Source organism: Homalodisca vitripennis, chromosome 3, assembly GCF_021130785.1.
Source record: "Homalodisca vitripennis isolate AUS2020 chromosome 3, UT_GWSS_2.1, whole genome shotgun sequence".
NCBI classification, from domain to species: Eukaryota; Metazoa; Arthropoda; class Insecta; order Hemiptera; family Cicadellidae; genus Homalodisca; species Homalodisca vitripennis.
This window is the reverse complement of record NC_060209.1, coordinates 133,769,157-134,057,514: the sequence shown is the minus strand read 5'-3', so window position 1 is coordinate 134,057,514 and position 288,358 is coordinate 133,769,157. Positions and strand designations below refer to the sequence as shown.

At 33.0% G+C, this 288,358-nt stretch overlaps 3 protein-coding genes across 10 annotated transcripts; 1 reads left to right on the top strand and 2 right to left on the bottom strand.

Annotated features, from left to right (window-relative positions):
- Positions 1–72,523: 72,523 nt before the first annotated feature.
- On the bottom strand, positions 72,524–215,429 carry LOC124357547 (tyrosine-protein kinase Btk29A). Of its 5 annotated transcripts, none has more exons than XM_046809450.1 (17): positions 215,286–215,429; positions 205,723–205,876; positions 195,999–196,049; positions 169,835–170,063; positions 163,680–163,847; positions 135,636–135,688; positions 128,729–128,812; positions 125,780–125,844; positions 122,711–122,776; positions 119,041–119,169; positions 117,057–117,250; positions 115,666–115,837; positions 95,463–95,631; positions 94,330–94,448; positions 91,966–92,084; positions 91,131–91,264; positions 72,524–82,873 (listed from the first exon to the last, which is right to left on the bottom strand). In XM_046809450.1, the coding sequence occupies exons 2-17, from the start codon at positions 205,870–205,872 to the stop codon at positions 82,772–82,774; spliced, it is 2,004 nt and encodes a 667-aa protein (XP_046665406.1). In that variant the 5' UTR covers positions 205,873–205,876; positions 215,286–215,429; the 3' UTR covers positions 72,524–82,771. The 5 variants fall into 5 exon arrangements, with proteins under 5 accessions (XP_046665406.1, XP_046665405.1, XP_046665407.1 ...); XM_046809449.1 differs by having other exon boundaries at positions 215,159–215,419; XM_046809451.1 differs by lacking the exon at positions 195,999–196,049 and having other exon boundaries at positions 215,159–215,418.
- Positions 215,430–218,268: 2,839 nt separating this feature from the next.
- Positions 218,269–228,846, top strand: LOC124357546 (proteasome maturation protein). The gene is made up of 5 exons (XM_046809448.1): positions 218,269–218,429; positions 221,618–221,715; positions 223,793–223,853; positions 225,214–225,360; positions 228,579–228,846. The coding sequence occupies exons 1-5, from the start codon at positions 218,427–218,429 to the stop codon at positions 228,693–228,695; spliced, it is 426 nt and encodes a 141-aa protein (XP_046665404.1). The 5' UTR covers positions 218,269–218,426; the 3' UTR covers positions 228,696–228,846.
- Positions 228,847–235,337: 6,491 nt separating this feature from the next.
- Positions 235,338–285,558, bottom strand: LOC124357545. 4 transcript variants are annotated; one of them, XM_046809443.1, is made up of 4 exons: positions 285,410–285,558; positions 273,479–273,595; positions 237,297–238,518; positions 235,338–235,692 (listed from the first exon to the last, which is right to left on the bottom strand). In XM_046809443.1, exons 3-4 carry the CDS (start codon positions 238,516–238,518, stop codon positions 235,415–235,417), a joined length of 1,500 nt encoding a protein of 499 aa, XP_046665399.1. In that variant the 5' UTR covers positions 273,479–273,595; positions 285,410–285,558; the 3' UTR covers positions 235,338–235,414. The 4 variants fall into 4 exon arrangements, with proteins under 4 accessions (XP_046665399.1, XP_046665401.1, XP_046665402.1 ...); XM_046809445.1 differs by lacking the exon at positions 273,479–273,595 and having other exon boundaries at positions 285,410–285,550; XM_046809446.1 differs by lacking the exons at positions 273,479–273,595; positions 285,410–285,558 and adding an exon at positions 262,471–262,630.
- Between the last annotated feature and the right edge of the window lie 2,800 nt (positions 285,559–288,358).

The following is a 288,358-nucleotide window of genomic DNA, read 5'->3' as shown; positions in this document are numbered from 1 at the left end:
ATTAAACTAGTTAGGAAGAAATCTTTGCGGATTAATATACTTCATCCTTAGCTACCAATGCCTCATCCATAAGTTTTTTATCACGGTGTTAAGTTCATAAACTAATGATGTATCTTCAAGTTGTAGCCTCATGTGAAATATACCTTTCTTCCGACTCAACCGGAAGGGATATTGTGTATTTGATGTTTCTATATATTCCTTTAATTATGAAAAATAGTTAGGCATGATTCTATAGAGGATATTTTACGCGTAAGCAAAAGTAATACTTATGGGCGTAACCTTGTGAGTACCATTCTACAGATTTTTGTGTAGTGTTAATCTATGGAGCTGTTCCATTTTGCAGATGATTCACGGTACGCCTAATAGTGCATAAGATAAAAAATTATAATCTATTTTCTTACTGCAGATGGTTACGAGTAATTATTTAAAATTATTTCTGTAATAAATGGCAAGTCAAAAAACTGTAATTTTCATGCTTCATCTACTTCATTCCATAAAACCTAATTTTGAAATGTAATTAAAATTAAATGTTACAAAAGTGCCGCAAGGGAAAATTCTATACTGTGTGAACAGTGAGCTATTTTGCATAAATTACGAGCCTAAATTGTATACAAAATTATTATTAGTTTTTTAAATTTAAGTTAATTAAACTAAAAAAAGAAGACTCCATTTCCGTGAAGCTATTAAATGAAATAAATACTTTAATTATGGATTCATGTACAAATAACATAGTTTTTATTATATCTAGAAACATGTTTCATTGAGTTTTCATGATTGGATTACGCTTGAACTTTTAATGCTCAGTGAATACGCTTAACTAGACCATGAGTAGATCTTCCATTGGTATGGACGCCCAGTACTCAATACCTGTACAATAAAAATAACACAGCATAGATACTAGACTAATTGTGTACAAAAACCATAATTACATTTTACCTTCCGTAATATTCCAAAAATCGACTAAAAAATAGCTTTTACTTTCACAAAAATGTATAACTGTAGATACAGCAGTAAATATCTTATATTCGAGAGGAAAACAAATGATGGTATTTTTATAGTATTCTTATAGCTGATATGAAAGAACTTAATATACAATAATACAAATCTTATATCTCAAAAGAATAAACCCATACATTTAAATTAAGACAGCTAATTAAAATTAAAACAAGATTTAATTTGTCTCTAATTAGTGTATACTTGTAATTAAAAAACGTAAAGGGAAAAGAGCCTACATGGGCTTTAATGATCTGTGCGTAGAGAATTGTATGTTTTTTTTAATATATATTTAGCAGTCCGTTTAATTAAATTTACAAACATATTAACTGAAAAGAATAAACTGAAATAGAATAAATGAAGGATATGATTTAATTAATTATTTTAATAGGTGATATTTAGAAAAAATTAAGAAAGCAAAGTCATGAGTGAAAAATTAATTACACATATATGACAATGCGTATGAGAGTGAGGAGTGCTAAGGTCTATTAGCCTTGTTAGTCGGAGCATTATTATGTAATATTAAGTCTATGGCAATTTTTTAAGAGAAAGTAACCATATTTGAATTATTATATTATTTAATCGTTTATCGGAAATTGCAAAACAATCGTAGATAGTAGGCTTATAACTGGCAGCGTCACACAAAAATCCAGATAACAACTATTATATTTATGATTAAATTGAATATGTAAAAGATAAATATCCTTTTTGCTGGTTGAATGCTAGGGGGTGCTAATTCAGTGACTGAGCCATGTCCATTCGATGCGCTGAATAAGCACCCCCTTGGAACAGGGGGGTGTTAATTTCAGGGCCTCGACCATGTTCATCGCGCTGATTTAGCACCACCTTGTAGTCGGGGGGTGCTAATTCAGTGCCCGGTCCGTGTCCGTGCGCTGAATTAGCACCCCCCTGTCGTGACGTTCAGAGCCCGAGGGGGTGCTTATTCCAGGGGGTGCTAAAGCAGCGTCCCCCTCACAGCGCCACAGCTCATAGCGCCACAGATTTGAGAGTGGGGGAAACACCCGCTGGAGGGGCAACCCGCCTTCCCTGTACCAAACCTCCAAAGTTATAATTCCCGTGATAACCAAGAAACATTGTTTTCTATTGTTTGAACCGGTATTTTAAAACCTATTTTGTGGTAATCCACGCTTGTATTAATTAATTAACCTTTCTGTGTATATCTGTCTTTATAATGTTAAAAAAATAAATTGTTATTGTTAATGAAATAATAGTAGAACAGGTATTAATTATCACGAATTGATTGTAGTTTTTTATTTTCTGTACGCATCAGCTTTATGTCATTGTGAATTTGCATGTTGTATATTGAATTGTAATCGCTTTTAAAATTAGTCCTCACACTCGTACATGCATAATTGTTTGTTAATATGCCATTTTGAACTACGTGTGGGCTATGTGAAATACTTTTTGGTTTTAGTTAAAAACAAATTTTATTATGTACCTATACCTTTTTTAAAATGATCGGATTGTTTTAAATTCTTCATGAATAACATGCGTATTTGAAAGAGAATACAGTTATTGTTTAATGGACGTTCAGATACCTATTTAGTGTACTAGACCTGAACTTGTATTAGTACATACTAACATTAACAATACTCATATAATATTGTATGTGTTTAGTAATAACAAAAAATACTATATTTCATGGGAAACATATGTGCAGATCATCTCATTGATAGATAAAACAAGTTACTTAACTAAAAGACAAGACAAAAAACGAGAGAAAAACAGCAAAATGTATTAATTCTCATCTCACCCTGCTAGTGGTCTATCTTAAGCGTAGTAGCCTCGAAAATTGTATACATATATATATATATAATATATTATATATATATATATATATAATATATATATATATATATATATATATATATATATATATATATATATAATAAGTTCTCCCCCCACTTCTATAGCACCATTTTTACTAGTAAAAATAATGAAAAACTTTTTTATAAACATAGGTCCGAAAACGCTTCGTTTAGCGAGTTACAGCTAGCGAAAGATTTTGCCTGAATTCCTGGGTAAAGAGTAAAAGTAAAGCCATACTGAACTTTTGGAAAGGTTAATTAAGTAAGAAATATCGTGGATTCTTATGTAATTTTACCTGATAAAGCTAATAAAATAGGTTTCAGAACTGTAACCTGTAGTAGTTTTTGAGGGATTCAGGGTTAAATGCAAAATATTGGGGCACGACACAATGTTTTTTTTAAGTTTGATGTACAATAACTTTGTTTAAATTGGTAATAAATACATAAAATCAACAAACATTAATTGTAGAGAATTTAATTCTGAGAAAATTGATATAATCAAAGTCTAAAATAAAACAGAAATAAGTACCAAAAAATCGATTTTATTCAGTATTAATACATTACTAGCTGTAAAGAAATACCGTACGGTATTTAGTTAAAATAAAACAAAAACAAAATGTTTGTTCCTTAATGATGAGATAAATTGAGAAAACAAGATTAAATGTTTAAATAAATTTGTTTGTAAATAAAAATATCATGTTTTATTACGTTGTATATATTTTTTTTTTAATTTACTTCAAATGTTCGAAAATAAATGAAGCAAACATTTTTCCATTATTGTTTACTAATCATCGAAAATGCAGTTTTTTGTTTTATTAATTTCTAAGTTGGTAACGCACGAATAACAGCTGATCAACAATGGTATTCTGTACTGTTACGTTAGAACTGTGTATTAGTGGTGTTTTGCAAGCTTACAGCAGGAGATCGGGTTCTGTGAATCGTGTTATTAAATGCAATTTTTCTGTGAGTTATAATTCGATTGTTTTATTCAGAGAAAAAAATGCCTTACTTATTTACATCACAGGAATACGCTGATATGGTTTTTATTTTGGGTTACTGTAATGGTAATGCTAGAGCTGCTGTAGAAGAATATGAACTACGTTACCCTAATAGGAGGATTCCAGATACCAAATCAATTTCAGGAACTTTTCGTACTCTTCGGGAAACAGGATCACTACCAAGTACTAGAACCAATTATGAACGAGCTGTCCAACTTGATGATGATATTGTTATTAATGCTGTTCATCGCAGTCCAGGTGTAAGTACACGACGTATTTCTAGGCGGATAGGAGTTTCGCAGTCAACGGTGTAGAGGTCACTTAATCGAAACAAATTTTATCCGTTTCATAAACAAAAGGTTCAACATCTACAGCTAGGGGATGGTCCGCTTCGCTTGGAGTTTTGCAACTTTTTTGAATATTAATAATCAACTCTAACAAGCGTATTTTGTTTTACGGATGAGGCACAATTCAATCGGGATGGTGTCAATAACTTGCACAATGAACACTCATGGGCAGAAGAAAATCCTCATGAGGTAGTGGAACAGAACTTTCAACACCGATTTAGCGTCAATGTCTGGTGTGGCCTTTTGCACAATCGGCTGATTGGACCTTTCATATTACCTGGACGCCTAAATGCTGAGTTCTATTTGCATTTCCTTCAAGAAGAGTTGCCGCAGCTGTTAGAGAATGTTCCTTTACATCTCAGACAAAATTTGTACTTCCAGCATGACGGAGCACCTCCCCACTTTTCACGTGCCGTTTCTGCTTACTTAAATCATCAATTTCCTGGACACTGGATTGGTCGTGGAGGGCCTCACCCTTGGCCACCAAGATCACCAGATCTATCTCCATTGGATTATTGCATCTGGGGATGGATGAAAGACCTTGTAAACAAGACAAAAGTGAATTCTTGTGATGAATTAATTGCCCGTATTATGGATTCGGCTTGTGCAGATTACAGGGAAGTCCTGAAAAATTAAGAAACGCAAAAAAAAAGCAATACACAAACGTGCTGCAAAATGTATTGATAATGATGGCCTCATTTTTGGACATCTATTATAAAAAGGTGCGTACGGTTGGCCCAACCTGATTAATTTTGCTTAAAACTAGTAATGTATTATACTGAATAAAATCGATTTTTTGGTACTTATTTCTGTTTTATTTTAGACTTTGATTATATCAATTTTCTCAGAATTAAATTCTCTACAATTAATGTTTGTTGATTTTATGTATTTATTACCAATTTAACAAAGTTATTGTACATCAAACTTAAAACAACATTGTGTCGTGCCCCAATATTTTGCATTTAACCCTGAATCCCTCAAAAACTACTACAGATACAGTTCTGAAACCTATTTTATTAGCTTTATCAGGTAAAAATTACATAAGAATCCACGATATTTCTTACTTAATTAACCTTTCCAAAAGTTCAGTATGGCTTTATTTTACTCTTTACCCAGGAATTCAGGCGAAATCTTTCGCTAGCTGTAAACTCGGCTAACGAAGCGTTTTCGGACCTATGTTTATAAAACATTTTTTCATTATTTTTACTAGTAAAATGTGCTGTAGAAGTGGGGGGAGAACTTCCATGAATCACCCTGTATATACATATACACACACACTTCCTTAATTTACGGATTCATAGAAAATACTTTTATTACGTTTATAATATTAATGTATGTATTTGAAAAACGGTCAAAATATATTTCATTGTGTAGATCCCACAACTAAGAATTCTAAATCGATAAGCACAAGAACACACAAGAAAAGATATCATAGGCTATGTACCAGATAATTATGTTTTTCAAAATATAAACACTTAAAAACATAATAACAGTATCCAAAGTGTTTATTAGTATAATTGTTATAATCGGTTTCTAATTCGGGTACCTTACGATTAATTAGTGAAGACAAAGACATGTATGACATGTTACATAGCATTATGGTAATATAATCTTTAATAATCTTTCATTTTTCGATTTTTATTCCAAAACTAATCCAATTTGAGCTTTTTATGTTTACTATAATATGCTTAAACATAGTACTAATTTAAAATGTGCGTTTTTTTCAATAATGCATAATACATTTTTTCGCAAAGTTTATATGATTATTTAATACTGTCCTCCTTTTTGCTTTAATACCCTCCTTTTTCACACCCAAAAGTCATCCTTTTCAGGAATATCCGTCTGGTCACCCTGCTCATAGCGTAGATTCCGTGATGGTGGGTGTCCGTCCGCCTGCATAGGGAATGGCTAAGCGTTAGCGAAGCCTAATCTTTCGCAGGATATCTTAAAAAACAGAATGAAACTCAAGGGGATAACACGATACTGAATTGAGCTATAGGCCTGAAAGTTAAAAGAAACTTTATTTGCGGACCTACGATAGTTCACTTGCCTTCACGGAATTTGGCTGTAGCGTCAGTGAATCCTATTACTAAGAGAGTATATCGAGGACGAAATAATCTATATGGGGATTAAACTTGGGTGAAAAATTTTTATTTCTATATACGCAAGATATTTTTCCTCGGCCTGATTAGGCCTGGCATGATTACAAGGAAACTTTTAGTCACTTATGGCAGTAGTCAGGTGAAGACCAATGGGATGAACCATATCTAAACAGAATGTGGTTGAAATAATTCCCACAGCATCGAAACTTAGCGAAGCCTGTTACGCGGCTTACGGTCTGAAGTACAAGAAGGTAGAAGTACGGCACTCTACGTGCCGTAACGGCTAGATGAAGTGGCATGCAAAACTTTCAATTTATAACTCATTTCATAAATATAAAATGACGCACCATAGAAATCATTCTTGTAGAAACGAACTTTCATGCAAAATTTAAAGTCTACATATAAAACTTTCATGACATCTCTTATACCACATGATACATTAACATTTCAAATAAATTTATTGTTTAAATAATACAATTAAACACTATAAAAATTATGTAAGTGTAGGTATGTTAGGCTAAATGTGTTGTCATGTGTTTTATTCCCTTATCGGTTGTATTGAGTTTTTTTTTTATTTATTCAGCTATTCCTCTCGTTACCATCATAGTTGCCCACAAGACCAGTATTAAATAATTCGCTTACGCTCAGCGAAATTCCATGGAGTAACGCACTATCATCGAATTTTTGGGTAGAAATTAAGCTTCATGCACAACTTCAAGTCCATGGTCATAGTAGGTTTACGAGATTTCATGCGGACTGACAGACATACAGAAAATCTTTTCAGTTCCACAAGTGATAGGCTTCGCTAACGCTCAGCCAACAATAAAAAAAACTGACCCATTTAACAATTTAGTAAAAAAAATAAATATAAATATATAAACAATTTGAAGTTGATACGGAGTCCTATGTCTCTTGGTGAACCTGTAACTACTAAAAAACCTGTACACGAGAAACTATACTTGAGAGATAGTTCGCCAAAAGTTTACCTTTTCTTGACACTGCATAAACGTTATTTTATTTAATCTTGATTAATTGTTTTTTTCTAGTGATTTACGTAAGAATTTGATGCCTACGATCATGAAAATGTAAATGAAATTTGAGTACCGTTAGTTCGAAGCTGTGCTTTCTGTAACTGAAACCTGTAAAAAATGTTTTTGCGTCACCTGGTTGAAATAAATAGCAATCAATACAACAAAACTTTATTACCTGACTGTGGGTACAATAACAAATCTCTTTAAACAACCTCATTATGAAAAGTGCCTTTAAGGAAATTTCGATTCAATGTTTGTTTATTGTCATAGTGAGTTCGCAAGGATTTCTAAAGTCCACTACTGTGTTTTGTATTCATCATTGTCCTCTACTGAGTTTAACTTAACATTCCACAAGTAGCAGGATCTTCTATGGGGTGGGGGGGGGGGGGGGTGGGGGGGGGGGGGGGTGGGGGGGGGGGGGGGTGGGGGGGGGGGGGGGTGGGGGGGGGGGGGGGTGGGGGGGGGGGGGGGTAGTACTATTTCATGGGTTATTAGAGCTCGAGCAAGAACATGTCAGCTTAAATTACAAACCTTGGCAAACAGATTCAATTTTTACCTGTTCTATGTGCAACCTGCAAGAGAATGAAACGAATTTTCCACTTTGTAGCCATAATGTCCTATTCGCTGGAATAATCTAAAACAACTTTTAGGAAATTGTAGTAAGCTAAAAGGGAGTTTTTTGGAATTTTGGTATGGGAGGGATTGGCAGGCGTTAGCAGGATTATATGAATGACGCTTGGAGAAACCGGTGGCGTTTAATACAGGAATTCAATTTTAAGATTTTTCTTTCTTAATTTCTTAATAAGTAAGGAAAACTGTGATTACATAGACGCCCCTATATCATAATGTAGCATACTTATCGTAGATTACGAGTTTATATTGCACTTATACATCACAGGATAGACCATTAAGATAAGGATTCAGTCCTTACTTTATATATCCTTTTTCTGTACTGTATCTGTATATTTTGTATCAACGTAACATATTGTCATTAAACGCATTTAGGATGTAAAAAGTTTTTTAACTTTGTCTCTTTTACTGTACAAATTTTGTTTTGAGAAAATATTTGGTAGTTTAGCAGTTTATTTTGTACTGTATTTAATACTCCTCATATGTTTAAAGCCGACCAGCTGACGGTCATTTTGACCAATGCTGTCAAGTGTTTTGAGAAAAAGTTGCGTTCACTGTGGGGACCTAAATGTGTATACACAACTAAAAGAGGAAAATAAAGCACTTTTTCATTTTCACATTTTTCATGTCATTGTCAGAGGTTAGTAACTCCCTGAAAAACGAAGAGTGTGGAACTGAAGGAAAAGCTAATTATACCAGGAAACTTGAGTAACAGATGGATGACTGCTCCGAAATAGAAATATATCAAAAATAACCAGATAACTAGCATAGTACCAAAAATAGATTTCTGAGAAATTATAATTCGGATGTGCATCTTAATATCGATTTTCGAAGTCCTTTGATGTATTACACTTGGAATAATGAATAATGAGCGGATTGTTAAATATGACATATAGAGTTTTCTCAACCCGAAATGGGTGATTAACCAATCCACACTGTCTTCTTAGATTCATCTCTTCAAATCAGAAAATTGCAAATGAAAACTAGTATTGCAGATTATTGCATAAAGAGGTACCCTGATCTGATCATACATTTAGGTTATTTTGTGGTTCAATGTGAAAATTTTTTTCAGATTTATTATATCACTATTAAAGTACAGCTTCAAAATGCACGTTTCAACTAGGATTTCGTTTCGAGAGAACTTCGAGAATCTGAGTTAAATAAAACCTATATATGTATTGCAAAATCACTCTTGTCATTTGTTGTGGAGCTTGTAACTTCCATTCGTGGTTAAGTGAGGATGTTCTCGTGCCCGGAACTTGACAATTTGTCCTCCACTCAACCTACAAACCCTAAGATTAGGTCTGGCTTGTACTTCTTCACACACTCATATTTAAGGTAAACTTCCTTAAGAGTTTGTTCTTGATAATTATATGACAAATGTGAAATGTTCGCTGACAAGATGACAAAAGATCTACAAAAGTTTATTCTTCATAATCTAATTCATTATGTTTTGTTTTTCTTAACCCATTTACATGTTCTATCTCGTAGCAGTCATCCATCTTTACTAAGTTTTCTGATTTAATTAGTTTCTCAGATCTACACTCTTCGTTTTTACGATGAAACCTTGATGAAAAGGTTGCTTCCAACTTTCTCCAGACCTGGTAATTATATACAAATCATAGTTGAGAATGTTGTCTGCAAGGAAAGGTGTAAGTAAATCATACCAAGTATCACCATAACACACATCTCAATAAATATACATGGTTTATTGCAAAAATGGCAATGACACAGAACACAGAAGAAATTTATGCTAAAGATATACACTTTTCAGTGTTAAGTATCTCCTAAAAATGAAGAGTGTGGATCTGAGAAACGAATTATAGTAGAAAACGTAGTAGAGATGGATGACTGCTACGAGATAGAATATGTAAATGGGCTAAGAAAAAAACACATAATAAAATTGATTATGAAGAATAAAATGTTGTAGAGCTTTTGTCATCTTGTCAGAGAATATTTCACATTTGTCAAATAATTATCAAGAACAAACTCTTATATAAATAAAAAGTGATATAATAAATCTGAAAAAAAACTTGCACATTGAACACAAATAACCTAATGCGTGATCTATCAGGTGTATTTATACAATAATCTGCAACTAGATTTTCATTGTAATTTTCCAATTTGAGAATGAATTACACAGTGATTGGTAATACCGCTTCGAGTAGAGATTCTATAGCCACATTTACAACGCTCACTATTCATTATTCATTGTCATCGAAAATTAATTGACTATACTACACTCCGAGTAATATATTACGAGTAATTATTGTACAGAATAGCCTGAATAAAATATATCGGATTAAAATCATACTCAAAACCAATGTCATAAAACAATGTAAACCATATGTTGAAGAAGGAATCCAATAAACTGGTTTTCCATATTTTAATCACTTCATTGAAAAACTAAACAAAACTATTGAAACATAATATGTTTCAAAACTATCTTCTTCTTCGTGCTTTTTTTATAAGACCTCAGATTTTAGTGAAGACCTTGAGGTCTTCAAAATATTCTTCAAGATAGTTCCCTGATAATATTCTGTTCCTGTGATAATTTGAACAGACTCAATATTTGTATTGCTCTTTAAATAGCTTGTAATTTATAAAACTTTGTTTTAACTTCTACGGTTATATTAATTGTACAAATTAATGTACAAGTTATTGTACGCATCAATTTAAATCTTACACTTTTATACTATGTGGACACATTGAGATAAGAAGGATTACACTTACATTGCGGATTAACTCCACTTCTAAAATAGTACAGATTTAGAAAATCTACCACTGTACTGTAAGATTTTCAAAAAAATAAAGTTCTGGTTAGGAGAAGTAGTAATAATTCGTCTAAATGTTTAAACAGTCCAAGATATCTTCTATCTTAATGGCATCGGGGTTATTGAATTCTTAGCCATTTATCACAATGCCACTTTGGCGGCACTTATTTATAAATCTTCTTTCCGATAATAACAAATTTAATGTGCGAGTCAATTCTAAATAACGGCTATTTAATATTAAACATTATAACCTTATATAACCAAACATAAATAGTGTTTATATTAACTAACATCTAAATTCAAGGCTGCATAAAAGTGTTGATAAGGTAGTATATTTTATGTGCTGTTAATGATGAGATGTAATATAGTTACTTTAGGGCAATATCGTAGAAGGGTTGAGTATTTTTGATACAAAAAATTTAGCTTTAATATTATTGCATTCAGATGGACTAATTTCGACTTAATTCTGTATACGTAAACATTACTATCTAAATGTAACTTTCCATAAGTAATTATTTCTTCCCGCCATAAGGACACTTTAACGCCACTATACACATATTACTGGAATTAATTACATCATAATAAAATTTAGGATTATTGAAAGTCAAAGTTTTTATAGATATTTTTATTAATTAATTATATAAAATAAATTATTTAGTACTAGGTTAAGACCACGTGATAAAATATTTGGCATAAGTTATCTTCTGCTTGTTAAGGTTGCCGACTAAGAAAGAAACATTATTGGATGCAGGGCAATTTGATGTAGTCTATGAATGCTGAAGTTTATTTGTTTCTGTCCAAGACACCTTAGTTGGAGGTATATTTTGTTTTTTATATAAATATGTGAGTACGTTACCAGGAAAAACTCTTTTTAAAGCCATATAGACTTTAATATTGACGACAAGACTCGAATGGTCGTACATACAACATCGCTAACTTATGGTGGCATATTGTCATTTAAATTTCCATGTTTTAGCAATATGGAAAATAACCTCTTTTGGAAATTTGCCTCTGTAGATGTTGAAAACACCTACTTCTTCCTGCAGAGTGACGTAATAATAGTTATTAAGCAGGCTTCGTGCGCCAATACTGTCTCGTCTTCATCATTGCTAAGTTCGTTATATAAAGACAGGCAGGCAATGTTTATTGTGAAGTGTATTTATATTTGAAACTGGGATATTAAATTCCAGGTATTAATCTTGCTCTAGACTTAATACTTGGAATCGAGTGAAATACAATAATTTAGCAAATATTAAGTCCATGTGAATTGCGTTATATTTTAGTATGATTCATAATCACATACATTTAAAATCGTTTCATGAAGTGTTACTAAGAGGAAATATCTGATTTGCTTATTTTTCATTTTATGTTATTTCCTTTTTATATGACAGTTTTGTGGCCATATACCATAGGAACCTTGCAGAAGTTGGTTATACAATGCTTTGATGATTAATTAAACTAAAAGAACCAGTCAAGTTCTTTTCGAGTTAACCTAAGCGCGTGCGATATAGCTGGATGTGCTAACTAAGAAGTTCAGTGACATTTCATTGGAATAGTTCATTGATAAATCTCACAATAAATTTACATTTGTAAACATGAGACTATTACGCACAGATTTAATTAGAAATGAAGAAGAATGGAAAGCAAACAAAGGGAAACGATAAAGAAACATTCTGTAACCAAGTCTTTATTTTTTGTGACCTACAATGCTACAATAGTGTTCGTATAAAGACGACGTACTTTTGCAGTTTTATTTTATAAATAAACTTTTTTATTTTTCAATTTTTAACGACACTTTCAAATAAGCTAGTTGTGAGGTCACCAAAAAGAGACAAAAATATCAGGGCTATTTTGTTTTACTGCTACTTAACTGCCATATAGGCTACATCTTTTATGAGTTTTACCACTACTTGCGCTTATAAAAATACTTTCAAATATCCTATTTTAATTTTGTTACTGTTCAATGCTATTTAAATTTGTTATATTTTAGGCATTCAATCACAACTGTACCTAGACCTCCAGTATGTGGGCACAGAACTAAGGTTTTTTCAATGTGCTTCCTTGACCAACCGGGATATCAGACATTTTCATGCAACATTCTACAGTGTGCCAAAGAAGACAGTTCAAGATAGCTTGATTCTGAAATACACAACAGCGTCTTTTCCTTCTAGAGCAAGGTCCAGGAAAGAAAATGTTCATGAAGTAACAAGAGGTTTGTTTTATTAAATATTTTGTTAAAAAGGCAGTTATCAACCCAGGTAAGCAATTGCACACTGTTATTCCAGTTTGCAGAGCAGCTTTCTTGAACATTTTAAGCATTTCTAAGGATAGAGTGCAGCGAGTGTGCAAAACACGTTTAGTTACTGGAAATCCTCCTAAAGAAAAACCGAGGAGGTAATCGCAAGGAGAAACACTTTGAACAAAGACAATAATCAATCACGCCAATTTGTTGAGAATCTAAATGCAACAGAAACGCATTACTGTCGAAGTGATGCTCCAGGTAGAATTTACCTTGCATCTGATTTGAATATTGCAAAGTTATGGCGAGTTTTACAACAGCACAGTTCCTGTGAATCTCAAAGTAAAAAAAGTCCTATTTTAGGGATTATTTTTAACAAGAATTTGAAAGTAGGTTTTGCTACCCCCTCCAACTGATGCATGTTCGAATTAAAAACGGCTACAAATGAACAAGAGAAAACAACTACCATGACAGAACTAAGAATCCATAAACTCAAAACAAATTCATTTTATCACATGGTCAAAGTCTGTGATGATAGAGTTGTTATTTTCTCATATGATTGCCAAAAAAAATCTTGTTTCTTACCCAAGGTTCCTGACCAGGCAGCATACTATTCCCGCCAGTTATATTATTACAATTTTACTATGTGTAAAGGGATGCTCAAAAAGATCCTTAGTCAAAAGAAAAATGTTTTTCTTTATGTTTGGAAAGAAAATGAAGCAGCTAAAGGCTCGAACGAATGAAATTGCATCCGCAATTTATCACAGTCTTTGTCATACAGAATTTACAAACGATCATAAAGAGGTAGGGCTGCTGATATCAGATAGGTGTGGTGGCCAAAATAAGAAACACTTCCGTGGTAGCAATGTTATCCTATTGGCTTGTACATGATGCTCCAAATCATGTTTAATTCTCCAGTAGTCGGGCATTAATATATTCCTCCAGATCGTGTTTTTGGACGGATAGAGAAGGTGTTTGAGGAAGAAAGATACGATCGTTCTTCCAGAGGATTATTTGCAAGTTTTTAAAGATCATGGAACCACAATCGAACATGGTAAGGACAGTGAAATGTTTGATTGGAAGCTTAGCAAGGATGACGTGCTTAAGCGCACAACAAATTGGCATTTCCAATTTAATAAATCGAAAAGGATTTTTATTAAAAAGATCAAGAAATAGTGGTGTCGTTGTTAGAGGCGAAAAGCATTAAAGGAGCGAATTTTGGTAAATACAAGGGTGTTTGTAAGAACGGGAAGTCCATTAATTTTATGTCTAAAGTGTTTGTTTCTTCCAATGTCAATCCGAAAAACTCGATGATGTGGATAATTTATTGAAAAAAACATTTTCGGTGAGGATTGGCAAAAATAAACCTTCACTATTATACTATAAACAAGTTTTTGATATCAGCTGACCATGTTGTGAAATAATAATAATGGCAATGATGAAGATTGGTGTGAACCACGAGAGTTTATTGAGGAAGCTACGGTATAGTTTCATTTTCAAGCCTAATTAAGCCTTTTATTTAGCCTTTAAATAAATTTTATTACTTTTTTTTAGCAAAACAACTAGTGTAGATTTTGTAACACTGTACAGTTTTGGTAACAATAAAAGTGTGTTTTTTCTTAAACCTGTAAACGTTTCATTATTATTACTAGCAATAAAACCAATTGTTTGTCTCTTTCTCAGCAACAAAACTAGCCATGTCCTTGAAGGTAAGAAACAAAACTAGTTATGTCCAACAGTTTGTAACAAAACAACTTGCCATGTCCAAACTATTTTATGCTATAAAGTCCTTTTATTCAACCTTTTAGGCTTGAAATGGATCTTATTAGACATTAATTTCATCCTTTAACACATTAATTTTCCATAAAACTATGTTGCAAAAGAGAAAATATCCCAAAACAGGTTTTTTGGATTTCTGAACCAATAATGGACATGACGAGTTTTGATTCTAGCCCCCTCAAAAGATCGAACCTCAAGATATATATCACCTAGACGAAACAGGTATTAATACTGCTCCTAGCCCTGGCAAGATAGTCGCTTAAAACGGGAAGCAAACAGGTTGGCGGAATCAACTCTCATGAAAGGGGAACGCTAATCACTATGTGCAATAGCTGTAAACGCCATAGGCAATAGTATTCCTCCGATGTTTATTTTTTCTAGGAAGAATTATCACTCCTATTTTATAACTAATGGTCCAGCTGGCTGCATTGGATCAGCAAATGGCTCTGGATGGATGCAATCAGAAGAATTCATCCAATTTCTTGAACACTTTATTAAGTTTTCTAAACCAACACTGGAGAGGAAGGTTTTGTTAATAGCTGATAACCACGATTCTCACATTCAAATGCCTGTCATTGATTTTTAGTAGAAACAATGGCATTGTTCTTCTTCTGTCTTTTCCTCCACATATCTCACACAAGCTCCTCCAGCCATTGGACCGGACTGTGTTCGGCCCATTCAAAAATTTTTTCAATGACGCTGCGGACGACTGGAGGATAAAAAATCCTGGAGAACGCCTTAACATCTATAATATACCAGGCTTAGTAACTAAAGTCTTGCCGTTTGCAGTTACCCAAACAATGTAAAAAAGTGGGTTCAAATGCACCGGCATTTACCCTTTTGACAGACTAGTGTTCTCAAATGAAGACTATCTCCCGGCAAGCGTCACTAAACCAGCCTCAGCCTGCCAGTTTGAATCAACGCTGGAGAAGGTCCAGCTCAACCTAATAAAGACATCCTGCAGCCTGCAACTTCCACCAAACGCTACAGAATGCCTAGCAACAACCCCAATGAAGACATCCTACACATTTTACCAACGCTACAGAATGCCTAGCACAACCCAATGAAGACATCCTACAGCCTGAAACTTTCACCAACGCTTACAGAATGCCTAGCACAGCCCAGTGAAGACATCGAAATGCCAATTGATGAGATACGCCATATTTTTAATGGTGCAAAAACTATTAAACCTAGGTCGCCACAACCTTCAACATCTTCTGCTTCTATAGTTTCTCCAGATAACATCCGACCACTTCCACATGCCAAGCCTAAACAGGGAGAACAAAAAAGAGCTCTATATGGACCAGCACGCCTGTTAAACAGCAGTTTGGAACATGAAAACAGAATGAAGAAAAAAATTAAAGATTACAAAAAAAGAAAAACTTTCTAAAAAGTTTTTGCACGAAAAAGAACACGACAAAAATAAAACACAAAAAATAAAAAAAATCAACAAGAAAAAATACTTCAGGAATCTAGTAGTGACGACGATGACGAACTGTTTTTGTCTTATTTGCCTTGAACTTTATTCAAAAAAGCAAACCAAATTAAAAGTGGCTACAGTGTACGAGTTGTAAGAAGTGGGCACATGAGAGTTGCACCAAAGGAGATTTGTTTTATATATGCCACAATTGTGAATCTGAGTAGTGTTTACATTTTTCTTTTGTTCTTAGTAAAAAAAAAAACTATAAGTTACACATATTTGTAAATATAATGGTAAAATAAATATATTTTTATTCCAAACTGCTTTTAGTTAGTCTTCATATTTAAAGAGTTGTTACATTTGCCCCACATTCGCGTTACATTTGCCCCCCCACTTTGGGTTCAGCTGTAACAATATGCATATATTTTAATAATTTGTATAAATCAGGTTTAAAGTTATAATTTTCCTACTTAAAAAATATGTGTGTAGCGTTTAATCGATATTTAATGTTCATGCACACAACATTTCAATAATTTCCACCTAAAAATGGCGCGTATGAAATTTATTAAATGAAAACTGTTACAATTGACCCCGCTCTCCCCTCTATTCATAATAAGCTAAACGACAAAAGGCGCGACATTTTTAACTGCGGATTATTGACTGGTATTAGTGATGGAAAATGGGTTGGTGGAGCATGGATTTTATGTATAGTAGTCTGAAAGCTCAAGAGTGTGGCGTATGGTGATTATTCATGCATAAAAACGTATCATACGCGGTACAGTTTTTGTTTTTAATTTTACAGTATTTTCATGCATATCAACTGTCACACATTTTTATTGTCATCCCATGAAAATAGCTTGATATATCTGACCTCATTAAGGAAAGGCCGAACAATACTTCAGTATATTTAGAGCAATCGATGGTTAATGTCGTTTTCGGAAATCCACTTAGTTGAACGATCTCGTTTTGTAATTAGACATCATTATTTACTGGTCCGTACTTGTGTATTGGTAAAAATAGTGTAGGACAATTTATTTTATTCTTTTTAGTACATTTTAAAACGTGCTTTCAAACTTTGTTTAACTATTACCGAACAGTTTCCGTAGATAAACAACTCCATATCAAGTTTACAAGAAGCCTCGTCCTTAAAGTTTTCAAGTTGAGTATTTTTTGACTCATCAAGTAAATTTACATATATTTATTGATCTCATTTGCATAATATATGAAAAATAAATAATAAAAGGCTTCAATTAGGCTATGAAAATGAAATTATACCGTAAATAATATATACAAAATATTGTGCAAACAGTTACAGGGGAAGATTTCCGCGTGGGCATAAGTCTGTGTGTGTGAAACCGAGCCCATCTTCACTCGGGTTTGCAGTCACAATACACTTAAATTAAATTTAATTTCTAGGGTTTATACTCGTTAAGGTAATAAAGGGAGAAGAATTTGCTCTGTTTGTTGTAGTTTTTATATAATAAAGAAACCAAGAAAATAAACTGAAGACCGATCAACAGAATTACAATTGAAGAAAATAGGATAACGTAGCATTTTCAAAACCAGGGGTTAAGTTGACCAGAATGTATTAACTTCGTTTAAGACTGGAATAATAAGGCAGATGATATATTTTAATTAACATTAGACAATAATATTGCAGAAACATTAACATGTATAACATAAAAATATTGCTCCTTTAGTTTCCCATAGATCAGATTGATCTGTATTGAATTCAGTGGTTATCCGGATACAAATACGACCAAAGAGGGATAATTACAAATAAGTAGTCAACAAATTATTAGCAACCTTCTAGTCGCTTTAATACGCTTGTTATTAATCAGGACAGGACAGAGTAGAAGAAACCATCTAATCGGATTAACCTTGTTGTTAAATACTAAAGTAATTATCATTTTAATCCACCACCTGTTCACTCTAACATAAAAATTAGTAAGAGGCCCTAAACTAACGAACTACCTGTATTTTATATTGGCAAGAGGGCCCAAATCAATTCAGAAAGACAATGTGGGTTCAGTAGTTAAAAGACTAGGCTCCATCGTAGAGAAATAAAACAGTCGCCAACTTGTCAGAGTAGTAATAGTAAAAGGGCAGCTGTTGATGCGAGGGCCTAATCTAAAAGTCCAAGTCCTTCTGAAATTGTGAGCCTCCCTGAAACCGAAAGTCCACGTTAGCCTACATGAAAATAGAAAATAACGTCTGAAGATGTAAGGCCTATATGAAAGAATGATCGTCACAAGTTACAAATGCAAAAAGTTCGCCTAAAGATCGGTAAATCCAACTGAAAAATGCTAGTGGGCTTGCTAATACAAAGCCTATTTGAAAATGTTTGTGATAGTAATCCCAGAGCCTATTATCCCTGTAACTCCGTTAGAACCATCGATGCTCAAGCTCTTATGGACCACTTTTATCGGCAGAATATCCTTTATTGTTAATGATATTTGTGATAACCTGAATAGCAACAATTGAGGAGTATCCTCAGAGTTAGTTTTCTGTTCATATTTAGTCACTTCCATCCCTAACACTGTAACAATCTTTTTTGTCATGTTCAACGCACTGTTTCAGTCGCCTACAGAAGAATCTAGTTTATAATTTTCTCCTACATTAAATTTTGACACCACAAAACACAAACGTTTCCTTTCTGTGAATCAAGAGCAAGATAATGGCGTTAATGATTCTGTCATCTGTAAAATAAAATAATGTATCCCCAGTGGTGTAGTGCTGAATTTACCTGTGCCGGAGCGACCATGGTGTAAGTATAATAGGTGTGCTACCGAGCAGATTCCCCCGCCCCCCTCGCCCAGGTCGGGCATGTGTCGTCAGCTTGGCGTTCCGACGGCGGCGTTACATTTGCAGACTTCCACTTAACTTTCGTTTTACCCACTTAAACTAGAGTGATTGTAATAAATTTTATATATTCTGGTTATTATTAAATATACTTTATAACATGGGAGCTGCGAATTGCTGGGTATAACAATAAATAAAAATATTTTTGATTATTAATAAAGGACATTTTATTTCGTAAACTAGGCTAACACAATTTGTAATGACAAACAGATAAGCTATGATTTTAGACATACTTTGAAAAATTACTGTGCTGTCGTGCTAATACATTATTGTAGCCTGAAAAAGAATACCGTAAAAATGCATAGTAAAAACTATTAAATATTGTAAAAGTAATATTTTTACATATTTTCAACGGTAACGCGAACATGAATATTGTGCGATAACCTCTAAAGCATGTCCCAAAATTCCTCTCCTTTTTCATTCCCATTTATTTTCCTTGGAGGTTCTGCTATTCTTGTTTGGGGGTCGGCTGCTGAACGATGTCTTCCTAGCCATTTCATGACATAGTGTTCAGGCTTCCATCTGCGGAGCGGGGGACCTTGTAGTTTTAAAAACATTAGGGCTGAGACATGACTTACTGTCAATGAGTTCCTTAATGGTGTGAGGATGTTATTCATACTGCTGAGCCCTCTTTCACAGTCAGCAGAACTACAGGGTATTATTTTAGTGCAGTTTATAAGCTCTTGCAATCCATCAGGTACCCGCCTGCTGTTGCCCAAGTAATCCCTGTAAGCAGTCACAGCTCTGTTGATGTTCAACTTAAAGCGTTTGCATAGCTGCTCCACTTGAGTTTGGCCAAATCCAGGTTGAAAATCAGTAGGCCAGTATTCGGGTTCCAAAACTTTTTGTTGCTGTACAAACTCCTCGTTGACGATTTCTTCGCATTCTCTTCTTTAAGTTGCTGATTACACTAGAAATCAACTGCTCACAATTAAATGATACGATTTTAGGGTTTTCATTTAACTTTACAGATGCAAAACAGCCTTCCCTCATTATGACTTGTGCCTCCAGAAATCTTGTCCCAGGTTTTTCTTTCAAGATCCCCATATATCTGATTTGATCTAAGAATCAGTTTGTCTGCAAATACAAGGGACGTGCTTCTGTTTTCCAGACTTTCAGACAACAAAGCCAATTCAGCAAGAATGTCATACATAAATGCTAAGTGGGGGGGGTGGGGGGGGGGGGGGGTGGGGGGGGGGGGGGGTGGGGGGGGGGGGGGGTGGGGGGGGGGGGGGGTGGGGGGGGGGGGGGGTGGGGGGGGGGGATTCCAATTTTCGCAGTAATTTTCCTAACCTTTTTATCATATGCTGTAGTCCTGTTGGAGAGGGGGAAATTATAACTATGTCGTCCGCGTACATAAGCATATTTACTTTAGTCCCTCCAAAACTGCATCCCCCTTCTAGCATCTCTGGCAAATCATTAATGAACAGCGAAAACATTGTTGGACTAAGTATGCAGCCCTGCCTCAAGCCCATGTTAGTGTCAAAACTGTCTACACTGCACCGTACTGTCACTACACGGCAACGCACGCGGTGACTCGCAGGCCGGTCGTAACTAGAGAACTGACTCACGCTGACTAGCCACACGCCTTATCTCTGATAATATCAGTAACTAACCTCTGATTATGGTAGGAATGACCATTATTTTCAAACCCGTTGTAGATTTCAGCGATTATGTAAGTACTCATCTACCTTATAAAATGTCCTGAAACACAAGATTGAATTTGACTGCAAAGACTCTCTTTAAAGTAGTCGGCAATAACTACTCGTATACTAGATTAAAGTTAGATGGACTGTGATTTTGATGTACTAACTCCAGCTGTAAATTAACTAAAATATTAACAATATTTCTTAGTTTATAAAGAAACAAGCGCGTAGTGGCATTGTAGTTTTAATGTGCAGTTTTAACTATACATTTTTCAAATACTAATTATTACATCTGAAAATACAATATAACTATCTCAGTTTTTACATAAATTTAATGACCTATCTTACTTCACTTTTCACAAAAGTGGGCTTCTCTGAACAGAGATATATATATTTTCTTGGTCGGAAAACAAGGCGAAATCAAGTATGGAACAAATCATACTAAGAACAAGTTAAATTACAAAGGACATAACTACTAACTTGTTGAGGAATATTGTTATCGTGGCAACAACGTAAACTCAACATTGGAAACGGAAACATACTTGATTCGAACCAGCAGCGGTCATACACGTACAACGCCTACTAAATTGCGTGCAAAGGAGCGGGTAACTGCTAGCAGTGCAGATATAAGAGACGATGTAGTCTAACTTTTACTATACAAGACTGTTATGAAACTTGCATTAGTTGTCTTTTGATAAAATTAGGCTTCTTACAGCTGTGTATGCAATGTATATTTTCTTGTTCGGGAAAGAAGGAAAATCAGTGATGGGACAAAAAGTACTAATATCTAAATAAATTGCATTGACATAAATGTAGATTTTAAAATATTTTCTTGATCGTAGAAAGAAGGTAAATTCAACGAAATATAATTCTTTCAAACCAGAAGTGCTCATAGAAGTGCAAAAAGTACGAAATTGCGTGCGAAGCCACGGATAACTTCTAGTCTAGGCCAGGCAGTTAGCAGTTATTGTCCTGCCTTCGTTTGCGTTATCTTTGCTGATAATGTAACGGTAAGTCTTCCCATCTTCGTGCAGCTAAGCCTACTTTACAATTTAGCCGAGTCAAAGTTTTCTTCGCTCCATAGCTTAGACTTTAGAGACTACTTTCAAGTCGAGTTGAGGGCTTAATCCTTATGTTGGTTAACTTCCAAACAACTATTTTATACCTGTAAGAACTTTATTTCAAAATGCATTGTATTTGCTTTGGTCGATTAGAGAGTAATACGAATGAATATTCCTTTTGATTTGTAGATTTCAATATAAATTATTCAAAAACAAAATTTAAACATAATTTATTCAACGTTTTTTTATTAGTATGTACCCTGTCCGTCAATCATTTGATTGTTTACATGATATCACCTAAATCATGCCCAAGATTGAAACATACATTTAATTTTACCCAACAAAAAGCTATCACGGGTCTCTCAAACAGAATCCACTCTGACCGTCTTCTCTGTACAATCTTGAATGCATAATACGCGGTAAAATTCCATTGGATGAGACCAGATTTAAATTGTTATATTTAATACATTCACAGTGGTGAATCCATTTATTTACAAGCCTTTCACTTATTAGAATTTCCTCTTCAAGTACAATGAAAAAATGGGAAAAAATCATATTGCCTTACTGTAATAATCTAAAAACATTAAGTGTTAAAGGTATTGATAAAAGAGACCAGTGAAGACGTTGGCAAACTGGGGTTTTCAGGGGCGTAAGGCGAGGTCGACGTTGAACGATGTCCTAGAGCTGAAGAAGAGGTAGAAGTTTCCGGAGACAAGACGTTTGGAGAACGTGACCAGTTGTCATACGTTAACTGACGATCCTCATACATAGGCTGATGAACTTGATGCCGGGGCTGTTGTGGGGAATGGGTAGGTTGTTGAATGTTCAGCAAACGTGCTTCCTCGTCGGTTACTGACAGAAAGACATTCCTTCTCACAATATGCTGGGATGAAGGAGGCATTTTTTTGTTAGCTCATACATCGACATGAAAAATAGATGTAAATCATCTGAAGGAGCTATTTTTTCATCCAGTTTTTTTCTTTCTTTAGCCCGCTCTGTTGCCCTCTGCTCACGCTGTTCAATAGCTTTTACTATTACGGTGTCAACTTCATGTTTTTTAAATTTCTTTTGTGGTCTTGATGGTGGTGGCGATAGATTATCTGTAGGTTCCTTTACAGACAAATCAACTGAGTTAACTCTTTCAACGTCGGCTGTGTCTGGCTGAGACTCTTCATCAACTATCCCGGTAATGTTATTTTCGACGTCCTGGTTCTCTTCTGCCTGCTGTGTTTCTGGTTGTTCTCGTAGTTGTGGTTCAGAGTTGGGGTCATCATTGGTAAAACTTGTTTCTCGATTTTCATTAACCATGTATTGCAAACAAAAATTCCATTTGAGCTTGAAACCTCCATGGTTTAATATCTGTTGCTGCTGCACCACTTTTCATCATACGCTTTTTGCCGGCGTAGAGCATCTCTATGGTTGTTCCTTAATTTCTTCCACATAGATTTTACCTCAACTGAAAAAGAGAGAGAAAACTTAATACTTATTTTATTTATAACAATAAACAGGTAAGGGGATTCCACACTGGAAAATGACCATTTACCAAAAACAATTTTGTTGCATACGTTTGTTCCGCTAGGCTAAACCAGAACTATCTACTGCAACTATTAAGTTATCTATTGCATGAAAGTAGCATATATATTTTTTTGTTGTAGGTATCTGGCTTCTGGTGACAGCTACAAAAGCATCGGCTACAGTTACCGGATGGGAGATAGAACAGTAGCTAACATTGTGAATGAGGTCTCCGTCGCAATATGGACAACTATGCAGCCGGATTATTTGCCACAACCTACATCAGAGACATGGCTGTCGATTGCGTCTGATTTTAATTTAAGATGGAATTTTCCTCACTGTGTGGGGGCGATTGATGGGAAGCACATTGTTATAAAGAAACCAAACAAATCTGGATCATCATACTACAATTACAAACACACTTTCTCCATCGTCCTAATGGCAGCTGTTGACGCTACATCAAAATTCACTTTCATCGATGTAGGATCCATGGGGAGATTCAGTGACGGTAATATTTTTTCAAGTTGCGAATTGGAAAAAAAAAATGGTAAGAGGAAGTCTTAAACTGCCCTCCCCTTCTGAACTTCCCTCCTTTCAACATAGTATGCCATACGTGTTTGTAGGGGATGAGGCCTTCCCGCTAATGTGCTACTTGATGAGACCCTACCCAAAGAAGCAAGTTACGGACAACCATGAAAAATAAGGTGTTCAACTACAGGCTTTCACGGGCCAGACAAACTGTTAAGTGTGCTTTTGGAATTCTAGCATCGCGATTCCGCGTATTCCAAAAACCATTCGAGATTAAAGTTTCTAGCGTTGTCAGTGTCGTAAAAGCAGCTTGTTTGCTACATAATTATCTGCGCAGAAATGCTGCAGTAAATGTGGATAGTGAAGATGTTTCAACTGGACAATTACCAAAAGAGCAACTGGTTCCAGTATCAAGGAATCGAGCAAGAAGTGTACAAGCAGCTTTTGCAGTAAGACAGAAGTACACTGCATACTTTAACTCAGTAGGAAGTGTGGAGTGGCAGGATGAACGAGTCTCTGAAGGACAATATTAAATTCATGTTTGTAGTTGGTCTACGACTGGAGTTAACCCACTGGAGGTTGTATCTTCTGATTGTCCATACTGTTAGAAATATAAGTCATTGGCATGTTATATGGCTCATTTAAAAAATTGACATCCTACACAAAGTAGGCCTATCCTCCATTGTTTTAGTTTTTATTTTATATAAAGCCTTTTTTGTACACAGAATTATAATTCTTTCATACAAATGTTTACAATAAAACTAAATTTTTGTGGTAAAAAATTTAATGTAGTAAAATAATTTCTGTTCCTGACATTTTATATCTCAAAATAACTAATTTTTACAACATTTTACAAGAATCGTGTATTTATTTCTAAATAATATTTATGTAAATGTATTTATCCCTATCCCAAAATATTAATAATATCACTGTAGTACAGAAAAGTTATTTATGTGATATATAAAACAGAAATTCGGTGTAGATAACCTGAAAATAATAAGATACATAGATTTTGTTAGGGTTAACTAATAACAAGTCCCTTACCATCTGCAATGTTGAGTTCTTTTGCGATTTTCCCCCAGATTTCTTGCTTGTATTTAGTCTTCATATATTTTCCATCACTGGTATCATACAAAACTGGATAAACACGCACCATTTCAATTAACTTTTCCTCTTGACATTCCATTGCAAAACAGTGGCGTAAGACGGCGCAGGTCAACAATGTGAAGCAGTTTCTGTGTCTCGACCACAAGTGCGGACAGTCGACGTGCGGGACTACACTGCCCTGCCTTGCCCTGCGCCACAATATGCGCGCTCTCTAGCGAACACGTGCTTTACAAAAACTGCCCCGCCCTGTGCTGCGCTGCGCTGCTCAGACTGCGTCTCAATATGCGGGGCGCCTTATCATACAGCAGTTCAGTGTCTTGTGTGTTTGTTGATATAGTTTTGTTTTATTATAATAGTTTAACATAACAATAACAGTTACCTTGTTTACCTAGTTTATTACCTTGTTTAAAACCTTGTATGATGAGCATGTTGTCAAAATATTTGGATTTGAGTTCTGACTCAGATTCTGATGCCGACCTAGATTTATTATTACTACTTCATCAGAGAACAAGAAAGAACAAGCGTAGAAACAGTGACTACCTGAAAAAAAGAAGTTCTCATGGTGAATTTGTTCTGACAAAAGAGTTGTGTAGTGAAAGGTTTACGAACTATTTTCGTCTCAACAAAGCGGAATTCCAAGAAGTTCACAGCCTGGTCCAACCTCTTATTTCTTCCGAGGGATGTAATGCTCAAAAACCAATTGGGAGTGAAGAAAAACTAGCAGTATTTCTAAGGTAAGTTTTTATTTATAAGTATAACACCAATATGAAAACGTGTAAGTACAATGAAAAAATGGAAAAATCATATTGCCTTACTGTAATAATCTAAAAACATTAGGTGTTTAAAGGTATTGATAAAAGAGACCAGTGAAGACGTTGGCAAACTGGGGTTTTCAGGGGCGTAAGGCGAGGTCGACGTTGAACGATGTCCTAGAGCTGAAGAAGAGGTAGAAGTTTCCGGAGACAAGACGTTTGGAGAACGTGACCAGTTGTCATACGTTAACTGACGATCCTCATACATAGGCTGATGAACTTGATGCCGGGGCTGTTGTGGGGAATGGGTAGGTTGTTGAATGTTCAGCAAACGTGCTTCCTCGTCGGTTACTGACAGAAAGACATTCCTTCTCACAATATGCTGGGATGAAGGAGGCATTTTTTTTGTTAGCTCATACATCGACATGAAAAATAGATGTAAATCATCTGAAGGAGCTATTTTTTCATCCAGTTTTTTTCTTTCTTTAGCCCGCTCTGTTGCCCTCTGCTCACGCTGTTCAATAGCTTTTACTATTACGGTGTTAACTTCATGTTTTTTAAATTTCTTTTGTGGTCTATAATATATAATAAATAATATTTATGTAAATGTATTTATCCCTATCCCAAAATATTAATAATATCACTGTAGTACAGAAAAGTTATTTATGTGATATATAAAACAGAAATTCGGTGTAGATAACCTGAAAATAATAAGATACATAGATTTTGTTAGGGTTAACTAATAACAAGTCCCTTACCATCTGCAATGTTGAGTTCTTTTGCGATTTTCCCCCAGATTTCTTGCTTGTATTTAGTCTTCATATATTTTCCATCACTGGTATCATACAAAACTGGATAAACACGCACCATTTCAATTAACTTTTCCTCTTGACATTCCATTGCAAAACAGTGGCGTAAGACGGCGCAGGTCAACAATGTGAAGCAGTTTCTGTGTCTCGACCACAATTGCGGACAGTCGACGTGCGGGACTACACTGCCCTGCCTTGCCCTGCGCCACAATATGCGCGCTCTCTAGCGAACACGTGCTTTACAAAAACTGCCCCGCCCTGTGCTGCGCTGCGCTGCTCAGACTGCGTCTCAATATGCGGGGCGCCTGAACGACGAGATATGAACGGCGACCCACGCCCTAGGTCACGTCAAGAACCCTCTAGCCACGCACTAACAGGACACATTATATATAATATCAAAGTGTAAGATATAATGTAATATAGTAACAATGGCGTACACTAACTTGGACATATATAACGTAGAAGTTAAAACACGTTTTACGAACAACAAGTAATCTAACAGCGATATGAATATTGAGTTTGTTAGAATTGCCACAAGTCTTCTATATTTTGAAGAACCCAATTTGGTATTACAATAAAAGCCGAATTCATAGAAAAAGAACGAAGAAAAAGACAATGACTTTGCATTTTGAAAAAGAAAATTTTTAAATTAAATTTTAAACGTTTATTTGTTCTAAAGAAAGTGCATTAAAGAAAAGTGACACTAGTTTTGGAATAGGGTTATAACCCAATATATTTTATTCAGAGTATTTTCTGAAAGAAAATAAATACTCTTTTCGCCTCCAAGGTATTTGGCTGATCCTTTGTGCTTTCTAGATATACATTTTTTTAGACGCCGTGTTTGCTATCAGGAATTATACAAAATATTTATGTTCTTTGAACATATGGCTTTCCATACAGTTGAATTTCGCTATGAGGGTTGTAAATGTGGCTATAGAACCTCTACTCAAAGTGGTATTAACCATCACTGTCTGATTCATTCTAAAAGTTGGAAAATTACATTGAAAACTAGTTGCATAATATTGTACGCAGTCATCTGATCATTCACACTTCTTAGGTTATTTAAGTTCAATATGCAACTTTATTTTAGAACCATCTGATCAGTCTCACTTTTCAGGTATTTTTTGTTTAATATGCAACCTCTTTTCAGATTCACTATATCTTAAAGGACATGTTTAAATCAACCAAGATTTCATTTCGAGAGAACTTCGAGAATCTGAGGTAAATAAAAGCGATATATGTACTGCAAAATCACTGTTGTCATTTGTTGTGGAGCCTATAACTTCCATTTGTGGTTAAGTGAGGATGTTCTCGTGCCCGGAACTTCACTACTTGTTCTCAATCCGCAAACCCTAAGCTTCTAAAAGAAAGTTGCATATTGAACTTAAATAACCTAAGAAGTGTGACTGTTCAGATGGCTGTATACAATACTATGCAACTAGTTTTCATTGTACTTTTCCAACTTTTTAATGAATTAGACGATGATCGGTAATACCACTTCGGGTAGAGGTTTTATATAGCCACATTTACAACGCTCATGGCGAAATTCACCTGTATATAAAGCCATATGTTTAAAGAACATAAAGATTTATTTTATAATTCCTGATAGAAAACACGGCATTATAAAAAAAACTATATATGTAGGAAGCACAAAAGATCAGCCAAATACCCTCGAGGTGATACGTTACGAGTATTTATTTTCTTTCGGAGAATACTCTAAGTAAAACATATTGGTTTAAAACCATATTCCAAACGAGTGTCATTTTTCTCTAATGATCTTTATTAAAAACAAGTAAAAGCATATTAACTTTTATTTTTCAAAATTCGAAATCATTATCTTTCTTTTCGTTCTGATTTTTAAGACTTCGAATTTTACTCGAATACCACATTGCGTTCTTAAAATATAGAATCCTTGTGGTAATTCTAACAGACCCAATATTCGTATCCCTGTTAGATTACTTGTAATTCTAAAAAACGTGTTTTAACTTCTGCGTTATATATGTGTCCAAGTTAGTGTACACCATCGATTTACATCTTACACGTTGATATCTTAGATAATGTGGATACCGTAACACACGAACAAATGTACTATATGTCAGGAATACTCCATTCCTAAAATAGTACAGATTTATAAAATTTGCTACTGTACCGTCAGATGTCCCAATAAATAAAGTTCTGGAAGTCTGGAAGCAGTAATAATCATCTAAGTGATTAACACTCCAAGAGTTTAATGTAACTAAAAATTTAAATTAAGTAATAATTTGTGTTTTTAAGTATAAAAACCACACACAATACATCCAGTTTATGTTTGTATACGTCAAGATGATTGAGGAGGGTTCGTATATATTATAAGTAATTTTAAAATTTTTCGTAGGTATTTAACTATTTATGCAAGCGAGCGATGATGACCTAAGTGTTGTTTGCCCACAAAAAAAACATATTAGAATAAATGAAACTTCCTCATGACGTATTACACTTTTAATGACAAGGAAATTAACCATTTGTGTTAAAACAAATATTAACAAAAGACATTCTCGTTCTGCTATTTTTCAGATATTGTTTGCCATATTAATTAGAAAGACTGGTGATGTTTATCATTGCATTATTTGAATCACAAAAGCGAAACCCCATTTTATAAACAATTTTCACTTCAATATAGTTTTGTTGATGTACGTCAATTATTAGGACAATTTTAACAGATATTATGGATAAAGTGATTTACACAAATATATTCATTAATGAACAAATATCTAATTTGGCAAAGCTAAATAATCTTACTTCCGTATAAGTATAAGAACATCCATTAGACAGTAAACCAACCACCTTCTCAGCTAAATGGATATTTCGGTATCTCATCTTCTCTGTCAATATTTAATGTTGCGTAATTATCAAGGCTACTAAGCCGAGAACTATCTAAAGAGTGCATTAAAGTTATTTTCACGGACAGCATGTGAAAAGACTTAGCTGTAAAATAGAGTATCAAATAACTGGACGAGTTCTTACTTAGGTGCTCCATTTTCACTCTTCGAAGATTCAAAAAACCACACACTTCTAAACATAAAACAAAACTTAGGAAAAACACAATAGAACAGTGCTGAAACAAAAGCAAGTGGGTGCGTGCACAATAATTATAGTTCAGAGAATCTTGCAAGGAAGCCTTTAAGAAGATAACTTTGCCTACTCTGTATATTTGAAGACAACGTTATTTTGTATGCCTAATTGAGCCATGAGAAAGGACTGTAATATACATGGATATGAAACAAGAGGAAGATACACTTACTTAATATGCAAGTTAGCGACGTTACGTGTTCCACTATTCGAGTCTTTCGTCAGTATTAAAGTGTATATGGCTTTAAAAAGAGTTTTTCCTGGTAACGTACTCGTATATTTATAAACACAAATATGTATCTCCAATTAAGGTGTCTTTGATTGAAACGAATAACTTCAGCATTCATAGACTATATCAATTGCTCTGCTTACAATAACGCTCTTTTCTTAGTCGGTACCTTACAATTTGAAGGTAACGTATGCCAAATTTGTATCACGAGGTCTTAACATAGTACTAATTTATTAATGTTATATGGCCTAATACAAAAATCAATAATCTTTGAATTTAATATTCCTAAATTTATCAAGATGTAATTAATTTCAGTAATATGTTTGCAGTGTGGCGTAGTGTCTTTATTGGAAGAAATAATTAGTTATGGAAAGTTACATTTAGATAGTAATGTTTACGTATACAGAAATAAGTCGAAATTAATCCATCTAAATGCAATAATATTAAACCTAATTTGTATCAAAATACTTAACCTCTTACGATATTGCCCTAAAGTAGTATATTACATCTCATCATTGACAGCACATGAAATGTATTACTGTACCTTATCAACACTTTTATGCAGCATCGGATTTAGAGGTTAGTTAATAGAAACACTATTTATGTATGGTGATATAAGGTTATAATGTTAAGAATAAATAGCCGTTATTTAGAATTGACCCTCACATTAATTTATTATTATTACAAGAAAGGTTTATAAATGAGTGCCGCAACGAGGCATTGTGATAAATGGCTAAGAATTCAATAACCCCGAGGCCATTAAGATGGAAGATATCTTGGACTGTTAAACATTTAGACGATTATTACTACTTCCTACCAGAACTTTATTTATTGGAAAATGTGACAGTAAAGTGGCAGATTTTCTAAATATGTACTATTTTAGAAGTGGAGTCATCCTCAGTATAAGAGTATTCCTCCTTATCTCAATGTGTCCACATAATGTAAAAGTGTAAGATTTAAATTGATCGCGAATACTAGCTTGTACATTAATTTGTACAAATATAACCGTAGTTATTAAAAGAAATTTTTATAAATCACAAATTATTTAACAGCAATACGAATATTGAGTCTGTTTAAATTATCACAGGGATTCTATATTTTGAAGACCCCAAGATGGAATTTCACTAAAAGCTTGACTTATACAAAAAGGACGAATGAGAAGATAGTTTAGAAACATACTATAGTTTAATTTTTTCTATAAAGTGATTAAAATATGGAAAACCAGTATATTGGCTCTATCTTTAACATACGGTTTACATTGTTTTATGACGCTGGTTTTGAGTATGATTATTACCCAATATATTTTATTCAGGCTATAATTCTGTAAAAGAATTATTTTTAATTTAGCAGCTCGAATATATTTGGTTGATATTTTTTGCTTCTCACAGTTTTAGCCAATGTTCTTCAGCCCTTTGGTAGAAAAATGGAAAATTCAGTATCTGATGTTTTGATACTGTCTTTTTTATATTTTTATTATTGCCCTTTCTTGTCTGTCTGTTTAGTCCAAGTTTATTTTAAACAGATTCACGAAAACCTTACGTCTTTGAAATAATGAACATTGTTTGGAACTGGATGACTGTGCAATATTCAGCAATAATCATAAGTGTGCTAGAAATAGATGACGATACAAGATTTTATATTACCAAACAAGTTTAAGTAACCAAAACATTTTAAAATAGTACTTCGTTGGATTTATTTGTTCCATAAAACCTTTGAACAATGTAACCTGTAAATGAACAGTATTCATAGTAAGCCAAACGGTAAAGAGCGCTCCATTTTTATTGTGAATTATTGACTGGGATTAGTGATGAAAAATGAATCGGCGGAGCTTGAATCCCATGTACGGTGGTCCGAAATCCCGAAATCATGGCGTATCGTTAGTGATTATTTATGAATAACACGGTTCATACGCGCTACACTCTTTGTTTGCAAATTTACTAGTTTCATACATATCAACTGTCACACATGTTTCATGCAATCAGAATGGGATTATAAATCGGTATCGGTGTAGAATTTCTTTTAGTCCATTTTAAAATGTGCTTTCAAACTTTGTTTAACTATTACCAACCAGTTTCTGTAGATAAACAACATCATATCGAGTTTCCAAAGAAACCCTATCTTAAAGTTTTCAGGTTGAGTGTTGTGTGCCTTCTCAGGTTTTTACCAGTACGTTAGAAATTTTCAAAGTACGCAAAATTATTTTTAAATGCTGTATAACTTAAGACAATGATCAGCCGCCTTGGGTAACCGAGTAGTCAGTGTCTCAGGTCGGCACTCCCAGAGATGCGGGAGTTTGAATATCGGATCTTCCCACGTAAACACGGTTTTCGAGAGTCGATTTTACATAGCAATACAGAACCTTGGTAGATACATACTATGCGAGTGAGTGTACTTGGACCTACCTATGTTTCGCTATACTGCAGTAAAATGTACAACTTTAGAAGACGACATCTACATGTTAAAGAGCAATAATGAATTAAAATAATGTATACATTAAAACGAAAAATATGGTACTGACAACTGCTGCTTCTCTGTTCAAAATATATTGTTAACAATGGATGATTTGAAGGGATGATTACAGACTTTACATTCGTTAAGAGATAATACTTATCTTCAAATGTTACAATAAAAAACGCGACGTATTTGAGCACTGGAATTTATCATTTTTTAAATGTGTCTATTTCTGGAGCATGATTTTAAACATGTAAAAAGTAACCTTATCAATATAAAGCGATGAACAATGCATGCTTAAACCTAGCGTTGGACACTTGGATAAAGCATATAGATTTAAGGTTTCGAAACGTTGTTTTTCTTTTATTATTACATTTGAGTATTACTTTTGATTAAAGAGGTTGTAATTAATTAGATGTTGGTTTATGTCATTGATATTTAAAACACTTTTCCATCAGTTAGAGTCGGGAAGCAATAAAACAGACATAGTCAAGAATGGGATTTCCGTTTTTAGTTATTTATACTATAGCTATTGCAAGCGACTTATCGTAACTAAAATTTTTGTTTATGGCTAATTTTACCTCACTCAGTCTCTTGAGTATAATTCTATATTTATTCTAAGTAGTATTCTATTGCCAATTATTTGGTTATTTATGCATTTTGGGTTCCATAAGTAAGACAAACTAAAATTTAAATTTTCAACTTGCCTAAGTGAGTTTGTTGCTTTGAAAATCATGACTTATATAATGTATTTTCTTCAAGCAAATAGCATCTACTTGTTCTACGTGTCTCATAGACAATATTGCAGTGTCCAAACATAGATACGCTCGATTGATCTATTGGTTAGGGCTGTAATTGGTACCAAATTAATTGATAGTCTATTTAGTATATTGCCAATTTAACACCCTCCATTAGTGTAATGAATAATGGTAGTTGTTAGCCAACGGATTAAAATATTACACTGATATGGTACTCAATTGGCAATTAGTCGAACTTTTTTAGAGGTCAAGTGTGAAAGAGAGTTAAATCTCAAAACAGCAGGTCTGTGCATTTGAACATTCATGTGGATACTTTAGCTACACAAACTAATTAATACCTGTAGGCAATCTCATTCTTTTTAATTTGTGTATTTTTTAAAACTTACTTTATCTTCTTCTTGGTTTCCTATTATATTTCTGGCCCTAGTAAGCTGTTTTCGATAAAGATAAATAATAATTTTAAAATGTATATTTCGTACTATTTAAACTTTTATAATCTTTATAATTAAAAGTAAGCGCAAATGTATCAGTAGTGTAAATCAGGAGAAAACAAACTTTCATAAAAAGTAAATACAGTTTTAATCACTGACTAAAATTAAACAAAACTCAAATACAACAGATGTGTAACAAAATAATAATAAATGACTAAACATCGTAAGAAATAAAGTGTTCGTCAGCATTTATACAGAATGTCGTACATTTCGAAAAATAAATACAATTTTGAAAGAAGGAAAGGAAATCATTAATCCTACTTGAAATTTCATAATTTCGCAGGCGTTTGATAGTTATTGATGATTATTGTACAATTTCGCATTCTATCTTGTATGTTTAGACTGATTCTTGACATTCGAGACCTTCAATAGAAGTTTTATCAAGAATGTCACCATCACTATCAAAATTTTTTTATGTCTTTCAGCTTTCAGTATTATTTATTGAGATACATTTACCCCTCCACACGCCACTTATTTTAATTGTTATATGTCCCAAAGTTCACAGTCTTAAAGTAGTGTGGTTTAACCTCAATAAAAGAGATAATTAGCCGTTCTTGTGGGAAATAAATTTTATTGAAGGAAATCTCTTTTACACCGTGGAGGTTGAAACTGAGGGTAAGAAAAAATGTGTTTCGTGGAACTATATATGATAATGAATAAATAAGTTGTCAATATAGTTTATAATGTGTAAGACGTAAATAGAAAAGAACATTAAATGCACAAATGGAACTGGTCACAGAATAATGTGTATCAAGTGTTTTAATTAAATGTATAAATTAATTTTTAATTCTAGAATTAGTATCTTATTACTTTATTACTAGTTTAGCTACTGTATAAAATTATTTAGTTTTTTTACTGGGTACAAGTTGTTTCTTTAACCCGTTCAGCCATGTTTAGCTTATGCTTGGAATCACAAATTTATATCACGCATAAAATAACCAGTGAGAACAAATGTGTAAGACTACTTTATGTTAATGAGCTGTATTCTTAGTATAATAATACTAATACTCTATATGTAAGTTATCAGGAACTCATATTGAGATCTACGTGTAAGAAATAAATTTAAGTTTTAATTATTTCATTCTAGTTCATAAACTTGTGGGCTTGTATAATGTGTGCTTATGAAAACTTGAAATTATTTCAGACAGTTAAAAGACCCATAGTTTACTTAAAAATCTTTAACATTTTTTCGAGGGGGGGATATTTTGAACCCTCTGATCGTCCGGTATTTAGAGCTCTTGTAATTCTATATTTTTTAATTAAACGCTAGTTACAATTACCAGGAGCTAGCTAACTAACCTGTATTTGAATCTCATAGTTCTTGGGAGGCAGAGCACGTGAAAGGCCAGTTTTGTCTAAAAATATATCTTAATACGATATATTGATTGATTTAATCAATTACAATTGATGACGCATGGATCGTAAATTAAAGTCATGACTAAAACAAAATTAACATTACTAAAAAGGCTAATTCTTCTCTATGCTATTCAAAATTTGAAGAGGTATAAAATTCAGAGTCAGTAGAGTAAACTTAGACATTTCACACTTTCATCATCATTCTTCTATTATGAATGCCAATAAATAAGGTATCGCACGTGAAGTTACTGTCAAAATGTTTTACTCCTCATCGGAATTTATAGTCCTTTTCAAGGATATGTACAACGACCAATGTTAAAATTATTTTATTCCTAAACGAAATAGATTATGATTGTCCAAGAACATCATCCTTGCTTTGGTTAAATATGTATATCATTAGACTACACAATGAGATGCGAGAAGATTTTTCTCTGGTTGATGTGCCAAGATATTTAGCCTGGTTAATCTTCAACCTACAATCTACAAGTACGGGTACTCAGGAGGCAGGTAAAGTGTTTGTGTTACAGTATGTGGTTAAGTGGCTGCAAATAAGATCTTGAATTGATATATACAATTAATAACCCAAGCTTCGTAACAAAAGCACAATACTCACAGTGCTTGGCAATAACCCAAGTGATATTCAGATCGTAACTTGAAGAAGACAAGATAGACGACCAGAACTTCAGTCTGTCTGATGAGGCAAGTCAGATAGGTCGTTCACATATCAACTGTAGTAAAGCGACCTCATTTAATTTATCGTCCTATTCTTATTCCCTAACATTTTGTTTACGTTAAAGTGAGTGAATGAGGTAATAAATGTCTGAACCCCGCTTTATTTATTCGTAATGTTTTAAAATTACTTAATATTTTAATAACTTTAAATTATGGAAATAAAATTTCTCAAAATAATTTTTAATCTTTATCTATTTCCCATCCTTATATTATGTGTCTGTTTTATAATATTTAAATAATAATAATATGTCTTGTAACCGTTAGGTACAATTCCATTTAATTGAATACATATATAAAAGTTACAAACTTACGTTTTCAATATCGTCTTGTCAAAAATAAATTGGTAATATTTATGCAATGTCGTGCATACTCTATGCTCCAAGGACACTAAACTCAAATTTACGTAGGAATAAATTTATAACCGTAGAGGTATTATTGAAAACTTTTATTCGATCTAAATATTATCATAACTTAATTTTAAATCCCATTAGTTGTGAAGAAATTCAAAATCTGTATTTATTTTCAATGATTCCTTTGTCAATATTTGATAAAGTGGCAATTATGCAAATTGGAAAAATCACCCACTGCGCTTCCTCGCCATCCTCTACTCCACCCTGCGCATTCAGCTGCATGACATGAAACAAACCACAATTTCCATCTGATTATCAAATGTTCTCTAATGCAAATAAATTAATTTTTTATTAATTTACCTTGTGGTATACATATAAAAATATACACCAAATTCACCAAAAGGTTTTAAAGACCTGCATTATTGAATACGAATGTTTTTAGTAAATTTATAATTTTATTTGTATTTGGTTTACAAAATAATAACGCTAATACGGTACTGGGATATGGTTATCTTCAAATCTATTTATGCCTCAGCTGATTGTCATTGAGGTATAAAAACCAGCTTTAACCTTCTATGTACTGACATTTTCTCTTTGGTCACATTTCTTGTGTGAGCCCATATTAACGGACTACCAATACGTTTATCATGATGATATAGTAAGATCACCTCAAATATCTCACTCTTTGATTTTACATACTAGACTTTCATTTTAAAATGGATTGTTATCAGGAATCTTACTGGAATTCAATAATTCCCAAAGGATCCGATAGTTAGTGATAGGTATTGTATCATTCTGTACTCATTCTGTATGTTTACTTTTCACCAAAAATTAGGCGACCATCAACAGAAGTTTTATCAAGGATTGAAATAAATTTCAACCTCCATACGCTTCTCCTTTTTACTATTATATTCCTCGAAGTTCATTGATATCAAATGGGCTGTTTTCTTAATCTTAAGTGACCATGGAAAATCAATTTTGTAGCAATTCTTGGGAAAATTAACATTATTATGGGAAATCTATGTATGTAACCTGGTGTAGTATCAGCAGCGGCATCTTGACAGGAGTGGCGGACTTTTACTAGGCATTTGTGCCGCCATTACCGGTTATTGGGAGACAAATACATCCAAATTTAATACAATTAATAATAATAATTTAATTCATTTCAAAGTTCAAAATTTTCAGGATAAACCAGAGTAATCCCGCACCTCCTCGTGGATAGTTAAATGTTCCCAAGCTTTAGTCTCCTAACGTTAGTTAGGGAATTAGGAATGTGCCGTATTTCTATCCCATCAAGCGACTGGAACTCTCGTCATGAGATCCGAAGCATGGAGTTCCAACAGGGGTATCATCAGAACCCTATAACTAGTTTGCGATAGGTGTTCCACCATACATTAGAAGTTTAGAGTGTTTGATATGTATTATATTCCATCAACTACGCCCTCTTACTGCATAAAATGAAAGAGTCGAGTTTGCTACAAGAGTATCACGAAACTTAACCAGGTTGGTGATGTTTGTTCTAGCATTCCTGATGCTAAGGGAATTTGTGAAGCATTCCTAGCACCCAGACGCGCTTCATGAGATCTTAAGCTTAGAACCTCCGTTATGGATAATGGGTTGCGCACATTTGGTTACTTGACTAGTTTCAAGTTTCGCAATTTTATATGTAGCCATTATCGTCATGCAAACAAACACACACACATAGATACACATGACTGCATCTCAGTTTGGTTTCAGAAAAGGGTTTTCAACTTCTAGCGCTGTCAATGATGTCATTGGTGCCGTGTTGGGAGCCTTGGATGGGTCGCAGTGTGTCGGTGCGATATACTGTGATCTGTCCAAGACTTTCGACTGTGTCAACCATTCTGTTTTTTTTTTTGGGTAAACTTGAAAGATATGGCTTGAACGGTGCAGCTCTCTCACTCCTTTCCTCATATCTCTCTGAGAGAAAGCAGACAGTTTCTGTAACAAATAAAGGACAACTTCAAAGAGGTTGGTTGAGGACCAGCTCAGGAGTACCTCAAGGCTCCGTACTTGGTCCTTTTTTATTTTCTATATATATAAACGACCTTCCATCCAATATGAAATCAGACATTGTTTGCTATGCGGATGACACAACTGCTCTATCTTCTTGTCGTGATATTCACAGCCTCGAAATTATTATGAATCAGTCGTATGTCAGCTTGAATAAGTGGTTTGAGTCAAATGGTCTCTTATTGAATGAAGAAAAAACTAAAATCATGGTTTTCTCACCAACTTTTCGTGATATAGCGGGTTTCAGCGTAAATGGTATCAACCCATCAGAGTCTGCCTCTCTTCTTGGTGTTGTCATTGATTACAAGCTCAACTGGTCTAAACATATAGATACGCTATGCTCAAAGCTGTCTTCAATTACCTTTGCTTTTCGAGTTTTAATGCCTGCAGTTGGTAAAGAAACTATCGTTCAAATTTACTATGCTTATGTATACAGTAGACTGAAATACGCTATTGGATTCTGGGGATCTTCTAGTGAAATTTTAAGGGTATTTAGATTCCAAAAAAGAATTGTTCGCATTATGTCTGCAGCAGGTAATCGTGCTCACTCTTCCAAGTATCTATATACTTGAAGTTTTGACTTTCTTCAAAAATAACCCACATCTTTTTGCAGAGAACACTTTTAATCATCAGTACGATACCCGCCACAGGGGTAATATGGTCTACCCGATCCATAGATTGACAATTTTTGAAAGGGGCATGCACTATTCAGCTCTACGGCTCTATAACGCGCTGCCTCGGCACCTGAAAAACATAACCAGCTCACAAATTTTTTCTAAAAAACGTTAAAACTATTTTGCTTGAAAAATGCCCATATTCTGTTCAAGAATTCCTGTCAGATTGCACAAACATGTGAAATAACCTATGTTGACTATTTGATTGTTGATTTTATTTAATTGTTATTATTATATTTATCTACTATTTTATCTATGACTTATTTCATGTAACTTTATGTTATTAACGAAATAAATTATTTCTGATTCTGATTCTGATTCTGACACCACTGTGATTCCATAAGCTTGTTCGACTGAAATGGTAAGAAATCAATGAGAATAGATTCCTCGCTTACGTTCTGTTCGGTCTTCAATACTCACTCCAACAATCGGTTTATTGTAATGATAAATTGAGAACCGCTTAACTCTTACTCTTACCAAGTCCCATTGACAACTATTACTTTATAGACAGTAGGCGAGAGTGAGATTTTCCCTTTGGTAGGCGAGAGAGAGATAATACACAATGTGCAGAATTTGAAGTAAAACTTTTAGGGTTGAGAAATTAAAATGTAAAATTACAGAATAAACATTGGGCAGAGTACGATAAGCGGGCCCGGTTTTTATATCGAAATTACCAAACCGAATTAATATTCCCATAGGTATAATCAACCAATAGTAATTAATTTGGAAAATAATAATACAGTAATTAAATCATCTATATCAATTAATTGTAAACACATTTTCATATTCTAAACACAATTTGTTCTAAAAGTGTTTTTGTATAAGACTTCTTTAAATAAACAATATAATTAACTTATTATTTTGTATAGTTTTCTTAAAAAAGCTATACAAAATAACTTTAAAAGATGATTTTACTGTGTATTCTCGGTTTCAAGATATTTGTTTTGTTGTTACATTTTATTCATTATTTAAATGACATTTTTCCTATCACTTGTCTTAATTTTATCGTTTGATTAATGGTTATTGTTCCTTTGTTATTTATGACATTACTTAGTAGTTTTAACTATTTCTATTAATTTGAAAGATGTGACTAATTTAGTATTTTTATACTTTGATATTGATTGACCTGTTGTCCGGTATGTAAAGTATCGATGATAGCAATAAGCGATATAAAAACCGGTTCCGCTTATCTTACTCTGCCCAATGTTTAATCTATAATTTTACATTTTATGTTTGATTTATTATTAATTGCGTTCTAAACGGAAATGGTTAAATTCTAAATAGAAGCCAGCCAAAGCATAATAAAAATGAAGCTTAATTAATTATAAATGAACATTAATTAATTTATACAAAAAGCAGTATTTCATTGATTTTATATTCTTGCAGACCAATCAGTTGCTTAAAGGCACATGTATCACGTGTAGCTAGCGAAGAAAATAAGGATTTATTCAACCTGCGTTTTGAAAGCATTTAAATTAATGATATGCTAACTAATAACGATGTTGATATGGTGATTTAAATCACTGTTTCAGTAAAGAATTATCAATTATCTTCTTATAGGATTTATTTTATCTGCGTTTTAAAAAAGGGTTTAAATTAATAATACGCTAACTATTAACATGATAATGATAATATGGTGATTTGAAATCACTGTTTCAGTAAACAAATAAATTATCTCCTTATCGCTTCAATAGCAAGCCACTTATGAAACAATAGAAGTACCTACCCAGGCTGGGAATGCAGCCTTGGCTTCAGTTCAATTTGTGAAGCGGCAAGAACTAGAGGTTTGCTCAAGGAATCACACAATCAACTGACGTCCTTTGCATTTAAATTATGTTTGAAATATTTTGGCTGAAAAGAAATACCAATATATAAACTGTTTATAAATTTTCAATTTTAAATTAACTGCATAAAGAAAGCCTAGTAAATGCTTTTCAATTTCCTGTTTTTCCTTATTTTGATTTGTTTGATAACTATGAAACATTCCTTATCAAGGATGGTTTTAGTTGTAATCTATTGGTGATTGGAGTAATGAACTTTTTAACAAATTCGCATATACAGTATGTCATTAACAACGTTGTTTCACGTATAAATTTATTGTATGACAGATCTAATACAAACATGGTTGACATTTTTATCATTGTATTATACAAGAGTGAAATACAACTACGTACCGTATATATTTTTAATTTTATATAATTGTGTTACATGTAAGTCAACGACTATGCCAGTTTCAACAGATTTCATTTATAAAGTGATTTACAAAAACATCATCATTCATGAACAAGTATTTAATATGGCAGAGCTAATCCTATTTCCGTATAAGTATAAGAACATCCATTAGACAGTAAACCAGCCATCTTCTCAGCTAGATGATTATCTCTGTATCTCAAGCTTCTCTGTAAATATTTAATATTGCGTAATTATCAAGTCTTCTAAGCCGAGAACTATCTGAAGAGTACATTAAAAGTGATTTTCTGGGAACGTTGCCTACTTTTATCGCTCTTGTCGTAGATTTATTAGAAGCATTCAAACTGTCTTTCTGTTCCGTAATTTTTTTTTATTTTATATAAAATTATGTGTATTGGAGAAAACGTACAATATAATGTCTTAAAATAATTCGGAAATATAAATGTTGCAACTCATCATGATATTTCACTCTTCATAAGGAAAAATTAATTAGTTTTAATTATATCACTACACATAGGATAGTTACAAATTGATTTTCGTAGTAATTTTAGTAATTTGAGTTTTGAGGCGAAACTATGTACAGTTAATTTTGAGCTTCTTTGTCGCCAACATTTAATGGAAATCTTCAGTCGAACATGACACCATATTCCAGGAGTCAATTCTGTGACAGTATTGTATTTGTATTTGTAAAATTGGTTCTGTTTTATTTTCACATCTCATGCAGTTTTTATGGGAGTATACACTCGTCTTAAAAAAGCCCTCACATTTTTCAGTTAACTATCAAATATTTAGTCACTTCTTAAGACTTTTGACAGCCCTACAATGAAAGATTGTGAGTTAGTATTATTATATATTACCGTAATATGATATAACTTTGTAATAAGGAATATAAAACTAAAAGTAATTTAAAGTAAAGTTTAATAGTCATGTTTTAGTATACTACTACTAAGCCGATTGTACTGAAATTTAACAGGGACATTCTTACGGGTCCAGGGATGAATATAGGTTTATTCTTATTTCGAAAATTCCACTCGTCTGTATAGTAGCGACAAATCCCACTCTGGTCTCTAAATCTGTGTAATATAAATTGAATGAGCCTGTCACATGTAATCAACTGTTCTGTTTAAACATTGTTTATTATTTTCAATTTGTTTACATTTATAGTGAGTATATTCCAATATAACTGATTTCTAACACTGATAGGAGTAACCATTATTTTTAAAGCCGTTGTAAATCTCAGCGATTAGGTAAGTACTCATATACCTTAGAAAATTTCCTAAAACACAAGATAGTCAGAATTTGACTCCGTAAACTTCCTTTGAACCAGTCGGCAAGAACTATAGTAGATTAAAGTTCGATAGACTGTGCTTTTGAACTAATATTAACATAGCTGTAATATTTAACTCCAGCTGTAAATGTACTAAAATATTAACAACAATTAATAAAGAAACAAACGCGTAGTGTCATTGTTAGTGTAGTTTTAACTGTACATTTGATCAAATACTAAGTATTATATATAAAAGACAATGTTACTATCTAACTTTTACTATAAATTTAAAGACTGAAATAAAACCATCTTACTTTACTTTTGACAGACTTGGCTTCTCTGAACTGTGATATATATCTTCTTGATCGGGAAACAAGGCAAAATCAAGTATAGAACAAATAATACTAAGAACAAGATAAATTACAAACGCCATAACTATAAACCTTTTTAAGGAATGTTGTTATCGTGGCAACAAGCTAAACTCCACATTGGCGTCGGAAATATATTTTTTTCGAACCAGAAGTGCTCATACAGGTGCAACAACTACAAAATTGCGTTCGAAGCCACGGGTAACTGCTAGTCTTAATATAATAATAACTAGATAACTAGCCTAGTAACGAAATAAATTGCTGAGAAAGTGTTCGGAGGGTAAAAACACTAATTTAGAGACGACAATGAATAATCAACCAATGAGTTGATTATGGTGTTCATGGTTCATGGTCTCCCATGAACTATTTGTCAAGTTGATGATGCTCAGGAGAGCAGAACTTAACAGGATCTCGAGAGTGCTGTTTGTCTTTAGTGATCAAACATGTTGCTCCTGATAGTAAACTTTTCAGAAAATATAGTTACCAGTTTCATTAATCAATTATAAATACGTATACATACACGATCCTAGGAGAGTAGAAGTTAACAGGATCTCGAGAGTGCTGTTTGTCTTTAGTGCTCAAACATGTTGCTCCTGATAGTAAACTTTTCAGAAAATATAGTTACCAATTTCATTAATCAATTATAAATACGTATACATACACGATCCTAGGAGAGTAGAAGTTAACAGGATCACGAAAGTGATACTAGTTTAAGTGCTCAGACATGTTGCTCCTGATAGTGAACTTGTCAGAAAATATAGATACCAGTTCCATTAATCAATTATAAATACGTATACATACACGATCCTAGGAGAGTAGAAGTTAACAGGATCACGAGAGTAATACTAGTTTAAGTGCTCAGACATGTTGCTCCTGATAGTGAACTTGTCAGAAAATATATTTACCAGTTTCATTAATCAATTATAAATACGTATACATACACGATCCTAGGAGAGTAGAAGTTAACAGGATCGAGAAAGTGTTGCTTGTTTTGGTGTTCACACATGTTGGTCATGAGAGTGGACTTGTCAGAAAATAGTTGATTAAACGTTTTTATTCAGCATAGATTTCAGTGTACATATTAGAAATCTTGTGTTGTGTTGTGATTAGAAGTGGTAGGCCTAGAACAATGTTGTTCCAGACATGATAACATCTTTTGAGAAATAAAATTATTACTTGCACAGTGATTGTAATCTGTTCTGTTCGCGCCGCGGCGCATTGTACCTTGTGAAATCAGTGTTTATTTATTGCTGTAAGATAAACCCTGGAACTCTCGGGGTTATAGCCCATGAGCTGCCACACTTTCTGTAGAAATATAATACATTTTGTATATAATTTTTTCAAACACAATTGTTTCATTTTGAGTGAATGGGTTAATATAATTTACCAGTTAAAATATTTACTAAGAGTAAGAAGCACTGTTTTTTACTTACTCTTACGTTAAAATTGGAATACGTTTTCACTTAGTCTATGAAATAAATTGTTTCATATTAGAATGTAGACTCCAAACTCCTTTATTAAAATGTAGGTATAATATGCCATATATAATAACTTTAAATTTAATTGCAATATATACCAATTGTCCACAATCTTGATGTATATACGCATTAACTTTGATGCAGTGTGGTGGTTTTATACTTAACAGCACAAATTAATAATGTGTAAAATTATAATTATTAAACTTTTTCAGCATTCTTACCTCAATATTGTTTTGTTCAGGAAAATTACTAAGGAAATCATACAAATATATTTTTACGTCACAGTTAGCCAAAACACATGTTATTTTAACTATGCATATTTTGAAATAACTAAAGTGATTATGTGAACAATGAAGTTTCTATCAATTTACAAAGTAAGATGTTATCGAGTCGACAGACCAGGCAGTTACCAGTTATTGGCCTGCCTTCGTTTGCGTTATCTTTGCTGATAATGTAACGGTAAGTCTTCCCATCTTCGTGCAGCTAAGCCTACTTCACAATTTAGCCGAGTCAAAGTTTTCTTCGCTCCATAGCTTAGACTTTAGCGACTACTTTCAAGTTGAGTTGAGAGCTTAATCCTTATGTTGGTTAACTTCCAAACACCTATTTTATACCTATAAGAACATTATTTCAAAATGCATTGTATTTGCGTTGGTCGATTAGAGAGTAATACGAATGAATATTCCTTTTGATTTGTAGATTTAAATATAAATTATTCAAAAACAAAATTTAAACATAATTTATTCAACGTTTTTTATTAGTATGTACCCTGTCGTCAATCATTTGAATGTTACATGATATCACCTAAATCATGCCAGGATTGAAACATACATTTAATTTCCGTATTTAATTTTACCCTACTAAAAGGTATCACGGGACTCTCAAAAAAGAAATTCCACTCTGGCCGGCTTCTCTATACAATCTTAAATGCATAATAAGCGGTAAAATTCCATTGATGAGACCTGATTTGAATCGTTATAATTAATACCTTCACAGTGGTGAATCCACTTCTTTACAAGCCTTTCACTTATTAGAAGTCCCTCTTAGTTTTTCTTTTTAAAGTATGATTTAATTATAATACTATTTTGAACCTATGATAACACATCCCAATTACCCAAAAAAGACTCGTCTCACTGATTCACAGAAATGTGACAAGGGCTAGTTCTAGTGATTTTACCATGATGATTAATACAAAACCCAGAAAATATACGCATTCCCATAAGAAATAGTATTCTGATTATAAAAATCAATCTGTGAATTTCTCGTTTCACCACATCTGAATTTTGTAGTACTCGATTATTTAAAATCAGAGACAGATATGGGAGGAAAGATCGAGAGAAGAGGTAGAATAAAAAGAGTTTATATGGAACGATGTCACTCACAGGCGACCTCCTTCTCCCATCAGATCAGACGCTCGGAGCTGTACATCTGGCTCGGACCCTCCGTCGGGGTTCCCATGGGGTTGACCGGTATCCATGGATGGCGACACCGCTATCACTTCACAGGTCACTGGCAAAGGGACAAAGCGAGACAACGCCAACACCTTTTTTAGAGATATCACTCTCAAACTTACGTTCTGAACAACTCCGAGATAGGAGCAGCGACCCACGTCCTAGGTCACGTCAAGAACCACTCTAGCCACATACTAACGGGTTTCACAAAGGGACAAGCGAGACACGACGAGACCATCTCGCCTTGTCAATCGGCCAATGGGAAACGATCACCTGACTTAACATTTGGGTTAATCTTTCTGTACCGGGAATACAAATTCCAAATTAATGAGTTTTAGTAATGACAAATCTTACTTTAATAAAACACAATTGTAAATATACATTGTAAACATCTTTCCACGTTAAGATAACTTGACGTTCTGGGCATGTGTGGAACTTGACCTAATAAGAAACATTTGAATGGGTCGAATTTTAAGAAACCTAGTGAACGTTAGGACTTGCCGTTAAGTGCTTTCAAGAGTCTCATTAGAATTGCTGTTCTCACGATGTCAAAGCGTGCTGTGACCCAAATCAAACAACTTCTCTTATCCGCCTACAGCTGCTTCCGTCGAGCTTTCTCCTTTACTTTAGAATACATGTAAGGTTATAAAAACGAGGTATAACTACTAACATTTATAATGCTTTACAGGAATTTTATTTCAATCCATACCTCCACCCTTTATTCTGTAACCACCTTGATTAAAATTTTAAGGGTATGCTTGAAATATTAGCTGTAATGAATTTAATTGTTGGTTACAAAAAAGGTATAATTCCTTTATAACGCAATTTTTTCAGCTAAGATATTAATTTACAGGGAGAAACATACTGCAAGACCAATAAATTGAGAAAAAATAAACTAGGTTTTAGTATAATGTTCATATTTTCAACTGTTTACATTAATGCTATCATGAATTTTAAAACTGACCTTAAAATTTCATATTTTTAAACCAAGTTAAACGTTTGTGTTCAGCTTTGCAATACTTTTTAGCACAATATAATAATGTTTAATTATTTTTTATGGAATCAGGTTACTATTATTATTAATTTAAAGATTGTTATTAAGATGCTTAAGTTTATTCACTCAAAAACATATAAGTAAATAAAGGAAAATTCATACTCTCCATGGTTTGTGTATTTCTGAACTAAGTTTATGGTTCATTGTGTGGTTTATTTCTGATTTTAAAACATATTTGAACTGCAAGGTTTTATTATGACATCTTGTAACTAAAAATTATATTTAAAAGATTTGGTTAACTATGTTTTCTAAAAATGTTTACAAGCAAGCGCTGCAACTAATAAATCTGTTCTGTTTAGAATATCCCTCCAAATAACAAACATGTATAAAATGCAGTTAATCTTGCGTGAGTAATCAAGTCTCATTTTACTATAAACTATAGATATTTGCACGTAGAAGAAATAAAATTGTTTAGAGAAAACGTTAGAAATTTTATCTAACATGGGTTACTTACTCGAGTATTATCTTATAATAAATTGCAGGCTTAACTTTAATTATAATATAAAAACAGTGTGATATACATTATCTAAGAGAATATATTTATACATCTACACCTTTGTTTAATGCCATGTTCAACTATACCAGGAAGCGGAAAACTATGCAGAATTTCAGTATAAGTCAAGTGCTAAACATAAACAGAAGGAGTGTTGCCAATAAACCAACTGCCAGAAACCACAATCACCTGCCTGGGACAGCATTTCTTGTTACCTTTACAGCCCACATAAACTTAAAGGTCACTTCGTCTCTTCAAATATCTGTGACGGCGAAAATCTGAGTGACATTTTTTTAAATTTTTCCTTTCAAATCTCCTACGCAATCCTACGTTTAAAAATGTGCTGAAGCTCAAAATACTCCACTTAAAAACTTTAAGACGGGTTTTCGTTTTAACTTTTTTATGGTGCTGTTAATTTATTTAACTGGTTGATAATAATTAAAGTAATTAAACAAAACATGAACGTACATTTCCAAAACTAATTAAAAGAGAAAAATAAATTGTATTACATTGATGTATAATCCGATTCTCACTATACTAAATATTTGTAATATTCAAATTTAATATGAATCAAAATACTTGTAAAATTCAAAACAAAATGTGTAGTGCGCCTGAAAAGTTTTTATTCGTGTATCATCACCAACCATACGCCATGCTTTCGGACCACCGTACATGTAACTGTCGCTCCACCGACCATATTTTTCATTACTAATCCCAATCAATAACCGCAGTGAAAATGGCGCGCCCTTGCCGTTTAGCTTACTATAAATACTACATTGCAACACTTACAAACTTCAAGGTTTTTATGAAGCCAACGACTCTAACACTGTATTATCGTTATCAAATATGTTGTTACCTTACTGAGAAAATGCCATATGATTAATCTTCACAGCTGTTTATTTACTATTTTTTTATTGTGTATTTTTTATTTACAGTCACTGGTACCTATAAAGATAATATATTAAACACTTTAGAATTCTGACTACTACTATTGTATCATTACTTAAAGATATTACCATTTGTATCATCATTATTGCTCAATATTCCATTGCCATCCAGTTCTGGTATTTATTCTAGATTTTAAGGCGCCAGGCTATCGTTAAGTTAGTTTAAAATATAGTACAGCATTTTTACTTAACACACAGACAAGAAAGAGAGTAAATTAATATCTTATAGGAAATAAAGTAAGTATTAGTATCAAACCATGGTAAGAAAAATTGAATTTTTCTGAGCTCTAAGAAATTTATTAAAACAGCATGTGTAGGATAAAGAAGATCGGCCAAATACCCTGGAGCTGATACATTACGAGTATTTCTTTTCTAGACATAACTCATATTAAAAGATAAAAATCATATTAAAAACCAGGGTCATAAAACACACATTTTGTTAATATAAAGAGATCACTTGAAACAAGTAAAGCATGTGTTTTTATCTTTTGTTTTTATAAATACGAAATTATTACCTCCTGTTTCTTACTCTGTTTTGTAAAAATGCAGTATGAACCAAAATATCACCTTGGCTTTTTTAATGTAGAACCGCTGTGATAAGTGTAATAAACTTCATATTCTTATTGCTATTAAATTAATTGTAATTTTTAAAACGTTTTAACATCTACGTTAACTCTTTACAAATTAAATATACAAAATAGTGTATGCTATCGATTTACATCTTAATCCTTTATTTATGTATGATGTGGACACACACGTACGTTTCAGGAATATATAATGAATAATCCATTCCAAAAATAGTACAGATTTAAAAATTTAAAGATGCACTGTTAGATTTATCAATAAATAAAGTTCTGGTAGGAAGTAGTAATAATCCTCTAAGTGCTCAACATTTCAAGATATCTTGCATCTTAATGGCCTTGGGGTTATTGAATTCTTGGTAATTTATCACAATGTCACTGCGGCGCTCATTTCTAAGTATTCTTTCCGGTAATAATAAAGTAAAGTATGAGTACATCAATCTTAAATAACTGTTAGGTAATCTTAATCTTAGGAGTTTGAGCATTTTGATCAAAATTTGAACTTTGCAATGATCGGAATCAGGTGGATTAAGTTTTGATTGCGTAATCATTAAACACAGAATACAATTGTCCTTATGTAGTAATTATTCCCAATAAAGACACTCACTGTCGCACTACAAAACACGTAACTGTAATTATTTGTAAAACATTAGCAGTAACCCGCAGCTTCCCTTGAAATTTCATAGACATTGCAAATATCTCTTTCAGATAGTACGAACACTCCCCGACACTGTTCTCGCGTTAGGTCTGGAGCACGGGTACATCTGGTTCGGACCCTCCCATGGCGTTGAATCGCTATCCATGGGTGCTGACACCTTTATCACTTCATAAGTCACTGCCATCGGAGTGGGACACGGGGTTGAAAGGATTCCATATGTATATCTGAATTGCACTAATTTAACGGGTTAAGCAAATGGATAAATCGAGACAACGCCAACACCTTGTTCAGAGATACCGCTCTCAGATTACGTTCTGAACGACTCCGAGATAGAAACAGCGACCCACGCCCTATAACACGTAAAGAACCACTCTAGTCACACAGTAACGGGTTTCACAAAGGAACAAGCGAGGCAAAACCATCACTCCATGTCAATCGACTAATGGGAAACGATCACCTAATTTAACGTCTGGGTTCAGAGAAAAATTCAGCCCAGCTTTTGAATTCAATATGGGGAATGAATTATTCTAATTAATGGAATATAATCTAAACCCTTTCACTTATTAGAATTCCATCTTCATTTTTCCTTTTAAGTATGATTTAAGTAAAATACATTTTTAAATTCAGGATAAACACCTCAACTATCATAACTTCAGTAATAAATTTAAATCTTACTCTAATAAAACATAATAATTATATTTTACAACAATACAATTATTGTAAATATTATACAACATCCTTCAACGTTGAAAGAACACGTGACGTAGTAGAGATGGGTGAAACTTAACCTACCAAGAAACTATTGAAAGGTATCGAGTGAACGTTAGGACTTGACGTTAAGTGCTCTCAAGAGTCTCATTAGAATTGCTGTTCTCGAGATGTCAAAGCGTGCTGTGGCCCAAATCAAATAACTTCTTTTATCCGCCAACAGCTTCACCCGATGAATATATTTCTCCTTTATTCTAAATCATAAGTAAATTTATGAACACGAGGTATAACCATAATATTTATGAGTTTAGAGGAATCTATGACACTCATTGACGCCACCCTTTATTCTGTCGCCACATCGATTGAAATTTAAAGGTTTGCTTAAAATATATGCTGTAATGAATTGAACTATTAGTTCAAATTAAGGTTATATCTTGGTTATATAACTGTATCATTTCTTTATAACACAGTTTTGTTTCAGCTAAGATATTAACTAACCTGCTTAAAGTACAATAAATTGGAAAAAAACTAATATTTTTTGAACTGGGTTCATTCTTTAAACTACTTACGTTATATTGTATTCAGGCATTTAAAAACAATTCTCGGAGTTTCAGATTTCTTATACGAAGGTAAACTTTTTCGTCCAGCTGCAATAATAAATGACAAAGTAGTTTGGTAAATTAATGTTTATGGAATCAGGTTACTATTATTATTAATTTAAGACTATAATTAAGATGTTTAAGTTTATACAGTCAAAAACATATCAGTAATTCAAAAGTAAAGTTAAACTTTTCATGGATTTTGTATTTCTGATTTAAGTTTGTAGTTCATTGTGTGTTTTATTTGTGATTTTAAAACATATTTGAACTGCATGATTGCATTATGATATCTTGTAACCAAAAATTACTATTATTATTAATTTAAGACTATAATTAAGATGTTTAAGTTTATACAGTCAAAAACATATCAGTAATTCAAAAGTAAAGTTAAACTTTTCATGGATTTTGTATTTCTGATTTAAGTTTGTAGTTCATTGTGTGTTTTATTTGTGATTTTAAAACATATTTGAACTGCATGATTGCATTATGATATCTTGTAACCAAAAATTATACTAACCATGTTTTCTAAAAGGGTTTATGCTGGTACTGACAAGCGCTGTAACTGATAATGTGTTCTCTCTAGAATATCTCTACAAAGGACTAATATTTATGAAATTCGGTTAATCTTGAGTGAGTAATCCAGTTTCATTTTGCAATGGACTGTAGACTTTAATTTGCACGTTGAAGAAATAAAATTGGAGAGAAAACGTTAGCAATCTTATCTAAGGATTTACTTAAATGCATCTTCAACTAGGTATAGAGTCTTTCTTAAATATTCCAGTAAGCAGAACAGCTGTGCAGCATTTCAGTATAAATCAAGCACTAGACAGAAACAAATGCAGTTTGGTCAATAACCAAGATCCACAACCCACGATCACCTCTCTGAGACTGTATCCTTGCATGTATTGTTACATTTACAGCCTCCGTAATCTTGTAGATCACTTCGCCTCTTCAAATATATTTGGAGGTGAAAAATCAGAGTGGAAAGTCTGATAAGGATGAAAATATTCTCCCTTAAAACTTTAATATTTTTTATTTTCGAATTTATTATGGTTTTGTTTATCTACCGAACTGGCTGGCAATAATCATGGTTAATTAAAAAAAGTTTGAAAGCATGTTTTTAAAACCGACGACTAAAAAAAGTAAAATTCATTTTACAAACCTGATACACATTCTTGTTGTACTAAAAATGTTTATTATTCAAATTAAATATATATGAAAATTCGTGTAAGATTGAAAACAAAATGTGTAGTACGTACGAAACATTTTATGCATTAATAATCATCAACCATACATCATGCTTTCGGACCACAGTACATGTAATTAATGCTCCACCGACCCATTTTCCATCACTAATCCCAGCCAATAATCCGCAGTAAAAATGTCACATCCTTTGCCGTTTAGCTTACCATGAATACTACATTGCAGGTTAAGTTACAATGTTCTAGGTTTTTATGAAACTAACGAATCTAACTAAGTTCACATGTGTTGATAACGTATTGAAAAATGGCATGTGATTAATCTTTACAATATTGGTACTCTTTCTTTAGTAGTTTGCTTTGTCTGTGATTTTTCGTTACCATCACTAAACAACATTTCAGTGACGTTTTCGTCGTACCTATAAGGACAATATAAACACTTTAGAAGCCTATTTATTATTGCTTAAATATATGTACATTTGTGTTATTAGTATTGTCTAAAATTTCATTGTCATAAAAGTTCTGCAATATATTCTAGATTATAAAGTGTTAAATTTAAGAAGTTAGTTACAAATAAATCAAATATAAAGTACTTTACAAACTGAAAAGAAATCGAGGAAATAAATAAGTTTTTAGAAATAAATGAAAATGTCATAACATGATCAGAAAACTGAATTTTTCCAACAAAGTTTTCCAAGAAATGTATTAAAACTGTACGTGTAGGAAGCACAAAGGATCAGCCAAAGTCCCTCGAGCTAATACGTTACAAAAATATCTTTTCTAGACGGCACTCTACAATAAAACATATTAAAGGATTATAATCATATTCAAAACCAGTGTCATGAAACACACTTTTCGTTAATTATAAAAAAGTCTTTGAAACAAATAAACTCTTTTTAATCTTTTCTTTTAAAGTTGCATAGTTATTATATTTTTTGTCCTCTTTTAAGAATTTAGAATTTATCAAAATATAAACCTGGTTACTTTAAAATATAGCACCTCTGCGGTATAAAAAATATATAACTCTGATAGGCTCTATATGAGTATTGATATCAAATTACTTGTAATTTGTATAACGTTTTAACGTCCTAATCGACTTTGTACAAATCGAATTTACAAGTTAGGGCACGCCATCGTACAGATTTAAAAAATGATGTACCACTTGACTGTCAGATTTACCAATGAATAAAGTTCTGGTAGGAAGTAGTAATAATCCTCTAAGTGCTCAACATTTCAAGATATCTTGCATCTTAATGGCCTTGGGGTTATTGAATTCTTTGTAATTTATCACAATGTCACTGCGGTGCTCATTTCTAAGTATTCTTTCCGGTAATGACTAATTAAAGGGTGAGTACTTAATCCTTAATAACTCTTAGTTAATCTTAACATTAAAACTTTCTTCCACTTCAGATAAATCATAGCGTTTCATTTAATTAACCTCTAATTCAAGGCTGAATGAAAGTGTCAATAACATAGTATATTTTATGTGGTATTAATGATAAGAGACGTACGTTTAATTTATTACTTTATAGAGTAATACCGTACAAGGTTGAGTATTTTGATAAAAAATTGGAGTTTTTAATATTCGAAATCGGGTGGATCAAGTTCAATTTCATTGCGTAAACATTAACTGTATAATTACATTTGTTCGTAAGAAGTAATGTTTCTTACTAAAGACGCTCTTTGTCGTATAAAAACCATGTTAAGTACGTTTTGCATGTATATGTAAACTTGTAGCTCAAGTGAATTATATTTGCGAAGACTTATTATATTATATTTTATTTTATAATTATATTTGTAATATTCAAATTTAATATGAATCAAAATACTTGTAAAATTCAAAACAAAATGTGTAGTGCGCCTGAAAAGTTTTTATTCGTGTATCATCACCAACCATACGCCATGCTTTCGGACCACCGTACATGTAACTGTCGCTCCACCGACCATATTTTTCATTACTAATCCCAATCAATAACCGCAGTGAAAATGGCGCGCCCTTGCCGTTTAGCTTACTATGCTTAACAGCTGCTGTGCTTAACAGCTGTTGCAGAAAAGGTTAAAAATAAAAAGTGTTGTTACTACCAAGCTTATTCTTTGCTTTAAATACTGTTAATGTACAAAATATAAAATAGTGGTAAAATTAATTAAACATATGGCGGTACTGTCATAAAACAATGTTTACACAGGATACTTTATTACATTGAGCATGCTCTTTTAATTAAAAAAAACTTATGTGTGCTGTAACGGGCTTTGCGGTAAAATTCCTCTTCAGATCTTCAGCTTGCCAACTAAAAAAGTAAAATTACTTGAAAACAGAAACGTGACCTTGTCATCAAGTTACCTTATTTGAAGATTGATATTTGCTATTATAGTCAAGTGATTAATTTATGATAAAATGCTTTGTTTAATGCATATAAACTTTCCACCAAAAATACCCAACGTTGTGTCACATGATATTGCTAATCCAAGGTGAAAATCGTTATTTAAATATTCATGTGTAGCAAATTTTAAAACATGAAAAAGCCTCTTGTGGTATTTTCTCTTTGTGGATATTTAAAAACTTACCTTTAGTGTTGGGCGATGTAATAATAGTTCATAGGCGCGCTTCGTGAACCAGTCCAGGCTTGTGCTCACCGTTATTACACGGCTTCATCATTGCTAAGTTCGTTGTACAAAGACTGGCGGGCAATGTTTATTATGAAGTGTGTTAATATTTGAAACTGAGATATTAAAGTTCAAGATATTAATTTTACTCTAGACTTTATAATAAACGACAAGAATCTAAATACGCTCAGTTAATAGTTGTTTTAATGAATATACGATTATAATCCTATAGTGACAAATTTTTATTTTTATTTATTTATTTAATCAAAAACAAATTATATTAATGTTTAGGTTATATGTATGTAGCATACGTAAATGTAGAATTTACAGTTGTTATTATTATAACTTATTCAATAACCAATTAATTGTTTTCAGTCATTTTCCATTAAATTACACATATGACATAAATAACATTTCAATAATATGTAGATTTATGTAATGACCCAGAGGTGAACTATTGAGCTTTTATTTCGCGCATGTTCACGTACATTCACGAGACCAGACTGAATTACGGCGCTCCTGACATTAGCCTTTGCGAGCTCCATAACATTCAACTAAGAGCTTTATAGTGCTTAACACGATAGATAAATTATTTTATGTCTGTATATGCAAATTTTGAAAAACATATCTATCATAAAATTGAATATAGATATTTTCAGAGAACTATGCAGAAACTGTTGTAGATTAATCTCAGTTGGTGGCAGGTGTACAGCTGCTTCCAATCCGTGTTGCAAGTTTTCTCAATGATTAGCCACTTAGGTAGTCGAGTTAGTTTAGACCCTTAGCTCATTACTCCCAGAGTTCCAGGTTCGAATATCGGTTAGGGAAAGTCACTTTTACACGATACGAACATCATCTGATGTAAACGGTTCCGAGTTAGGGCCTCAGATCTTCCCACGTAAACACGATGTTTAAGATTATTTAAAAAGCATTACAACACGATATTGATAGATAAACACTACCCGGGAGTGATGTAGGGCGTACCTAATTTTTCACTATGCTGCAGCAAATTATGTCAAACTGTAAAGGGTGCAATACATTTTTACACCAGTTAATGCCGGAAAAGAATATTTCCAGGCAAAATCTACATATTTGGATTTACGTTTCAGTTACTGACTAGCTCATTCTATACCATCAATATGTAAATGACCACTCATCACTAAAATCTTTGTTTATGTCTTGTGTTTATCTATTATTGCCATCAGACTCTTTACCATAACTCAAGATCTATATGAAGTAATACTCTATTCGCTACATTTGTAATCCCAGTTGTCATTAACGTGGTTTTTTTATTTGTGAAATTATAGTAACTCTACATGTGCCCTGTGAACTAAATAAAATAAAGTTAAAATATTCCAATTGGGCCTAATGAGTTTGCTGTTTCGAACGCTATGACTTATATAATGTATTTCCTACTAGCAGTTAGGATTCTACGATTATCGTAAACAATATTGTTCACACATAGACTAGACTCCCTCGTTCGATCTATTGGTTATGGGTGTAATTGGTACCAAATTAGTTGATTGTTAATTTAACACTCTCCATTAGTTTAATGAATAATAATAGCTGTTAGCTAGCGGATTAAGGTATTACACTGAGAAGGTCCTCAATTTGCAAGCAGTCTGGCTGTTTAAGAGGTCAGATGCGAAAGAGGTTTAAATCTCAGACAGAAGGTCTGCTCATTTGCATATTTGCCTTATCAGCTGCTGCCAGGCTGCCCTTTCACAGCTTGCGCCTTCTCACTTAAAATTTTGTGGTATTTGTTCAAACATAGATTTACCGTTTGTTGTAAAGTGTATCTTATTATAAACTGTGACTAAATAACTCATAGAATACGCGGTCAGGCATTTGACAATCTAAGTTAAGAACGGAAGTGGTTCTTGTTCTCAAATCTATTAAAACTTCTCATTTTATTTAGTTTTAAAAAGTCTGTACACCTTATAAATCATAAAATTAGGCTTCATTGAATTAATTTTGCACAGAAAAGCATCACACAACAATTATGTCTTTAGAACAAAACATCAACATACAAATTATTATTTCTTTTGCAATAAAATAACATGTGCTCCCCATATTGACATATTAAATTTACCTGGTTCATGTAAATCTTCTTCAAACTATGCTAGATACAGATAAGAGTGTTTTAGTTAACATTTATTTTACACATAAGAAGCCTTGATAAGCAAAATCTTATTCAGGTATAAATTTTCAACTCGTACAATAATATTTATAAACATTTTATAATCTCGTCATGCTCATTTGTTACTACAGCAGGTACTCTAATAACTTTGTAACCTGTAACATAAATCTGCAGTGAAAATTACAGGATTGTAGGATAATATTCCCTGAAAAGTAACTAGTTTCAGAAAAGAATTTTAAAGTTACCACTAACTTTGGGCCTTGTTAGCAACAACCGAAATAATGTTTCTTTGAACACTCGCGTTATGTTCTTTACTTGTTTCTCACTCTTTCCTTTTATTTTTGTCTTCCTTAGTCTTCTTTTTGGTTATACTGTATCTTTTTCTGCCTCTAGTGCCCTTTTTCTGTTAAAGATAAATGATAATTACAGTATGCTTTTATTTATGATTGTACTCTACATTTGGGTTTACAAAGAAGATGAAACTATAACATTTTGTTGTTGCAGTTTTCTCCTTTAGTTTTGATAATCTTGATGAGTTCCTCGAATACTGGTCCATACTGTTTGGGTTAATTGAAGTGACATATCTGAGAATACAATTTCCTCCGTTTCTCCGTTTGGGTCTTCATGAAATGTCTAGTGTATTTGTCGTACATTCAGTAATCCTGCTTTGCTACACCGAATGATTTTTAAAGAGGGAATCCGGGTGAAGAATACAAGAACAAACAAATTTGCATGCCTACACTCATTGCAAAGTATTAAAATGTACTTTAGGTCAAAAACAGTAATACATTAAGAGTGAAACAACGGTCTCTCCAGCCTATCTCGTATATTATTAGTTTCTTATCTCTATCTTATTCCTCTGCCAAATTAAGTTTGCTGCACTTGTAGAGGATTCATTTGTAGTAAACTTTAAAAACACTCAATAATCTTAACAAACTCTTGTCTTCAATGTAATCTCAGTAAATTGTTGCATGTTATAATAATTTTGTCGTTTAAAAAAATAAACACTGCTGCCAACAAATGTTGAGTATTTATTTAAATTTATAATTAAAGTGAAACTGCTCACAAAGTATAATTAAATAGCCGTATATCAAAGCGGACATAACGAACTATGCAACACAGTTGCGAGTGATATAGTTTACAGTGGAACGGAACGAATTTCGCACCAGTTTTATATAGTGGGTGAAAATTAATTCTGTTGGATTGTTGCCTGTGGACAAAACGAGTTTTGCAGAAATATATTGCTTTTTACATTAGTTTTAGACTACTTTTGCATTATTACTACTTTTTTGGATAGGGCATGCTATTTCTATAACCATTTAAGATAGTAATGTTACCTTACATTTACAAAACATGTACTCCCTTTCTAAATATATGTGTAGAAGCTTTAATATATCATTTTTAACTCATGTTTACGAGAGATAATATCACATTTTATGTTGTTGCTTGTTAACCATTTTCATTTAATAATAATAAATAATAAGAGGGTTGTAATTTACCTATCAGCTTAAAACCCATTACGGCCTAAAATTCATTGAATGTCAGGCTTCTATATGTTATGGTTTACTATACTCAAGAGAGTAATCCAATAGTAAGGGAGTAATATTTTTACTGTACCAATTTTAGTTAGAAATACAATTTGACTTTTAAATATATGTTTAGTACAGAAAATACCAAATTTATTGTTTTAGCTTGTTAATTATTTTTTATTAAATGAATGCAAGAAAGGGTAGTAATTTAATTGAGAAAATCTTTGATAGAAATCAATATTAGCGAGAAAATTAATTTCTGAGAAGCTAACAGAAAATTAAATGTTTCATTATGCAATTAAAATTTGTCTTTTCATTATTTGTCATATTTCTACAATGTACATTAATTTATTCTATATTTGATACTTTTTTCCTATTTTACGAGTGAGAAATACAAAGTCAATGTTTTTATCAACTGAGTGCATCTATTTGAGACATAAATAAGTCAAAACTAGTGATTTCTGTGTCATCGAGACCGCACACAATTAATTCATTTCTATTTTCAATAATAAATTACGCTTGTTCTATATTAGGAAACAGTTTAAGTCAGGAAGTTTATAGTATTCCTTCACAGAGGCAAATTTGTGCTCTGAGATTTGTTTATAATGTAAAAAGATTTTATTATATTTCTCACTTTAGAAGGCGAGTCAATTTGCTCTCAGTGAGGAATTACTGTATGCTGCAGACAGCAACATTGGTGCATAAGGTTTTGGAAACTGGTGAACCCTCTTACCTGAAACGCAAACTATCAACTCCAGCGACTGAGAGATCGGCAAGTGCGACAGGATGACATGCTATAACTGTCGCGTATAATGCTGCCGACACCGCAGCAAGCTTTCTCGCTCGTACTTTGGGCCTGAGGGACTAAATTTAACTATGGGACTAATATCATGTGTTAGTGCCTATTCTTTTTTGTCTTATATTTGAAAGATATAATTAAATATAGTTATATAAATTTAAATATAAGTATAGTTATTGACATGAGTTTATTTGTGAAATTGTTGATTGTAATCTGAAAACCGCTCACGAATAAAGACCTTATTTATTTTATTTAACATTAAAGAACAATAGTTATGAACTTAAATATAAAAGTTCCTATTAAATTATAGAGAGTTATTACAAAGCTATTAAAAGGTGACAGAAGTGGTAATAGATAACAAGCGTAAAAAGCTCTTTTCTGTGTACTTACCTAAGTTTGTTAAAATGTTTGGCGCAGTTTATCCAGATTGTGTCTTATCAAAAAACGGCAAGTTAAGTTGGATTGCTATTACTTTTGATGAGCTCTCCGGCCTTCTTCTTACCTAATCTACTAAATTAATATAAATCCAACAGTTTTGGCTTCTGCTCGGAAGGGAAGCAGTAATTAAAAGTGGGGCTGTTTAATCAGGGAAACTGCCGTCTGCGGTAGAACATTCATTATAAACTTTGGCACAGAGTCATTTGCTCCAACATTTCTAAATATTACTTATTGTGATCAACTCACATTTCATAAAGCTTGTTAGAAACTTCTACCTTACCAAGCTGAAAGCGGCTGTTTGGTTTACAACATTCAATATCATTATGTACACAGATATACAGATATATTCCTCTATTGTATGTTTATAGATATTCATGAAATACTACATTATTTTATGCTTCATTATCTTATTTCCTATTTGTTTATCTCATCAGATATGGTCTAGAACAAACGACTAATGTAATGTCCACAATTTGACTATGCAAGGAACACATGTTTCCAACAAATTAGAAGAATATCGGATGACGATACCCCAGAAAAACTCAAAAAAACTTTCTCTAGTTTTGACGCAACATTATTTAAGGAAATAGGTCGATTTCTGACAACCATCAGAAGAAACATATTTCCTAACCGAGGAATAATGATTGAAGACAATCACAAATGAAATCAGTGCAAAAATTTTTCAAGTGAAAATGACTTCATGGTGTAATTCCAAGTCAGCCGTAAGGCATTTAGAAATAAAAAATATGTGTGTGTGTGTGTGTGTGTTTCAAATTATTTGAAAGTACCAGTCATTTTAAACTGTTGATATCAAATTGAACAAACTCGTCATAAGTTTAAAAATCAGACTAACATCCATATAACATTGTTTAAAAATATAATAAACTTTGGATCACTTGTTTACCAAATTAGATAAGGTTTTATCTGATTGAATACAAATGGACATAAGTAAATTGTCTTACGAGTGTACTTGATTCCACTATATTCCACTTGTTTTTCTCTGTAATTTTTCATTCAATCATTCAAAAAACCGAGTACCGGTACTACTTTTTTGTCTCTTTGGTGGCCATGTTTTATGTCTTATATTTGTATTATTAAGTTGTATGTATGATGTTGGTAGGCCTGGTCCTGCCTTGTAAACACTGTGTCTATATCGCTCCGTAAATTAATTTAAATTTATATAGTTTTTTTTCCAATCGTTCAAACAGTGTCTTGACCCAAGAAGTAGCAACGGACTTTTGTTAATTTTTAGTGAAAGTGGACATTGATTTCTTGCTCTGTAAGTAGTCGTCAGCTTAAAAACTAACCGCTACTAAAACAAGGTTAGACATGCTTACAGCTGCACAATCCACGTTCATATAACTTCGAGGAGCTGCACCTTATCAACTTCCGAACATCTACCACTGATAAGCGCCAGGTAGAAGAGTCGGTAGCGAGCTGGACTGATCCGGAGGAACACGGATCAAATCTCAGCGATTGTAATTTACTTTTTGCTCGGATCCATTAAAATAAATATAACCAATCCTGTACATATTGTAAATATATTTTTTAACTGCGTATTTATAAAATTTTAACTTTTAGTGCATATTATTTATTTTAAATTATAAAGGTTTGTTATAGAACATGACTTTTAAATTAGTCCTAAATAATGGAAAACAATACTTAGTGACTAAAAACTTTTCAAGACTAAAAATAAAAAGATGGTTCAAAATCATGGCGTTGTACAAGATGGACTGTAGCAGTTGGGTTAAAACCGACAGTAAAAAAAAAGCAAATTTTTAAGTTCTCACTAAAAAAAAACAGCAGGAACACGAGCACAGTGCACAGTACAACAGCCCGGCTTTGCCTTCTAGTACGCCGTTGCCGCGAACACGCGCTGCACCTCTCGCTGCTGCCAGTGTGTCCTTGTCGCCTGCCTCTACACCGGCCACCACACCATCAGCCGCCTCCACGTCGGTTCCTTCAACTCCAGCCGCCTCGTCATCGACCGCGGCGTCGCCTGCCGCCTGCACTGCACCAGTCGCCACACCATCAGCCCCCAATACCCCAATCACAGTGTCACACTCACCAACATATTTTTCTGACTTAGTATCTGAAAATACAGCCCTAAGAAAAGAACTGACAGACCACAAGCTTCAATTACAATCAGTACTCGATCATTCAATAGAATCGGATCAACGTTTGCTCCAGTTTACAAATGAGATTTTCACCACCAAACCCTCTACATCTACCAATAGTCAATCGCGCCCAGCTTTAATCGACCAACACTCCCAAACCGAATCTGCTTCCTCCGATCTACTTTTTCCCGGTAAAATATGCACAGGCTGCCAAATTCATGAAGAAGAGATTTCCAAATTTATCAACACAGTAAGAGTATTGTAATTGGAAATCACAGCTTTAAAACAGCCACATACGTCACCTGCTCATGCTCCTCAAATAACTGTAGGAAACAGCTACATGGCCCTATCAGACCTAAACGATGAGGATACGGCAAGCTTCACAGTAGTAAGTAGGAAGAATAAAAACGCCAGGAAAAAAACAACAAATAAGAAACAAAAACACATATCTTCAAAAAACATGATCACGATACAAAAAGTAAAAAACACACAAAACTGAAAAAAAAACGATCCTCCCGTTCTAAAATGTGACTGTTTTAGGCGATAGCCACAGCCGTCACCTATCTGCCATTCTGAGAGCACAGACAGCCGGCCACACCAACATCATCGGAGTCTGCAAGCCCGGCGCTGGACTCCTCCACATCGCACCCTCCCACGCCCCTCCAGAGAACCACTGCTACGTCCTCATCGCCGGAACCAACGACTTGGCTGCCGGGAGACAGGACATCGTGTTCCAGCATATGGAGGAGATAATCAAGAATTGCAGGATCTCCTGTAATCTCTTGGTGTCGCCTCTACCACCCCGATACGACCTGCCTCCCGACAACCACATCCACGAGTCCATAGCTCTCGCGTTATGTGAGCAAGTTGTGTGAACGCTACGAGGGCGTGGCGACGATGGACATCAGTAACCTGGGCCGTGAACACTGCACCCCTCACGGCCTACACTTGACAACTACGGGGAAATCTTTACTGGCGGGTCTGATAGTGAAGGAGTTAACCAGTCTGCCTCGTCGCCGCTTCAGAACCACCGCTCCTACTGCTCCACCCCGGCACCACCGACACCACCGTCACCACCGACACCAACCGCCCGGCATCACAGCTACGCGGAGGCTGTGATCAGCCGACCTGCTGGGCAGTCCACCGATCTCAATCCAAAGGAACGTCAGTCAGGCCTTAACGTACACAAATATGAATCTGGTTTTTTTAGGGCCCCCATCTACCAGCGCCGGTCTAAATTGACTGACGCAACCCATGGAAGACGGACAATGTCAAAATTTTTCAAAATCAAAATTCAATACGACTGCTTCATCAAAACGCACAATCTGCCACAAACAAATTGGATGAAATTCAACTCATGTGTGAGGATCTACAGACAGACGTACTTGTAGTTACTGAAAATGGCTTCAACAGCAAAAACATTTACCGTTGCAAAATCCCAAATTTCAAGCTGGCGAACTCATATTGTAGACAACTATCCAAAGGAGGAGGAGTCGCAATTTTCGTGAGACAAAATTCCAACTTTGGCACTTTTTCAGTTAGGGAAACAATTGAAAAAGATTTTGAAGCAGTCGGAATCAAACTTCACACAAACAAGTCAAAATTGATTGTCATCGGAATTTACAGCGGAAACGAAGAATTTTTTTTCTAAATTCGAAGCCGTGCTGACTGACCTGACCAACCAAAAACAGGATTATGTCCTCATGGGTGATTTCAACATTGACGCTGGACAAAAATCACCCATCCACAACACGGTTTCTCGATTTGTTAAGGTCTTTTGGCCTTGCGTTGTCAGTCAAAACACCAACGCGAGTGACGGCAACAACACAGACAGCAACAACGTCATCGTCAACCTTTCAGGTGTCGCAGTATCCGTGGTAAACACAGCCATCTCAGACCACTACGGCCAAGAGGCTGTAATTAGTGGCGGAAAATAGAAAGGGAGCCCAAAACTACTAAAACTATAAGAGACATAAGGCCAGGTAACATTGCTCTCCTCAGAGCTTCCCTTTCGAAAGAAAATTGGGATTTCTTAAATCTACCACAGTCAGTAGAGCAGCACTTTAAATTGTTCTCCAAAAATTTTAATTACCATCTAAATTTATGCTGTCCTACTAAAACAATCAAAGTTTGCCCGAAAAAGGTAAACAACAAATGGATCACAAAAGGAATATTGGTTTCGAGAGAAAAACTTCTTCAAACGAAGATTTCAAAATTTTTTTCTGAATTACAAAAGAATTTACAGAAAAGTTATCCAAGCTGCGAAAGCATATGATGTTTCTAAATCAATCATCTCGTCAAAAAATGTTTCTAAAACCGTTTGGGGCATCATAAACAATAAAAATGAATCACAGACCCAAATCAAAATCAAAATAGGGGATAGGTTTGTGGAGGATGCGACTGAGGATGCGAACGAGTTTAACAGATTATTCGCGTCTGTGCGAAAATAACTCCAATTTTTAATAAAGATGATCCCAGCTCAACCAATAGTTATAGGCCTGTCTCAATTTTGCCTGCATTGAGCAAAATTTTTGAAAAACTCTTTTTAACTAGAATGCTTCAGTTTCTAAACAACCATAACCTGCTTTCTGAAGACGCCGTTGTGAGTCTTGTCGAAATGGTTGTAGAGGAGTTAGAAAGTCGAAACTCCACATTAAGTGTGTTTCTCGACTTATCTAAGGCATTTAACTGTGTTGACCACTCGAAATTGCTCGAAAAACTTGAATCTGATGGCATCAGAGACGTGCTCCAATGGATTAGCTCATTTTTAGGCCACAGAACACAAATCGTCCAAATCTCAAACAAATTCTCTGAACCGATTCAGCTGAGCTATGGTGTCCCTCAGGAATCAATACTCAGTCCGATTCTTTTCCTCATCTATGTCAATGACATGGAGTCATCACTACTGCATGGAAGACTTGTGCAGTACGCTGATGACTCGACACTTTGTTTCACCAACAAATCAAAAACTATTCTGGAACAGCAAATCTTTCTTGACACCAACAATTGTGTCCAACACTTCAGCAGCCTCAACCTCAAAGCGAATTCTTCAAAATCAAATGTCTTGACTTTCGCGTTACGATCAGGAAACTCCAATGACGGGCCAGCCGTTTTATTGGATGACTCTTTCCTGGAGGAAGTCGACTGTTCAAAATTCCTCGGAATATTCCTGGTTCGGGGATTGACTTGGAATTATCACATTGATCATGTTTGCTCAAAACTGGCCTCGGGCATATATGTATTGAGGTCTTTAGCCAAATACTGCCCCATTCAGGTACTGATGACGGCTTATTATGGCTTGATCTACCCCCACCTCACCTACGGTTTGGTGCTGTGGGGAGCCAGCGCAAACTATCAATTTTTCAGAGCATTCAAGTTGCAGAAGCAAGCGATTTGCATAATCGCACAGTTAAGGTTCAGAGAAACATGCAAGGAAGCTTTTAAAAAACTGCAACTGTTGACTCTGCCGTGTCTCTACATCCTAGAGACAATCTTTTTTTGTATGTCTAAATGTGCCATGACACGTGGCCGAGACATACATTCGTATGGGACAAGAGGCAGAGATACCTACCGAACTGGAAGTCACGGGACGGGGGTTTACGAACGTAAACCTCCTCCTCCTTCGCAGGCAGGAGTTCGTTTTCTCAACAAGTTGCCAAATTCAATCAAAAATGCTCCAACGCCCAAGACGTTAAAAGCTCGTTTATAACGCTTTTTAGCGTCTCAAGCATTTTATAGTGCTGGCGAGTTTATGGCATTCGACTGGGTGACCGCACAATTGGAACACTGACAGCCGGCGTTGGAAAATGGGAAAATTGGCATGAGTGAATGTGGTGCGTCTGAAATTTCTGTATGTTTGACTGGTCTCAATGTGGAGTGATTGTTCCAAATTATAGAAAAATGACTATTGCTATACATTTTTTGTAATGTTCTGGCAAAATAAAAATGATTTGATTTGATTTAATGCAGGAGCGGCGTTAGGGTAGGGCGCGGTTGGGCGACCACCTAGGGGCGCCGGACAAAAAGGGACGCCACAGGCCGCAGGTCTCGTCAACGTTGTAAACCTGTTCTGGTGTTTGATTACAAACTCGTTTGCTGCAACGATATCTGCGGACATTATTCCCCACAAATGTTTACAAAATTTACTCTATGTCACTTCTTCCATCTTCCTAACCATCCATCACTGGCTTAAAACTCTGCGTTATTTTGTTTTGATCGTTTCGAATGAAAAAACATTGCCTTTTCTTGTACGCATCGTCAACCATCTCATTTATTGGTTTTTTTTATGTTCGTCGATTCGTCAACACCTTTTCTGTTTCGACACTAGTACAAAAATCCTGTAAGGATTTGCGATTGTGTCGCCAATCATTGGCAGTGCTTTTCCCGACGTTAAGTTCGTCACATAGCTTTTTCACTGATTCGCCTTTGTCAATTCGCTGGATCGCATCGAGGTTTTCTTTTACAGTTAAAACATTTCTTTTACGTTTTCTTTCACTAATTTTTAAAACTAAATAAAAGTATATAATCATTCAAACTGTTAGATCATTTAATAAAAACTACACTCCTAAAAACACTACAACACAACACTAAACTGTACAACTTAAAACTGTCAACTAACAACAACAACTGTGTATGTACTGTGTGTATCACGTTCGGAACCACCTGCCCAACTGAACAGGCATTGTCTAAACCGTCTAAAATAGCCGTTCGAGTTGTGACCTGTCGATGACTCATCGTTTGCTTTGTGGCCAGTTAAAGCGGCGGCCGGTTGACCTGAGGCTGGTTAAGAGGGCGTCTACGGTATTGTTACAACGACGTTACAAAGTATGCAGATATCGGTAGCAGTCGCAAGAGACCGACTAAAGTTAAGCTCGAATCTGTGCACGCTGTATTGTGTCGATAAGAAACTCTACAGTATAGTGTCGATAATTCGAGCCACAGTAATCCGAGGCACCTCAGAGTAAAATACTGTAGATAGTTTATTTAAATCAGTAAAGTACGGACTACCTTCAATTATGAAGTAGTGCGCCTGAAATTTTTTTTACGGCACGCTGTATATAAGTAAACTGCGAGTCGTTCAGTGCTTTATTGAATTTTGAGAAGTGAAGGTCAGTGGACAACGGCACATGTCTACTCGGATCATTCACGCGATATGAAAAATAGATCAATGTCGCTCTTTCTGCTATTGTAACCGGTTCGAGTTCGTTCGATATTGTTTTATGATTACCAGGCGTTCAATTCAGTTGAATTGTGTGTGTGTGTGTGTGGGCGCGCGCGCGTCCGTGCGTGTTTGTCGCTATAAGTGTGTGGGTGTGTAGATTACTTTCTGTGTCGTGTTTGCGAAATTTTAACTAATTTTGTGCAACTTAGGGGAAAGCGAAGAAAAGTTAGTTTCTATCAAGGAAAAACTAACAGCGTTGAAGAGGATTGAACAAAGAGCTGAAGAAAATGGCAGCTGATTATGGTGCAGCCGAGACAACAGTAGGCGATTGGCGCAGAATCCGGAGCAAAACTGAACATTTTTTCATGTAAAAGTGCTGACATAACTGCATCCAACAGAAAAACGATGAAAAAAATCCGAGTATGAAAACACAAGTGAAGCCCTTTTTCTCTGGTACAGTCAACAACATCAAAAGGAAGCCTTATCTCGTACCCGATCCTCCATGATAAAGCTTTCTTTTTCCCGAAACGAGTTAAAAAAAGGTAAACCTGATTTTACAGCAAGTGCAGGATAGTTGGACGGTTGGAAAAACGATATAGTATGAGGCAACTTTAAATATGCGGCGAAAAATTGTCTGCAGATTCTGAAGTTTTTTGAAGAGTTTTGTGAAAAGTTTCAGTAGATAATCAAAGACGAAAATCTTACAATAAACCAGATTTATAATAGTAACAACACTGGACTGAATTTTAAGATGTTACTCTCCAAGACTCTTGCCTCTAAAGAAAAGAAAAGGGAGCTACAGGACTTAAAAATCATAAAAGAGTTACAGTGTTAACTGCTGCAAATGCTAGTGGTGACCTCAAATTAAAGCTGACGATTATAGGTAAATCTGCAAAACATTGGGCCTTAAAAGTATCTTAAAGTCTGCTTTGTCCGTAACTTATACAAATCAAAAATCTGCATAGATTGACAATTTTTAGAAAATGGTTCTTTGAAGACTTTGTGCCAGAAACGAAAACAATATTAAAGTTGAAAAAATTTCCTTTGAAAGCGATTTTGATTCTAGACAACAAGCGGTGGGATCAGTGTCAATCCTAACACGAAACCAAGAGCAGCTTATAGCAGACACCTAAGGCGTTCATGAATATACATGTATCGACTGGAACAAGATATTTATAAAGAGTAAAATTCTGGACTCGCCATCACTTGCACAATGAATGTGTACAAGTTTGAACGACGGTCCAAGCTATTTAGAAAATGGGGATTGAGGGTTCAAAGAAAGTGGATTCATGGTAGCTCCCGAAGCTGATTACGATATTAATGGTAAGTGGCTAAGGAATTTAACAATCTAGAAGATTATCTCGATGCCGTAAATTTATAAACTCTACCCAGTAAATCGGAGATGATCGGGAAAGGTGACTTTCAGTAATAGAGATTGATCATATAAGTATAGCTATAAGACCATACGACGCTTTTCCCCTCGCTCAACGGGCCGCACACTTACCGTCAAAATATTTGAAAGATAAATCTTACAAGTTTCATAGCTTTGGATTACATCAATTAGATGGTCCTAAACAAAAATAAGAACAGCTGCTTGAGGAAGGTTTGGCGAATCACATTTCAACCAAGTTTTCGAACTCTACTTTGGACAATTTGAGTTTATCAGGAGCTAGACGTCGAAGCTTACTGCGAGCTGTTGGACCAGCAGTAGTCTTGATGTAGTGCCATGTGATGTAGTAACCAGTAAGGCTGGCTTTCCGGAAGGCCTAATGATCTCTTGGTAGTTTTGAAATAGCTGGGAATATGCAGGCGGAATGTTGTCATTTATGGTTTTAATGCTACTTACCAGATTGCAACGACCTGTACGGTCAATTGTAACGAGCGAGGTCTTTTGTCAACCAAACACTGTGGGCGAACGTCCGCTAGGAGATCATAACGGTACAGAAGTTAATTCCAGCAATGGGCTTGGTAACATCAGCTACAATGAAAAGCCACATAAAGGCTCGTTTAAGTTCGAAATCGAGATCTGACATCGCCAAACCGTAGGTAGGAATGCACGTGTTATTTGCTGCAAATGTCTCATAGCTTGTCCTCAACGGGCCCCGATAGCAGAGTTTTGGTTAGACGCACACATATGTTCCAGTGTCCACGATCAATAGATGTTTCATCATTCTGTACGTGATAAAGAGACGACGGGTGGACGTTAGTACTGCACCGCCATTAGTGGTCCCCGGGTCGTTTCCCGCGGCTTTGGTAGTGTACTGACGAAGTTTGGTGCATTTTCGGGCCTGGTCTGCGAATCTCCTGTAGTACCAACATACGTAATTTCAATGAGACTTCTGTAGCGTGAACTCGAGCGCAGATGAGGACACGACAAGTGTGGTACTCCTTCAACTCCAGCGATTTCTTTCGTATGTGTGTTAGCGACCTCACTTATTTTTGCTGTCATCAAGCTTGTTAGTATCTCCGTTAGGGCCTCCAGAATGTCAGTAGTGGCAATGCCCTATGCTATTTGAGGTCGTAGACAAACTTCTAACACTGCATCAGCGAGAACTGCAAGAGCGTCCTGGCCGTCATTATTTTGGGTCGTTAGGATGGTTTGTGTCGATGTTGGCAGTGTACTAACTAAATGGCTTCATAACACCGTCAGGGACTACCGTACCGATGAGACCACGAAGATATCTCAGGAACTGTGTAGGTTTCCTGTTCCCCATCTCCTCGTAGTCTAGGATCTGTCTCGTCTTTTTGTCTTAGGATGCGTTGAGCGGATAATAAGTTCTGTCTTGAGCTTCTCATACTTTTCAGTAGCTTATGGCTTGACTAGAATGTCTCTCAACTCTGTTGCGTATTACGCATCCAGATGGCCCGCGACATAATTAAATTTGATTTCATCCGCGGTGACACCATCCAGAGAAAACGAGTTTTCACTTCGCACAAGACAACTCAGTATTAACAGATCAGAAAAATGGAATCTTCACTGCAACCGGGTTAATCATAGAAGTGCCAGTTTTTGCCTGTGTTTGTTTGATTATATTGTATAAGTTATTTCATTTATCACTTATCGCACCTATCACGTCGGGTGCACCTATCGTGACGTGGTAGTGAAAAGTAAAACTTTTACTATATAGTAATCTTTTCACACGGTAAAATACAAACTTACTAGCATTCAGCTGTATCCCGCCGAAAAGAGTGGATTGTTCTGTGCTTTGTTTAGGCCATTTTTGGTTTTGTTAAAATATCAGAAACTTAATTACTTCTTGTATCCTCTTCGTTCTTTCGCAATGGATTAGGTGTTCGCTGTTTTTATTTCTTGAGTTTGTCCGCTGAGATGGACACCCAATCATTTAACCAACTCAGCATTCCACCGCATTACATTCGCCACATTCCAGACTGGCATACTCTTGTTGCTGCCCTACATCATCTTATTGGTGGGGATTTCACCACCAATTATTTGAGGGGTGAATTTATTGTCACCAAGACAAGCATCCCGAACTACTGTACAATTCAAGCTTGCCTTACTGAACGGAATGCCAGTTTTTCCACGACGGTTGTTTTTTCTCGACTTCCCCCCTTCGCTACCGCAGAAGCGATTCGTGACGCTTGTATTTACAAGTTGTTGTTCGCCCCTATAAAAAGCCACCTGGTCCCGTTCAATGCCACCACTGACAACAGTCCGTACATGGGTTGGATAATTGCGGCCAGATATGTGTATGTGAAGGGCTGTGCATGCATGTGAATTCGTCCCGGTCTTGTGAAAAAGTGCCCATTTCGGAACTCGGCTAATCAGACCGCTGCTCCTCAGGCAAGTATTGGAGAGCGCAATATTTAATATATCAAATATTAATATTCTGCTCCAGAATCTCTCCGACCTTGTTATGCCCACTCGAAATGCCTAGACAGTTTTGTCTCATTACGTGGAAATGCAGCTTAATCAGAAATAGACGTTATGAAATCATTCATTTCCTTCATTACAATGACATTGACACAATATTTGTTTAGGAAACTCAACCCTGACTATCAGGGTTACAGACACCTGTGGAATATGTCGACAAGGTACCTCGGGATGGTGTGACCAGACAGCTCTCGACAAAGATTGCTGCAACCTGCAGGATCCAGATTGGCTCGGAGGCCTTCGTTTCTCTTGTTCCCTTTCTTCATCGATCACTAACTCTACCAAGCTACTCTTTACACCTCGAGCATACGGTCATCCATCACCTACGCCGGCTCTGTGCGGTACAATCAGGTGGATGCCACCCCCATGAAACAGCTTGAATCATTCCAACCAAGGGCTGGTTTATCCTATCTTAGACCTCTTAGTTAGTTGTTCGGAAGTCATGGTATGCTCCTTTAGCACAATGACGCTGGGCAACTACATCAAGGCGGAATCTCGGCACCTCTTTGACTCGGCTGATTCCTCGGAGTGGGACCACATTAGGGCCTAATCTTCCCGTGAAGGCCCTGCTCCCCTGCACAGCCTGAGACACCCTAGGGCATTGCTGGACAACCCTCCCTAGGCACTTCACTCATCTAAACTTGCTGTCTACCCTCAAACCGACCAGGTACATCTTTGCCATTGTTCACCTACTTGTTATCTACTGGACTCTATTACCTACAATTCAGCACAGAACCATTTTTCCCTAGCACTAAAATGAATGCTGTAATACACTGATGCTTCTGCTTTCCAGCAGTCGTTTCAGAAGCTGCTTGGAGAGGATCCACCCCATCTTCCACAGTTCAGTCTATTGACCATGTTTTTAAATTAATGGCGAAGACTAAAATGTTAAATGCTAATTCGAGTCACATGTAAAACCTAAACCCCACAATCTTAATTAGTTTAATCAATTAAATTAACTGAATGTAAATGTAACGTAAATACATTTTTCCTTAATTATTGTTAAGAATTTACTTAATAAAAAAAGGTTTGATGTTATGCAATATTTTTTATTAATTACTGTCTCTATAATTTATAGATGGTAAACTTGTGCACAGCAAGACAACCTTGAATGACCAAGAGTATTACTTTTACTTTACTCTCTACCATAAATTTTCTGCATGAGGTGCAGTGGCCGTATGGTGAAGGGTACCTAATAAAATATGTAATATATACATTACAAAGATAGATTTCATCTTAAAACAACATCTATAACAAAGTTTATATCACTTCATGTATCATTAATGGATTGAATGCGGAAAACTCCTGTGGCACTACTTCAACACCATTCTTCTGAGAAGTGAGAATTGAATATATCTTTTTGTTGCTAATGTCTTCTGTCTGCAATGTTTTCCAATGTACCAATGGCTTTATTAGCTTTATTAATCATAAAATTCTAACCGCTGGATTCATCTTTTCCAGAAGGGAAGCCTAAATTTTCTATAATTCTACATTTGAAAATACTACCCTAATTGTAGCTAACTTAAAATTATAATCCAACATTTTGATCCTAAAGTAGGCACATAGATCTTAGCCACTTGATGGATGAACAACACATGCGTATATTTTGATTCTAATAGTCCAGGAGCTGCAGAGCCAATTGCATTATTTTATCTCACAACCTAATATTTCTTAGAATTGCTATGGGAATTTCCCCTAAGAAATCGTCAGCTGCGCTAGTTTTTCTGGAGGTCAATAAAGGAGATAAAGTGAGCTTAAGAAGAGGTAAAGAGCTTGATATACTTATTGCAAATCAACCATCGGGCACGTAAACAATAGTTAAATCAGTATCAGCCAATGAAATACATACCAACTATCATTAGATGAAAATTATCACTTTCAGTCACTTTAGCTTGTTTGGCTGACACTGTACATTACTCATCATTTAGGTATATGACAGTTAATTAAGTGTGTAAAGAAAAATAATATTACATACCAAATACTTACCATTTGGTTTTTATATTATAATTTCTCATTCAAGTTCCACCAAACACAAACAACTGAGAAACTCTTGTGGTGATTTTATAACTAGGCTTGTAGAATTTAAATTGACTCTTTACTCCAGGATAACTAGGACAAATAGCATGAATCCACTAGAAATTTTGCAGGCTTTTAGCTGCATGTCTGAAACTAATTGAACCTTGTTTGAATGAACAACAAATTTAATGGATTTCAGGTGTATTGTTGACAAGAAATAAAACAACTCGGATCTCGGTTTACAAATATATTCAGCATCAACCTGTGTAGTATACAATATGATAGGGTCTGTATAATGTACTGTAGACAAATCTAGCAAAAAATACAAATAAATCTGTGTTGTCACGAATCCCTTATATAAAAATCCATAACAACTTATGTAATAACAGTAGCTTATACATCACATGTCAATGGCCAATTGTACAATTAAATTGTTTCTTATTTTGATAACCTATTGTACAAGGCAAACTTACAGTACATAAGTATTTTAGGGTTTTTAATCTCAACAACAATAAAGTTAAATACTGTTAACTAGTTTTGAACTTATTTAAAATATAAATGCAGTGCTATAATGTCACTTAATAGATTACAACACTTAAATAATTAATCATTATAAAATATTTGTCTTCATTAAAAACCAAATACGTTCCTCTCACTTCCTAATTACAACAATTAGTTTCAATAAACATAAATATCATGAGAAAATAACAACACAAACTTTCTTATAAATTGCTAAATAAGAATGAAAATAATAAAACATGTTTTATATTACCAACTGTCAAAATATAAATATGGCACACACACTTAGGTAATGTTGCCTTTGTAGTTTTTTTTATTAACTACTATTTTTTATACTGAATAGTATAAAATGGAACTTTTAATTTATTTTGTAGTATAAAACATTTCGTATTGTGCTCCTATCAAATGAAACAACCCTAAATAAAGTTTTAGAATAGGTTTTCATTTCTAAATTACACTTTTTACCTGGGATTGGATCACTGCATCATTTACATTTATTTTATGAAAATCACAAATAGATGGCAGTTTAGATTTTCCCAAACAGTTTCCAAACACACTATATATTCCATTAGTGACTGATCATGCAACATTTTATACTATAACTACTTATTATTTGTTGAACTTATTAAGTACTAACAAGTCTACTTATATTTATTTTAAACCAGCAACTCACTAAAGTAGTATATTTCTAGACAAGATAATACTTTCTTTGGAAGAGGTAAAATTTATATTAAACCCTTTTAATTGTAAAAAGATTTATTGTTTCCATTTTTGTCACAGTTTTTTTCTACACAGATATAATTTTGCTTTGAGGTATTGTCAGGTGTACATGTCAAATGTGCAACGTTAATTTTATTAAATGGTAAAAATTAAGCATTGAATTTAGAACTGATGTTTTATGTACACTGTACATTGCAACTAACCCAATGTAATTAAAAATATTATATTTTAACTTTTTTGTTAACTACATATACTTTATGTTACTTTCTTAACTGGAGAAAGAAAAAGAAACCCAGAATAACCTGTCATACCCACTATCTTCAATATAGCATTTGAATCATTTCGTTTTACACATGCAAAACAAACAAAAAACAAAAAATATTAAGTCAATTACTTTAGCTATAAACTTTAAAACAGAATAAATGTTTGCTGTATTATAAGTTTATAAAATGTCAGGTAAAATTGTCCCAGCACAGTATTCACCCTCTCTATAAAATTTCCTATAAACATATTTTTTATGTTACAATTTCGTATCCCACCTACTCCATCACCACATTCAGCCAGATATGACAGATTTTCTGTAAGGGAATGATTAAGTTTCAATTGTTTCTCTGTCTGGTAAATGAAATAAAACGTAGGGCAATAAGACAGATATGTATATTTTTATGAAAAATAATGCAATGATTTATAAATATAAAGGCTTCAAATTAACCATTTACTTTGATTATTTCAAGAAAAGCCAGTCAGCTACATTTTTACAACCAAATTCTTGCTTACTCAATAGTACTTGCAGATAGTAATTTTATGAATAAATTATTCCAGACAAATTTAGTGTCAAAACCTGTACTCAAATTGTTAAGATGTTTAAGAATACCGTAAACAAATTACTAAACTACCAAAGGTATGATATATAATTCATTTTAACAGAGATCAGTCAAATTAAAACACTAAGTGACTGCTACTACAATATTTATAAATTAATATGATAAATAATAAGAAATCATTATTTTTTATAATATACATCCAAATCCAATTAGACTTTTACTTTTCATATAAATATTAAAAAGTTAAGTATAATAATCAAAGAACAAACATACTCTTAAATAGAAACAATATTTTTGTTATCATGTATTTCAAAAAACATTTAAACAGATTTGTACAGAAATTAAAGTTTTACATAAATTAATTTTTGATTAAGTAAAAACACTTATACAATTTGTAATTTTATTTTTGTTTCGAATATTCATTATTACTGACACTCACTGACAAATATACAGCCCAGTCTAAAATCAAACAACACGACAACAAAATTATTTTCTACTTCAAACTTTGTATCTTACTTCCCTCAAATCTCTGATTAAACTTCCTTACAATAACAATAGAGTAAGATACAAATATAAATTTAAAACATATAATTAAAGATTACAGTCAATTTCCGATAATTTGATAGTCAATCACCCATATTGTAGATTGAATTTAAGATCTAATAAATGAAAACTTAATAAAATTAAACTATTACAGACTCTATAAAAACCTATACTTTAAATTTGTAATTTTCAAAATTGTATTAAAAATCTTTATGGGTATGTAACGTTTAACAGTTAAGGTTAAAATCTATACAAAATTTTATAACTTTCCCACTTGTATTTAAGTCACTAAAGTGAAATTTTTGATAAGTAATTACAAAACTATACATAATTAAATGTATATTTTAAACAATTTTGATTCATGTCAAAATATTAAATGTTGGAGTGAAATATGCAGCTAGCAAAAGGCATCAGCCATTTTTCATTTATGCAGTACATGACAAAGAGCACAATAGACGTTAGGTCCCAGAGCTACTATTACAAGCCATGCCCTCTTCAGGAAACATTCACAGGATTTGCACACATTCAATGTTCACATTGATAGTTATTAGCATTCCAACAAGTTAAACATTTATAAAATTGTTATCATAAGTATATTAATGGCACATTTAAACTGCTCTACTAAAATTGGATATTATATTTAGATATAATTAAAAATATACCATACATTGGGTCATTGAAGAACATGAAATTGAATCCATTCTTTTCCAGTATGAAAGATGTCATCTTAACCCACTACTCTTCATTTCTTATTTCAATTTCATTAAAAAAAATATGAGTGATGAGTGGCAAAACTTTATCATTATAAAATAACTGGCATATTTTAAACCCTTAGTCCTTGGCAAGCCATTGAGTGTACTACGCCTAGTGTTCGTAGCTTCCTTTGTCCAATTTTGCAACCATGTGTTAAATTCGAGTAATTTAAATTGTAGTATTTGAGATTCAACCATTTAAATTACTGGGATTTAAAAGTAATTCACTCATTTATTAGACTTATGTTTTCTATGACTTGGGCTGCAAATAGTGAAATAAATATTAATTTAGTTCACTATTTGGACAAGAAATTACAGCAAGTTCCAGTCATGCTAGAATAAGGATTGAAGTTTAGAACTGCGTAATCGAGTCGTTCACATTTAGTGGTCTGCCACGTTGAACTAGAAGAAATCTTGGAAGGCCACTCTGAGAGGCCTGCAAAGATATGATGATAATCCTCCACTTTAACTATAACAAAACTGCCTTACCCATCCTAATGGTCCCCAAGCTGAGAGACAATCTTAAGTTGAAAACCTAAGGGATAAACTTCCTCTGCGCAGCTCTGATCAGAACCATATATTTCTTCCAGGTTTACTCGTACTAATCAGTTTTGTACCTGCATTGCAATAACTCAGAAACCTATATACAGCTGAAACAAACTATTTCATCACTTGAAGGATATGTACTTATATCACGTTCATTACCTACAAAATTTTTTGTGCCTGTAAATAGAAAAAACTACTAATGAATGATTGGGGTGGATCCTTAATAAAGTGGGGGGGATTCTTTCTAACTATTGTACCTTAATTCTCTGACTTTTTCAACATAGTTTATAAAAGGAAATCAAATATTTACGAGTAAAAACAATGTCCATAGAGCATATCTTATTGTTTCTTTATTAATACAATCTCACAATTTTAGATTGCATGTGGTAGTTAACACCAAGGATAGCCTTATCCTTTTCAAGGTATTCTTTAACGATGGCATCAGATTTGTTTATTTAATTGACATGTTTCTTTAGAGAGACTTTGAATTGTTACTTGTATTTTTAATTTATGTACCATACTGACATCTGATACATTTAGTTAGAAAAAAAAACTGTCACTGAAATTGGCAGCACAATTTTGCAAATTCCTCAACCCAAAGTAGTACCATTACATTGTACCTTTAAGTATTTATATGAACAAAAAAATATGTATGTTTTTCTTTGCACGGATTTTATTTTACACAATACAAGTTATTTATAAAATATAAAAGTTTGAACATTTATAATTTTATAATAGCAGGTTTTTCAGTCCAGATTTAAAGTATTTCTTAAATAGATTATTTAATAATTTCTAAAGTAAATATTATGTAATAAAATTTTTAAGAAGACGATATCAATTCTTGTCTGGTATATGTTACATTACATATTTATCCCTTTTGTAATCAAGCAGCTAAAAGTAAATTGCCAATAATAGACTAATACAGCGGTTCTTCAATTTCTAAGATGGGTTTTCCTAAAACAAAGTTCATCTTGTGGTTCTATTGTTTACTGGCACATTTCATTAAACCATATTAATAACGTTTATATTTTAATTATATGCTTTCTCTAGTTTAACAAGTTAATTATTATGTAATACCAGTCTAAATTGTTAGTATAAAATAAATTCAATGAAATAGTGTTACTTAACTTCTCTACAAAGAACACTCCAAATCACTTAGCCAAGTGGTTTATGTTATATATATATATATTTTTACTTTGAAAATAGACAGCAAATCTTTGATTTGAATTATCTTCTGTAAATTTTATTCTGTAATTAACTCTGGTAATCAGAAATTGACTGTAGTTTATTCTTTAGTAAACATAATTTAAGAAAAATATTTATTGAATTAATCCCTCAACACATATACATTCAACATATAACATTTTTTTAAACGAACAATTAGATTAAATAGTAGGGTTTTGTGCATTTAATTTCAATTAATAAAGGAAAGTTAATTAACAACAAAATGCAAAAGGCCTGATAAAAACATTCCTGCTGGACTGTATACTCACATGAGGTAAATCATTCAATTATAAACCTACAGCAAGAGTTATGGAAGACAACTTAAAATGAATATAAGACAAGAATAAAAGTCAGTCATAATTTATTTTGAGCACATAAACAAAAATTACTAAGAACCCTGTAGCTATTTATTATGATACACATTTTTACAAACCTAAGACTATAATTACAAAACCTAGGCATACTGAATATCACAATGTTCGATAGACTATTTTCACACATACAATACAAAGTAAACAATAAGGACCGTACTGAGGTTGTATTCTAAATTACTAACAAAGCTAAGAAGTAATAATAAACCACTATGTGTAATAGTAAACATTAAAACTATGTAAACTAAATTTAACAATAATTTTTACACATTCCACTGATCCACTTCAACATGGAACTAAATCTTTGCTACTTAAATATGTCTCAACGTCTAGTATAGAGAAACGTTTAATTTATTCTATATTGTAATGTTAATTTCAAAATTTATACAACATAAATAACAATTAACAATTTACTTGTCATCTTAAAGGGACTTTACCGCTCCACTTAACTGATAAGACTACATTGAACAAGAGGTTTGTTACAGTAAATAACTCAGTCTTAAATGTCTACTTTAAAAGAGCGTTTGAACAATACTCTGGATTATTTAACTGACTTTTGCACTAAATTTTCAAATTATAGAATATAAAATGTATCCCAAGAAACGCGTAGAAAAAAACCAATATCTATCCCTAAGTAACAAGGAGATCAAATAAATTTATACTCAACCAACAAATTGTTAAATTATTGGAATGCTTATGAATAATTGCTTGGAATAATTTATGGAATTAGGACGTGAAACAGTTTACAGAACTTGAGTGGCGACTTGAAGAGGAGCTCATTTACTAGAGCAGAAGTCATTATATTTGTTTTCAACAGTTTTTTAAAATAAAATATTTTTTTATTATTTAACTTGTTCTGACATTAGTTGGACCACAACATTTCTTGATGAATAAAATTTTAAACACAGCAAACAAATCTGCTCCTAATAAGGATCAGAATCTGTTTTTATTATATAATTTCCAAACTAACTAGAATTTTCTGTAAAGTTATGCTCCAACATTTGTAAGTACTAGCACACCTAAATAACAACAAACACTAAGAACTGTAGGAAAACTATAGTACAAACAGAATATGCAGGACAGAATCTGTTAAATTACCACACAGCTGTTGAACAGGCTGCCCACTATTATATGCTCACATTATACTGTTTTGTACGATAGTTTACTCCAATTACATCATGATGTCAACAGCAAATCCACACTTGGTTTCTAACATACAGTCTAGTAAATTATATAAGCCCATAGCAAAATCATTCATCAATTGCTATAAGTTGTTGCAGCTCAATCTAGGTGTAAATAACATGTTATTGTAAAAATAAAATATTTGATATAATTAGACAGAATAATGTTATTACTCTGTCACAATTATATCAATTCACAAATTTGAATTTGTTTCCAAAAATACACAGTTATTTTAATTTGAAGCTTCATTTTTACTCACTGAGCGTCAAAAAACTGAGTAAGTGTTGAGAGTGCTTTCCTTATATTGTACATGTTACATTATGAATTTATATCATTCACTATTGCGATATGACCAGCTAGTGTTATTGCTTGGATGATGATAAAACAGTAGAAATTAAAACATGGAAGCAGTCATTAATAAAATTCGCAACCACTGAGCAGTGTCAGTGAATATAAGACGTATGAACCATGTCATGAGTCTAATTTTGGTCAGGCCACTACACAAGGCCAATACAACATTACAGAATTAATAAAGGCAGTGACCGTTTTACATGAGTTTAGTATTACACAATTCCTTTGATAGTAACCCTCCAAAAAAACCACTCATCACTTGCATACCGGTAGAATAGGACTCAGATAAGAGTATATACATCAAGAGCAGTATAAAAACAGAGAGATATAACTGTGAGAGCATAACTCACATTGTGTTATATTTTTTAAATGAAGTAGTTTTAAATTGACATGAGGTAAACTAGAGCATTTTTAACATTCAAGATCCATTATACTTTCTGGCTTTAAAAAATAAATTAATAAAATTACAACTAGTAAATCGTTAAAGAAGATAACTTTTGTAATTTATTTACTCAAAACTAATACAATTACAAACTTTACTGAGGTTAAATATAAACATAAATTCAAATAATGTTTAAATAAGTTAGTACTCGTACAAGAACTACACTGATTCAGAGTAACTCAGTTTTCCAGATCATGGAGTAAAACCTTCCTGCATAATTTGCTCTGAGAGAAATTCAATTTAATCAGACTCGAGCTCAGCATCTTCGCAGTGTTACTTAATTTTCTTTTATTATGCTAATCTTATTCCTTTTTAAATTCAAATAATTAAAACCTAAGAGCTGATTTAAACAACAATAAATATTAATTATGCAAAAGTTAAAGGGTAATAATTCTTGTTTCATTTAAAAAAAATTATAATGAAAATAATTGTAATGTACACAATTTCATTACTATAAATCTTTACTTATTTGAATTTTCACTATGAGTTCACTGATACTTATTTGTTTAAATTAATTCGTAAATATGAAAACGCACTGTCAAGAAATAATAGAATACAGCCAAAGAAAAATGGCACAAGAAAAAACTCAATGTAGCATAAACACATAATTTAAAGCTATGCAAAAGTAATAGCTTCATATACCCACAAATCTTTATCAATACACTTATTTTTAAATTTTCATAATTATTTCCATAATAAAAAACAACAAGAGTGTTAATGTAATAATACATCACATACTGTAAATTCCATATTTAAAACAAAAACATTTTAATGATGCAACTCTTAAGCGTTTTCTTTTTCTTTTTTTTTATACTACATTTACAGGAAAAATTTTAACACCAAGGACTTTGAAAGCTGTATTTATTGTATTCATATTCTGTCTCTGCAGCTCATTTTACACCTCTAATATATTTTTGAGGCATTAATATTGCAATTTATCCACTTAAATTTCATTTTGTTAAACATAGATGGTCCAATAATTTTAATTTTAATTTAAATTTCAAATGTTGTGCTCAAATAAAACACTTCCAAATTCTTTGTTGATCGTTTATTATTGATGATGGATAATTTGAAATGATGGATGGTTTGTTAGGAACATATTTTGTTGCTGTTAAGTGATGCTTAAATAACTGAAACATGACAATTAGGGAACCAATATCTGCTCTTTTATACAGAGTTCATTCTCTTATCAGTATGTGTGGAACCCTTTTGCATGTTGCCCATTTGTTGGTGTTCCAATTTTTATTTAACTGTGTTATAGGCTTTATTTCACTTATTGTGTGTGGGTTTAACTTATTGGCATGGTCAACATTGTTTCTTTATTTTTTAACCTTTCTTAATAAAAGCTTATGTTTTAGATATTATCACCTAAAGAAATGAGCACAATATCAGATTTTTAAACATCGTATTTCGGCTAATTTATTATCTTGAAAATTAGTTATTTATTCTGCTCCACTTATAATGATCTAAAGGCACAAGATTCCTTAATAGGAATAAATTTACCTTTGGGTGTTAACTTGAATTAACACCACACAATTTAAGTGCAGATAATAAATATACTAATTTACCATCTAAATATGGGAATAGTGATCATCCAATTGTGAGAAGGATGGTCCTTTCAATTTTTATTGCCTTGATCATATGTGTTGAGATGCCCTGGAATTTTTATAAGTTACCTGTCATTTTTAATTAGTTTTCATGCTAAAATTCATGATGCTATTTAAAGTTTACATCATTACATATATTGCAAGGGTTGTTTTAGATAAATATCAGTGAAGCACTTAAACCCAATATTTACCAAAGTTTAGTGTAAAATTTAGAAAATTAAAAAAATATTTTAAACTAATCTCAAGACATTTTAATAATGATTGCATTGATATTAGCTTTATATTAATTTTTTTTTTAATAGTCAACAACTAAAATGTTTATTTAATAAACCGAATAGTCCTGAAACAGAGGTAGTTGATGAAAACTAGAGTAGCAGTAATGAAAAACTTAATGGTTAAGTGAGGCCAGAACTCAATTCCACAAAAATTCAGTGCTTGCACATTTCTTTTAATTTTTTTTATAAATTCTAAAATAAATGACTACATTTTAATAGCTAGGTCATAGCCAACAATCACAATTAACCAATTAAAAACCACACAGTTAGGACAATTCATAAAAAATAAATACTGAAACTGATCATATAGCCAGATCATAGTTTAAAATACAGTCACCATAAAACACTCCTATAAAATTAATTAAAATATCACACAAAAAGATTCTATTGGGCAGCAAAATTTGACTGATTGAGGTTGTCCCAACATACACAACAGAGACAGATACTGCACTCAGATACTGGACAAAATATAGGCAGAAATATAAAATATTAAGATTTATTTAAAAAACATTATAAACTTATAAAGACATCTTCAAACTATGCGAAGAATAAAATGTGAAAATTTTTTTTGTATTTTAAAATATGTTTGACTTAGTCAGAAATACTCTAACTGTATCACATAAATTAGTTTTAACTTTTTTTAATCACTTTCATCTTGTGCAAATTATTATCCTGTATCAGAAATGTTTAGTATATAATTTTATTATTATATAAACACAACTTTAAATGAAGTTGTATATATAAATATATTTTATTAAAACATCAATATATGCTATTTTTAATGAAAAGTCATTAAAAGCAGCAAAATGCTATCATTGCTCGCAATTATTTTCACATTCTTTAATAAAGATAAAATTACACATTTAAAATGTATGTTGCTGCAAGATTTCAATAATACAAAATTAATTCAAATGCTTTAAATATTCACTCATGATTATCAACCTTAATCAGTCAAAAAGTATATGACAAATATTTCAGATTCTATCCACTTGTTGAATGAGCGCATACACAGATTGAGGAGGGGATCAAAGCGCGTACAAGGACAGATTATACTAACGAAGCGACAAGTGCTGGCCCAATAGGGCACAGAGAGGACAGGGCACGAGGGTATGGAGGAGGGCGAGTCAGTCGGCAAGCAGGCCTTGAGAGACCACACACAGTTGATCTTTGAGTGAACGGAACGAAGGTCTATCTTCAGGGTTGTGGCACCAACACTGCCGCATTATCTGAAACAACATTTTTTTGTTTCTCACTCAATTTGGGATTTATTTTAATTATCGATACCTGAAGACTAAACAGAAGACAGTTATTACATTCTACAGGGTGGCCACTCAAAACCTCTTTTCAAATTTTCAGTTTTTCCGGTTGAAAATTCCCGATATTCTAGACTATTTTCAAATCTATCATCACCAGCTATAATTGCAGGAAATGCCACAAAGCTGCTGAAGTGGTTAGCAAATTATATCGCTAGCTATAAGTAAGAAATTCAGTGACGATTACGTCACTACCACCTATTTATGCTCGTTAGTTTTTATCTCTGTGTCTATTGATGTGTCGACATAACATTGTATATACCTAATAAGTTTCCTTTCTGTTATGTTTGGAAAATACATGTATCCAATTTAAAAAAATAAAGAGAACAAACAATTATCAACAGAATGCTACTGTGGGGCAGCTTGCAGTTCAGCATTGCGAGCCAGAGGTCTGCAGTGCTTGAACTTTTACATTTCAGGATTTTTCCTATGTAATCAAATAAGGGCTGAAGTAATATCTCTTTATAAAATAGGAAACAAAATAATCCATCAAGTTTCAGACGACTATCTTTCTTTGCTACCTATTTTCTCGAAAATTTTTAAAAAGTAGTTTATAACCAGCTTATGAACAATCTGGTAACTAATCAGTTACTTGACAGCAAGCGACATGGTTTTCAAACAGGCAAGTCCACAGTTACAGCATGTGTAAAATTTATTGAATCAATAATAGACTCAATTGACAGAAATGAAAGAGTTATCAAAATTTTTCTAGACCTGAGCAAAGCATTTGACAATGTATCACATGATGGGTTGCTTGGTGAGCTTAGTGATTTGAATATACAGAGCAAGGAATACAAGTGATTTTTAACATAAAACAATTTTTTTCCCAAACAATCAAGATTAGAATTTAAGCCAAAAATATGTATTTTGAAGATTCTAAATTTACCCAAGTAGATAATACAAAGTATCTTGAAGTAATATTAGAGCTGTATTTAGGTTTGACCCCAGGCTGAAGATTGGGGTCTCTAGAGCCCGATGCCAGGTTTTAAGAAAGAGTGAGTGGGGCTCAATAGTGGTGTGAACATGTTAATTACTTAAAAATTATTTTTGCTGTTGTAATTCTCCAGAAAATTTTAAATCAAAGAAGTAAGTGAAATGATGACAAAATTGACTCTATACATATATCAGTTTAATGTCATTAGAGATGCCTGATGACATGAGCTGTTTAAATTATTAAGCAGGTTTAGTGAAATATGAGAATTCAACGAAACGCTGTGAAATGTTATACATACCATTATAATTACAAAGAAACTTTGATCTCTATATTTACATTTATGCTCTACAGATCTTTTAAAAAAAATGGCAATATACATTACTGAAATAAAATAAATAAATAAAATAATGAAATAAAATAATTAATTAATAAAAATTTAAATAATTAAATAATAAAAAAATAATTAAATAAACAATTTATTAAATTATTTATTTATTTATGATTAAATAAATATGTCATTTTGTCTACCCCTTTATACTACATCAGAGATGCATACTAAATAATGGAAATAGTCTCAGACTTCACTGTCCAATCCACTGTCCTGTTAACTTTAGCTTCTAGGTAGCAGACAAACATCAAAGATGGCGGACACTCAACAGTAACTGTGAAAGTGCTCTAATAAAAAGTGAAGTTTTTAGTGGTTTAAACCAACAAATAACCTACTAACTACTCACCACTTCAACATCAAGAAACCGTAAGTCTCTTCTAATTATAGACTTATAAAACTACACAACCAAAAGTAAAGAAACACTAGAAACACAAATCAAACACTACAAGCTGACCTACTTTCAAAGGCAGCAATATTTTACACATCACCATTACTACACAGAAGAAAGAACTTGTATCTAACTCCAGAGTACAATTTTCTATTTGGTGTAACCTACAAAAATAAAAATCTTTTTTCATTGAAAACCAAAGCATTTTACTACAAGAGATTTGTACATGCTGTGACGTTATGCTTAACTGCCAACTCATAGCTGCAAACACATTGCTTCCAACTCAACACTTAAAACTCTCAGACAGACAGGCGTATGTGTGTCACACACAGGCAGTGCGCTGACCCTGGATATGCTGACTGTCCACCTGACCTCAGACACTGACAACTGAGTAAGCACAGAAACTGTCTGTCTGTTCTACATCATTAATTTAATAAACATTTATAAATACCGGACTGTTACTGTATTGGAAATAGTCGTTTGTAAAATGCCCACAAACTAAATATCCTTGTGGTGTATGCAGTATTGGAGTCAGATACTCAGGACTAAAGTGCACTGGCCCCTGCCAATTGTGGTACCATGCTGCATGTGTACAATTATCAGAAAAAAACCTTACAAAGATGTCCAAGTCAGAAAAAATCCTGGATCTGCAATGAATGTGAAATTGGTAAAATCCCAGAAAATAATCCCCCTACAAAGAAAATTCCTTTTTGTCTAAAAGTAGTGACCAAAAATCTCAGAACTTGAGGATGTGAAGTCAAAATTACAAGAACGTGAAACGCTAGAAAAACCTGACCTAGAGACTTCACTAACTTTAGCTGCAGAAGTGGGAAATGCACTGCTTCATGAGAATAATAGACTAAGACAAGACATCCCAAAATATTCACAAGCATAAGTCCATGTTTAGAGGCTAACCTGGCTAGCATGGAGGCTAAAATAGAGGACCTTCTAGCAAATGAAGAAAAATATATAAATAAAATTGAAGTGTTACAAGAAAAACTCAAGATATTCTCCTAGAACTCGATAAAAGTAAGCAACAACGGATAGAACAACAACAAATCTTTGAAGATCATGACCAAACTCAAAGCCAAACTGCTTACACAATACTCAGGTAAAGATAAAGTAATCTAGAAAAAACACTTTTGAAGATGGACAATGAAGCAAAACATTTACATGAAAACACTGTTGAGTCGGAGAATCCAAAATACCACAGAAACTATAGAAACCCAAAACATGCAACACAACACCTACTCCCGCGCTGATAAGTACACCTCTACTCTTGGATATAACTCAGCTGAAAAAGAGGCAGGATGAAATGGAGCACAGAATATAAAGGAGCTCACTGTTCACTTCGACCATATAACACCTTACCTAAACATGTCAATTACTTAATAAATCATAGTCCTTACTGCAGTAAACAAAGGCACAGACTCAAGGACCAAACTACTACCAGCTTTATAAAACCAAAAAAATTCTGGTAGAAAAAGAGAATATTTTTAGCGTATCTCTGCAAGTGGCCAAAATAAAAAATACACACAAATAAAGAATTAAGGCTGAACAAAGGAAACAGTCATATTTCAACTAAAACATTACCTACAACAGCACTTTCAGGTGAATCCAACGGGAGCGACAACTTCACAGGCAACAAGCTCAACAGGGGGAATCAGCCAAACCCCGCCAGAAAAAAAACTGTCTGTAACAGCACTGACAGGGGAACTCAGCCAACTGACAACTTCACAGGCAACAAGTTCAACAGGGGGAATCAGCCAAACCCCGCCAGAAAAAACTGTCTGTAACAGCACTGACAGGGGAAACCCAGCCAACCGACAAATTTAACAGAGGGAATCAGCCAAACCCCACCAGAAAAAACTGTCTATAACAGCATTAAGCGACGATGAAAGATTTTAATATCATAGAGGTGGAAGCTGATATTCACTTCCCGGATCCCTCATCTGTATTGGACAAACCAATTTCTCAGCTCAGAACTTTATCATCTGCTAGATGTTGCCGTGAAAAACCTTCTGTAACTGCAAAAAAACTGGATCCATCTGAATCCATTGAAGAATTTTTTAATAAAAACATTGACTGCTACAGGGAAAACCAACGACAAATTAACTAAATCCTCTGACAACAGTAATAAAAGCAACTCATTTTTTAGACATGGGACAAAAAAACAAAAAGACAAAGAGAAAAATACACTACAAAACCAGGACTTTTGTAAACAAAAAATATATCAAGCCAAAAACAGTAAAAGATTTAGTAGTGGCACACCAAAATGTAGATGGACTACAGATTAAAATTGAGAGGAGTAACACACTTTTTCACTACACTAAGCCGACATAGTAATACTATCAGAACATGGCCTAATGTTTGAAAAGTTAGAACATACCAGACTTACAGGGTATAGCTTAATTGGAGGGTTCAGCAGACAGAATCACAAAAAAGGAGGTGTTGCTGTATTTGCAAAATCCAATGTGCAAAATGACATAACATTTGTCTCAACATCCAACCCAGCCTCAGAATGTATATGTGAAACAACCCTTCTTAAAATAAAACTGAAAAAACAGCAACTGTATATTCTAGGGGTATACAGATCACCTAGCAGTAATCTTGACCAAGCCATTGAAGTACTCATGGCTCAACTAGACAACGCTCTTACAACAAATAATCCTATGATTGTAATGGGTGATATAAATGTAGATGCCATGACAGTGAATGAAAACACACTGAAACTGGAAGAAAGCACTCCTAGGATATGACTTGAGAAGACTTAAACTGCCCCCCACAAGAATAACGCATAGTAGCCAAACCTCCATCGACTTTATATGTACAAACATGAGTGAAGCTGACATATCTACCCAAGTCCTCGACACAGGAATATCCGACCACTGTGCCCAGTTATGTAAAATCAATACAGACAAAAGACTCATCCCAGCACAGACACTGACAAGAAAAAATAAACAAATATACAATGGAGGACTTAAGACTTTTACTGGAAGTAAAAGGACTGGAGTAAGGTATTACAAACAATCAATGGTTGATGAGACGCATTTGAAATGTTTCCACAAAACACTTCAACAAGCATTAGACATCTCCTGTCCTCTCTCTATTATAAAACTAAAAAAGAACAACCTCAAAAAAAATATGGGATGCAGAAAGCAATGAGCTCAAGGACAATTACCTAGAAGCCATAAAACCGAGCAATTCTCACAGGGAAACCAGAGGATAAGATGGAAGCAGCACAAAAAGAAGAAAGCCTATGATCTGAAATTAAAATACACTCAAGAAAGAAGAGATCGCAAACAGATTTGAGGAAGCAGACAACAAGACCAAAGTTTTTATGGAATATAATTAACCAGGAAAAGAAAGTCTCGTACCTCAAACATGCAGCTAGACACTCTCATCGTCAACAGGGAAACCATCTCTTCACCAACAGAAATAGCAAATCATCTCAATAAATTTTTTGCAACCACAGCTGAAAGAACACTCATGAACAGTACACAGAATAACAAGCACACGAAAAACAATAACCCAAGACACCTCAAAAATGCAATTTGTACTTCTATAAAACAAACTGTGATGAAATTGGCAAAATTATCAATGGACTAAAACAAAAGTCCTCAGCAGGAGAAGATGATTTTTCATCAAAATTGGTTAAATATTGCAAAAATGAAAATTCTCATCCCACTAACAAATTTAATTAATAAATCTCTTTCCAAGGAATATTTCCAAATTGTTTAAAAACTTCAAAAATATATCCTAAAATATAAAGACGGTCAAACGAATGAACCATGCAACTACCGCCCCATTTCACTAATATCAACCTTCTCAAAGATTTCTAGAAACGTGTCATCTTGAAAAGACTTTATAGGCCACCTGAATCAAAATGAACTTCTTACTCCAAGACAGCATGGCTTCAAGAAGAATAAATCAACAACCACAGCAATAACTCAGCTAGTTGAATCTATTATCGACAAACTAGAAGAAGGTTGTATAGCCACAAGTATCTTCCTAGACTTCAGTAAGGCCTTTGACTGCCTAGAGCATGGCTTAGTAATTGAAAAACTCAGATCATTAGGAATTGATAGACAAAGAGGCAGACTGGTTCAAGAGCTACTTGAGCAACAGGAAACAACTCGTAGAGCTTACATCATCAAGCAACGGAATAATTCACAAAATAAAGTCGGAACTGTTACCAGTAAACAAGAGGCGTACCTCAAGGATCTGTGCTTGGTCCAGTGCTTTACACTCTTTTGACAAATGACTTCCCACAATATCTGGAGAAAATACTGCAAGGTTGTGATGTATGCTGATGACACTGCCTTATTATTACTGAGAAAGACAAAGAACAACTTGACATCAATTTCGTATATAGCTTTTGATATGGCAAAGCAATACTGCCATATCAATTGATCTGGTACTAAATGAGAAGAAAAACACAGCAGCTAATTTTCACTGCCTCCCGAAACCATCACAGGGGTCTCCCAGAGCTAGAGGTAACAACATCACACAAATACCTAGGTCTGACTCTAGACAACAAAACTATCCTGGGAGCCTCATGTGGATAAACTCTGCAAAAAAACTTAGCTTCCTTGCCTTTATGTAGTACGACGAATTAAACAAATTAGCAATATAGATATGGGTAAATCAGCCTACCATTCTCTCTTTGAGTCCCACCTTAGATATGGATTAATTGTATGGGGAAGTACAACAGCAACAAATTTACAAAGAGTATTAGTAATACAAAGAGAACCATCAGAGCTCTTACTGGACTGAGACCACGAGACAGTTGCAGGGAAGCCTTCAGAGAACTGAGGATTTTAACAGTAGTAGCTCTTTATATAATTGATACTATTTTGCACTCTGTAACAACTGGACAGACTAGAACTGGAGACCATCACAGCTACAACACAAGAAATAGACACCACTTTGCTCTTGAAACACACCACCTAAGTTTATATGAGAGGAAACCATCATACAAAGGAGCAATCTATTTGTCAACATTCTACCAGACTCACTGAAGAAAACACCAGCCAAAACACCTGAAGAACTCACTCAAAGTTGGTTTCTCAGCAACCCTTCTACACTATTCAAGAGTTCATAAACTGGAAATCAATTGCATCATGAACTGATATTTTTAATTTTATGTTCTGTAGGTCCTTTATTGTATTGACAAAAATTCTAAACTCGACGTTTATGAATAAAGAATATTGTCTATTGTCTATTGTCTATAGCAGTATCTAGAATTGGAAAGCAAAACAGAGTAAGCTTTCTGGAGGTCGAAATCATTTAAAGTACCAAGTTATCTAAAAGGAGTGTGCATATATCAAAAACAGCTAATAGCCTACATAACTAGAAATTCAGTGCTTTTGAGACTCTTTATTACAAAATACACAAGGCACATTTTTATTGCATACAGAAAACGCAAAAGTATGATAAAAAAAAATTATGGTTGCCTGTAAAGTCGGTTTTACGGGCGAAGATTTTACGTGACAACGTCTTTTTCTCGGTAGAATATTTATTGATATGAATATTATTAAATTGCACAATAGGAACAAGGAATTGAATGAAAATAAGAATTGCACAAATTTTAACTATAGAAATATATTTTGTTTACTAAAACATTGTACATAATTTGAAATTAATTAAAATTTGTTATTGTAAATGGTAAAGTTGAATAAAACATTTACTAAAATTGGAATTTGAAATTCTTGCTAAACACAGTTAAATTCTAACTCCGCGCGTGGTGATTGGTCGGTTTAGTTCGTTTGTTTGGTCGCACTGTTATGACAGGTTAGAGGTTATAATTTGTTATTTTAAATGTTTGACTAGCAATACGCGCTGTTTCTTCTCAATCGACTGAATTACGATTGATTGCAGAGTGATTTAAACTAATAATTTACTTAACACTATCAACATTTGTCAATAGTATGACATAACCTATAAACTCAGTTTCTCAACTTTTGTGTCAATCTAACAATTAATCAATCAATCATAGTTTACGATAATGAAATATCAGTGTACAATTATTTACCTTTATTGTTGTAGTTGTTGTAAATGACGAATCTAAGCACTCCACATTTTCACGAATAAACATAGTTATCTGCTTTATCCCGTGCGGCGGTCCCACAGTTATCTGCTTTATCCCGTGCGGATCCCGTGCGGCGGACCCACTGGACGGGCATCGTAACGTTACCGGGCGTTATACTTTTTCATGAGTGACTCCGAGCCGCAACCTAATTTAAGACGTTGTCACGTCAAAAAACACCTCCCATGAACATGGACAAAGCTGGGTTTGATCCTTTAATCTATCTTTGTTTACCAGTTTTAAGAGTGCTAATATTGACCCATGCCCAACCTGATGTATTCCAATTGTTATATCTAATAAAAAATCAACAGTTTTAAGATACTAAAAAAATATTCTAAAAATTTCTACCCACTCAACAAAATCTAAACTTACCTCATAAACTTCTTTAAAACAGGCTTTTGGTCTCTCCAGGATGATCCCTCGTTGTACTCTATCAACAACTTCAGTGTTTTTGAGGCGACCATAAGGCATTTTCCCACAGGTGAACACTTCCCACATTAAAACACCTGAACAACGAAAGGATATAATCAGCTTGTTGAGTATTACGAGCTTAATTGACTGGTACAAACAATATTTTTATGGAACTGCATTCAAAGAAAATCATAAAATCACTCGTGCTAGCAGTATACAAGCGAAATATTGTAACAATATCTTGGCACCCTAGAAATCTGCATAACTCTCAGGTTAAACATCCTGATTTAGAACAGAAGTTCAGGCAGACTTTGAAGAGAATTGAGAGACAAAAATCTGCAGGAATAATGATCGAAGTGGAGCAGGGGGGATAGTGATGCATTGATTGTACAAAGTATTAAGAATAATATAGAATAAGGATAAACATAAGGATTGGAAGATGATCGTAATGCTACAACTTTAAGGATAAAACACAGGACAGTGCAAAAAGTAACTGTATTTGTTTATGTTGGGTGTCAAATTGATTCTTAGTTATAATTGATGCCTCCTATAATTCCCAATTTCCATCCATTTCATTACAAGTCTATTTACCTTTTGCTTATATTATGTCTCGTTACATATTGATTGTCGAAGCAAAGAGAAAATAAAACACTAAACAGTAAAGCTGTTTTGCATTGAAATGTCCTAATCTTATTTAGTAAACAGATTGTGTCACTACTTGGAATGGCATCATGATGTAATGTACAAACATGTAAGATAGACAATAGAGGGTACATTACATAGCATATTTACTTACCATAAGCCCAGACATCAGACTTGGAAGAAAACCTAGTATAATTGAGGACTTCAGGAGGTGCCCACTTGATAGGAAATTTGGTGCCCCCTGAACTGGTGTACTGGTCGTCCAACACATACCTAAAACAAAATGGTCACTGATATTAAAAACAATTATTTTAAAGTATAAATTGATAGCACTAATTAATATTAATAGCTAATTAGATTTGAGTTATCTATTCTTACTACTTCAGACACACATGACGTTTTTTTTCTATTCATGAAATTCAGAAAGTACAAAACAAAAATATAGTGCAATGCAGAATATGTTTTAAGTATAGTCAATTTTTCAACAAAGAAGAATTTATTACACATGCAACATACTATGGGTGAAGGTATTATTATTCTCTGGCTAGTTAGTTAGCATAGCCTGGGGAGCATGTGTATTTGTAACATAAACTACAAAATAACCAATAACTGTTCAAAATAGTACATTGAGTTAGATGTGACAAAATTGAAGGTAACAACAGAAAATCATCAATACAGCTATATAATTACACAACATATTTGCCAGTAAAACTGTACTACTAATTCAACTGTGAGACTGGCCAGAAGACAGTGATTCCTTAAAAGGATTGGTGTCTAATAATGTATTATCGCTTACAAAAGAAAGGGGACTAATAAAAGAAACTGTTTAGTTGGTTTTAGCGGAAACAGTAAAAACCTCAGGAATATTTTATGATATTGCATAATTTATTAAAGAAAATTAGTTGCAGTTACCTAGATATAGTAGAAATGTGTCTAAATTGAATCTCAAATTTACTTAATTTAAAAGAATTCAGATTTAAGAATTAATTGCTGAGATTCGAGAATCAAATTTAACAAGATTTGTCATTGTGACATACCAACAAAGGATTATTTTTTTTATATATATATATAGGGCCATAAAACACAAGAGGTTACCAACAAAAGAAAAAAAATTTACGAGTTAATGTTAATGCAAATAGGTGTGGGAGAATACAGTTGAACCACGTGACACGACCCCGTAGTCACCGTTGGAAGTAACTGCCACATATAAGTGTAAAAACTATTTGAAAATCATAAGGTAAATGTATTAAAGTGTAAATATAAAGCATTTTTTCATGTAAAATATAGTGAGTGTTTCAGTGTACCTTCAAATTTCATTTCATTTTAAAGAAGAATGAAATGGTTTAAAGTAGACAGCAATTTTCATCAGAGTAACTTAAATCGAAATGACCTATAAGACTGTTTAGGTGAATAACTTAATATGATTGATTAGACTCTGGATAAAGCAAACTCAAAATAGTGTTTTGAACTATAAAAATATAATGACCTAGTGACCTACATATTTGACACAGTGATTTACGTGTTTGAAATTTATCAAATTTGTATTATAAATTATTTACACATGAATTTTGAGCGTGCCATTATATAAAATTGAACTACATCTTCACTATTATAAAGTGAAATTTAAATTGGTATACATCTATTATAATGCAAAACATTAACATTTGGTGTCCAATGACTTAGTGATCCATCATCCAACATTAATTGAAGCTTTTTTTATTTGAAAAACCACATTCAACACATTTTTTATTTGTTGTATACACATCCAACAATTCGAACCCACTGTATTTTCCAGGCACCATCAACTTGGCCTGAATACATCAGATATTTACATATAGAGCCATAAACGCAGGGACATATCAATTATTCATCTAACACTTCGAATCGTTTAATCATGTCACTAATTACTCAATGAAATTCACGTTCATGTTCCACCACTTTAAGAAATTTGTTGATCAATGACGTCCTGCACGATAGTGTCATAACCAAAATCAATCGTCCCTTCAAATGATTGGTCGAGATTAGCTGTAACCCACCTACCCATTCAATATGATGTAGCAATAGACTGTACAATTATAAATTAACGTTTGGGGTCTATTATTAAAAAACAAATATTCTATAAATATAAAATCATTTTTACTACGTTTAATCATATTGTTATTTACAAATCTCTTAGATCTAAACAATTACTATAAGAAATCCTTATTAATTGTGGCCATGTTTTCAAACATAGCTTTCAAATGTATTTATTATTTGATTTCCAAAGGTAAGTTGCATTAGTTTAAAATTAAAATTTCCTGAAATATATGAAAAACTGGTGTGCTAAATTAAAAGATATATTTCTAAATATATTTTTAAACTTTCAAATGCATTAAAACTGGTCTGTAACAAGCAGAAATAGCTGATGAGAAATAAATTTAATATCCAAACCGAGTATTATACTCATACAAAGCAAAATATGCAAATATGACTAACAACGTCTTAAACATAATAAAACAATATAAAATGAACAACTTACCTGGCTAGCCCAAAATCTGCTACTTTAACTACATTTTCTGAGCCGACAAGGCAGTTTCGGGCTGCGAGGTCTCTATGGATATAGTTGTGCCTTTCTAAATATGCCATACCTTTACATACCTGAGAACAAAAAGAAGACTGACAACATTTCAAAAACGCTACCAAAAATGAAATTGTCATTAGTGAATGCACTGAAACTGAGAATGATTTACAGTATGAAAAATGTACAACTTCCAAAATGAACTTAAAAACTCTTCAACTCAATGTAGAATTAAATGTGCAATAAACCTAAATTCTTTCTACTTATAACTGGAACTTAATCAATATTTGTTTGCATGTTTATGATCACTCTCTGTCATAGCATTTTAATACTTTAAATTAATGTTCAGTAAATAATCAAAATAGATTTGAAGAACCAAAATAAGATTTATATGGATACATAATGTTCTTTTAAACGTTTCAACTGTGTGTAAAACACTTTCATGAATACAACTCAATCAAAACTTTTTTATACAAATTATTTTGTTGAAATGCTGGCACAACTTTTACAAATATTCAGTTAATAGTAGATTTTTTGCACAGTGGTGTTGTTTTTACAATAACTAAAGATTCCTTCCAATTATATATTTCAGAATCACTTGATTTGCTAACAATATTGAGATGTCAAAAATCTTCAGTTCTCAACTCTTTTCCCTTTCATTCTGATAACATGATATCTGGTTTGAAAATAACATATGTATAGGAATGGGTCAGTTCTCTGAAGAAAAGAGGTTAGTTATCTATTTGAGGAAGAGATCAGATTCCAGATCTCAACATGTAGTGTTAATGATTTGTTTGTATCACTGAACGACAGAAAATTTCAGAAAACAAATTTAATATTCATAAATCTTCCAGGGTTAAAAACAAACTTTAAACCATACTTTACAGAGAATTGGAGATGACATAAAACATGTCAATTCCTAGCAGATCCGCCATTTCAATAGGAAACATGGCAATAAGGTGAAGGGAAATGGTGCCACAACAAAAAGGGATGTGGCAACCAACAGGCAAACTTGAAGAATGTCACAGTCACCATAATGCATGGCAGCGTTACTATTCACACCACAAGCTAATACACAAATCGATGTGACTCACCTGTATGCACATATCTAGGAGTAGGCCTACATTGGACCCAAGAGTGGTTTCGTGCCGTCTTAGGTAGTTCAACAGTGACCCATGCCTCATGTATTCAGTCACTATATAAATAGGTCTATGTTTGCTACATACACCATACAATTGTACTAGGTTTTGGTGCTGCAGCTTCCTGGAAAATATTCAAACTACATGTATTCACTCAGTATCTCATAATACAAGCAAGAAGAATTATTAAAAAATCTGGTTATATTTAAAACTAAGTAGTCCAAATTTATCATAAACTGAAATTAAAATACATTTTCCATTGTATTGCGTTAATAAAGTCTCAGTGTAATCTTAAACTTGTTAATCTCACTGTAGGCCAGAATTATTTTTTCAAGATATATACGAGGGATATCCAAAAAGTAAGTTTCCCTGTTCTGTAAAAAGACGCGTACGTAACACAGCGTGCAGCTGTGGGCGGGGATATGTAGCGCGGTTCGGTTGGCAACAGGTGTGCGCCGGTCACAGGCCCATTGTCACGCTTCTCAGTCAGTTGCTGCCCAAACATCATGGAGACTCCACTGCGTTCTGCCGCCAGTTGCGAAGTCCGTAGTGTTATTCGTTTCTTGACCGCCAAAAACGAAACTGCCGTTGAAATTCATCGTCAGTTGTATCAAGTGTATGGTAAACATGTTTATGTCCGTTCAGATGGTCTGTCGTTGGCGTGCAATGTTTTTGGAAGGAAGAGAAAATGTTCATGAACGATGAGCGTAGTGGAACGACCGGCCAATTCTCGGCAACCTGACGTCATTAATGCTGTACGAGCAGTTATTGACAATGATAAGCGAGTGACTCTCGATTAAATTATGGATAAAACTGCCGTCAAGTGTTGAAGTTAGCCGGTCATCTGTGCACAATATCATGACAGAAGATCTTCAGCTTGCCAAAAGTGTGTGCAAGATGGGTGCCTCGCTTATTGAGCAATGCCCATAAACAACAACGAATGGCTGCTCCCACCAGTCTTTCTTGCGATTGTTTGACGATGAAGATGAGAACCTTTTCAGTAGAATAGTCACTGGTGATGAAACATGGATTCACCACTCAACTCCAGAGACCAAACGCCAGAGTATGGTGTGGCAAAGAAAAGGAGAGGCAGCTCCTCAAAAAGCCAAAGTTTTTGAGTCAGCAGGAAAGGTAATGGTTACAGTTTTTTGGGACTGCCGTGGAGTGTTATTGATTGACTATCTTCCTCGTGGCGAAAACCATAAATGCAGAAAGGTATTGTGAAGTTCTCACCAGACTTCGGCGGGCAATACAGAATAAACGGCGCGGACTTTGTCGCACACGGTTCTGCTTATTCAAGATAACGCCCGACCACACGCTGCTCGTGCAACAATGGAACTTTTGAGGAAATTAAGTGGGATGTTTTTTGGTCATCTTCCATACTCACCAGATCTTGCGCCTAGCGATTTTCATCTGTTTCCGGAGCTGAAAAGACACCTTTGCGGTCGGCGATTTGCCAACAGCGATGACCTTCAAAATGAGGGTGGATACTTGGCTTAAAAATTTGGCGGGTGAATTTTGTGATGCTGGAATAAAAAAACTACTTCCTAGATACCAAGAGTGCTTAGAAAGGGATGGTAACTATGTAGAAAAAATAAAGTATGATGTAAAAAGTTGAATAAATGTGTTTCAGTTATTTTTTGAGTCTTTTTTAACTTTTTCATAATTAATGTAAACTTACTTTTTGGATACCCCTCGTATATGTATATATATAAGTAGATATGAATATGAGGGTTCTAGACCACTTTTGGGACAGTCAGAAAATCAATGTAAAATACTGTCCATTGAACCATAAACAAATCTAAGAAATCTAACAGGAAACCACGAATGGAAAATAACCGAATCTATAGCTGTTTTACTGTTCATTGTAGGCTTCTAATTTCTTAAGCTATTTTAATGAAAAATCCAGAAATCTTAATAAAAAATCTATAAACGGAAATAATGAAATTTGCTAACAATCACTCGAGGAAGTCGGGGAGGGAGAATGTGAGTAAACCGCATTCTTTTCACGAGGTTCTTCATTTACTTTCTCCAAATGTACTATAAAATCATCAAAGATTTCAGGTTTAAATAATCGTAGTCAAATTCAATGTCCAAATAGTGAAAGATTATAGGTAAAATCTTCTCATAATAAACGTGTGTATTTAAACCTACAAACCTAATGTATTCTTTGAAAAGGAAAATAATTTTGTCAACGGTTCCAAGAGATAAGTAAAAATTTTTATTCTGTTTTCTAAATTCTGTAACAAAATGTGTTTGCTTCTTGTCTCCATATTGTAATTTCATAAGCAGGTTATTCAAATATGTTAATTTATTTCGAAATTTCCTAGGCTTAGGTCTTTCGTACAAAATTAAATTACAATCTCTACAAACTAATCTTTTATCAATAATTTCTCCTCTATTATAACACTTGTAAACAGTTGGCATTATTACTCTTCCATTTTACAAAAAAGAATAAATGGAAGCTATGGAACTAAGTCTGCCGAGATATAAATTTTTCAGCGCAAATGTTTATGTTTATATTTCAACTACCGAGATAAAAAGACAAATAATTTTCATTCTATATTGTACAACTATTTAGGATATTTTGTTTATGATTACAAAGATTATTCCGGAAGAAATCGAGATTTTTCATCAGCGAAAGAGTATATTTTTGAAGTTTTAGAAGGAATGAAAGAGAACAATATGAACATCATTAACTACTGAATTTCTCTAATATCGTTCTTAATCACATCATAGGCTAAAAATTTTCAGAAAACCACAACCACATAACAAATCGCGTTTGTAACAGCATTTTGAAAAATCCATATTGATAATTATATCGTTCTTTGAACTAGAAATATTTGTCAAAACTCTTTGTTGTATCAATGACATAAATGGGTCTATTTGCTATAAATTCTTTGGGGTTGTAATACATTTCCATATTTTTTTGTAGTAAACTTTCTTAAAATCTTGATACATCTGATACATGATTCTGAAAAAGACCACCGGGAAATGTTTAAATTTTGCAAATTACATCTGGATAATAAGAACCATTCAATTTTACTCTGATATTTTTTTACATTCAAACTATCGAACTTTGAAGGATTTTTTTCTTGATTATTCTGTCTATCTGTTTGAAAACCAATGATAACGAACTTGGGATTGAAGATATTTCTATAAATATTTGTGATATCGAACGAATAATAAGTTGTTCCGGAAATACCTTTTTGCTCAATACATTGCCAATCTAGAAAATTAAACGTGATGTTTTGAGATTTTATAATTTCATCAATCAACTGAATTTTACTCGTGGTTTTGTAATCAATCATCGGAACTCTAATGAAAAACTCGTTAATTGTAATTTTGCCATCAACAGGCATAACATTTCCAGTTGCAGTCTTCAGAATCACATCATCGTCTTCTGCTCTTATAAAAACTTAGATAAAATCCTCCTTTATAGATCGGAATAGTAACATTTTCAAAAAATCCTAAGCCGAAATGTGCTAAATCACCGACCGCTTCAAATTGTCCAAATTTAAAAGTTGATTCAAAACTGTTTGAAAATACATCACTTTTGGAATAACAAATAGTTCCTTTAATTGTGCTTAATTGACCACAGTTTTCGACTTCTTCTATCAATTTATTGTGTTTTCTTACTTCAATCTTAGAAAATAAAAACGGGTATAAAATTATCGATTAATCTAACATTATCAGTTCCAAGATATGCTTGGACCATCTTGTTTTGTTAAAGTTCCAGAAATATAAAAACTGGAAGTTAGACGAGCAAAAGTTATCTCCAAAATCAATATTAAACTCAGTTCTTTTATTCGGTTCATTCAAATGTTGTTTACTAATTTGGATAGAAAATTTTTAAACTCCGCCCTTTCAATATCACTAGCATACTTTCTGTAGTCCACCATTTAATAAGAGAAAATTTAAACATCATGTATAAGAAAGATATCATTTTTTTCATCGATCTAATGTACGTTTTTATAAGAAAAGATATAAATTTTAGTAAAATAATTAAAAAGATTAGAGTCATTTTTAATGATCTACTTCGTCATATTCGGGATTCTCTTCCTTAAATTTTGCGATCTCGGTCACATATTTCAATAAAAAATTTGCACAGGATAGTAACCGCTATCTATAATATTGTTCCAATCAACTGTATCTTTATTTTCATCCAAAAAATTTTATACTCAAGTGTTGATAGAGACAAAGAAAACAGACATATGATCTTTTAATTGATAATGTATATTTTCTTGAATGAACTCTGGGGACAGATTTTGATATTTTGCAATGTTATACCAATTCAAATTTGTTTACGTAATAATCTCATCATATCTTCGGATAATTCATATTTTTGAGAAATGTCATCCCAATGTTCTTTTTTCAAATCTCTTTCGTGTTGCATTATAAAAAGATCGAAAAGCACTGTAATGTCCCGCCATCTCTATTTATTAAGAAAAAATTTCAAGTTTTTATAAATTGACTCTTTTTTGCGTTACATTCAGCACATTTTCCAGAAATTCTCTTAACTCCATTGATATTTTGCATAGTATTTTATATCATTTGTTTCAGTTTTTGCCTTACACCTCACACAGTATATGAGCGCCATTTATATAAGGAAATTTTATCATGCATAAAAACCCTACACGAATACCTATTTCAGTAAGATCTTCCTCCAATATTATTAAGTTTTTTTTCTAATTTTTGAAATTTGACAGCATAAGAATCATTGTATTCAACAAATTTATGACCAATATTCTCAAAAGTTTTCGTAGCATCTAAACTAAACTTATCAAAAGACTCTTTAAAATTAGTAAGTTTTTTCATTAATTTCACCAACATCGTCTACTGATCTTCTATTTCTGGCTTCTAACTTGTCATAGACTTCTGTTGTAAAATCTTTAACATGCTGTTTATGATTCTCATAATTTTGTTTTAGTTCATTAAAACATTTTAATAGGATCTTCTAATTGAATCATTACAACAACATCAAATGGATTTAATTTTCCTTTACTAACACCGCTAATTCTTTTTCCTTTAAAATCTAAGGCATTTTTAACATTCGGATCATGTAAATCAACAATATCGATGTTTTCTGATAATTTTAGAGGTTTTAAAAATTTGTTCTTTAACAACAACATCAATGTTTGTCAATACCAGGTCGAAACACCGACAATTCTTTTCTTATTAGCCAAACTAACATAATTCTTTTCAACTTTGATCGCTTCAGTAATTTCATCAGCTTTTTTCGATATGAGACATTAAAATTGGTAAATAATTTTTTTACACCATCATCAACTTCTTTTTCCAATGTTTTTATTTTATCAGCAACTTCATTTGAACTCATGAAATTTGCAAGTTTGTTATCATATTCTGCTTTAAAATCTTCAATCTCGACAGCAAAACATATCTGAATCTGGAAGGTTTTGTAATAAATTTTCTAACTTGTTATCAAACTCATTTCTCAAAACTATCAAAATTCAAACTATTATCTACATTTTGAATAATTTGTGTTCCAAATACGTCAAAATATATTTTGTGAATCCATATTTATTAAGCAATAATTTGTTAACAACTTCTTTAAAATCTTACCATTACTCAGTTCATTCAAAACAAAAATACACAAATGTCCACAAATTGGGGGATCGTTATAGTCTTGAATCTGAGAGTCATTGTAGTAGACGCTTGATTTTTTCAAATATTTGATCAATTCTATCGGCTGGTTTGTCCTCAATTCTTCCATACGAATCAAAATAACAGGCATTCTTATCATTCTTATAATAACAAACCCAATGCGTTCCAATTCCCATAATCGAGTCTAAATTCACAATTCCACATTCAAATTTCTTAACTTTTTTCAGGTAATGTATCTCTCATGAAAATTCCTCTAAAATGTTTAATGTTTTTGCAGAGTTTCTTCCAATTCACCGAATGTTAATGGTTTGATTTCAAATTTTTTTTAAATGTTTGTTTTCACGTAATTCAAAGTTTTTTCATCTAATCCAGATCCTGTAACATCTTCCAAACTCTTTATCTAACCCAATTTAAAATGTTTCGAACAATAGGAATCACATCTTTTTTAACGATTGGAGCAGCTTTACGAACATAAGGAACAACATTTTTAACAACTGGAATATTTTCTCCAAAATCTAATAAATCTTTCAAAAGTCACCATTTTTAAGTTTCTTTCAACTGATTATAAGAAAATTCTATTCTGGTTTCACTTTATTGTTTTTCTTATGTTTTTCGAGTTTATTGTATTGTCTATTTGTTAAAAATATCTTATCTTCGCCATTTTTTAGTTGATCTATTTTAAATTGAATACTAACGGGTATTTTTTTCTTAAAAAGCGGATTTTATTTTTTCTTTCTGATTTTTGCTGAAATTTACGTTCACCTCCATTTATATAGTTAAAATTTCAAGTTCTCTTCAATTCCCCATTCCTAGTTTCTCTTCAAAAACATTGCTCCAGCTGTTGGAAGCGCAACAAATCTTTCACCTAAAACTAGCATCTTTTGATAAAAATCTATCCATTGCCTTATCTTGCAAAACTTTATCTGCGATATGTCTGGAAATTTGTGTCTCTATGTTTTGCATAAAAAAATATCGTGTTCCATAGCAGCTTGATCTAATTTATTTATACCAGGATCTCCTCTTTTTAGTCTTTTTTCGAGTTTTGTGCCAGGCCCCAGATACTGATAAGTTGGTACGTGTAATTCAAAAGGTAAATTGTTGATAAAATCATTCAAAAGTCCACTACCCTCAATCATAGATGAACTTATTGCCGGCAAAAAACTCGTTTTAAAATATTTAATTCCATCAGGTTTTTCAATCATTTCATCAAGTTTGTTCGAAATAAAAATCTTTAATCGCTTTCTTTTCGTTCAAAAAAATTGTTGTTTCCAGCCTTCTCTTGAGCATAAATATAATTAATAATTCCATCGAGTTTTGTCAAATCGTCGATATATCTGTACTCAATCTTATTTATCACTGTATTTTCTCACACCCTGATCCTTCGATTCGTTTTTCCCAAATTGGTTTAATCAAATTGAGATATTTTTTACCTTTACTTGACTTTGGTTTCTTAGTTGATGGATCCATTATTTTTGTAAAATTGAATCAGATTTCCATAAAATTTCAGTATACTTTTTCAAGTCTTCTTCAGAATATAAACCGTCTTTTGGAAACATCAGTGACCTGTTAATAATCTCCATAAACCTTGAGTTTCCTTCATATGTTTTTTCATTAATAATGATATCATTATGTTCAAAATTCACGGGCAAATTTCCAATCATAAAAACTTTTTCTTTTTTTTATCCCAATACAAACCAAATTTATCATCTTTTACTCTAGGAAGGAATTTTTTACCCAATTTCACCAATTATTTATATCCGTTGTTCCAGGATTATTGGTTCAACTACGGTAGAGTCTTCAATGATTCGAGGTCTAAATGGTGTTGAGATGGTTAATTTTGGCAATTCAAACTCTTTCTACTTCAGATTTCTGGAATCGGTAAATATCGGCAAATTGTCGTACAACTGGAACCAAATTCATTAAATTTTGATTATCGCTTAAAACATTTTCAATTTTGCCCTTCAACATTTTTTATTGCAGAAGTTACAGGTTGATTAATTTTTTGAATAAGTTCTTGTTCTTCTTCATCAATTCGAATCTGTTCTTTAAATTCTTTGATTAATTTCTTTTCGATTTGATCAAGTTTTTTCGCTTCTTCAGAAGTTACGTTCACCATTTATTTAGGAAAATTTTGAAACGTGGAACACGAAAAGTGGAACGTAAAACGTGAACGTGGAACGTAAAAACGTGAACGTGGAACGTAAAAAAAACGTGAGAACAGATTTACCGTTTTTCAGTTGTTTTTCATAATGTAATAAAAAGTAAAGATAATGTAAAAATAATTGTAACAAATATTTTATCAAGTAGATTTGCCAGACCACTGAGCAGCATTTATATTAGAAAATTTATTCAAATATTTACCATTTTTAGGCTTCAAAGTTAGATTAATAGTGTAAAAATCCGTAGTCTTCCTTCCAAATTTTATCACACAGCTCATTAAATTGGTTAAAACTCATATCAGATCCCACATAATTGTTGTAAATTTTTCTCGAATAGTGATCATCTTTGCTTAAAAATACACAACATACAGATTATTCAGATTATTTTATAACTTGTTTATCAACCTTTGAAAAGCATTGGGAAAGATAGATAGATACAAGATATGTTTTTGTGACGAGACATTACGAAATATTCCTTAATAACGTCCTGATTTTCCCAAAATACAATCATCAAAAACGATTAACGAATTGGGTTTACACTCGCTTAATGGAACTATGTCCTCAGAGGCATTTATAAAAATGTGATACCTTTTTGCTTAAGTTTTTCTCAATATTTTCAAATCTTTCTTGCAATTTTTTATAAGCGTCTTGTTCTAAAGATTTACTAAAAAACATACAAATTGGAATAAGGAATCAACCTATTGTAGATAAAATTTCAATAATAAAAGTTGTTTTTCCACATCCACTTGAACCAACAATTAACAATCTGATTGGTTGATCTTTCTTATTTCTTCAAACGTTTGAAGTTTTATCTGATCTTTTTGCTTTTAAAAATTTCTCCATTTAAATAGAAGATTTTCATCTTGAAGCAAAGCTTGCGAAAATGAAGCTGTTCAAGTTGACTTCAGAAAGCTCTAAATTAGTTTTAAACTTGGAAACATCCTATACACTTTAGAGGAAGAATCAAATTATTTTATCGGTTTAAGCGGTTTTTATTCTGACAATTTTGTAATAAATATTAGTGAAAGTTCTCCTTATTGTATAGGATTTAGTGAGAAGAACATAACAAAATATTATGGTTTAAACAAAGGATATTATACTTTCGATCAAATTAAAAATTCCCTTAAAAATTATCTGAAAACATTCAAAACAATCAGATAAATCTTTAAACTTTGACGAAAACAAGTTTGAAATGCAAAAAATTATCTCTCTAATAAAATTCAAATAAAATCACCAGTAAGAATAATGTTTTTCAGCAATTATTGTAGATTTGTTAGGGTTTGTTCAAGAAATATTGAGCCAAATCAGGTATATTTAGGAAATAAAAACGCCAAAATTTAGACCGTTCGATGTAATTGAAGTGCACTGCAATCTCGTTGAACCTAGTTTTGAAAATCATACCGAACATTTACACAAAGAATCTGAAATTTTGTACACTTTTTCCCAAATGTTGCTTATGGATCAAAAATCAGTGAAAAACCGAATGAAATCGATTATATTCCAATTAGAAAAAATATTAAAAGAATTCAAAAAATCGTTCTAACTATACAAGGACTCTGAGGGGAAATTTTATTAAATAATGAGAGTAAAACAAACAATATATTTAAGATTGTCGAAAGAATGATGAATCAAGGGGGGAACGAATCGTTCTTACCTTCAAAACTTTCCAAACGAGTTGATAATGATGATAAAAACTTCTATTTTAATCTAAATATAAGGGGGGCTATAAATAGCTTACCTTCAAACTTTCAAAAAAACACACTGTTTTCATTAATGAATCTGGGCTTTATTCTCAAAATAAAATTACTAGTTAAATTTCTTTTCTATCTAAATGGAGACAGTTGTAGATCCAATAAATAATCAACTTATATTCAATAATAAAGACATTTGTAACGATTGTAGACGAAATCAATGTAATCTTGGTTTAAGGCTAAAGATGTTGCAGAAATATTGGAATATAACAATACAGAAAAAAGCGATTAGAAATAATGTCGATGAAGGTGACAAATCTCAATACTTTTATCTAAAAGATAAGGTAGCCCTCGAGGGCCACCTCGCAAATATTCACAAAGATACTATATTTCATTAATGAACCAGGTCTCTCAAAATAAAAATTGCTTGTTAAATTTTTTCTATCTAAATGGAGTCAGTCATAGATCTAAGAAATAATCAACTAAAATTCAATAATAAAGAAATTTTAACAATTGTTGACGAAAATAATGAATTTTGGTTTTAAGGCTAAAGATGTTGCAGAAATATTGGAATTTAAAAATACGAGACAAGCTATCATAGATCATGTTAAAGAAAAATACAAAAAAAGCTTTGAAAACATAGATTCTGACAAGGGTATCGAATCGCGACTCTTACAAAAATTACATCCAGACACTATTTTCATCAATGAACCAGGCATATATTTCTTTAATACTGAAATCTAAAATGAAGATTGCAGAAACGTTTCAAAAATTGGGTTTTAGAAGAAGTTTTACGAGTATTAGAAAATATGGCGAGTACAAACTTGAAAACGAAAATAAGCAGTTAAAAGATGAAATAAAACAGTTACAAATTTCAGGTCAAATGAAATCATTGAAAATAGAGAATCAAGAATTGCGAATGGAGTTAATGAAACCAGATCTTGTTTGTAAAGATTTTGATAAGAAAAAAACACCATGTTTTTTGTGTTAATTAAGAAGAATCACATGTGGGAATATCCTTATTACGTTATCAGAGCTCAGAAACGAGAAATACCAAACCGATTAAAACATTAAAAATAAATTATCCTGAATTAGAGATTTTGTTCATTGATGACGAACCAAATTCTATCGACGAAAATAAAAGCCTTTGCTCAGGTTACTTTTTGTGACTTGAGTATGGCTTTTTGATTGTGTAAAATCATGATGAACCTTTTATTGAAGTTGAAATATTATGGTATTTCTGGTACACCTCTAAAATTTTTTGAATCTTATCTTATGAACCGTTTGCAGTCAGTTTCAGTTAATGGTGAAACATCCCAAGGATGTTTTTGTTGAATGGGGAGTACCTCAAGGATCTGTGTTGGGACCACTCTTATTTTTAATTAGCATTAATGATTTGCCAAACTCATTAAACACAAAATCATTTTTATATGCTGATGATACTACATTCCTAAATACTGCCAATAATGTGAATGAACTTAATTTACTATCTCAAGCCACTATAACAGATGCTGCTTCTTGGTTCAGAACAAATGGATTTTTGCTCAATGAAAATAAAAACTCAAAAGATGTTATTTACGTTAAGAACTATGGACAGTAATAATATTGACAAGGATAGGGTTTCCAGGACTAAATTTTTAGGAATCTACATTGATAATAAGTTAAGTTGGCAGGCTCATATAGATTATATATCCTCAAAATTATCAAGAGTTATATATCTTTTAAAACAATTAACAAGTTGTGTACCAAGTCACTATCTGAAAACAGCTTATTATGCTTATTTTCAATCAGTTTTTCGATATGGTTTAATTTTATTTGGCAACTGTTCTAGGATCGATGAAATTTTTAATTCTTCAAAAAAAAGCAATAAGAGTAATAACAAAATCAGATACAAAAGCTCACTGTAGACCTTTGTTTCACTAAATTTGAAGTGCAAACAATCATAAACTTATATATATTTGATTTGATTACTTTCATTTTGAAGAATCATGACTTGTTAAAATTTACAAATGAAATTCATGACCACAATACTCGTAACAAGAATAAGGCAGTAATTGAGTATCACAGACTAAGCAAATCTTTATCTAGTCATATTGTATTGTCTATTAAAGTGTACAATAAGGTTATTCACCTTATAAATGAAAATTCAGTGAAGATATTTAAACACAAATTTTATAAGTGGTTACTCAACAATCCCTTTTATTCTTTAAATGAATTTTTTTTTACTGTCTGTGATCAATTTTTAAACTAAGAATTTATTTTTATACTGTGCAACTGTACTTAATTATTTATTAACGTTTTATAATAAGTGTTTGTCTAATTTTATTAATAAATAAAATTTATGTTTTGTTTATGTATGTATAACTTATATTGTTTCTATTGTTATTTTGATCTCTAGTTTTCATAGAGATTAAGTTGTTAAGATTTTATTAAGTAAATACATTTTAACTGTTTTTTATTTATTGACTTATTTGTTGTAACTTTAAATATCCTTATATTATTTATTTAAGTAGGTTAGTGACGTGGCAATACTGCTCAATATAAATAACTTTGTCAATGCTTTTGTAAGCCTGAACGACAATAAAACATATTCTTATTCTGTATTCTTATTCTTATCAATCTGTATAACCAAATGAAAGAATCTTTGAATATCTTATACAACGGAAATCATTTTACCACAAATATGACTGAATCTCGACTGATTTATAGAATATCTAAATTACACGATGAAAATGTTACTCAATTTTACTAAAAACTCTTGAATTATGATATTTTGTTTGTAAATGTTTTTGATAATTATTTAACCATTTTATAGTTCTTCCACATTCACATTGAGTATCTTCATAATATAATCTATGGTGATTCTTCTTTACACAATCTTTACAATATGAGTCTTTCTTATCTCTACTATAGTGATGACTATTAAACTCTGAAATTTTTTAGTTTCTTTACATTTAAGACATTCTTTCTCTTCCAAAGTTAATTTTTTCTATTTTTATCATACAGCTCTTTATGATACTTCCTATAAACAATCTTTACAATTATAAATAATTCCATCTTTTTCTACTTTTATCTTTATAAAAAGCTTCAAAACCTTTTATTTCTTTGCACATTGAACATTCTTTTGAGCCTCCATTTATATAGAAAAAATCTTTGAACTTTCTCAATTTCATATTCATAAAACTTTCCGGTTATTTCTTCATTATTTAAATCTTTTATACTATAAGTTACAGGATCTGTGTTATTAATTTGATAAATCACAAAGATTTCTCTTGACCCAATTGTTCTTATATTTGTTCGAAAATGTTTGTTTTTTACTAACAATTCTTACATGATCATTGACTTTTAAAATTTAGTTTTCGTGTGAATTTCTGGTGGAACATACTTGAAAACGGTCTCTAATAACTCCTTTTCTGCATCCTTATCTACGTCTTTGGGCTTCATTTTGATTGTGCTGTGAACTGTATCGTTATAATTGTTTACGATTTTTTGAAGAATATCGATCCATTTAAAGTTTTTTATTAATCTCAAAAATTACTTTCATTCTCTCATTTTGAGTTCTGTTATATCTCTCTACAATACTTGATTTCTCTTCGTTTTCAGTATGATAAATCTTAATGTTGTATTTTCTCAAAACTTCGTTAAATTCTTTATTTTTAAACTCTAAACCCTTATCTGTATGAAGTAGATTTGGCGGTTTGTGATTGATCTTTTATCGCGTCTTTTACTATATCTTCGAAGGCTTTTGAAACATCTTTACCGTTTTTTCTTTTGATAGCTCTTGACCAAGCATATTTTGAGAAAGTATCAATAACATTTAACATATACTTGAATCCATCATTTTGATCCGAATAGTTAGACATTATAACTAAATCTGCTGCCCATAAATCGTCAATTCCTATGTTATAATTTTTCTCTTTTTAAAACTTCTTTCGTACTGGTGCATGAATTTTCTCTAGCTTCAATCTCGATTTCTTCCTTATTCTTAGATTCTTTCTTTACTTGTTTTTCATTTGGATTCTTTATAAATTTACTCTTATTTGTCTTACATTTTGAACATTTTTGCTGCAATTCTATACAACCCGTTTTGAGTTTGAACGATTTTAGAATCTATATTTTTCGTTTTTTTCTTGCATTTGTGGGCAGTGAATCAAATCATCTTCCATTTACATGTCAAAGTTTCCAAGTTTATTTAACTCATCTAATATATCAGATTTTGCTTCATTTTTATAGCCATAAGGTACTGTATCGATCTTATTTTCTAGAACGATTCTCTTATCATCTTTAGCGTTCAGTGCTAACTTGTTTTATAGTGACGGTGTACAATTCATGTTTATAGCTTTTTATTACAGTCATCTCCCTAAATTTCTTCTTTATCTTCGAACAAACATCTCTTTAAGTTTTCGATATTTATTGTTTTATTTACAACGCTTCTCTTAATTCCTTTACACCTAACTGGATTTTTGTCTAGATATTTGTACGAGTACATCTTTGATCTTAAACCACAAAATTCTTCTAATATCTCGCCGTTCAATTCGTCTTTGAATTTCCCTATTACCTTCTTATTTTTAGTAGTGAACATTCATGATCTTTTGGATAAATCGCTCGTATCAAAGTCATCTATATTTTCTTAATAATTTTAAAGGGATCTCGTTTCAATTCTAAGAAATAACTGTCTGTATCCATGTAACACAGATTCAAAATCTGGATCAAACTTCTTTAATTTGTTGTAATAAAACTCGTACATTAGCAATTTTGAGAGGTCGAGAAATGAAAATCCTATGTAAATCGGTTTTTGTTAAATTTAACCTTTTGTTTGTACATGTGACTCGCTATACAGTTGTCGTCAAAGATATTGAAACATTTGAAATTCGTTTTCTTAGCTTGTTTCATTGAAAATTCTTCGTTTCCTAGTTTAATATCACATACTATTTCTTACATTTTCCATCGATTTTCCAAAAACGAGTTGTTCATAAGCTTATAAAAAGTCCTTCTCAAAGTCACTTATAGCCTTGGTTCTCATACTAGTATTAAAATCGATATATTCTTTCATGAAAGGTTTCTGATCAAACGCAATAACCCTATTCACATGTTTTTAAAATCATACCTTGTTCTAGATAGAATTTCAAATTTCTAGAATGAACAACATATTCTGTTTTGTTTAAAAGAGTTGTGCAAAGTTTTGTTGTTATAATGTTCTGGAGCAAGAGGTTAAATCTTTGTGATGTTCATGCAAATTTGTTGGATATTCAAGATCAACTTCTAAAATATATCCATAATCTTCGTCGCCAGTGAGTTCCAAAATTGTTTCTTTCCATTCTGCTGTTGTATACGTTTTAGGATCCATCCACTTGATTTCGTTATATGGTAAATTTTGCATAAGTCCATACCCATAAAGGTTGTTTGCATCGACGTACAACAAATAGTTTTCGGGCTTTGTCTTATCAAAATCTTTTAAATATTTGTTATTTGCTTTCACATATCGTTTAATACATTGAGAAATGCCTCCGCGAATACCTTTTTTCGATCATCAAATACATATTATAATCACTAATTAATTGTAATTCTATATTCGTTAATTTTAACATAGCATCCCATGCAAGACTGGGAGCTGTTAGATAGTGTGCTGGATCAAGTTTATAGCAATTCAAACAAATATTCCTAAAAATTTTCAAAGATATCAGCGAGCAATAGAACATCTTGAATGTTATAGAGATCGGAGTAATTTCCTAGATTTTTTACTTTTAATTTGTTCCATACATTTTAAGTAGTGTTGAAAATCTTTCTCAGATATGCTCTCGTCTGTCAAAAGTGAATAGAAATCTTGAATTCTCAATTCTTCTGTGTAATCAAGTTTTTCAATACTGTCGATAAATTCGTAAGGAAAATATGCCTTTTCCAGATAGAATTTTAAAGATTTCTTCTTCGTGTCATTTGGTTGTCTATCTAGAATTGCGTTCAGACCATCTTGTATAAAATGATTTGTATGTTTGAAATCATCTTTTTTGAGGTTTTTAGCTAACTTTTCTATAGACGATGCCATAAATCTGAACGTATCTACGAAAGAAAAACTTGATGAACTTTCTTGGTTTATCATCTTCAAAACTCATATCCATATCCAGAATTTACAGAATAATTTTATATATTTCTAATCTGTGTTTGCGATCAAATCAACATTACCATACTGTTTTGCCAACTCTTTTATGTACAAATGAGTATCGTAACATGACATATTGTGGCAGAAAACGGGAATATTTTGAGGAATATTTGAGATTTCAAGTTACAAGATAAATGAGCAGCACCTCGAAATTTACCTGTTAAATGACAATGATCTCGTACTTTTTTTCTTGTTTGATTATCAAAACCCTCAAATTCACAAATATGACAAAGACTGGAATTTTGATACGAAATTTCTTCTTCTTCAGTTAATTTCATAGGTATTTTTTATTCTTAGAATTATACTTTTTAGCTATGTATTTCGATAATTTATTAAGTTCTTCAAACAATTTTGCAGGAACATTTGGCAAATCTTCTTCATTTTTTTGCTCGATAACATATCGGCTTGTACATACGATTGGTCACATTCGACACTAAAATATAGAGTTAAAAACCATAAGGAATGTGCTTCTGAATCTTGGTTGTAGTCGACTTTTGCGGATTGTTTTTGCATGTGGGAATCTTCTCTAATATGCTTTTCAAAATCCATATAAATAACGTAAGGATGAGAAAATTTCTTTTGATAATTAGTAAATGTTGTTGTTTGACCTGGAAACGGCATAATTGGCTTACAAACTTCGTGTTGTTTGCAAATTTCTAAATGATCTGTTAAATCTCCAGATTTGTAGAAATGGCTTAAACATCTTCTACAAAGAAAATTTTTTATTTTTACACTTAGATAACTGAGAAAATACAAGTTTGTTTAAATCTGTTATCAAAACATAATGAGATTTGTCATCTTGTTTAACATACAATAAATCGATTTCTAACTCGGCATCATAAATTTCTGAAATTTGCAACGGAACAATATTGAGTTTTTCATCAAAACTATAGACATTTACAGACATTTTCGGATAATTATACTTTGCTTTACTGCTTCGTTTTTCAAATAATTGTATATCTTTTAAAGACATAGGATAGTCGAACCCAGAAAAATATCTCGTCATTTACAAATTTTTCATATTGTTTTGCTCTGTCTACATGAGTTTCTGGTTTTTCAATAGCACATCGGATAGAATAAATAAAGCAATAATCATCTTTATTTTTGATATTTATACAAGCTTTCTTATCTTTGATTTTCTTTGGTAAATCGATATATGATCCTGCGTTCATAAATTCGTGTTTATTAAGGCTCAAAATCAGTTGTTTACAGCGTTTTAATGTCCATCCAGAACCTCGATTTGGATGATTTGTCTGTTCTCGATGTGTTAATTTATTAAATTGTTTTAGTAATAAAGTCGTTTATGTCAAAAGATTTCGTCTGCTTTTTATAGTTAAAGTACATTGGGACACGTTTGTGTTTCACCGTTCACTAAAGTTCTTTCGTATTCACATTCCAAAGAGATATAACCTTTCATATTTTTAACATTTTCTTGAAATTTTTCGATTAAACTTTTAATTTCTGGCCTCATAATTGATAGGTATTTGTAAATTGACATGGAATTATCGTTTAAATTTGTTAAAATGTATTGCTTGAAAAGACCGTGTATTGAGGATAAAACTTCTACATCAATGATATTTTCAGATTTGTGTTTATCAATTTCTTCGATCATTTCAGACTTTTGTTTTATCATTAGTTTCGATAGCCAATTTTTTCAGCGATTGAATTAATTTTTCATCATTAAATAGATTGAGATTTTTCTTTTCAACTTTGAAATATCTCTTTAATTCTCGTAATTGTTCAATATTGAACATCTTTTCGTGATCGTCAATTTGATTTCTTTGGCCCCATTGTCTTAAAATGATTCAATTCCTTGTAGTAAATGTCTTTGTTCTTTAAGTGAATCTTTGAGTTTGTAATGTCGATCGAAGTTTCTTCTTAAAATTTCTTTTTGCAGAATGGACATGACATTTTGTCACCCGCCATTTATATTAAGGAAAATTTTGAATGCTTCAATTTTCACTATTTAGTAAAAATATCTTTTTTATTAAGGAAAAATCAACTTTTATGGTTAAAAATCCGCAATAATTAGAGATATTTCAGTAGATTTTCAGGATTTTTTAAAAAAAACTCTAGTATGTATGCACCTTAAGAGCTGTGGTTTTGACCCTAAAAAACACGTTTTTAGGACCAAAACCCCCGGTTTTTTTGTGTATTTTGGAAGTATAGTGTTGATTTTTCACCTTAAAAGTGTAGAAGTATTAATTTTTTTCTATGTAAATGGCACTGTTACAAGAGTTGAATAAGGTTGGTGATTTAACATTCAAAGAATACAAGAAATTAATAGAATTAGAAGAAAATAAGAAATACAAAATTGTGAATTTGGAGAAAATGAAAGATAAATTCGGGTTTACAATAATTGCCGAGTTGGAAGATTGTAAAGTTACACTTGCCAAACAGATTTTTGACTGTTTTGGATGAAAAAAAGATTAAAGAATTGAACAAAAATGAAAAATTACACTTGGTTGTTACTGGAAAGAAGACTATTAAAGATAAAGACTGTGTTACAATTTAACTTCGTGGAATAAAGATTTCGAAGATTTCTGGATTTTTTTCATTAAAACAGCTTAAGAAATTAGAAGCTACAATGAACAGTAAAACAGCTATAGATTCGGTTATTTTACATTCGTGATTTCCTCAGATTTGTTTATGGTTCAATGGACAGTATTTTACATTGATTTTCTGTCTGTCCCAAAAGTGGTCTAGAACCCTCATATTCATATCTACTTATATATATATATATATGAATAATTTTCCATTTGAGTAAGAATATATCCACTGCTAACTCAGACGTGTTGTTAGCGTAGCACTACAGGTAACTACAAAATTATAATAATCTGAATTTATTAAACCAATATTATATTGCAGCATCCATATAACCAATTCAAAAGTACAGGCAAACACATACAAGGTGTTCAAAAAGTATCGCAAATTTTGAATTTTCACGGGTTACGTATATTCAAATTTCGATTTTTTTGTGGCGTTATGTTGGTACATATGTCTCTCACTTATGTTGACAATTTCGGCCATTTTGAATGTTCAGTTAATTGTTTACAGCTGCTTTGCTTGCACGTGTTTTGGTTCGTCTTCGATTTTTACCTATTCAAAAAAATGGAACAAAGAACATGTATCAAATTTTGTGTGAAAAACGAAATTAAGTGCGCGGATGCATTCCGAATGTTGGCTGTGGCATACGGAGAAGCTACTTTGGACAAAAGCAATGTTTATCGGTGGTACAAACTGTTTTCAGAAGGCCGAGAAGATGTGAACGTCAAAGAGCGTGCCGGACGCCCGAGCACTTCAACAACAGACGAAAAAAATTGATGAAGTGAAGAAAATGGTATTGGCCAATCGTCGAATCACCGTTAGAGAAATTGCCGAAGACCTAGGCATATCGATTGGCTCGTGCCATTCGATTTTAATTGATAATTTGGGCATGAGACGGGTCGCCACAAAATTCATACCAAAATTGCTCAATTTCGATAAAAAACAGCATCACATGAACATTGCTAATGAGATGTTGGAATCTATCCGTGATGACCCGAATTTGCTCCAGAGGGTCATAACTGGTGACGAATCATGGGTTTATGGTTATGACGTGGAAACCAAAACTCAATCATTTTAATGGAAGCTGCCGTACGAACCAAGACCGAAAAAAAGCACGCCAAGTTCGGTCGAATGTGAAAGTTTTGCTTACAGTTTTCTTCGATTGCAGGGGCGTGGTGCATCATGAGTTCTTGCCACAAGGTAGAACAGTGAATAAGGAATATTACCTGCAAGTTATGCGCAATTTGCCAGAAGCGCCCGAATTTGTGGAAAAACAAAAATGGCTTTTGCACCACGATAACGCCCCTGCTCACACATCGCTGCTTGTACGCGACTTCTTGGCCAAAAACAACACACTAATGATACTGCAGCCACCGTATTCCCCAGATCTGGCCCCCTGTGACTTTTTCTTGTTCCCGAAACTGAAGAGGCCCATGAAAGGACGACACTACGCCACGATTGACGAGATACAGACGGCATCGAAGGAGGAGCTGAACAAGATACAAAAAAATGATTTTTTGAAGTGCTTCAAAGATTGGAAAAAACGTTGGCACAAGTGTATAATATCCCAGGGGGTTACTTTGAAGGGGACAAAATAGATATTCACGAATAAATAAATAATTTTTGAAAATACACAAAATTCGCGATACTTTTTGAACACACCTCGTATGTGCTAACTCACAATGGCAAACAATATCTAAACTAATATTCCAAATAGTACAATTTCTGGGAAATTGTTAAACTATTAGGCTGTTTAAAATAAAATTATGTTAAAATCCTAATAAAAAATTATAATTTTAATACCAAAATTCGTCTAGGTACTTTTATATACAAACTTATTAAATACATTGTTTCCTATTAACATTTGTTAAAGATTTTTATCAAACTTTAAGCCTAACTTATTTTATAAACTCACATCACATCAATACTCAGGTATCACACATAGCAAACTATCCTACATACTTAGTTGTTTTACTCACGTCATGACTTTGGCCTCTTCTATGAAGTCATCCTCAGACATTGTACCCTCCTTCATCATCTTGACAGCAGTATCTATGGATCCACGCCACTTGCCCCGCCGCACCACCCCAAATTGACCTGACCCCAGCTCCTCCAGTAACATCAGTTCCGCAGGGTCTATTTCCCATTTGTCTGTAAACATTATTTCATTCTCTTTATTGTTAGCTAGATAAGATAAATTAAACGTTTTTTATAACAATTCATCTAAGAGAACGGATTTCAATAACAATGTTGAATTGAAACAAGTGAGACCACATTTGAATATTTGATATTTGAGATTTGTAATCTACACATAAAGCAGCTATGGTGGGAAGGGCTGATGCGATGTGAATGTTGAATTTAGCTCCAGTTCACCTTCCTCTTACGTGCAGCATCTGAAATCTGATGCTGTTGTAGACTTGACTCCAGAAATCTGGAGTCATGTTTGTCTGAACCATAGCTGCTTTATGTGTAGAAGACTCGGTTGCTCCACCGTGCTTTGGGATCGTGTCAGTCAACATTGTAGTGCGCTCAATTGTTCATCTGATGAGACCGTTCTTCGTTCTTCATCATCGACTATTGGATCCCTTCAGATTCCCTTTTGCCGTACTTTTTGTTTTAATAACTGTAAATACATAATGTAATGACAAATGATCATATTTTGTTTGCTGTTAGTAAAAACATTTTCTATATTTACGCTTGTGTAGTAGTGCGAGTCAGGTATGTTTTTTCACAGATGTCAACTGTGTTTATTACACAAATCGTAAAAACATGATTTTGTTGAACTTTGTTTATAAAAATCCTTAGATAGGTAACCTAATTTATAAATTATAGTAGTTATGTCAATAATATTTTACTGCAGCTAGTATTTTCTATATTTACGTTCATGCATTACGTTGCATCTATTCGCGGACTAGCACTGATCAGCAGTACGCAAATTAGTGATCACTGAAAGGTTTTTTGTTGTATTTTGTTCACAAACATCTGTAGACAGATCACCCAATTATCATGCTTTTATAAATAATATTTCAAAATGGAGCTATTTCTCTGTGAAGATGATAGATACTCCACAGAAAGCAAACAAACAATCACTTATTTTTTACGCCAGTAAATGCTTAGAGTCTGAGTGTTCTACACACCAGAGCTCTGTAAGCACTAACAGTGCACTTGCCAATGACAAAGGAAAAAGTATTTCCTAGCAAATAAAAACATGAGATTTACTCTTCATAGGCCCTAAAGAGATTTAGAGGAAGTCAGTGTGACTGAGATCAGATTGACATTTTAAGAGGAATGTTATAACAAAATTTGGAGCATCCAAAATCCCTAGTTGAAAGAATAACTAAATATATAAGTGCAGGAGTTAGTTACTGACCATGACTGAGGCCAGCAGTAGCCGGCACAGGACGGTCGCAGGGAGAAGTCTTCAGTCGACTAGCCAGACCCCCGCTGTTGTGTCTGTGGTAATTTACCAGATCTGGGATCGTCGCACAGCAGTGTTTCTCTGACAGAAAGAAATCTCCTCGAGAATTTTGTTTTATGTGGTAGTGTTTTACATGCGGGTGTGGACTGGAAATAAAAGCACTTCATTAGGATGTACAGATAATGTACATTTAATGTATTCCTATCATTGTACTTAAGGTCAAAACAGTTAGACTGGTGGCAGCTCTATCAGGTGGGTGTCAGTACTTCATGACACTCACTCAAACTTCACTGTACTAAAGGCAACAATGCTATTACCACACTGTAATGCTGGTTAAATTAACAACATTTCTTCAACATTTAGTACCAAGATTAGTATAAAAAATGGCCACTTAACTATTACAACATCAAACTTGGAGGGAAAGGCCAACTCATTTTCCACTACTAGAACTTTATATTGATGTTTTCCTCATTTTCCTCTGTGCATATCTTTAGTGAGTTATCTCAACTTAATTGTATATACTATACTGGCATAAAATAATGCTTTACGAGGGTCATTTAAGTCTGTGTAAAGTAAAAGAGATAAAACTACTGCATATTGAGGTTATGTTCAGTTGGTAGCTTCTCTTGAAAGAACGCACACCAAGTTTCAGCCTGATCAGTCTATTTCATTGTGTGTGACATTCGTTAAAATCAAGGAAGTCATTTTTCAAAAATGGACGAAGAAGAATTTTGTGTTTTGATAATATATTAATGAAAGACAAAACTCCTCAGGAGACTAAACAGAGGCTTGATAAATAATATGGTGACTATTCACCATAACTGTATAGTAAGAACAGTTTATAAGTGGTATCAACATATTCGGACTGGCCATATGAGTACAAAATGCACTGAACAATCTGGACGCCCTGTTGAGGTACATAATATTTTGCACCAATATTTGGACATGAGAAAACTACCCACAAGGTGGGTTTTCCAATTGCTCACGGTTGACCAAAAATAAAATCGTCTAAAGTGTTGTAAGCAGGGGTTTCAGCTGTTCCAGAACAACCTACAGGAATTTAAAGGCTGTTTTATCATGACGAAAAGTGGAAACCCCAATACACTCCTGAGATCAAAAAGCAATCTAAACAATGAGTAGCCTATTCGGCTAGGAAGTTTATGGCAACTGCCTTTTGATATGCACAAGGAATAATTTTCATTAACTATCAAGAAAAGGGTAAAAACCATTACTGGTGCGTATTATTTATTGTTAATGAATCGTTTGAAAACCAAGCTGCAACAAAAACGTTCATGTCTGTCCCACAAAAAAGTCCTTTTCCATCATGAAAAGCACCAGTTCATGCCTAGCAGTTGTAGCTGTAAAACTATTGGAATTAGGATTCCAAATTGTTCCACATACCTTTTATTCTCCAGACTTAGCTCCGCTATACTATTATTTGTTCCCTAATATGAAAAAATGGCTGGCAAGAAGAAGATTTCATTTAAATGACGATGTGATAGCAGTCACAAATGGCTATTTTAAAGACGGACAAATCCTATTATTCGGAAGGGATCAATGAAGCGTATAAGCTTAAAAGTAGACTATGTTAAAAAATTGTGTTAAAAAATTAAGCAGTAGTTATTTTATAATAGACTTATCATACGACCTTCGTATCATTGTCTGACTATTGTTTATGTAAAATTTCATAATGAATTTTCATAACAACCACTGTTTTGAATTTTGGATTGAAATAATGTAACTATTAGAGAACCCACAGTCCTCAACCCACTTTGATTTACTCTCTGAAATGAAATATGTATTAAAATTAATTATGTCAATCACACAGTACACTACTTGATAAATAACTTAAAAATAAAAATGGTAAAAATATCTAAGGTGTGTTATCACTGTTTTAATACATTGCTTAAAAATTATCAATAAAAGATCAACTTACACTTTGGTATATAATGAAAGAGTATATAGGCCTTTGGTGGAGGAGTTTCTGACGACAAAACAGCCTTCTTTGTCTTCTTGTTTGAGCAATGATTCGGCCCTTTGTCTGGACATATCCCCAACATACCATCTACAAAGACAAGTTCAATTTTAATTTTACAATTATAAATTTATTTCTTGCACTCAAATATACAATGAAGGTAATAAACCAATTGATTTATTCAGCCAAAACCTTCAAACAAGAAAAGTTTATGCTTACCAGTTTGTCAGAGTTACAACCAGATAAAGTGGAGAAATGTTTGTTTCTCTATTAACGCAATTATAAACATTTCTCTATTAACCCTCCAAATAAAAATATAGTTGGTGCAACAAATGATAGACCAGTATAAGTTTCTTATGTAGTAGAATCTGTAAGATGGGTCTCATGGATATGGATTTAATTGAATTATATGTTATGGAAATAATTGTTTCTGACTTTTAGAAAGCTATGAATGACTTGTAACGCCCATGTTTAAAAACACTACGGCAAAATGGTGTGCATATTGTGTATAATACAAAAATGAATTATGTACCAACCATTGGAAAGCTGTAAATGATTTCAAAAACAGATCACACATTTTTGTATGAATCTAAAAAATGGTCAAATTAAAACATAAACTACCCCATACTTTCACATTTTTGCACCACCAATGTCTCTTATGTTTATACTCATCAAAGAATTTTTCAACGAAATTCTAGTTGTCTACAACACTAAATACAGATAACAAAACATATTACTATCCACATTCTAAATAACAACCTGAATGTAAAGAAAGAACCAATGGTTAGTACCACAACTTATTAAATGCAATACATCTTCATTCCCTGACTTTGTAAAGACTTTTAAACTTTGTCAGACTACCATTCATATTTCTGAGGTATCTTTATTACATTTTCAATTGTTGACAAATAAAAAATTTTACCTACTGAATAGGTAATAGAAGATTCTGTAAATACAAAGATAAACTGGCTGTATTAGAAGTTGTAAAAGTGGGTTTTTTTCAAAATATCTGAATATATATTATACAAAATTCTAAATAAATCTTTTATAATAAAAAAAAAACAGATTGAGTTATAATGAATGTAACAAAGAGGACAATGTGACAGTTACTGATAAGGGGTCTGGTTTTATGAAGGTTGAAGACATTTGTAAAGATCTGGTGTTGAATATTTGTATTAAGACCTAAAAACCAAACTAAAATCGTACATAGCGAGGATTTGTGTATTTAACTTTTTTTATTAAATACACAAGGAAAGCTAAGCAACTTAGGAAAGTAATAAATATGCAATGAACATTTCTATTTGCATAAGCCACTTTTTGAGAATATAGAATATATACTTAGGCTTGAGAAAAAAGTGGATAAGATAGGTCAGCTTTAAAAGAAAAATGCTGAAAATTTGTCAAGTAGGTTGAATGAGCCTTCCTTCATTGATTAAGTGGAGAATGATAAAGGGGTTTTTTTAGCATACAAACCCATTAAATACTCTAATTACATACTAAGTAATATAACTGATGGAAAAATATGGATATCTGAATAAATTTAGAGACAATAGTAAGTTTTTTGTTTAAATAAATTATATTATCACACCACCAGAGCATAAAACAATTTGAAGTAACACAAAAAGTAACTGACTTATTAACAGACCCAGTACCCAAGTTTTGTCGAGTAACTGATTAATTCCAAGTGACAAGCAAACACTCCACAAAGTTACCATGAACAATGGTAAGAATGATGTGAAACTAAATGTAGTAATTACCTAGTGCATGGAGTCACTTATTTATTGTGTAATACTAGCACAAAAATGTAATGTGATTATTGGGACAATATCTTGATCATAATAAAACATGGATGGATTCCAAAATTATACAACACATTATATAATGAAAAGATCACAGACACAATTACAGTTTTGGACATGAATATCTGTTTTGTGAATTGCCTTATGAGTTTTACACTAATAATGGCCTACATCACAAAAATAGACAAAGGTGGCAAAATTATCATAGTTTATGCTAGAGAGAAAAAAAGAAGAGAAATACAGATCTTGTTGATCATAGTATAATTAAAGATGACAGCAATCATGTGGGAACAACAATTATCAACCCTGGGACTACATACCTAAACTGTTCCGTTGTGGAAGTGACCATGAGAAACGAACAATGATTATATTCAGTACAGACATTTTCTTCAGGGACACAGTACAATGGACTGCCATTATGTCAGTTTCTGTTTGTTTGTTAATTAAATATATACAAGTTTTAGTAGTTCTTTGATTTAAATAGATGAATGTGGTTTGTTGAATTGGTATTTCATGTATAGTAATATTTGTATTAGAAAACCATATTATCTTATATATATAAAAATCTTGAGTCACGATGTATGTTGCCAATAAACTCCAAAACGACTGAACCAATTTCAATCAAATTTCACATGTATCCGTAATTTAGTCTAACTTAGAAGATAGGATAGTTATTATCTGAATTATTCGCTTATGTCGTCGTGAATATAAACGAATAAAATGAAGAAAAGTTTTTCAAAGCGCCTGCACATTATAACCTGCAATTACGAGATAGATACGTATATTAAACAGTGAAACACTATTTGAAGGCGCTAAGTTATGATGTATAATTGTCTAAACTAAATTTTTGGTTGAACTTAAAGGTTGAGTGGTAGACCACCATTATGCATGTACAATACATTTTTTGACATATTTTCTTGATCGTGACATCAAGGTAAAATCTACATCGGGGTTGGAAATATAATTTACTTCAACCAGAAATGCTCATACGCGGGCAAAACTTACGAAAAGCGTGCGAAGCCGCGGGAAACAGCTAGTATTTTATATTATTAGAGACTTAACCACTCCAACATAAAGACATTAATTCATGTCTGCTTGATGAGTATTGCTAGTATGAGAACTAAAGCAAGATAATAGTGCTAGACTATGGTTCCTACACAGATACCAGTAGAATATTGTGGGTTTAAAAATAAAACTTAGTTTACACATCCGATGTTATAACTAAGTTCTAAGTTTACTGATACACATCGCTTACACAATTAAATTCTTAAAATATCCATCTTCGGTCAAAAGATGTTAAACCAAAACAGCGGCTCTCTACAGTGAGGCTGAAATAATTAGACTTTAATTGTGAACTGGAAAACTTAGATGTTGATTAAAGATCGAATCAAATTAATCTTACCAATCAAAGATTAAGACCAACTTCAATTAGAATACTATAAATCAAAAAATAACTTAAAGATTATACATCCAAATATTGAAAAACGTAAACGAAAATACGTAAACTTAAACAGATATGAGAAAAATTATGTATGGTTAGATAAAATGCATTTAGTCACAGGAATCTGCTGATTTTAATATTATCTAGACGTGCTAATTCTTGTAACATTTGCACATCTTCACCAATATACTTCTAAACTAATATAGCAATACTAATGCTTGAAAATTGTGTATATATATGTGTGTGTGTGTGTGTGTGTGTGTGTGTGTGTGTGTGTGTGTGTGTGCGTGTTTAAATTATCAAACTGTCATAGGATAATAAACTGGGGATTACTCAAAGATAAAGATTACTAAATCTTATTATGAAATTATCAACATGTATTTTTACTCACTCATATTTCTGTAGACCTAATAATTCTTTTTCTTTAACATAATTGCTAGGAATGTATCCAATTGATCTGTAACAGAACAAACATACTACCTCAGTATATTATTACACAGTATTACACAAAGATTTCTATATTTTTCTTCAGTTTTTAAACTGTGCATGTCACAAAGGTTAACTATAGTAAACACTCATGTGCAAATGGAAGCATAATGTAACAAAAAATAAATTACAATTGAGATAAAGTTACCAAAAATATGTCCTCCTTTCCTTAACCTGAACATAATTTATTACACCTGTAATAACATATTCATGTATTAAGCTGTTCTACTAACTCAGCTACAACGTTCTACAGATCTCATTAGAGGTAGCTACTGCCAACAGCATCAGTTATATTGCCTTTGTGCCAAACTTCAGTATACTTGTCAAAGGATAAATTACCTGTACTGTTCAATCTGGATAATGTTTCAAATAATTCAGTGTACAATCAATAATGTTAATCTGTTCTAAAATGGAGTTGTACCAATTAATCTGTTTGAAAACTTATAACCACGTTCACTAACCAGCTATTTAAGACTACATTATCTATGTTTTTCTGAAAATTTTCTTTTGTTGTTTGGAAAATTAAACAACCGTTTAAAAAAATAACATGTAAGTTCAGAACAAGTTAGTATTTTTGTTGGTGTATTATGTATATAATAAATATAACAGTACAAACCACATACAAAATTTGTGCAGACGATATGCCAAATACAAGTTGAACGTTTGCCAGTTGCAAAGTTAAGTTTTATATACATTTTGTTTCCTTCAAAATATTCACTTGCATAGAATTTGACTTTCACTGCTAGAAAGAAAGTGTTCTGTCTACTCTATATGCAATTTTTAGGAGAGAGGGAAAAACTCCTGAGTTATAGATAAATTGGCTAATTTAGTCAATGGTTTCACAATATGCCTTGAGCATTTTTTATTAACCACATGGGTCTCAATTCTAGATCATTTGATTTTTTGCTGGGAGTTGTTGAATGATTCTATCGAGCTCTTCCTCCACTACGGGAGTCAGAGTCATTGAGGCTGTTGGACTCTGTCTACGCATGGGATTCCCCTGTGGCAGTGATGGATGAGGTCCCCCGTCCACAAGCTTCAGACACAAATAAATCTATTAAACTCGTCGCCAACCCTAGAAGCACTACTCACAATTGTGTCCCCAATATTGACTGTGATTTGTTTGAATTCTTGATTATTGTTAATGATGCCCCATACAGTTTTGGAAACTTTTTTGAAAAACATAATTGATTTTGTGAGGTCATACGCTTTTGCAGCTTGGATCACATTTCTATAAATTTTTTTATAATTTCTAAAAAAGATTTTGAACTGTTCATTGGCTGTTTTTCTGTTTATTTCAGAGAAAAACTTGAGTTTTTCTCTCAAAACCAGAATGCCTTTGTTGATCCAAGTATTATTTACCTTCTTTGGACAAACTTTGATCGTTTTTGTAGGGCAGCAGGTGTTTTGCAGGGCTCAATGGAAATTTAAACATTCATTGAAAATTTGAAACTGCTGCTCAATGGGGTGTGAAAACAATCAGAAAATTCCACTTTTTTTAAAGGAAAGCGTTGAGGAGAGCAATATTTTCTGGCCTTGTGTCTCTTATTGTTTTGGTACTTTTTGGTTCTCTCGCAATTTTTTTCTACTAATGGCAGCCTCTTGGCCATAGTGGTCCGAGATAGCTTTGTTGACCACCGACACTGTGACATTTTCAACGTTCGTGATGATGTTATCAATAGCCGACTGTATTGTAGCTGTCACTCTCGTGGAGTTTTGACCAACAGTTCAGGGCCAAATGACCTCAGCCGAACGACTAGTCGCTTAGTGGATGGATGGTTGCTGTCCATCGCATCCACTTTGAGATCCCAAATCAAGAAGTAATCGTATTAATGGTTTAGTCAGGTCAGACAGTAACACTTCGAATTTTGAAAAAAAAAAACTGATCTTCATTTCCACTGGGAGACCTGTAAATCCCTATCACATTTAATTAATATGGAGACCTGCTAGTTTGTAATTTGATCCCAACTGTTTCGAAATCTTTCACGGTCGTTTCTTTGATTGGACATTTTGTGAAAACTAATTTTTATCTCCGAAAAATTGCTACACCACCTCCTTTGGAGGCCTGGTAACAGTACGCTTCTGCCAATTAGTAATTTGCAATTTTGCAAAGTTCAAGGTTTTCGATGTTAAAACCGTTCTCATTTATAACGAGAATTGAGTCAGTATATGACTAGGGAACAATTTAGAGAAATTCAAATTCTATGCAAGTGAATATTTGGAGAAAATAAGAGTTACAAATTAATGAGTAAAAAATAACAAATTATATACTGTTAATACTATATGTAAATCGTATAATGGATCTGATGCTAAAGCATGTTTGAATGCAATTAATAGTTTTAAAAATCGAGAACCGAAGTTAATCAGAAATTTGTCTCCTGAAGAGTGGGTCGGACACTTCAGAAAACTCCTTTATCCACCTCTGTTAGCTGCAAGCATCAGCTATGCTAGTCCATATATATTACCGACAAGTCTCTCAATAGTAATCTTTCATTACATGAGTTGGAAATAGAACTGAGAAATGATAAAAATAATAAGGCTCAATATGAATAAGGTTTTGGAAAATGTGACCCAGTAATTTCGTTTTGTTAAATTATATTTGCCAATTCAATTTAATTTTTGTTATATACAGTGTATGCCGAACCTCATACAGTATAAATTTCATTCTGTGGAACTTCATACAAGAACATTTTCTCAGTAGAGGAGTATCTGACAGTTTATAGTATTTTATTCCCCAAAGGTATTCTTAACACCTAAAGTGAGTCCAGTCGACATTCCAGTGATTTAAGCTTAAGACCCATTTACTCACGAACCGGATTTCAAGTCTCTTGCTTGTAGAGAAATTCATTATCTTGTATGTCAGTGAATATTGCTCTAATTTACGTCCACCACATATCTAAATGGTAAAGATATTGTTACATTATCTTTACATATAATAACCTCTAACAATAACCTCTACAGTGCTAACCCTTACCCTGTCTCGTCCTTGACTTTCCACCAGTGTTCCTGTGAATCGTCCAACACTTCATATTCTGCACCCTGTATCATACAAAAGTGAAAATCATAACTCCACTTACTAAATAATTATGAGATTTCATTGAACTGTATTGTATAAAAATAATGTTCAATATATGAAATATTACCTTTTTCTTATTATATTACGGGAAACAAAAAGAAAAGGAATACTATAATGATTTCTATAAGGGATAGTGGTAACTTCAACACGGACTCTTGGTAATTTAGGAGCCGACAGCCAATTGACACTTCATAACAAACAATCTGGTTTTTCTTGAAATCGATTAGAGAAATTTGTTATAAGAATGATAGTTACTTTGGTATTATCTGGAGTCCAATCTATCCATGTCTAGTACTTGTGATTACGTGATATAAGTAAGCTTAGACTAGGTTATCATAAATATGTTACTAGTTGTACCTAAGTTAAAGTTAACCTTTGTGAGTGCTCACGTGATCTGAGCTTGAATTTGGGTACTATCTAGAGGGTCTTTTCTTTTTCCACCAGAAGTGCAGGGTGAAAGCAGAACATGATCTGAAATCTGAAAAATTGGACGATCAGGGACATGATCTGAGGTCGGGATGGTACAGATCGGAAATGCCCCTGGCCATCATCATTTTTGGCAAAAAAATAACAAATATCCCTCAAGATAATACTTAAATTCAATCTCGAAACACGTCAGTGCTCGTAAATGTTAACTTAAACTTTTCCTACTTATAATACGTATGGATGTATTTACCTAATAAGAAATAGTGGATAAAGACAGAGTGACCTCCGGATAATTCCAAAGTACCGAAAGAAATTAGTCATCAGTCAGGTTAGTTTTGGTGGAGGTTGAAATGGGAGGGTACTAAAACGGTTAAAAATATTAAATGATAACTTTCTCCTCAGATTATATTTTTCCTAACTTGAAACATATTTTTAACCCTTTTAAGATTCTCTCCCTCTAAAACATGTGAGGCTAACGATCAATTTCTTTGTTAGCAGAAATTTCTCTATTGATCACAAGAAAACCAAGTTGTTGTTATAAAATGCAATTTGGCTCTTGAAATACATAAGTGGTTTGGGCAAATGACGATCTGTCTCTCAACTCTGGTTCTAATATTATTTCAAATAAATCCCTGTGTTAATACTGGCTATGTCTTCAAACAGTATATACAGGATTACACTATATTATAATACAGATTTTGTATTAAATTTGGGTCTCAACTTAACTCCCATGTCTCCACTGTGTAAGACAATAAGATACAGGTTGCATAAAATACTCATTGATTGAGTTCAGAATTAATTAAACTACTAGTTTCAGTTCTTGGTCATACATTGAGAGTGAAGAACAAAAACTGTAAGGTCTGAAATTTCTAAAGCATTTGTGGCTAGGAATTCTGTGAACAGTATACTTCACTCATAATACCAATGGTTTTGTCAGCGCTAATGCAGTATTGATATTACAGTTTTTACTAGATTAGAAATATAATCCTATGGTTGTTATGTATACTTGTGCCCCTATCTGATGCATGAAATCTGACTATTTACAATCTGTATATAACCCTGATACTTTAATAACCTATATATCCTACGTTGTTCAAAGGTTAATAACATAGGATATTAAAATCATATCCTTATTACACAGATCATGTTATACAGCTACAGCTGAGTACCATTGGCAAGACACGGAATTAGTCATTTAACACTCGAGTTAATACTTGTATGCTCACTTATAAACAGTTGTGTACGTTCTTTCCATGGTTTTTGTTTGTCAGAATGTTTTTACAGTGTAAGAAATAAATTTGTTTTTAGATAATTTTGTTATAAATTAGGGATTAAATTTAAAAAATAATTGAATATGCTTGTGATCACAACATGTAATATTTTAATTGTTTCATTTTATTAATTAGTGTTGGTGGTTAGGCAATAAGTGTAGCTAACGTTGCCTTACCATTGGTGAAATGACTTCCATAAAACTTTATATAAAATTCCATAACATCATGTCTTTTAAATGATACAATTGTTACTATATTTTGAAAAACTTACAGTTTTACATTTTAAACCTAATGTATAATTTCTATGACTCTCTAAAATTATAAAACATTATTAAAATTCCAAGGTTCAACTAAGTGAAAAATCTATATAAATGTAAATAAAATACATTTAATATGTTTTAATATTGTACAGGTCTTGCTGAACAAAACATAATACTTGTTAAAACAAGTGTTTAGACAGAGACAAAATTTTAAACTGTTTACAAATCATCAAAAAAGTCACTGTATCTACAGAATTTGTAACTGCCAGTTTCAATGTTGTTTCGACAAACCAACTCTCAACATGACTTCCATGTGACTAGTGCAATAAGTAATAAATAAAAGATATATTTTATTTTCACATTATTAATTAAATGTTTGGTTCAAACACTAAATAAATGAACATAGAAAATAATTAAGCAGTGGTATTATAATCACCTCAGATTCACGATTTCTGTTCTTGTCATCACTGTTTTGTCTCCTCTAGTAATTTTAAGATTAAACCGCATTACCAAAGCACAGTTCGGAAATTGGCACTAAATTATTAATGACTGATGTAAAGTACTAAATTGCTATATGAGTAATAATTTACTAATAGAGCTGCCAACAACTGCACTTAGCATTGTTTTATAGGTAAATGTACCCAAAAAAGCAGTTCTGATAAACGCTTTGCTGATTAAACTATGATAAACTCCCTTCCTACCAGTAAGAGAATAGCACAAAGAGTAACAACAATAGTCATCCCTGTCTCAAGAATGAGAAGTGTTTAAATACTTTCAGATAACATAGAAAATAAGTTTGTTTGGAAGAAAGGCTGCTTGTTGTTATTTTGAAAACCATATATAATAAGTTATTGGAGTGAATATTTTAAAATTAGTGGATAAAAGCTTACCTTTTCTAATGACAAGTCCCCTCCTTCGATAGCTTTGAAAGGATAGAGTGCCACCACAACTTTCGTCCTCACCATCTGATCTTGCTGCAATTATAACAATACAATAACATTGACAAACAGCCCAATAATATTTTTTTTTAAACAAAGTAGGCATATATCTGGTACTTATTACTACAGTGTTCATTGTTAAGGAATTTGCATTGCTGGTTAGGATCAGTTACGTTTTTGATGACACAGTTAAGTTTGCCTGTCCGGATGCCTATTTTTATTTTACATATTCTAATCCTAATAATGTTAAAAATGCAAAAGTGCCTTTGTTGGTTTGTTTTGTTTGCATGCACAAACTATTCAACCAATTATATTAAAATTTTACATGGACATTCTTAGGGCCCCTGGGATGAATATAGGCCTATTCTTATTTCAAAAATCTCTTGGGCTATGCCCCGCTGGTCTATAAAACAGTAAAAAAATCCCATTTTGATCTCTAAAGTTGTGTAATATGAATTTACAGAGCCTGTTAAATGTAATCAACTGTGCGTGTAAACATTGTATTATGCTTGCACAATCATATGTTTAATTAATATAACCAATATTTTCAATTTGTTTATATTTATAGAGAGAAAGCCCCTGCGGTCTGAGAAGGCGGTACACCACCTCCTTGTTGGTAAACAAGATCTGGTTTATCTCCCCCAGGAAAAAGCTGAAACCTTTGCAGACACAATGGAACAGCAATGTTCACCAAATCCTGGTGTTGAAGACCCTGCCCAAAGTAACCACATTCACCTGAGGTTGGATCAAGAGGCTTCTGATGAAAAAGACGGTGGTGAACTTCCACCCATCACTCATGCTGAAGTTGCTGCCTCCATCTCCAGGCTACATCCTCAGAAAGCTGCTGGTCCCAACAATCTTGGTTCTGCAGCCCTTAAAGGGCTCTCGGAATGAGTGCTGCATTGGGTCACTGCTATCATGAACTCCTGGCACTTTCCAACACCCTGGAAGCTGGCTAAGCTCGTACTTATTCCCAAAGCCAGCAAGGAGCTGGTCCAACCTGAGAACTACAGGCAGAGCGGTTTATACTGGCCAGGTTCCCGACCTATTTGACTCAGCTGATTCCTCAGAGTGGGATCACATCAAGGCCTGGTCTTCCCATGAGGGTCCTGCTTCACTGCACAACCTGAACACCCCATGGCATCGCTGGTCCTCCCTAAGCACTTCACTCATTTAGACTTGCCTTCCATCCTCAAGCTTTATCGACCTCATATATCTTCTTCATTATTCATTTACTTCTTATCAACTTGACTCTATTAACTACACTTCAACACTGAATCATTCTTCCCTAGCACTAAAGTGTATGCTGAAGTACTCTGATACACTGCTCTCCAGCAGTCATTGGGACATTTGTTTCAGAAGCTGCTCTGAGGGGAGGCACCCGTCTTCCACGGTTCATTTCAGTTCTGAGAGAAAGCATAGCAAAAATAACAACTCTTCTTTCTTATAAATTAATTTACTATGTATTTTATTTAATAAACCTAATTAGAAATATGTACACGTAATGTATTGAATTTGCTTCTCTCAGACATTGTGGGTCAGGATATTTACAGTAGCTGAAGGAACAAAAACGAAGGGACTGGGTGTTAGTCTGATTCAACAAATCATTGTAGCTCTGTGACTACAATTTAAGGAAACAAGCAAGTGCAATGAATCCGTGATTACAGTAAGTGGAACCACAAAACAATACACAAGACACTAAACACAGTTTTTATGACAGAAAATCATTGAGGGGACATCACATCCATTTCTCACTGAAGAGGTATTCAATACTGATTAGGTATATAAATATGACGAAAACTGAAGTGCGTGATAGATTCGGCTTGCTGGCAGTCTATAATGACAATACTAAGCTGCGTTTAGATTGGCAAGTAAAGTTGCGAGGGAATATAGTGTGAACAAGATAAGCAACTTTACTTGCGAGAACTGTCACAAATATTTGCTGCGGGTGTATCGCTGGTTCTTGCGGGAGTTAATACGAAGTCTGTTCACACACGGCAGTGATGTCTCGGCAATGTTTATAATTGAAATTGTAATGGCCGATTGTGTCCTTTAGTCCGACATGGAGGTTTAAACGGGTTTTCTTGTGTGTGAAATGCCGCGGCCGTTGTCCTTTAGCTGAGGATATACTGTTGTTTCGTTGTTTATATTTGTTATTTTTTGTCATTTTGTAGTAACGTTATGGACCGCTGGACCGGCTTCTAACTTTCCCAGAACAGCCGTCAAGTTGTGTCCCCTCTTCATTAAATATTCTGTCTATTATTGTTTTTCTATATTTATTTTATTACTTTAAGTTTTGTTTTTAATTGGTTAGCCCACGGGTATGCTACTTTTCTAATGTTGGATCACGATTAACGAACTTTGGGTAAGGCGGAAACGAGTACTCATGTGATCAAAACTCGAATCTAGACACTATCTAGGCACCGATGGCCAGAGGCATTTTCTATTCCGGCGACTGAATAAAATTAAAACATAAACACAATGTATGTATCGCGGCAACTAACGCTTTGCCGAGTTACCGCTTACGCTACCACTCGATAGTGGCCGAAGCCCGAGACGATGGGTCGGTATCGTTGGTATTCGCGTGTTCCCGGTATTCCCGGTCAGGTGGCCACCCAGTATCCACGTTGGTTTACTTCACTTTGCAAAGGAAGCACTTGATTTTATGCCCCTGTTCCTTGGACACACGATGGACATTCTTTCTTTTCAAATTTGCTCTGTTGGTGTTTCTTTCCTCCAATGGAACTTGTGCAATCTTCTTTGCAGACCTTCCTCATTGTCACCTTCCTTACCGCTTACTGGTTTTACCATTACAAATCCAATTTCCTTCCTCATTGTCATCAGTACGTTTAGTGTCGTGGTCAGAAGCCATGATATAATCATCTTTATCGTGATCGATTCTGGCTCAATACGAAAGTTATCAACTTCATTCCATATCGTTATATGCCTAATTCTGGCTTAATTTCTTCTCTTCTGAATCCATTATCAAAACTGTGAACTCTAAAGAAAATAGCAAATAAAACACAAAAATCACTTTACAATAATAATTAATTACAAGGAGTAGTTCCAACAGCAACAAAACAAATACTGGTGCGGGGGTCTGACGACACCCCATGCTGTGTCAAACCATGTTTTTACTGCAGCAGCGTGAACTGACGAAACCCATTTTAACAGATCACGCATGAGTTGACTTGGGAACTACTGAGAAGCGTAGCATAGCAGCTAATCTTTTCCTGCTGTCTTTAGGTTTACCAAGACGAGGGTATAAAAACCCCGAGCCAGTACGTAAGGGTTAAACTGGCCACTTTGCAGGAATTTTCCACATATCAACAACTCAATAATACTCTTTAAATAAGGTTTAAAAGTTGTAGGCCTGTAAACCTAGCGTTGCAGATAATTTTATCATGTAAGAGGTCCATTTAAAAAGTAAAAGAAATGTTTCTTTGACTTGTTTTATAAAACGTAAAGTTTATTAAAAACGTTATTAAACAAATAAAATAAAGGTTTTAAATTGTCACCGCATTATTTGCTAACTATCCATGATATTTTATTAATTGGCAAACTAGAACATAACAAGTCTTGTGGCTAGAGCCATTTGTCTGGAGTGATGCAACCGAAGGACGGGAAACATTAGTGTCCTGCGGAGAATAAATGAGAGCAGACAGGATGTCAGCCATCAGTGGTTCTGGCCAGTCTTTTTACAGCCGGTTTGATTGCTTTGTCATTTCGCCTGAATGAAGCAAGTACACTACGATGATGTTTTACTGTATATATATATATATATATATATATATATATATATATATATATATATATATATATATACAAAAGTGGTGAAAGGATTACGAGCTGGACCTCACAGTCGCGCGTAAGGATCTTGCGGCCTTGAGACGAAATCATATCGAGATGACGTTTAGATATTTTGTAGTACTATGCACTGATATAGATTATCAGCCGTAATCTCTGAGGAACTTTACTGATGTTTCCCACTTCTACCTGATTACGTTAAACGTTTCTCGAGCTGGATCTCACAGTTGATAGTGAGGAAGTAGCGGCCTTGAGCAGACGATACCATACCGGCGTTCGTTACGTTCAGATATTTTGTAGTACTATGCACTGATATAGATTAGCGTCGTAATCTCTAAGGAACTTTACTGATGTTTCCCACTTCATCCTGATTACGTTAAACGTTTCTCGAGCTGGATCTCACAGTTGATAGTGAGGAAGTTGCGGCCTTGAACAGACGATACCATACCGGCGTTCGTTACGTTCAGATATTTTGTAGTACTATGCACTGATATAGATAAGCGGTCGTAATCTCTGAGGAACTTTACTGATGTTTCCCACTTCTTCCTGATTACGTTAAACGTTTCTCGAGCTGGATCTCACAGTTGATAGTGAGGAAGTTGCGGCCTTGAGCAGATGATACCATACCGGCGTTCGTTACGTTCAGATATTTTGTAAAACTATGCACTGATATAGATTAGCGGTCGTAATCTCTGAGGAACTTTACTGATGTTTCCCACTTCTTCCTGATTACGTTAAACGTTTCTCGAGCTGGATCTCACAGTTGATAGTGAGGAAGTTGCGGCCTTGAGCAGATGATACCATACCGGCGTTCGTTACGTTCAGATATTTTGTAGTACTATGCACTGATATAGATTAGCGGTCGTAATCTCTGAGGAACTTTACTGATGTTTCCCACTTCTTCCTGATTACGTTAAACGTTTCTCGAGCTGGATCTCACAGTTGATAGTGAGGAAGTTGCGGCCTTGAGCAGATGATACCATACCGGCGTTCGTTACGTTCAGATATTTTGTAGTACTATGCACTGATATAGATTAGCGGTCGTAATCTCTGAGGAACTTTACTGATGTTTCCCACTTCTTCCTGATTACGTTAAACGTTTCTCGAGCTGGATCTCACAGTTGATAGTGAGGAAGTTGCGGCCTTGAGCAGATGATACCATACCGGCGTTCGTTACGTTCAGATATTTTGTAGTACTATGCACTGATATAGATTAGCGGTCGTAATCTCTGAGGAACTTTACTGATGTTTCCCACTTCTTCCTGATTACGTTAAACGTTTCTCGAGCTGGATCTCACAGTTGATAGTGAGGAAGTTGCGGCCTTGAGCAGACGATACCATACCGGCGTTCGTTACGTTCAGATATTTTGTAGTACTATGCACTGATATAGATTAGCGGTCGTAATCTCTGAGGAACTTTACTGATGTTTCCCACTTCTTCCTGATTACGTTAAACGTTTCTCGAGCTGGATCTCACAGTTGATAGTGAGGAAGTTGCGGCCTTGAGCAGACGATACCATACCGGCGTTCGTTACGTTCAGATATTTTGTAAAACTATGCACTGATATAGATTAGCGGTCGTAATCTCTGCGGATCTTAACTTATGTTTCACATTACCTTTGAATCACTTCTGTTCGGGTTTTCCTACTCTTACCTTAACCAAACCATATAATTGTATAACACCCTATCTAGAAAACCAATATTGACTTTAAAACTCAACTAGTAACCGCGGCTCCGCACGTTTTTCATTTAAAAACCAGGGACACCATGAGCCTATTGTTTTAAATGGCATTACAAACATAAATGATAGGCACTGAAAGATATTCCAATCTCTTAATCCATTTTATATTTAAGTTTAAAGATGGGGACCCAAAGAGGGAGAGTGAAACAGTTTTTATAAGTACCTCTAAAATTTCATAAATTGTCTCCAATTGTATTTTATTATATTTTACTGAATTGCTCCAACGATATCAGTAACAATTAAAGTATTTTAGGCCAGTGTGGAGAAATCCTGTCTAAAGAGAAAATTAAGTCGAAATCCTTAGCTTTTCAGTTAATACAATTAGGATATATTGAATTATGGCATTTTGCTCTAGTTGATTAAAATCCCAAAAAAACACAGGCGGACAAAGAAAAGCTTCTGCACATAACAGAGCATTTGTAAAGTGTAACTGACTTGACAGACAAATAACAACTAACATTTACAATTATCCGTTTAAATGTGAATAATGCTGACTAAGCCATGTCCATAACTATAATGGAAAATTGAGTGTTGAGGTAGTTTAAAGACCAGTGGGGCGTTGTCCAGAGAGATGTTCGAGATACGAATACGATCAGTGACCCTTATAATGTCCATGTAAAATGTCAGTATAATCGGTTCGGTTCAATAGTCTTACGCACACAAACATACATACAGACATCATCAGATTTTTATATAACAGTATACATTATTAAAAAACAAATATTTTCAACAGGTGGTAAAGTACACATAACGTAGCGATGGTGGGAAGGGTTGATTAAATGTAAATGTTGAGTTTAGCTCCAGTTCACCTTCCTCTTAATGAGATTCCAGACGCTGTATTAAGGGGAAGGTGAACTGGAGCTAAACTCAACACTCACAGGTGGTAAAGTATTGCCCTAAAGAAATATTATTCCAATGCAAACTCAAGTACGAAAATTATTCCCAACACATTATCGGGATAAACCACAAACATATTCATAGCTTTTTAATAACAAGTACTGTTATCAAAGGGCGAACCTAACATAACGGAGAAATACCTATCTTAGCAATTAAGGTATGACATCACAAGTAGACAAGGCTACAGTTCTACATATGCTTCTTAAAAAACCATTAAAACTAGTTTATTGAAAATCCATTATAGGAGTTACGCAGTAACGTGCAAATAAAAACTATTGAATGTCGTTTTTACGACGCGAAACTAATTTTGTAAACTAATATAGAATCGTTTATACATGCATAATAAAACGAATTTTAAAAAATGCACCAGTTCCAAATGTAAACCTTGAGGTATGCCGTATATTGAATATTTACCTTAGTCTTGAGGGCGGGCGTGCCACCGGGCATGATGGGGGTCGACGGGGCACCTGCAACAAGCGACAGAGTGAGGTGAGCAGTGAAGAGGAGTAGTGAAAGTGAGTCCACGACCTTTGTGTTGCGTCAGACACAACAATACAACACTGTGTGGCCCGCGCCGTGCCGACACTGGCACATCCGTGACACAACACTGTCTCCCACCGGGCACCAAGTTCATTCATGTCTTCGGTCCTGTCACCATACGTCATAACCATAACCCAATCTACAATGTGTAACAACCACACATACGCTTGCCTGTAAATACATATATAAGTATGACTATCAGCTAACGCAAAAACTAGTTTAAACTCGTTTTCAAAACAAGTATCATGTGATATAAGTCATAAAATTGTATTAATATAAAATTGTAAATTATTTTTAAAAGCCATTATGGCAAAACTGAAAGCTTGGAATTTGTCAACCAATAATTTAACCGCACAGAGCTACAAAACCAGTATGTATAAACAGAGGGTTGCCAATTAGATTAAACTAGGTAATCTATATAGTTTCCAAAATGTCCAACGTAACATTTGATTTACTAAACAATATTGCATTTTTTGGACCCACTACTTTAATACCCAACACTGTTCTATATAAAATTTATTTCATTCCATATTGTTTCTTATTGATGCTGCAAGAATTGATAAGATTGGACCAAAGTTGTATCGTAAGAGATAGTTATACGTAGCTTCAACAGACAACCGCGAAATTGGCTATCTCTGTTTCTTAAAACAGAGCATCTTGATGCTTTTATACTTTTTATGACTGAAGTTATTTATTTTATATTATAAAACAATCAACCTTACGTTAGTGGTTTCGATGCCATTGTGTGATGAGAGCACATTGCAGCAATATTTTAATAGTCTCGGGTATAAATTTGCTTCCTTTGGAACTACTCCAGAATAGTTTCTTTAAAAAAAAGTGTTCTTCACAAACTAAGATAGTCAAAAGAATTAGAAATTCCCAAAGGCAGTCAGTAACACCAACCTTGTCTTCTTTAATAACTTGGATTTTCAGTCGCATTCGGTTGGCTAATATGGTCCAAATTCCATACTAGTTAAGTTTGTTTCAAAATATTTGTAAAACAAACGGAAAATATATGACAAAGCAATAGACTGATCATACAAATGGGTGTATTGAGCTACGTACATTTCAACTAAAAGTGTGAGAAGTGAGTGTATTGAAAAAGAAGACAAGAAAAAAAACGAAGGATTGCATCTGGTGCCACAGCGATGAAATGAGTATGATGAATAAAGACTTAAATTATTGGGCATAATAAGATAGAAAAAATGTAAGCCACAAATACTTAGTGGTAATTACAAGTATTACAATTTTTGTTTTTTTTTTCTTATGTTAAAACTAATTTTAATGTTATTTCATCCTTTCACACCTATTGTTCTCGGCCTTCTATAATCTAATAACCTAACGTAACGTACAGTACAATACGTTATATCTTGCAGGTGTGGTTCTATGATGAGTAGATACAGTAGTGTGAGTGTACGTACAAACGCTGCAGTACAGTTAACAGTGTGTGATTATAAACTATGTTTATGCTTCAGCCATTAGGCTATATCTAGTAGACACCAATATTTGAAAATGGTGCAAACATAACTACTTCCACAGGTGAAAGAACGGGCGTTACTGTAAATACCGTCTCTGTACGTTTACTCTGAATCTATTATAAACTACGGTAGTTATCGTAACCACAAAATTATTCTACAATGTTGTATACTTTTCAAAACTGTGTACAGTCGCTATCTGGAAATCTTACGACATAACGACAAGCAAGCAAAACAAACATTATTATAAATGACATATTTAATTATAAAACGCTTTTGTATTATATTTTATTTATAACGCGTTTTATTCTACGATGCACAATAATATTGAAATATATAACCTTTTCAAAAATTTGAACGCGCCACTTTGAAATCGTAAAAGATATCGGTAGACGTCCAAGTTGATACAATTACCTAATATTTTGAAGAAAAAACAAGTTATTTTATTGGTATATAGGGACGTACGCTATGTGCAAATATTATCTCTGTACAAAGTTTAGTATTAATCTATCTATCTTATTACGGCAATTATCGTATTCACAATAATTCGCGTGATATTGCTTCCATAAAAACATAGGAACATGTTTAAATGAGGATCATAGTCGGAGAAATGACAAAAATCCCCACAAGTTTTGTCATGAGAGCAATAGGGAGATATCCACGAAAATTCGCTATAGTACAATACATAACATTGCAAGTCTGGTCTTTTGACTTTATTATTTATTAATATTTACATTACTCAGAGGGTCGATGATGGAAGAGATAAGAATTTTGAACTTTTAACTATCAAAATTTTAAAACAGGCGAAAATCACAGGAAAAACTAACATTATGTTTAATGGCCTGACAACGCTTTTCTCATCTTCCCACGAAATCTCCGCGGACGTTTCATATAAGCTAACCAAAGAAATACTCCAAAATAAAATAATATTTAAAGGTGTGAGACTCTAGATAAGCCAAGTTCGTGAAGCATTAACATAAACTAGACAAAATAGGAACTAAAAACAAAAAAGATTAACGCTGAATGAATTCTTCGTTATGAGATCCTTTGCAACAAAATAAGGATAGTACGACCTATGCACAAATAAATATTATTTATGGCATATTTAAAACCATACAGATTTTGTCTTTCCATGAAATGTTAGGTATCTTCATAAGATCGATTTCTCTTGAGTTAACTCTATTCAGCTTTTTCTTTCAACAATCGCAGCTTTTACCCTCTAGCTTTTCAAGGCTCGGGCTTCCCCCTTTTTACTATAACAACTGCAACTACTTTCATTGCAATTAATTTTATTGTATGGTTACGGCATTTCTGAAGTAATGAATCATCTGGTAGGTCAAACCCATACGGGACTAAAGGCCACTCACTTTCAATACAATATTGAATGTAGAGTATATTTAAGAAAAGCACTAAATAAATTAATGAAACGTAACTGTATGGTGGATTTGTCCTCGTAAAATTAGGCCCTGCTAAAATATTTTAACTGTGTGCCATTTTTCTTGTGAAACGGATATAAACATTTCTCATAAATAAATTTCTCAACGCATATAATTTAATATTTTATGTTTACTGTAGAATTGTTTATGTTATAATATGTGACTCAAATCAGGTACTAACATTGTTCACAATAATAATCAGAGGCTAAATATCAGTTATGAAAGCACTCAATTCTATTTTTTCCATTTAAGAATTAACTGTTCGTTTAAATTTTATGTTGAAAACTTGGATATAAAGTGTTAACAGTTGTATACATTTTACTCTGCGACAAACGAGCGCAGATTGTACGCTTCTAAACGTCTGGGTTTGACACTCACGTCTTACACGTACGTGAGTGAACGTACGACCTGAAAATGTATTACTAACTACTATCTGCCGGTTGTTCTGGTCGCTTATACTTTGTTGTCACATCTTCTTGTCAGTACAACAGAAGTGAATAAACAAGTTTCAAACCAATCTAAACAAATTACATTGAAACAAATATACTGCGGTATACGCTGTGCTAACGAGATTGTTGGGGAACCCGAACCCTTCAGTTCCAGTATTTCCAACTTGCTACAAATGAAAATTTTCTTTCTTAAAAGACTCAACAGTTTGTATTTTCCTTAAACGCGTCAACTGCATATCCTAAGTCTAATGAGAGTAAACGACAGTAATCTTTAAACCATATAAATCTGTTGTTGCAAAGACAAATTTCACTTTTAAAAGATAAGTTTATTGTGTATTTACTTCAATGTTCAGTTGGCTTTGGATTAAAACTAAACGTTTTAACGCAGGTTGATTATTTTATACTTTCTTCTTGGAAAACATGGTTTTATGATTAAAAGTAATTGATTGAAGTTGCCTGGTTCCAGTTGAATATCTAGGTAAAACTGTGTAATTTCTTAATGTTGAATGAGAACAGTCTATCAAATTTTCAAGTTTCTAAATCCAGGCTTGTCGGGAAATACCTTATGAGACGTGTGGGTGTGACATGCTATTCAATTGACACTTGTTGACGAGGCAGGGCCCGAGGCCAGGCAAAGCGGAAAGTAGGGTAAGACAGTGGCCAAGGCGAGACCGTGTCCAGCCAACTGCGCCCACAGACCTCTGCCCCGCCGACTTCTAAACCTTGCTCCGATTTTGGCCCCATCCCTCGTGATTGTTGGGCCTCGGTCGAGGTCACTTACTGGTCCAGACCAGAGCCACGGACTTTCTAATTAATTTACTGCACGCACACCGATGTGTCTTCGCGTCGGTCCACAACATGCCATAAATATCCAATATTCTGAGATGAAAACTACGTCACATACTTTAGAGCTACTTTACTCATATATAATTACGCGTGCGTCAAGTACACTTTGCAAGGTTCCTGTTAAGGTGGCTGTGAATGTTGTAACCTACATACAGAGCAAAGGCACCTTAAAATGCATAGATAAATAAGAGGTAGCAGGAAACACAAGTGGTAGTTCTTAGCGTGTTGTCCACAGCCTCATTGATTGCAGCCATCTTAATATTCATCACTATATTGGTTGAATAGAATGTTGATAGTAAAACATTTAAAAGAAATTATTAATTATATGTTTGAACAACTTTTAAAATTTTGGGAGAGGAGAATAAATTTTGATTCATATAATTAATAGTTTTTTTTTTTAGTTAAATTGATTAAAATTAAGAATGTGATGATGATATGGACGAACACAAAATTAATTGCACATACCCATCATTAAAATCATCTTAACTTCAACCAGATTAATTTTATGAGTAACTATAATGGCAACGAGAAAATCTCAGAATAAATACATTTATAAATAAGCTGTATACTGTCACATGGGATTTCAACTTGTGACAGTAACACTGTAGCTATTGACTTGAAATTTTGCATACAAACCACAGCGAAGTCTGTACGTGACATGTGATGTGGCATTCTCTTATCCTGTTTTAAAATCCAAGAGTTACATGTGATTATCTGCATTAAAAGTTGTGATAATATATAAATGTAATAAATATTTCCTCGAAATATGTAATAAGCAACTGAATAATGAATACTGAATCGTCTAAAGTTGATTTTTTTTATAAATATTAAAACGCCTTTGTCAGTCAAATGTTAGTAGTAATACTTTATTTTGTACCGATGCAGTTTTATTAATTTCCATTTTTCATTAATTATTTACTCTTAATAGTATTTTTTATTCAATTTAAATAAAATAATTACTTTTATACATATTTATATTTTTTGTTACATATTATTTTCTAAAATATATTTAGCACTCACTATACGTGATACATTTTTATACGAAATAAAAAATTACAAGTGTATGTTGTGATCAAATGTGTTTTCATTTCGGTAATATTTCTCACAATACTTTATTTTCACTCCTTGGTGTATACAGGCATTACTATTATATTGTTACTACTGTAATATGTTACTGATAAGGCGCGGTTTGTTTTTATTTTTGTACTGAACATTAAGTCCATTCATTGTAAAATATTTGTATTGGGGATTATTCTTTATTCTGTTTCACTATATACCCGTGTGTATACAGGAAGAATATCGTCATTCTGTACGATGGGTCTGCTGCCTGCGTTGACTTCCAATGACAGCAAAAAGTATGCGGTATTAGATGCGCCACGACCGGAGTCCGGTGCCGCTGCCGCTGCCGCCATAACACTGTGACCGGGGACGCGTGACCGAGAACCTGCCTCTCCCGTCATATCCGGCAGCGACAGTCGTCAAATCACGACATCCGAGGAGACTCATCCGCCCATTACTGTAGTCTGTCAGCTCGTGTAGAATTTTAACTATATGTAGAATAATGTATATTTTAGTTATAGAATAAATTATAATTTCATCACTTTTATTCGGTTGAAAATACTAACTTAATTTTTCTTATAGCAAGCATCATTGGGTAATGTAACCCAAATTCGCACAGTGCTCAAATTTCAGTTAACAGATTTTTCTGATTCTAATATGTTGAAACACGTCACAGAAACTATTGTGTTGTAGTAGCGAGAACCTTAAATAAACCGCTGATGTAAATCTTAGTGCCGGAGTGCAATTGTAAAAACAGTTCAGTTAGTTGTTACCTTGTTTGGGATTTCTCTGCCAGAAGTTCCATTTCCGGAATATAAGTTTCCTGATGGGAACCGGCGGCCCGGCACATGCCGTGGTAAACAGCATCAGTGCTGGTAGTCAGTCAGTCAGAGACGCACTAACAACACCATAAACTAACGAGCGACACGCCACCTGTACAAGTTTACATAGTTGTATGTGGATTGCGTCACTGCAGTAATGATCCGAGCTCTACGATCGTAATCAGAATAACACTTCGCCAGTTAGAACGGAGAATGTGACTCACATGTTGTTCACAACGCCACTCGGAGTCTTCAGTACAATGTCAAACTACAAAACCTACAACGTGAAGGCTAGACAATACAAAGGACCAGTCGGCAACATAATCTTATCTCGTATTACAAGGTAGGAGTAAGCGACAAAAAGTGCGTCGCGTAAAAGGCTTCGCTGAGGTTCCTTGCGAAATTTCAAAGCTCATTTATCAAGTCCTTCGGACAGACATATATACGGACAATCATACAGAAGACATTTTACACCCTCCCCTCCAGCAGACAAAAGAGAATAGGTCAGCCTAACTGAGTGATAGGTAACAATGATGCTTAGCCAAATTCCATGGTTGGACATGCACTATCATAGAACTCATTCTTGTATATTTGGAAATGAAGTTTCATGCATATAACTTCGACAGATGAAATCTTTCTCGAGATAAGCTTGTCTCATTATACATTCACATTTTGTTCATTAAGTTTTGTTTCATAGCAGTGTTCAAATAATAAAAGTCGTGTGAGCAAGGGAGGGTACTAAAACGTAAGAGAGCGCTTAAAACAAATCTTGCTACCACTTTTAACACTGACTTTCCACTCTACTATTTTGCCCCCACTACATTCGTACGTTTATATTAAATTTAAATGAATTTACTCAAGTTTGTTGACAAATGTATTTATTTTTGTATGTTTTCGTGCTTTCCTTGTCAATTTCAACCTGTCGCGCCGCCCAACAATCTACTTTTTCAAATACAAGAAGAGGAAGTGGTCGCTGCGTACATGGCGGGTGTGAAGACATGTATTGTTGCGAACACGTATGAGGCCAGAGAACAGTTTCGGACAATGTCGATTTGGGATTTCACGTTTTACAATGCACGACAGTCTTAGTTATTGACACACGTCCTACAAAATATATGAAAATTACGACCCGTTTGTCCCAAAATCGCTACCCATCATGATTTGACTTGACACTCTTGTCACCTGTAACAATGCGGTAAAACAATCTTGCAGTAGATGGAGATCCACCACAACCGGAGAAAAATACTACCATCGCGGGACATTGCGATCTGCACCACCACCTTCGGAACTACTGAATAGATGACGCAGCATGGTTAAATTAAGCCTACGGCATTGATTACATGTATTTTATGTAGCACGGACTAGAGTTCAACATAAAGGCTTTGTTTGGTACCAACAAGAAAACAACGATTAGTGCATTTATCATCAGGAAAAACAAACTATGTAGCGAGGGTAAACTTCACTTGTGCTGAATTTGCGGAAACAAATTACATGTGGGCAGCGTACGACAACATCCCACAAAATGTTTGTTCGCCCTAGTTAGTGAAATCGACCGCTCCGCTACGTGTGCAAGAGTTTGTGTATTTTCATGATATCCCTCAACCTCAGCCGCAACCATAACCATTTAGTCAAGAACGTTTAATGCAACATAAAAAACAACAGTGAAGAACTCTGGTTTTCCAACAAAGTCACTCAGCTCATACGTAAAATAGATGAATGCACAGCCTAGTAATTTTATAACTAACGTATCTCGTGATCAATCCTGTTCCTTCTGTATACATTATTGCTAGTGCTTTTCAAAACAAGAACATAACAACATTCACATGAGTAGCTCAAACTTTTAACAAGTACTCTGCGCGGTGACAAATATCTAACCGTCGCGCAGCCTATTCCGAGCCAAATGATCATGAAGAAAGAAAACATTCAGGCTCCATTGCTATCTCGTCTCAGCAAAGGCAACTACCTCACGGTAATGTGGTACGAAGGATTGTGAGATTACAAGACAGGATCGCCGAAGTGGCGTCTCTCAGGAACAATTACAAATTTTTGTATGTTCGGGCAAGGTCATGTGGAGTTTTCGACCAACCATTGACGTGATAGACCGTAAATCAGACGAATGAATGAATGGAGTGTGGCTAGGGCTTAAAACTAAGCAATTATAAATAGGCCTTACTAGAAAATGTGTCTTTTCAGCAAGGTTAGATTTCTTTTTAATGTGCAATACAATTATAAGTAAACAGATTCCTAAGTACTGTAACAGTGATCTACAGATAATCAAGGCATCGACAGTGTCCCCAGGCTAGATCTTCGACACAGGACACCGGATTTTCAAGAGTAAACATGTATCTGTATTGCGTCTTATTTCAACAGAATCATGCCGAGGGTCGGCGTGTAAGGCCTTGTCTCCTAATTGACATTAACAGGCTAGTACAGCACCAACAATAAATTCGAACTTTCAAATTATACACGCGTTACCCGATATGCATATGTTTATGTGTGAAACATCTTGTGAAAAGCTGGTTTTAATAAGAGCACTATTATCCAGGCACTAAACTAGTGTATAATAACTATCGAGCTATAATACACGCAGAAAGCACCTTCACTGTGGCTCTATATGTGTTGCTTTTGTCTTGGTGTCACGAGATTATTCCGCACTAGTGTGTCTGCCGCAGTCTACGTGTTAAGGAGGACATTGCTTACCTTGAGATAAACAAGCTCATTTTTGGATACCAAAGCAATCTTCTATGATCTATGAATCTACTCACTTGGACTCATCCAAGCCGAGATCAGTCCTGGAATTGTCCGTGTCCGTACATTAGAAATTACATTGGCTACAATATGCAGGCCGATTACTTCACACTAGTCGGTGATCAAACCAAGATGTTCACCAGCGTCACTTCGGCTTATCTTACACAATGAGACGGCACCTGCGTCAAATCTCGATGTTCATATTCAAGAGAGAACCGGCTGAAGTCGGTAATAAACAACAAGATTGCACAGAAACGTGACTATATAGCAAGTAGCCATTAACACTGCGAGATTACGTAAAAGGTTGCATTCGCATTCGTAAGTTGTCGTAGTCTACATTAACGAAGGTTACGTAACACAGGAATGGAGCTGGGTGAACCGAAAGTTGTCCGTTGCGCCAGTCCTCCCACAAGACAAGGCCCCTCACACCTGTTCTCCGGCTACTCGCACACAATTTATAAACTATTCACATTTCCGAATTAAATAATTGGCCGTCCAGTAATGCAGTCAGTGAAGAGGAAAAGTCAAGAATACTCTCACAGGCCTCGCAAGTCCTTGACCTTGAGCCTGCAGACGATAGATGCCAAATAACATCATCAACCTTGTTGTCCATGTATAACCTTCTAATGTGTTTATAATGACAGCTTTCTCTCACACGCTTTTCCAAGCTCAAAGGCAACTTTCAGACATATAAAAATATCTTATTGACACGAGTTTCTTTGAACTAATTTAAAGCTTTGGGATGTACATACAACAAATACATTTTAAATTGTATTTTGTTAATAAAAAAGGTTTCTTTTTTAGTTTTCTGATATAATACTATGGAAGAGCCAAACTGAATTAAGCCAACGAACGATACGCCTACAAACATACTGTGTTCGCTACGATCTCGTGCTTTATCTAACCCCGGGAACCATACAATCATGCATCTCGTTTGACATCTCTCCAAGAACTTCCAACATTAGTTGTCATACACGCGTATCAGCTGACCGATAATGCTATAGTACCATGTTACCGGTAGGAAGGGCCTGTATATTGCATTTTATATTCGACGTGTAATATAGTTTAAAACTTAAATTTATATATGTTTTTCTTTTAAAGAAATTGTATTCTTTATAAGACGTATAGTTTTAATAATTTACCAAATTAAATTTGCCTAATTAATTGAGACAAAAATTAATACGAGAAATTTTCAATAATAATTGTTCAACTCCTAAAATCTAATAAATGTGTTACATACGAAACTATAAATAAACCAATTACTATTGTTTATTACTTATTAGGCACCTAAGTCACAGTATATTATAATTAAACACCAAAGCGTAGGGTTTGTATCAATGTGACAGCTGTTTCCAAACTAAAATAATTTTGAAATATCCAATGTTGTGATGATGAAAAGGAGGAAAGTTTTGAATTCGATTATAAAGTGAATAGTTTCGTCTGCACTATTATTCTAATACTTGCTGAATCTAGTTGTTCACGCTATTTTACATACATAAAACTCCTGTAAAAACTATTATTTTGTTCGCGATTCAAACTAAGGAAAATTTCAGTGTTATCATTTCAATTATTAATAAGTACTATCTTAATTTAAGATAGAATAAATCTCAATTTGTTAACAAATCAATACTGTTAATAGTGTATTTTATGTAGAATGCAACTTGTTTGCTGAGATTATTATATTCAAAACAAATATTTGAACTACTCACCCTTTAATAAATTAAAAGTCCACTTCGCCAACAATAAACACAATCACCTGTGTCAAGTAACACGAGTATAGACGCTACGCTAGGCCATGTTGGAGGGCGGCGCGGCGCCGTGTGACTGACGCTGGCTCAGCACAGGACGAGAATTGACACGGTCTAGTAGGCAAGTGGGCGAGCCACTGTAGTCGCGGTAAAGCTCTAGTCACCTGTGTTTCCGGCACTCTCATTCACTCATCAGATCGCTACATAAGACAACGAATTGCTAAAAGTTTAGATATGTCTAATGATGCGTTCACGCCATACACTCGACGACGTCAATAGCGACTATCAATCACACAACAACATATTTAGTGGCTATCAATCTGCACTAACCACAAACTGCACTTTTAAAGGTGCACATTAGACTTTCACCACACACAGAGGCTTTCGACAATATAATTCATACAGTATTTTTAGCTGAATTTAACTCAATGAAGTATTTAAATTATCTTAACTTTCAGACGGTAAAACAAAATTACTTGAGTTGTAGGTTTCATAATTTGAAAAATCTTACAAGTTACACTTCTCAGGGACCGTCCCTAAATTACGTAACGCACAAGGGGGGAGGGAAGATTTTCGGTAGCGTTACGTGACTATTAAACTTCCACTATTAATTGCTTGAATTGATTCACAAAATTTGCCTGGTTGCCCCAAATGATATAAAAGTTAGTATTACATTTTTCTTTCATAAAAGCAAAAGGAAAGAAGCCTGAATCCCCCATACAAATGTCTCTTTAAATAGTACAGCCTGTTTGGCCGATTACGAGATTTTAACATTTAAGGTAAACGTTGACAGTGTTTGATAAAAGAGAAATTGCTTCAGTCACTCACGCGCTTGGTTGTAAGGGTAATACTATACGGAACGAAAAATCCGCAAACGAAAGTCAACAGGAGAACAACTTGGATATCAGAACTTACGGTACCGTATGATGCATGCTATACAACAGAAATTGTGCCGACAGACGCAGTACAAGCGAAGCGTAAATTTGGCGAATGAATTCCGTGTATCGCACTGTACGAATCGAATTCTAGCAGAACATCGACGCCCCACACGGTTTTGGATCAAACCAAGAACCAAAACATAACAAGATGAAGGTTATTGTTGTGTTTTTCTGGTTTTGTTGCAGTTTATTCCGAACATATTAACCTACGTCCTATTCAGATAAGTTTATTGTAGGAGTGGAGCAACTCCAACTCTGTTACAATGTCAACTGTAAGAAATGTAATAATAAAAAGACAAATGTTTAGGCTAAAGTTATGCAGATCTAAACTTCGTCACATTATGCAGACAACGCACAGCAAATGCAACTCACTGATACAAACAATTTCTTGCTCTACATTTTGACACTGACTTAAAAACATCGTCTGCCTAAAAAAACTTGTACTTTTACACTTTGACATGCTGAAACTCGGCATAAAGTAAGTTTCGAAAATATCTGCTTGTATAATCACGTTAAATTTGGCCTGGCAGAATCGCGGTTTTTCGGTCCGTATAATATTTCCTTTAGCTCGTTTTCTTTGCAATAAAGCCGCGTTTACACCGGAATTGGCAACAAAAAATTGCCAACTCCTATTGCCGACGCTAGTTGCCGATGGAAGTTTGCAATTTGTATCTGCAACCATGAACACAGTTTCCTTAACTTTTACTGCAACTTGCAACCAAAAAATTATAAAGTATATAGAATGTCGAGTGCGGAAGAGGTTGTACTTGCTGCGGCAGCGTGTGTTCTAGGTAAATTGAGAAGACGGAGAAGATTCTGGGTTCGACCTTCATTGCAGGCAAAAGCAAGGTATAGTGGCAGCGATCTATTGAATGACTTAAATAGAGATGATACAGACAGATCCTCTGAATTGAGAATTGAGATGCGATGGTAGTATAAAAACATTTGTAAGAATGACGAGCAAAGATTTTGAATGTTTAATTGTTGGTATTGGACACATAATTAGCAAAAAGTATACTAACTACAGGAAAGCAATTTCAGTTCGTGAAAGGTTAGCTATAACTTTGCGATTTTTGGCAACTGGCGACTCTTATACAAACATCAGTTATTTGTTTAAATTTTCAAAAAGTGCGATATCTCTCTTTGTGCCAGATGTTTATGAGGCTTTGATATGTTTCCTGAAGGATAACATACAGGTGAGCAAATGTTAAATACCTATCGACCACGTGGAGCCGATAGGTGGGAGGGGTAGCGGGGTTAGTTGCAGACTCAAGTCGCCGCTCAATTTGGCACTGCAACTCGTATTGCCGACCGAGGTTGGCAACCGCCTTTGATCTTTACCGACTTCAGTCGGAAAACCAAATTTTGGTTGCCAACTCGTAAAATCGGTCTGCAACTACAGTTGGCAATGCAAGTTGCAGTTGTTTTAAGGCGTTCGACTAAAAATTGCCGATAAAAGTCTGCAATCATTGGTTGCCAACTCCGGTGTAAACGCGGCTTTAGCAACACAGTGTCATGCCGTCCAATTGTCTTGCTACGTTATGGTTGCATTTAAATTTTAGTTTAAAATATCTAAAAAGTAGACAGGGAAAAACTGTTTAATGTTTTAGTTTAAATTATTAAAATTTACATCCCGTGAAGAAACAGCAAACAGTTCAAAACTATGTTCTAAATACCAGTTTTATGTTAATAAATCACGTTTCACACTGGAGTTTAAAATTGTTTTTATTATACCACAATTTTTAGAATAATGTAAGTGAGGAGTTGTTGGTAGCAGCGTTACGTATTATTGAGGAGGGATAGTGTTACCGTTACAAGAGGGTGGGGGGTTCTGAAATGGTCCGATTTTAGCCTTACTAATTGAGGGCTGGCCCCTTACCAAATATAACTAAAAAATTAAATAAATAATGATATCCAAATAAATTATAGCTAATAAACATGAAGTGAATTACAATTTGATAAAGTATTTCATGAATAGTCAGCTTTTTAGGTAGATTTTAAAGAAAATACTATATTTCTGCAATCAGGACACAAGTCCCTAAACATTCTAAAATCGCTTTATCTCATGCCTCCTGTCTATATATTTGTGCAAATTAGGTCTACCTAACCTACATGGACATTTTTACTAATTAGTTTAGTGTATAGGAGAGGTGACAAATAACAATTATCGAGGTACACAGTATATCCTTTTAAAAAAAGGACTCCATGAGATTGAGAACTACTGCATCACTTGCCATCAGCTCACTATTTTTGTCATCCTCAACATCAATTTTGAAAACACTACAATAGCCTGTTGCTAATTCACAAACTTTATATATCTTCACCCCAAATGTAATCCTCTTATTTGGATTATACTGTATAGTACCTAGGAGAGTTCTCAATTTTAAAATTATTTCTTCGAGAGCTAGGCCTTTTTCTGGTTGTATCATATGTAAAAATCTTTTTGTAAAGTATCTAATAATAGGCCTGATTTTAATAAACTTTTCAGACTGGTTGGCAATTTTTATCTCTTCATCATACAAATCTAAAAATCTAGAAATAGATGAAAATCTGTTATAAGATATAGTCTCGGAGTAAATAGGTGTTTCTATTGTTTTCCTGTGGGACCAGTATTGCTTTATGTTTGACTTTTTTACATGGCCCATGTTTACGAATAAGGCGAAGTAAGCCTTTAGTTCATCAATGTTCAGTTCTGACCATCTCTCATCACATTTAAATTTGATTCTATTAGGTTTAATTAATTGCTTTTTAGCATAACCATTAGTTTCAGTGCAGATCATACTCCAAAACTCTTCACCAACAAATAACATAAAACAGTCTAATTCACTTCGGTTTCCCCCTGGCCGATGCAGTGAATGATTATTTACGCCAGGCATACCTTGAAATTTACTTTTTGGAGGGGCATTCTTTTGATCTAACCATGACCAATCCCTATCAGTATACTTAGGCCTAGTTGTTTTCCTTGTTTTGTTTCCGAACATAGACTGCACACTATGTTTTCTTTAATTTTGACTTGGGCAAAATACTCCATTTGTTGCAGAAATTCCAATAGAAGTGCTATGAACACCAGCAAGTTCGATGAACTCAAATTTAATAGGCCTATCATCAAGAGGATCTTTGATATTTGAATCAACCAATCCTACGTCTAATTCAGTATGTCTAGACCCACAAAACTCAAGTATACCTTCCTGGTGCTTATCCTCATGATCTGAAGTTAGGGTAATGTCCTCCGAGTTATCATGCACTGGACGTGTTAGATAACCTCCATCCTCCTCAGGCTTTGAATCGTCTACTACTACATCAGTGAAATAGTTTAGAGAACTGTTTATATTGCAGTTTTCAAAGCTTACATCACTATCACTTGAACTATATTCACAATCATTGTAAAAATCTTATAAACTTCAGAATTAAGCGAGTTTTTATGCTTCATCATTACTGTAACACTTATTATAGAAATGTGTCTTATGTTGTTCCGTGATGATCTGTTCAACTCGAAAAGTTCAACCAGGTGAAGGAATGATCCGAATCACAGTATTTTAAAAGACCCGTAAACTAAAACTATAGATTCTCTGCATGATAGGTTACAGTAGGTCCCCAAAATCGTTCAGCCGGTCAATTCGCTCGGTTGTTCCTTTCGATCAATCGTTAACTGGTAACTGATAAAGAATAAAACCATAACCCGTAGTACTCGACGGGGGGAGTGGGTAACCTGAGTACTCACAACTAGTGTTAGACTAGACTTCTAGTCGACTACTTAATTGTTTGATTAGTGCCCAAAGTAGTTGACTACAGTTAATTTGACTAGTCATAGTTGAACAACTAGATATTAATAATATGAGTTACATTACGTTTTCAATGTACTGTATCGTTTTGCCAGAGCTTATACTTTTAACATTGACGATTACTACATTTAATCAACTGCAACTAGTTATTTATACATTAAAGTAAAGATGTTAAATTGTTCATTAGTTAGTAATTCAAATGTTCAGATATCACAACAGTAGACTGTAAACTAATCGACTAGTTTAATTCAGTATAAATTTAGTAGTTAGTTTTTCTACCTACCAAATGTTATAACCAATACTCTTTCAATTAAGAGTATAAATTAGATATTTTAAGAAAATGCTTAAGTTTTGTAACATGATACTTGTATTTGTCAATATTTAAATACAAAATTCCTTTGTACTCACTTTACAGTAGGCTACAACATTTGTTTGAATTATATTTTTATTTCGTATTATAATGTTAAAACAATATTTGATTAACATTTTTTGGGACAGGTCTACTCCCTCTTCATTTGTTACTAGTCCAGCAATTGAAAAAAAGACGTTCAGAAGAGACTGATGTTGCTGATTAACATACACACTTTTTTGCAAATAATAAATATTTGAAACTACATGTATTACTTTCTCACAATAATAGAAAGAGTTTTATATATTTATGAGCTAAAGGTAGTTCCAAATAGTGTCAAGCTATAAGAGCAATTATGACTATAATTAATTATCATTGACAACAGTAGGCTGATTTCATGTCAAGAGAAGAAAAACTAGTCAGCTAGATTTCACGCTAGTCTATGATACGTTGTTTCTTCCTCTTCTTTTTCTATCACTTCAAATCCTTTTGATCACTCGTTAAGACGATGATCGGTATTGATCAATGACACACTCTAATGGGAAGGAATATTAGTTCTGCACTGACCGGTTCAATTGAACGGGTCGCGGCAGTGACGAATCTCGCTGAGCCAGATCAGTTAGATGATCCAAACATCATACCATTATGTACACAAACTGCCATACAATACAGCTGATGACAAGCAGAATAAATAATAAAAATCAGGGTTGCTACAGGAGTCCAATAATGAAATTCCCTGACTTTTCCCTGATTTCCAGACCAAATTTTTCATTTTTCCCTGACTTTTTTTTGACGCAATCCCCAGGGTTTTTTGCTATTAATGGGTGGAAAAAAGCGGTGTTGAGGGTGGCAAATATAAAAAAGCAAAAAATAAAGTGAACACAGTTTAATACGTACAAAAAGATTGACTTAAATGATCTTTTACAACACAGAAGTAAAATACTTTAGAACACTGCACCATAAGTAATTAGTAGCACATAGAAATTACAGAGTAAGTTTATTTGTGTAAAGGGATTTTATATTTTTCCCTGACCAACGTCGAAATTCCCTGACTTTTCCCTGACTTGAGACCGGATTCCCTGACTTTTCCCTGATTTCCAGTCCTGTTTTTTTTCCCTGACTTTTCCCTGACTTCCCTGATTTCCCTGACCTGTAGCATCCCTGAAAATTGTCCAACACAGGTTAGTCACACTCAAGAAAATTAAAATGAAATAATTTGCTTGGTTGTTGCCTAAAAACTCTGTAAGAGACAATTTATAGTGGAAATAAGACGAACTAAGTATCAAATGCATGTAATCACTGTGAGACTCGACATAGGCAATCTCGTAGGCAAAACACATTAGGTTTCAGCCAAGCGTTGCCAACACATAACCAGTGTGTGTCTACAAGCTCTGGTACTACTAGCTGTCATATAACAATTTGACTCCCTACTTCCTGCCGCTCCTTTTATATTATTGTCGAAGTTCACTTTGCGACTATTATTACTACGAAACATTATAATATACTGTAGGTTCAAAGACAACTAGAATTCTTATCTTTAATGCCATCTCCGTCGGGAGAGCGAAATACGAGGCATGTTTTTAAGTATCGTTTGATATATAAGAAATCAAGTAAATTTTTTGTAACAACTTTATCATAGAAGATTTTTGTCTCGTGACTGTAGCGCGATAATTTTGAAACTTTTGAAACTTTTCGTTGCGACGCTGACCTTGTGATGAAAAAAACAAATGATAGTTACTGAACGTTTTTTTTGGTATGTTTGGGGGATTATCAAATTGTTCCTAGCAAAATGCTGCGATGAGATCTTGAATTCTTTTTGCTGCATGTGAACGGATGTTGTCATGCAGCAAACTCGATAGTTTATGTTTCTCGATAGTTTAAACATTCAATAAAAATGACATAGAGAACACTTCTTGAAGCTTGAGAATACTCAACTGATAACGAAGAAATTTTGAAATGTCTGTTCACTGTTCATTTTCACTTTATCATTTACTTTCTGCACTAAATCATTGATGATCTTTGAGGATCATCCACTCTGTATCTCATTATGGACATTTTTGCCATCTTTTAAAACTCTTATCCATTTAAATGCCATTTCATCACTCATACTGTTTAGTCCATACACTTCACAATTTTGACAGTGAATTTCAACTGCTTTCACATGTTTAGTGTCAAGAAAATAAATAAAAGCACATACTTCATAGTCTGTGAGATTCTCAATTGACAGGGGCATTTGAAATAAGCATTAACACATGTAGAAACAACTGATTTTTGCCCTCATTGCGTCTGTGGCTTGCTAAAAGTTGTAGGTAGACAGAGCGCAAATGCAGGACACTGAATTTTTACAAATGACCGATATACACTTCCCTCTTCCCCCCCCCCCTTATTGCCTACCACCAATCAATCAATCACGTGCCCAGACTAAATATTTCTCCTGTACCCAATGATAGTTCAAACTATGAAATGTCTCATTTATCTAATATACAATATGGCCTGATAAAATTAATGCCATACCTGTTATAAAAAATTTTTATTAAAGTGAGTGCGGAAACTACTAGTGAATAGATACTTGCAAATGGATCAATATTTTTAAATTAACCGACACTTGTAGTTTGACATATTAAGATGAAAATTGGTAGGATTGATGTCACAGGAGAAAGTTGAAGCAACTTGGATGATTTTTTTTTATTAAAATTTTGGCTAATATGGACTATAGTTGAAACCTAACTTGGATTAATTAATTTTTTTCATATAAGTATTCAAAAACATCCATAATTCAGTAAACAGGGATGGGGGGATGTGATGGAAGAGTGAAAACAAAATGTTCTTACTAATGTCATATGGTGCATCATAACTTTCATTGGTATCTTTCTCTTAAGTTAAACCAATAAAGACTCACAAGATTTTCAACTTGAGGAGCTAGCTGGATCTGATTTAATGGCCTTAAATTAATATCTTTATTTGTATGAATTATTGTGGGAACTTGAAAAAATTGTATATTTGTAATTGAGTATTTAACAGCACCATTACATCTGTTTGGTAAAAATAGACAAAAATTGAACCAAAATTTGAAAATCATGTCAGGTGAAATGTTATTGGAAGATTTAAATCAACACTTTAATATAATATAATATAATACATATTAATATAATATAATAAAAAACACTTCACTGATTAGTTTTTTCATACCAAAAAGTGTTTAATTTCTTCACTACGGATAAACACTAAGTTACCATCTCGTATGCACTAGCGCATCTGCTGTAATCAACATGTTAAAACTGGGAAAATATGTATGAAAATATATATATAATCTCCCTAAATAAATATGAATACTTAAGTAGTATAACGACATATTTGTTGCTCCAAACACGAAGTGACCTAAGTGCCGAAACACAATTTTTTAGACAATAAAATCAAAATTATGCTTATTGGAAATTTGGTTAATGAGAATGGTATTAGTCATGGATACCTCTCCATGTGTATCCTAATAATATTATAAATGCAAAGTGCCTTTGTTTGGCTTTCACACGTAAACTTTTCAACCAATTGTACCAAAATTTTACATGGACATTCTTAGCGTCCCTGGTATGAATAAAGGCATATATATTTGTTTAAATCTTTCAGTGCTAAACTCCACTGGTCTCTAAAGTAGTGAAAAATCCCATCTTAGTCTTTAACGGTTCAAAATATTAATTAAAAGAGCCTGTTAAGTATAATCAACTGTTCTGTGTAAACATTGTTTCATGACAGCACAACTATATGTTTAATTGATTTAACTAATATTTTCAATGTGTTTTTTATATTTATGTGAAATTAAAGGGTAAGCTTGATATTAATAACACTTCTTATTTCAATCTTTTCTGCAACTGTTGTTGAGCACAGAGTAAGATACCCATATAAGAAAATTAAAAATTGTAGTAAAAATATACTTTTAACTGTAAATTTTAACTGTAACTCAAAATTGGTGTCGGAAACATAATTTACTAAAAACCACAATTACTCATATATAATATACTAAGCCTTTGAAATTACATGCAAAGCTGCAGGTAAATGTTAGTTTATATTCATAAAGAGTTATAGCATCATATAGTCAATCTTCAGTTTGATGGTTTTAAAAAAAGTCTAGAAAAATTATGATTTTTGTATAACGGCAATAATTACACCACTTCATGTTTGGAACCCAAATGCGTGCTTATTCTTAAAGGCTGTTAAGCCATGAAACAAAGTAAATGAAAAATAAATTACTAACAAATCAGACAGGAGACGATGCTGAAAGTAATTTTTAAATCATCTTATTTTTCAATGTTATCCGTATAAGACTGATTTAACGCTGTAAGGACCAACAACAGAAGCTATGTGAATGCGGAAATAAAGAGGTCACACCAGATCATTAATGTGACACAGGTGTCGATAACACTTGTTACTTCTCTCACGTTTTCACACAAAACTCCACTTGGTCTATACAGTGAGTTTACTAGAAGATTGTTACAGGAACTATATTCAAATCAGTTCCCAAAAGATATTCCCTATCACCAGGATTTGTCCTGTAGTTAACAAAAATTAGTGGACAAATATAAGGCTAACATCTTTATGTTATTATAATCATTATGGAACAACAATACATATTTACTATTTTGCATTTTAGAAAATAAGTAATTATTAAAAGGATGTAATAATGATTGTATTACTGTTTTTCTGCTTAAATTTTTACTCAAAGCTTATAAAAAATTTCTGAAAGCTTCTATTTTTGAAAAAAACATTTACAAATTTTAAAATATGAAACATTTTATATTTACTACTATTTTTAAAAGTTATCCCAAAATCTGGTGATTGTAGAAAAGATCACAGTGACTAAGACATTCCAGAGTCAGGTGAGAATGGTTCAAGAGCAGGCCAATTTGCTTCAATGCAATATCTGTAAATAACTTTCCCCTTTTAGTCCTAACTCTGTCTGGTAAAATATGGTAAAATAAGACATCCTTTACTTTACCTTCATCTCTAGATTTACCCAAACATACCTAAAGAATAAAGAATTTTGTTGTCGTTAAACACATTGTCCCATTTCGGGGAAATGGGAAAAGTTGTAACAGTGACTAAAAAGTTCACTTATATTTCCTAGAAAGGTGTCCTGAGCTCCACCCCTCCATCTTTAACCATCAAAAACTAAACAGAGTGTATTCATACTTTTAACTCACACTGTACATTAAAAATATGAAAAATAAAAAAGCAATAAAACTTTGATCTAAATATTAAAATTTACAAAGATGAGTTAAATTTCAGCACAATATGACAATGAATAAACAAATAAATAACATAAAACACATCTTAATGAAATTAAAATTGAAATTAACAATCAAATGACTACTAAAATCTTAACCGTTAGCACGCCGTAGACGGAATAATCCGCGATGTTTCTAGGTCTTATAACGCCAAAGACGAAATAATCTGCCGATCGATAAAAATATGTTTAATTACTGTTTTTTAAGTTTATTACCTCAATATATAAGCCACAATGCTAAGTAATGTACTGGCTTGACCAAATAATCCAGTTGCAGCTGTCAGCTGGCCGCAGTAGGTAAGCAATAAATTGTTTTGTTGCTGGCAGCTGTTCTCCACTCCCGTCTGTACGCCGTTGACGATACTATCCGCCATTACCGACTATCAGTGGAGCACGCATTGTGCCTTTGGGAAGTGTTCTTGCGTTGTCATTCCTTTTACAAACAGTTGTAAAAAGTTATTGTTACCATGTTTTCGGTGTTATAATCAAGTTTTTATTGTTTCTTTTCTGTTGTGTAATTATGGCTCATCACCCAAACGATTCTGATTATGACGATTTTGTTGCTAAAGTTTTGAATGCTACGTTTTCTAGTGCTTATAATGATGTGGATGAAGATGATATTAGTGATATTCTTTTAAACAATTATACTGACAGTGACGATAATGAGCATGTTTTCATATTTTTCATCACATGTATGATTACTCTGTAACGTGAATTTGATTTTTATTTATATATTCCATTGTTATGAAAAAATATAATTATTTTAATGCAAGTATTACATTATTGTAAATTTTGTGTGTGTGTGTTATTAGTCATTAGGAATGAATAAAAAAATTAGCTTTAAGGAATTTTCATTTTCATTTTTTCACCTTAAATGAGCGTAATCTGAAAAAATGCTAAATTTAAATCGGCGTTGAAAGGGTTAATATACCAATTATCAGTTAGATAGAGAATAGTTGATAGTTCAATAGTTGATAGTACAATATCCATACTATATAACAATACTTTTAGGCTTTACATCATTGGCGTACAGTTGATGTATATTCACTTCATGTTTTTATCGGAATAATATAAAATTGTGAAGTATCAACATTTTATTATCATTTTTTGTACAACTCTAGTCTTGCAATTCAAGATGAAAACACCATGGAATGAAAATAAGCACACGCTTTAAATAAAAATATACACGGGTCAATTAATTACCTTAATTATGGTACTTGAGAAATTTTTTACAAAAAAAGTAGGTTCCTGGCTCCTTACTTATATAGCAACAGATTATGAGCAATTCTTAAACTTTTTCTACAAGCCAAGGCTAAATATTGAGAAAGTTCCTTAGTCAAGGTGTGTCTGTGCGGCAAGTGGTCAATTTGGCAACGCAGCATATCTCTAGTTGGCTGAGGCCTAGTGGCAGGCCATACGGTCTACGCCCTCCGTCTTGTCTGCTGCACTTTGGTTTAAATTTGCAACATTTGTCATCTGTTCTTGAAATAAGCCACATCTAATCTTGTGCCTTTCCCAATATTTCATAGCATAATTGTTCAAAAAGTTCATTTTGCCATACCGTAAAAGGCCTCTCTGAAAAATCTCTGACCCAAGGTTCATCAATAGGGAAAATGTATTCCTTCCAAAAACCAGATTTGCTTTTAGCTATTGCCGTGAGATCTTATTAAAACAAGAGAAGATTTGGTTTTTACCTGATACACGTGCTTCTTATTTAAGACCAGTACCTTACATACTTTAATAAACTCGTTGAGGATGTTTTTTTTCTTATTTTCACTTGAGAGCTTCATTGTTTGGTAGATTACCTTATGTGTAAATCGAATTTGCACACAGCAAAGGTACTAAATTACAATTATATGTATACTAAATGAGGAATGACCGGCTATAACCTTAAGAGCCAGATGTAAAAGAGGCTATCTTTATTCACGCCCAAGAAGAAAAAAATTAAGAAAAATGTTAAACTACAAGCACTTTACTTTCATAGTTGTGCTTGTAGGGTTATGACATATCTCTTATTTTAAAAGAGTTTTAACTTTTAACTAAGAATCACAAAATTCCAATTTTACTTTTAGAAAAATTAAAATATTGTGCAACTAAATTATTTATAAGAATTAGTACTTCTACAAAAATAATAATAATGTAATTATGTAGTTTTCATTGTGATGAATAAAGATGATTAAGTTTGAGTTTACTGACACTGACTAACTTGTGGAATGAAATGGAGCGAGGTCCAGGGGTTGAATTGTAGCAACAGAATGCTAAATGTGACAGCTACCATAAGTTAACATGTTCAGCATATTTGTCATGGCAACTGCAAAACGCTCCCTGTCACATTCGAAATGCTGTCGCCGAATACCAAATGTGCCAAGCTCCATTTATTTTAATGGTGAGCGTTTTCAAAACCAATTGCCATGTTCCGAAAATGGTAACAAATACACATAATATGACACTGTCCATAAACAAGTTCTGTCCTTATTGATGAATAATGATATTTTTTATAGCTAATATAATTTTTTTCAAGAAAAGTCCAACTTGAAAAGATTAATTTTGAGGTCTGCAATGATTTCAATAGATAATTTTGTAATCCTAGATCTGGTGTCATGTTAGAAGGGCATGCAGTTTATAATCTTTGAACCCTTTTACAAAAACTCACCAAAAATAGAACGCTAACATAAATTAGTCGTATTTATTGTTATACACCATTATTTTTGTTAGAAATTTTGATTACAGTAAAAATAAATAATATTTCTAGATCATAAAAAAATATTTTATGCGAGGAATTGAAACATTTTTGTAAATATATATAAAAATTCCATCCCTCCTTTAGGGGTAACAACGTTACTAAGAAATTTGAAATATATAAAATTACAATAATTTAATTAGGTATTAGACTAATAACATATTAGAAACTATTATATTACAAAATTAGTTTTGTGCTAGTGTTTAGGATGTTGGCACCATAAATTATTCTATACAAACTTTCACGAAATAATAAAATTGTAAGGGTACAATAACAAATCTTTTCCTCGTCACTACAAAAAGCTATAAAATTGTATTCCAATTATTTTTATATAGCTCATAAAATACGCTATTTAAAAATAACCAAATTTTTTTTATTTTTTATTGTATCTATTTCTACAAAAACAGTCAAAACCAACATTTCCTTGGACACCCACATTTTTACTAAAATATTTGAAAACAGCCTTGAAAAAATTGTTTACTTTAGTGCCATATTTTTTATGTCAGTCATTGCTGTACTTTATATGCTAACATGAAATATAATAACATATATGAAAATAGCATGAAAGATGAAAAAACTACAATAAAATTGTAAATACCCAAAAATAAACCAAATTTGCCTATATCTATGGTTTGAATTCTAAGTAATGTAAAAAAAGTAACTAAGAAGGCTGTGGGGTGTCGTGGATAAAGAGACAAGGCTACATGAAGACACCATATTGCCGTAATCATTGCAAACTATGTCTGCAACATCTACCAATGAAGAAGGAATTAAAATGGTGGAAGTGGAAGGTCAGCAAAAAGACAGGGACAGCAAATCTGTGGATTCTGATCACCTGAGTGAAAATAATGAGTTTATTGGGGTTAAATCCATTTTTCAAGGTAGGTGTAGGACCATGAACAAACAAACTAATTCTTTGACCGGTCGTGCTACAGTAAATAGTGATAAACTGAAGGTGGTTGAGAAACACAAACATATATTTGTGTGAAGATTCGCCGAATTTGTGGAAAGTGAAGTTTTAAAACAGTATCTCGAAGACAGTGTCAGTGATAACTATAAAGTTACTAAATTAAGAAAAAAGTACAGTTCTTTTGAAATTGCTGTGCCCTTATCTCTCTGGATTAGAGTTTTTGATTCAGACTTCTAGGTAGGACATATACTAGTCGCTTTAGATAATCACGTAGAAGTTTTGGTATATCTTTTTTAAAACCAAGTCAGAGGCAGAGTCAAGTAAAATAGTAGTGTTGGAAAGAGATTTTTTCCCAAATAACCTTAAGCCAAACTTAGCCTCAAAACATAATAGGCCTAAAAAAAACCTGTTTACTAAACAGCCTTTACTGCAATGTTTTTCAATGTAGTCATTATAAAACAAAGTTAATGATTTAAAGATAGCGCTACAATAGTGTGACCAATCATGTTTGTATATCCGAGTATTGGCTTAAGCCTCAAGAGACAGAATTCTACAACCTAAGTGGCTATAACCTAGCTGCCTGTTATGTTCGAGTTTCTGCTGAATATGGAGGTGCATTAATTTACACAAAGACAAATCTGGAATATAAATTAGTGGATATAAATCGATTCTGTGTTTACAAACATCACAAGGCAGCAGCCATTCGACTTGTAAATAGTAATGTAAATATAGTCTATGTATATAGATCTCCAAACAGTACCTGGGTGTATTTTTAACAACTTTGATGACAAACTAATTTTCTTACAACTTTGATGGCAAACTAATTTTCTTACAACGGTCAGGAGCTTCTCTGATTGTTGGGGGTGATTTTAATATTGATTTAGTGACTGATTACACCAAATCTTATCAATGGAACTTTGCTAGGTATATGAGCCAGTACAACCTTCACATTAAAAATCAAACTCCTACTAGAGATAAAGCAGTTTTGGACAATGTGCTTACTGATATATGTCATGGAAGATATAGTGTCTCTTTTGAACAGTTTTGTATCTCGGACTATGCTTCTATATTGTTTGATAGTTTGGAATCTGGCTCTAAAAGGGTTAAAGTAAATTGTTATATTTTATAATTTTTCAAGAAATCTTAGATACAACTGGCTGTGTGGTGAGGGTATTTTTATGGATACACCTGTTAGGATGAGTCATTCAAACTTGGAAATGTTAACCCATTGACTACCAATTAAAATTCAAATATTTGTACCCTCCGGTACCGAATTCATTTTTCATTTTGCAAAGGAAATCATTGTGTGGGTGTTTAGGGTCAATTAAAAATATTAAATGACCATATAACATGTTAAAATTATATTTAACTAGCGGGCCCGGCGCGCTTTGCTGCGCATTTCAATAATTTTTTGCAAAAGTTGCCCGCGGCTTCGCACGCAATTTCCCGTTGAAAACAGTACACTATATTCACTTATTCTTTTTCTATCACATTCTAAACATTGCTGAGATAATTGATAGTCGTTCCATCGTGAGCCTCTTGGGCGTATTATGAAGGTATGTACCATATTCCTGCCTCTATCTAGCTGTTACCCACGGCTTCGCACGCAAATCTTAAGAACCGAAGTCCTTATATTACTTAGTAAATTTTTTTTTTTTACTATAATAAATTTTAGATTAAATTAGTTATATCTCCGATGCCACGATTGAGCTTGCTTTGTTGTCTCGATCGAGAGAATATGTACACACGGAGTTTTGAGAACCATACTTCTGTCAAAAAAAAACAACTAAGGTTGATTTTATAACATTCTTTATATTTGTAGCCAACGTAAGATAGTAATTATGATATCTGCATTACTCTTCTGATCAAGCATGAGCATGGTTTATATTAAATAAATATTGCAGTTAAAGGTGAATTTTTACGTCAAATTTGAATTGTATTATCTGGATAGTAAAGTCTATGTTTAACAGTGATTGCAAAAAACAGTTTAAACAAAATTTGTCGTTTCTCTTAAGCTTACTCTATGCTTTAAAACTATAAGTGTAATATATGTTTACAAAGAACAGCTGATTAAAAATTTGAAAAGACGTTAACATATGTTTGCTGCAATGCATTTCTTATGGGTATTTCTGTAACCAGTGGGGCGGAATCCTGAATCGGGAAAGGGATGGGCATAGCTTATAAACCTTCTCCGTGGAAAAATACATATACGTACAAATTTTCATCATGATCGGTCCAATAGTTCACGATTCCATAAAGGACAAACATACAAACATTCATTTTTATATATATAGATTATCTCATAGTTTAAGTATTTATTTGCCTAGCAACAATTAGATTTATACCAGATCTACCACTCAAAATAAAATTATGTGGATCATTGCTTGCCTTGGCCACTCCCAAGTTTGAAGGTTAGGTCTTGTCACATAATTGTTGTAAATTTTTTCATCACAACTTTCATTCAAACTTTCATCATCAAAGATAGCATTAGTCACTTCATTCTTACTTTCATTGAGGTTGTTCTTTACAAAGTTACTAAAACTCTCAGAAAAGAACAATGTCATTTCAGACGGCAACTAATCAAAGCAAACAATCCACAGATGGAACAGTAAACAATTAATTTTGAGAGAGCCAACCACAGCTTCAAAATTGAATATGTATGTATGTATAATGGTGTAGACAAAGTGTAAAAATAATATCGGGAATATTTTTGAACTCGAAAATTACGAACTTAGTCTGATGGACAGCATCCATCATCGGTAATTACGCCGACACTAATTGATAAAGGGCAATATCCTTCATTGGTAGCCAATAGGTTAAAGCTAATTATTAAATGTTATAATTAATTTAACTTACATGATATTGTGTTAAGATTCCAGAAATCTTAGATGCAACAAGCTGTGTGGTTATTTTAAAGGAACACACCTGTTTGGATGAGTCATCCAAATTTTGTAATCCTAAATACTGTATGCTGTTCGTACATGTTGTTGTTATATGTATCTCTTATTAACTAAGTTAAATCGAGATAGTGGCTATGTATTAGCAACTATCAGAAATTTTGCACCTAACATCAAAATTCTGTGAATTATCCAAGAAATTCACTTGTCAATTCCGCATTCGTCAACTTCTGCATATGACTGAGAGTTCATTGTATTATATCCTCAATTACTTGGTGGGTCTCTCCAACATTCTTGGTTTATTCTTCCACACATTTTGTACATTTACTTCTACAAATAATAGTAGAATGTATAATAATTACAACAATTTATTTTAAAAGCTGAGAATCAACTAAATGTATGCTCTCCCCATAAGACCCTGGTAGAACAAATATTGACTAACCGATATGAGAGATGATGCTGAGGTCAGACTTATCTGCGCCAGATGCCCAGACTGAAGTCTGGTCGCAACCGACAGCTGATCTCGTGGACAGACGACAGCACGACCAGCGCTTGCCGTTCCACAGACCCTTGTGGTAGCGGTCACTCAGAGATGCATTGTCACAGCACACTAAAAGAAATAACATATTTCAGAAATTATAGTACAATTTTTTTTACTCATAGTTAAATGTATAATAACAGATAAAGCGCCTGGATGAAATAAAATAATTTTGTATTAAAAACAGAATAATTTCTTTGCCCAGGTGGACAAGAATACAAATTTACTCATAGATTCTTCTAAGAAACATGGATAATATGATCTCAAGAATATATACATCACTTTGCTGTATTATACATATCTGAGGTTATCTTTCAAATACTTCCAAGTTAAAATGTAATAGTCCACATTGCTGGTAACTTTGGTTCACCATTATTAGTAAATATATTGAGAAAGAGTCATCAGGAAATACTTCATGATCTAATCAGTTTAGTCATAGCTGTAAAAGCAGTACCTAGAGTCCCTTAGTTGTTTTATATTCATCTGTTTTGTTTTGATTTAATTGAAGACAAGAGGTTTTTTTACAATATTCCTGTGTCTTACTTGTTAATACGAGGTTCATTCAGAAAAAAAAATTGTCAAGGCATAATCACTGAACAGGTGAGAGTGGTCCATGATCTGAATTGCACTGTGTGGCTACTGTCAGTACACGTCTGGCAGTGTCTTAGTGAAGGTCACAGAGCCATTTTATGTGCTCATAACTAGCTGCTGCAATCAATTCTGCCGCCGATTGTGAAGTACTAAACGTCATTAGATTTGTTTTGGTAAAGAAAATGCAAACAGTGGAAATTCATTGTGAACCGTGTTCTGTATATGGAGAAGACATTATGAGTTATACTGCAGTTAAAAATGGTGCCAACTGTTTCATGAAGAACAAACTATATAGACATAAACATAGACATAGACATTTTCTTTAATTGCAGTTTCGTCAAGAAATACAATGGCGTCAAACATTTTAAAAATGAAAAGAAGAAGAGAATGGACAGTTTTCAGTTCTTCCATTGCAGGAACTCTTCCAGCGTATAAAAAGGTTTGTCGGTCTGCCATGCTGTCAGAGCAGTCTTCAGTCTTGTTCCCGTTAGGGTCCTGAGCTCATTTGGCAGGAGGTTGTGGAGTTTTCTTCTCATATATGCTGGTGTCTTCTCGTACAGTGTGAGGTGATGGCGAGGCATTGTGTAGTGTGTGGCATATCTGGTGTTGTAGCTGTGGATATTTGAGCCTTGTGGGAGGGTTCCTGCATCAACATACAACACTACTTCTTTTATATAAAGGGAGATGACAGTCATTATTTTTAATGTCGAGAAAACTAATTTGCATGAGTCTGTAGAGTTTATACCGGCCAGTATTCTCACTGCTCTTTTCTGCAATACTAAGATACGTTTTGTGTTTGTTGCTGTTGATGCTCCCCAAACAGCCAGCCCATATTGCAGGTGTGACTGAAAGAGCGCATAATAGGCGATCATAGCAGTCTCTAGACTACCTGATTGTCTGATGCGCTTTAGAACATATATACAGGAGCTGAGTTTAGCTGTTAAGGCATCTATATGCCGAGACCAAGAGATTTGGCTGTCTATAATTACTCCAAGAAATGCAGAGTATTCTTCCAAAGACACACCAGGCACAGTTTGAACCAAGACCCCTCTTCTCCCGAAAGCCAGCTGCTTGGTTTTGGAAACATTCACGGCAAGATCGTTCTCATGGCAGTATTGGTAAGCCATTTCCAGAGCAATATACGACTGTACGGTGAGTTCATCTGGTGAGTGTTCAGTAAGTAACAGCGTCGTGTCATCCGCATACATTACAGCTTCACAGTGTTCTCCCAAGTACTGCGGCATATCGTTTGTAAGCAGTATGAACAACACTGGTCCCAGTACCAAGTCCTGGGGCACACCCCTTTTTATGGGAAGAGGGTTTGATCTTATAGCCTGTGAGAGCCCTCTATTTATTTCTGTCAGCTCTACCACCTGACTGCGGCCCTCCAGATAACTTCTGAACCACTTCATAGCAGTACCCCCGACAAACTTCCAAGCTTGCCAAGGATCAGACTGTGGCCCAGGCAGTCACAAGCCTTACTAAAGTCCAACATAATGCCTGTAACCAACTTTCCTGATTGCAAGTTTTCAACAATGAATTCAGCTAGAGCAATGATGGCTGATGTAGAGCGGTCTTTAAGAAATCCATGCTGTTTACCTGTCAAGAGGTGGTTAGTCTCACAGTGATTCATGAGTCTTTTGAGAACCACTTTCTCCATTACCTTGGAGAATGCTGGGAGCAAGGAGATAGGCCTGTAGTTACTGGCTTCCAGTGCACTTCCTTTCTTTAGCTTAGGGTAGACCTTAGCTTGCTTAAGTGCTGAGGGGAAAAGTCCTTGTGTCAGGGACATATTTACAACATGTGTCAGGGGTGGTATTAATTCAGTACTGCAGTGTTTTAACAGTTTCGCTGGTATATCATCAATACCAGAGGATGTTTTAGGTTTTAATGTGTTTATGATATCACTGATTTCTTTCTCATTTGTGAGAGGTAAATGTAGAAAATCATTATTGGTTTCTGCTATTGTAAGAATTTCCCTGTCACAGGTAGGGTTGTTTCTAATTGTCTGGTCAGCAATATTAGTAAAAAACAGATTTAGATGGTCAGATATTTCTCTAATATTTTCTGTCGTTTTGCCATTAATACTAAGTTGAAATTGTTTGCTTGTAGGTGCTTGTATTTTACGTTGTCCATTTATTACTTGCCAGATAGCCTTTGACTTATTGCCTGATTGTTCAATATAGTTTGTGGACGCTTGCTGTTTAATAAATCTGAGTCTGAGGTCATATTCTTTTTTAATTTGATGTGCTTCAGTCTTATAGTGGTGCTGCCCTGTAGTTTCATAGTTTGTAAGACAGTTTAGGTAATCTTTTTTAAGTCTGGAAGCTTCCTGATCCGCAAAGATACAGCCTTTTATCCCTTTCCGAATTCGGATTATTTTTCTTGGGCAGGCATAGTCCATTGATGTAGTGATGGTAGTAATTAGAAAGGTGTATGTTTCGTTGGCTGTTTAAGCTCCATAGACATTTTCCCAATTTTCATTATGTAGTATATGTTTTTTTTCATTCATGATTCTGGTCATTTTGCTGAGGATAGTAGGCTTGGGTATTTTGATGTTAATTGTGCTAATTTGTGCAGTATGGTCTGAGATGCCTGTCATGACGATTGTTGTAGTCATGTCAGTTGCAGAGAGATTCGAGCATACACAGTCTATCGATGTTTGACTAGTAGGAGTAATTCTAGTTGGGAGGAGGTTCATTCTCGTGATATTATGAGTGTTTAGCATCTCACTTAGCATTCTAGTATCTCGGTCCTGTATCATGCTGTTTACATTTATGTCTCCCAGTATGACTGTAGGGTACTTCTCTGCTTCCACCTCATCCAGTATCAATGAGAGTGTTTCCAGTCCTGTTTCCAAGTTTTCGCTGGGTGATCTGTAGACACCAATGATGTTGAGATGTTGTTTACCTAGGGTAGTTCTTATTACAGCTGCCTCACACGTGAGCTCTTTACAACATTGTGAGATGTCACAGGAATCTGTTGTGTCAGTCATCGTATCATCCACAAATATTGCCAAACCTCCCTTCCTATGTTCGATTCTGCTAAAGTGAGCTGCAAGAGAGTATCCAGGGATTCTTGTATTTTCCAATTGTTCAGTTTGAAGGCCATGTTCAGACAGGATGAGGATATGTGGATGTATTTCATCTAGTAGGTGAGATACTCTGTTTATCTTACTTCCCAGGCCATCCACATTTTGATGGAGGATGGATATATTCGTTACAGAGACTGTTTTCCTTAATTTGACCTCTTTCATTTGTCTGAGCTCTAAAAAAGTATTTAGGGTAGATGTGGTATTCTCTGATGCAGTTCCAGATGTAAGATGCTGCTTGGTGGGGGGTGAAAAATAGTTCATGTTTATTTTCATGACACTTTCTATGTTGTCCATAAAGAATTTCTCTAGAGATTCATCAGTACCCAATTTCTTAGCTGTAATAGGTGGTCCTCTTTGCACTTTGAAGGCATTTGCATTTCCTGTTGTTTTTCCTTCCTGACTCGTCAATATAGACTCCAGAGATGATTTCATTATGGTGTTCTTTTTAAGGAGGGCATTAGCTTTTGCCATCTGAAGGGAGACACTAGTTGTTCTCTTCCACTTCTTCAGGATTTCTCATCTTGGTTACGGTATTATGTTTAAGGTGTGTCTGTTCCACAGAAGTGCATATGTTGAGGGATGCAGGTGGAGTAGTCCTAGCAAGTAGCTCAAGCTTAATGTTCAGCTTAATATCATCATGCCAAAGAGCAAAGTGGTCAATTGCCTCTAGTTACTGATGACCCCATTGAACAAATCAATCATTAGAGGTTCGGAAAAATGAAGGTTCACAATTAAAGATCTTTCTAGCATTTTCCACAAATATCAAATTTAATGTATAAAAATGTGACTGAGAAACTTGGATATCATAAATTTTGTGCCCGATGGAGAGGTACCCAAATTCAAAACAAAGAAAGTAGGGCCAGCTCTATAGTTTCTTATCTGATACCAGGAGGTGATGAATTTTTAACCACATAGTCACTGGTGAAGAAACATAGTTTTTTTTTACATCAATACCAAACGAAAAAAAACAATCAATATAGTTGGGTCACACCTTATCGCCTCGATCAGTTACATGAATAGGCGGTAGCAAAATTTTATTTAATAGGTTTTTAAAAGCTAGAACGTAGATACAATAAGTGTTCAAATGTAATTGGTAACTATGCAGAAAAATAGTTTTAGTTTATCTTACAAATGACTATTATAAAAAAATCTCTAGAAGTTACGTGTGTTTATTTAGTAAAGCAACTTAATTTCTGAATGACCCTCGTACAAATGAAGGTACTTCAGAGTTCTTCAGCTTACTTGCTGGTAATGATTAGTACAGTGTAATCTGTATACATGACAGAATAACAATGTGCTTCCAGATATTTTGACATATATTAAATAGTCATGATGAAAATATAACAGGGTCCTAGAACTAAATAGAACCAACTTAAGGCCTTATGTTCCTGTAAGTAGTAGTATATATCAGCTCACTCTTGACGGTTAATTTGTTTTCATTACAACATTCATCAATTGTGTCTTTTGACACTCAGAAATCACTTGAGATAAGCTACTCAGATGCCTAAAACAACAAGCTCTGTCAGTATGAGGTAATTATGAACTTGCTAATAACAGAGTTATTTAAGGTTGTCTAGTGCCTGTAATTTCTCAAGAGATGAAATTATATTGCCGATGTGGAAGCAGTTTATTTAACTCCAGATTTCTATTATTTCTGTGATACAGCTTTTAAACTCTTTGACATGGTTATTTCATTAGTATGCATGGTGACCCATACAGCAAAACTTTTTTTAAACGTTAATAAAAAAACACATAGATTTAGTAGTATCTTAGCGTAGCTCATTTCTGATAATTTCTAATATTGATATAACTAATATTTATATTTTATACTTACATAATAAACTCATACTAAAGCTGTAATAAAATTCTTATTGTATTATAATTTTTATATGCTTCAAATGACTTATTCTTAATTTTGTAACACAACAAAGAAACATTGCCCATCTAGCAATCAATTTCACTATGACGAGCTATAAATTTTGCAACATATCATAGCTTTGAGATGACATATTACAACAGAATGCACCACTCCAGAACAATAAATCTGTTGTTTTTATATTTTTGTCTTTATTTTACTTAGTCTGAGTTTTGTAATTCAAGGTAGTGTCTGCCGAAATTAGACTGAATAATCATGACATAACGGTAAGTAATTAATTCATTGGAGATTTTCTAGGTAAATTTACTTGATTTACTATAACAAATAATAGAACAGCATTCCTTTAGAACACTTGAATGTGGTTTGGTTCATTTATGAATTTGTAAACTTTCCGATATTAGACAACTCAGTAACAACAGTCTCCTAAAATCATTTCAATACATTGTGTGTGAAATGTGAATAGAATGATGAATCAAATAGTGTGAGCTGTCAACTGACCTGAGCGCAAGGCATTGATCCAGTCATCGCGTTCTTGCTCCCGCGGTGCCACTAGATAAAGCGTATACTCCTGGCCAGCGTCACAGTAGCCCACCTGCAGGGGTGAGCCGCTAGCAGGTGCAGGTGAGTTGTTGAGTGCGTTGTTATCTAACTCTCCCGGCAAACTGATAGCAGCTGGCTCCACTATCCGCACCGAACTCAGCACGATACGTCCTCTCTCCTTGCGACGCTGAAACAGATGACAACAGCTGTACAACTCGAATATGAAAAATAAAGTAAAATGATTTTATGACTGGCCAATATTAATTGCATTGCTGAATTTATTTGTATTAGACAACCTATAGGGTGTTTCAAAATTATGTTAAATAATTTAAGGAAATGATTAATCATGATAAAGCAAAGAAATATATTCCTAATAAATAAATGTCCCTAAAATGCATTGTTTTCGGTCTGTATGTCTGTTTGTGTTTTTTACATAAAAACTCATAACTCAAAAGTTCCTTAAGCAACAGGATTGTAACATTAGGAAAGCATTGTATATTTGTTTAATTTAGATAAAAAAACTGATATTGCATTTTGTCTTATTTTTTGTATGTGTTGATTGAATTTAAACATTAATTTCTTAACTTTGTGTTTGTTTATTATTAGCCTATTTTACATTATCTCTTTTGAATTAAATTGAATTAAGTTTTGGTTAAAAAGTTTGTGTGTTTATTACTCATGTAATGAAGTTAATGTACTTCCAATATAAACAAAGCATGTGCTTAGAGATTTAATTTTGCATATTCTGTCTGATATCTCAGAAATGAGTGATCTAACAGGTCTGGGACGTATTTTATTCAATTTTTCAGTTCATTTTACATAAAAATAAAAAAATCAGAAAGCATTTCCTGACATATGTGTTTATATGAACTTTTTTCATTTTTTTTTATGAGCGTAATTCACCTGAGAAGTTTGTTGGGTTGCTCATGGCTAACTAGATAAAAAAAGAACATGTAAGAAGTATTTTTATTTCTATACAAATAACTTTATTAATACTTATTTCAAAGAATGTCAAAATTAAATTCTGATTGTTATTATCCATTTTGTGCTTACAACATTTAAGTTATTTTTTAGAAAAACTTTTAACAATATTAATTACATAAATGTATTTTAATAACTTAAATCTTTATTACAATTAACACAGCATCCAAAGCAATGAATCACATTTCTCCAACCACTAAGACTATGGTTTTAATTCTTTAAAAATTCTAGTACATCAATATAATATTGCTGCAAGATCCGTACCTCAGCAAAACCAAATTGTGTCACCGTAGGTTATGGCTAAACAGTAAAAATTAATAGTGCAAGTATAACAAATCAGTTATGAGTAATAAACAGTAAAAAATCAAAAAAGGAGCTTATTTTGTTTCTTATTTAATACATACATTTACTGGATGTTATAATTAATTGTAATATATGTCTATTTTATACAGACCAGAAAGTTTTTAATTTATAAATACAAATATTAGTTTATAAGACAGAATTGCATTTAAATTTGTCATGAAATACTTATCACAAAATATTGTTTCATTTATAAGATAAATATAAACTACATATATTAAAAGTTTTGAAATAATTGGGATTAGGTATCTAAGAGGGTAAGACTTAAGTACATTGTCAATTTAAAACATTAATTTATAAGATTGAACATAAATAAATAATATATAAAAACTTATTATAATATAATTGCACTCAACTAGCAAACTTTTTCAGCTCTAACATATATCTGATAAAGGAAACAGCCACCATCAAAAAAAGCCAGACATACATGCTTTCACTGCAAATCACTGGTGTAGTATAAACTAAAAGTTTATAGTTTGTCTATTACCTGGTTTTTTGCTATTAACGTTTATTATAACCGATCTGTTATAAAAAAGGTTTTTTTGTGTTTACCTAATTTTGTTGAGTTAATCTAAATAGTGGGATCATTCATTTTTAACTATCGTACATAACAATTTATAAACTTCATAAACTTATTTCAACTTTCATCAATTCTGCAGAAAAATTATTGAATCATCTGTGTAAGTTTTAGGCTCTTACAAACATTTATATAAGTGAACACAAAGATTTTTATAATTTATTTATTTTTTAAATAATAAAAAATTATTAAATATATTCCTAATTTCTTTTTTTATTTCTACTTTATTGCAATCAAGCCACATGCAAACCAAACACTCATCAGAAAAATAAGTGTGTACTACACATGCATGTTAACATATTTTATAATTGAGTTGCTTTTACTTCTTTAAGTTATAAATTAATGAAAAAGTTATTTTAAAAGTGGCTTTTTTGTTCAAATGTAAATCTAATAATTATGTGAATGACCTTTATATTTTCACATATTATGTAACACTCAAAACCCAAAAAATTATAATAAAAATTGCTGTACACAATATAATATCTAAAATTTGCTGTCACTTCAGAACTCCTTCTTAAGCAACATTACTTTCACACAACAATCTGAACATTTTCATTACTTTTGCAATCAAACTACAAAAATTGTTGGTTTATGATAAGGAAAGCAAATCATTATCATATTGGTGACTGGCAATTAACACGGACTTCAAAGTTATAAAACCAATTAATTAATAGAATGGGTAGTAGTTACTGTAGATAAATCTAATTGACATCAGCAAACATCAATGACTAGAAATCAGAAGCAAGTATCATGCATTGGCTTCCGATTTATTTACTGAAAACTAAATAACAATTTCAGAATTACTAAAAGAAATAAGTACTACTAAGAAATAAGTTTATTTACTCTCCGCCTTTATAATATTTAATTATACTCTGTATATTTAACAATGTTATACATTTACAGTATTCTAAAATACAGGAATATTGGTATATTTTATTGTATTAATTCTAAAAGACGATTACATATGGGCTAATTTTTTTCCACTATCATTTATACACCCACATCTCTAGTTGATGGTGATGTTGCGAGTATTTAATCAAATTTGCGCTATTAGCCATGGAAGATCGGTTACTCAACTAAAAATAATTGTGCAACTAGTTGACAATAGTGTCCGAACTCTGCAACAGCTCTGTCAACTTCCTGGGTCTCAGCTGGTTCGGGGTGCATTGCTGTACTAGCAGACTAGCCAGACACAACTGGTAGTGACAATGCTATACAACAGTGTTGGTGCGTGCATGCGCAGTAGGTTAGAACACTCAAAGAAAACATTTTCAGCTCATTCAGCTGTTCTTATTCTAACTGACGTGTTTTCAAACTATACTGCTGTATAACTGGCTAACCGAGTTAATGTTTGTTAATCTACTAGTTGTCACACAGTACAGTAAAACCTCTGTTAACCGAAACCTTTTTAACCAAAACATTATTTAACCGAAAAAATTTCAATTTTGTCTATAAAAAGGTAATTCTTTATCGCAAAACGGAAACAATTCTATGTTATTTTGTCAACATTGCTTTCATACAACTAAAGAATGCAATTAAATATACAATAGGTTTTTTATTACTTCAGTTATTTAATAAGTGTTTGTACTGCAGTAAGTTAAATTGAAATATTAAAAACGCTTTGTCACCGACCAGTGTGAATCCCATGTTGAACACTTAGCCGTGTTGTTTCTTTACTTCACAGTATCGATGACTCAACATTATGACACATTTAGCGTACAGGTGGCCAGCCGGACAGGGTGAGTCACCGGACATACACCCTCCCGCACTCCCTCAAACTTTGTCTCTCATCTCATTCCTCAGTCTGTTCTTTGGTGCGGTACTTGTTTGTGTATGTTACTTTAATTTAATTGAATTATCTGTTGTGTGCGTTGTGTGTCCAGTAGATGCCAAATAAACGTAAAACATGTTGTGAAAGCTATCTGCTGACCAAGATGCTGTAAATATTTTAAAAACTGAAATGGAAGAGTTATTGGCAAACTACACTAAAGATCAAATTTAAAAAACAGATGAGACTGGATTGAATTTCATTGTGCCCAAAAAATCACTTGCATCAAAAAATGAACCCAGTGCACCAGGCATAAAAATGAATAAACAACGAATAACAGTTCTGTTTTGTAGCTATGCAGCAGGAACTCACCGATTGAGGCTTATGTGTGTTGGGAAATCGAAAAAAACCAAGAGCTCTAAAAGATGTTGCAGAAAAAGCACTTCCAGTTTTGTTCCCACACGCACCTTCTATGGTGCTTGGGCACTGTGTTATATGTTATAAAAGGTTTTGTAAATAGAGGATTTTTAATACTGATCACTGAGTTTTTTATAGAAGCAAAAAAACTCATGGATGTCAACCACTTTGTTTTCAGAATGGTTCAAAAATAAATTCGCCCCAAGTATAAAATCTTTTTTTTAAATAACAAAATCTTCCCTTCAAAGCATTGTTGCTTGTTGACAATGCGCCAACTCACCCTAGAAATCTACAAAATGGTGACTTAACTGTCAGATTTTTGCCACTGAATGTTATGAGCTTAATTCACCCGTTAGACCAAGGAGTAATAGAGACCTTCAGTAGACACTATAGAGGAGCATTCTTAAGGCATCTGTTATTACAGGAGACGAATGAATTCAAAAGTGTTCCTGAAATTCTCAAATCTGTAACAATGAAACATGTTGTTTATTAATGTGCTGAGACGTGGGCCAAGATCAAAACTTCAACATTGGAAAAGTTTTGGAACAATCTTTTTGATGGGATTTTTATTGACGATCCTGAAGAAGAAAATATTAAGAAATGACTGAAGGAATTGAACCTTTAATAAAAGATTTGCAGGATGTGACGAAAATGAACCAGGAAGATACGTTAGTGGTTAGCTGCCAATGACTCAGAAAGTGAATTCATCAACCAGGACTTCATTGATATGGTTCTTCATCCAGGCAACATGAGCGTATTAGACAACAAAGATGACGACGTAGCAGACAAGAATTTCAATGCCTTAGAGGTAAGAATTTTATACAGTAGGCCTATTTGTTGACCAATCAAATGAGGCAAAATCACATGAAATTCTACAAATGAAATGATGGAGTGATATGTCTGCAGGCTGCTAAACATCGTTGTCAAAGAAAAATACAAAATAAAATAGATTTATTTTAAAAAACACTTTAAAAATTTTCATTTTCCTTAATTTTATTGCTTTATTCTGTATTTATTAAGGAAATATTATGAAATCATCTAATAGTACTTTTAATGCCTAATTAGACCATAAATTAAAAAAATGTTATCTTTAACCGAAATTCTTGTTATCCGTAATGGCCTCTCCCCTCCCAATTATTTCTGTTGACAAGGTTTTACTGTACTACTAGTTATCCACAGCTAATAGTGGCCACAGTAACATTTTAATTGGACTGTACATTACTATTTTTTCTTTCTACACAATAGAACTTTTGTGATCCATTACGAGGTAAAAGTACATTTACAATAGACCATTAAGTTTTGTGTGCATGTTGTACAATGTGCTATCAGTGTCAGCCAACTAATTACTATTATCAACAATCATTTGAGCACTTGGTTATTGTTATCAATTTTTCATAACGTATGATAACAGAATTATTTTCTTTAACAATGTGGAAATAAATACGCAATGAAGTTTTACTACCTTCTTAAGTGTATTTCTGATTGTGAAAATCTTAATTTTTAGGTTTTACAATTTTTAAGTACATTAATTTTTAATATATTTTCAGTACATTCTTTTACATTTTAGAAATTGTATGCTGGGTAAGAGACAATCCGTAATCATTTAGTGAGGGCCTACAAATCATAATTACAGCATCAGAAATAAAATACTACAAAATCAAACATAGACTGCAAACATTTCAGCCCTTAACTAGATACATAGGACTAAAAATATTCAACAAGCTACCGTACCACAAATAATATTAAAAATGGAAAATTAAAAAAGACTAACATGTTTAAAAGTTTTGCATCTTACAAAAGGAATATAATTTAATGCTATTTAAAATATTTTGGGATGGCAGGTGGGATAAAGGTTGAATGTCTTTTCCTCTTCTGAAATTACTGTATTAAATATTTTCTTTACATTATATAATACACTGTATGTATATGATTTCTAATATGGTGTTGTATTTGATTTTATTTAACAAGTAATGTGTATAAATATTAAACAAGCTATTTTTTATAATAAATGCTTTGTCTCATGTGAGACGAATTGACATATTAATTCTTTGAGTGCCAAGAGCCGATGAGATCGGCCGTAGGTATTTCCAAAAAGTGCCGAGGCCCGATGAGAAGTTTTTTTAAGGGATTGTTAAGAACTTGCATATTTTTTCTCATATTTGTTAGTATAAGACAAATATATTAAATTATTTTATTTAATAATCAATTAATTAATTTTCTATTCTATTAAAAGTAACATTATTTATTACACACTGTGTTACACTGTTACACAAAAGTTAAGTAGACTGTCATTTAATAATTTCAATATATGGGGTGTATGCATCAAAAGAGAGGATCTTCCATTAGAATATTTTATGACCATTATTTTAAAATACAAAATAATTGAATATCAAAATGATTATGAGTTCAAACACCAAATGGGGATAATTTTAATATGATAATCCTGTATTTTACTGAACAATAACATAAATAATTTTTAATGTCATCAGCATCTAATATGTCAATAACCTTAAACAAGCATATATTTACAAAATACTCAACAAATTATTAATAAATAAAGGCAAATTATCTAATTTTGAATAAACTAAGAATAAGTCTTTGTTACTTAGTTATTTTCATAACTGCTACATACTGTACAATACCCATTAGTATTGTGTACGAGTAGCGTATTTATTGTTGTAATTTTGGTCTATTTAACCCTCTAAATTGCTTTTAATTAATCTTTATCAGTCACAAGTTAAAGTTCTAAATTTTATTTCATCAATTAACTGTTGAACTTTAATCTCAACTAAATTTAATAGTAATTAATTTCTTCTTGTATTATTTAGATAAAAACAGTTTTTCGCTACTTAATCACACACAAAAATATGCCAATACAAGAAATATTCATTTATTATGTAATATCATAATCACAAATTAAATTAGTAAGTATTTCACTTCACACAAACAGCAGAAAATATTTAATTCATTCTTTTAGGTATTTTGAGATTATAAAAACATGTTCTATAAAGTTAGTCTGTTAAGTGTTTGATTGTGTCAAAATACATAATTATATGGTCAATCAACCAGATTTTAAGTAGATGAACCATTTCCATAATATTTCTGGTTATATAATCCAATGCAGTACCGGTAATAACTTTCACTTTCAAAAATTTAACATATTTAAAAAAGTACTGTAAAATGTGGATTAAATCTCTTGACAAATATTTTTTTCAATAACCCTTTCAGTAATTTTACCTCAATAATCCTTTTCAATCAGTAAAATTATACAAAATAAATCATTTAATAAGTCTCTTAACTCATCAGATTATAATCTGTTATCAGATAAGTAAAAGTAAAGTTTTAGATAAACACATTCTGAAACTCTCTGAAAATTGTCATTTTGAACCAAGAACAAGTTTTTGCCCAAGTATTCTCCACCATGTGGGCTGCTGGTCGATTCAGTGCAGCCTTGAGGCTGGCCTTAACAAGGTTTGCTACCAAATCTGAGACATGTCTAGTACTTGTTTTAAAGTTGGCAAGAGAAAGTGCAATAGTCCGGACAAAAAGGAAATCAGATTTATGTTTTTAACTCAAAATAAGTTTTATTTTACCAGAGAACAGCACATCTTAACAATTTATCTTGGTATTCATTTTATTTTTTAAATATTTGTTTTTTTTTTCTTTGTGGATTTTTTCATATGAACATAATCTTACATGGGTTTTTTGTCACTTTACTTCAATGTAACAAAAATCTGTAAAGACAGAGATGATTTTTGTAGAGTGTTATAGAGTGGTCCTTGTATTATAGTATTCAAATAAAATATTTAAGATTGTGAGCAGCAATTTCTCAATTATTTTATATTATTTAAAGAAAAACATCTGTATGGTTTTTGAATAAAATGAAATAGAAAAATGAAAACTGAGAAATATATATATGTAGATCTACAGGGGCTTTCTTTTGACATCAAAGATTTTGAGAGGATATTTTTTCAAAGAAAACCAAAAGAAATGAAGAATTAAAAGCTGATAGGGAAGGAATAATCATTATTAACTATCTATTTGTACTAAAATAGAAAACATTGTTTAATGTAAATACTTTATTGTAATATTTAACATGGAAACGTTTGTTAGGCCTACTATGGAATTTGTAATTTTACGTAATTTTAGTTATACAGACTGACGAGTCGATTTTTATAATAAGAAAGATTAGCCAATATTTTAGTTTCTATACTTTGTTTCTGGAGAATAAGTATCAGAGAGCAGTTATCCCAACTTCACCTCCATAATAAAGGCATTTTACATTTAATTTCAAAGGAGGAGCACCCTAAAATTTAAAATTTTCAAATAGCAACCCACCCAATATTACACTGAAAGAAAAAATTACAATTTTGGTAAAAACTAAACATTTTTCATTGTGTTTAAATTACAACTGGCTTATAAACAAAATTTTGGGAAAATTGAACAATCACAAATTCTATTATTAAACTTATTTTGTACAAAGGTAAACTTAGTCTGAATAATAGATTTGCATATACTTTTAAGATAAGTACAGGAAACCCCCATTTTAAGAACTTGCAGAGGTATGCAAAGTAAGTTCAGTTGTCTCTGTTGAAAATTTAAATTTCATTATTAAGGAAGTTTCTTTAGTATTTTGTTTGGAAAATCTATGTATCACTTAGATATTACTGTTCACCCAATGTGTATCTTACATACAAATGCTTAAATATAAATTGTTTTAATACTATATATCCCAATTGAAATGTTTAATCAACAAAGTATACAAAGATCAAAACCCCCAATTTTGTGTGAACATTCTTAATTTAATATTCTCTGTTTACAAAAAATTCATTACAAAGAGGTGAGTCACCACTTTAAAATAATTGAGTTGTGGAATTCCTTTGGATTCATCCTCTCAATTTGGAATAAGCCAAAAATAAAATTTCTGTTGAGCTAGAAATATTGTTTTTGGTTTTCTACACCTATCATTAATTGTTCAACAACTAGTAAGAGGGAGGTTTTCATGATCCTAATGTCTCAATGTTGTTAATTTCAATGAAAATATTTTGAAACAATTTGCTCAAATAATGTTATCTGCCTAAGATTTTACATTAAAACTATATATCTTATTTTGTTAAGTATTAAAACATACTCCTTTGTGTATTTTCAAGATTATATAAACCATTCAAAATACAAACTTGTAAAAAATTCAAAAACATTAACAAATTTAATTAATTTAAAAAATAATAAACCAATTTTACTAATACATGTTTGATTTACATAATTTGAATAACACTTTATTCATGTATAAAAGAAAAGATAATATAAAATTCAGATGATAAAACCAAAATAACCTAGGTATAATTGTTTTACTAAGTAGGATAGTTGATTATCAAATTTACATTATCAATTTTTAAGATTTTGCTCATGTTGAATGTAACCATATCAATATTGTATGTGAGCAAACCAAATTGTTAAACTATTACTGTGATACAATGTTTTGGTCATTTAACTGAGATGAAAATTATAATAATTATATTAATAAAATAAACTAAAATTATATTTTACATTTTTTAAATAAAAAGCTTTTAAAATAAGTAAAACTGCTACAAGAATATAATTCTAATGCAAGACCATTTGCTTCTGCCTGCTACAAGGATATAACGTAACAGCTGGATTACACTCTAGATTTTGATGTGGATTCATCAACTCAATTAACTCTGTTTAAATCAATGGTGGTAGTATACCCTAACATCACATAATCATAATAATAAATTACTAATGCTACTTGACTTAATTCATGAATTAATTATTATTATTATTGCTTTAGTAACAAAGTGTAACATAATATACAGTAGATGGGAGACATGAGTGTTGTGCATAGTGTCAGTGTTATGTAGCCAAGATGTACAATGTGCTGCCATAGCAACACCACAGCAGCAGCAGACCACAGACAGCCACTCACAATCAATATCTCACAGTCTCCCTCCGACTGGGCATACTTCATATTTTGTCTCATTCTTGATTCTGGGTCCAGTTACTTTGTTATCTCACAGTCTCCCTCCAACTGGGCATACGGCTTACTTCATTTTGTCTCATTCTTGACATGTATTCGTTAGTTTACTCTCACAGTCTCCCTCCATACTGGGCATACTTCATATTTTGTCTCATTCTTGATTTTGGGTCCAGTTACTTTGTTATCTCACAATCTCCCTCCGACTGTACATACTTCATATTTTGTCTCATTCTTGATTTTGGGTCCAGTTACTTTGTTATCTCACAGTCTCCCTCTGACTGGACATACTTCATATTTTGTCTCATTCTTGATTCTGAGTCCAGTTACTTTGTTATCTCACAGTCTCCCTCTAACTGGGCATACTTCATATTTTCTCTCATTTTTGATTCTGGGTCCAGTTACTTTGTTATCTCACTGTCTCCCTCTGACTGGGCATACTTCTTATTTTCTCTCATTTTTGATTCTGGGTCCAGTTACTTTGTTATCTCACAGTCTCCCTCCGACTGGGCATACTTCATATTTTGTCTCATTCTTGATTATGGGTCCAGTTACTTTGTTATCTCACAGTCTCCCTCTGACTGGGCATACTTATACTTAATGGATTTATTTGTTTTTGATACAACCATTAACAACTGACATTCTAAGTTGTGTGTAGTAACTTTGATTCTCTACAATTTACTATTTAGAAACAGATTAAACATTTTGATTTTCTGTTTGGTAATAAAATATTTTGTATGTGTCTGATGGTTGATTGTTTATTAAGCCAACAAAAGTATAAGTACAAAAAATCTATTGGCATTTAACCCTTCCATTTCAATTCTCATCAAATCTAGAAACGGTAATAATTTCATTCTTAGAGGAAATTTCTTTACCAATTTCATGAAAAACTAGGTTTTGTTTATAAAGCTCTCTGAATTTTACTAATAACCATCACTGAATTATCTAGCAATAACCGTAAAATAAACAAAATTTGTTAACATCTGAAATTGTTCACGCAAGCCCACACACACAGAGCTCTATAAATATACGTACCAATATATCATGTCAGAAATTATTTCAACTAAAGTTTTTACAATAAGTAAAATCTTAAATGTCCCACATATCAATTGTTTAATGTCTGTGAATATTTTGGCTCCAATCAAACATCACAACATAACTTCACTTTGTGCATGTTAAAAAAATTATTATTATTTGTTTTTACCATTTTTTACATAAAGTGATAATTATTTTTCATATCATTAGAATGAGTAAAAAGAAACAAAGCAAAATCATATTGCTAAATGTAATAATAAAATGCATTAAATAAAAATTTAAAATATCAATTTATTTAAATTCAATTTTGCATGCTTCCAAAAATGTAATTCTGTATTGTGTTGTTATTTACAGTGTTTATTACAACTGTACTGTGTATTACAATCATTAATAAAATAATTGGTTATTATTTTCATATTTTTTTTATTAAAATGAGAATACTGATTTTGAATTTGTACATTTACATATTCTCAAATTCCCTTACAAATTTAAAGTATACCATCTTTTAAGGGCAATTGTCTTTTAGACTTCTTTAATACTGTTATAATTGTTGTAGCTTCTATAACATTAAAAAAACAACATAGCTGACTGATAACTTAACTCTAGAGAATTTTTTATAATTTTACTATTGATTTAACATGTCATTAAACACCCCCACAGACAGATTTTCATTAATATTCTCATTGTTTGGGGGAAGTGGGGGTGGGAGCATCCATGTTATCCTTATCCCCTACCTCCAGTATCTCATTTTAGGTCAAACCAGTTTGCAGCGGTCTTTGATCTAGTACTAATCAATCATTAAATCAACATGCGATCATGTCACCAATGGGAATGTAATAGCAGACTGTCGTTTTGACTGATGTGAGCAATTTGCAAACAGGCGTATAATTACTTTATTACTTTTTACTTGCAATTCTGTTTACTCTTCAATTTGTTTAATTAGTTTGTGTTATAGTGGCATAAGAATAAGTTAGTGACAAATTGCTAATGTTATGTGTAGTCTTGGTACAGCACGAAATATTTACATTTGCAATGTTGAAGGAAATATATATATTTTTTTTTTTTAATTCAGTAAAAATATTAAAAAATATTTCCATATTGTATACGTTAAAAAATAATAAACTAACTGAGGGACTTCCTCATGTTTTGGAAGATTTACTTAACTTTTACCATTTCTATAAGCATCTATGCAAGGTGTGAGAAAATTGCCACAGTGTGTATACTCGTGCACAAACATTATTTTTATAAAATTTTTATAAATGCTTGTGTTCCAACATAAAACTATCTGCCAACAAGCTGTTTTTATCACTGTCAATAACAGGGTTAAGGGCAAACTATTTGGAAAAATAATTTAGGTTACCTTTACGTTAACTTGTTCACATCACACAGTTTTAAAATGTTAATTTTTATAAGTCACACATGCCATTTATCAGTTACATGTAAAAATTAATAACATCTTAAACATTTTTTAAGAACATTTAATTTTTAAAGATGAATTTAGTGTAAACTTTAACCTAAAATTAACAGAAAGTTAACCATTCGCACTTTATTTTAATTCCAATTAATTATCAATTGATATACCATGTAAAACCAACTGATTACTGAGGATAAATATGTTACTACGTTAAAATGGTCAAAATGCTTAAAATTGCACTTGTTATTTTATTATATTATGGATATAAAATTAGTTTAGAAGGAAAGTGATTTTTTACAATACAATAAAAGGAAAGTTGTTTCAAAAAATTAACTCAATGAATTCATATGAATTAATGCCTTGAAATATGCATTTAGTCAAAGTATTAACAACAAATGAATTCATTAACACTATAGAGTATTATTACTTAGTGCAGAAGAGAAATGTAGTAAATTATTTTTATTTGAATCAAGTTTTATTTGGACTGAACTTCGTGAATAATGTCCGGATCAACTTCAAAACTTGAAGAACCCCATTAATAACTCACAAGAAAACACAATTTAGAACTTCCCAAACATCTAGAGCTACCAGAACTTGGAGACTATTAGAAACACCCCCAGAGCGACCCCAACCCATTCAACCTAACCAGATGTTCTACAAACTTATGATAAGCATAGAGAATTTGTATTAACTTTTCAAAACAATTGCTTCCCCAAAATAATCCCCTTTAGTAAAATGTATTACTCTTTACTTTATCTCAATTTATTGAAACTGTATTACAAATTTTATAAAATTGGTCTTAAAACACATTTTAATTGTAATTTAAACATCTTGTGCAATATCAAGCTTTGCCGCAGAGTTACGAATCCATCACACAACTGATTAAAAGAAGACAGGTGACATGAAGTGTATACAATTTGTTAACTTCTAAGTATTATATCAATAAATAAATATTTAAACATGCATGTACAGAATTTCCTAAACTATCTAGTTAGATGGCAAGTAAACAAATTTCTAAAATTAAGAAAAATAATAACTTAAAAATGTATAAAATATAAACAATTTATTTTTACAAAGTGAAAAATTATAACAATTTCAAACTAAGTGAAAGACTTCATAAGTCTTCTTTCACTTAAGGAAACACTCCACCTACTCATGTACGTGAATGCTCCAACTCATGATAAGGCCCTAAGGGCAAAACTCAGTTGAAGAAGTTTTTACTTTTCCTTATGACACACCCTTCATTGTGTCTCATCCATGTTGCTAGGGGCAAGTTAGGGGACCGAACAATGGCAGAACCCAAGTTACCCTACTCCAGACATTACAGCTATTGCTGCTTTAAGAAAAAATGTTGGCTCATTCAATCAACAAGGGTTTCAGTTATCATTAACAACTCGCACAATTCTATATCAAGAAGAAACAAAAGTACTTATGCACTAAGTATACAAATGTGGTATAAGTATATTATATAGGTACTCATATAAAAGTACATACACACGTTCAATCATATTAACATTTATTTTATTAAAATTGTTCTAGTGATGATTTATATCAATGTTTTTGGTGCTTCTGTGTTACAAATCAAAGAAATCTTGGAAATTTATAGAACCATTTTTCATTAAATTTTTACTTATTTTGTAACAAATAATGTTAGAATACATTTTATTTAATGTTCACCATTTTTAAGGCGAATTTTCCCCAGTAATTATTTGTTGTAATTATGGTTGTTAGTAAACATTAGTTTATAGTTTCAGTCATCCCTATAAAACCAGAAGGCACCTGAATGAAGATAAAATCAGTTCGGATTTGTTTTAAATTTTTTTTTAACAATAAAGACCAGAGCTTATAAACAATTTTTAGAAACATTAAGGAGCTTAAAATCACTTTCACAACTATATACTTTTAATATTACTTAATGTTTTAAAATAGTGGATGTTAAAAGGTTTGATAGTGTATAGTTATAATTCTCGAGTTTTCTTCCAACAACTTTTATAAGTTTTTCAATATCTTGTAAGGTTTTAAGATGGCAGCCGTAAAACAATGTACGAAATTTACAATACAAAATATTAACAATACAGAATATATAAATAAGGTTACAGTTCCTGATAGTGACTTCAATAACAGCAGTGTGAGAAAACACAACAACTGCAATAATCTGATTCAATCAAACTCAGCATGGGTGTAGTTAATGTAACTTCAACAAGATTGTAAACCATTTATTTTAGAGTTTCAGTATGTTGGCTGTTTAATGTATGAACAATATTTTCTGATAGTTCAAAATAGAGACTATAAAATTAAATTAATTGAAATTGAGGGATTTTACATTCATATAGTATTTTTATCAAGTTTTATTACCTCATATTAAAAAAATAAAGTGTTTTGAAAACTTACAAGTCTAAGTGTGATTATATGTAAAGACATCTTATCAGGTTTCAAGATAGTAAAGACCTAACATTCTTTAAATAATAAATGTATGTGTGAGTCATTAAAGATTGTTGTTTTTCTTAAAAAAAAGTGAAATTTACTAACTTTGTACAACTTTTTAAATTATTAATGCATATTAATGCACCTACCTTTCTTAAAACTGGCCCTACTGACTGACACCTAATAGTAACAAATACATTATTAAATAAAATCAAAATCTGTTTGGATACATAGATACAATGAATGACAGCATAAATACAATAATAAGCTATGAACAACTTGAATTACACCATGCATACAAAGTAACTGAGCTCAAACTTGCAATTTTATTTATCAATTACCCATCACTAACTAACTTGAGTTGTTATTCAAAAAACTTGTTGAGTAAAAAAACTTTTATGGCAAATAATGTTTCGAGCTTTTTTTTATATTTAACGTCAGTAATAGTTATTCAATTATTTGGAAGTTGATTGAACATGTTATTCTAATATATGAAGTTTTCGTTAAAAATAATGCCAATCTATGTGTAGGTATAGCTAATGTACTTCTTAAGAAGTAATAATGATGAGCTCCTACCTGTGACATGGAATTGCAGTTTTTTAACCCTTTTACTGCCAGACAATTTTGTTACTACATGCGCCCAACCTGCCAGGCTGTTCATCATGGGCATGTACCCAAACTGCCAGGCCAATTTTGGACATTTTGCAATGTTCACATAAAAATTCATAGCTTTGCTATTTATAGTCATTGAAAGCTAAATAATGCTTTGTTTTTTTTCCTCAAGAAATGTAGTATTTAATACAATATCTAAATGTACAATTCAGGAACTTATAATATTTTTGAAACACAATATGTACTTACCTTTTATATAAAATTTTTTTTTTTTAGTTTTGACTTGAGATTATATTTTGTAAACTTCATTCAATATAAATTAAAGTGTTTTATTTTGAAGCTCAATACTATTTTAAGCAATTTAAAAAGAAATTATGTAAATATCTTTAAAATTATAGTTTTTATGAGTGTTTTTATGACTTATTACAAACTCACAAAATTTAAAGGCAATCTGAAAAACCTCACACTGTAACAACTGCTTCACCAAGTTATTGTCTTATTCAACTATTCTAAACTGTTTTATTATTCTTTTCAACTTAAAAATAGTTCTTAGAATATTTTCTTAGGCTATTTACAATCATTCTTGTCATATTTACAAAAGAATCCATGTTAGCAAATTTAGCACGAGTGAAATGGGAAGCACTTAGTGTGCAATCCCTTCTTGCACTTTGTACACTGGTACGTAGACTTTTTCCTCTTACCACCCGCCTTTGCACTGGCAGCACTACAACACACAGCAGTTTTTTTTTCTTTATTGTCTTCAATTTTTTTCAAAAAAACTTGCTTGAATTCTGCATCACCACCACCTTGGTTGGTTGGAGTACCTCTCGGATTAGGGCCGAGTCTGAGTCCATGTCTGCTTTCCTGATCTTGTATCCACCTCCCTGCCCATTTCCTCTACAACTGATTGCTATAAAATCTAAATGGCTTAAAGGCTTTGTCGTGTTTACTTTATACAGTAAGTATGCATTGAGCATCATTCTACCAAACAAGTTGACGGCTACTTTCTTCCAGAACTTCATATTTTTTTTCGGTCATCCTTGGTACTGGTACAGCATCTGGTCTGCACCATCAACTCCTCCCATAAATGAGTTATATGCTCTTATAATGGAAGGCTTTGTAGAAATATGTACTTTGTTACCTCTTCTCTTGGATTTTGTTACGTGACTCAGCTTTGCCACTGGTTGATAGTAGTAATACCTGCTTTTTTTTTTGGCTCTTTTTTCACGGTAACCCCAGTAGAATCAGAGGATTTCTCCTCATGTACTTAGTTTCACCAACTGAAAATTTTGTCTTCATTTGTTCAGGAATGCCTTTTCGGTTGTGACGTAGTGTACCTGTTACATATGTACCTTTCTTGTATAAATATTTTGCCAGTTTAGTAGACGAAAAAAAGTTATCTAATATAAATGTGGTAACCTTTTTCATAAAGATTAGCTTTTTTCATGAGAGTGTCCTACAACTGAAAACCCCAAACCTCTCCTGGTTATCAAACTCTTGTATTCACCTTCAGCTCTCTGGTAAACAAATAAACTAACACAGTAGTGTGATGCTGCTTCGCACAGCATCCACAACTTCACACCCCAGCGATGTATGCCCAATACTTCTTGGGCATGTATTGTAAAAGTTGTGAATGGGATTTTGTGGCAATCATACTCTCATCCCACTGATATATTTTGACCAGGTGTGAAGTGAAGTTTTGAAACACGATTCATGTGATTGACTAAAGGTTTGAACCTAGTACAGGGATCATATCCATTTTTATTTGGTTTTGGCAGGTTTCTTGTGTCAACAAGGTGGAAAAATTGCAAAATTGCCTGCCTGAAAGCGGTTTCTGGTGAACATACGGGAGAACCAGGGGAATGATTTGACTTTGAGGGTCCACCAATAGGACTCAATACTAGGCATGTTTTTAATTCCCATATTTATCAAAACGATAATAAAGGCATATATTTCTGACGGAGTGACTGATCTCCAGACTTGTGATCGGCTGTGCCTTTTTAGCTTGTCACGGTTAGCTTCAATAAATTCTCTGGCATACTTATTAGTGTACTGAACTATTATGTCAATTAGAGAAGCCTGAAAAACAGTTTGAAATAAGAGCATGGGGGTGAGTCTTTTTCAGGGCAATGTTTTGGGCCTGGAAGTTCATGAAAACTAAAAATTTGGTCTGGTCTATGCAAATGATCATTAGCTTCCGTAACCTCAATCCATCCCATTTCATCCTCTGATACACTAGAAGTGTTTATTTCTTCATTAGGGGGCATTTCTGACTCATTTAGGCCAATAGGATGAGCGGTGTAGCCTAGGCCTAGATTGCATATGTTGCCTATTTCTAATTGGGGACGTCATTGTCACTGCCATCAGAATCGGAATCAGAAATATACCGACTGAAATTATGGGTTAGCCCTAGTCCACGATTAACCTGATGATTGTTCCAGCTTCATTGGGATCGAAATCGGGGTCTACATCCGTATCATCAACATCAGAACTGCTGTCTGAAGAATGGCCGAGGTTGGAAATGTCACTGACAAAACTGTCACTCAAATAGTCTTCTTCAATAATATTTCTGATAGTTCCCTCACTTACGGGAGATCGAAACCTCTTCATATTCAATATATTATCACATTACACTCGTAAACAACAAATATAAACCACATTAATTACTCTGATTCAAATGTATACAAACACGATAACCAAAGCTCACTCGGTGACCATGCTGATGTTTGCACTCAGCGCTACTAGCGGCACAAATTCCAACTATACCAGCTGATGTAAATCATCTGTTAATACAATATTACTTTACAACATGTGTTACGTATTCTGTGCTTCATTCTGAACACAGTAAACACAAATAAAAGACAATTATGTGAACTTCTATATTATTAATTAATTATTTTACGAACGTCCGGAAAAAAGGACGCTGGCAGTTTAGGTGTAGATTACCGACGTCCGGTTTTAAGGTCGTTGGCAGTTTAGGTATAGTTTTAACAACGTCCTTAAAACAGGACGTTGGCAGTGAAAGGGTTAAAGAATATAGAATACACTCAAAGATGTAATTGCTATAAATGGTTAATATATTTAATTTCTCAACCCTTAGCACTCAGAAGGCCATAATAATAATGCTCAAGACCCAGTCTTGTATTTGAGATCACTCAGATACTCAATGTAATGCGTAGTCCTCACTGACCGGGCGGCCAAGCTACACACCTGCTACATGTTCTCCCACCTAGTCAGGATTCTCTGTTTATTACTCAACGCTGACAGATTTGAATTATTTTTCCAGGTAGCTCCAAATTGACTTCACCTTCCTCAATTTAAAATGACCATAATATTTTTGTATAGTCTTAAATACTTACACTGATGTAAACAATAAACTATAATGTAAATTATTGTGTTTTATAAAAACTTGTATACGTATAGTTTTTAGAGTAAAGGATCTAACATAATGACATATTCAATATTAAAATGACATTTCTAAATTAATAAACTTAACTGGTATGCCACTTGCAGTAGAAGCACGTTGTAGTACAACAGGCTTCAAAACAAAACTAAAGAAATCGGAAACAATGTGAACTATTGATTTATGTAGTTGCCACATTTCCTGATAGAAAGCAGCACTTGTCAAGTCTAGAGGGCAAAGAATTTATTTAATGAGTGTGGCCATCCGAGCTGTAGCCGCAAAAGGGATGGGTGACACTCGTGGCCACCCAACATGTTAGTACTCGCCTCTGACCTGCACAGCTGCGATGATGGGGATCACATGCGTACTCACCCGACCGGCCTTCTGTGTTATTTCCATCTGAGTGCTAAGGGTTAAACTTATATTTTACAGATTCTTTCCAGTCTAAATTTATCATTATTCATATAGCTTGTTTTTTTACAATCAATCATCGGTCTGTACTCTTTTTTTATCTGCAATAGATGCTAATTCAAAAAAATATATGGGAGTGAACATGGGCAAATTAGACAAGTTTTAAAGTATCAAGTGAGCAAAATTTTGATAATTAATGTAGTGAAAACAATCCAAATGAAAATTTTGTTAACAACCAAATTAAAATGGAAATCCCAATTTTGTTTAATAACTAATTTAAAAAATCGATTGTGTAATGTAACACTACCTTCAAATTGTAGTGTGGGTTGTTTGAAACAATGTTTAAATTTGTTTTAATACTTTAGTAATTGACAGGTGTGCAGTAATCTAACATAGATATCACTTTTATTAGTAAAAATATATTATTTAGTTAGTGCAGTAATGATAATAAAGCAAGGAACATGAAATTTATAACAGAACTACTCACTTCAATAAAAAAAAATTGAGACCTTCAAATGAACGTCAGTATCAGAATACACAAGGCATGTTTATGTATTGCGAACTATACATACAGATACAGAGGGATAGAGGGGAATTAAATTAAGGAAATTACTACCAAAATCACCGTTGAAAAATTCATTAATCTTTTGTCATTTACAGATTTTAAATATGATATTTCCTTAGTAACCAGAAAATAAAGCAATTATATAAAATCATGTAAGGAAACAGATAATAGCAGAGATTTATTAGCAGAGTCCTAATTTTCATGGAAACTTCCTGTATACATGTGCACCGTTCACCTATGTTGGTTTCTTCACCCAATATAGGTAAATCTTAACTAAAATTTACTAGAGAAATAAAATTGTAGCCTTCATATTGAGAAAGAATTAATTTGTTAGAAATGCACATGTATTGAGACCTTAGGGAGATATTTCAATACAGTAAAAAACAAATACACAGTTATTGATTTCATTCTATTGTGTTTGTTTCAATGTTTCCTAAAAAGGTGATACAATCACTTTATAACTTATTTAATTCATTTTTCAAAAATGAATAAAAATAGGAAATTATAATTTTATTCACAATGATGTAATTATAAAGATTTTTGAAGCTACTGGAAATTTGTAATTTTGATACAATAAATGATGATTACACAATTTTCTATTATTAATTTTTACTTTGTGTGTGGAATTTCAAAATTAATGATTTCAATGATCATCACCGATTGAAAACAACTATATTGTATTGTAAAATTGAGTGATCATTATTAGAAGTATCAAATGTTTAATTATTTATAATTATTATTTTAATATCTGTTACTCTTAACTAAGTACTTACTCTTAACTTGTTTTAATAAATTTAGTATGTTATCTGTTAAAATTTGTTGAAATGTAATAATTATAAATGAATATAATTTATTAAAAAGCAAATAAAAGTACATCATTTTTTTAATTGCACTATCCACATTGTTAATTGTGGTTTTAAATTAAGATCATGGTGTTGCATTAGTATGATATCCAGGTGGCTAAAGACACAATCATTGTTATTTTGGATTAAATCCTATAAAAAACCCTTCAGGAATACCTTTTCTTAATTGAGACTGTCTTTGAAGTAGGACTATCTTATTTTTAGCTCACTCCAGTTAGAGTTTGTTCTCATTACTTTCTAAGTTCTATAAAAATTACTCTTGGGCAACCGGCCTAAAGAAGAATACAATGACACTTAAATTATGTACAGTCTAGTAATTTTGTTCATATTACAACACATAATTAGATTTAATAACTGTCATAGTAATGAATGAGACGTAAGTATTGACTTACCAGGAGGGCGTCAGAGCAGGACTGAGCCACACCCGCTGGGTGCCCTCCCCTCCCCCACCCCCCCCCCCAGACACACCCCTTTGTCACTCTGTCCCAAGCCACCCTCATGCCTTCACCTTGTTAATTTCTTCCTTTGTCTCCCTCCTGCCTTCATTAACCATTCTTACATTCATTCTTCTCCAACTCAATTGTTCTTGTCAACAAAGAAAACTTATTTTATTTGTTCAAGATTTACTTTTTTAAATGTTATGTTGTTTCTAAAGTATCTAATTCTTTATTTTCAATAACAAATTTCTACTTATTTCAAACATGACATAAGAGTAACAATATTAACGTCCCCTTAGGAGGTTATTTCCCATATGTTTTAGTTGAAGTAGGCCATAGAGACTGAAACATTTGTTTCTATTTTAATTTTATAATATAATTGATTGAATAGTAGTGTAATGAATATAACAAAGTCAAAGATACCCTAAAACGTTTATTGCAGACGACCAGTAAAAAATTAAAAACATCCAATGAATTGGAATTACTTGATCTAAAGGTTGTTTTTGGAAATACTATTAAAAACACTGTTATAAATCCCACCTTGAGAAAAAATTTGAATGTTTATATGAACACTCAAGACTGGTTGGGATCTTTGACATTGTGATGTGGCATTTTTACACTAAATTGCTCAACGAGCCTATCTTTCCCAGACTACAGTCTGAAAAACAAGACTTCTACAACTCAAATTCATCATAAATTATTACTAAAATGTTGCATACACTTCTTAAGGATTTGTCTCTTCTACCAGAAGTAGATTCTGAAACCTACATATGTATATATTTTCTTGATAGAGTCAATAAGGCAAACTCAACTGTGGCACCATAAATACATTAAACTAGAAGTAAATTTAAATGCATGGAAGTAGGCACATTTTTACCAAATTAGGCTTTTCAGTACTAAGTGGGTAAATCTATTTCCTTCATTGGGACAAAAAAACAAACTCAACTATGACACTGAAAATATATTAAACCAGAAGTAGGTCAACAGAGCTGGAAATAAATAATTTTTAACCAAAGTATATTTTTGAGACCTATATGTATATATTTGCTTAATAGGGGTAACAAGACAAACTCAACTGTGGCATCTGAAATACAATTCATTTGAACCAGAAATCTTTCTATTCATGCAAAACTTGATATAAGAGTTACTCCCTCAACCTCTGATTATCTAACAATGAACACTGTATTAATGTAAGGTACCTGATCGTATAATTATTTAAATTTGAAAAATATCATAGGGAACCATCGTATTACATCACACACGCTTTGACTAAGTAGGCTACGGACTTTGATTTTTTAAATTGTGTGCAAAGCCAAGGGTAACAGCTAGTATTAAATAATGTACTATGAACAACAATGTATGAAACAGGTAGTTTGTAACATGTAATATCAATTTAAAAACTCAGTGGAGAGAGATATCAGCTTCTAAGATTTTAGGTTTAATTTGAAGCCAGTATTTTTTGTGTTATAACATTAAAAAAGTTGAGGACATGATTAGATTATTTATACAACACTAGTAGTAAGACTTAAATTTAAAACAAATTATTATAATACTGTATTTACTTTATACCTATACAGCAAAATTGGAGTTATATTATGTTATTACAAGTTTAAATAACATATTTTAAAACTACTGATTCATATATTTTATTTGGAGTATTAGTAGACATAATAGGTAGTTTTCAACATCAGGAGTAAAGGTGAGAGTTTTGATGAGCTGTCATGTTTTACGTGTGAGGAGAAACTGAGGTTTGAAATATGACTAAACACCGACGAACACTTTTACTTCCAGTGATATATTATTTAATACTCTGTACCAATATTTTCAGGTATTATTCCTGGACCTAAGAAAAACCAAAATTCTGTATTAAAACTCAATAATTACCCAAATAGTAGTCATTTTGTTTTTTCACTTACTTTTAATTTGGGAACGGATTGTTCTATTGAGTTGAAATTTGGTATATAGCTTTATAATCTAAAAGGCCTAATTACAGAAAAAACATCCATTTTTTAAAAGCTTTATTTTCAAAATAGCGGCCTACTAAAACCTTTAAGCATGAATATCTTAAAAACAATGTATAATTTAAAAACACAGCTATTACATTTTAGTTAGACAATTCAATTACAAATCCGATACCAAATTTAAGAAAATCAGTTGATAAATAAAGGATATAATGCACCTTTTAAAAACCAACTACTAAGCAATATCCACTGTGATTATGTGACAACTGTTTCTAAGCCACAACAATCAGCTGTTTTAATTTTAGCTATTCCAATTTAATTTCCCAGGGTTTCCATGTATTCTTATTGTATTCAGTAAAAAAACAATAGGAAAATTAATACTGTTGAGATAAATATACTGAAATGTATCTCAGCTACATTTTCAGAATGCTATCAAGAAAGAGTTAAGAACATTACAGATCAGCCTATATTGGTGTTTTTGTGCAGTCAGATTGAAAGGATTTTATAAAATAGATACCACACTTACAAGACCATATTGTTTCAACCTCTTCCTACCACTTTCATAATCCCTAAACTCCCATATCCAGCTAATAGATACATTATGAGTACATCAATCAGCTACATTGCTATGTACAGCTTTACTGTACATAATAAAAAAAGCACATAACACACTATTGAGGAAAGAATTATTCACATTAACACATTCGGTGCGGCTGGCCCGACCCCTAGTTTTTATTACTGTCTGTTAAGTTTTAGAGTGTTCACTGTTATTTTAGTGTGTACAATAGTGTTTGTTGTGTGTGTACGAGTGTTGTACGATGAGTACAATGGAACATTCAATCCCTGGACCGTCTGGAAACGCCTCAGAAGCACCCGCATCGAGTTACAACCTGAAAATCTAGACTATGTTGATGTAGATGACCCTGTTCAACGCGCTGTGGATGACGCGATCCATCAGCTGATCCGTATCGGATGAGGAATCAGATGATGGATCGTCGGTAAATGATGCTAATGGGAACCCCGACATATACACTACAGCTCCACAATTGACAATAACAACTTCAGGAATGATACCTATACAATTTACTAAATTTGAACATAAGTGGGAGGATTGTATATAGTGTAAATAGTTTAATATTAGTTTAATTTTTTTTAAATTTAGGACAGAATGTACAATAAAAGTGCGTAGTGATGAAATGCGGTCGCGGTTGACGCTCTTGAGCGTGTTCGGCAGTGCAGCTTGTGTGCGGGAGTACATGAGTGACAACACCAGGTGCTGCTGGGTCCGCCGGCGACTGATGACTCTGATGGGCCAGAACGCACATCAGGAGTTCGGATTTGTGGCTCTAATGCCATTTCCAGACATTTCAACATATAAGGTAGGATTTAGTAACATAACATTTTTTAGCACCTAGGGTACATCTTGATATAATTTTTTCAGCAGCGAATGGATAATAGATATATCAATAAAACCATTTTCCATTGAAAAAATATTCAATAGTAGAATTAAATACAGTAAAATAATATGTTCTAGACTAAACATTGAATGAAATAATTATATGTAATTTAGACATGAAAAAAACCAAACTGAAATTAACACACCTGATGTCTTACTTGATGTTTTATATTCTTAATAATAACAAATATTGTAATAGATGATAAATAATTATTTGTATTAAACAATTTATTTGTACATTCACATTTTAAAACAATGAAAAGATTCAGTTTATTTTTGTAATAAAGTAATGAAAATATTATTAAAACATAATAAAAGTTGGAAAGGAAATGTCTTTTAACTTATTTGTTATGTTTAAGCACAATGGATGGCTGTGCATGACAAATCGACAGAATTAGAAGCAATTTAAAGTTGTTTGTTAAACCCAGTCATTTTCCTGGAGAGCACATGATTGTTCATGAATCTGCAGCCAAACAGCCTCTCCATGGCCTTGAGTTGTGGGACTTTACTGTTTGAGGAAAATCACTTCTATTTTCTGGCTTGTCTATGGGTTTCACTATAAAATATTGGTTATTATCTGGTACTAACACAAAACATACGATTTTGTACATACAAACACAATCAATAGTGGCATTCATCTAGATATTACTAACATTTATTGATTGTACAAAGCTATATATTCATAAGAAGCTACTTCATACAGAGAGGTGGACACTTCTTTGATAGAATAAAGAGTCCTGTTTATTAAGATATCTTAAGTTTTTTTAACTTTTGACCATTTTTGTATTTTATATTATTTTGTATATATTATGTTTAAAACTTATATCCCATATAAGTAGGCATTTTAAAAAAAACCTAAGTCTATGGGTCCGGTTGACATTATTTATTGCTCTAGTACTTGTAAGAATGTGCAGATTCCTAATATAAAAATTTGGTTTTATGTTTTTTTTGCTGGAAGAATACACACAAAAATATACTGGCTATAAAGAGTAAAAATTTTAAAAATTTTAAAGTGATCTTTAGCAGAGTCACTAGAGTCACTATGTTTTATCTTTAGCATTATTCTGATACATTTGTTCTGTAGTTTCAAAATATTATCCATATTTATTAAAGAGCCATTACAGGGCAATACCAAATGAAATGTGAGTGCATATGGGTAAAATCTACATTTTTCAAGTTTTCAAGTTAACCTTTCAAAAGAAATGTACCCACTAATGCCTAGTTTATTACTTAAATATCACATATAATGCTATTAAAATTAAGAATAATTAAAGCCAAGATGCATATACAGACTAATATTTTTAAACACTTATTATAATGCATCTAACAATTAGGTCTAAATTAAATGTTTCGTATTATACTGTACAAAACGACAAGTAGCACACAGCCATGCAATGACATGACACCACCACCGTTACATGCATAAATGGAGGTGGGGGTGCCTACCCTGATTAGCTGGTGTAGAGGATCTAAGCAGCCTACACCAGGGTCCGCAGCCTGTAAGCCGTCACATGCTATGTACACATACACATAACACAGTCATATGTTATATAATACACCTGCATTTTCTCAAAGAAAATAACAGGTTAGTTATTGACAAGTATTGTAGTCCATTGTTACTGTTGTTTTATCAGTTAGTTACACACAGTTATCCAGTTATTAACAAAGTGAGTTACAGTAGGAATATTTCTATACATATAAAAGAATCAGTAGTGCCTTGAAAAAACTATATTCCTATAAACACATTATTTAGCCTTATTAATTTACAGCTAAGTTATACAGTACTTACAGGTATTAATGTGACACATTGATGAAAACTGTATATACAACACTATAGTACATGTATACTCACAGATAGCTGGATTTGCATTCACTTGCAGTTATATCACTCGTTATAGTACTGTTGTTTAGTTCCTAGCTAATGACTCCAAATAATATTTTAATGATTTTATACAATATAACTGAGCAAAGCTAGTAAGTGTAATTTATAAAATAATGTTAAGTAAATTTGTATTATTACTAATCTCCACCAAACAATAGGACAATGGCTTTTGTATTAAAGTGAAAATATACAAAACTGCAAGTGTGAAAAGGTCACAGTATAAGTCTGTGTTGACAATGCCCAAAAATGAGTTTAAAATACTGATTCATAATTCATTAAGTAAGAACAACTCTGCCTGAGATTGGAGAAACAGAACTTCACTTATCTCAAGTAATCTGAAAGATAAATTTATAAAAGAGAGTGTGAGAACAGTACCATTGAAATAAAATGTTTAAGGGCTATATCTCTTGTGGCTTAATGGATAAGGACTTTCATCTTTTCAAAAATAAAGGAGCCTTTGAGGAACACTTCAAACACTAAAAAGTTTAAAGAAACTGCACTTGGTTGAAATTGTTGGTGGCATATGAACATGATAAAGTATTGATAAACCTGTGACTAATCAAGGTAAGTGCTTCAGTAACACCTAAGTAAATAAGATAAAAATTACATGTTGTTATTATGTTTTGGCTGTTAACTTTGTTGTACAAAACATTACGTAGTTATAGCAATGCAAAACATATTTTAATGTACTATTTTACATTTATGTTTTAAAAATTGTAGACAAAACAAGTTCAAAACCGCAGTCTATTTTAACTTCTCATTAAATAAAATAAATGGAAAGCTATAAATTGATAGCCAAATTGATAAAATGGAATAAATAACATGCAATAATAATAAATTGTAACTTTAACAAAGGTAATAAAAGTTAACTAACATCAATGACTTAAAATGAATTATAAATGATCAAAAATCAATATTCAGTTCTGAATATGTAAGCCTCACGAAGATCACTGAAAAAGAATCTAAAGTTCATTGAAACGGAATTTACAAAACATCCTCAGAAGATCTTGGGTGATGGTTCATTTTGGATATGTAAAGCAAATTTATTGAAGAGCTTTTAACCCAAGTAGCAAGATTTTTTTAATAAACATATTTTATAAGTGGTAGGATCATATTCAGGGCTGGCAGCTTGGAGAGGGGGAAATAAAAACAACAAAGATTCATATAAATCACTGTTGTTTCACAAAACATAAAAGTTAGATAGGTCAGGCTTTTGTTACTTTGCTACGCCTAGTTAGCTACCATTTATGTGGCAGTGATGACAGTGTCAATGCTGTGCATGGGTGATGGGGGACATGTGGTGTGGTGACATTGTGGTTAGCCATTATCTGAGGAAATCATTCCAAACTTCACAAATCTTCAATTCTGAATAACTTTTTGCCTAAGATGTAAGTTTTAAAAAGTTATTTTTAAGTTCATGATTAATGTAATATAGAAATAAAATCTGTAGCAGATAGACTGACCTTTTTTTAATTACTATTGAACCCATTAGCCTCCCGCATTAAAATTTTGAGAATCACTTTAAAAAATAAAAACTATTTATAGAGACCTTTTAATTTAAAAATTTAATTAAAAAAAAGCAAAAATACAAATTTTTTATTTGATTTATCAAAAGCACTTTTTATAACAAAGTATGTTGTGTTGGAAATACAAAGAAAGAGCATTTAAAACTTAGTAAAATGAAGCTACTCCCATCTATCTAGATCAATTAGGAGAAAAGCTATGTTAATTTCAAAATATGTTGCTTCCATCTCTTCTAGGATTTTGAGCAACTTTACATAACCATAACTTTGAAACCGTTTAAAATATCTGGGAGGGGGGCATTTTTCTTGGCAATTTTCTTAATTTGTTTAAAGACTACATTCACACCAAATTTCATGAAATTCAGGTAGGGGCCAGGTTTATACCCTGTGTTAATTTGTTATGGAATGACCCCGAACATGATTGTGGACTGTGACCTCTATGAGCTTCATTGACATGTTATTCTGAATTGTTATGTCCTGAGGGGAAATATATAAATGTAGATTAATCTGAGACAATTTTGCAGAAACTTCTAGCTTCGAAGCATCAGTTTTTATAGAATACTCACCACTAAAAATTAACAGTGGAAAAAATAACATGTCAGTATTTGTCTTCACTATAGAAAATTGGATACAAAGAATGTACTCTGGGAAAGAACAAGAACATTCTGAGAAAGTTTTAGTATGAAACAGGTTCACGTAAGTTTATGCAATGAATTTAAAGAGTCACCAATTCATCTAGAGTAATATTATCCCATTGCTGATGATAGCCAGCAGATATACCAACTCAACAAAAAACATTGATCATTGATAATAAAGATCTATTCAGGTGCCACAAAGTTCTTCAAATGTCTGTCAGGTTCTTTATGAATGGTCCTCCAATAAAAATGTCTTTAAGATAATTTTCTTAGTGCTCAAAGTTTCTCATCATCAGACATTTCTCTTTCGCCGTTTGTTCAACAACTCAACTCAAACCCATTAGCTTCATGTCTAAGGCTCTCCGACACCCCATTAAGATTTAGGTTTAGCAGTCAGGATGCAATTGCTATTAATCCGTATCAATGTTGTTTTGACCATAGTGGTACTGAGAATGTTGTATTCCTAAATGTATTAATATAGGGAATACAATCTAAATTGTGTCAGTTTTATATTCCCTAAGACTATTAAAATGTGTTCCATGTGGCTTTACCAACAGTCATTACTTGTTAGACTCAAATTGTGGTGCTAAGATAACTCTAGAGAGGTAATGATACAGATGTTTTAATCAAATTTTGTCTGTTACTCATAAACTGTATTAAGAACATACAATATAAGGTAAAACCAAAAAGTGTATGTATATTATTTACAACATTAAGTGATGGATGTTTGATAGAAACAAATTCAGCATACTTTTGGTCATTTATTTTTTTTTCTTTAGTGTTTTAATCTTTACACTTCATGCACTTACACTATTATTATACAACAGATTTTAAATTCATCACTTTGAACATCTAGTATAGAAAGAATCTGATCCTATCTCAATCTAAACCTGTTCAAAAAGCAGGATATGGGCGTTGATGGAGATGTACAATTATTATCAAGTATCTCTTCAAAGAGGAGGACTGTGGCAAGAAGGTGCAGAAATGAGGTGGAAAGGACCTGAAGAATGACACGTTGCTTCAGGAGCTTCACAAATAGAATAACTTCCTGGAATAGGAATCTGTGATGACACAGTGTAAGATATTACCATCTACATGGATAATCTGAATCAGTGGGAGTGTCGCTGGGAAGAGTGAGAATGAGAAATATGAGCAGAAGAAATTAATAGCGGAACACAATATTTGGATTTGATGACTCTTGGATCCTGTTTAACTTCTTAAAATAATCCCCTCTTTATATAGGCTTTCCTTATATCTTCTTCTAAATTCCACTATTTTCTAGACTTTGCCAAGGTTATATTTAATTTACGACTAAAAATCTTTTTTGTATCCTTGCTAATTTTTAAAAGTAGATGAAAAATCTATTCTTTACTCAATTAGTTACTGGCTGAATTGCATAAGGATGTCTTTAACCACAAGTTAAAACCCATTTTATACTCTAACTATTACTCTCATATCTGCTTGATATATAAATCTTCTCAGTTGATTAACATGTACCAAGTAAATTCTTAACCCGTTCATTGAACTTCAATTATTTCACACTCACTAAAAATACATAGAAACAATACTTAAAACTTCATGGTCTAAAGTATCTTAAAGTTATGTAGTTTTTTAAGATACACACACTGTTATAATTGTTGTTTTTAGTAACAAAACAAAGTAATGAATCACTATGAGCACTTACCAGATAACAACTTTTATTGGGCTTTGTTCACCTAATCTGTTATGAAACCAGTTATTTTGTTATTAAAGCTGATGATGTAAATCTAGTGTTGTGTACTGTGTATGTGCGCTATTAATGGTCAATACACTAACTACAAACATTTTTCCTGGTTCATGATCTAAAGAGAAGATATCCCTCATAACATAATTACAGGGAAAAAATAAATCATATATGAGCGTACTACAAGGCAAATCCAATAAAAATAGTAGAGAAAGTTATCTTTTATTGGTCTCCTTATCCACTAGAGGAATTATTTTTTTATGAGCAAACTATATAGAGAGGGCTAAATAGCCCTAACTCCGCCTCTTGAATAAAGGCATATTTCATTTCATTATATCATTCTAGCTCTTCAGTAAGTCTTCTCATGAGTATCTTATATGGTTTTTACTGCAGGTACTGACCCCCCCCCCCCCCCACCACCACCACCTTCACACTGATGAGGGAGATTGTTAAAATAGTTTCTAGTAGAATTTAACAAAGACGCTATAAAATATAATGTAACCTGGTAGAGTATCTTGAGATACTTGGAAATTACTTCACATCTTAATAATCCAAACCAGAAAAGCGTAGTTTCTTTTTATTTTACTGATTTATGAACCTATGTGCATGACTGCTTACCGAAATCTACACCGTATCTCAAGATAATTCAAATAATGTGAAAAGAATGTATACAGTTCTAAATCCCAAACATTTGACTTATTCTAATTATAACATTGGTTTCAAAGTTAATTTATCACAGATCTTCTGCAATTCGCTTAAAATTGTTTAAATAGTTAAAATTAACAACGTGTGCGATACTGTAGAGATTTCCTCACTTCCAGTTTTCTGTTTGCGCGCTATTGTGATAAAAGTTTATTGAATTGTAGAACTAAATTTCATTGCTATCAAACTATTTTATTAACTAATATATTAAATATAATCAAAAGAAAGTAAAATTATTGAATAAAGTAAATTAATTTACTATGTTACTATCAGTAACGTTTAGTAACAAAACAACATGCACATGCGGAGATTCCCTCACATCTTTAATATTTCTCAACATTAGAATCTTCTCACTAGGATCCTCCTGTACTTTCACTCTTTAATTCTAAAATTACATTTTTAATAAGAGTTTCTTCTCTTTCAAATTGCATGTTGATAGAAAAACACAAAGCTATAGAAATGAGTAAAACAATATAAAAACCACAAATAGGAATTAAATTATTACACATGAACTGCCTCACAATTCTGCACAACAACAATTGCAATGTATGTGTGTTGACTCAAGGTCAACTAAAAATAATGGTGTAGGGGGAGACATCCTAGAGATTCACCCTCCATTACCTATATATGCCTTGCATGTCAGGCAGTTTTAAAACAACTATAATACGATTTAATCAATAACATTAATCTATTAGTCTACAATCATACCCTAATGATGAAACCATATACAGGGTGAAATTTTCACAAGTACAAAAACAAATAATGAGGCTACACTTTAATCTAGTTAGGATCAGTTCATTTTAAAGTAAGTCTTTAATTTACTATACTGTCTTTTTACTTAAGTATCTACTTTGTCTAACAAACATCTGTTTTAAAGTTAAATATATTTATATAATGTTAATTACAGAAGTCTAATTTTAAGGGAAAAATTCAAACAATAAACATGTCTTAAATTGAATTTTCTTATCAGAAATTACCAAGTTGATCAACCATTGGAAAACAGTGCTTTTTTGAAAAACAATTACATAAAGCAGGTTTAAAAGACCCCTAAGAGTGACACACTAATAAATTAACCATGTAGATTACGAAGATTAGGGAATTTAAACCATGCTCAATTGATAATTGTCCAATATATCGTAGGTAACAATATTTTAAGTACCTGTTTATGAGACTTGCAAGTACCACCATGCAGGTTTCCTAGCATGGGGTGAACAAATCGACTACATGCCTGCACTACAAACCTTGTAATAGCAAGGAAAGGTAAAGCCAATCACTCATTCATTGTAGATTGTTCATCAATTGTTGGGGTTACATGATTACAACTCTTGTTTATTGTGTTAATTATTGTTACAATTAGTAAAATATGAGTACCATATCCAGTGAGTGAATTTCAATTCATACATTATATAAACATTGTTTGTATAAAATGTCAATATTACATGACTTCATCACCACCTTTTTGAGAGATATAAACAATACTAGTGTTATTTTATAGTAATTCTTTTTATAAATTCAAAAAAGTTATGGGGTAAAAAATAAAATTTAAATTCTGTATAAGTTACAGATTTAAGAAAGTGTGTCAACTGTGCTTATTCAGTAGTACAATGGATGGCTATTCCTCATGCATTCATCAAGATAAGTGCTTCAATTTTGTAGTAGTAAAAGTAATACATATGTCCAACAAAATGTTTGAATTTTAGAGACATACATGTTTTTATTTTGTAGATATTATACTTTAAGAAGATCAAAATACTTAAGAGGATCAGAATTTTTTCCCATTCATAATTATAGGATCTAATATGATTTAACTTTTGCCTAAACTATATATTAAAATGTTGAGATATGTAGGGCAAATGCTCATTAAAAAAATTGTTTTTAATTATCTACAATATTTAATATAACAATAGCTTGGTTGGTACTTGAGATAAAAAGAGTTCAGGGAAGTTTTGTTATCACAAGGATGGTTTGCTTATCAGTTTTTATTTTTGTTCAGTTGATAAGACAATGACTAAAGTCCATGAGGATACTTCATCTGGAACATTTCTATACTTCCGACAATACCACATGTTAGAACGCCAAACAGATTTTGATTAAAGTCTTTATAAAATATTAAAAATGAGAATGTTAAACAAAAATTTGGTTTATTTTGCTATACCAGTTTTAATATTAATGTCTACCATTTCACATGTAAAACATAGGTTAATTGGACTAAATCTTATGCCAAAATTAGGACTCTTTAAGAGGTGAGTTCTAAAAAGTCAGAAATGAAATTTTAACTGACAGTACTTAAGACACATAAGTGGTGCTACTAAAGGCCTACTCCTAAAATACCTCTCTGGCTGTAAAATTTCAGCCTAATCACAAATTAATCTAATTCAACCTTATTTTCAGGTTTAAATTTCACAAATTCCTCAACTTAGTACCATGGTTTTAACAGAAATTCCTCAACTCAGTACCATGGTTTTAACAGAAATTCCTCAACTCAGTACCATGGTTTTAACAGAAATTATTGTCCTATTAGGCTGACAATTTTACAGTGATATATCCTCATGGAGAGGTTACTTATTATACTATTTGTATTACCCCCTGAATGTCACAGTTAAATTTGCAAGTTTAGACAAATAGCATTTATTATAAAGAAAAATTACCTTCCAAGTTGTTAGTTAAAATTATCCTAAGGTTTATGTAACATCAATGATTTTTAGCACAATTAGACAATATCTTCTGTCTAAGTAAATTATCCATTTGATGAATCCCTTGTAAAAACTAAAAAAGCTGATGTAAAATGTATGTATGAAGTTATAATGTCCAGTATTTTAGACTAAAACTCATAACTTGAGGCTCACACAGTTCCAATAGAATGTAATGTAACATTAGTAGAAATTTGAATAAAAAAAATTTGTTTTATATTAAAACTTCAAATAAACATTAAGCCACACAGAGAATTTGGTAAGAATAAAGAAAACTGTTAACCTCCTTTTACTGAATAATAACATTTTCAAACTGACTAGATAACAGTGAAAGTAGATAGTCATCATGTTCTTGAAATATCAAATAAATTAAACACAAGATGTGATTTTAATTTTACCATTCTAAAGTGAAAAGCATTAGTGCAAAGTGTGAAATTCGTAGTAAATGTGCTCTGTGCAGAGTGCATTTTATAATGAAACAATAAATCTAGGTGCATGATTGATTAAGAGTTTGTTGTCATACAGTTCTTATTTTAAATGAAACAGTAGTCTCTATAGTAGTGTGATGCAACAAACTACCCTACACTAATTATAATATTTCTCAAAGCCTAACTTCTTACCCTACCAAACTGCAGTAGAGGTTTAAGTTTTCTAGGTTTCACAAAATGTTTGATGTAATTAACTCATTGGCTGTAGGTTGCTGTGCTAGTATAGTATTGTTTGTTTGCATCATTACATCAGGTACAACCTTACTTTTGTACAATGTTAGTTTTTGAACAATGCCTTGCTTTCTAATGGAATTTTGTATTATTTTTTATGCATGTACTTGGATATATAGTTAATGATAAATGTTAGGTTGTAATCAATTACAAAGATTTCTTCAAAATAAACATAATTCAAACTGACATTCATGAGTAGTATAAAATGATAATTTTCACTATTTACTTTTCCGTCACCATCGATGCACTTTTATATTTTTACATTAAGCATAATTCCTGCAACCTTTATACCATTTAAGTTGAATTTTCTATATATCCTGCTTAGAATACACGTAAACGGGTACATACAATCAGAGTATCACAACAAAATTAATACAATACGAGTGTAAAGAAATAAGTTGGTTAGTGAATTGTATAACCAATTAGCTGATACTAAGTTTTGGCTAGTGACAATACATGTGTTTTAGCAGTAACTTTGATTGAATTAGTTACACTTAGATAACTTGTCCAATGCTATGAACTGAGGCACGCAAAAGTGAGTGCTTAGACTGCCTTCTGTAGAGTGAGACGCTCAAGTAATACATGTAGTAAATATTTGAATGATCAAAATCAAAGTTACATGGCACAGCCCTATGTAGGACCTCAGAACTAACTGAAATAATATTCCAAACCTCTATCTGTATAAATGGCTAATCTCCTATGTAAGTATTACAATCAAAGGTAGTAATCAGCTATTGTTAACTAAAAAAAGTATTCTCATAAGATTAACATTGTAAATTCGGAAGCTAGTGAGAAATTCTTATTGTCAGATGTACTTCAAATCCACAAAAAGCACATGTAAAGCATAAGAGCTTTCTATTTATACCAAATATGTATTTGAAATATAATTTTAAATACCTATAATCGCCATACATAAACCAAGAAATCATTTTAAAAAAGATAGAAAGATCTTTCTTAAAAGGATTTCTTGATTTTTGTATGGTGATTTTTGGTATTTAAACTATTAAAATCACCATACAAAAACCATATAAATTATAATTCTTTCAGGCAGCTCAGTTATTTGTGTTTAGGCATGTTTACATGTCCACATACCAAAACCTCTTCAGCATTGAAGACCTCATTTTACACTCTTGACATGAATGAGGTAATGAATCACTTTTAAACACTTTTAAAATTAATTGAATACCTGCCATTTTGCAATATGAATATATTACACTTTCAAAACACACCATACATGCATTTAACTTTAAAGCCTAATCAAAGTTAAGAATGAAACAATTAAGTAGGCCAACTTACTTCTGAATCAGAATCGTAATAGACTAGGTAGCGCTTGGTTAAGACAAACCATCGTTGTTTGAAGTTAACAGGAGTAAATCGCTTCTTGTTTTGAGATCGTTTCACCATGAATCCTTGTTTAACTACGGAATCAGCATCTTTGCCAGCCATTTCACTGCAAAATCATATTTAAATTACTTATTGTTAAGAATTAGTAGTGGTTGATTTCTGTTACTGTTGCTCTTTTAGTTTTCCAAGAACTATACACGGTTCTCTGCCTCTTTGCAGTGGCCCACACCAACTTTTACTTCCCAAAATAAAAACTATTTCTGAAGTTGTAACCAATGGAACGAATGTGTAAGGTTCTGGATAAAAATGTATAATAAAAGTATTGAAAGATCCTTGTATGACACTTAAAAATAAGATTAATATGACATACCATCAGACAAATCACAAAGGCAGATCTGAACGACCGAAACATAAATATTGAGCTACATAATGATTATTTTTATATATTGTACGCTAATTACAGTTAAATTGAAATTAATAAGAATCTAAAGATATTACACTAAACTTTAATAGAACCTTCAAGAATGTATAGGATAATGTTGTGATTGTTTATTTGTCTTTGTTTTAGATTTTTGATTTTTAAAGAAAAGTTGTTAATAAAATACATTTATCCATAACTTGCAATTGATAGATACTGACAAGCTTTTCTTTGATAGCAATAATTTCAGAGAACAGTTATCTATGATCTAACTGAGATCCTGACATACTAAGAAATTCATAAACAAATCGGGATAGAGTATGAGTGAAATGTTTGGAATAAGTTGTAACTTGCTACCAGACAAAATCAACTGGTCTTTAGCTATTAATTAAAAGACCAAATGACAACAAAGGGATTCCTAAGCTTTAAACTCAGTATGAAGCAAGAACTCTGGTCTTGGTTCTATTGCTATCACACAAACAGGCTGCCCTCTAACCTTTTGACCGCAAAAATAAGAGTTCTTCCTTGGAGTAAATCTATATATCAAGTTTTAAGTCTCTATGACCTTTCTATCAAGAATAATTGAACATTCTGGTAGTCAAGACAGACAGACAGAGACTGCTTTTTATCCTTTAGACGCCAAAATCTATAGTGGTCTTCCTTGGATCAGGAGAAGATGTAACAAGCTTCAAGTTTCTAAAACCTTTATATAAAATCGCATAAAAAGACAGACAAATGGATGGCACCATGTTTCCAGCACAAACAAAAGAAGGATAGATTTCATGTTGTGTGACATCTTGAATTATTGTAAAATGAACTTGATTGTAATGGAAAATTATTGAATCATTACAATTACAGGAGTCAATCTGTACAACGCTGATGATGATGATGATGCTTTAAAGGTTAGCATGTTAATATCTTCACAACACTATCAACAATTTAGAAACTCTTATCATTTTGCAGCCATTCTTTTATAACAGACACCTCAGTGTTAAAAAATGAAATAAATTTAAAGTTAGTTTTTAAGACATATTTATGTTGTAAAATACTTTAATTTACCAAATCAAAAAAAAAAATAGTTCAATAGAAGATGTATATTTATTTTTATTCCAGGTTAAAGTTGCCTGTTGATGAGACAGTCTACTAATAACAATAATTTAGTTTTTAAAAACAGCTGATTTTACGTAGTGTATAAGTGTTTCTCAGATTTGAGGTTAGAGAGAGGAAGCTTGGACATTTTACAAAAAACTTGAGCTGAATTTAAATAAACTTGGTAAGTAAACAAGTCCTTATTTCCAAATAATTCTGACGTATGTCACAGTGTCACATACGTAACAAGAAACATGAAAAAGTTTAAACTGCATCTCATCTAGAATGTTGACATGGATAACATTTTGTAAAAGTAAGGTTAAGTTAATGATTGTTAATATGATATTTTTTATTTTATTTTAAATATTATTATTTAGCAAGTAAACTGTGTTACGTATGTGACACATCAAAATGTTACGTATGTGACACATTAAGTTATGATACAAAAACTATCAATTTGAAGAAGAATTAACTTAGGAAGTTAGTTAACCTAGCCTATCTACCAAGTTAATCTATTTATTTGTTTATTTTAAAGCCTCCCAGACTGATTTATGTACAAAAAATAAAAGGTTGGCATAATGATAAAGTTTATAGTTTTGCTTGTGTTAGTGATGATTTGAAGCATTGTAAGAACTCTGTGTGGACATTTATAAAAGTTCTTGTAAAAGAAATTAATCAAATAGCTCCAGAAGTAAAACATTTACATATATTTTCTGATAACTGTGCCGGCCAATTTAAAAGCCGGTACACTATGTCAAATATTTGTTTTGCAGAGGAAGACTTTGGTATTGCAATGAACTGGAATTTTTTCTTCTTCTAGCCATGGGAAGAGGGCTGTAGATGGTATCGGAGGGATGGTAAAGAGGATTGTATGGAGAGCAGTCAAGGGTCGGAAAGCTTTTGTTAATAAGATTTCTACAGAGTGGCATTGGAAAAATGGAAAGAAATTCAGCTATTGTTTGTTTCAAAGGAAGAAATAGATCCTAATAGAAAACATCTTGAGGAGAGATGGGGTAAAATTCATCAAATAATTGGTATTCAAGCAATGCACCACTTTCAAGCATATAGTGATCACGAGATACTGATTAGCAGGACATCAAAATCACTCATGCTTAAAGTTGACATTAAGAATGAAGAATATGACGCTACAAAACTGTCAACCCGACGACGGCTACACTATGAAGATGCTTACAGTGATGAATCTGATGATGATAAGTATGAGAGTACTGGAAAAGATGATGCACAGATGGAGACAGATGAAGAGCCCATTATCAAACACTGATAGAAATGTCCAACACGCAAATCCTGGTGACTTTGTATTAGTGAAATTATTAAGTAATAAAATGAAAGAATTCTGCTACGTAGCAGTTTGCCAGAGCAAAGTAAATGAAGATATTGTAGTCACTTTCTTGAGAAAGTATGGGGAGGATACTATACTGTTTAAAATTGATGAAAGGCTTGTGGCTACTAAAGACATTATTTGGGTGTTGGAACAACCTAAAATTAAAACCGTTGGAGTTCGTGTACTTTATCAGTTTCCAAAAACTGTACATGTTAAAGAAGTGTGACTCTGTTAGTTTTACTTAGAACAAAAGTGTACCCAACTTATTTAAAAATTAATATTGTAGAAATAGTTATAAGGAACCTTGATATACAGTATGTGTGAATTTAGTACCTAAGTTTTATTGTAACGTTTTCTATGTGAATTGATAACAGTTACCTATTTTATTGGTTCAGTTCAGTTGTAAGGATATCACTTTTAGATAGAATAAGTTGTTATTTTTATCATAAATGGTGTTCTTGGTACTCTAGTTATACTTGTCACATACGTAACAAAGAACCTGTCACATACGTAACAACAAATTACAATTTTTAACAAGTATTCAAAAGATGTTAGTACATTGATTAATTAAGAGTTGTACGTAAATATTAATTAGGAATGCAATTAATTTTATTTTAAATTTTATTGAAGGAAAAATTAACAGAATTTTACCATTATGTACCTAACACTCTAAGGATAAGTGCCTTTCATGTCACAAATGTAACAGCCATAAAAACATGTATTGCTTGGAAAATAATAAAAATTCTTGTGCCCAATTTTGTATACTTTTGAATTAAATCACCTTCTATACACTGAACTGTGATAAATGTATTTATATAATTTTACTTTATTTATATTTCACCATAAATGTGTCTAAGTGTCACATACGTAACAAAAGAATGGCTGTTTGAATCCTTACAAAATATAAATGCTTATAAGCATGTAAATATTATTTATGTTAAGAAATAGCAAAGATAATAATTTTGACCAACCAGCCGCCATATTTAACTTTTTATTAGATGAGACTGGCTCACAAAAATGTTATATATATATATATATATATATATATATATATATATATATATATATGTGTGTGTGTGTGTGTGTGTATATATATTATGATCACCTCATCATTAAGAGGTGATCATAAAGTGTGTCTCTATTAACAATCTAGCTCTTTTAGCTGCATAAATTAAACTCAGGCTCGGGATGTGTTCATTTTTTTAATTGTCCAGCAGGGATTGGTTGCACCCCAATTCAAAATTTTTTTAATTGGAACACTCTTTCTGTGTATAAAAAATAAGAACATACCACAACATTTCAGGTGTGATAATCCTATTCTCTTACAATTCTGCAGATTGTCAGCCATATCAGAGGTTGAGCTGGAAACACTTGTCATATTTTTAAATGGCCCCACCGAACAAAAAATTTTGGGCCATTCTATTCCATTCAAGGGGACCATAGTGGCCAATCCATCTTCCTGGAATATTATGGTCTAAGAGAGCTATGGCAATGGCAGCAAAATGTGGGGGCACAAATCCTGATAGAAGGTAAGTTTTATTCACATCCAATCATTTTTAAGCTTCAGAATGATAGTGTCTTCTAATGGTGTTCAATGAATTGGACCTATTAAATTTTTGTGAATAAAAAAGGGCCAGACGATGTAATCTCAAAAATTACCCACCCAATTGGCCTTTTAGGGATTGTTTGTTTTGATCTCATGATACTCATGTAGATTATCTGAGCACCAGTACTGACAGTTGTGCTTATTTGGAGCACCACTTAAGAAAAGTATTCATCACTAAAAACTGATGTAATCATGATCCTTTTCAAGCATTTCATTCTGCAAACCCTGATCATCTTCATTCAATTCATGAAACAGTGTATTTATGTAGGAACGAAATTGATTTCTGATAAAGATTTCTGTGTAAACTAAGTCCTTAGCAGATGTTGTGTTTTTGAGCAAGTGTTCTTAAAGATGTACAGCAGTGATTCTGAGACACTGAGTCAAACTTGTAATAGACAATAGACAATTTCTTTATTGACATATTCAGTTGAGAATAGTACATTGCGTCATATAGTACAGATCATATTTCTATTTAAATTAAATTATTTAAGAATTCATTTTCTGAATAAAATGGTCTTTCTTGTAGCCAGTTGGTCAGTGCATTTTTAAGACGTTTTGGTGGTTCTTTTCTTAGAGGTTCTGGAAGTTTATTGAAGTAAAGAGCTCCTTTGTATGACGGCTTCTTTTCAGAGAGACTCAGGTGGTGGACTGGAAGAGTAAAGTTTAAGGCATTATGAGTGTGATGGTGGTGGAAGTCTCTGTTTCTGGTTTGCCCTGAGTTGACAGCATGCAGGATCACTTCTTGAATGTAGAGGTCTATGGTGAGGATGTTCAGTTGTTTGAATGCTTCACGGCAGCTTTCTTGAAACTGGAGTCCTTCTAGGCATCTTATTGCTCGCTTTTGCTGTTTGAGGACTCTCTCCATGTTGCATTTGGTAGCACCTCCCCACACAGCTATGCCGTATCTGAGATGTGACTCAAACAATGAAAAGTAAGCAATTTTAGCTGAATCTTTGCTGCTGATTTGTTTTATTCTGCGTATTACATATATGCTGGTGCTTAGTTTTTTGCAAAGCTGTTCGATGTGTGGTTTTTATTTATTTATTTATTTATATACGGCATACACCATTTTACAAGAAATGTTAAATCCGATTCAACAAGAGTTAAATTATCTTACAATACAGTACAACAAGCAATAATATATTCAAAGATAACAAGCAACAAATAAATAACACCAACTATATGAACAATAAAAAAATTATGGCAATAATCACAGCAACGATTTATGTGTGTGTGGGGGGCGTGAGGGTTGTGTGTGCGTATAATATATGTATGCGTGTATAATTAAACATAACCTGCAGTAGAATATGAAGTTTCGACAAGTAATAATGTATCTTATAATATATAATAACAAGCAATAAATACATTTATAATATTTAACAAGCAATAAAAAACAAGATAACAAGCAATAATTATAAAACTTCTTATTACAGTATAATCACGATGCCAGAATGTGTGGAGAAGAATCACTCATGCACTTAACTTTTGTCATCACACTGATATGTGACCCTCTAAAGGCGTCACCAATCACTCATTACTAACTCCATCATTTGCAGTAAGAAGGCGCACGGCTTGGCTACGAAATCGAGCCACACCAGGAGAGAAAAAGTCCACAGATCCACCTATCTCATTGCCGAGTTGTAAAAGGCGTGTTTCCAGGTTAAGTGTTCTTCAATTAGTATTTCATCACAACATTTAAATATTTTCTATCAACTGGCCTTTTAAAATGAACATTGTTAAAAAGTTGCACTATTGCATGGTAATTTCTCCCTGCTTCACTAAACCATCTTGACTTTATGTTTATTTGGGTAGGGATCATTCATTATGATCAACATTAATACAGAAAATCTACAACTTTAAAAGGGGGAAAATATGTTAAAACATTTTTTTCATATTCCCAATTTTGTATTTTGTTGTAATTTTTTTCCTAAGTGCAAAACAAAACATAAAACAATAAATATCTCTTCCTAGTCAGTCTTAAGAAAGGTAGATATCATACGAAGCTGTCATCTCGAAATGCTAAACCAAAGACGTATTATTATAATGTAGCGATTGGTGGGAAGGGTTGGTTCCATATGAATGTTGAGTTTAGCTCCATTTCAGTATTGACATTGTACTGTATCAACTCTCCCCCTTATTCTGTTTGATAAGATCCTCACACAGGCCAGTGGCATATGAAGACGGGCAAAATAAGGGGGAATATATAGAGAATCAGCCTCTCCTATAAAAAAGTGATTGTTAAGCTCTATTTCACCTTCCACTTGAATGTACTGAACTAAACTCAACATTCACATGTAGTTTAGATATATGATTCAGATATATAACAATAATCCTCAATATTGGCATATTAATCGTAACACTTTCAAACATTTCAGCCCATAATCTTGATACCTTACCCATACAAAAATTGTTACAACCATATGAATTTCATTAAAAATGTAGACTTTTAATAACAATTAATACGAAATTATGTTTTTAAACATATTCACTTCCAACAACAGCTCACAATACGTCTATATTTCAAACTACCATCTTTAAACCTGAAAATTTATGAAAAAATAAGTAAGAATAAATGTTGCTTGAAATTACTGACAATTATTTATGAAAACTGCCAATTTTTATTTTTTTGGGAAATACATAAGATAAATATTTTGCCCAAATGTTAATGACCGACATCTTGAAACATTTATTGGTTGAGACTGGCTAACTAACTCATCCAAACTATGTACAAACACTGCCTCTGTACGAATTTTAGTATGTATATATTAAGAACTATAGCAGTTATCGTGTTCACGAATATTCCTGCAATGTCATATACAAGTTCAAACTTTGTTCGCCCGTTATCTAAAAACCATATATGTAATAAAATAATTTTTTTAAACAATGGAACAAACATTATTGTTAACCCTTTTACTGCCGGCCATTTTTTTATCGTACCAGTCAAAATTGCCAAGGGGGAAAATCGCTGTTGTGCATTCATTTACAAAAAATGCTGTATCTTTTTTATTTTTCATTAGATTTGCATGAATTTTTACTTTATTTACTCGTATTTAAATGCTGTTTTTTTAAATAATAAAAAGAAATTTTAATTTGAAACAAACTCATTATTTAATTTTAAAAATTATGTAAATAAAAAATAAATAAAAAAATAAAAATTGTGTTTGGCATCTGATAATTTATTTTTAAAATTATACTAAAATTTTGAGCATGATATCATTATAAACTAGAGCAATTGCTTAGAACATATACCAAATTTGAAGGTGCTACCTTGAAACATAGCTGCACTATGAGGATTTTCCCAAAACTGGTAGGCCTCCTCTAGGCCTACCAGTGGAAGTTGAAGGTAAACTTATCTGTGCCACATCCCCCTCACTATCTATTAACTCCTCATTATCTGATGGTAAGATAGTCAGGATCGTCATCAGTGTCATCCACATCACTTTGATTGTCATCAATAGCCTTAACACTAATATCGGCATATGAATCTGACAAATTCTGAAGGAAATCGTCACTCAGTTCGTCTTGGACTTGTACACCACCATCGATTAGACTGTTAATTATTGTTCCCTCACTCACAGGAGAGTTAGATGTAACTCTTTTACTCATTTTATCCTTGATCAACAAAAGTAACACTTCAAAAAACTTTCGATAACATTGTAAACAACAACAATGAACGAAGATTTCAGTAATCTAACCCGATCATCTGGTTTTGACAGCTGTCTAGGTAGTTCGTCAATTCTAGTCAAAGACGACGAAAATAGAAATCCAAAGTTCTTCAAATGGCTTCTTTCATTATCCTTTCCTCCTAAACAACCAAAATACCGAATATTTCGGCATTTGAACATAACAGTAGCCAGTAACAATAAAAAAAAACAGACGTCCGACATATCGGACGTTGGCGTTTTCGGCAAAAATGCCGACGTCCGATATGTCGGACGTCGGCAGTAAAAGGGTTAATGACCTGAGAATCCCAAAAATCTTTTGTTTTGCATTATAATGCATAATAAACTAATATATAATCATCTTTTTTCCCAACTTTAAATGGCCGCCATCTTCAAATCTTAAGATATAGGCTATCAAGTAAATGAATAAAAGTTGTTTATAGTTATGGAATTAATGTAAAAACAGACTGACATTGCCATTCCAAAAGGTGTTGTCCTGCACTGAAGGCTGCAAACACTGCCTAGAGATAGTACTGTAATTATTAGTCAAAAAAACAAAATTCTACGTTTGATCAAGAATGATTAGTGATCACAAACGCTTGAAAATCCCTTGGATGGATTGACTATTTCAGACAGCGTATAACTTACTTTTCAAATATGTTATAGGTTATATTTTTAATTTTTGCAAGTGAGTGAATTCGAAGAAACGTCAAGGCATAATATTTACTTTTATCCACATCACCTAAAATGGCCTATAATCACTTGCTCTACAATTTCCTCTAAGTAGTTTACTTTCATTTCCACAAAAGAAATTTTGGCGTTCCGTACCACTTATGGGTAGTATTCTACTCTATTGCATACAATTAATAGTAGGCCTAAGCCTGGCATAATCTTATATTAAACATTAATTTTAACAATTTGTAAAAACATTTTAAATGATTTTCCTATAGTAACACATTAGATTACGCTTAAAATTTCCTGCCAGTAGGCAAAAGAGAACTTGCTGTAGTCTAAATTTTAAATAAGACAATTAACATTCACAACATTCTCAAACTTGAAAGAATTTTGTTTATTTTTAAAGACAATAGGGTCTTGGATGTCAAGCAAATACATTAACTAATTTGTAGTTTACATAGTTTTGACATAACCGATGAAGGCCACTAAGTTTTACACGTCTTCCATCAAAAACTGTACATAATGAATTAGGCTAAATAAGCTTAAACATGTTTTTGGCACAATTTGTAAGTAAATTAATACAATACTTTACTTACAGATTTTAAAAAATCGTTGTAATTATTAATGGAATGTTTACATCAACATGTATACACTTCTTACGAGAATTTAAAACTAAAAACATTTATTAATCGACGATCACTAATATAATATTATGCATCATACTTGTTTTAGAACAGGAACAAAGTAAGTAAATAGAGTAGATACTTCAATCGGAACACTGGACAAGTCCGGTCTACAGTCTGGATTCTGGACAATCTGTCCTGAATGGAATAGTGGATAGACCAGACCGAACCAGCATCATATGTCCTCTGGAAATCGGGATAAGGAACATTGACGGACAAAGAAGAAAAATATTTTCAAAACAAATCACCCAACTGACACGTCATGAAATAAATCCATTCTTGCGGGTAGAAAATAATGTATATGTAAGAGAAGGTTTTTTAATAAAAAATAATTGATATTTTGAGTTTATTATTAGTAAAAATAAACGCGTTGCTTAATAACATTGCATAATAAATACACATCAGCTTAATAACATAACAAATAACATTGCTTAAACAATTATCTTCCTGAAATATGTCGGTCTTTCTGTGGAGAGCAATCTTCAATCTACAGTTTATTAAACTGTAACGAATACTATTGTTACTCCGTTTATGGTATGACATAATTAGTCCGAAGTCTAAATTTCAAATTTTTGAATTATAATCAACTTCCTAACTATAGAATTATTGATGAATTCGTCTTTACAAAGCTGTTGTTGAATTTGATCGTAATGGTTCCCAGTAAAAGACAATATTCGTTCTCAGTTGTGTTATCTATGTCCACTATGTCAACCCTTCACCGTAAATGGTTATTAGCTTCTCCATCCATGATGTTATAAGCACGATGGAAAACCCGCAAAAATATTTCTGGATGACAGATCGGCCTATATGGCAGAGCCAGGGATATGTGTAATTCTTACACACCAAAAAACAACCCCTCCCCTCCCATGATACAGGCACCATTTTCAGCGACTGGGATTTGACCATTAGTTGAGACATTTCACTGAAACATAGTTGTAGCAAAATATTGCCATAAACCAATGAAATGTCGCTACTCGGTTTTGTGGCCTGGAACAAATGTTATTTTTCGCACTTTTAAAGCATCTCAATATTTTTGGCAATTACAGCGGGTCGTCTAAGATAACTGCTGAACGCTGCTGAAATATTTTCGCTGGTCCATTGAAAACGAGCAATGTCTTCAATGAGTGGCAAGCCTGATATTCATGCCACACGGAGTAGCTCTTTTGTGTTAACGTTGGCATACTCTCCCAAAGTCTTCGTAATCTTAAACATACACTAATCGTAGTGTAATGTATAAATCAGAATTGGCGCGTAATTGATCACAAATCCAAGGGGCCCACTAAGCAGCAGAAGCATACGTTAGTTTAGAACGTATTATTACTAGATAAAAAGTTAACGTCATGACGATGGAAAGAAACAGTCATTGGAAAAGTAGAGACATCATGCAGCCCATGATACGTTTCGCCAAGATAACTTTGTTATGTGTGAGAGCTGGAAAGTTTAACCTAAAATCAAAAGTAACGCAAAAATATTTAACTGTACTACTCCATGCAATCGGTTCGTTATTAAAAGTAACAAGGCATGGAGCTGCCCCAGGCGTTTCTCCTTTTTTTTAAACATACCTGCTGTTTAATTTTTTTATTTTAATTAATTTAAAGATTTTTGCGGGGGAGAAATAACAGTGTTGGAGCGATAAGTTAAACACTGCAACAAAGGGGATAGAAACTTTTCAGGGGTAGCTCGAAAGTACTGGGGTAGGACGAAGCCAAATATGAGTGGAGTGTAGTAAGAAAATCGCGAAAGATCGATACTCTCAGTTACCCGATACCCTTAGCCTTGATATTTATGTTAACATTAACAAGCCTCAACGGTGGGTAATCAGTGCTGCAGTTGCTGCTGGACAAATGTGTGTAATAAAATTAATATGACGAATGAAATAAGTATTAAAAGAAGTAAATATAGGTTTCATTAGACAGATAAGTAAATTATAAAAAGAACACATGAGTAGGAATATGGTAAATATTATATCAAGGTGCCGCACGTGTAAAGATTCAAACCCGAATCGCTGAAGCTCTGAAATTATGCCATAACTTGTTAAAAAAAAGGTGACCATCCCCCGAATTTACTTCACATTCCTCTTTTTTCAAAAGGTTGAAAGTTTAAGCTTTCCTTTCGAGCCCTTTCTGCACCAACCTAAGACTCACAAAGTGTAACAGTTTACGTATAGAAGTTAGCCTACAAAGTTAAGCATCGAAATGAGCACCCAGATACTTCGATTCTTGCAGAATTTGCCTGAATCCCCGTAATCCATGCACTATTCAAGGAGTATTGCAAAAGTTTATCTTATTATTTTTGGATAGTAGTAGAATTTTTGCTAGCAATTTTGTTTTGTTGAATGATATTACATGTGAAACTGAGTTATTTTATAGCCGATTTATTTTCTTATCTTGGGATACGTGAGCCTTATGCGTGTCACTGGTTTGAACATTAAAAAATTTTCCTCTCCTGTGAAACTAAGCCACAAGTATATGCAATTTTCTAGACATCTGGCGTACAAAGAGCAGTCGTGTTCTTCTCTGGAGTCAAACAGCTCTTCATTTTTTAAACTGGCTTGTATTAATATTGTGTCTCCTTAATGCATTTTCTATTTACTGGTCCCTCCTTGAATGTAAGTAATATAGGCCAGTTTAGGATGATCTTCATTTCGACTATAATCTAAAGGGCATATATTCTGACACATCGTTTTCGTTAGTTGTGTGTGGAAGTTTGGATATTTCCTTCATTAATTTTATTTTTCTCCATATATCTCTTAGGAAGTTCAACTTAACAATATTGAGCGAATTCATTAACTAAATATAGTACAATATATCTTACAATAGTATCTTATTGTTATTTGTCAATAGTTTCTTTAGTCGAACCATAAATTGCTTAAACTATTATTTTAGTTTAAATACAGTTTGATACTGTAGATTTGTAGTATTGGGTTTAGAGTATGTAAATGAGTCATTTTGACGTTTATACCTTGGTCTTTGCTGATAGTTGTTCAGGTATGTCCGCTTAGTCATGGGTAATATTTGCATTTGTAGTTGGCAGCATTGAATATGGTGGCTCCTGTGCATGATATGATAGACATATTGTTCAAATTTAGTAAGTTCATTGAATCCTTTTAAATTTGCCAATTCATTCTTGTACTTTTTGTACTAATATTTTGATTAATTCTTACACGAGGTATTTGAACGCAATGGTAAGTAATATATTATAAATTTAAGTAACTGAAATGTAATTTTGCCGTATAGTCTTTATATATATTTATTAATTTGTGAACCCCAACTTTTAGGTTATGTTTTATGATCTAAGTTTTATGGCATGGCTCAAACAATTCAAATATATATATATAGCTTTCATTTTTTCGGGAGAATAAATTCTCCAGAATGTTCCTGCCATCTTTGAATAATATTGTAACCAAAGGTAACAGGAACATTTAATATTTTCAGTAGCACTAAGACCAAAGTATCCAGAACAGGAATACCTAGGCATACTCTTTGTAAGTAACATAGCATTCTTTAATATTTCTTTTAATCTTAAATTACAGTATGAACAAAATTGATATTTTCTCTACCTAGCCTAGTAAAGTGCAAATTTACCATGACGGTATCAATTTACAAAATCGTGACCATGGAAAGGTATGTTAATTTTTTTTTTCCTGAAAACTACAATTTTTCCTGAAAACAATAGTGAAGAAAAAATTCGTCGGCAACGAAAATCAAAGGAGTTACGATTTTTTGAAATCCTCTGAAAACTCTGGTTTTGACAGTACCTCTGGCAATTTTACTGAAATGATGACGTTAATCCTGTCAACGATGCCTGCCCGCTGCACAGTGCTGCGCACTGCTTGCTCTTTTAGAAAAAAAATTAACTCGAGCTTGCAAAAGTCGAATCCCAGATCACGTGATGCCCCTGATCCTTAACCCTCCAAGTGTTGTTCGACAAAATTTTGTCGGTTATTTTCCATTCTTAATGCAATAATGGCCGAAAGGCATCAATATAATACAATGATATACTTTCCCCCCAGTTTATATGCACCTGTGATAATAATACTTGGCTATAAATGCCCAACCCATGAAAAAAAGTCCATTTTTCATGGTCACGGTATTGTAAATAAATACCACCATGACTATTTTACTATAGCATTTTAGTTAATTACTGACAATGAATTTAATACACATAGTTTGAAAGGCACCCACAAACCATATTTTTCATGCAAAAATTAAAAAAATGTTTGAGGGAGTAGCCTACTCCTTTCCACAGCTGTAGGTATGTGGCTTTTGACTTGACCGGATCAAGCCATTTAGGCTACTTGAAGTCATGTGTAAAAATACTGTTCTTGTATAATCTTGAGCGAGCGGGAAAGTGCCTAGTGTATGTTGGCAGAATCACATGCAGTTCATCCACACACTTTACCCCCCGGCTGCATTATTATAAGCAGCCACCAACACAATCAAATCATGATTATCGATCATAAATATCAAATACAACATTTTATATATAGATATTCATAATTAATCATTGCTGGCTAATTTTATTTCATTTAAGTACTGAGTAGGCTAGTGACATCATTGCCAGCTGTTTTTATTTTATTTATGTAGTAAGTGGGCTAGTGACACCTGCAAAAACAATGGTGATAAACTTGCAGCTATTGTCTCAAAATGTATTCAACCTTGAACAAATGTTTTAAACAACAACTCCTTTAAATCTGAAGTGCCCGGTTTGTGGTAAGAAGATGAAAACTAGAATTAAAGGTGGAAATCAAATAGTATTTCACTGCAAGAAAATTTAAAACAAACACAACATATCAAAAAACGCAATTAAGAAGCCTTTTTGAACATTCTAAATTTGCCACTAAGAATATATTGAAAATCATGGAACTATTTTTTTTTTTGGAATCAAACAAATTATCAAATCATGGATGGCATGAGTATTGTATCTTCGATTATAACTACTTAAACCAATTATTGGTATTTCAAATTACAATAGTTCAGCTGTTTTTATATCTTGAAAAGTGATATTTTCGTGATGAATAAAAACTATCTAGGCTATGTATAGTAAAATTATAAAATGTAAAAAACAGTCTAACATTTACTTACTATTTTGAAGGATACCTTATGGTATCCTATTTTGTGTCTGACACCTTATGACACAAATAAAACATATGTAGGCTACATTACCATTGTACTTGCAAAAACAAATAAAACTAAACAATAAACTGTTGTCAAATTTAAAATAGATACGTAAAAACAAATAGGCAGCTGTTTGAGTAATTGTTAATTTTCAAAATGATAATTTAGGTTTTTCTTTGATCCAGGAATAATATGTGAGATGGTTGGTAGAGCATTCTGGAACACCTAGTATAAAGATTTATTTATTTATTTTTGGTTTGAGTTTGGTATGCCCATTTAAAATTCAGTAGTTTGACATTATAAGGAAAACTCGTCCAAAAATAGTGGCTTCCGGATAATATCAAAGTACTTGTGAGTCTGACAAGTTTTAATATGACATGGTTCACAAAAAATAATTATAGGTAATATCTTTTTTTGTATGAAATGGTAATCATTTTTTTATTTGTGTATTTTTAGGGACGAAATATTTATTATGTTTAACCTAATGGGTTTTGAGTTGGTATTCCAGTACACAATTAAAAAATCATTAATCTTTTTAATGAGAATTAATTTTACTTAGACAAATTTTACAATAATTATTACTGTAATTGTTTCTCAAAGGATAAAAGGGAATCCAAATACTTCTGAATCACAATAAACAACAATTTATTGGAACTCATACAGAGACACTGTAGCTAGCTTGTCTGTAGGATTTCTGCCCATAGAATAAAAAGCAATTATAACTAAAAGATATTACTATGAAGTATTCTCTCTTTGAATTTCACTTTAACTTACAAACTATTATTATGAGAAATCTTACTAAAATCAGGTAGGCAGTTTTAGATTTCCAAAAAGGGAGTGTATATATATATATATATAAATTATATATATAAATTATATATAGCATTTTTTGAAAATCGAACTGGCTCCCTATAATATATATTTAGGAAATATATTAAAATTTAGGAATTGACTCATCTAGACCTATACATACCATCAAGCCTTTGGAGAACTGGGTGACAACTGTTTTCTTACTCTTCATCTACAAAGCCGTTTTCTTTATAGTGCCTTGCAACATGGGTGACAGTCTCAGCTATGATGTCATAAATGTCTGTGACTATGTCCTCCCTGCGTACCAGTAGCTTTGATTATACAAAAAAAAATATTTCAAGATAGTACGTAAATATTTTTCATTGTATAATCAAGATTTCAGTTTTCCATTATAATCTGTTTATTTATAGTTTGCTAAGTGTATTCATGTTTAATGATGTTTTAGAATCTTGGAGTGGGTCTTCAAGGAGCCATGCCAGCTCTAAAAACCTCTAGCAAGTTGAAAGAAGGAGTTTATGGAATGCCAGATAAGATGGTTTATGGGTAAGTATTCAAATACAGTAACTGAATATGTATAAATGTAATTTGTTTAGCTTTGCTCTGCCTATATTTTAATTCTACTAGTTCACTTGATTGAGAATCATTGAAATCATTTGTTTTTGGAAATGTGTGTTCCGCCATCTTACTCGTTTACCTCATCATTCCAGTGGAGTGTAATAAAGTTTGCTGAAGTTATTTTGTTGTCAAGATAAGTGGTTTAGTTCTATAAAACTGTGGTTATATAATAGTACTGAGAATTGTAGATAATGTTTTATGTTATACAGCTTTCTACTTGTGATTGTTCAGTCATTGCTAAGATGTGTATGGACACATTGAAGTTAGTAAGTACTGTTAGTAGGCAAAAGAAACTTAACCCTTAGCGCTCCAATGGATTTCATAGAATGATTTTATAGAATGTCCCAGCACTCCAGTGGCCTGCAATGCAGGCCAGCGCCATACTCAAACTAGCTCCGGCGGCATAAATACATTTTTTGTCCTTGCGCTCCAATGGCCTGCAATGCAGGCAGATACTAATTTGCTTGAACGCTCCAATGGCCTGCATTGCAGGCAGCACGTATTGCGTCATATTTCATTTTCTATGATTTTTTGTAGTGTATTTATACGGTACCAAATCAAGTTTTCAGAATTAGAAATAACCAGTTAATAAAATGCAATATTTTCAATAACCAGTAATACATTTTTTAGTTGAATTAAATGCAATTCTTTATATCACGTTTGTAAGGGAATTGCATATCATGTTTAGGTCAACCTTTTTTTTTTTGCTTGCTGACTGATATTGTTATCTCTATGTCAGACATTGAAAGGGGAGATGACGCAACATCTCGATTGTCCTACAGCTCGGTCCCACCCTACATAGCTTATCTGTTACACGAATAGTAAACAAAGATAACATCTACCACATCTGATGACAAGGCGGAAATGTCTCACATCAGTTGTAGTTAATTTTATTCAAATACTATTATTAGTAACTCGTTAAAAAAGTTATTTCATTTATTAGCAATTTTTGTATGTTTTTGGTAAATTTGTCTTGTAAACATACATATGTTATAGCAATATGCTATGGTTTTTACACTACTGTATATTGTTTAGGTTAGGTTTTATTCATTTAAATTTTTTTTGAATAATAAAAACCATTGAATCGATTAAAAACTATTTATTTATCCTAGTATCATCTTTTAATAAAGTATATTTTAAAATCATTTGTACATTAAATAAAAGATAACTAAGAAAAACAAGTAAAATACATGAAATAAGCTAACTAATTAAAAAATTAGCAAAGTGTTAGTACTTAAATAGCTATTAGTAAAGTAGACCTTTAAATTGGCATTTAAACTGTTACGCAATGGTTGGCTCAAAATAATGTGGAGTGCAAACACGTCCATTGCAAAAATAAATAAGAGCTAGTGGGGAATCCGCCATGGTCTGCAATGCAGGCCGCTGGAGCTGTGGGACAGGCTAACGTATTTTAACTGGAGTTGGTGGGGAGTCTGCCCGTGCACCGCCATGGCCTGCAATGCAGGCCTTTGGAGTGCAAAGGGTTAACAAATCTGGTCTTATTTCCTATAAAATTGATTTCACTTAAACTCTTTTAGTATTAAGGAATATGTTTTTATGTTTATACTACAGTATATTATACTGAATAGTAAAAAGAAAGTAAACAAACCCTGTACCCCATTTGGGAGTGATTTATGAAAGAGAACAGTTAAAAGGGTACTCAATACCTTGGAAGATCATATAAATAAATTAAATATCTCATTTCCTTCTTTCTTTTAACAAAATCCATCTTTCCTGGCTTTCAATAAAAAAAAATACTGTTCCATTTCACTGTAAAAAAATTAAGACTGGCATTTTTGTAAAGTTATATTTATTATAATAAAGATTAATCATGTATTTTATTATGGCTTCATAGTACTTTTAAGTATGTCCCATCTCACTGTAAAAAAATTAAGACTGGCATTTTTATAAAGTTATATCTATTATAATAAAGATTGAACATTTATTTTATTATGGCTTCATAATACTTTTAAGTACATAATCATAAACTGAACATGTTTTTCAGCTTAGGAAAAATACATGACAAGGTCACTGCTTCACACCCACTTGAGGAGTCTGAAAGGAATGTAAGTATTATATTTATTATTATGTTATTCCGATTTTTACAAGTAATAACAACAGAGCACAATATTACTTTAATTAATAATAGAATCACATTGAAAATTAATAATATAATTATGTAAATGAGATAATTGATTCTTTCACTGTCTATAATTGTTACCTTTTGCCAGTGACTTGTAATTATTGTTTCTAGCTAAAAGGTCCATTGTGTTTAAATATAATTGCCCCATTTTGGTCTCTCAGCCCTTTGGGTACTAACATCTGGATATTCGAATGTGCCTGCAACTGTTAAAAATACTAAAATGTTGATTGTATTTTTGTATTTTAAACAATTTTTAATAATTTTTTTTAATGACCACTGCTATGGGAACGAACCATTTCAAGACTAAAATATAACTACATCTCGTGCCATAGTGTCACAGCATCGGAGATAAACAAATCAATTGACTATTTTTGGGAGAGATAGACCTTTGACCTTTCGTTTTAGTTTTTGATTTCAAAGTCAGTCATATTGAGTATCCAAGTTTAATTGGCTGTGATTTTATTATATTTTAAATATTTTTAAGTTTTCTAGTTAATTCATTTTTTAGTTTTGAAAATCAAAGTGGGGTAACCCCAAAAGAAGGTTGACTTAACAATTGAACTTCAGATTTTATGTATAAAACCTCAGTTATTTAAAGTTTGAAGTAAGTTTCTTCACTGTTTTATTGTCTTGGCTTCATCTCATTTTATTTTCAGTTTATCAATTTTAAGCAATTTTAGACTTTCCCACTAATTCAGTATTCTCTACGTTCTTTAACTCTCACACTTAATTATATTTTTATCAGCTACCAATGGCAAGGATATGTTGTACTGTAAACACAGTTTTATTGTGTAAACCCAAACTCAACTTCTTTTTAAGTTAGTCCCATGCAGTAAATAAAATTCAGATAAAATCTTCCAAAATTACAATTTATTTTTAACAGATCGAGCATTTATGACCATTATTCTAGTTACTTTCCTTTTTCTCTTAGCAGGCTTGACATAGGTAGCTATTTTTAATAGGATTTTAAAATTTGGTAATATTATCTGTCTGTGATGGACGATACGCTCAATATTCAATATAATATTTGCCAATTATTCAGATTGGTATGATTGTTCTTCTATCCCCCAATTAACATTTCTCCCATGTAGTTCCAAGGTTAATTTTGAAATATTTTTCGACTCCCTCATAAGTCTATGTACTTAAAAGTATCTGTGACTAGTTGACCATGATTATGTTTAAATAGTGTTTTTTGGTTGATGGAATCTTTGAGTAAAATTATAAAATAGCTTTTAGATTTGAACACATTAATATTCCTATAATGGAAAGTATTTATTTTTCAGTATGCAGCAATGCGAGATGCTACGCAAATGACAGTGCTGCGTAACACACAAGGGTTGCATGCACCTCTACGCCTAACAATGGAGCGTCGGGCCGCACAACAAGTGGGGCGGTTGCCTTTTCTACCCAGTAGTAACTTGCAATTAGAGGTAAGATCAACTTGATTATTTTTTATTCAAATTCAAAACTTCTTTATTCATAAGACAGTACAGGTATTGTACATAGAATAGTGTCAAAATTATTGTGTCACATAATGTACAGATTTATAGAATAATACAAAATATAGTGTCAGTTATCTAATATAAAAGTAGTCTTAATCTATTGTAATAATGTATTAATGTATTATAATAAGTGAGTACTAAACTTTTTAGGTTCTTCTCACAACAGTAAAGTGAGGAGTTCCTTTCACAATATTAGGGTGTTACAGTATTACACCCTCCCCCAGGAGGATTTACTTTTTGCTGGTTTACATCTGCCAAACAAGCAAACACGTACAGGAAAAATTAACATTTTTTTCTTACATCTAGGTGACCTAATTATGTCCAGAAGCAGAACATGACCACAAATGTTGAGATATAGGGTAAAGGGGATAACTTAATTTTAGAGATGTCTTAAATAAATTAACTACATATTACAAAATAAAATTTTAGGGTAATTTTAGACAAAGATATATCTCTATAGCTTATTTGCATGTTGAGATCAATAGGTTGAAAAGAACTATTGTATTATATTAGTCTTTTATGAAGGTTACGGAAATAAAAAAATTAGCAGATATATAAGTTTTTTTTCTGTATTTATAATGTAGTTAAAAAGAAAACAAAAATAACACATAAACATTTTTCATATTTAATAGTTAGATAATACAAGTATCTTTGATATACAAAAAGGTACAACGTGTTTACTTAGTAGAATCATGTTATGTTCAACAAATATTAAGTTTGGTAAGAAAGTGATTTAATAACGTCTCAGATCTACTTTCATAAAAAAAAATGTACTTCAGCACATAATGGCAGGAATTGTTGCCGCACCGGTTTTGTTACGCACTTCGGTTCTCATAAATTTATAAGCACTTGATAACATCTTTCGTACCTGACTATGAATGGTCTTATCTATGGTTTTATGCAAAATTATTTTCACAACTAAGTGATTTAAATATTTAAACTGGCAACAGTTGAGATTATTATGCAGCACAAGTATTTCTATTAAATAAATACACTGTCTTTTACAAATCAAAAGTAACCGTTTTCTATAACACCCAATGAAAAGACTACAGCTAAAAGTCTGTAATAAAGCACTGAAGGTAATGGCAAGCACAGACGTGGTAACTGACATTTTTGTCCATATTGAGTTACTAGTAGCTTGAAATTCTATGCAATCTATTGCTAGGGTAAAATGGCCGTAAGTGCCCAGAATATTATTTAAAAGTTGTTATTTTGTTAGCCGTAAGTGCAGTTTTTAACAACTTTACTAAACCAAGTAATAGTAAATGACGAAACCTTAGCTAACTTTGGTTGAATATAATTTAGTTACAGCTATTGGGTGTAGTAAATCCCACTTACAACTGAAAAAGCTTGGCAAATGACAGATTAAACTGGTTTTCATTAGTTAGTTGTTTCTATACCTAGTGACCAATACTACACTGTTTTGGTTATATGGAACACAGATTCAACTATTTTGGCTTAGTACAGTTCACTTACGGATAATAATGCTTAGCTTATATAAGATTTAACTGTTTTATTTAACTTTAGTAGTGTTGGTTATTGCTTATTTATTTACAACAGCTGATAAAATAGTTTGTTGAGCACAATAGTTTTAGGTTAATTTTGTTCAGTGTTTGTGTTTATGTCGTGTCTGTTAGTTCAATATAAGAAAATAGTATTTAATCGTTGATGTACTGATGTTTGAGAGTCCAAAACGTGTTCAAGAAGTGATTTGATAATGAAACTTTTGGTCGAAGTAGTGCACAACACGGGCAGCGTCAATCTGCATAACTGTGCAGTGTGACCAGAGATCCCAGTGTTTATGATGTGGATGTCTATTTCATCAGGGCTGAAATTTGTACATGTATTGTTTTGTAATGTACACTGTTTTTTTAAACAGTGAAACGTCTTTACAAGAAGATCGCCAATGTAAGTCTTAACTTGTTCCCAAATGATTATGTAACTTGCAGCAAAAGTAAGCTTAGTATAACAAGCTATGAGGCTCATGTTCAAGTTGTAATTAAAGAAAATGGTCTTTTTAATATTTAAGGGAGATGGAATTTTTAATATTCTGTTATTGAGGAGATAACTGCTGTAGGCGGTGCCTCTATTCTTTTAATAGGGATCTTAATATCAACGATTTAGACCCATCAACAAACAAGATTATGTTTGATGAACTACTTACTTCATTTGACTTGAGGAGGGTACATCTACCTGCAACTAGGATAACTGTCACCATAAGAAATCAGTCTTCTGTTCTCCAGCGAGAAGAACGACTGCTACTTCAATTGATGCAGTGTGTACAAATCTCGGCTGTGACTAAACAGACGTCCACATCATAAACACTTGGATCTCTGATCACACTGCACAGTTGGGCAGATTGATTTTATAGGCTTAAATACCTTTAAAAACTGAGTAAACAAATCAGAAGGAAGACTTTGGTCAAGAAGAAGAGCATTGCTGTTCACCAGCTTGTTTGTTACAGTCATTTAAAAATTCAATGCTGTATGCTGATTTCCCTTAAAATATACTGTTTTTATATAAGTTTTACACTGGGTCAGCTCTTAGTATTCTAAAAGAACTTAAGCAAGTAATTTGAGCTTTGCAGCTCTCTTCATTTCTTAGATTTATTGAAAATTTGATTTTTGGCTTTTTATCTGTTTTAATCTTCTTCAAAACAACTTTATCTTTAATCCCTTGTTATTGTACATATGCTTAATTGAAACCACCATGCCAAGTTTAAACTTCTTATAATTTTCCATTCTTGAGAAATGTTTTAATAATTTATTGGGGAAGTCCTCCCGGATTTCAACAGATTACATTCATGGAAATTCTACTGTGCTCTTCCGACCCAATGTTTGCCTTTATGATTGACCCATTCCGATCCCGGGTACTCAAGAAATAGCCAAAACAATAATTATAACTGTGTCCATATAACTTTTCTTGTCATAATACCATGATATTTTACAAGGCTTATCATGTAGTGATTACCCAGTTTATATAAGTATTTACGGACTTAAATTACTGAGTGTAATGTTTTTTTTCTCAAGAAATTTTACAAGTAATTATGTAATTTTTTCTGTGAGATAGTAAAGGCAAATTTCAATTTATAATTTGTTATCACACCTTTTATAATGACAAACTTTGAAAAATTTTACTGAATACAGGTGCTGCGAGGTGATGATGTCACTCTGGACTTCTGTGACATTCTCAACACCCCTGATGTCAAAGAGAGCCTATTCATGCCACATGCTGTTGTAGAGCGCAGCTTGGGCCTGCTTTAGGAGTCTAATATCATAATTATAAATGTATGGAATAAATGTTTTCTTAACTATCATCATTTATTTTTTAATTTTAATCTGTTTGTTGGGACTTAAGATTATTTATGCAATAGAGAACATTATTGAATAATAATTAAACTTGGTTCCTTTTCTATCTATGCTTTTTATTTCTGTACTCAAAATTATTAATATTTGATTTGATACTTTTTTGTTTTGTGAGAATGAAGCTTACGTCACTGTAAAGAGTAGTTCTTTCTAAAAATATATGTGCTTATTTCACAAGTCTAGAGGTTTTATTAACATGTAAAAAATTTAGTTGCCTAGCAACAGCACACTTATGTTTCCATTTTGCCAAGTATGTTATTCATATCTAGAAGACTGAAATAGCAAATGTCTTAGTTGTAATTACTAATACATTTCACAAATTATACATATTAATTACAAATACAATTACAATACTGTGTTTTTGTATGATTTGTACGCTGTGGTGTTTTGCTTAAATTTATCTTTATCCAGGAAACAACTAGTATAATATATCAATTGTAAAATTTTATTCCACACTATGTGATAATTTTATTGGTTTTGGAAAATCTCTTAACAAATACTAATATGAATGTAGCGAAAGTATTTACAACACTTTTTTATCTATACATAAAATGTGTATTTTTATTTTTTTTTCAGCTAAAACTTATAAAACACAACTGGGATTACTTTTATATGACTTATTAGGGTTAAGTGTAAAGCAATATATTTTAATGACTCATTAAAAGATCATTAAATTTTCACTGAATTTATTACTTTTTGTACATGTGTGTTGAATTTATATATACAGGGTGAGACAGACCACCCATCCGCAGTGTATTGCGGCTGATCCAAGAAACCTACCTTCTTTGTTTTAATGAAAGTCCCCATATTTTGACCCCAAAGAAATCCAGAAAATAATTTTAACACCCAAAAATACTCCAAAATGACGCTTTTGAGAGAGTGGGGGGTTATTTTGAAAGATTTTAAAATGTTAAGGTAGTTTGAACTGTACCTCATTTTAAGGTCTCTTTACTGATCATTTTGAAAAGTTTGCGTCTTGTACACAAGGTGGTCCAAAATGTCAAAGTTGTACGGTTTCACAGTTCTTTTTTACCATTACCTCGTTAAAAATGTTAGGAAATTCAAATTTTTATTCAAGATTACCAAAGAAGTACTCTTTCTAAAAACATGTTACAGTTGTCACTTTTCAGCTCATTATTCACAAAAGGTTTTTAAAAGATTTGCTAATTGTGTCCTTGAAACTGGAAATGTAGAATTGGATTACAACAAAAGAAACAGCTCACTAGGCCTGTAAGGGATAATAAGGCACCAGACGTTTTGGCTGCAGTTCATCTCAATCCATGTTACTCATCTAGAGGAGTGGCTACAGTGCAGGAATTGGCAAACAACCAGTACTCAGGATCCTTAAGGAAATAAAATGCATCCATGCCAAATTTCACATCAATAACTGTATATAAATTACTACCTTTTAAGAATAAACTTTTTTGTTTTTAGGCCCGTGATAAAATTCACAAAGATGAATATTTTTTCAGCAAGGTTTTATTGTGCAATGGTGAAGTGAACTGTCACAACATGAGGTTCTGGGCTTTTGAGAATCCCCACTGGATGTGAGATGTAGACAACAAAAGGTACTGGACAGTTAATACTTGGAGCAGTATTACTGGTAACCAAATGGCTGGCCTATTTTTTTTTCAAAGGACACTAGGATGGAAATATAAACAACTTCCTCGTCAATTACTGATGGAGAGATTCCATACGGGCCCTGGCCTGGCGATGCGCAGTGGTGTACTTGTCATTTGGAGGAGTGGAGGTAACGCTTCCCCAGTCTGCATCGCGGAGCTGTGTGGTGCGGACCTCGCACTTGCTTGTTCAACACTCTTCTTGCCTCTGTGATACTTGCACTGTATTGCCGCCGTTACTGTTATAGGATTTCCGTGTGATATTTCTGAAATGGCGGGTGTAAACTTCATGAAAAAAGTTGGAAGTGGTAAAGTACATCACAGCCTAGCTCGAGAAATCGTAGCAAACGTTTATGAATACATGAAACATGAGAAAGAAAGTGGCGCCGCAATAAACATAAACAATGTTCTCGTCCGTGTAAAAGTTGCAACTGGCGTGCCATTGACTATAAAAACTAAAAAAAAATAGTTTCTGAGAGGAAAAAAGTAATTCAAGACAATGCAGAATTTCTTAAATCCTAAGTTTCAATTGTATACATTAACGTTTAAATTCAGATAGAGATATTTTAATTGTTACTATTGGAAGTATGTTAACTATACTGCCAATGTTAAGTTTGTCTAACATGTATTTAAATAACCGTACGCAGCACGCAGATCCAGCTCACTGACAAGTGAAAGTGGCAAGAATTGTGGTGCGGCGGCAGTCAGCCCCTCCCCTCTTATGACGGCTTCTCCCACTCCATACCACACCACTCCCCTGTCGCGCTTCTCATGGCCCGTATGGAATCTCTCGATCTGTACTTGCCTAATTTATTGTTGATCATATATGAACAAACTATCATAGAAATATGGCAGGATGGAGAGCCAGCCCACTACTTTGAAGGGGTGCGAAAAACTCTGAATGAGGAACATTCTCAAAAATGGATTGGAAGAGGTGGACCAGTCATCTACCCACCTAGATCCCTGGATTTAAGTTCATGAACTACTACTTGTGGGGAGGGTAAAAGACTTGGTTTATGCATCAAGATCCACAACATCATGCAACGAATCAAAGCTGCTGTCAAATTAATAAACGGCAAAGAGTTTTTAAGGGCTATAGAAAACTTTAGTTCCAGAACTTCGTTAGGAAAGAAAGAGATTACAGTTCGAACATCTGTAAATAAAGTTAGTTGAATAACATAATTGTTGTAATAATGACCAAAATAGTTAGAACCTAGATAATTGTAAGAATAATAATAACAGCAACTAATAGAGAAAGGTTTGAAAGAAGGTAAAAAATTGTAAAATTAATTCACTAAGAACCTACGGCAAATACAGGAGCAAACATCATGAAAATTAGTTTTTTAGTACCATTTATTAACCATCCAAGATAAAGCCAATCCTTAAAATACAAAAATTTGTTTTTAAGAGAGTTGTTAATAAATGTATTGAAAATTATACCTTGCTATTTAAAGTTTTTAGGTTTTACGAGTTTGAAATATTTTAAATTTAAACTATTTAAAAATTGGAAATTGCTGAAAAGTGACAACTGTAACTTATTTTTAAAAAGAGCAAGTCTGTGGTAACCTTGGATAAAAATTTGGATTTGCTAAAATTTTTAATGAAGTAATAGTAAAAGAAAAAAATGTGAAACCATACAACTTTGAAATTTAGGACCACCCTGTATACAAGAAGCGAAATAAATTACGACTTTTTCAAAATGATCTGTAGAGATCTTCAAAATGTCTCAAACTACCCCTACATTTGAAAATCTTTAAAAACTAACTCCTACACCCCCTTCCCCAAAGTGCCATTTTTTGGTATTAAAAATTACCATCCCAAATTCTTTGGGGTCGAAATTTGGGGGTTTTAGATAAAACAAAGAAGATAGGTTCACTCATTATACGCCACCGTTCAGGGTGGTCTGCCTTACTCTGTATATCTTATATATTTTTACACAGTGTTTCACTGCGGGTCTTGCACAATTTTGTTAGTAAACAAACATTTAAACTTAATTTATTTTCTTAATAAGACAACTTATTTTATAATTAAAGTTTCATGTTTATACCAGAGCCATAGTAAGAGATTAGAGCATGGGTCCCCAACCAAGGGTCGTGACCACCAGAGGGATTGCGAAAGGCCACGTTGGGTGTTGCAGAAGAAAAAGCCATGTTTTTACAATAATAATCAGACCCAAATTTTGTAAAATAATATGTACCTAAATGTGACGGTTTCTGGTTAGAGTTATTTTGTATTAATTACACTAAATATATCTATAAATTTATCGATAAACTTTTAAATGAGAGATAAAGCACTGGGCAAGCAACAAGAGCTCAGGACTGTCTTTGGCGGTGTCGGGTTCATCTCGTCGCCACTCCTATTCCTATTCTGACGTGACTGCACACACACACACACACACACACACACACTCACTGCACCACATCTCCCCCAAAAATAAACTAAAATATTCCTACCGTACTTAGCAATTAAAATAATTACATATCAGGATGTAAAAACTTAAAAATAGTCTACTCCAAATTTGACAAAATGCTATTTTCACCATGACCTGTGTTTATCCTTAACAATGAATAAAATTAAACACAGACTGTAAAAATACATAACTTTGATTTTATAATAATAAAGTTAACGAAAATGCTTATATAACATTGACATTTAAACATTAATTATTAGCTTTCCCCAAAATGTTGGATAGGCCTACTTTTGAATGTGAACTCTGGCTTGTCTAGCTTTGATTATCTTTAAAACGTCTGGGTGAATATTTGTTATGCATATAATTATATTGCTTTCCAATCATAACCTGTTTCTTGTTTTGGTTTTAATCTTACCATTCTTGAAAACTCAGATTCACATAAATATTCACTCAGATGTTGCAATTGGAATTAGTAGTTTTAAAGTTTGATAAACAAAATACAGGTACTCATTTTTTATACCTTGCCACAATCCGAGTTTTTGATTGGTCCTTTTATAAGTTTGTCATGTAGCATAGAACCGAGTTTTGCTTTTCCAACATCTACTCACTGAATGGATATAAAACCCACTTTGAACCAGAAGTATCCTCATTTGGAATGCAGTACAAAACCTGGATTTTCAAAGCTTCCAGGTGATTAGACATGAGTAGCAAAAAATATCAGGTTAAACAAATCATTTTGTACACCAGAAACAAATAAATTTAAGCATCAAAGGAGTTTTCAAAATTTGTTTCCTTTATTTACTCTTGTAGTGATATTTTTTTGCACTGTCATTCATTAGCCAAATACACAAGTTGTTTAACCAATCTTCATCAGCAAAATGTTCTGCAAGCTAGGGATTATCTTCTGAAGAAAGATCAACATTTATGATTTTAACTCAAAACCGTCTGCTCAACACATTTCCTTGGGAAAGCCAACGTACTCTGTGTGAATCAAAAGATATTTATGTAAAGAGCCCATCTCTTCACACTGAGGGGGAAATACAGTATATGTTTATGCAATGGAAGTTCTTTAGCAAAATTGACAATTTTCAGTTCATTATCCAGAACTTTACAAAGTTCGATAGGTATTTGTTTTTATACCAGAGCTTGTCTATGTTAAAACAGTGAACCCATTTAGCATTAGACATGATGGTTTTCATCTTGCAATTAGTCCACTGTATTTACCAGTGAGAGCAGTAGCATCATCACTGCATATTGAAAAACACATCTTTCCCAATTTATTTTAAAGGGCTTTATGAACGGATCTTTCAAGTATTCTCTTGTTGTGTGATAAGAAAGTAGTTTGCAAAATAGAATGCTTCGATTGCTTCATTCATTTCATATCAGATGAAACAACATTTGAGAACAACTGCCATCATAATAGATTTGTTAATTTATATTGAAAAAACTCACTTTCGTTTAATTTGTCTCTTATTGATCCTAATGCTTTCACCCATATCGGAAATTTTATTCGTGCTACCGAGTCGTTTGACAGTGGGATGTTTTTTAACTTTAAAATTTCTTGGGGACTCATCACCCATGAAACCATATCAATAGCAGCAGGAAGTATAAATTATTCTGCTACTGTATGAGATTTGGTGCTTTAGGCAATTTTGAATACTACATCATATGAAACATGAAGAGCATTTTGTTTAGTATTACTCAGTTCAGTAATATTTCCTATTTTATCCTTGAGTTCATGATGTTTGGTTTCTCTATGACGTAAAATTTTCGATGATTTCATTGATTCAGCGGACAGTACTTCACCACACACGACACACTGCAGCAATTTCTAAGGAACATAAATCTAATCTTCAAATAGGTCTTGTTGTATTTCCTGTATTTTGTTTTTTATTTTAGTTTGATCTGCCTCGATACTCACAGAAGCACTTCTTTTTTTAAATGTATTCATTACAACGCTGAAATAATTCAGCAAAATAAACACGTGAATAGTAAGAAACACAGTTAAGAATGAGAAGACAAAAGACCTAGTTATCAGCACCTTGAGTTCTTTATAAAATCTCCCTCAGGTAGCAAGCAGCATAGGCTGGTTGCACTCGTCCACAGGCTTTGAAACGCAATAAAAATTATTATATTTTGATTTTGTTTTCACGTTAAGCATTATTAGTTTTAATGTCATACTTTTATTAATGGAAATTTATAAAATTTAGTTTTTATAAAATATTTAATGAGAGAATACCTTACAATAAAATCTACAGGATTTTACAGGATACCGCCCCTATTTCTGTAGTGGTGTTAAACGTTCCATCCCCAATTGCAATTTACGGTCGGGAGTCGTAAACATTTCAGACACAATAATATGAAAGTAAATACAGTTTCAATGAATCTAGTTTTTTTATGGTATATGTTTATAAGTTTTTACCCGAAAGGTGGACAAGGATTTAATGATCAAGAAAACATTATTTTAACAATACAATGTATTTTAAATAAAAAAAGAATACTCAACATACATAAAATTAAAATGATCCTGTGTTTATTTACAAAATATATAAAACTTTATATAATAATGAGAGACTACAAAACTAGTATCACAGCCTGGTGTTGTATTTGCCATTCTTCTCGTAATTGTAAGTGCGGCTTTCTAGCTTCTTGAGTTGTTCAGGAGTAAAATTTGAGGCTCTGGCGAGAGCTCTACGGATGAGCCAATTGTGGAACTGAACCATGCCTGGCAACCTAATAGTGAAGGTCATGGTGACCTTGGTGAGTGTGAACATGAAGGTCTGCCACCACGTCAGAGAGGCGTATACTTGTGGTGCAGGGATGTCCAGCACCCAACAGAGGTAGAGTAGTGATACCTCGAACGACACTAAACAAATCATAGGTTTATACAGAAGGTTTACACAGGTTATACAGAGAATTGGAGTTAATTCTCAATTATACAAAAACACTGTCAGAATTATTTAACAAATGCGGAAATGTCCTCAATAATGCATACAGACCAATTTACAAAATATAATAACACAACATGGACATTTTCTATATTGTCCATGGAAAATGAATAAAAATAAATACATTTTAAAAAGTAAACTGAAAAAGCCCAGGTAGTAGGGTGAGATCGTAATCGACTTTAGATAAAGCTAAGCTATTCTTGTTTAGCCCAAAATATTCAAACTGATCCTTGGAAATTTCTTCGACTATTGTGTATGACTTATCCTATGATATTGTAAACTTATCTGAATCATCAATTGCACATGAATGATACAAGGATTATTTTCAATGAGCTTTTTTTGCAAGATAATATTTGTAGAAGCGATAATTCCTGCTCACCCACAGTTTATAAGATCGTTATCACTGACGAGATATTTTTGTATGGAATTGTAAAAAAGCAACTGCAGTACTGAGATACACAAAATTGTAATTTTTATGATAATCATACACAAATACCCAGAATTATTACATTTGTCCATCATAGATCATATTTTGCAATCAAAGTAGTTACAAGAATTTTCAGTTTCTGTATTTGTGCTTAGTGGGCTGGTAGACACAGTCTTAAAGAATAGCAAAGTAAAATAGTATTATACTCGTATATTCAGATTTTGTAATAAGTGCATCTTTATACATCATTATGTAATTTGTTTTATTTTTTATAATTAACAAAAAAAGCTTCTATGTTATATGCAATGTCAACATTTAGCAACAAAATCATTCTAAAAAAATTAAAACAAAAGTTGTAGCTACCCATCACTCCAATGGTGTATTAAAAAATGTTTTATTATTTGGACTATCTATATAAATATTTCAAACTTTATTTTACAACTCTACAGTAATTACAAATTTAACTAACACAATAATGTGAAGGTAAAATTTAACTTGTTTAGTAAAATGCCTAAAAGAGTCCAGATTGAATTTTTATTCGAACTTTGATTAATCAGGCTTATTTGATTATTATTATTTTGCTAGGAAAGGAATGGTGATATATAGTTTTCATAATTTCAGTTAGAGAAGAGACAGTAATCTCTGTTTCATCTGTTGTTTACCTATTTTTAGTGCTCTTCAAAATAAGGAATATCTTGCAGAGATTTTCATTTTAAAATATTGGGTTGCCCCCAAAATCCTCAAAGGAGAAATACAAACATTTTTTTGTTCAGTACAGAGTAGTGAATTATGTTGACTAGTCCTATTTATTAACCTTAGGAAAAATCCACATTGCAAATTTAACATTATAGGTGAGTTAGAAATTCTCATTTAGAATTTTGTTTCAGTGGTCATGAGTACAGTTTTATTAGAAAAGGGCTGAAGATAAAATTGTACTTAATATCAATACATAAGACTTGATGAAGTTTGCAACAACAAAATATGAAATAATCTTAATTGGAAACCCAATATAACATTCATAGTTATGTACTGTATGACAGAATAAAAAAAGAATAGGTTGGAGACTAGAAAGATTAAATACCTTGTAATACTTACATCCTGGTACATAGTAGCTGATTCCCTCGATCATACAACGTGACATGTGTTCCCAATCTTCTGTTATGTGCTGGAAACTTGGTTTGGCCCAATTGTCAATGAGGAAACGACCTCGTTGTCGCACTTCTTCTAGTGTCCCATTACAAAAGTTATATTTATCTTCAATACCTAAAAGATAGCCCAGGCCTCTCCATAAATGAATAAAACCTTCCAATTCTTCTTCCGTAGCACTTCCTGCTCCAAATTTTCCGGGAAACATCACCATCAGACCAACAAAACCGAACTGTGTTATACTCATGTCTAGTTGGTTCACATAAATCTTTCCGAGAGATTGGTCTTCAGTTGGCCTGAATGCCTGGAATGGGCAGCATGACTGGAAATCTTGCCGGATTTGTTCCTTCATTGGGCACCAAACGGCTGCCTCGTTAGACGATCCCCACAGAGTAAGCTGACTTTTGAGCTCTTTGTGAGATTTGGCATTGAGTCGGTTGCTGACATTCAAATGCATTGCTCTAACCAATTTTATATTTTTGTAACCTAAATTATCTACATTCCAAACATCATGTTCAAACCATGATTTTACTCTTAATGCAGTTGATAGATATCTCCGGAAAGCAGTGAATGGTGTTGCTGAGTTTCCAGTAAAAATGAGAGGTTCGAGTCCACCAGGAAAGCTAAAAAGCACCATTAAAGATAACATTTCTGAATAATTTAATCCAAAGTAATATTTTTGGGCAAATTTTTGCCCTATTTTAAACTTTTTCATATCAAGCCAATCTGGTTTTTTGTCAATAGGAACCGAATAATCTGATGGTATGCCTTGATTTAATCCTCCAAGTAATTTTTGTAGATCCAGGGGGAGATTCTGAAGATTATGTCTTTCAATTAATTCATTAATAATAGAATTTTGGTTAACATTCAGATCTACTACAAAACTAACACATTTATTTGGTTTCTCCTCATTGCTTAGACTAATTTGTTTTGTGCAATCATTATTTCTAACCTTAGACGTTACTGTACATTTTGATTTGGTATTTTCTGTATCATCTTTCATTTTTTCATTAGGTGTAGGGGTGTGGCATTCTTCTTGAGGAGCAGTTGAGTCTGGAATATTTTTTCTGTTGTCTTTCATTCCTAATTGGTGCCGGATGTATTCTTGCTCCTTTTTCAATGCCATTTGTTCTCTCTCGGCTTCATCTTCTTCTGTCTTCATAACAGTCATCTGAAAAAAGTTAAATAAGTTTTATGAAATTGATCTATAGTTGTTTGCAAATTCATATAGAACATTTCTTAAGTGTAAGTGAAATGTGAAACTGCTACAAAAAAAGCAAACAAAACTCTTAACCTAAAATGTAAACAAACGAATTTGCCTTAATAATCATAACTACTTGCAACATAAAAAGATCCCCCTAACAATAAAAAAATTATCAGTTGACCAATGTAGGATATAAATTTAAAAATTGAACCTTTGGTGATCAAAGTGGAAGAAGTGGAGTAAATTACACAAATTTATTGAGCTCAGCATAACTGTGTAATAAATAATTGAGAAATATATCATAAAATTCCACAAATGCCTACAAACCCACACAAAATTTAAAAAAATTCAAAATTAAGTTATTTTAAGCTCTACTTATTCCTGCAAAATCAATTTTGATCTATTAAACATATCTGTGTTGTAAATATTACAACATATTTCATTACAATCCGAAAAGTACCAAAAATATCAGAAAAAAGCATATGAAGCCCAAAAGGGTAAAATCTCAAAATGCGTTATCATTAATCAAATAAAATGGCCAATGTGATAAAAATATACAAACATATACAACACACAGTGTAGAGTTGTTTGTTTTTCAATATGTCAGGAGGAAAACATAAATACGTAACTGTTTTACTAAATGAAAAATTAGCAGTGCTACAGAATCACTCCAAAAATTGCAAAGGAACTCAATGTAGGTGTTTCCACAATTAAGGTTTGGAGGAAAAATAGGAAAGACATTGAATCATATACAATTACGATTGACAGCGAAAACAGTCTTAAGAATTGTAAAACACTAAAAAATCGTAGACTTGAATTGCTTGATCATTGTGAATGTGGTTCTGTCAAGAAAGAAAGTACAGAACCCCAAGATCTGGACCAATTTTAAAAGAAAAGACAATAATTTTTCACAAAAATCAAAGCCAGAAGTGAGGGCTGGATTGATTGCTGGAAAACCCGTCATGGAGTTCAGTATGATTCAATTTCTGGTGAATGAATCTGCAGATGCCAAAGCTGCTAAGGCGTTTATTGTGAAGGTCCAAGAAATTGTCGGAAAAAATTAATTGTTACCTTGCCAAGTTAATAATATCGATGAGACAGGGCTAAATATTACCAAAAAAAATGCTTCCAGCTTCAAATGAATCCATGGTAGGAACGAAACTTATGAAAGATAAGATAACAGTCACACCTTGTAGCAACGCAGATGGTACGTACAAGCTTCCCCTGTTCGTTACTGGCAAGTCCAAGAAGCTTAGGCATTCAAAAGCATAATAAACACATCTTCCTTGCCAGTTTATTAGCGCAATCGAAAATCTGCTTGGATAGACTGCAACCTTTTCAAATCTTGGTTTTTTGAAGAGTTTGTCCCATCGGTAGAAATATACTTGAAACATAAAAAGCTGCCTATTCGTGTTCTACTGCTGTTGAATAACGCACCGTCACATCCATCTGAGAAAGATTTAGTGAAAGTGGTCATAAAAGCTGTCTTTCTCCCTCCAGATATGACATCGCTCATTCAACCAATGGATCAGGGAGTTATTGAATGGTTAAAAAGGCTGTATTGCAGAAAGTACATCAGCTCAATCTTAGAAAAACCTGAAGACAGTTGTAACATATTTCAGGCTATGAAATCCCTGAACATAAAAAATGCTATCTACACAATCCCTTCGTCATGGGATGAATTGAAACTTGACACACTGCAGAAATCATGATGTAAGCTCTGACGATGTGATGAACTGACTGGAAAAGAAGCAGATAAAGCTGAAATGAACAAAGCCAAGAAAGACTATGACATCAAACTGAAAAATCTCAGGCGTAAATTATCTGCAGATCATGTGGCAAAAGCTGAAAATAAATCTAAAGCGCTGTGACAAGTTATTAACAGTGAGAGGAAAAATCATAATCAAGACCTAGCTCAACTCCTGCTCAACATAGAAGGACAAATAACCACCGATCCATATAAAGTTTCCGACCATTTGAACCATTACTTTACTAACAAAGCAGAAATTACTCAACTCACAACCAAGACCCCAAAACGAACTACCCCTCACCTACCTGTCTCAAACCATGACTTAACACAAATACCTCTCACTAACAAACTTTTATTGAAATTGAAGCTATAATAGAAAGCATTAAGCCTAAAACATCAGCCGGACTTGACGAAATTTCAGCTAAACTATTAAAACACTGTAGCAAAGCTTTAATACCACATCTAGTCAGCATAACAAATCTATCCCTAAGCCAAGGACATTTCCCTTCAGATCTATATTTCTAGGACTTTGTTAGTAAAGCATTGAACAATTCCAAATAAGATATTTAATGAATTTCTTGAGATCTTATCATTATTTGGGGGTGCTAATATTAAATTGTGAACATTATTACTTAAAGTTCTTACATAGGTTGAATTGGCCGAGTTTAGGTTTCTTTCATCTTGTTGGCTACAGTTTCTAAAAAAAGTTGTGATGTACTCGCTGTAATGACTGGACTGATGGATGATGGTAGGGGTGATGGTGTAGGCACTTCTCTGAGTACCTCTTCAGTAGTCACTGGGCTGCTACTGATAGGTGTTGAAATTTCCCCATGTACTTCCACAACAGTGTCACAAATTTGCTTGGCTAGCCATTTTTTCCCCTTTGAATTTAGATGTAATCGATGAGTGTGCAACGGTCTCATTGCTTTGCTAACTTCCACAATAGATAAATTATCATATTTACTGCATAGCTCTTTTATTGCAATATTAGTTTTCTTTTGCAGTTTGTTAACACTTGACCACAGCGGGAGGTCGTATCTAATTGTCTAGTCAACCAGAATAATTTTATTGTTCCCAGTTTTTTTAACTGTATTCTCCATACTATATATTGCAAAATGAGCCTCATTTTTAGAGATGTCATTAGAGCCACAAAGAATCCCCAGGACATCATTCTTGGTTTTTAAGACCAAACAGCTTGCTTTTGGAAGAAGAAATGTTGAAATTCCAGCACTTCCGAATGTAAAATTGGAATCTCATACAAAGTTCCTTGGAATGATAGTTGACGATAACTTGCAATGGAATGATCGTATTGAGAATCTTTCCAAGAAACTAAGGTCATGCCTGTACATTTTAAAAAGAATCAAGCATATTAGCGATGAAGCCACAACTTAAGTTGTTCGAGTCGCACATGAGATACGGGCTCATAGTCTGGGGAGGAACAACAACCAGAAACCTTAATCGAATTCTGCTGCTTCAGAAAAAAGCCATGAGAATAATGTCAGGACTGGGTCCTAGAGAGCTACAGAAATAATTTTCCCAGCCAAAATATTTTAACAATAGTTGGTTTATACGTCCGAGAAGTTATTATATATGTTGACAAGGAACATCTACAATGAGGCCACACCATCCATAGACATAACACTCGCCAAGCATTAGATTTCCACCCTTCACCACACCTCACAGTTTGAAAAGAAACCATCTTACATAGGCCAACAGCTGTTCAACCTTCTACCAAATGACATGAAGAGACTCCAAGGACAGAAGCTGAAAACGACCCTAACCAGATGGCTCATCAACAGCCCATTCTACTCCATGGATGAATTCCTGGAATGGATGAGAAGAGAAACCAACACAACTTGACCAATCTACGTAGAAATTTTGTCGCATGTACATTTCTCAAAGAAATTGTAATAAAGATTATTGAATATTGACTGACTGGACGTTATAAGTGAACCAGACCGAAGATGAGCAAAACAACGACACACAGGAAATCATTAACCTACAAACTCTAGAGCCAAACGTTCCTGCCAATGAGGTTGAAAAGTGGATAACCGAATGTGACAAAGACTGTGATTTCTATGATCAGCTCAATGACGACCAGATTATTTCCACTGTTACTGAAAACGATGACAAAGAAACTGTGAACGAGGACTCAGGCAGTGAAGAAGACGAACCCCCTACTCGGATTTTACTTCAGAACAGAGAGCAGAACCCAACCTCAACTCCAATGAACTTTCTGTGGATCAAGAAATGGAGGGACACTGCAGCAAGTTCTAGAATTTCATCTGCTAAACAAAAATCTATAACTGACTTAAAGTACCTAATTCATTGTTTTTACTGTAAAGCAATGTGAATGGACATTTTAAAGTTTATTTCTTGCTTATTTCACTGTAAAATTGTTCCTTTATATGATAGTACTGTAATTTATATACTAATAAATAATAATAACAATAAATATTTCATTATTAATATATATACTGTATAACATAATCCAACCTTTTTTGTGCTCCGACAGTCCCGAAGGTGACGGATTAGAGGGGTTCTACTGTATATTGTAAGCAGTGCCCAGAAACCAGGTTTATTTTTTTTCCTTCCTGAGGGAAAAGGACAGTTTATCCCCATGCTTAGTCCTAAGAGGACCTTTGCGCCTCCCTTATTTTAATTTTGTGTCCTCAGGGTCCGAGGCTTTTGCAAAAACCAATCAGATTTGAGGGCTCCTGTTCTCTGATATCCTTGGGGCTGAGGAGATATGCTCCCAGGTATCTTTTCCGAGTTTTTAAGATGTCAGTACAATCTAACCAAATGTGCTCTGCTGATTCCTCCTCTTCCAGAAACCAGGTTGAAATAATATACAACATGATCTGATTTCACATGTATTAAGTATATTACATTTTCAGCAACTTCCTGCTGTAATTCCAGCCAAACAAAAAAATCCTCTAATGTTCTTTCACAAACATATTTAATATTTGTTTTATTTATATTAAATTAATGCTGGAAGTATTTAATTTGGTACTATAGGAGATTTAATGGTTGATTTGAATTATAATTAATGCTGCTTTGATTTCAGTGTTATTTTAACTTACAGACCACAGCACATAAACTAATCAATCATATCTTTCAATCAATCAACAAATATGCATACTAAACTATTGTCATAAATTAATTTATGTACTTTGATCTCAATTCATTGTAAATCAACATCAATAACTTGTTAACAATAAGATTTTTTCAATCTTATGGAATAGGATGTAAATCATACAAATTTAATGGTGATGAACTTGGAATTTATTTAATTAATACAACCAACATCCTTTCCAACTTTGATTACTGCTCTATTGGTCAATGCCCATCTTTCTAGCTGAGCAACCAAGCAGTTAAGCTGAAGAAAGAAAGAGAGGAAGTGTTTTTGTCCTTAAAATGAGGCTAGATTGAGGAAGCATGGAAAAAATTAGGGCAGATATATTTTTGTTAGGTAAGTGTTGCTGGAAACTCCTTATTACATCTAACCATAATACTGTTTATAATACAAAGGAATTACTCTTGCAGTAACTAACCATCTGCCATGTGCTGAACTAGCTGTGAAGTTCATATTTTAGACAACCATTATTTTACAAATTTTGTTATTTTCTTGTTTTTATATAATCAGTGAAGATTGCAGTACACAGAATAGTCAATTTATTCCATTTGGCTATATACTTCTTTAAAAGTATTGGATTCATACCAACATTCAAAATTTAAAAACAATTAGACAGCATTCCTTTGTAGTTTATCCTTCTCCTCATTTTCATCACTGCAAATTTTTTTTTCATACTTAAGGCTAGTCATACATAAATATTGTTTCAAAGAGTCATTAGTATGCTAGAGACATATAAGATTCATATATGAACATTAATGTTATTCCTAGATTTACAATTAATAAAACCATAACGTTGTAGATGATTTATTAACCTAGCACTGGCATATCTGGTGATAGCAGGCTACAGAACCAAGCTCCAGAATATAGGATTTTATGCTGACATTTAACAAAATATTAAGAAGCACACATTTCCATTTATATATATATATATAATAATAAAAACTAAAATTAAAAAAACTTTATAAATTTTCATATGTCTCAGCGTGCTTCTTCAGACATAACATTGTAGAAATATATACAAAATTGAATTATTAAACGAACTAGGAATATAAAAAAAGTGATTGAATAATAAACAGCGAAAAAATACCTCACAGCTAATTTTTCATCAGAAATACCAAAGAGTCAAAATACAATTTTTTTTAATTAACGAATGTTTAAACCTAAAGGAAATTTTGATTTTAATATAAGTTGATGAGCAGTTTCGCTCCTTCTCAAATCTATTCTTAAACCATTTATATTTTCTTTAGTATGCAATGCGACATTATTGACGCCTTTTAATTTATAACAGTTTTGTCCTGATTGTGTTCTGTGGAATGTACAGCGAGGGGCTTGTCATCTCCATGAACAATGCTATATTGGTTACCTATCATTCTTTAGAGGTGTTTGAACATAGGACTGTTAAAATAATTAACAGAATTACTCTGGAATTTCAATTGTTTATACAGGGAATGGAGATATTTATAAAGGGGAAAAATTATTTACAAATGGGGAGTAATGTGTGGGAGAGGGAAATCAGTTGACTTAGCTACAAGGGAAACAATGACTTTCGCAGATCTCAGCTGAATTGGAAAGTAGCTCATTACCATACAGACTGATGAAACAGCTCTTAGTAAATATTGTCATCGCAGATTGTGCCATTGACAGGTCTTAAAAATTAATGTTAATCATTGTATAGTAAAAATTAAATAATGGAGCTGTGTGAGATTGGTATTTTTCAGAGACAGTAATAAAGCCTGAAAAATTGATTGACAGGCTTTGTAGTGGATGTAATTAAATTCTTGATTCCCATATTCATATATTTATAAGAATGTATAAATAAATACTATGCAAATAAAGTTTGAGTTATGAATCATATTTCTTTCTTTGATGGAATATAAAGAAAGTACTGTTAACCTCTATTGCCCTATTACAGAGCCAATGGAAATTACACAATTTACAGTCACTGGGTGTACTTCACATGTAGAGATAATGAAACGTTATCAGTTATGTCTTGTCATACTAGATGTCATTCTAGGTTAATTGCCATACATTGATAAGAAAATGTAAACTGATATAAGTATGATAAAAGTGTGATAGATGCTATCTCTAATGGGTCTTTAAAAATTATATTTGTTTTGATGATAATAAGAATCAAGATTAAACAATTCAGCTACTGGTATAAAATGGTTTCATACAAAGTTACTTCAAAGTAATGGGGGCCTGCCAATTTCAAAATATTTTGTAGCTTTTAGCACCTAGCAACCAAAAATAGCATTAGCGAAACCTATCACTTGTGGGGCCAGAGTAATTTTATTTCTATCCGTCTGTCTGTCCCACAACCTGAATCTTTATTGAACATTTAGTGAAGTAATGTTTCTACTGTTAGGGAGTACTTGGCTGTTGGTGCATGTCACTCTATAGGATTTAGCTGAGCTTTATTTTTACATTGGTTTTATAGCCATGATAGCAATGAGAAAATAGCAGAGTATAAAATTTGTAAACAAGCTATTAAAAATACAGTATGATTGTAGCTTTTTTGTTCACAACCATGTGAGATTTTACATGTGACATATTTATTCATGTAAAACAAAAAAATGATAGAGTGGAAAGTCAGTATTAAAAGTTGGTGACAAGATTGGATTTCAGCACACCCTTGTGTTGCAGTATTCTCCCTATCTCACCGGAACTTTTATTATTTATACACTGTTTAAACCTAGCTTAATGTGAATGTATCATGTGGCAAGATATCTAAAAAAAATTATCTGCAGGTTTTAAATTTTGCATACAATTCATGAGAATAACGAGTTCTATGGTGGTGCAAGTCCAACCATGGATTTTGGCTGAGCTTCATTGAAGCACAGTAAAACGAACACATTTTTTATCTGCCAGAGGGATGTAAAAATCTCTTTCCTGTATCTGATCACAGAACATCTTGAGAATGAAATGGTTTGAAATTTTATATGCAACCTTAGCAAAGCCTGTTACATGACATATGGTGTGACACACTCCAACTTTGTTCTTATTGGGGCATAACACAAGTTCATTACAGCTTCTCTTAGATACTTAGAAGTGATACAGATTACATGTCAGATAAGGATCTGAGGCTCTTTATTTTACTGCAACATTAGCCTAAAATTTAAAACTGTTATAAATAGGAACTTGTCTCAAATCCTTGAATGTATCACTTCAGAAACTTGAATTGTAGTGCTTCAATGCTAATTCATAGTTAAATATTGATTATTATTAATACTAACTGATTACAATTTATAGTAATGATAATAACCATACAGTAGTAATAATTGATATATTGAGTATAATATAAACCACTAATATTGCCGGGTAATCATACGTTTAAGAATTTATTACCATTAAGACATTAAAATATAAGTCTCTGAGGTGAAACGCTCATTTATTTGAGATGGATCCTTATTTATAGCACAGTTTTAAGTTTTAGCCCCATGTTAAAATCAGATTTTCAAATTCATGGCCGCCAGATAACCTAGGCGTACTCTTAAAATTGTGTGCCAGAACAGCTTGATATTGTCTCTAGATGATTAAATAATTGTTTAAAAAGAATCTGTTTGTGTGGTTCTAAGCCAAAGTATATTGGGCCACATAACAATCAAGGTTGCATTAGCTAGGTCACGACTTAATTTGTTTATAATTTAATAATAATAATAATTAAATAACAGTAAGATAAACATATGTCAAGATTAAAACAAGTAATTTAGTTACATTAATAAGTGAGGTGATAAGAAATAAAACACTTCTTTTTAAGTCCTTCAACACCAGAAGTCATGGACTTTGTAATGACATTTATCAATGAGGTGCTTTTTAGCAGTTAAAAAATTGTATATTATCCAATTCTTACTTGAAGGTAACAGAATAGCTTACAGGACTTAAAAACATAATAAAAAGCAGAGCATAATCAAACTCAATTAATGAAAAATTCTTTAAGTTCATATTTGAACGCAGGACATATTTTTACAGCAACACGAGTGTCATTTGCCTGAGTTAACAATAGAAGAAATTTATCAGAATATAATTGAAAGAGAGTCCTGAACAAATCTACAGTGTTGTATTTATATTATTATTTAGAAAGCCAACTCTAAATTACTAATTTAAAAGATGGGTATGATTATAACTTTTATCATAGGAAGGCAGGAACATGGGCTTGTCAATTGAACTAAATGTAAGCTTATGATATGAAAGTCCCAGCAAACATTTGGTCATTTAAATTCTCCCTTGTATTAATTTTTAACAATAATTTGATTTACACCTAATTATAGTACCACTATTGAACCAAAATGTTTGTAAAGGTTATTTCAAATGGATTGAATACAGTTAATTTGATCAGAAATTAAAGAAAAGGAAAATGTTCAGGGGAAGGATATTTTTATACAAGGTAATTGAAACCATCACTGAATATGTTTTGGACTCTACGAAAAAGAAAGTTTTACAATGTGTGTAGTTGTAAACAACTTTGTTAAAATAATTTTTGAAACCCACTTAGTCTGTCCAAACAATTTTGTCAATAGAGCCCAGAAGTGGCAGGCTTGTTTGTTTTCTATATGGACTGGTAATGGATAGAAAGCTTAAAGCATTGACAAATCATTCCTTGAAATATTTTCTTTTCAAACACTTGGATAAACTCAATATTTATGAAGAACTTGGGGGAGCCTGTAGAAATAATGAAACATCAGTATTCTTTGGTGGCAGTCTGTCATAGTTTTCGGATTATGAAGTATTACTGATGAGTGATGATACAAAACTCATATATGATATAGTAATTAATTTAACACCTTTACTGCGGTCTATACTGAATGACATCAAACAGAATACTCAACCTCTGCACCGTAATGTGTTTGCCGTAGTTGATGTATTATAAGTTTGGATATAATGCCAGGTGTAAAATTTTGTTGTAAAAGATAATACGCTTTTACTGCAGTAATGCAGCAGAGTTATATTTGCACTGCTTCTTAGAATAAGCGTAAGTGATGGTGAATATCAGCAGAAAAATGATTATGCCATTGCATTACCTTCCAGGCCACTTACATATTCGCTTTAGTTTTCTACCACAAAATCATTAATATATGTACAGAACAACATACAATAGGGATAAAAATAATTTAAACTCTTAACTTCAATCTCTCCAGAGTTTTCCCATACGGAAGGGAGATGGAGACTTAATTCTCCTCCGATAAAAAAAAAACTTATCATTAGAACCACACTGCAAAATAGAATAGATTAACTTTATTGCACAGAAATATTTAAATAAAGGTTATGATACATGTACCCATGTTGTTTACACCTATTCCAAAGAAATCTTTCTTACACTGAACTTTTCTATCAGTCAAATGAAATCACACCTATAGAGTACATTACTTTAACAAAATGTCTGGATGACCATGAGTTTATTCACAACTGATGAGATTGCAATTTTGTTTGCCAGCTTTTATACTTGGTGTGGTAAGCAAAATATTGAAGAAGTAAAAGTTTATACATTTTATTTTTTCATTGTTGGTTGCTACCATTCTCAATGTATTAAATGTGTAACACAGTTGATATTTTCTTTTCAATAATGAATAATCTGGAACAAGAAATAACCATAAAAGATTCTAGTTCCTTCAAAAAATGTATGGAACAATATGCTCCCACAAGACATTGTGATCAAATATCATATATTCCTAGACTAGTTATGCCCCTGAGTTTCAACATAAGTACCCACTCTCCCCCTAGAGGTAACAATTCCTAGGGTTTTCTGAAACCTCTTCCCCATTTTATGGTTTTGTAGGATATAATAATTGTGAGATATATTAACAATTTAATCTTTGTTAGATAGGGGATATAATAGTAGATTAGTGGTAGTATTTCTTGTATACAAACAAGCAGCTGAAGTTTAATCAACAATTAGTTATGAAAAATATGTCAACTGTTTAGCATTTTCAAATAGCAATGTTGTAATATTGTAACATACCATATGAAACTATTCAAAACTTTTTGTCAATCACAAAATGACAGCTATTAGAAAATTAGAAATTTTTAAGGATACACATTCCTTATCTAAGTTAAATTAATAAAACTAAAAGCATTGCAATATGACCATCAAACAACAGCAGTTTTTTTGTACTAATTATATTTGGTATTTTTTCTTTATTTGGGATGAGAGGTAATTGTGGGCATCATCATCATCAAATAGCAAAGAACATTCACTAAAAAGTTTTTGTAATACCAATAAATATAAGGTGTCTTAAATATTATACAATGTGTTTTGTATTTTATGTAGATACAAAAGATACAATGAAGCTGCAACTATTTTGGAAAAGAAAAATTAATTGGAATTCTAACAAAGTTCAGTAATAATATAAAATTACCAGTATTTATAGGCTACTTTAATAGAAATGTTCAGTTATGGTTAAAAGAGGTTTGTTTATTTCGTATCGAAATATAAAATTTCAAATAATAACAGCCAACATTTGTTATAAGACAAGACGAAGATAAACAATCAGCTTTGTATTAGTTATTTTATTTTATAGTTATAGGATGAGGTTTGCTATTGAGTTTGAAAATGTTGGGTTGCCACTCACTCCTCCCTTTACAAAAATGAAGCAAACCACAAAAGAAGTTACTGAACATTCCCATAGCTTCTTATAATAATTTCTTGTTAGAGAAGTTATTTACACTCTGTGTTATATCAATTGTAATTATTAATTAATCCACATATAAAATTAGTCACAGTTTTCAGATTTGCAAGATGAAGAGTAAAACGTTCTGTTTTCAATGGATTTTTTATATGTTTAAGACAATTTTTATATTTTAACTTTTTTAAGGAAGGGATATTTTGGTAATAGAATGTTTTACAAATCTATTTGTTTCAGGTTATGTTTTATTCTCGTAAATGTTTTGTTGAATTGCACAGTACAGAAAAGTTGACAATGTCCTTTTATTTTGATTGATTGGCTCATGTAGGCCTATCAAAGCAAACACACGATCGGTATTGTAAAAAATTTAAACAAAATTTAAACAACTATAAGAAAGCGAAATAATTACACCATTTTCAAATAGTGCGTCAAATAAACACAAGCGGTGCGATAGTGTTAACAATAAGCGTGAACGTAAATGTTACCTGATGAACATGAGCGCTACAGGCACAGGCAGCTCGACGCTTGTGCGGGTACAACAGAGGTTATACGCGCGCCCTACAGTCAGCTGTCGGCTATTTCTGTTGTGTACAGCCAATGCCTACCGCGCGCTACCGCGACCGCCACCGTCAGTTGCGTAATCGGGCATCAACACAACTTGCTGTTTGATAACAGTGCAAGTGCAATCAGTCACCGTGCACCGGTCACGTGACATTGTTTATTACTTGCAATACAATGAGACCGCGACAATTCTCATTGCTATGGCCCAATATGTGTAGTAAAACACAGAAACATATCCAGAAACTCATTGGTGGGAGAAGGGAAAGTGTATATAACAATTATTGTATGTGCCGCTAATTTATATCATTACAAAAGTAAACCTGGTATGTGATATTGGCAATGAAATTCCACAGATATTCAGTAATTCCAACTTATTGCTCTTCATAGCGCTTAAATATCAAAATATCGGTGAACGGGTTTATTCTTTTTACACACCTCCTAGCAATCACACAAACTATTATGATGTTCCTAAGTAAATCCATAGATTATGTAAAATCACGTATAAATGTAAAGGTATAAAAATAGTAAATAATTAAAGAGGTGATTGCTTAGTCAGTAATTATGAAGAAGGAGAACTTTCTTCCGTCATCAATTTTAATGAATAATAAATGAATCCTCTGATTCTGGAAACAAGCTTGTAAAACCTTTTCAATGTTTTGAAACAATATAATTTACTTTAAATCGTAAGCAAAAAATATGTGAAAATATTGTGCTAGTAAACTGTATAAAATATAAATATATTGTGTAAATATAAAATGTATGTGTACAGTCTGGTATTTACTAAATATCCTATATAATGAGATCAATGAAAAAGTGCAGAAGAAAACACAAACATTTTTAGGAAATATGCAACAATAAATATGTCCGTAAAACCTTATTATAAGTAGCTTAAGTAGTAGATTTTTAGTGTCTAGATATGTCTTTCTCATTCAGTACACTCACCAATAACCCGAATGGTCCGAAGTAAGTACAGTATATGAAAATAATTCACAGACGCATGGGAGATCGTACAGGTACATTGGTGCTCTCTACGCCAGACCAGTGTGTACCACTCGCTTGGCTAGAGCTACTTTACGTCCAGCCTACTACCACTTAATATTAATCAATGAGAATTTCATTACTGAAATGTCGATCACCAATAATTAACGTGGCGGTCACAACTTCAAAGCAAAGGGATCAATTATTAATGACCCTTTGATATAACTGAAAGGCGTAATATCTTTTTTCCTACAAACTGTACAACAGGCTTGCCAAATTTTGTAAGGACTTGCATATATGTAATGTTGTCTTGGACAGATGCACGGTCAGTATCACTAATTCGTTTATTTCAAAGCTCAATACTTAGTTATTAGACAGTATCTATCATGCCTTGACTTCGTGAAGAGTTTTTACTTACACGATTGTATAGGATGAAAACAAAACAAAACTTTTATTCAGACGATACAAAATAATAATGATATTGCCTCTGGAAAAATAAGCAAATGCTAATGGCATCACTAATTATGTTAAAAAGGTCTTTTAATACATTCAACGCCAATAGATAATTCACGGAAAATTTGGTCTGAGGAAATGGTAATCGTGGAATAATCATATCAAGACCTTATAGCTATTCACTGTACGAGTATTTCAGTTTAACCATATTTAGCTCATGGTATTAGTGTTTATGTAAAACATGTACACGGTTTTATTTGAATTAGGTAAATTATATTTATCAGTACTGAATTTTTTAACAATCTACAGCTTGTATACAAATACATTCTATCTAATTATATTTTTGAAATAAATAATTTCTGTAATGTTGAAACTTGAATTATTTCCATTGAGCAATAAATTTCAACTACAGTAATTATTGTCGTAATTATTGATTACACAGATTAATCTACCAGGATCAATGAAGTTTAAAAATCTGAATTAATCTGCAAATTCATCTATAAATCTGGTAATATAAGTTAAACAAAACAATAAACTACTGTACATGAGTAAATAGTAAATAAAACTGTGACTTCGAATACTAACGACCGCCATAGAGGAGTATCCACGAGCTGGTGTGGGGCGTCACCTTCATTTTTTCTTATCAAAACCTATTCACTTGGCATCCCAATCCTTTGGTGCAATTGCGGTCTTAACTAAGGCATTTTTAAACTGGAAAGTTCTCATTTTTTGACCAAATTAAAAGAAAAAATCTGATAGCCGCGATTCTTTATAAAAATAATACAGGCTAACAGATGTCATAGCAACTACTTCAAAACCTAAGTTTTCAGAAAATATGATGCATCGTTTAATTATATTATTATTTAAATACAGTTATGTGAGTTTCAGTTGTATAAAACACGATATGATCAAAATTTTGCTAGCAAAGGACAACTGGTTTTAGATTTTTTTTAGCTATTTGAGTCACACTTGTGTTGTATAATCAAAAACAAAAAATGCTACCCTGTACGTATGTGTGTGTGTACATACATGCATACATACATACATACATACATACATACATGCATACATACATACATACATTTATATATATATATATATATATATATATATATATATATATATATATATAATGTGTATGAAGAAAATGTTAAGTTATATATTGTTCTCTGTGCATTTATCATTGTGCAAGACGGACTTTTGTGTAATTTTTCATTAATTGCAATACAACATATTCTATAATGTTTTCCTTTCACTGACCACTTTCATTATTGGCAAAAACTATTGAACTCTACAACTAGATTATTTACCCATTAAGTCACCCGCGTTTTTGTTATAAAAAGTGGTATGACGAGAACTACCTCTGAATTTGTTGCGACACATTCAAGTTGATCCGGGGGGCGGGGTAATCGCTATCACGGTGTTTTAGTGTCCCAGGTCAGTGTCCAGGCCCGTACTGACCTACCATACAACTTTCCGCGTCCGTCGCCTCAGGCCATGCTAGGCGGGCTGACATGTTTTTGCCTTAGAGTCCATGCATGGAACATTGCAGCGTTATAATTACATCGATTGTACCTGTCTCGCAATCTCACATCAGCAATGCCTTTCCAGAGTGGAACGGGAATGTGACAAGCAGTGTATGTAATCATCACATTCCATTACAATTATCTGCATCTGTAAAACCCAGTTGAAGATATCATGACAATATCGGAAATGTTAAGAGGAGGATCGCAGTGAAAGAAGTTTTTAGTTATATGCATTGACACTTCTATATCGTAGAATTGCAACACAACTGATCGCAATACCTCATTTAAGACCGCAATTCCGATCGGGATGCCAAATGAAAAGGTTTTGGTAAGAAAGAATCAAGAGTATAAGGTGACGGCCTGCACCAGCACGTGGATACTCCTCTATGGCGGTCGTTAGTATTAGACTGTCATTTGTTGGTTGAATTGGTTCATCAGGAACAAAAAAATAATAAATAAAAAATTACTCATTTTCCTGAATAAACTTCAGTATGCTATGTAAACATAACAGTGTCATATCTTTTAACTTTATTCTAAACCAATCTGCTGTAATTTCATTCATGTTCATTAGGGATATAAAATGTTTCAATGATGGGAAAAATTTGTGATAAATAATTTAATGAAAAAGTTTCCACTACTTCCGCTTTTTTGTAAATGCCCGTATATGTCAAATACTGTTCTATGTTCACAAGACCTTATTTCTAAAAGTGAGATTATGAAAGGATATTATATGGATTGAACTGTCACATAAATACGTTAATTTGTGAAAAGAAGTATGCAGATCACATTATCGCTTCCGAATCGGGAACGAGAACATGGGGAGAAAGAAGTTCGCAGGCTTGGAACTGCGCCAATTCGTCTTCCTGACTTGTAAATGTTGACGGTAAGATTAGCCTACATACTCGACACATTTTACCGGAAATATAACAAAACTCCGTTAAACATTAACGTCTTTCAGAATAACATTTTATTATAATCGTTTATGATGAATAAATAAACTTACAGGAAAATCATTAAGGCCTAATGGCTATGTTACGACAGTCTGATCGCCTGTGTATACTACGTAGCTGTAATGTGCCTTAAAACTATACTTTGTTTTCTTTAACTAAAAATGAATATACTTGTGTGAGTGGTGGTGCTTTATGGGAAAAAACCTCCAAATTTGGGTTTAGGAATCTAATAAATTCCTAGCCTTAAATTTGTAAGTGAGCATACAATTGATTTAAACAGATTTGTGCTACGTAAAATTATATTCATAGAATGTAATAAAAAGAAACTGAGTTCTGACAGAACATTTAAATTTACGACTCTAATTATGGCTACTCTCTCTCTCTATATATATATATATATATATATATATATATATATATATATATATATATATATATATATTTCATCCTTAAATAAAATCCATAGTTTTAGAAAAAAAGGAAATTTTAGTTTACTTTTTAGAGTTATATGGCATGTTTACATTACCGTGTACTTTGATAGCGTTTGCAATAAATGTTTTGTTAATTGGTTTTAAGAAACAGATATCCAAACTGATAACCCGTCTTTAATATCTCACCTATTACGAAACAAGTTAAACGATATTGTCAGCTCGAGTAATCTTCTACTACGATTGTAAACAAATATTTAAATATCGACAGTCAATTATAATACAACCGTATAGCTTATGTGGTTCTAGGACGGCGGGCGGTCGGTTAACTACGTACATTATCCATTCGTGTCACCTAATGGGCGGCCCTTTATTGTCATATGTTCTTATCTCTCTGAATTAAAATCACTTACAAATTGATTGGCAATTTCCAATAGTAATAAATAGTATCGTCTTAAAAATTCCAAAATGTACCTAAATTATTCACGAAATTCTAAATAAGACTTCGTGGAGGTATTCAAGAGAAAATTTAGCGTAGCTGTCGACACAGTTCCAATATGAGCTACGCTATATTTACTATGGCAACGAATTTAATTTTCCAAGACTGCATATTTTTGTTCCTTACCTAATGTACTGTATAGAGGAATAATTCAAATAGACTTTGGCCTAGGCTAGTGCCGTAGTTAGTTTCCCCAGTTTCCTGGTCCTTGGGCTATTAGGCTATTACTAAAGTTAATGGCCCTTTCTAACGACCGAACTGGTCGACCTGAATAAACACGACACTAACGGGGGTGTACCCTTCATTTATTTTTCACAACATTAAACTTACGATTTGGTGGTCGACATCTAATGGAAGGAATACATAAAAATATAAAGCAAAGTCAATTTTTTAATAAACCCAATACGTTGAACATTTAGCTGTAGACACATTACATTATGTTTTACCTGAACATTTACATTAAGGTAGATTTTAACTGAAATACTAAATTGATTTGAGTTAAAGTTTAGGAATCGAAACCCAAATAAGTCGATCGCATCAAATTGTAATTATGATTGAGTAAACATTAAACAACACTACAAAGAAGGAAACAGGATTTTTCGGACATTTGCCATCGTCCAGCGAAACAAAAAATCAGTAACACTGCGTTTCGAGATCTGCAATCTGATCTCTTCTTCAAATAAATAACTAACCTAACACATAATTACAAACTGGGTTAAAATAAACAAATCATGCCAAAGCGTTGTGACACGCGTAAGTCAGGAATCACAACAACCTTGTGTGTGTCAACTTTTAATTAACTCTAAAAGACGCACTCAATATAAAACTAAATACACACTACTTATTAAAACTGAACTACAGAATACAGGTCACAATATGTCTGCATTTGCCAACCAACCACCAACAATCTGGAGTCATGTTCATCTGACGATATCGAAAGCAGTCGGCGACGAAGAAGCTCAAGATGAACTCTTTACATAGTTTCGACATCAGAGACACCTAGACCACATAATATAGTTTGATCGATGTTTTAGACACGATCTCTAAGCACGGTGAAGCAATCGAGTTTTTTACACAGTTTCTGATGTCGAAACGACATAAAGAACATTTTAAACTTCTTCGTTGCCGACTGCTTTGGATATCTTCAGATGTTCATGACTCCAGATTCCAGGAGTCAAGTCTGTGACGTCAAATTACAAACGCTACATTAAGAGGAGGATGAACTGGATCTGAACTAAACATTCACATTGAATCAACTCTTTCCACCATAGCTACATTATGAGTTAAAATAAGAGTCGTAATACAATATTATTAATTCAATTAATACAATAATAAACAATATATTTATTATTATGAAAATAATATATTCATCAAAATATTTCAAGCACAGATAAATATATTGATAAAAAAAACTATAACATCATACCACAACCTAAAATTGTAATGAAACAATTAATGCTGAACAAAACAATACGTCGAAGACTTAATAATAAGTTGTACTTACTCAGATAGTACCTACGGATTCCTCATTTTTATTAGACTACTACTATTAAATTTTAACATTAGTATAACAGGAGACGAAGAGATGGATCACAATTTATTTACTATTGTCCAGTATACATGCGTAATACAGTAATGACATTGTTAAAGTTCAATAAGCACACAAGCGAAAGTGTACATAAATAGGAAAGTTACTTGTATCGTAAACGTCGTGTTGATATCGTGCTGATAAGAAGAAAATAGGTCCCATAATTGTGTTACTACTGTGGCGTTGTTGAGTTAGAATTTCTGTTCTGTTTTGTTCACTGACGATAAGAAATCGAGAAAATCTGTCATTAAACTTTGTCCTAAAAGGAACTTGGTGCTACTTCCAAATTTATAGGATATTCGGGCTGGATAAATTAGGGGTTGGAGTCACCTCTATGTTCTGTCCACCATAAGGAGTCATATTGGGCTCTCCAGAATCTTGTCTTGGCCATCAGAAGTTGCCTATAGAACATTAACAGTATTTTACCAATCACTCCTCTTCCAAACTATATTAGTCATTTTCTTTGATATATACTTGTATATAGTACAGTGGTCATGTCATAACAGAAAACTCTTTGTATCATAAAGCCTCGATACTGGTATTTTTATTTCGGTTCTTACGAACTAAGAACTCTCTGAAGCCATTAACTAAATGTGGTTAAAGAAAGACGCACCTGTGTTGAAACAAAAGTCGTCAGATAGGCCATGCTTAGTAGAATGTTTGTGGGTAAAATCCGCGCGTATCTATAATACGCGTGAATACGATCCGTACTCCATACTACCTAGTCCATGAACATTCATGAGACAAAGCATGTTCAGTTAGGGATTTCAAGATCAAATACTTATGCGGTGGTTTGCAAAAGTTGTAGTACAAGATGCAATTGTGCACAAAGTTAATCAACAGACAAGAAAAGAGATTACAATTAACTTTGCTGGGTAACATTGATAAAAACAGGGACCGAAAATGCGTTTTTACTCATGAGATGGGTTTGAATACTTGAGTAATTGAGTTACGCGACACAGTCACGAAATTTTTGTTTCAGTTCCCCTATTGAACATGAACGCAGTGATTCACCAGTTTGTTTGTTGCAGCTTTATGGAGGACCGTGATATAGCTCTCTTTATTTTGTCGGAAATAAATTATGACATTTTTAATACAGCACATTTTTCCTCACGTGGTTATATTGGAATAGGAGTATAATAACCAATGGTTATATTGGTTATTATATGTGGAGTAGGAACTTTTCTAATTTCAACAATACAAATGAATAGTTCGGTATTCATTGATATGATGGAATATCACGCCATTTCAGCCTGATGTGTGGGAAGCAATCAATTCGGCATCAATAAATTTTAAATTTAAAAATTGACGTTTCTATGAAATTCATATAATTGTTTACAGCAAATAAATTATTTGATTTGATTAAGTAAATCGTGAGAGCAATGACTACTCCTTGACGCCCAAGAAGCCCGGGCCTGACTTGCTTAGACTTCTTTTAGGAACATGTGAAGAACCTACACCGTGCGGAGGAAGTTCGATGTGTAGGTAAATATTCTCAGACCATAGAATCAACCATAATTAACAACAAATTACCCATTTTTGAATAATCTAATTGTCCGTTTAATTTCCCCTAGTTAGCTTTTTATTTTCCACGTAAAAACTAAAATGACCATCGTTGCTTGTATAATCGCCCACTTGTAATGAAATGTGATGTTTTGACTTGCACAGAATACCTTTATGTTCCATTGTGTGAATCATTTTATTCTGTTATTCTATTTCGTAAACTTGTTATTCTATTATTTAAACGTGTTGTCGATATAGCAGCGACAAAGGCTTAACACATTGATGTAAGCTTTTATTTTATTGCCTCACTTACCGCTTGACGGTGTACTCAACACGCCATTAAAACGTTATTACAACGTACAAACACCAATAAATTAAATCTAGGTTATGTTTCATTTGTCTCTTAAGAGCGTGAAATATGCCATTTAATTTTTCAGCATGCAATACTCATATAAAATAACGTCAAATCATGGTTATGTACGAGATTTTTAACCATCATTTATGGCAGTTGGAGTATATCTCAGGCAGATCTTGTTGGGAATGTAGACGAGCTTTGATGGTTGGGAAAAATGAAGACAAGAGATGCAATTCTCTAATAGCTAATAAACACACCACCATTGCATGCCGTCTTATCTTTCGTTAGGTAGATTATGAAACTAGTTTACTTCTCACTGACTCCAACTGAGGGTGAGAACATTGCAAGTAGTGTCAGTGGAATAGGATACGATGACACAGGAGTATTCGGTCCACACGACCGAGCTTCAGCCAGCCACGTACATCTCCGCGTCCGTACAATTTAAAAATACAACTTTGCAGCTAGTTATGCTCGTATAATAGCATCACATGGTATTTTCAACACTTATTGCGTTCCAAAATCAATCCTTTCACGACATACCGTATGTTGTACTAAAAATCTGCAATTGAATTGTACCGTTCTTTTACTAATCCAAAACAATTAAGTTCTGCATGTCACTATATGGACAACCTTCAAGATTTGACAAGGTTTGGATTGTCGTGTAAGTCATCGAAAATATAAATAACAGAACCAGCGGAATTGAAAGGGCTCTTGGAAAATTGTATTCTCTTTCAAAGTGTTCACTGTTTCATCCAGTAGTTCCGATGTGTACGGATCATCGTGACTATACTGCGCCTCCCTCACGCCCCCCTACAATACAATAGACCCATACGAAATTCTAACTTCGGAGTCAATGTTTACAAAAGCAACGATTAACTGGAGAAATAATAGGTTCGGAAAACTCAAATGAGATGGCCGTCCCAAGGTTTTTCCTTCTTCTTCAGTAATGGGCACTATAATAGTTGGGTACCAGACTTGATTGTACGAGTGGCTAATCAAAGGTATTACATCGATAGAAACTCTTAGTCACTGTTCCATCTACTGGCGTAATATTCCATCTTTTAACATGAAATATCCTCTCTACGAAATTAAGTCTCCTTTGTTAGTTAAGGCTAGGGGATGATACTTTGGTGTGGATGTAGCATGTTTAATTTATTTTACAAATAAGGTTTATCCTTTGCAACATATGAGTACCACATTGACAGTCTGGCTTTGAATTAAACATGCCGTGTAGCAGTCATTAATCCCACCATACATGTCAGTTAGTGGAAGTGAACTAATTTCTAATTCCATCAAACGAAACATACACCGAAGTAATTATATAATTTAATGTCGACATGGGCAGAATGCCTCATGAAAGATATTTAATGTTAAAATTTTATCTTTGCCTGATAGTTGAATCTACCTTATAAAGACCGTCATTGTAATATACAAACTGTTTTAAGGGTATACCAGTGCAATCCAAAGTCCACAACTGGCTGATTACCTTATTCCTAACCTAGCCTTAGCTGAAACATCTCCTTAGTCGCTAATCTGCAGCATTGGTTTTCTCCACGTTTCTACTCATTGGATAATAATTGTGTTAGTATTATTCTTTTGAGATAACGCATACAAATATATGAACTACCAAAGATTTGATCAATAATGCAGTTTTGATGTCAAACGTATTCTGAGAACACTTGTATTCACGAGAATCTAACTTATTCACGAATAAAATACTTCCCGCATGCATGAATAATACTCGTAGTTTTATGAAAAAAGGCGTAGTTGGCTTAGTTTAACTCATGACCTTATCATTCACTCACAATTCAAAACGTTGGAAATCTTTTGCAAACGTTTTCTTAATACAACTATGTTTTATATGTAGGCCTGTTACATGTACATTGTCCTTTTTTTAAAAGGTAAACATATTAAAATCTTTTATGTGTTTGCTGTTGAAAATTGATATCAAGAGGTTGTATGGAATTTAAAGCTTTACAAAGGCTTATAATATATGCAAACAATGCAATTTAAAATATTTTAGTAAATTGTATGAGTGATGAAAAAGGTTACTAAGAAGACAACGATGACTAAGAATTAAATCCCGTTTGTTTTCTAGGCGTCATACAGTTTATCGTCCCGGAAAGGAATGGAGATAGACGAGCCAAATGGATCGTGTCTGAACGCTGTGTGCCACTTCAATGAGACCGCTGTCCAAAAATTTATATACTTAAATAGAAGAGACAATGAGACCGAAAACAGTTCTTGAATGGCACGAGACACAATCAATCATAATCAAACGGAAAGTGGAATCTACTAAGATTATTTTGATAGAGAGCCCGTAATTTTTTTTTTTATTAAACTCTTCATTCGCTCATGCAGCTACCTACATGCTGACTCCAGGGCGATACATGTCTCTTACCTCACTGAATGATTTAAGAAAATAGTTCTGTATAGAATTTTTATAAATTCAGGAGTTGTGTTTATAAACAATCTGAGGACTCATATTTGACTATTAAACTATTTAAATAGTTATAAATTTGTTAGTGAAAAAATTACAAGATCTATTTTTATTTAATTTAATTATATGGTTTATTTATGTTTATACAGTGTTATTTGTGTAACATCCTAAAAATGTTTATTGAAATATTTCGTATAAATAATTATGAAACCAATTGTTTACACTTAACGTTTAATCATACATTAAAAGGAAATATTAAAATTAAGAAAAATGCGTATGTCATATGTGTATAATTTTAATATTGTGGCATGTTCTTTAAGAACCAAATTCATGTCCTTCAAGTGTCATAAGAAAATTCATAAGCGATTATAGCTTCACAGTCTAATTCCTCTTCTTAAACATCTGGATATTCAACAATATCTGCATCTTTTTGATTTGGCTTTTCAATAACTTCCTCAAACCACTTGCACTCCTCAGAGGTCTGTATATAAAACAAGCTTATCAAGTATTTTTTCTTTTGCTGCTATACCTTGGCATTACCTTGACAGCATTACACCATCAGGGTTAAATGTCTACAAGTCAACACCTCTTATACGGAAACGAAAGGGAATACATATTTTTGGTAACACATGGGTGCAGCGACTGCCCCAGATTTATTGTACTGCAATCAGCAATACGGTACTGTTGTACTTTGAAAGGCTTCTTCCTTGAGACTAGGTTGTTGTATTTAATGAAAGTATTGTTCCTAATAATTCAGTTTATAATAGGCTAATATTGTTCAAATTTAACCATCCACATTTTAACACAGTTTTAACTTAAATATAACATGATAAACATATTTCAATAGTAAAGTCATCTCACAACAGATGGGTTACAGGAAGGTAAACACAGCTGCATAAATATTCCCACAACAATTTTAAAATATATTTAAAGAAATAAAACACTAAAATATTTTTAAAACAATGGATGTCAAAATAAGGACTATTACGGAAACATGACCTGATCCAGCTCGGATTCTGCTGTAGCCATTAGAATTTTAAACGTTTCAGACTTGAAAGTGGGGGTGTTGCTTTGCGGAAGACAATTTAGAAATTAGAGTAAAGTGGGAATCGAGTACGGAAATAGGTGTTACCTTAATTGTGCGTGGGAATGGGTTGAATGGCCTTGAAAATTTGGCAGGACTGTAGGTCCATTAACGGGTCCAGGACGCGTAACGCAACGCAGCTGACGGAGCAGTCACGCACAGACACCCGCAGTATCGTTAGCACCCTGCAGTACTGACTGACTGACATGGCCTAGCCACGGGAGCAGCAGTGGTGGCAGTGCTGACTGACCTTGGCCGTGCTGCGGGACCGGTCCTGAGGTCAGCGAATCGCGAAGCTGGGACAGGAAGGAAACAGGATAAGATAATAATGATTACTGACGTTGTTGGCTCCTTCACGTTGTAGACAGCCAATCTGGTATCCGAGTTGAAAACATTTGGAGATGTCCTTGTGCCAACCGATGTGTGTACTACCCATTTAGTAATGTTTGCCAGTTTCAATACATCAGTCAGCGTATCATTCTTTCCCTTGGCACAACATATTTCGCGTTATCAATGTGTTTGTGAAGTAAAAAATCTGGAACTGAATGAAATCCCCGAAATCTGAAATGTACTGTGGGTGATTTATGAGTTTTCAGACCAGAAAGGAAACCCAAACATTATGCCCATCCCCTTTTACTATTTTCAATACAATCTTTTTAGTAAAGAAAGGATAGCCTACTTACGCAGACCACTCTTAACATCTGTACGTTTTCTGTTATAAAGAACATAAAACCATCCTGCATGTATATTTCTTACACATGCCCTATTTTAATCCATCCAACTCATATTTTAGCTGGTCATACAATAAGCTATCTTAACTTAAACCTATACTACCCAGTGCAAATATATTGGTCTTGAAAGAACTTATCTAACCTAACTTCCGAGGGCTCCCTCTTAACCGACCGTCTGATTGCCCGACCATTTCCAGAAAGACGTGATTAGACCTGACTTCCGTCTCAGCCACAACAAACTGTCAAACAGGCGTCACTACACGTCTCTCTGCTTTCAATGTGTTAGTGTTTTGGTGTCTTTTATGAGCTGTAGCATTAGGAGGAGCAGTGAATGTCTCTAGGCGATTAGATTATTATTATTATAAACCGTTTGTTTCTACATGTAAATATAATAATTGATATTGTTTTTCTATGTAATTAATTAACACTGCTATGGTGTTTACCTTTCTGAGGTTGTGTTTTGCAATTTTCGTCTTGTAGATCTTTTAATTGGATCAGTAATCATTTTACAATAGTTAATAATTTATTACATTAATATTATATTACATTATTTATAGAGGTATTACTGTGATCATTTCTTTCATCATATTGCTTATAGCCTATTAGTAGGCCTAGCTTTACAATTCGTTTCAGTTTGGTAAAATTCTGATATTTGAAAATAAATCATACCTGTAATTCAAAAATGTGATATGACAGATTGTATTAATTACAAACCAATTGCAATAACTTCAAAATGATATATATATATATATATATATATATATATATAGATGTAAAAACATTGGCTGGATTTCTGTTAATCAAAATCTGAAATATAACGAAAGTCAGCCTTCAATTTCCAAACGTCACAGCTAAATTAGGTCAGGTCGCTTGTACGTGATGTCACGTTTATTAGATACTTCCAGTACCTGGTTATATGGCAGGAACAATCCAGCTCCTATTGTTGGGATCCTCATTGTTTGAGTTGAGCCAAGGAAGTGTGACGTCAATCTCCCAACACGCAATTGTTGACTGTTGCGTGACAGGCACTGTGCGATATAGCCAGCGGTATAGCGTACACACTGGACATCACGACTCTCATATTCACACTATTGGCTTGATAACCTCTCTATATTTAAACGCTTTGTATCTTCTTTATGTGAACAATACAAATAGTTTTATATATGTATTAGTTTTATAGTTTTGACTACATTCACCTTTAATATTAATTTGTAAGTGATACAGAGCTTTATAACATAAGTGTAGTTATTGTCTGAGCGTTAACGAAGTTCATCAATCGACAGGCTGGAATAATTTAATTATGTTTGTTTGTCCGCAGCATACCTCGAAATAAACTGACATTTTGCATCAAGTTTAATTTCTATATATTTCTATACTGGCTTAGCGTTAGTGCACATTTTAAAATTGGTCTTATGGGTACCATAGTGGCAACGAGAAAAATTGCATATTAAATATATTTGTACACAAATTGAGTACATTACACACACGCGTGCACGCGCACACGCGCGCGCACACACACACACACAAATGCTTATTTTGATCAGAATATTAATATAACAGTATTCGAAAACTATACGCAAATAAATATTTTACCTGTTCATCTGTACCACTATGAATGTTAATATAAAATTAAAGAATTTGACTTTTTATACTTGTTAAATGGATTTTTGTTAAAATTAATTATAAATAAATCTAAATATCAAAGCTTTTGAAAAGATATAATAAGTTATATGCCTACAAGATGACAAAAAGGGCTGAGGGTTATAAATCGATAGTTCTCAATACACTAAAACTGCCGACTGGCATTCCTTTAACATTGTTACGTTTTTCCTAATTACGAATACACAGAACAGTAAATCGACAAATTAGAGACGTGTCATGTAATCGTTTTAGAAAACACGCAAAAACTAGAAATGGGTGACAAAGTGCTGCAGGCATTAGAGTTGTATCATAGCATCTGCTGGTCTCAAGTACATCTCGCAATGATGGTGACATAATTTGTGCCGGCCCCTTATTCAACGGTGTAATTGCTTCCTCCATCTACAGCTGAGTGAGACCGAGTCCACAAAAAGCGACAGCGGCCCTGCCGAGTGCGGAGTGCGGGTTATGGTTCGTTAGCGGTATAACCTAGCCTATAAAACCAGTTGAGTCCGTCTTGTACAGTGTTTTTATAAAGCCGTATCAAGCGGGAAATAAACTTGAGAAATCAGTTGCGATCATGTGAAATGTGAAAGGATAAATGTTGCCTCAAACTACAAGCTTCTACGAAATATAAGTTAAAAACTTAAATCAAACTCTACTGTACAGAGATAAATAAATAATTATAAAATCAACCAAACAGTATTACGAATGTTGAGTTCAGCTGGAAGAAGACTCCAGATTGCAGAAGTTAAATCGTCAGATTTCAGACGCTGCACTAAGTGGAGGGAGAAATGGAGCTGAACTCAATATTCGAATTGAATCAACCCTTCCCATCGACAATAGGAACTCCTCTTTTTGACCTTGACTCCAGATTCCATGAAGGCTGTTACAGCGTCATACATGGCTACGTTATGTGCTAAAAATATGATAGTTTTATTGAGTGGAAACAACATTTTTCAAATTAACAATCCGAGAGAGCATATGTATTATTTGAAATGAATGTGCTATGTGCCCGATAGGCTATTCGTCTGTAATCCCGTGTTAACTGGAACAGTATACATACATTAGTATATAGGCTTTATTTCCTTATAATACAGTTTTCGTACTCAGTAGGCCATCAATAACCAACTTTATGCAGTCTGAATGAAGAACTTTGAAAGGCACAGGAATCCGGCAAATTATAGTGGGAAGAATAAACAAACCGACACAGGTATAGACCTCAACCAAATGCATGATGCTCAACCAAATTCCATGGATAGATATGCATCATCAAAGAAATCATTCTTGTCTATTAATTATACATAAAGTTTAATGCAAAATTTAAAGTATACGGGTGAAATCTTTTAGATACTTAGACTAAATGTTTTACTATGCCACATATTAAAATGTCATATGTTAGAACTCAGTTTGTTTATATGTTTGTGTAGGCCTACTCAACGAATTTCTCGTCGCCATCATGGAAAACCAATGACCAAAACCATAAAACCAATGTGATGTTTTATTTCACCAGTAATTTCGAAATTTTGACTCTCGAATCAATAAAGTTTTTCTTTAGACCAAGAAAAAGGGTTTAAGACCTTCTATCAAGTATTATCGCACGGATATCCAACGACGCGATTGCAAAAGGATGATCTATTGGGCCCTTAATAGCCTAACCCCTTGTTTGTGTCAGTTGGTAAACAATTGTTTTAAACATTGCAATATGGAACAGATGAAACTTATGAATGGGTTCAATGAATAGTGCAATAACTGTATTTCCTCCTGAGCAATTAACTTCAAGATATATTTTAAAGATGCTTAGTAATTTACATTTGTGGGTCCAATGTACCGACCAAGAAAGTTTAATTTATCGTGTTTATCATTTGTCCGGAAACTCTTCTCTAACAAGATTTAGTACACTACGGAACAATATGTTTTCTAGTATTGTAAAACACATCTGCGGGAGGGTCGCCAAACCGACTTATATAATGTGGACACCAGTTTTGTAATACGCCAACACTCATGTCGATTGGATTCATCACGGATGAATTGGTACACCTGTGTTCGTGGGCCGGGTCTCGCACGTAGAGCCAATTTGCCAATATGATGTGCGCCAACACATGGTCCAACAACCAGCTGTTGTCACGTCATCTCCATCACTGGCGGCCAAGGCCAACTTCTGCTCATCTTACTCAACGTACCCTTGTCCCTTCCTTCGCGGAAACAGAGATAAGGCATTACTTCTCCAGCTCGAGAGATGTGACTTGGCAATCACCAAAGTATACTGCATAGACATTGATTGATTCTCAGTAATACAAACTGACACACAATATAAACACAATCTTGACATACATAAAAGTGGGTTTGTGTCCTAATTTGCACTTACTGTTTGCCGTGTACTACAATATTAGTAGTTATGGTAATAAATAGAGGATATCTATAAGTAAGCTATTTTTAAATTAGTGGGCTTTAATATGGTCGTTTGGGGGAAATCTCCTGATTATACTCTCCTAATTGTGGAAACAGAATTTTAATACATTTTATTGGTTTGTAGACGTCCCCTTATGTGACTGCAGATTTTAAGGTAGCAAAATTTGTCTAGTATTTCCAATTATTCTCTTGAAAGTTTAATAAAATGTCCACTAAAGTACAGTTGATGTATTTTTAAAATTTAGCAACTGCCAAAATGTTTTATTGTAATAGCATTTTATGTTAACAAATATTTTACAACCAAAATTGATGATTCCAAATCAAAAGAAGCCCATACGTGATTTAGGTTGTTAATAAAATAACTAGTTTCGACATAAACAATCTTTTAATGCGACATTAAAAATATTTTACTTTGCTAAATTTTAAATCAATAACAAATTTTACTCAAATAATTCATGTAATTTTGTCCTAGCTACATAAAATGTGCAGTTGGTTGATATTTGTACTAAATAATCTCATAGTGTAGTCGAAGGATCAATTTAAAAAAAAATTAGCATTATGGAAATGTGAGGATTTTATATTAAAAGATTCCTAACAATAAAAATATTCATTTAAAAATAATTCATAAAAACAATTATATTTGTCACCAGATTTTCGAGTACCCCAAAGAAAAATAAACCCATGTATTATGTACTTATTTATAAGATAATCAGTTTTATGTGATATTCAAGTTTTTCATAACTGGTACAGTATATACCTCTTCACTGTCCGTACATTAGTAGCCTAAGTTATTCCTTTAGTTAATTAAGTGATTTCCTAAAATGTAAAAACTAACACCCATACGCCTTTAAATACAACAACAGTCCATAGTTTTATTCCTTTGAAATTAATTTTTTAGTATTAGAGAGGATGACTAAATATCAAACGTGAACACGGAAATAAATAACACAGTCTGCTATATACCATCTTAAAAAGCATAGTCTAAGTTATTATTCACTACAATTAAACCTGTTTTATAATACCATGTGGCTATAATATAAATTTATTACAAGGCATGAGAGGTTTCCAATGCATACCGTATCCGTATAAGATATATCTTAGACGAAAGATTTGGTTTTATTTTACACCAGATATATTTAGAGTAATGTAACTTTGCTCATGTTATATGCGGTGAAAAGATTTATTGCTCTATATTAAAAAAAAATATTAATAAATTTAAATTAATCATACCTTTTAAAAAAAAACTCATAATAATATCTTTAAATTTTTTTAGAAAATGCGTGTTTTAATATTCGAAATATTAACTAAATTGCAACTAATAGTTCCACATTTGTTATATGTTCTCAGCTTAAAAAGTAAATACAGTTTTCTGCGATATAGCAGTATTAAAAGGAAACCTAGTAGGTGTATATTTTTAATCTATATATTTTTTTTCTTGTCTATAAAAGTATAATAATATCAACTTAAGTTTTTCAATCATGGTCTTCCCCAATGTTAATTTATTTTTACGATCAGCATTTACATGGTTTGAAAATAGTTTCCTATCATATTCCTATTAAGAATTCGATTGTATTGTTGATTGTTACTTATTCACAGTTAATTAGTTAATTTTTATAGTCTATTAGCAGATAGAAACCTCTTTGCATTTTTAAGATTTAAATACAACACCAACACACACATAATTATATATTATATTCCTATAATAATAATATGATGGAATATGCATACAGATGTCATATTCGTGTATAAAAGCTCGGTGTAATCCTTGTAACAATCGTCTCCAACAATGAAATGTCATTTATTCAATTTAAAAAAGAAATACAATGATTTTCTACTATCGTCCTTTCACTTTCAGCTCTACAACCTTCAGTTAAATATAGACGAGGATATCGTATAGAATGGAATTCAATTAATCTACACAAGGTTATACAGCCATATTACCGTTAACCAATTAACTTTTACAAAAATATTAAATAAAAGCATAACTGAAGGAACTTTTGAACATACTTACTTAATAGGATAATTTAGAAAAATTTAAGTTTAATGAATAAATTTCCTGCGATTATAGGAACACAAAGTTATTTCAGATTGTCAAGTTCATGGGAAAATAACAAACATGACCTTTAATTCCTTTCATTTTGCTACTTTGCATTTTAAGATGCTTGGGATAATGTGATGAATTAAATTACACGTTATACTTTATATTTATTAAAGCCATAGACTTTAAATAGAGACAACAAATCAAATAAAAATTAAATAATTTATATATACATAAAAACTTATTTACATTGTATAACTTTGTACATTGTGTATTGGACTCTGCTGACAAGTTGTATAACTTAGCAGAAACAGTAATGTATCAATTATGTGTAAACAAATAAAATATGTTCGTAAAAAGAAAGGAGTTGAATGAGATTGGAAATAAAATTAACTTTTTCCTTGCCTTACTGTTCTACTTATACGCCAATAATTGTGTTCTAAGATTGAAAAGCTACTCCGTCTACCACCTCCGCGCCAAAAGCAGTCAATTAGGTTATAATGTATTAAAATAGTGAATTGAAAAACTTCCACTCAAATTATAAAAGAAAAAGTAATATTAAAACTGACTTAAGTATTGTCATATGTGTGTATAATATTAATACAATTATAATAGCTTGCACTCTGATACACATACAATATAACTGTATAATAAAATATATAAATAAACAAAAAGGATCAAATGAATATGGGCTAGGTTAACCAAATTTGGATATCTATGTCTTTTCGGAGTAAAACTAGATAGCCTACGTTGATTATACTTGCTTTGCAATGTGATTAATTGATGTGATTGATTACGTAAGTGTTTATGACAAGATATTTACATCTGGTGCTAAAATCTGTTGTCACTTGACGCGCTATCTTGCGGCGGACGAAATAAACATTAATCGTGAGTTTATAGTATAGAAAATAATCAAACATATTTTATTGAGTAAAATCTAACAATAAAACTCACCCAATATTATAGATTTACTGCATAAAAATGTGGTAATTACCATGATAAAACCACATAACAATAAACAAAAGACTCAGTCTGGTATCTACGCGTAACCGAACAAAAGTAGCTTTTACAGAACAAACTGTCGACACACAATCTTCATACGGAGGCATCTCTTTTAAAGTCAACGGATACGTGTTATAGTGAGTTGAAACAAAATATTTAAACAGAATTGTTGATTAACACTTGTGTGAAAGTCAAGGAATATTTCGTTGTTTACGGACTGCTCTGCTAGTGCGGAGAAACCGGTTGCGTGATTTGTCACGTGCCAATTAACCACACTAGTGCATCTTATAGAACGGGCGAAAAAACTCGCAACAGCGAAGCAGGTTTCCAAGGTCGACCGCTCAGTCAGCGTGTTCTGGACAAGGTCAACATTATTAATATTTTTGTTATTTTCCAGTGTTTTCTTCCCGTAATAGTGTTTTGTAAGCTATGGGTTTAAGTAATGTAGATCTGACGTCTCTATATGTTAGAACACATGAAGATTACTCGTTGTTCAGTGAATGTATGTTCTATAGCGCACTTATGACCACTGTGTACATTCCGCCTCATAAAACCTAGCCAATACAGCTTTTCTTAAAAACGCGTCTTTATTTAAAACATTTGTTTAACAAAACTAATAATTCTTTTAGAGAAAAACTAAACTTAGTGATATACACGCGCGCGCGCGCGTGTGTGTGTGTGTGTGTCTGCATAGAATCTATACCATATCAGAACTGCGTGAATAATTTACGCATGTAAATATTTATGGAATAAACATATTACAATTTTTGAATATAGAGAATATTATTTATCTTTTATTACGCGGAAGGCAGATGTTGAAATATGGGTAGCTAATATCTTGACCAGATTCTGGATTCTGGCAAAGGCAGCAGCCAAAAGCGTAAGTTAACGACGTAATGAGCATTTTATGTTGGAAAAGGGGGATACAAAAGAATTATTTCTCCTAATTTAAGCAAAATACAATAATTTACTTCTACACTAAAACCTCCACTTTTTGATGCGGTTGAAGAATGTTAATTTTGTTCCGTCGTATACTTTAACGGCAGAATAAAAAACTAAGCTGGGGAAATATCTAAGGATTTATCATGCTCAAATTAATTTTCGTAGTATTTACGCAGCAAAGAAAACAGTTACGTTTAATGTTTAATAATAAACCACGATCGGTATCTCTGCAACATATAGTTACTATGAAGTATTCCACATCTCCCCCAGTCGCTTCTGACGAAGGCCCATTCAATGAACTGATCCAAAGAAAGAATTTTTGTAATAAAAGATTGGTACTTCTAGGACTTTAAATTTGTATCTGGTACGAATTAGTCTGTGTTGTATTCACGACCTCACAAGTAACGTACAAAATAAACAAATCCTTCCTTCCTAAAAATTTGTTCTAGCTTCGCCCACTGGGAATGATCACAAACCCAACATAAGATTGGTTTTAAACATTCACGAACAGATTACGTTACTTTCATGGCAGAAAATAACAATACAAAAAACAAAAGAGCAATACTGAATAGATGACACAAGTCCCCGATTGATGCCTTACAACACGCAATATTTGTATTCGAAAGCGATCCAATACCTAACCGTATAAAAGGAAATGAAAATAGATCAAGGAGAACATCAATGAGCCATTTAAAAATTACGTACCTTTACCCAGATTCGTCCATGGGCGCGCAGATTTTTAACTCTGACCTACGTGTTTGTCCATTCATTTTCATCCCCAATTTAGATTCACATAGTCGTTTCCTTCAAAATTGTTTTTTTTTTTTTTTTTTTTTTTTTTTTTTTTTTTTTTTTTTTTTTTTTTTTTTTTTAAGTGCTTTTAATTTCAATCGAAGCTCAGTTTTGCTTTGTTTTCCAGACCAACTCAAGCCAATCAATAAAATAAACAAAAACCTTGATGTTCAAAAGCATAAAATTGCTAAACTCTAAACAAATACCATATGAGAACGCCAGAGTAAATTACTCTAGGTATATCTTTAAAAGCAATGTACCCATAAGTTTTAAAATCTAAGAGTAATTAATTGTTCAGCTTAGGATCGAAATAGGAAAACTCCTCGTCGTTACTCCAGTTTCACTTTTGGTACGTGCGTGTAACAGGTTTCCCTGACAGGCCCTGGGTTCAGAGATTTCCTACATGAAGCCCTCTCCAAAAGGTACATGCGGCTCCTCGAATACATAATATCTTTGAACTATCCTGTACGTTGTAGTATTTTACATTAGTCTTTATGGGCAAAATTACAGAAGCATCACAAAATGGAAAAAACGTGAACAAATCAAATTAATTTGAAAGACAATAGATCGCAGAATTTTGGAGATCTTAGATTCGGTTTTTATCCTCTTCCTAATAGGTTTCTGAACCTATAAAGACCTCTCAGCCTTCCAGATCACTGAGAGGCGTACGTGCCATGTTCAGTGAATGTGATACCAACTTTCAACTCCGAAAGTTTTAGCGTTGTCACACACAGCCTAGTTCTTAACGTCCAACATTCCACTACTGGACCAGCATTCCAAGCTCTTGGCGTCCAGTACATTCACTCCACTACTGTTAAGGGCTGTACGGGTTATGTGGCGCAATGTACAGAGCAGTCAATGTACAATCACTTGCCTTTCTTCAGACCATTTTGCAAGGGACCAAGCCAGAATGTGTTCAGGTCGAAGTTCTGAACAAATGGATGTCCGCATAAAGGCAAGATTATAAGACAAGTGCATCTGCGAGTCATCAGCATACATTAGTAAAATGGTTTGGAAAACTTGCCGTGAGTGAGTTGAACAAAATGGACCATAATCAGCTAACTTAAGGAACACCTCCCTACTTATTAAGCGGGCTTGACGGCTCAATTTCCAGGTAACCAGCAATCTCCAAGGTACGAACTTACCTATCCAACTAATTTTGCATCAAAACAATAATAACCTATCTTCGGCAATAGCATTCCATAATCTATAGAGCCAAATGCTTTAAAATACAGTAGTCTAATATCAAAATAGATCTGTATAGGACCGGACCTTCTCTCTATCAACGAGAGCACTAAATACCTACGTAAGAACATACACGTAGGCATATTATAGTTCTTTGTGAAGTCCGATCGTAATCTCAGAAAAACATCCTTAATCAATTTGCAACTACTAACTTTTCTGTTGTTAAAACCAGTTTGAGCACACTTTGAGCTTTTTCTTTGGCTTTGGCTTTGATAGTGGTTAATGATCGAATACTATAAATTAATGATTACTGTACCTAACTGTAGAGCGCAGTAGTGAACTGAAGCTGTATGCAGGCCCTCCCAGGTCGTGACAGCATTGTTCCACAATTGCGGCACGTCGCTATGTCAGACGTGATGTCAGGCCACATTTCCTAATCGCAATTTCAGAAATTAACTCACAGAGCAATGAACTGATACTAGACCAACCTAGACTGCCGTCTAGGAAGGTAAATATAGTACTTACTTGAGTCGAAACGTTATTTTGCAACCATAACAACATAAGCGATCTAGTTGCTTTAATAGCCGTAATCTTTGTTACAATTAGTATTCGAAAGAGGTGAAAGCGCGTGTTTAAAAACGTGAAATAATATCCGTTACATATTTTATTCTACTGATATTCGAATAACAAGATCTTATTCACAAAAAAAAGTTTAAAAAAATCATCACTCGTTTGTATTAATAAACCGGTACAACGGAGATCGAAGGGTCCGACAGAATGTAACGATACAGTTATCGCATCGACAGACAGACACATTTGTGGCTGCCCCTTAATCTTGCACCAAGGCACCTAACTTATTTAAAATCCCTAAAAACCATTGTATCAAGAGTTATCGCACAGACGGACGGACAGTCCTTTGAAATTTACATCTCGAAATCGCTACAGTTCTACGTTGTATGTAGAAACTAAGAGACAACTATACCCTAAGTTTAGGACCGTTCTATCAAGAGTTATCGCACAGACGGACGGACAGTCCTTTGAAATTTACATCTCGAAATCGCTACAGTTCTACGTTGTATGTAGAAACTAAGAGACAACTATACCCTAAGTTTAGGACCGTTCTATCAAGAGTTATCGCACAGACGGACGGACAGTCCTTTGAAATTTACATCTCGAAATCGCTACAGTTCTACGTTGTATGTAGAAACTAAGAGACAACTATACCCTAAGTTTAGGACCGTTCTATCAAGAGTTATCTCACAGACGGACGGACAGTCCTTTGAAATTTACATCTCGAAATCGCTACAGTTCTACGTTGTATGTAGAAACTAAGAGACAACTATACCCTTAGTTTAGGACCGTTCTATCAAGAGTTATCTCACAGACGGACGGACAGTCCTTTGACATTTACATCTCGAAATCGCTACAGTTCTACGTTGTATGTAGAAACTAAGAGACAACTATACCCTAAGTTTAGGACCGTTCTATCAAGAGTTATCTCACAGACGGACGGACAGTCCTTTGACATTTACATCTCGAAATCGCTACAGTTCTACGTTGTATGTAGAAACTAAGAGACAACTATACCCTAAGTTTAGGACCGTTCTATCAAGAGTTATCTCACAGACGGACGGACAGTCCTTTGACATTTACATCTCGAAATCGCTACAGTTCTACGTTGTATGTAGAAACTAAGAGACAACTATACCCTAAGTTTAGGACCGTTCTATCAAGAGTTATCTCACAGACGCAGACGGTTGTGTCGCGCCCTTAAAACCCCTCCATAACAGTGACGAAGATCCATAGGTAATACAAAGGACACTTCGATATATCGATAATATTACTGCAATTAACCGTCAAATACTTGTATTCTACTCAATTATCTTCTGACTTAATCCGAAATAATTAAGTTACGAGAATTTAACCATGCTGTTTCGCTCTAATTTGTGGCTCTACCGTCAATAATAAATTAGTAGTTTAACGTATTGCAGTACTTTAATATGAGCATATAATCCAGAATTTGTGCAATATGAATTAGTTAAATAAAAAGATTAACTGTTAAAACTTACATTTTATAAAATCGGGGCTCAAAATCGTATGTAATCGCAGTGAACTGGAAATGGCGACAAAGATAATTTTAAATTGTACGTGTATCGTCTTATTGTAATGTAAATTGAAGACATATGGTTATAACAATATAACAATAGTTTATTTTTTGCTTCGAGCAATCTAAGTGACCCACAGGTTTATCTCTTAAGGTATTCATCCCAATACAGGTGTCAATAACAAATTATAAATATTCCAGAATTTGGTTCAGGGCATCGAAATTAAGAAAAGTTTAAAGTGAAAACGCTGAAATATTGTTTGTTTGCAAGTATGTGTTATAATCCATTGTGGAAAGTAACAATGTTCTGCCATTTATAGTTTTGTTTAAAAAATGGTGACTATATTCCAATTATATCAACAAAAAGTGAAACTTTTATAATAATAAGCAATAAATTAGTACACATTTAGAATGTAATGTTGATCTTAACTCCATTTCACCTTCCACTTATTATAACGTCTGAAATCTGACACTGTTACACTCCTGACTCCGTGAGCTTGGAGTCCAAGTCCGTTAGAAGAAATAAAAAAAGTCGGCCATGAAGACGTTAAAAACTAACTCTGTGTAAAAACTAACAATGTTTCGACATCAGAGACTCCTAGACAACAAAAGAGAGCTTTCCGGATTACACAGCAGCCATCCAGGTGCATAAGTAATCCATTGTCTCATCACTTACACAATTGAGCAAGGTGTAGTGCCCCTGCACTAAACGGAAGGTGAAATTCTCATTCCCACCATAACTATGCACAATGTAATTACAAAACTAACAATATCAAGTATGTAATAATCTGTCAAGAATTGACGGAGTCATCACCATATGTTGTAAGTAATATAATGGACCTGAGAGGAAATTTTATGGCTTTAGTCGACGTGTAGGTCACAATTCCAGGTCAAAATCAATTGTACCTACACAAATTAATGTTGACGGACTGTTTAGAATAATGTTACCATCAGAGGAAATATGTGGGGTTTATTATTAACTATACCATCCTCTAAACTTCCGTAAGCTTGTAAAATTGATGTCATAGAATATGAAAACTTTCATTTCATTTTAGGAGTTCCCTTTTTAATATACACCGCTTGTTTCTTCAATGCTCAATTGTGTGGTAAGACATTTCTACTAACAGTTCAAATGTTTCGAAAACACACACAGTCACACAAACACACACACAAATTTAGAGCTGGCGTATTCAAGTACTCTGATAATCTGATATTTAAGTGATACTCTGTTATCTTATTCAATTGATAACAATCATGATACTCTGATCATTTTGTTCGTTAGGAATGACGAGACTCCAGTCCGCACATCAGTTTCTACTTTGGCTGAAAAATGTAGCAGCATTCTGTGGGTTCTGACCGTATTGCTCTTCCGCAAATGACAGCATCTAAGCTGCATTCGTCTATTCAGGAGATAATAGATGAATAATTACTATACGTTTTGAGTCATTCATACATTCTGTTGGTGGGCAGTTTTCTTGCTGTGAGTTGCAATTGAGATGATTTCACCTTTTCCCTTTGATTTCCCTGAAATAAACATGTAGTGTTTATTTCAGAGCTAAGGTACAAACTGTTTTAAACGTCAGTACATCGTCGGGCAAAAAATTTAAAAATATTTTACATAGTTTTCTTAAAAGGGTTTAGCAACTTATCTATCCACAGCAGCATTCCATGGGTGGTGATGGAACTGCAAAGACCTTGTCGTCGTTTTAGCAAAGGACTTGTGGTTGAGTGACGAGATTAATTTTATACTGTCTACTTCGACTTTAAGAGGTTAAGTACTTAAAAAAGCTTTTAACTTTTAAATTTTCTCCAGATTTTATAAGTTTAGATTGAATCCTATCGTTTTAAATCGACATTTTATAGTACACATTATTAGAGTTTATTCTTAGAGACTTGTTGATAATTGAGGAGAGCTTCGAGGCTTATAATCGGGACCTGTGTGTTTCTTGTCATTTTATCAGGCAGCGGCATACAAGCATTTATGTTTTCAAATAACATAAAAATATGCTACAGATAAATTGACTGTAACGTTACATCTCGGAATATATAGTCTCTAGTTTTATGATAATATTGTTAATACTCGTATATTGGCTATTAATTGCTGGAGTTGCAGACCTTTGAAGTCCGCAATCAAAAACATATTCTGACTAATCATTATGCCTCTGAATCATACCATCGTAAACGGTAACAATTTACTTTTACAAGTAAAACTAATCCTTCTTTCATTTTATAAGATAGGTAGAATCTAAATTTTGTATGATGTGTAGTATCTTGGTGTTTTCACACATTGCTAATTGGTTCTGAACACGTACGGATTGTTTTGGAAGCTAGGAGGATGTTGAGTGGTTGTTATGTAGATTTAACGTCAGATCATTCAGTAACAAAATTGATTACAGCTCATTGGTGTAAAGCTAATGTGTGGCACCATTGGCTTTATGTTGCCACGATAAGTGTTCTGATCATTCCGTTCATTATAAATGACGAGACTCCAGTCCGTCATAATAATCATAGCTATGCAGAACGCAATCGAGTTTACGTAAGAGGAAATCTATTTCTTCGATGGTTTGGAAGTTGCTTGGGCTGGTTGGGGTTATTTTTTTAAAGGAGTTTCGACTCTGCCTTTGAGCTCCTCGAATAAACATATTTATTTATTTTTTATATATATTTATTTATACATAATAACGATGTGTCAACATAAAATAAACGTCTAAAAGAGACATGATATACCTTTTTCGTCTGTACTTGTTTTATAATACGAGATCTGGTCACTGATGGCTTTGCAAACGCTTTTAAAAATTTACATTTTGTTATAATGAGGGTTAAAAAGTGTTATGGAATGTGAAAATAAAAATTTGTACCTAGGTTCTATTTAGAGCGGAAGACATTATAAAAATCTATTTTAAATTTTTATTAAAAAAATTATAATTATAAATTATTTTACAAAAAATTTATAAATTTTTTATTTACAACAAATTAAATAAAAACTTCTTTTTTTAACTTTGTTCCGCTCTAAATGTTAACAAAGGTCTAAATAGTAGTGTCCTAAAGTTTGATGATGATAGCTTTAAAGGTTTCTGAGAAAAAGGTACATAAAATTGGCCAAATTAACATGGGAAGGATAGGGCATACCGAACCCCCTTAAATGATTTTTTTGGAGAGTTCCAAGCTTGTGCTACAGGATGGGTTTTTTATAGTTCTATTGAAAGGATGTCATTTGCCAGCGGTGTGTGGCGGATGTGTAAATGATGGGAACATCACAAAAAATCAATATAAAATTAAAAATACACGAAAAAAGTGGTACCTAATTAAAAAATGCTAAACATGCTTTTCTTAATTCTAACCGACCCTAAGACTGGTAAGAAAACACCTACGGTAGAATCCAAATGAGCGTCGTGATAATTAATCATAGCCCTGTATGTATACTGATAAGGTTTCGAGAAAACAAGAATAGAAATGAAATAAACCTTGTATGTACTTTATGATGTATGATGTATTTTAATTTTACTACAATTTTAACTTCGAACGTTGCGATGTCTTTACACTACACCCAGAAGTGTGTGTTAGCAGTTAGGTGTATTGGCAAATGTTTGGAAAAATTCTGCTTCCTTCACAATCCTTTGATCGTCAAAAACAAACTTTAAACAAAGTATTTCTTTTTGTTATTAAAAAACTTAAAGAATTAAATTTACATACAAATAGAGTAAGGACCGTAACTATAATAGTGTAAAAGTTTTCTTTAAAATGTTAGTATTTCTACTCCTTATATTTTAGAATTTGGAGGAACGACTGGTTATGTTAATGAAAAAATATTCTTAACTCTTCTTCCAATCGAATAGCAAACATTATGTGGGTTCCGTTTGCAATAAGATACGCCAGACCACTTTTAGCGTAACAAGCGTTGCTAAACTAAGTATATATTAATAGGTTTCCAGCCTATAGCTCGATTTATGCTTTCGATTAAAACGAATTGAGCCATAGATATCAATTCTGCGATAAACATACCGTACGAAAAGGTGGACAGACACATAATAGAGGAAATTTGCAAGTTCCTTCAGTGATTGGAGAATATTCCAAATTTTAAGTATGTTGAAGCTCAGTCAAATCCCGTTGAGAAAAATGCATTGCGTTTGTATGAATTGTACAAGCCGGCTGTAAACGTATGTCCTTTAACAGAATATAACGCTGACCTTGCCTGCTCGCTGTATTCTACTATTTCCTTTTGTAGGAATTAAATCAGTGTACTCGTATATATCTGATGAGTATCGCATTCCTCGACAGTTACTGCAAAATCACCTCGTTACAATCAATAGATTCCCCCGTCCTTACAAAATTGCATTTATCCCTCTTCATTGTTTTATTTATATATTTGTTTATTTCTTTTCAACGGCAACACCATTGGTCACATCATAATAACAAGATAACTGATAAAAAGATATGATAACAAGATACATTTCTAGCAGTATAAATAACAAATAATTAGATAAAACATTTTCATCAAAACAATTTATCTGATTAAAAACAGAAAAAAATGTAGAACTGGGTATTCGAATTTTTAATATAATACAGATTAAGTACTGACTCTATATTAAAGTAGAGAGGCAATATGGATTGAGTCTCACTTCATTAACACTACTATACGAACTTGTTTCTATGAGGCAAGAGAGACACTGAAGAAGTCTATCTAAGAAAACTCTTAAGCTTCCTTCCTTTACGTGACCGCTATTATAGCTTGTAGGCAGGCTTCTACACTGAAAGATGGATTTGGATCTCGTAGCACAAGGGACCGCTAAATCAATACTGTACAGCAACGTAGGGCAGTCAATGAGGCCGTTCTCCAGGTTAAAGAGCAGGTCAAGGTCAGAGATCCTGCACCTCAACTCATACAGCCTTTCAAAAACAGCGATGGGGTCTCGAGATAACCAAGCCTACAACTCAGCATGGTGATAAAACATAAGTCAAAGTCAAAATCTCTTTATTTACATAGCCTTCAAGACTAGTAGTAGCGTCAACATAATATAATACATAGAAATACAGTGAAACAATGTAATAGAACTAAATTAAAAATATTACATAATTACATTTAAAAAAATAATTTTTTATCTTTATAAACATGGTTGTCTCCAATTGTAAAATTCGTTCAAGGAATAAAACGGTCGTCCTTAAAGCCAGGTTTTTAGATGTCTTCTAAAATGAAGGTGGCTGGTTTTCTTTATTTCCTCTGGTAGTATGTTCCATATTATTGCATCAGTGTAACTCGGTTTCTTCTCAGTGGATGTTAGTCTGTGTACTGGAAAGCAGAAGTTTCTTGCATTTCTGGTGTTGTACTGATGATATTGTACTCCGCTGCGTGCAGTTTCAGGTGCATTAATGTAGATAAGTAGCACTTTCCCGAATATAAAGGTTGATGACTGTAAGAAAGTTCCTCTACAGGTTTGTCTAGGTAGTAATGTCCGCAGTATTCTGATGGCTCTTTTTTGTAGCGTTAAGACACGTTGAATGTTTAACATAGTGGTTTATACCCCAAACAACAATCTCATGCCGCAGGTGGGTTTCGAATAGAGCGTGATAAGCAGTTTTGGCTGTAATAAAGTCGCTTATGGTCATCATTCTACGCATCACAAATAGTCCTGAACTTAGTTTACTGCAAAGAGAGTTGATATGGGGTGTCCATGATAAACTTCTATCTATTATAATGCCAAGATATTTGGTTGAGGTAACTTCTTCAATATCAGGGAGTCGCCCTGCGGTCTTTCTGTATCTTCCAAATAATATCTTTACCATGACAATACTGCATTGCCATGCTTAGTGCTATAATGCTGTCTATCTCCAGTCGTTTTGGGTCAGTCTGACTTAGCAATAGTGCAGTGTCGTCAGCATACATGGTCAATTTACTAAAATCTTGCATGAAATGAGGTAGTAGGTCATTCGTGAAGACGATAAAGAGAACAGTACCCAAGACGTGACCAAATACATGGTATTCGGACATGTTGATATGGTCAATTCGGTAAGGGCACCATATGGGTGAAGCATTCTCGAGTACAGGTAAAACCAAGGACCTGAAGAGAAAAATCAGCGACAGGTCTCACTTTTGTATGCACTTTTGGTCTCGCTGCGGTTACTAGTTGCCTCGGACTAGTAATTTCGGAAAGAATGGCTAGTTAAACTGTTTAATAAGTACCGAATAAAGAGTTTGTAATATACTTCAATTTCAGTTCTGTTGCGTTTTCCGTATGGAGTTTCAGTAAATGTAGTAGAAATACTAGCAGATTAAATAGTGTTCTTAGATGTTTCCCAAAATTATATAAACAATTAATTTAACTTATGTATCGAACCAACTACTTTCTTGTTTCACTGAGACGTATTTTATGTGAGTCATGGATTTAATCGTTGTCACTAAGCCTAACCACGCCGGATGTCCGTGAAGATAATTTGCAAGATACTTAATCAAATTAAGACGAGTTATCAAATTATCCATGTCGTGTTTAGAAACATCTTAGTGCATTGTCTCTTGAAGAATACATTGCTGCGAACTATGATACTGAATGTTACAACCATTACTTTACCCTATTCACGTATGTAGCTTTGATACGAGTTATTAACATGTGTACATATTAATTAATTGCGATCATTTTCTGCACGCAGTCATTCTTCCCTGTAGAATTTGTAGTGAGAACAACATTTTACATTGTTCGTGTCATTGAACTTCTGAGATAAGATACCATTGCAAGAAACGACGGTATGGTTCTACAGAATTGTCAACTATGATAACACTGTCCTCGTTACAGTGTTGTGAGGCTCGGTTTACACTGACCTACTCTCAAAGAGTGGAAATAATATATCAGTGTTGATAATTGTAGTATATATATATATATATATATATATATATATATATATATATATATATATATGATTCTTTTCTGTTTGTTTGCCTGTCTGCCGGCTCGACTGTACTGGCAACCATATTGATTTTTAGCCCTTAGGTTAATCTCCTAGGACCCAAAAAATATTTAAAATTGTATTAAAATGACTCAATGTCCTTTTAAAGGCACAAAACATACTACTCTTGAATGTCCCAGGAAAGAATGAAGTTTTTAATAATGAATACATGGCAAAGTACATTAATTTCAAGTTTTTTTGTTACAATTTAATAATAATTTGGTTGCCATAGTTGGCAACTCTGTTTGGAAAGCAATGTTTAGATTGATTTTTTTAAATTCTTCTCACCCCATTCAAGCGATCTCTTTGAAGTGAGGAAAAATGGATACACCACGCAAGAAAAACAGAAATACATTGAATCTGTCTGTAAGTATTTTTTATTTGTTTTATATAAATTATAATTATGTTATTTATAAGCACTTGAATATCTACTGTATCAACTAGTGAAATTGGTCTTGCTGTTACATAGCTATGGGTTTCATAATTTGTGCCACAAAATTTTTGTCCTTTTAAAAGTACAATGATTTACTTAATTTTGTCAACTATAACATGTGTTACGGACATCAGGTCGTAGTTAATTTAATTTATTGCGTGAATAATCGTAGGATTATATTTTTGTAATCATTTCCCTATCAAATAACCTAAACAATGACTGTTTCTTTTTTTCAGTAAAATCTGATGCAGCTATCTTAAACAGTTTGTTAAATCAAACCAAACCCAGTAAGCTTAAACTTTTTTGCTCTAGCAATTCCTATTGGGATCGTCTGTGACTTTTAACATTTGTCAGGGAGAGACAAAATGTTCTGAAGAAAGAGCTGCAAAATTTGGTTTTTGCAAAAGTACTATCTTGTGTATGACACATACATAAGTGCCTGGTCACACGCTGCACTATAATAGGCATTTAAGTACTTACAAGTTGTCTGAAGAGCTTTTAGTTCATGGATTTAGATCTTCTGATACAATTGACAAACATAGAGTATCCGAAGATCCCCTAAAAACCACAAATATAAGAAGAAAGAGGCCAGAGGCTCAGTAGGTAATCATTTTAAAGTTACGGAAGTTACGGAGAAATTAAGATAACAACTCGTTACAATGTTGGCTTTGTCCAATGAGAGAAAAGAGTCTTTGAATTTTATTCAAAGATGGTCTAAGATTGAAAAAAATATTTTTGTTCCTCAACCCCAAATTGTCAAATCATATGAGCAAATAAGAGGAGTGTTGACAGAATTCTGTTTCATTGTTCATCAAGACAGAGGACAAGAAAGTGGACCACAAGAGCTATTATGCATTCCCTGGGTTTGACTATAAGTAATTCCTGGCTGATCTATCGAGAAGACCAAATACAGACTGTCCGCATTAGAAGATTACTCAGCTGCGAAAGTACAAATTGGACTATGGTGAGTATTTAATTGAAGCCAACACCATTGCTTCTAACTTAGAAGAAGATTCTTCAGATCTTGACTATGCTTCCATGGGTTTCTGTAGGGAAGGTGAAGGAAGTTACTTCAGGGGAAAAGAAAGTGGGAGATTTCTTTCCAACAACCCGTTTCCACACGCATGACAACCAACGCATGTTGCCAACAGTTGTCGTGCAACAGAAGCAGCAAAAGTGAATGAAGAAAACATCGGTTTTTGAACTAAATGCAAAGTCCACCAGTAACTCGTTGTTCAAAGTAACTGTTACGCTGAATTTCACATGTAAAAGTCGAGGTATATATATGTTTAACAATATTGTTTACTTGTTACAAAGAATGTTAGAACTAAACACTAACATTTCGACTCTTGGTTGACTATTTCATCAATTGTCTAAATGATTTTATTTACTAGGCTTACTAACGTTAATTTGCTAATAATATGTTGTACAAAAAAATATTTCATACCACTTTTATCACACCTGTTGCTAAAAACTCATTTTCCATTGCATTCTTGACAGTTCTAGAGTAATGTACTTAAGACTGTGTGTCCCTTTAAAATGACATTTAAAACTTATAAGGGTAAGGTATAACATTCATATTTTATTTTAATAGCTTTCATGGGTAAATTTTATGACAATAGTGAAAACTCGTATATTTTGTCAAGAATTTACTTGGGACTCAAACGTGTTTGACAATTTGTCCTTTTAAAAAGGACACCAGACCAATACAACTAAAATCCAAAAATTATTCTGGATGTACTGTAGTTTTAAAATTTGCTCATTTAAACGCACTGCGGGCTCTAGAAAGTGAAGCCTTAAATATTTTGTCTCCTTATTTTTGGTCGTAGTATTGTGGGATACAGTGAACATGACCGTAGTCCAAGTATACATTAACAAACTGTTAAATACAATACAGGGCCATTGAATTAAAATAAGCTTAGAATGAGATCTTTTCATATACAGTCCTTGTTCGAGAGAATAGGTATTTATGTTGCAATAATACTCATTTAACCGATATATCTTAAATGGATATATCTTAAATGGTCGGGTTGTAATCTTTTTCCACATTCTTTCATTAAGCACTGATACGTAATAATACTCACTTTCTCTCATCTCTAGTTTAAGAGGAAACCCCATTTTAATACGACCTTCCATGACTAAAGAACTTTTAAAATACCGTCGTACTATGCGACGGGTCTCTGTAAGAATACACAATGTTCGCGGATCGGACTGTATAGGCTAATAATTTATTAAGAAGATAATTATTTCTGTGTATTAAAAATAGATACCTGAACGAAAAGTTATAACTTTCTACGAAAAAAATAAATCATAATAACTGGCATTGAGTTGTAATCAAATAATTAATTATTATCCTCGTCTTACATTTATGACTCTATTAGTCACTTTTTAAATTATTTAATCCATTTTTAGAGAACTAAATGTGCAAAAAAAAGAAGCTTAAGTGCTTTTGTCTGTTTGTCGCTAAACGTCCTTCAGGACAAAAATATCATAAACATCAATTTGTACTTGATTATGGAAAACATATTTAAATTAATTCTTCATGTAACAACCTGATAGTGAATTATACTACCGCAGTAAATAAGTTATGAAATAATCGCTAGGTTTGAATTAATTAACTTATTGAAAACAATTTAAGTCATCAACGTTGTAAAAGCTATTTTAATATGACAATAAAATCAGCACCAGCAGACTACCATCATAAGAATAACACAATCAAAAATTACCCAGCGTATAATACGAGTAATATACAATAGATTAACGTGTTTATTTACCTGTTTATCATCAAGCTCAGTCAGTAATTGCCGATAAACAAAAGTAAACAAAGCACTGCACGGCCTACAGCTGAGAGGTTAGGAAAGATCCACTGCCACTGCTAGTGCAAGTGCGTCATCTCTCGCGCTAAATTTGATATTGAACTGAGTCTCTGTGCATGCGCGCCACGGCGCGACCGTGTGGCTGTGTGTGTGTGTGTGTGTGTGTGTGTGTGTGTGTGTGTGTGTGTGTGTGTGTGTTCACATCAGCTGTCGAGGGTCTGGACCGCTTGTACACGCGACCCTTTCCGTCCTGAAACAACTGAACAATGGAATCGATTTAAGTTTCATATAACTAAAACAAATAATGAATACCCCTTTAACTTATTGACCGATCATTACTGCATCTTAAGCAAGGACGTAGCCAGTGAGGGGATCCGAGGGGTCGGGACCCCCCAAATTTTCAATTTTCTTCCATTACTTTTTTAGTAAACAGTTATTATTATGTAAATAATTCATTATTACTTACATGTAATGCGGAATGATCGTTCTCAACAAAGAAGCGGTCAAGGACTTTTTAAGGAACAAAATGGGGCCTTTCTCTCTGTTCACTACGGAAAAATATCAGTTGTCTGGACCCTCTCCCCCAAATTTTTACCTGGCTACGTTCTTGATCTTAGGAGTTATCAAACAGTTTCATTAGTACGTACATAATATTGTACTACGATAGATGAAATCGAATTTCAGCACTTCTTTCCAATGGTAAAATTAAATTAAAATGTTTTGCGTCTAGTAGATAATTATTTAATGTTAAAAAATTTCAGCATGGACGAATATAATTTCTTACTCATAAGTTTGTTTAATACTGCAAGGATAAAAAATAATGCCATGTTATTGGAATTTGGTAAGAAACTTGTTAAATTCAAAAACTTTTGTCGAGCAAAGATAAAAGAGGTTGAGTCAATATTATCGCAATACCACAGACTGCTATCGTGTAGGGCAACCTTGTGCGTGCTTCTCACACAGTTACTCTCGTGTGCTTGTCACATTCAGTTTGGAACAAATAGAAACTTTGAATACTAATCATCTTTTTTTAAAGCAAAGGGAATATTTTCCGTTTCCATCTTCTACCACATGTGTGAACTGAGTGTTTTTATGTATGTTGAGTAACTCATCTGCAATAAAATGTTTTCCCTACATTATTTTATATCAGTTTTAGGTATGTTCGAAAGTGAAATTGACCAATAGTCCATAAGTATTCTTTTACGTTACCAACAGATGTGTAGGTTATTTGCTGTACTCTCCAAATCCAGAGAAAAGAGTAAGCTTTTTACTCATCAAATATCTATAAATTAGTGGTAAAAATCCACCGTTAACGAGGAAGTGTGATGATATTTGAGTTCATTCTCCATCTTGAACATATCGTTTTTAATATTTTAATATGTTACAATACTTAGTAACATTGATTTCTTCAGATTTTCAAAAATTCCATTTTGTGATAAAAGTCACAAAAAATATAGAGCATTGGAAGAATTTTGATTGTGTGTTATTCGTAATTGTACTCAGTCTTCAATTATTACAGCCCCTGTGAGCTTAAATAGTAGGCTACTATAATAGGCCTTCCGATAGCGATATTGGTATTTCTGATTGCGTACGAAAAGTCGACATTGTTTGTCTAAATATAAACAAATAATATCCCTTCTAGCTCAGTAGGAAGGAAGGTAGATCTCATATGAGGCCGTCATCTCGAAATGTCAGACTGAAGATGCATTAATTAGTTAACATGTTTGGTACGGATGACACTGATTGGAAAATAGCCCTTAATTTGGTATGTTAATTAATATAATCGTAACACTTTCAAACATTTAGAAAGTCTATAATCTTGACACCTTACTGGACAAAAATTGTTACAACCTTGTACATTTTTCTGTAAAAACTTGGACTTGATTTAGTTACAATTAATCCGAGATTATGTTTGTAAATATATTCACTTGTAACGGTATACTTCTATAACTTTAAACCACCATTTTGAAATCTGAAAATACATCGAAAAATAAGTAGGATTAAATGTTGCTTGGAATTACTTGACAATTTTAGGAAAGGTGTCAGTTTTGATTTACTTTGTTAAATACTTGAAGTAAAACATATTACCTAAATGCGAATTATCGCAATCTTGAAACGTTTTATTCATTACAAATATTACCTGTGTACGAAGTTTAGTCTGTATCTTAGAGCTACGGTAGTTGTAGTGTTCACAATTATTCGCGCAATGTTGTATGCTCGCTTTCTGGAAACCATGTGTGATGAGCTAACATTGTTGTAATTGACCTGAGACTGTAATTTGTCATCGACTATCTCCTGAATTGGACGAAAGCAACTTAGATACGGTGCTTTAACAATAGGATCAGAACCCACAGGAAGGCTGCTCCTTTTTTCAGCAAAAGTAGAAACTGATACACAGACTTGAGTCTCGTCATTCGTAATGAACTGAATGATTATAGTACTTATCGTGGCCACTTGTACACACGCCACGAGTACAACATCATAACTTATAATCGATCTCTTTGAATTGCTAGTAGAAATGTATTACCATGCAATTGAACATTGAAAAAAACAGCGTTTAGATTAAAAAAGGAACTCCTAATAATGAAATGAAAGTAATATGAGTTTTATAAATCGATGAGCGAATGTACTTCTAAATCTATAAATACTATAATACGTATATTGTAGGATTTAATTTGTTTACATATTTCATGTCATATATTTTACAAGCCTGCGGAAGCTAAGAGGATGGTGTAGTTAATATTAAAATTTACTTTAAAAAAGTCCCACATATCTCCTCTGATGTCAACATTCTTTTAAACAACAGTCTGTCAACATTTCTGTTACAATTGATTTTGATCTGGAATTACATTATCACGTCAACTAAGACCATCAATATCTCCCTGAGGTGCATTATAATATTTAAAA

Excerpts from the sequence above, each read along its gene's own strand:
- LOC124357545 (XM_046809443.1), bottom strand. The coding sequence starts at position 238,518 with ATGACTGTTATGAAGACAGAAGAAGATGAAGCCGAGAGAGAACAAATG. Across the intron at positions 235,693-237,296 it reads CAGCTACTATGTACCAGGAT|TGTCGTTCGAGGTATCACTA; the intron begins GTAAGTATTACA and ends TGATTTGTTTAG.
- LOC124357546 (XM_046809448.1), top strand. Across the intron at positions 221,716-223,792 it reads CCAGATAAGATGGTTTATGG|CTTAGGAAAAATACATGACA; the intron begins GTAAGTATTCAA and ends CATGTTTTTCAG. Across the intron at positions 225,361-228,578 it reads GTAGTAACTTGCAATTAGAG|GTGCTGCGAGGTGATGATGT; the intron begins GTAAGATCAACT and ends TACTGAATACAG.
- LOC124357547 (XM_046809450.1), bottom strand. The coding sequence starts at position 205,872 with ATGGCTGGCAAAGATGCTGATTCCGTAGTTAAACAAGGATTCATGGTG. Across the intron at positions 128,813-135,635 it reads CGCCCGCCCTCAAGACTAAG|CAAGATCAGATGGTGAGGAC; the intron begins GTAAATATTCAA and ends TTATAATTGCAG. Across the intron at positions 125,845-128,728 it reads GGGACTTGTCATTAGAAAAG|GGTGCAGAATATGAAGTGTT; the intron begins GTAAGCTTTTAT and ends TGTATGATACAG.